Source organism: Corvus cornix, chromosome 20 (assembly GCF_000738735.6).
Source record: "Corvus cornix cornix isolate S_Up_H32 chromosome 20, ASM73873v5, whole genome shotgun sequence".
Classification (NCBI taxonomy): Eukaryota; Metazoa; Chordata; class Aves; order Passeriformes; family Corvidae; genus Corvus; species Corvus cornix.
In genome coordinates this window covers 3,150-243,016 of record NC_046349.1, presented here as the reverse complement: position 1 = coordinate 243,016, position 239,867 = coordinate 3,150, and the positions used below count along the sequence as shown (strand labels likewise).

General features: G+C 45.3%; 7 protein-coding genes and 1 pseudogene across 22 annotated transcripts; 6 read left to right on the top strand and 2 right to left on the bottom strand.

Moving 5' to 3' along the window:
• Window positions 1–322: 322 nt before the first annotated feature.
• Window positions 323–29,433, top strand: RBM39 (RNA binding motif protein 39). Of its 5 annotated transcripts, XM_039563437.1 has the most exons (18): window positions 325–611; window positions 3,715–3,778; window positions 4,002–4,074; window positions 5,636–5,685; window positions 6,749–6,943; window positions 12,355–12,420; window positions 12,529–12,582; window positions 13,968–14,085; window positions 14,702–14,854; window positions 15,398–15,535; window positions 17,076–17,141; window positions 18,157–18,361; window positions 18,573–18,650; window positions 24,235–24,267; window positions 25,279–25,354; window positions 25,502–25,607; window positions 28,267–28,345; window positions 28,434–29,433. In XM_039563437.1, the coding sequence occupies exons 8-18, from the start codon at window positions 14,023–14,025 to the stop codon at window positions 28,532–28,534; spliced, it is 1,098 nt and encodes a 365-aa protein (XP_039419371.1). In that variant the 5' UTR covers window positions 325–611; window positions 3,715–3,778; window positions 4,002–4,074; window positions 5,636–5,685; window positions 6,749–6,943; window positions 12,355–12,420; window positions 12,529–12,582; window positions 13,968–14,022; the 3' UTR covers window positions 28,535–29,433. The 5 variants fall into 5 exon arrangements, 3 of the variants coding, with proteins under 3 accessions (XP_039419370.1, XP_039419369.1, XP_039419371.1); XM_039563436.1 differs by lacking the exon at window positions 4,002–4,074 and having other exon boundaries at window positions 324–611; window positions 12,532–12,582; XM_039563435.1 differs by lacking the exon at window positions 4,002–4,074 and having other exon boundaries at window positions 324–611.
• A 1,401-nt stretch (window positions 29,434–30,834) lies between these two features.
• On the bottom strand, window positions 30,835–33,337 carry ROMO1 (reactive oxygen species modulator 1). The gene is made up of 3 exons (XM_039563439.1): window positions 33,267–33,337; window positions 32,583–32,713; window positions 30,835–31,025 (listed from the first exon to the last, which is right to left on the bottom strand). Exons 2-3 carry the CDS (start codon window positions 32,711–32,713, stop codon window positions 30,917–30,919), a joined length of 240 nt encoding a protein of 79 aa, XP_039419373.1. The 5' UTR covers window positions 33,267–33,337; the 3' UTR covers window positions 30,835–30,916.
• Window positions 33,338–33,452: 115 nt separating this feature from the next.
• Window positions 33,453–47,860, top strand: NFS1 (NFS1 cysteine desulfurase). Its single transcript, XM_039563438.1, has 13 exons — window positions 33,453–33,504; window positions 33,605–33,673; window positions 34,419–34,535; window positions 35,932–36,015; window positions 36,685–36,837; window positions 37,771–37,864; window positions 40,410–40,544; window positions 41,916–42,073; window positions 43,469–43,574; window positions 43,741–43,822; window positions 45,147–45,230; window positions 45,358–45,447; window positions 46,086–47,860. Exons 2-13 carry the CDS (start codon window positions 33,617–33,619, stop codon window positions 46,147–46,149), a joined length of 1,224 nt encoding a protein of 407 aa, XP_039419372.1. The 5' UTR covers window positions 33,453–33,504; window positions 33,605–33,616; the 3' UTR covers window positions 46,150–47,860.
• A 5,262-nt stretch (window positions 47,861–53,122) lies between these two features.
• CPNE1 (copine 1) lies at window positions 53,123–103,827 on the top strand. Of its 6 annotated transcripts, XM_039563599.1 has the most exons (17): window positions 53,147–53,232; window positions 55,988–56,039; window positions 80,573–80,701; window positions 81,197–81,376; window positions 82,125–82,199; window positions 82,407–82,478; window positions 83,147–83,230; window positions 83,679–83,768; window positions 90,590–90,688; window positions 91,701–91,787; window positions 91,883–91,942; window positions 92,383–92,516; window positions 93,111–93,165; window positions 93,244–93,295; window positions 99,878–100,011; window positions 101,719–101,955; window positions 102,678–103,824. In XM_039563599.1, exons 3-17 carry the CDS (start codon window positions 80,573–80,575, stop codon window positions 102,792–102,794), a joined length of 1,605 nt encoding a protein of 534 aa, XP_039419533.1. In that variant the 5' UTR covers window positions 53,147–53,232; window positions 55,988–56,039; the 3' UTR covers window positions 102,795–103,824. The 6 variants fall into 6 exon arrangements, 5 of the variants coding, with proteins under 5 accessions (XP_039419532.1, XP_039419533.1, XP_039419531.1 ...); XM_039563598.1 differs by lacking the exon at window positions 55,988–56,039 and having other exon boundaries at window positions 53,123–53,232; XR_005603488.1 differs by lacking the exon at window positions 53,147–53,232 and having other exon boundaries at window positions 55,957–56,039; window positions 99,878–99,974.
• RBM12 (RNA binding motif protein 12) lies at window positions 53,135–65,152 on the top strand. Its single transcript, XM_039563596.1, has 3 exons — window positions 53,135–53,232; window positions 55,956–56,039; window positions 60,553–65,152. Exon 3 carries the CDS (start codon window positions 60,575–60,577, stop codon window positions 63,212–63,214), a length of 2,640 nt encoding a protein of 879 aa, XP_039419530.1. The 5' UTR covers window positions 53,135–53,232; window positions 55,956–56,039; window positions 60,553–60,574; the 3' UTR covers window positions 63,215–65,152.
• Window positions 103,828–117,212: 13,385 nt separating the features above from the next.
• On the top strand, window positions 117,213–163,385 carry LOC104698039 (fer-1-like protein 4). Of its 7 annotated transcripts, none has more exons than XM_039563446.1 (46): window positions 117,213–118,519; window positions 122,938–123,009; window positions 124,680–124,735; window positions 125,727–125,815; window positions 127,878–127,977; window positions 130,146–130,237; window positions 130,835–130,876; window positions 130,991–131,155; window positions 131,436–131,496; window positions 132,636–132,767; window positions 132,886–132,948; window positions 133,914–133,998; window positions 134,272–134,431; window positions 134,649–134,832; window positions 135,610–135,796; window positions 136,004–136,368; window positions 136,712–136,820; window positions 137,589–137,787; window positions 138,555–138,675; window positions 139,259–139,359; window positions 139,912–139,999; window positions 141,288–141,404; window positions 142,513–142,665; window positions 142,904–143,081; window positions 143,678–143,802; window positions 144,190–144,324; window positions 145,455–145,628; window positions 145,869–145,991; window positions 146,298–146,459; window positions 146,798–146,957; window positions 147,724–147,827; window positions 148,208–148,339; window positions 148,939–148,987; window positions 150,136–150,242; window positions 150,588–150,713; window positions 151,415–151,525; window positions 151,979–152,115; window positions 152,573–152,743; window positions 153,494–153,648; window positions 155,559–155,737; window positions 156,748–156,833; window positions 157,759–157,857; window positions 158,138–158,379; window positions 160,253–160,530; window positions 161,299–161,399; window positions 161,919–163,385. In XM_039563446.1, the coding sequence occupies exons 4-46, from the start codon at window positions 125,760–125,762 to the stop codon at window positions 162,097–162,099; spliced, it is 5,895 nt and encodes a 1,964-aa protein (XP_039419380.1). In that variant the 5' UTR covers window positions 117,213–118,519; window positions 122,938–123,009; window positions 124,680–124,735; window positions 125,727–125,759; the 3' UTR covers window positions 162,100–163,385. The 7 variants fall into 7 exon arrangements, with proteins under 7 accessions (XP_039419380.1, XP_039419381.1, XP_039419383.1 ...); XM_039563449.1 differs by having other exon boundaries at window positions 118,499–118,519; window positions 127,862–127,977; XM_039563447.1 differs by lacking the exon at window positions 124,680–124,735 and having other exon boundaries at window positions 117,215–118,519.
• Window positions 163,386–197,890: 34,505 nt separating this feature from the next.
• On the top strand, window positions 197,891–200,629 carry LOC104698038 (annotated as a pseudogene).
• A 2,124-nt stretch (window positions 200,630–202,753) lies between these two features.
• On the bottom strand, window positions 202,754–226,445 carry ERGIC3 (ERGIC and golgi 3). Its single transcript, XM_039563329.1, has 13 exons — window positions 226,333–226,445; window positions 226,144–226,214; window positions 225,555–225,642; window positions 225,317–225,436; window positions 223,988–224,081; window positions 222,662–222,827; window positions 220,982–221,039; window positions 210,524–210,555; window positions 209,784–209,880; window positions 208,069–208,133; window positions 207,162–207,298; window positions 206,251–206,306; window positions 202,754–203,660 (listed from the first exon to the last, which is right to left on the bottom strand). The coding sequence occupies exons 1-13, from the start codon at window positions 226,418–226,420 to the stop codon at window positions 203,581–203,583; spliced, it is 1,152 nt and encodes a 383-aa protein (XP_039419263.1). The 5' UTR covers window positions 226,421–226,445; the 3' UTR covers window positions 202,754–203,580.
• Between the last annotated feature and the right edge of the window lie 13,422 nt (window positions 226,446–239,867).

Sequence of the window (239,867 nt, the reverse complement as noted above, 5' to 3'; positions counted from 1 at the left end):
ATATCCTGAAGAACCCTTCCGAAGGCAGGAAAAGAACGGGCGCTCAGAACGCACCGCAAACCCACAAGCTGGGCCCCAGGCCCCGGGCGCAGCCGCAGCCCCGCCCACAGCGGCCCCAGGCTCGGCCCGCCCGCCGGGCGCCAGGCGGGCGTGCAAGCTCTCGCGAGAGCTCAGAAGCGCGTGACAAAGCCACCTGTCTACCCAAGTCTCGCGAGCATTTCCGCCACTGCTTCCGGTTGCGATATCTCGCGAGAGGTGGCGAGCCCGGGGGTGCAGGGCCTTGTTTGACCGTGCATCTCGCGAGAGCCCCTGCGCGGTACGCTGGGCGCCCCCGTGCCGTGCGCGGAGCGGCGAGCGGCCGGGCGCCATTTCGGGAGCAGCCGCGGAGCCATAGACGGGGCCAGACCGGCACCGGGACGGACTCACGACCGCGCTGTCCCTAGCCGCCCGCTCCCCGCGGCTGCCTGAGCGCCGCTGTCCATTTAAGGTTCAGACGCCTGGAGAGGGTGCTTGAGCCCTCGGGCCCATCCCCCACCGCCAGCGCAGTGACGCCGGAGCCGCCGTTGCTGGACCAAGGGGCCCTAGCGAGGATCGCACTGCTCGTGGCGCAGGTAATTGCTCGTGGGGCCGGGGCCCCCCCTCCGGGCAAGCGGCGGCCTGGTCCGCGGGCTGCTGCGGCCTGGGTGTCTGCGCCCCTCCCGCCGCCATGGCCGCCTCGGCCCTTCCCGCGGGGCCGCTCTGCCCGTCACCGGGACCAGAGCTCCCGGCGGCCCCCGCCCCGCCGCCCGGCCGTGTGCGGTTCGGTTGTTCGTGGCCACGTCGCGGACAGACCCAGCTACCCCCGGCATGGCGCTGCCCCGCCCCGGCTCCCCCCTACAGCCCCCCCCTTCCCGCGATGGCGCTGTGCGGAGGGACCGGGCGGGAGCGGCTGCGGGGCTGTTCGCCATGGGAGACGGGGCGGGGAGGGGCGGAGGTGGGGCGGGCGGGGAGTGAAGGCCTTTGGAAGGAGCGAGGTAGGAGGGCAGCCACAGCAGGGTAGGCAGCACTGGGCATCACTGTGTCTGGGAAACCGAATTCGCTCCGCGTGATCGTCTCAGGAGAGTGCGGGAATTCTGACTTAGGAGTTGCGTGCAGACGTATGGGTCCTGCTGAGAGGCGATCTGCCCTCCCGAGGCGTCGGAGTCCTCCCTAAAGTTTCCTGATGCTTTTCCAGGACACTACATGTAAAACGTGTAGAATTGTCATTCATTGGATTTCTAAAACAAATAATTTTGAGAACGGAACCCTTTTAAATTCCTTTTATGTAATACAGTACAGCACAAAGAGAGAGTGTTTCTCTTCAAAATAGTGACTAGCTCAGTTGCAGTAAATTTCCTGTCCCTTTACGTTTTCTGTAGATCCACAAAGTTTCGGGTGTAGTTCATTCCTTGTTTGTTTTGATGGTTTGGGAGGGTTTTTTGTTTGCTTGTTAGGGTGGTTTTGTTATTTTTTTTCCCTCTACAAACAAGTTAGTCGCTTTTTTGAGCAAGCTGAAAGGCTTTCAGGAAAATTATTTTGAGCATCAGTGTTTAATGAAAGATATTTGAAAATCTGTCAGGATTTTCTAGTCATTTGAAATTATTGCGAACTTTCATTTGTGATTTTAAAAAAAATACTTTCAACTCCATATGTAGCATTATTATATGCATTACATATATGCATTGCAGGGCTGATAGCAGGATTCTGTTACATAGACAGAACGTACTCTGATAACATGCTATTGTCCCAGTGGAAGTGTTTTGTAAAGAGTACAAAGGGTACAGATTGCTGGGGTGAGGCCAAAGGTCCACGCAGTTCAGGAGATTGTCAGTGATGGTGGCCAGCAGTAAATGCCAAAGAAAGAATGGGAACAGCACAGTCACACATTGACAGTTCTCTCTATGTGCACTTAGTTGTGGTTCACGGTCACGAGGCATGTCTTTGTTTAATGAAAAGCTTTTTCTGTAAACTTTTATGGGTTTGGGGGGGTTTTTTTTGAACACTGCATGTGCTTATTTTTCTTTGTCGGGATCCATAGTGCTCTTCCACAGTGAATTCAATGGCTAAATGCTTTGTGAATAAGGACCATTGTTTTGAACCCACTGGATGATAGTTCATTCACTTACTATTTGGGTGAATGCAGTAATAGTCCTTCCCTCTGCACTTTTCCATGCCATTCAAGGTTTGATGGTCCCTATTGTGGCCACCCCTCTTCAGGATGAATAATTTCTCACCAAATGTAGCTGGATATGTTGGTTAAATTACACATCTGAAACTAATTTTGAGTGGGAGTTGTCACCGGTGGGAATTTTTTTGTAGAATTCTGGGTTTGGCTTTTTCATGGCCCTTAGTCATACTGATGTACTATTTATACTACATACTGGTAGAACAGCAGTGAATTAAATCACTTGCATGTATGTAGATGGCTTGAAAAGCTGAATATAAATACTGTAGTAAGAAGTAAAATTGAGCCATTGCACTTAAATGAAGGATGCTCATATCTGTAAGTGATAGCACTATAGCCCAGCAGGTAGTAATTTGAAAATGAGGTTAGTGTGCCTCAGTTAAGTAATTGAGTGTGAACTTCCCGTGTTGTGATCCTGCTTGAGGATTGTGTTTTATTCTAGAACGTATTCCTGGGCCAGGGTCAGCTGTGCTGCAGCTCTGGTAAAGCATTCTCAATTACGACATTGTAAGTGGCCTGTTTAAAGAATCTTGATATATTGGAGCAATTTCATTATTCTGCCCAAGTCTCGGGACAGCACAGTTCCTGCAGTAGTGCCTGTAGACAAGGTGCAAGAACTAACCTGTATGATTAAAAATCCATTTTATTGTGCACATGCAGGGAAATCTTCACTGTTGGGCTGTCAGACTTGTATCTAGAGGACTGGCTATTCTTGAGCTTAAGAAAGAAAAAGAAGAGAAACTTTCCCTAAGAGATTTGAGGAAGTTAATGTCCAAGTTTAATTCCAGGAGTCTTGAGAGTTGCTTAATTGCATATGCATAGGGAGAGGAAATCAAGTGTCAAAGTGATTCAGAGTATAGTAAACATAAAATTATATTAAAGGGTTGAAATTGGAAAATAAGAGGAGCAACTAAACCCAAAATGTTCGTGGTGCCAAATGTTACCTGGTGTGGTGGGTCTTTTTTGTCCGAGAAGTTCCAGACTGGATGGACTTTATGTATGCTTTAGTAGCTCTTAGTACTGGAATCATAACTATTTTCCTGTGGCCCCTGTTATGCAGGAGGCTGCATTTCTCAAAGTACCACAGTGTCCACATCCTGAGGTTGATAAATGATGATGGCAAAGGCTAGGAGCTGTGAACAGGTTTGCCTGATGGTGCATTGTCCTTTGGTGAAGCTCTAGCACTTCTCAAGATGGCCACCAGAGCTGTGTTTGTGTGTCATAAATACACTGTGCTCTTTGTTTTGAAAGAAATTGGTGGAATACCTCTGGGGTTTCCTCTGGCTAATGGTGTTCAATCACATTTTGTTGTTTGCAGCCGTAATTACTTTGCACACATTCATTATCAGCTCACTGGGCAAAGCTTCATTCCAGTTTTTGTGGGAAATATCTACCGAAGCCCTGCATCGTGACTTTGAGCCAATGCAGTGATGACCTCTTAAGTAAAAGCTGTTGCAATATAAAGCACGAGGGTGTTTTCCAACTCAGGTGGAATTTACTTCTTCTTTCAGGTGTCCTGAAAAAATGGCTGATGATATTGATATTGAAGCAATGCTTGAAGCTCCTTACAAGAAGGTGAGAAAAAATATGCCAGTGAGGTCCTGTTTACCTTAATTTAGCATTATTCATGAAACTACTGCTGAACTGTAAACTAACATCCCTGGAGCCCTCATGATTTATCTTACTGGACATGCATTACATGTAACTGTCAAGTTAATATATACTGTTAATGTAATTATATTGTGCAGTAGTTTCACTTCAGCGTGATGAATAAATGCCCATCTATCTCTCTTTGTAGACTTGCCTAACGATATCTCACCTCTACTCCCATGAATTCACCTTTGATTCCAGTGTGAACTGTCAATCATAAGGTAGTAATTGAGTGACGTATCGCTGTACCGTGGTCCCCTAGGTTAAAAAAAACCAACACCAAACACCATCAAAACAAAACAAAAGAAATCTACCCAAAAACCAACTAAACAAAACCAAAACAAAACCAAAACAAACCCCAGAAACCAAAATCCTAAAACCTTTCCTCTAAAATTGCCAAGTCTAGTTTGGTATAGCAACAAGGTGAATGCAGTGGTTTGGGAAAACAGCAGGGTTCCAAGAATAACCTTTTCACCAGTCCCATGGCAAGTAAATATTTGAACAATCTGCTCAGTGCGAGAAGAGTGGGACTTGCTTTTAATGCAGAAGGCTGCTGGCGGTTAATCTTTCAACAGGGCAGATGAAAATCAATTGCTGAGTGAACGAATTTACAGAAATTCTTGGATCCCTGAATAGAATGTTCTTAGCGAGTAAAAGACAGTATCACAGTCTGTGGTGTCATTCTAAAATAAGCTCTTGTATTCTTCTGTCCTAGTTGTTTAATTAGGAAATGTTGATTTTTGTGTGAAATTATTATCAATTAGCTTAGTGATGTCTTTCACTTAAACCAGCAGCAAATGAATACTGTCTTTTTTTGTTTTCCACCAGATGGTGGTGAAGTGTTAACAGACTGCATGCTTTAGCACTGATTTTGAAAGAAATGTATATAAGTTTAAGTTGCCTAGGAATTGTACTTTTGATGTAACCAATGTGATTAAACTGTAAAGCCAGTATATAGATTACATAGCAGCTATTGTTAGTCTATTTTGCAGTGTTTATTACAACTATGTCATGAATTTTGGATGAGCATTCGTAAGTTTTAAGTGGTATATTTAGTTTATGTAATACTTAGCAGTTACGTTTACATCTTGAAGAGAAAGTTGTGAACTGTTGTGTTAAAATTCTTGTGTCCTGGCTTAACATGGATATTTTCCATGTAAACAGGTATGGAAATAGGGAATGTTTAGGCTGGACTGGTGGATTATTGATGGCTTTCTTGGGAGTCGACGTTACTAAAGCAGTGTGAATCCCTGTTTGCTTCAGGGCGAGATGTGTGACAGAGGTGACATCAAGCTCTTACAACCCTTCAACGAAAATGAGTGAAGATCTCGGGAATGGCATCGGTCACAGGAATTCCATAGTGGCTGGCTGCTAGTGTAGCCACGGGGCTTAGGCAGAGATAGCCTTGGTACTAATCAGAGGGGCTCGCAAACACCTCAAACTTCCTCTTAAATTTTATAGAAATAACATTTAGCCACTTGAGTGCTGAATTCTACAGGATAACTTGCTCTCTAAACCATGTAAGGAAGTATCTACAATTTAATACACACTTTTAAATGATGTAAGTCTTGTATTTTGTAATTGTATGACTTAAATTTAAGCAGCAAAGTGGTTAAACATGCCTATCTAAATTTTCTAAAGCTTTCCACATTAAGCTGTAAACAAGTAATTTAGTATTAAAATTTTTGTTTTTTATTTTCTTATTCCTATTCCCATTACCCTTTGACCACTTGAAATATTTCCGCTTCGTCCTCACGATGTTCTTCTATCAACCCTGCTTAGGATGAGAACAAATTGAGCAGTGCCAATGGCCACGAAGAACGCAGCAAGAAGTAAGTATTTTCTCAATTCTCTACATTTGGGGAGAGGCTGCTGATTTTCGTGGACTTGGGAATCCATGTCAATAGTGTTTAAAGAAATAAATTGAAAAAACTCTGTGTTTGCAGTTGCAGCAATTTGGAAATTTTCTTTTGCTTACAAATGTGGTTAATACCCTTTGCAACTGATGTCATCAAAATTGTGGAAACATTTGCTTAGCATCAGATAAATATACAGACTTGTTACGTTCAGCATATTTAATTTTTTTGCTGTCTTAAGTAATGGCCTGAGCATCTGTTTAATATGTGTCTTATGTATACATGCAGATATATTTTAGAAACTAGGAGAAACTGTAAGCTTTGGTGGTCTCAGACTGAGATGGAGGAAGAAATTTGTGAATAACCCAAATGCAGTAATGGAACAGTTGCTCACTGTTTTTCAAATATGAGGTATAATTGACATACAGGTTTTAGAAGTTTCAATTTTCTAAGTAAATGGGTAAAGTTACAAAAATCTGCAGTTTGCCCCAAATCTATAACAGCCATAGACTTAAAAAAGCAAGTGGCTTATGAGTGGGAGTAGCAAGTAGGAAGCAAAACTCTTAAGCAGCATGTTACAGACTGTTGGCAGGGAGTATTAAGAGGAAACAACCTTCCTTTCCCCCAGACTTGCCTCTTCCTTTCTATTTTTGTTGTGTTTTGTTTTACTTTGCTATATATAATTTATTCTTAGAATTGTGAAGCTGTGTTTAAAGTATGTTTAAACGCCACATGAAGTACTGCAACTGCTATGTACTAGATCTAACACTGGAAGTGTGAGTTTTTAGTCCTTTTACTCTTCTGAAAGCATTCTCTAGCAATTAAAAGTTTTAAAATAGAAATGCGCTGTTGCAAACTTGACATGGCTCATGATAGAAGATTGCTGACATGCTTAGCCACCCATTTAACGAAAAAAAGTATAAATACCAACAGGTAGAAACTTTTCCTATCAATGTCTGTGACATCAGAGGAAATGTGGAATGTGGGGTAAATAACACTGAGCTATGTGTGTAACTGAAGTTGCACTTTTCTTTTTCAGGAGAAAAAAGAGCAAGAGCCGAAGTCGAAGCCATGATAGAAAGAGGAGCAGAAGTAAGGAACGCAAACGGAGCCGAGATCGGGAACGGAAAAAGAGCAGAAGCCGGGAAAGGAAACGGAGCAGAAGCAAAGAACGTAGACGCAGCCGGTCTAGGAGTAGAGATCGCAGATTCAGAGGCCGCTATAGAAGTCCCTAGTAGGTTATTTGTTTAGAGTTGCATGTGTGCTGCTTCAGTGTTACAATGTGGAAGGTTAAAGTTTCGCTCTGCTTTCTAAATTGGCCAATAATTATCTTAGAAAAGAAGGTGAGAAGTTAAGCTTGAATAATGTCAATAAATATGGAGTGAAAAAGAGGAGGACAGTAATATTCCTCTTCTAGTTTTCATTCTTAGCCAAACATAGAGATGGAAAAGCAAATGAAAGAATGTGTACAGCTGACTGGAAAGCAAAGTTTATCACAAAATCAGTAGCAAAGTTTATCACAAAATCAGTGTAAGAACCAAATTGTCTCTGTGTCCTAACTATCTTAAGTATATGAACTTGATGGTTTAACAGTCAAAAAATTAATAGTAGTCTGTTACTTTGGTTACAGGCTCATAAACCCCTTTTTTTTCGTATTACTGAAGATTTTTACTGTCTTGCTGTTCTTAAACATTAAATTCTCTAAATGAATATTCACACAAACACATTCCATGTTTATGCATCCAAACTGGAAGCATCTTGTCTTAGCAATGCCTATGTGTTGCGTATTTGCCCTGCTTTTTCTCGACTTGTTTAGAGGCTGACAAGAATTCTTTTGTTCCTCTCAGATATTTAGTTTGATAGAACTTCAGCAATAGGTAGTTCCAGGCATTTGTAAATAAATTCTCGAAAGATGTTTTTTCATCAGTTATCATTTCTGATGGTTTGTACTGTGGCTCTCCCCTTTGCTTCCCATTGCTTCCTTCTGCAGAAGCACAGTGAGAACTGGGCTGTATGCTTGACTGTCATTGATTACCTGAGACTGCTCTTTGTCTCTGCTGTTGTCCAGGTCTCCTCTCAACCGTTGCCAAATCTTGGAATGCAAGATCATGTAAAAAGAAGGCATTTGAAAAGGTGTATTTTTTTATTCATGACATGTAATGTCACCATGATGGAGAACTCTCTCAAGATGTTGGAGCAGACAGTGTTTGCCTTCTGATAAATTGTAGGCATAAAATTCATGTGCAGTTTTATGCACATGAATGTTTTTCTTGGGGCTTTTTGTACTCTTGGACTACAGACAAAACTTCCTGAGGTCTCAGGGTCTCACTGTGCTAAGTCACCTGGATGTTGTAATTTTCGTAACGAAAACTTATTGCAGTTCCTGGGTCCTCTGAGGTGCAGTGGCGTCCTTTGCATCATCAGCCCTGTGTATGTGGGGATCATATTATGTATTAGCCCTGCTTTTCCTTTGTCTTGAATATCAGAGCCTCTGTACAATGCTCTGGGCTTCAGCTATGAAGATTTCAGCAGTGCAGAGTTGGCTTGTTTTCCTACAACTCTTGCACCTGTAAGATTACAGTAGCTAGTTGGGTTGCGCCAGTGCTGCTGTTGTGGATCAAGATACAGATGACCATGATCAAAAACTTCAGCCTTCTGTATATGGAGCCTGCTGGTCTCCTCACCTCCAGTGCAGTGTTGTGTGAAGAGGATGTCCTTTGTCTCATCTTGTAATTGGGACTTGCTGCATTCTCCCAGCTATGTTGGAGGATTTTGTTCTTTGTTTTTCTAGTTGTCACTGGGTGAGGTAGTTTTTGACCTGGAAAAATTTGGGAGTTCCAGTATTCTGGTCTTCCAAAATGATTTCCTTAAGCAGAGGTTGAAAGTATTGATGTTACTACAATAACCCATGCCTGTTTTAATGCACTGAGATATGTTATGCCAAAAAGGTAAATGGTTACAAGGAGTCTTTTTTGCTATTCTGACACTCTTCCATAGCTGTTCTGGGTGATTTCTCTGGTGTTGAGGCACAGTGAACAAGAAGCAGAGATAATCTAGTATGCTCTGAGGATACATAGTTGTGCTTATTCATTTGATAGTTTGTTCTCTGCTTCAGTTGCCAAATTGTTGCTTTCATTTAACCAAGAAGAATTCTAGTGTGTTTAGATGGGTTAGTGGAAGACTGGTATAGGGCAAGCACCTGTATCCCAGAAGCTTTGGTGTTCACTGTCGGCAGTCAGCAAGCAGTTGCTGTTATTCAGTTGTAGATGATGGATGGTCCTGTTAAAGTGATAAACATGCTAATGTGATTCCAAAACTCTTGTTTTGGCTCAAAAGGTGTGAAAGAGAAGGACCTCAGAAGATGCGGTTGTGGAGAGCTCTTCATTTCCTGTTCAGGCTCTTTAAATGCAGAGACCCACCTTTTAAATCTGTATAACAGGTGCTGAAGGGAGACAAAAGCTTTGGCGATTGAGCCTTCCCCATCACCAGCCACCTTTGGATCTACCAAAACTGGGCTTTCATTTGAAGAAGTCTTCTCTGTATCAGTGCCATAAGCTCAGTGTTTCAAAAGTGACTGCCAGAGTACTCTTGCTGGCTGGAGAATTTATTTCTGGAATTTCTCCTTGTGGGGCTGTTCTGGTAGTTCTGGGTTGGAGTTACTGCTGGCAGGGTTGTAGCTGACTGCAGCATCTAGATCAAAATGCTTTATGCCTTCTATTTTATCTTATTTTTTACTCTTCCTCCTCTTTGTGGTCTTTCTCATTAGCTTTATAAAGGCTCTTTTTCAAGCTGATATCTGCAAACTGAGATGGTTTTGCTGGTGGGAGCAGTTAGGAGGAGTCTCAGCAACAGTGAGAGAAGTAGTGTAGGTGATTCTGAAGGAAAAGAAGAGGGTGCTACAGAGAACCTGAAAACTTCAAGTTTGTCAGTTTAGGCTTGAGGTTGTGGTAAAATGTTTTACTACTTTAAAATTAGGTGACTGGCTTGCATTGCTTAGTGTTCACAGGGGTATTTTTTCTAATGTTATTTTCATGTATGTTGTCCCTTAAGTGCTACATAGCTGTATCATTAGGTTTCTTAGGAGAAAGAACTTGACTGAGTAGTCTTGCTTAGACATCTGTCAGGCAAATCCCGGCCCATACAGTAGAAGTCACTTAGACCATCCTATTTCTATTCTGAAACCAAGAATTTAGACAAAGCTGTTAGGAAAACAGGTTTATTACATGACGACTCAAAGTTCATTGTGATTCTCCTGGACTTTGTTAGCCAAAGTTTGCCTTGTCTGGCATTGTTTTGTCAAAGTCTTGAATATGAATGAGCAGGTAAAAGCTGATAATTTGCTGGCTGTCTTCTGACCTGACCATTTTTGGGCCATGTGGCATCACATAGGTTTTGTGAAAGTGTGTGCTTTGGCTGCACACAGGACTTTGGCTTACAAGGAAGGTGACTCCTAGACATAGAGATTAATGGCTTGTGACTTGGTGCTTCTGTACAGGTTAGCAGGAACTGGGCAACAATTGTAGAGACAGTAGAAGCAAAGAAGAAACTTAAAATCCACAGCTTTACAAGCAAGTCTCACTAGAAAAACACAGGGAAAATACTGTTGAAAAGGGATTTTGAGAAGGTAACTTGGACTCTCACCTTGCCCCAGGCAGCTTTCTGCTTGGTCTGTTCCAGTGGTCTGGGATTTCTTAATGTTGCTCTCATGGAGTTTGTAAATGAGATGGTACTAGTCAAGAGTGAAAATGGAGACTTTTGGAGTTGTGGTGGGTTGTGGGTTTTCCCTGCCCCTTTTTCCTCTTCCTCCCCCCCCAGCCCCCTGCTTGTGCCTGTATTTGAAAACTGTTACTTCTCAGTTGTTTGTGTTTTGGTTTTGTTTTTCATTAGGTTTAGACAAATACAAGATTTCTTTTATTATTTCCTTGAAAACTCATGGTCTTAAGTACTTACTATTGTGTAGTTGGTCTGCATGTTAGTATTCTGGAGTCACTGTAATTGGTTTGTTTGGCTGCATTTGAATTGAAATGAAGAGCACCATGTTTTACATCAGATGTGAAGGTGCAAGGTAATCCCGTGTCTGATAAGAAGCTAGCCTCTGGAACTAGTACCAGTATTTCCAGATGCAGCTTTTGGTGGCTGTGCCATAGGTATTGAAGACTCTGAATAGACACTCCCAGCAATAATTTGTCTGGACTTGAGCAGAAAATTGAATAATTTATTCTAGGCAAAAAAAAGTCTGGTTTTGATCAATAGTGATCTCATCTCAACATGTGCCTGTGTTTTATGTCTTATTTTCTCTTAATAAGTAGTTATCTTCTCTTAATAAGTAGTTTCTAAATGGTCTTTTTTCTTTATTTTTTTTTCCAGTGTTGTACAGGGCCATATTTCCCTTGCTTTAACCTGGCCAGCACGGTTTTGGATCTTGGCCCACTACTTCCACCTGTGTCATGACACGTTTAAAAAACGGGCATCTTCCTACTTGTGGTGGATGCTGAGTTTAACTATAAGCATTACTGCTCCATTGAGGAGCAAGAAGACGTTTTTCAGACAAATTGCCTGGCCAAATGGATTTAGTGAAAGACTACTTAATGTCTTCAGCCTGCCATGTCTTTCAGGGTGTTTCCCATCAATTTGTAGCCACAGCAGAAAGAATCAATTGTGTACAGATGGAAAGCCAAAGCCCAGTGCACAGCATTCAGTCTGTGCAGCAGTGCCTCTGCGCTTGGTGGAGATACAGGAAGAATGTTAACAGGTGTTGTTCTTTGCCTTTTGAACAACTCTCTACCAGGAGATCAAATTCAGGAAGAACGCGATAGGACGAATCTGACTGCTCGTGTCACAGTCTGTTCCTGTGTGCCCCATTAACTAGCGAGAGGACTGTCCTTAACATGGAAGCAAAGGGCAGATTACAGTTTGTTCAAACAGACTCTGTGACGCCTGGAGAATTAAATTAGATTCAGTCAAGAGACTGGATTCCTTTTGTGATTACATGTCTGTATACAGCTAACTGCTGGGTTCACTGCTTCTGTGGTTTGGCGGCCATTAGGAACTTTAAGGAAGCTTCATTTATATATTTGTAGCGCTTTAGTGGTGAGAGCTGAGACAACGTTAGTGAATGTATCCCTTGCAGGTGTCTGCAGGGATCCACTGTGGTTTCCTCTTGCACCTTAAATTTCATGGAACTTTCGACTTTAAAATGTTACACTTGAGCAAGTAATCCTGCCAGCACCACTTGGCATACAGCTCTGAGGCCGAGTTCCAGGCCATGAGCGTTATCCTTTGCAGTCATTGCTATGTAGAACTTGCATGTGGACAAAAAACCAGGTGAAAATGGTTACAACAGTAACTGTAGCTCAGAATAGTTTTTATGTACAAATGTGCTATGACTGACTGGCTCATGAACAGTCCTGCATATTCTGGGATTTTGTGATGTAGGTGAAAGTGAGAGGGGATCGTATTCTGTGCCTTATGGTCTGGCATGTATTGATAACCTCTTGATAATCTTACGCATGCTGTGGGTGATGCTAATGGAAATGCTGACTAGTTCAGATGCAAGGGTGGGTGAGCGCTTGCAGTGTAATGTGAGTACAGACAGGAAGTCTTGAATTCAGGTACTCAGGTGTCTTGTCTTTTCTTCTGCCATAGTTCTGGTCCAAAATTCAACAGTGCCATCAGAGGGAAGATCGGTCTGCCTCACAGCATCAAATTAAGGTTTTTGACTTTTCTTTGTTTTTCATTACATCATTAATAGGTTTTATTTAGAATCAGGGGTGGTATATTTGAAGGTTTTCTTGTAATCTTGTTGATCTTTCTTTTTAGCAGACGTCGCTCCAGAAGCAAAAGTCCTTTCAGAAAAGACAAAAGCCCTGTTAGGTATGACTCTTTATGTGTGTTTGGGTTTGTTTGTTTTTGTCCAGTTGGAGTTGGAAAAGTGATGGTGAAATAATGCATGACTACTTGCTCTTGAGCTTATACTCATAAGTGGTGCTGGAATTCATTCAGGAAGCCAGTGAGAGAAGAACATTGATAATACGTTGCTTTCTCCCCATGTCATAAAAGGTTGTAAATAATGTCAGTTTGCAAAACAAGTCTTGCTTTGTTTGTTTCTTGGGTTTCTGTATTCTCAATCTTCTTTTCATTGATTGTGATTTAAATTAGTTTTCTGCTAAATTGTACTTAATAATCTAGAGTATGGAATGGAAAAGTACAAATGCTTCTTTTTACTGTTCAGTATTTATTTGTGTTATTTGTAGAGAGGCTATATGCCTCTGGAATCCAGGATCTGCTTATCCATTCTTAGGCTTCTCATTTAAGGGAATAGGATTTAGATAGCTGCTAATGAGATTATTCTCTTACATTAATGCAGTTAAATTTAACCAGTCTCATTTTGTTTTTCAATGACTGGCAAACTCTTACTGAGATAATTCAGTTTAAAATTTTATTGTGGATTCTCGGTGATTAATATCGATGTAATTATATTAACAAAAATACATACTACGTGGCTGGAAACTCATTCCAGGATCCACCATGCTACTTCTTGTGTAACTTGTACTTGAGTACAAGTCACATTTGTTTAGATTGAAAGCTTTGATATGTTCAAAGTGGTGCATCTAATTTCAGCTAACAGTTTAGTATTGAAATAAAATTATTCTAGTTCTTAATGTGTCAAGGATCAAAGTAATTATTCACTATTCATAGTTTTTTATGGGTTAACAAGCTGAAACTATGAAATGGGGACTGGGAGTTTATTTACGTGGATGTCAGTATTACGCGGTGGCTGTAGTGACTCTAAAGTGACTGGGTAAATGCAAGATGTGAGTTGGCATAGCCTAGCTCACACTACTTGTCTGAGAATTTGAACAGCTGATCTGTGCTAGTTCACCCCGTTTGCCTTTGTGTTCTTGTCCTTTTTTGATGAAAAGGACATGCAAGCTCCAGAATGGTACGTGGTACCAGTTCTGGACAGTAGCAAAATGGTACCTCTGTTTAGTTTGGGCTTCTGTACATAAAACAGAATTTTTCAGTCATATTTGATGCTCACAGTTGAAATAGGATATTCAGTCATGTTATAAAAGTAAACAACTTACCATGTTAATATTTGGTATTCCCTTCAGTTCTTAACTATGCATTTTTAATACAGCAGGCATGTTTTTTCCCATCAGACTGTGAAGTACTGATCATTTAGTGTTTCGTGTGCGGTCCAAATATGAATTAACTTAATTCAGCTTATTTTTTTAACTGAACTTTACTCTTTCCAGAGAACCTATTGATAATCTTACCCCTGAAGAGAGGGATGCTCGAACAGTGTTCTGCATGCAGTTGGCTGCGAGAATTCGACCAAGAGACCTGGAAGAATTTTTCTCTACAGTAGGGAAGGTAGGTGATAGGGAAGTTAAAATGATTCTGAATACTGCTTCAAGCTGTCCTAGTACAACTTGAGTACAAGATTGGTATTTTTTCAGAATTGTAAGCGTGTGGCTTTCTGGAGCTTTGTATATCTGTGCAAAGGCGGATTAATGATGAATTAAGTACTAAAAGCTTTGAACATGAAAATGTAGTTTCTTAGTAGCTCATTGTTCATGTGATTTGAGGCAAAAGATGTTGATGCAATTCTGACTCAAACAACTTTATTTTTCATATTTTCTTTTTTCAGATAGGTTTTTCAGTTACAGCGTAATTTGAATATTCATGTAACTTCTAAGCTGGAAAAACTTCATTTGTTCTATCAGCTGTAAGGTTCTGGTGTAAAGCATTAGAGTGCTTCAAGTTCTGTCACTTACTATATTTGACTTCAAACGGCAGCTTTAATGCTAGCTTGCCTCTGGGATATGTTTGTTAAAAAAAGATGTATGCTGCTGTAGATTTTTCAGCATAATTAAAGCCATTGGCTTGTCAAATAATTCTCAGTATTAATACCTATCTGAGAAATAGGCTGCATCAGGCTTTTTCCTTTATCTCTAAAAGTATTTCCATCTCTATTCTTGCCTTTCAGGTTCGTGATGTGCGAATGATTTCAGACAGAAATTCCAGACGTTCAAAGGGAATTGCTTATGTTGAATTTGTTGATGTTAGTTCAGTGCCCCTGGCAATAGGACTGACTGGACAGAGAGTCCTGGGTGTACCTATCATAGTACAGGCATCACAGGTAAGGAATTGTAAACCTCATTTTTGTTCATGCAGAGTTACACCTCTTGTATCTTGATGAGAAACTTAAAGTTTGAAAATTTGGTTACCACTGAATGTTTGGAAAACCTTAACAAGGATGATTATTTAAGCTAGTTATAAATGGACTTCTGTTTCCTGGAGATAACAGGCAAATTAAAGTGATTCAAAGTTATATAAAGGCATTAGGAAAATACAGATCTTAAGCAAGTAGTAGTAATTTTAAGTGTTACAGAATTGAAAGCTATATTGTGTATGCTTTCCACATTAATTTACTGGGTAGAAGCCAGAATTCTGCATGAAGTTGTTCAGTTTAAAGGCTTCTGGAATCTCTTGTCTCTGTACTTCGTCATGGGTCTTGGGTTTTGTAGCTCTTAAGTTCAAGTCTGATGAATAGACTGCAGATCATGCAACAGCTTCTGTTTGTTTGGTGAATCTTCCAGTTTTGATTTGATAGATACAGACTTCTTGTGTTAGGGGTTTTTATTAATTTCTTATAGAAGGTGAATTATTATTTTCTCCTTAGGCAGAGAAAAACAGAGCAGCAGCAATGGCAAATAATCTGCAGAAGGGCAGTGCTGGTCCTATGAGGCTCTATGTGGGATCATTACATTTCAACATAACTGAAGATATGCTTCGAGGAATCTTCGAGCCATTTGGCAGGGTAAACTTTAATTTGGCATGTTGTGTTAGAGTAGTTTATTTGAAAAACGTAGCTTAGTTGTAGAGCACTGTCAGCTTCCAGAAATAATTCAGCTTCGTACTCACAAAACCCTTGTTGCTTTCTTGCACTGCTGTGCCCATGCATCCACAGGCCTTAGGTATGTGGGTAGTGTTGGAGAGCAGATGAGAACTTGGATTTGTGATGGTGTCCAGTGAATATGAATGGTTTCTTACAAAGCTCAGAATTCAATGAATACCTGAAATTAAGGAACAGGGGGGGGAAAAAAACCCAAACCAAATAAATTCCCTATGTTGTATCCCACTCCGGCAGCTTGTAGTATCTTTCCCTCCCAGGATTGTGAATGGGAGCCCCATTTCACAGGTTAAAGCACAAAATACAGAGCTGAGGTCTCTGAGTGTAGTACTGTCTGTCATCTGTTTCTGAGGACTTTTTGCTGCAGCTTTTGCTGATGTTAAGACCATGAACTAGCAGTGTGTCCTGTACAGCTCTGACTTGGGCCCATTCTCGCTCCTGAGCATTGGGCTGCAGGATGCAGCACGGCTGTAAGTTTATATAGAGAGAATTATGGAAGTGAGCGGATAAAATCTGAAGTTTCCAGTGGAGATATAATACATGTTAGCCCTACTGTGCTATGGTACTGGGGTATATCATTTAGATAGGGGAAAAGTTAGATACTCAATATGCTTCTTAATAGGGAAAAAGAAGTCTGTTAATGTTTGAGGTTTTTGCATACTTTATTTAGATATGAACTCTGCCTCAAACACGTAGCAATGCTTTTCACATGCTGTATTCAGAATCAGTATCCCTTTAAATCTCTTGTGCAAAACCTTGGAAAATTGCTACAATTGATTAAATTTTAATCCACATGTGTGGCTGTTATTCTTGTGGTTTGGGGTGGTTTTTTTTTTTTTCCTCAAGGTCTGGCAGTAGGATTAAGGTAGTTTAGGAGGCTTACATGGAGAGCTGTGAAGATCTTTCCTTCTTATTCCATATGGTCCAGTTCTTCCCAGTGCTACTTTATGGCTAATGGGTAACTCAGCAATGTGTTTTAAATTCAGTATCTGTAAACTTCTAGGAGCTCCCATATACCAATAGTTATTAAAATATACAGCTGTTTCTTAAAGACCCTGGTCAGTCATGCAAACTGCTTTTCTTAGCTTGTAAAACAGGGTTTCTCAGCTTTACAAGAGGTGCTATGATCAGTGTGTTTGATAGGATCTGATCAAGTCTGCGTGCTCATTATCTGCTAGACTTCTGCATCAGGACCAACCCTCTGCCTGTAGCTGAGCTCAAAACCCTTATGTTTACCTGCTTCTGTCTTACTGTCCAAGTACCTATTTAGCTGTTTGTATACTAATTTTGAAATGAGGAAGGAATGAGAAACTGATTTAAAAAAATAAAAGTAGTAGTTTCATATTCATGTATGTGTATTTGACAGGGCTGTTTTCATGTTGTGTTTTGGTATCTCGGGGCTTGTTCCAAAATATCTGATAATAAGTAGCTTTATTCTTACCTTTAGATTGAAAGTATTCAGCTCATGATGGACAGTGAAACTGGACGCTCAAAAGGATATGGATTCATCACGGTATAACTATAATTGCCAGCTTTCTTAGACAATTTCTGAGTGTAACCTTCCCATGTAGGAGAGTATCTCTATAAACCTTCTGTGTATATCTGTGTGGCTGTATAGTAGCAATGGAAACATAATACACAAAGCATAACCTATATTTGTTGCATATACATAGTAGCTACTAAATTGCAACTTTATATCTCTGTAGGTCTCATTTTAGAAGTGTCATGTTGCAGGATGCAGCACTGGCCTTTTTCTTTGTTTCTGACAGTTGTCTGGGTGTTGTGAATGAACAATGAATGTGTTTAGATAGGAATAGTTTCCTTTGTAATCAGTGCCTGCAAAAGCAAATGCTACCTTCTGCAGGCAAAGACACTAGTGAAGACTGGTGTTTTTTATAGCTGAAAATAATTGAATTTGAGCTTTTTAGGGGAAATAAAATTTTAGAGGCTGAAACTTTCAGTTGAAAACATCTTTCCTCTTTACCCTCAGGTACACAATTTTGTGAACTTGAGTTTCTTGACTGACCTGGCAATTTGTCATGGGGAAAAAAGTCTCAGCTGGGACCTCTGGCACGTGGACACAAATGAAACCAAACTTACTATATAGTTCATACTTGACGGTTTTAACACTGATAAAATGCTTGTATGTTTATTTTGATGTTTCGCAGCATAAAGCAGAACATCTGTTTAGGAATAACCAGTAAATACCATGGCAGTTACAAGGTTTCAAAGGAAGTGAGTGTCACTCTTGAAAGAGAACTGCAGCCATGGGTTTTGTTGATTGCAGTTTCTAGATGCTGTAACTTCAGCAATATATTTAAATATGTAGTACCTAACTATGAGAAAGCAAATACCAAAATATGCGTGTGTTTGGTTTAAATGAAAACTACAGAGCACATTTATGTTAGCTCGTTGCTATTACCTTAAAGAGTTTCTCCTATTTGTGTAATTGTGGATATTACATACAGTAGAAGTGTTGCTGAATCCTGTAGGCGGTATTACTGAATTTGTGTTTTTTCAATCTACAGTTCTCAGACTCTGAGTGTGCCAAAAAGGCCCTGGAACAACTCAATGGATTTGAGCTGGCTGGGAGGCCAATGAAAGTTGGACATGTAACTGAGCGTACTGATGCTTCCAGTGCTAGCTCATTTTTGGACAGTGATGAGTTGGAACGGACTGGAATTGACTTGGGAACAACTGGTCGCCTTCAGCTGATGGCAAGACTTGCAGAAGGTACGTGTAATGTTGAATAACAAGTGTGTGAACATACAGAAGTTTGCAGAATTTGAATTAAAACACTCCACAGAACTGTTAGGATAAATGTATGAAACTTCTAAATGCATGGTATTTTTTGTCTTCTAACAGTGAAGATTTCTGATACTTCTGTTACTGCATCCCTAACTGAGTGAAAGGTTTGCTCCAAGGTCTCTGTGTTCTGTTCCAGGTACTGGTTTGCAGATTCCTCCAGCTGCACAGCAGGCTCTACAGATGAGTGGATCTTTGGCCTTTGGAGCTGTGACAGGTAAGAAATGATGACCTATATATATATATATGTTTTAAAATTACTTTATAAATTTGAGACAAGAGGTACTTAACTATGGTTTTCGATCTTTTAAAATAATAACACAGGTGTTGCAGCATGTTTTACAAACTGTAAAACACTGCAAATCCATAAGCAAATTACTAGTACCAGTATATCACAATTTGGATGGGTGTGATTCACTTTGCATATTTTCCCAAATCTGCTGGTTTTCATCCCAAACCTTTATCTCTTTACTATTCTCTGTGCTAGTGGGGATTTGTATGTTCTACTGCAGTATAAGTGTTGACTTTTAAAAGTGACAGGCTCAGAACTGGAAGGGGATTGACCCATTTAGAAAAACCAGAGCTGTACAAGGGGCAGGAAGGTTATTAGGACTTTATGGGGGACACATCACAAAGATGGCAGCAGTGTTTTTACAGCATGTGTCCTGGTGAGGAAAGACACTTGACATTTTATGTCAGGGAATATGTGTGTTGCTTGGATTTGGCTGTAATTGGATGTGTGTTCTGCAGGTGGGTATGCTGGAATAAGGCTGAGGGATGTGATTGCTGCTGCTTAGTTCATAGCTGGCCAGCAAAACAAACTATTCATGGGGTCTTCAGAACTAGGAGCAGTGAATAACCTCCCTGAAGGTTACTTTTTTTTTTTTGCTACTTTTGATTAATACTAAGAACAAAGGATATGAAACTGTTATAGCAGTAGAAAAGATCTGAATGTCACAAATAACCCGATGCTGGAACATGTGGGAAGTGTAAGGAAAGTAGCAAAGAAATGGTGGCATTGCTGTTTGCCTTCCAGCAGAGCTTGTGATGGAAATGATTCAGACTTAATAAGATAGGTCTGAATCATATTACTGAAGGTCAGGTGCAGTCTTAAGAAGAGCATACATGTGAAGCTGTAGACAGTTGCTAAAAGAATATAATAGAGTTGTTCTAGACATGTACCCTTGAAAGGAAAAGGAACTGGCTAGTGACAGAAAAATGTCAGTTGTCTGAGAAGGATGAAAAAGGTACAGTGGTGAGAAAAAAGTGTGTCTAGTCCAGAAAAAGAAGGAAAGGTAGCCACCACTGAAATTAGATCAACATTAATGCAGTTTATAAAGTGGTGTGGCAGTTTTGTGTAGAAACACATGTAGGCAATTAGAAATGAGAGTAGTGTTTTAAAATAACACCAGTCCTTCTCATCCCTGCCATTTATAACAAACAAGGTCAAAAAAATCCAAGCTCACTGAATCAAGAACATGGCCAAAAACATCTGACACAGCGGAATGGTTCAGGTGGCATGGAATCAGCATGAGAAAACATGGCTGTGGAGAAATAAATGATGAGGCTGAATACTGGTGTTTGAAGAAGATGCATGTTTAGCAACTGTAGAAATAAAGGCGGTAGGGGTAACGTTTATTCCACTTGTATTGTACAAAAGGAATAATGCAGACATGTGCAACTTAAGTAACTTCAGAAAAACATAAAAATTTTTGCTGCCGTAGAGTCATGAGCTATCCCCAAAGTGAGATTTGGTTATGGATTAAAGATCTCTTTACTCTTGTTAGAGAAAATTACTACCAGGAATTATGTCATTGTGGGAGACTTTAACTTCCCCGATACAGATTGGAGAAGAATTGCTAGTAATAATGGTGGGGCCCAGATATTCCTGGATGTGATATCCGACAAATTTCTTCATCAAACACTCACTGACTCATGAAGAGGGGATGCTATTTTAAACTCAATTTGGTAAGTAATGAAGATGTTATGGATGAGAATAGAAATGACCATTGACTTGAGGGGTCATGAGTTGCACACATTTAAATGGAAGGATACACAAACAGGTCTAACTGATGGTTGAAGAAACAAGGCAATTAAGTCATCTGGTCTGAGCAACTTGGGTGTTTGAACAGGCAGGATGTGAAAAGTTTCTTGTGTTTCACATTGCTAATGCTGTGTTGGGTCTGTATTCTACAGAAAGAAGAAAAAGTCCTGTTAGTGTGGGCTCCACACTAAACCTGGGTGATTAGTTACCTCAGAAGAAATAAGGAATGACCACACAGCCTGTGAAGAATAGGGAAAAGGGACAGATAATAAAATAGTGTTTTTAGTTCAGAAAACAGATAAAAAGATAATTGATAATTGTCTGTCAACAGTCAGATTGAGTTAGACATTATAAAAGTCATGAAAGCAATAGATGAAGGTTTATCAACTCTTAAAGAAAAAAAAAAAAGGCAGTGGGACTCAGGTGGATGAAAAACTACTCCCAAGAAGTTTCTGTGTATTTAATTGCCTCAGTTTGTAGTGGGGCACTGGTCATAAAGTTTGGAATTTGAGGAAGGTACGCTACGAATATGTAGTTCAAAAAACCAGAGGATTATTCCTGAGGTAGAAATGAATCTAAAAGAGGCTAATGTAAACAGTTCAGAGGAGTAAAACTGATATGAAATGAGTGAGGGAATACATGTTGTGAAACATGAGGTCTCATCTTTGGTATTGTTAATAAACATGTTAAGTCCATGATACGGTATATAGCTGAAACATGTAACTCTAAATTACGTGCACTTGAAGGAACTGTCTGGCCAGATTCTGGACCTGTTACTGACTAGACTTTGCTCCTTCAGAAGTTATTCTAAAGAAGGGTAAACTAGGGAATATTATGAAAGTATGGCATACTGACAGAAACTGCATTTAAAGACCAAGAGTCTTTGATAAAACTGCCTTTTCTAGGCAGAGGAGGAGCAGTAGTAGAACTCTCTTCCTGCTGATCCTTGGACTCCTGTCATTTGGAAGTTACTAAACTGGAGAAGTGGGTAATAAAGGAAGTACAAGGTGTGTCAAGAAGCTGGCTCAGAGAAAGAAGGATTTTTTTTTACAGGCAAAAGCTAGGAAAGTTGGAGGCTGTTGTTAAAGTCACAGTTCAGGTGTTGGGCTGGTCTTGTGTAATATTTACATGAATGAAAATGGTCAGCGGTAGGAATGAGGTGAATAAATGCGTAGGTGCTGTCGATAAGAGATAAGAGATTCTTGGGGTGTTGTAAATTGTTCACCTCTTCAAGGTTGAATCAAATTCCAATCACATAGTCTGGGAGCTTAGCAGTGGAAGAATGGCCAAGGAGGAGAAAAATACCTAAGTACTTCAGTTTATCGGTGCCAGAATATGACCTGGCAGCATGATGCATTGTTAAAATATCAGCCGTGTTCCTAGAGGCAGGCACGCCTGAGTATCTGAGGTGTAGTGTATACATCCACAAACACTTCTGATAATCCATGTTCAAGAGCGGGTCAATCAAAATAGGGAAGGTAAAGAATTAGTTTTATGGGAGACCTGAGAATTTGTCCATTATTCCTATGGAGAAAATTCTAGCAGGAAAAAAAATTGAAGCTGAACAGTTTTAGCTGTTCTCTGTCTGAGCACAAGAAATTTAAAATAATCGGCCTGTAGAACGTTCTTCTAATGCTTTGTGGGACAAAACATTCCTTACTTGTGGAAGGAGCTATCTGTTTATGAAAAAAATTGTGATGGTGTTCTGCAAAAGAGGAAGGATAGGTATTATCATCCTGGACCTCGATTTGGTCTCTGTTATCTTCTAAGTAATGACTCGGGACACTGGGCAATACTTGGCAGGCTTTGGCCTATTTAAAGCCATCTGGATTTAAAAATAAACTTAATGTTTTAAGACACAAAATGTTTTGATAGATATGTCTGTATTTCTGCTTTCTCTCTACGCTAACCATGCACTCCTATCATGCTACACTTGCTGCTCTTAGAGGTGATATTTAAGAACATACTGAAAAATTGACCTGAATTAGACAGATGTATTAATTTTAGTTTCCGCATACTATTCAAAACTGCATGTAGGGAAACATGAGTTGACAGTAAAGAGTGACAATGAATTTCTTAATTTGGAGTGATTTTAGAAGTGAGAGGAAAGGACCATTCTTCAGTCATGAGCAACAAGAGAATCCGGTTAGTTGGTAAAAGATCTGGTGAGCAGGGGGTTATGTTACAAAGGTGGTAGATAATTAACCTATGAAACTGTTGCACAGGATAATGGTAGCTGACTTTGCTGTGTTTAGAACAGATCTTACTTGACCCTGAACAGAATTTGTGTTGGTGATACAAGCAAGTTTACCATGTTTGGTGCAGGAATTCTGGAGCATTTGTCTCTAGAGCCCCAGGCTGACCTACATAGACAAGTTCAGCTGGACATGATGGATTGGAATTGCAGAGGAAAAAGTGTCTGTCCTCATCTAAATTGAGAGAGTTCGGAGATTTGCGGGGTTTTTTAAAATACCTTTGTTTTCAAAAGGGTCTGAGTATTAATTAACTAGGTAATTAGTTACAGATTTGGCCAAAACCATGCAGTTTCTGCAGAGAATACAGGCTAAGGCAGCCTTTGCTATGGTGATATTTCTCATTCTATGGAGGTGAGGACTTCCTGTCTTCAGATCTGGATGGAAAAGTGAAACATAGCCAGCTCTTTTTACAACTCAGCCTTCAGAGCTTGCTCCTTCCAGCTCTTGCTTTTCAGTATGGTTCCTGATATGTATTCGTTTTTGCAAGGCACTTGGAAAGGCACTTGAGGAAAATCTAGAGAAAAAAACCATTTACTCCTGTTGGTTCTTCAGTGTTGTGGAGGAAATCTTATTAGAAAGGGAAAAAGTGTGTTGATACCTGGTGCATTCAGGTATTTCCAGGTAAGCTTGGAAGCTTACTTGGTGCTCATCACTTTGTTACTCTCTAAATGAGTGGATTAAGGTGATGGTTTGCTTCAGTCTTCTCACACCTTGGTCTGTTAAATGGAACCATTATTGAAGGGGCTTATGCTTTCAGTTCTTGGATTCTGAAGTTTTCTGTTAGTTCAAAGATGTCAAGTATTGAAGTCATGTACTTGGAATAGCTAGAAAGTCTGCATTTGTTTGCTCTTACCACTTAGAATTGGGATAAGTGTATGTTGTTAAACAAGTAAATAATGATGTTGTTAAACAAGTAAATGTTTTCTAGGCAAATTACATGTTCTGAACACTTGAAAACGTTTTGAATTTGAAAAATACCAAAGTTATTTGTATCATTATGCCATCTGTATGAAAGGATAGCAGATGAAGTATTGCCTTATTCTACTTGAAATGAAATTTGATAACTGCTTTAAGAATGTTAGGTTTGGATAGCTGTGTGCTTAACTGCTTTCTGGTAGTAAAGACGTCAAACCTGTAAAGCGTGTCAAAATTGCTGTCATTATTTTCTCATGGAATAAAACATGTCTTGTAAAGAGTTCAATCACAGCAAAAGCAAGCTGGGAGTGATACACTGAATTAAAGGACATGGTCATGTCTGTCCTTTTTAGGGATTGTTTCTCTTTGAAATGCTTTGTGGTCATGGAATCTGTCAAGGACAGAATATTCCAGGAGACAAGCTGAAATTAGTGAAACTTCACAACTAGAGAGGAACAGTGAGACTGGGTTGAGATACTGGAATAAGCTCTTAACCACAGAAATACAAGCTGAACAACCTGGCTGGCAGGTGATGATATAGTGATGCTAGCAAGCATACTAATTAACTTCTCTGTATTTTTCTTTAGATTTACAAACGAGACTGTCTCAGCAGAATGAAGGTAAATGATCACTTGATATGACTTGTAATTAGTAGGTTTTATTACTGAAATGCTTCTGGTATAGGATTTGCCCGTACCTGAGAAATTGTATCCTGTTAGTTAAGTGTCTGTGGGGAGTCATGCTGTGATTGATTTTTTGACTGAAAATTCTTTGTAGCATTTTCTCCAGTGTTGGTAACATTCCCCAGCCATGTGTTAGTCCAAGAAAATGTGTGGGTTGATATCTGTGATTGGGTAGGAGTGTTTTCCCTCCCTTAGAGAGGGGTCATTTGAGAACCAGGATTTTGGATTTACTGTCTCTGAGTTGCTCATTATCTGACTGCACAACCCTTAATGTCTGAAGTATATGGGAAAGGGGGGCTCTTATTGCAGCTCCATTGACAGAAGCCTGAAGCCTATGGAAGAGCAGCCTGTGGGGCAGCATTTAATACAATGTACTGGGATGATGAGCAGCAGTAAATGACAAGTAATAATTTCATAGTTAGAGGGAAGGAGCAGTTTCAGTTGTCAAATGCTTACTACAATCTGCATTTTCAAGGGATTAAAGAGCAAGTATACTATTGAAGCATAATTCAACATGCTTAAAACAGGTTTTAAGAATTCCACAAGGTGTCTGTCCTTTGCTGTGCAGTCAGCTGAGGTAGTGCTGTCCTGAGCTGCTGCTGGGCTTCCATGAGGAGCAAAACATTAAAGGTGCTGCTGACATACAACTCAGGCAGACATTTTAGATGCAAATGAAGATGCCTGCATTTTAATGTTTAAATTGAAAATCTGCCAAAATCAATGTACACAATTATATTTTCACTTTTCAGCTTCAACTGTGATTCATAATGTGCTGGTTTTTGTATTGATTTATTTAAATGTATCTATCATCATTAGTGTCTGGTTTTGAGTTTTGCTTTCCTGCCTTCAATTTGTTTAGTCAGAGCTGTTTCTCTTATGCTGAATAAATTAGAGCCCTGCATAGCGGATTCTTAAATATGCTAATGGATTTTTTTCTCATTACAACAGTTCTGGCTGCAGCTGCTTCTGTACAACCACTTGCGACACAGTGCTTCCAGCTTTCCAACATGTTTAATCCTCAAACGTAAGTGATTTACCATTGTCTGGCATTTGTCAGTGACTTTAACATGTAAGAAAGAAATCAGAATGTTGCAGGGGTGGGTTTAATAGGTTTTGGGGGTGGATTTTGTCTGAGTGATATCTCTGTCCTGTTTTTCCTTTCCTTATATAGTGAAGAAGAAGCTGGCTGGGACACAGAAATTAAAGATGATGTGATTGAGGAATGTAACAAACATGGAGGAGTTATCCACATCTACGTTGACAAAAACTCAGCTCAGGTATGCCTGGTTTCGGGGGGGACACACTGAGCAGATGTTAGGAGTTCTGTTGCTCTCTTTTGTCTAGGGGGAGCGTTACAAATTCAGGACTTTTTCCTAAACTGAGCCAAAATTTCTTAGTTTGTGCAGAATGTAGGTGGTTCCTCCTATTGTGAATCATTGTGTGTAACTTGGATGTGGGTACGAGCAGCTTTCTGGTGCTGCTCTTGCAGGTTTACCCAGCTGAAGTTCCTGTAGGAGAGCAGTGACCAGTTCAGGCATTTGGCATTTCCCTTAAGCTCTGCCTTTCCCACAAGTCATGGACTTCAGTTTCCTCTTTCTAGAGCACAGGCTTCAGCAGAAAGGGCCCTTGTTCCAAGAAAATTACGGTGTGCAGGTAAATGTGTGCGTCATCCCATGCTTAGGAACAGTTGTGGTCACTCATGGCGTTAAAGCCTTGTAGTGGGCAGTCTGAGGGCCTGGAGTTACAACAGGGAAGAGGAAGACTGCTGCTGCTGACTGAATTTCAGATTCATACCTGGGTCTTAAACAGGTGAATATATTTTTCTTCTGACTTCAACATGTTTACATAATCCCCAGACTGGTTACCTCTTCTCTGTATTTCAGCTCTTAGAACATATAAACTCTGGAAGGTCTGTAAATAGATTAACCATCCTGAACCCTTTTTTTAAAGAATTCACAGCCCAAATAGAAGTTCAGTCTTCATATGGTTTCACAGTTAGATTAATTTCTACCTATCAGACCCTAAAAGTGTCCTCTTGTGTTCCATGCTGTGGTACAAGGCCGAAACGTATATTCTGGTTGGTGTGCTTAAGGTGGGATTGTTCTGCCCTGGTGATGCACTTGGCACTCACCAATCATGACTGTCTTGTGCAGGTGCCCCAATGTCACTGAAACCCTTTCTTGTGGGTTACAGAGAGGGTTAGATAGGAGCTGCAGTCTAGCTCATAAAACAAGATGCCACCTTCCCTGGCATCTTGTAGTCTTCAAGATCACAGCTGTGATCTTGTACTGTTGGACTGATGAGAGGCAGAAACCTTGCCCACAATGTGTTTGTTACTTAGAGAAAATGAAGTGTTCTTTGACAGAAAAAAACCCAAAACAACCAACAACCCAGAACACTTCCTCCAAAAAAATTCCCCAACAATCCAACACAAAAAAATCACCACACAACCGCCCAAAAAACCACCACCCCCAAAACCACACCAGCCCTCAAGATACCTCACATAGGTTCTGAGCACATGGAGCTGGAAAATTGTTTCACCTTAGCAAGTGGATTTAAAAGAAGAAACTACAAGCTACTATGTAATGAGTTAATGTTTCATAAAAAATGAAATCTGTTTTGTTATAGTAACACTGCAGTGACCCAGATATAAAATACATACTGATACAGTTTCCATTGTACCACTCTGTTTTCCAGGCTTAGATTCTGGGCGTGTTCAGAGCGCTGTCCCAGACAAGATTTTCATGCTGAGGGCTGTTGGGTTGGCTATGAGGGTGTGATTTGTTGTGGATGAAACAGTTCCAGTCCCAGCTGAGTGCATGGCTCATGTACCGCACCTATCTGCGTTGCTGAGTGTTCAGGAAAAGCACAGCTTTGCTGCACCTCATTTGGGCATTTAAACAGCTTGGGTCCCTTTGCAGGGGGAGGCTGAGAGCAGAGCTCTGTGTGTTTATTGATTGCTTAGTGCCTTAATCACCAGCCCCTAAGTTCAGGTTCACCCCACGAGAAGGGGATGAATTAGATTGCAGTGGGAAGAGTTAATACAGACTGACTAAAACTGCTAAGGGGAAGGCTGGAGTCTGTTTCTTAATATACTATTTTCCTGAAAAATCTGTATCAGCTAGACTTGGTCTGCTTGGGTATTACTGATGGTCTATTTTTAAGCAGGCAGCCAGAAAAATGACACACATTACTGCGTGCCTTGAAGTTGTTGGATGTGACTGTTGCAGTTCTCTGGATTAGGGAGGCACAGTGCTTGATGTGCAGATGGGAAACTCCAGGTGTCTCTGGTGAAGTTCGAAGATCAGTCTGTCATTCACCTTGGGAACCATCTCAGGCTCTTCCTGCCCTGCTGGGATGGGATTTTTCCCTTTGCCTCTGTTCTTTTTCAAGTAACGACAGACATGCTGATGTTCATGTAGAATTTTTATGGTATCAGTCTCCCTTGAAGTGCTGCTTGTCCTTCCTGTCTGGGGGAGTGGGGAGTGCTTGGTTTTTGTGGGATCCAGGCTGTGAGCTTGCATGTTGAGTGAAGCATATGTGGTTCAGGTTAGTGGCTTTTATAGACCTTGGCAGCTGGGCTGCCATGGGGGCAGCCAGACCCCTTGTGCTCTTCTCTTTCTCATGGTGTTAGTGATTGGGAGCCTTTAGATCCCTTCCCTAAAAGGCGCTCAGGAGCAGATCAGCCATCCATGGCTCAGTGATTGCAGGTCAAGCACATGTTTAGGCTGTCTTGCAAAATCATGTTTAGAAAAATTGAATACTGCAACAACTGCCACAATGGGGTAGTGCCTGCCAGTACCACTGTCCCCTTCTCTTGTGCTCATTCTGTGTTACTGATTGATGCCAGCGGATGCCTGATGGAGCGGGTGTGCCTCTGTCACAGCCAGGTCCAGGGTCCCAACTCCTCATAGGCTGCACTGTTGTGTCTTGCAGGGCAATGTGTATGTCAAATGTCCCTCCATCGCTGCTGCCATCGCGGCTGTCAATGCGTTGCATGGGAGGTGGTTCGCAGGTGAGTGTTCCCTGTACCCGCCTACATTTAGTCATCTGTTACAGAAATGACCAAATACTGATTTTTTACTTTTTCCTCTTGTGATTAGGTAAAATGATTACAGCAGCGTATGTACCTCTTCCAACATACCACAGCCTTTTCCCAGACTCCATGACTGCAACCCAACTACTGGTTCCTGTTCGACGATGAAGATTAATTTAGTCAGTTTTGTACATAGGTATTTTTTGGAGGAAGATTGAGTTATCTTTTATTTAGATAAAACTAAAGGAAAGGATTTAATGATTTAATGTCATTTTGTGTACACTTCCTGCTATCTTTAAAAATAAAATGAAGTAAGCAGAAATGCAGTGTGTTCATTCTCCCTAACTAGCATTTCCACTGTATACAAAGCTGTTGACTTCTTGTTCTGCCTTGTAATTCTTGTACATTGACAAAGGTGATCTGTAGGAACTGAGAAGTAGCTCATAGATAACAAGTACTCTGTAAAAGGCAGATGGGACATAATGACATTTTTAATGTTTCATGAGCCTTTCTTTTAATGCAGCAAAGACATTTTACATTTCACTAAATGTGAGTGATCTGCTCAAGGGTAATATCAGAGAGAAACTGGATGAAGGGACATATTTAGTGTTTTGTATAAATGGAAAATCCAAAAACCTGATGCTGACTGCAGACAGCTACTCAGCTTGCTTTGTGCTCAATAATTGGTAAGAATAGAAGGATTGAAGGGTTTTATTTCTTGATGGTAACTTTTGATTATTGTATCTGTAAAAGTTTCTTTGTAAATACTGTGAGGTGTGTCTAAGTTTCCAAACAAAACATCTCTGCATTTCCGGTTGAGTTTTCATGTGTGCAGTGGGGCAGAGCTGAAGGATTTCAGCCAAGTCTGAAAATGGGTAGGAAATACAGAAACATGTTTTGTTCTGGTTGCATATAATCTTTGCTCTTTTTAAGCTCTGTGAGCTCTGAAATATATTTTTGGGTTACTTCAGTGTGTTTGACAAGACAGCTTGATATTTCTATCAAAGACTTTCATATTGCAACAATCTTTGTAAGAACCACTCAAATAAAATTCTCTTAAAAAGGCCTTCATGAAGCTTTATTTCTCTGCTCTCCCAGTGTGATTTAAGCAGTGTGGGCTTAGGCCTGGAGGTGACAGATGCTGTGCAGTACCAGATGTCTGGGATCCCACTGTACAGTATCCAGGTATACCATGGGATATCATGTGCTCAGAGAGTACATGCAGGAGCTGTTCCCAGCCCCCCGTGCGTGGTTGCTGAGGACCTAGCCACAACTCTTATCTTCCTCAGGCAGCCAGCGATCCGTCCCTCCTGCCCACCTCCACTCCCCCCATTCTTCACAAGTCCTGGGGCTGGAGGAGTCAGTTACATTGGCTTTCAGTCTGGGTTCTAGAGGGAGCCTGCCCCTGTGCTTTGCCCTTTCAATCCCTGGCCTTTTTAACCACTAAGAAAAGCTGTTTGACCAAGGCAGAGAGTAGGGAGAACAGAACATTCCTCGGGGGTGGGCGAAGGTGGGGCAGGCAGCAATGCTGCTGGTGTTCCCATGGTGGTGTGGGGAGAGGACGTGCTCTGCAGCCCCTGGGGCTGTAGCTGTGCCTGAGCTGCAGTGAGGCAAGGGCCTGTCCTTAATCAAGGAACTGGGAGCAGGCAAAAGGCAAAGGTGGAGAGGGGCTGGGAATATACTACAGCAGGATCTTGGGAAGAGTAACACAGCTGAAGAAGTAAAGCTGCTCTCTAGGTGTGCTTGACCTGAGAACAGGCTTTGAGTGGTGAATGTGTTTCTGCCTTAAAAACGGGAAAAGGCACTTGTACCAGGTGCTGCTCATGTGTCTCCCTTAACTAAAGGAGGAGCAGAGAGAGGCCTTGTTTCAAAAAGCAAGTAATGGAAGAGTACACCACCAACAACCCTTTCCTAGGTCAGGTGTAGGCAGTGCTTCTGGGGCTGCTCAGTTGCAGGAGTGATTCTCCCTGCTCTCCTGGGGGAGTGCTGACCACCTTGTAGGCCTGCTAAAACAGAATGTAGGAAAAGGCTCTGTTTCTGGGAGTACAGCTCTTACGGGACCTGCCTGAATCCTGGGCCCCCTTACTCTGTTGGGGGCATCTGCCCCATGACACCTGGAACTCAGAAATGGGGCCACCTTCAAGCCACCTATTTTTGCAAGAGGAGAGAAACTTGATCATTAGTCTGAATTACCCACCATCTAACTTTCCTAGACTCAGGAATGCATGAGGACCCCAGAGCAGCTCCACATCCACATGGGAATGTGAGCTGCCCAAGTGCCAAAGGGAGAAACTTGTGTGGTGTACTTATATCTGTAAAACAGGACCTTTAATGTAGTAAAAATGATTATTAATTCTCATTGTTTTGGGAGTAAGAGATGGGAGGAAAGTAGAAATTTTGTAAAAAGCATGCTTACAATCAGCAGAGCACAGAGGGTAGGACTGTGCTGTTTCACGAAGAGCTCTCACTTCAGGTGTCTAAAGATTTTATTATCATACAGAGGAGGAATGGCTGGGTGGGGGCACTCTGGGATAAATCCCAAACTCCAGGTTAGCAGCGTATTCCCATACCAATGGCCATGAATGTCCCAAACGTCCCACCGCTTTGCATCATCGTTTTGCCAACTCCACCCATCAGCTCTCGTCCTCTCATGCCAATCCTGAGATAAAGAAAACCACAGGGATTATATAAAAGCTGAAACCTGACAGGTCACAGACATGCACCCGAAAACATCTGAGACAATCAGCTCATGGTTGCAAATTGTATACTTCTTCAGTCTAAATCTGGGCAATTGTACAGAGACTGGCTGCAGTGCCCTGCACTACTGCAGGGGCTCTTGGGTGGCCCTCACCAATGGCCCATGTGTGTTTTTACCTGCAGTGGAACCTTCCTGCCATACCCTTAGCAGGAATAGCTTTGCATCCTGGTCTCCCAAATACCCTTAATACGGGGGGAAAAAAAAGTGCTGTCCCAGTATTTCACTTGCCAGAGTACAAAAAGAGTTGTCTGAGCTGTTGTACTGCCATCCTCTCCAGCTGCATTGGCAGTGTTTTTTATACCACCAACTTAAAATTATCTTTCTATTTACTACTGACTCTGTTTTTAATACAGGACACCTGAAAGACCTAGAAACTTCAAAAGGTGTTTCTGTTCTCCAGTTTTCAGTTAACTGAGGTCAGACTGAAACAAAAAGAATTGTTCTGTCTCAAGAAACTCTTGTAGTATTTGGCTTTTAAGCACTGCAGTGACTTTAGGGTCTAAGGAATTTCATGCACTTCATTCTTAAAACATGAGATTTTTCCCTCAAAAGTGGTACAGCAGAAGTATGTGTCATTCAAGTATGACAGAACCACTCTCACTGGTTCTTCTAAATCCCCTAGATCTGCATCCTCTACCAGCATTGTGCTGCTTACAAATACCCTCTGGGAACTGAGAGGGAATGGAAAACTTCAAACTCCCGTTGGATTAGACTTTGTGCCTTTTCCTCCTTCACCTCACTATGAAATCGTTGCCCTTGTTTAATCACAGATAAAAACTATCAAACAGAAAGAGTTCTGCTAAGTATGAAAGAGCTGACTTCAGTGATTCTTTGTCATAGGTGATGTGCAAAGCCAGTCAGCAGTGCCAGAGCAAACACAGAGCAGCAAGCATGGCTTGTTTTCATGTCAGCATGCTGGCAAGCCCCAGGGGAAGGTGGAATAAATCCCCTCTCCGTTGCACAGTGGGACTGTGCCAATACCAGCCACGGCTCTGCAGTTCAGACTCGGGGGTAGTTTGGTAACTGCCTCTGTGCAGGGCATGGGACACGCAAAGGGACCACAACAGAGGCACTGAGAGCTTACAGAGCACCTCAGGAAGCTTTAGGGCCAGGAGAGGGCTGCACATGTATCTGCACAGGCAATTCATCCAGTTTCTCCTGGAGCTGATCCTCCACAGCCTCAGCTTCCCAATGAACCTCCGTTACAAGAGGTAAGAAAAGGTCTGTGAACCTGTGAACTCCCGGCATATGGGGGACCCAGAGGTGATGCCCTGCCAGCACCAGACTCACCTGCTGGAGCCCAGGGCTTACTGCAGTAGCTGGAGTCCCAGACAAAGTTCCACTCATGGGACTGGCACAGGACCAGAACAAATCCCTTCCCAACCCCACAGCACGGCCATTTCTCTCTGGCTATTGCCCTCTCACCACCTGTCTGTGGAAGCCAGTTCCTTGGCGTACCTGAGGCAGGAAAACGTGCCGAACAGCGCTCCTGCAGCCATGCCCACTGCAAAGCCCATCATGAAACCCATCTTTATTCTGTCAAAGCAGCTGGGCTGCGACTGCCCATACGGGCCCACGGTCACAGGCATCTAAAAAAGAAAGGACAATCGATTTACTACTTTATCTCACAGACTTACATAACCAAACTGCGCTGGCAGGCCGGCCCGTGCAGCTCAGAGCTTCTCGCGCCTACAGCGCTGGAGGTTGTGCTGGCTCCCAGGCTTGTTTCCTTGCTTGTCAGGTAGGAGGGACAAAGAGGGAACGACGGACTCGTTTTCCCCTCAACAAGCTCCTGAGAGCGCCGCTGTGGCTGCCGAAGCTGTTCCGGAGCCTCATATCCTGTGTGCTCTCCAGTCCCCAGTGAGCAGCGCACGCGGCACCTGACCGAGCCTCCGCTACCGGCCCGTCCTCCCCGGCTGCCGCCGGCCTCGGGGACAGAGGAACGGGCAGCGATCCCACCCTTACGGAGACCAAGGCCAGAACGGGGACTCAGCGAAGGGGCTCAGGCCCTGGCCGCCCCGGGAACGGCGGCCATCGCCTGCCACCCGGCGCAAGAGGTCTGGGGGGCGCTCCGGGGTCCTCAGCGCCGCGCTTCACCTCGCCAGCACCCGGTCCGTGCCCGGGCCCCCGCCCCGCCCGTACCTCGCTAAGGCCGCACCGCGCCTCCGCCTGTCCGGGCCTCGCTTCCGGCGCGCGCCGTGACGTACAGGAAGAGGCGGGCACGCCGCGCCCCGCCCGTCGCGCGCCATGCTGCTGTGGCGGCGCCTGGCGGCCCTGAGGGGCGAGCGAGTCCCGCGGCGGCTCCGGGTGGGGGACCAGGACCGGGACCGGGACCGGGACCGGGATTCGCGACCGGGATCGGGATCGGGACCGAGATCAGGTAAGGGCCGCGGTCGGGCAGAGCCCGTGCCAGGGCAGGGACAACGCCCCCGCTCCCGCCGGCCCCTGACAGCAAGCTTTCCCCCTCTTTCTCCCCTCAGGGCGAACCGGCGATGGCGGCGGCGCTCTTCGGGCCGCTTTACATGGATGTCCAGGCCACCACCCCGCTGGTAAGGGGCCGCGCCCGAGCATGGGAGGCGGAGCGGGGTCCCCAGACTCCCGGTTCTCTCGCCCGAGCGGTCGCGTGTGTCCCGAGCTTGTCGGGGGAACGGAGGCGGCGTTCGGCGCCGGCTGTAAGCGGCACAGGCTGTTCCTGTCACCACAGGGCAGTCCGGGCATCCCCCGGAAGGGCTGTAGCTACCCCCGGCAACCCCCTGGACGGCCAGCCCCAGCGCCGCAGGGCGGGAGCGAGGCAGAGCCGCGAAGGGGCTCGCACCGACCCCTGCGGGAGTGGGGACAGCTGCGAGAAGCAGGAAGTGAATTCAACCAAAATACTGATCTGGCATTTTTCTTAACATTTTAAGACCCTGTATCCTTTCTGCTCAGAAGAAAGGCCAGATTGGATAGGGCTTGGAGCGGCCTGATCTAGTGCAAAGTGTCCCTGTCCGTGGCAGGGGCGCGGACCAAGATAAGCTTTGAAGTCTCTTCCAACCCAAAGCAGTCTGTGATTCTGTTTTCTCAAATGATGCTGTTCTTCTTTGACCTTTGGTGCAGGTCAGAATTACATGCACAGAACATAATTGCCGAATACTTGTACGTAAGATGTAATAGCCTCAAGTTTCCAAGATCTGGTCTGAGCTAAAGCAAGACACTCTGACAGAAGTGCTGCTGGTCCTGTGGCAAGGAGCGTGTCCAGAGGGAACAGAGATGCTTTCCTTTCAGCTTTTCTAAGGTTGGGTGGTTTTTGTTCCACAGGATCCCAGAGTCCTGGACAGCATGCTCCCATACCTGACAGCCTACTATGGCAACCCGCACTCCAGGACCCACGCATACGGCTGGGAGAGTGAGGCTGCGATGGAGAAGGCGAGGCGGGTGAGTCTTCAGCTCTCCGCAGTTGTGTTGGTTTTCCTGCTGCTGAGGAAATTCAGGGTCAAAAGAACCTAAAAAAAAAAAAAACCCAAAGAAAAAACCCCCCCTGTTCTCTGTTGGCTGGATTTAGCAGCTTCCTCTTTGCTTAGTAGATTTATTGCTGTACTTTAGTAGATTTATTGCAAGAAAAAATAGAATTATAGAATATTTCAAGTTAAAAGGGACTCACAAGGATCATCAAGTCCAACTCTGGCCCTGCACAGGATACCCCAACAATCTCACCATGTGCCTGAGAGCATTGTCCAAACACTACTTGAACTATGGCAGGCTTAAGGCTGCAACCACTTCCTTGGGGAGCCTGTTCCAGTGCCTGACCAGCCTCCGGGTAAAAAAACTTTTTCCTGATATTCAGCCTACATTTCCCCTGACACAGCTCTCTCTGTTCCCTCAGCCCCTGTCAGTGGTCTCCAAGAGCAGAGAGCTTCCTCTCTGCTGCCCCTCATGAGGAAGCTGCAGCCCCCAGTGAGGTCTAACCCCCGTCTCCTCCTCTTCAGACTGAAAAAACCAAGTGCCTTCAGCTGTTTGTTTTACAGGCTAACCACTGGGGCCCTTCACCATTTCATGGCTCTCCTCTGGATAACTTCTAATTGTAGTTCTCTAATAACTTCATATCCTTATATAGATTTGCCCCAAACTGTCCCCAGGACTTGGGGTGAGGCCACCCCAGTGCAGAGCAGAGCAGGACAGTCACCCCCTCGCTCAGCTGGCAATGCTGGGCCTGATGTCCCCCAGGACAGGGCTGGCCCTTGGGGCTGCCAGGGCACTGCTGGCTCCTGTTCCACTTGCCCTCAGCCCAAACTCCCAGGTCCCTTTTCATGGTGCTGCTCTCCAGCCTCTTGTTCCCCAGTCTGTCTGGACATCCAGGGTTGTCCAGTCCAAGATGCAGAAGCCAGCACTTGCTCTAACAGTGAGATTAGAGCAACTGAAATGGTAGAAACCAATACTTTAGGCAAAAGTGCCTCAGTATTTTGGTTTCCTGGAGTCACAAGCATGTTGATGCAGTCATTGGACTAACTCCATATTTTATCATTCTTCTAATCTTAGGTATGGGTATAACTTTTTTTTTTAAGTAATACATAATGGGGTTTTGTCCACTTAAGCTTTTATCTCTTTTATAACAGGTTAATGCTTAATACCACTCTTAATGACTGTGAATTCTTTTTGTATTTTATATTAATGCAGATATAGAGACTATTTGTAGCATAACCCTGTTAAGTACCAGCTGTAATCCCTTTGAGGCTCAAGGGGGTATTCTTGAAAACATTTTGCATGTATTTTGCTGTAGTGAATTCATTGTATGTTTTCTTAACAAGTCAACTTTTTATTTCTTTTTAAACAGCAAGTTGCAGATTTAATAGGAGCTGATTCACGGGAAATTATATTCACCAGTGGTGCAACAGAATCTAATAATATGGCAATTAAGGTAAAAGGTTTATGCCGATTCTTATTTATTATATTAAAATTATGTGTTTAAGAACTGTATGCATCTCTCAACAATATAAATGTTAATATGTTGGAGTAGGTAGCAAATATTTTCATTCCTGGATTTACTTTTTGTGATACTCTGTTACATATGTGGAGGAAATTCATGGATGAATGTTTTGGTGCCCAGGACATGTTTTTGAGGGCAGTGTAAAATATTTGATGTTTATCTTGCATACACCAAATACAATCCTTCTGCTTCTGCAATTAAAATAGTGGACATGCAGATTAGAAACTTTTTTCTGATGAAGACTAGGTTGTGTATGTAGTATGTGGTTGTTCTTCTCTGCGTTTATGACTCCACTGTAAAAGCTTTCCAAAAAATGCTTTGGTTAATGGCATCTACAGCTTCTATCAATAAACATTTTGGCAGAGTTTTTGAGAAGTGAGATACTTTGAAAAGCAAGTGCTGATGTAGATATGTAGCATGGATTATGTGTCAGTGCCTTTTAGATTCATGACTTGGGTGAAACAGGAAAGATCCAAATGAATTATATCCAAGTAGTAATTTCTTATTCCAAATCGTTTTGTCTAATGCTTGCTTTCTTCAGTGGTCTAATGCTTGCTTTCTTCAGTGGCCAATTTCTTTTTCATGGACTGTGCCTGACAGGGTGTTGCAAGGTTCTATAAATCCAGAAAAAAGCATATCATTACTACGCAAACAGAGCACAAGTGCGTGTTGGATTCTTGTCGTTCCCTGGAAACAGAAGGTTTTCGCGTCACGTATCTGCCTGTTAAAAAAAATGGGCTCATAGATCTGAAGGTAAGTTGTTACTGACAGAAAGAAACTAAAAATAAAAGAGGTTTTTACTTCAGATTGATGCTCAAGACCTTGTGTCCTCTACATGAAAAAGAGGAAGGTATGATAAATATCACAAAGTAGAATGAGAGTCATAATTAAATCTGTCAGATCTGGAGAAGGATTTTCTGTTCTGTCTGTTGCCCTACACTTTTTCTCAACCAAAACTTCCACCTTCTATCCCACCATTCAGCTGCTGCTGTGCAGGTGGAGCTGTTGTGTACCCTATAGGGAGCCCAGTACTTGAGGCATTGTTTCAGTGATTACAGTACTTCCTATGTCTGTCCATGAGCCAGCCCTTCTGTGTGTACTGGCTGCAGCCCTGAGATGTAGAAATTGTATGTTTTTAGTTCATCGTTGACATACTGTAGCACGGGGCAGTGACAGTTTTATTCCTAGTCCCTCACCTGCCATGGAGAGCGGTGGTGTGTGTGATGGGTCCGAGGGATCAGCCTGTGGGCACAACAATGAGTTGTGTTTTCTGAGCATTTGCTGCAGAAGTGATGTGACCTTTGTATAAAGTGCCATTCCTTTAAAGCCAGCCTCACCTTGGCTAGAAGAGGCTTAAGCTGTTCTGTAGGTGGTTAATTCATTAAAGAAAATAGTTCAGAGAAATGTACAGGATATAGTGAAGCCTGTTGAGACTTGATTTAATCAAGTGGGGTGGCAGGTGCATCGAAGGGTTAGGACATGCACAAATGCAATTAATCCACTCCTCTTCCTACAGGCATTTAATGTTCACATGGGTTAGTGTTCTCCCCACGGCTGTTTGTCAGATCCCCAGGTGTTTGTTGCGAATGAGGGACTGTTGGTTGAGTTGCTGGCAAATTGAAGATGTGCACAGGAATCTTGCTTCTCTGTTAGTCACAATTTTTGTCCCTCTGAACCTTTCACCAGGAGCTGGAGGCTGCGTTCCAGGCAGATACAAGTTTGGTTTCTGTGATGACTGTAAATAATGAAATAGGAGTAAAGCAGCCAATTCATGACATTGGTAAGTACACTGTGGCTTCCAGATGCCATCTAAGGTTTCTTCTGCTTCATTTTAGTTAATGTTTTCATCCCCAAATGGTACTGATGCAAAAGATTAGGTGTAATATAGCTAAGGAAAAATTACTAACATAAATATTTTAAAATAAAAAATGTAATATAAATAAATAATACTGCGGTCCAAATAAAAACTGATTTCAAAAGGGAAATGAGAATGAAATTCAGTACCCTTATGGTGAGCATTGCAGCAATCATTGCTCTGGATGGATCAGCTGCAATTCATTGGACTGTATGATGGATGAAAAAATTGCACAGAATAACTGGCCAAAATTGAGCTTATATACTGTAACAATTTCTTGAGCACTTGTAGTGTTTAAGAGAAGAAATGTGCAGGATTTGGAGTGGGAGAGGATGGTGAACACCACACTTAGACAATCCTTCCCCCAGTATTGTCATATATAGTCATGAACAATTCCTTTGTAGGCCAAAAGGCCACTGAAGAGCTACGCTTCTGGAACAGGAGGCAGGGAGAGGGTGAGCCAGGCTCTGAGCTGGCAGGTGGAGTGACGGGGACCTCAGAGCAGATGAAGGGAGGCCCTGGAGAACCACGGTTGGTGGAGCAAGCAGGGTGAGCGGGTGCCTACATAGGCAGGTCCCTGGATCCCAGGTGATTTGTTGATAAAGTTTTCTGTGACAGTAACAAAACATATACACATACCGTTTCTGTCCTGGTTTTATCCCATCTGGCAACCAAGCACCTTGCAGCCACTCACTCACTCCCCCACCAGCACAATCAGGGAGACAACTGGAATGGTAAAAGCTAGGAAACTCATGGGTTGAGATAAAGACAGTTTAATATGGAAAGCAAAAACCATACACACAAGCAAAGAATTCTGTACTGCTTCCCATGCGCAGGCAGGTGTTCATCCATCTCCAGGAGAGCAGGGCCCCATCCCATGCAGTGGTGACTTGGGAAGACAAACACCATCACTCCAAACGTCTCCCCCTTCCACCTTCTTCCTCCCAGCTTTCTATAGTGAAAGCAGATGACATATGTCATATGGTTTGGAATATCCCTTTGGTAAGTTTGGGTCACCTGTCCTGGCTGTATCTCCTCCCAGCCTCCCATGCACCGCCAGCCCCCTCGCCAGCATGGCCGTACGAGGGGCAGAAGAGGCCTTGGCTCTGTGTAAGCCCTGCTCAGCAATAACAAAAACATCTCTCTATTATCACCTCTGTGTTCAGCACAAATCCAAATACAGCCCTATACTAGCCATTGTGAAGGAAGTTGGCTCTACCCCAGCCAAAACCAGCACACCTTCATATTCAAGGTATCCTTTCATAAGATGTTGGAGTTTTTAGACAATATTTTGGCTTTGTCTCTGTTCTGAAGTACATACTCTGGAGGATATTGTTTTCTTAGGCTGTGGCAGGCATCTTGTTGTGCACCTGATTTTCCTCTTGCTTAGCTGCTGCATTTATTTTTTTCTTCATTAAGCTCAAAGCAGCATTTTTCCCAAGGTTTTTCAAGGTTCCGTTTCTTCATTGACAAGCATTTGACCATCAGTGAGTTGCTTATAGGCCCGAGGACTCTTTTTTTTGTCCTGTGCTTATATTGTCAAGGCCCTTACTATGGTCCCATGTTTAAATGCCAGAGACAGCTGGTGCCAGCTCTAGTTCCCCCAGTATGTTCTCATAACACCTTTATAACAGGTCCAACAGGCCAGGCCCTGGAGCCTGAGGCCCTGTTACCATGTGGCCTGATACTACTGCCTGTGGCCTGACCTTGCTGGACCACAGGAGGACTACTTATCCTGTGAAGTATCATGTTGAACCTCTTGTGCAGAGGAGAGGTCTCGGATGCAGCTGTGCAGATTCTGTGGAAGATGCACTGTGATTTTTTGATAACAAAAATAAATAATATTTATGTTTACTGCCCATGAACAATACCTTACTTTGTTCCTTCGTATATTTTAGCCTGGTGACAGGCTCACCTGATTTCAGGTAGTAGTAATAAGTGTGTGTGTGAAAATTCTGAGAATGTTTTTGAAGTTGAGTGTTGGAAAACTTGGAAAATAGAGGAAATGGCATAAAAATACTTGGCAAATACAAACTTGAAAGGAAGGTTGGCTTGTACTGGACATTGAGAAGAAAAAGAATCAAGAAAAAGCAATTCTGTCCAACTGTGGAGTCATTGTTGTGTGGAAACTTTGATGTTCCATGCAACCACTTTTCTTAAACTTGTTAGGTGTGGATTTGGAAATAATATCACTTCTTAACAGTAGAAGACTTCTAAACTTCTCAACTGAAGAAATTCACTGTAGTTTTACCTACCTAAACCTGTGCCAAGGCATCAGCTATAGTAGCCTCTGCCCAGCTTTAGCCACTTCACTGTAAAAGAAACATCACAGCCCTCATTTCTACCTTTCCCACCTCAGCTACCTCAATAACCTACTGTTTTAGATTCACTGATGCTTTAGATCCGTTGTTGGAATCTTTGGGATCATAGTGAAAGATAATGTGGTTTTGGTTTGGTGTTTTTATTACAGGTGAGATCTGCCGTGCACATAAGGTGTTCTTCCACACGGATGCTGCACAAGCGATTGGTAAAATTCCTATGGACGTCAACAACATGAAAATTGACCTAATGAGCATCAGTGGCCATAAAATTTATGGGCCCAAAGGTACTCACTGAAGTGCTTTATAGGCAATAAATATATGTTTCCATACCTGCCTTAAGGTAACTACACAAGGTATGAAGTCAAACCCGTTTGTCCTAGTGTCAGTTACTTAAGCTGTAGAAAACTGTTCTGAGTGGTGTTGGACAGACTTCAGAGTAGCTCAGGCCCTGCTGCCAGCGTACAGCTGCAGTAAGTGGATCTTCAGTGCTAGATGGGTCGAGGTAGCTTCACTGAAGGAAGAAACAGTGTTGTATAAATGGTGGCAGCATTACAGCAGTGGGGTTTTCAGGAGTCATCTGCTTGATGTGAAGGAGAACTGATGCTGAAATGATTGAAATGAAATCACTTGGTTATAGGGCAAAGTTTAGACCAGAGTGTGACTTGCAACAAGGAGACCAAAAGGTTTGGTGATTTTTTGATTGTTTTCTGCTTCCAGTGGCTTCTTTCCCCTGACTCCATTTTTGCATTTTCTTTGCAGAATGGGGTTTAATATCCAGCTATGCATTTTCTGGTTGACTCACAAATACTAAAAGTCCAGCTATTATTATTGTCATAGTCTATTTAGTTTGTGACAGTGGGTGTTAGCCAGAAAGGCTAACAGGTTCGCTGTATGCTATGTGCTATTTGGAAACAAAAGGCAAAATTCTTATTTTTCAACATGTTTTTTTTTCTGCATAAGTTTTGCTGAGGGCTGAAGACATTATATCTGGACAAGGACTAAGTTTTCAACCAGTAACTTTGGACAGATGACAGACATAAATTTTCACAATTTGTTATGCCTGGAAGTTGCAACTGTTCTTCCTGTGGTGACAGTCACTCCTTAAGTGTACCAGGGCACTTGAAGACATAAAAATTTCTAGGTGAGGAGAGTGTTAAACTGACTGGCTATCAAAACTGGCTCATCTAATCCACCCACTGAAAATTGTTGGCACTGATAAGTCTTCCTAATGAGAAGAAAGGGAAAGGACTCCTGGGACTGGTGCTGGCCTAGTAATCCAGGGAAAGAATTTGGAAGTCAGTAAGAGAACATTAGTGAATGCACATAAAAACTTCCGTGCAAAGGGATGAACTTCAGCTGTGTACAGGAATTATGGGAAGGAAGGGAAGTGCTGAGTCCTTGGGTAATTGAAGCACAGTGGAAGAGGCTGAGCTCCCATGACTGAAGCTATGCAAGCCTGAACATGAACACTGGGAACAAACACCATTTCCTAGAAAATGATACTGAACTTGTTCACTTCATTAACTGGACACTCCAGTTAAGAGTCCACATGTGTGTTTGCTGTGGAAATAAGGAATGTTACCAAAGCTTGGAGTCCCTGTTCATAATTTCAGAACTCTGGGCATATGGGTAAAACATCTTTCTTTGTTTCCAAGGAGTTGGTGCTCTCTATGTTCGCCGCCGACCACGCGTCAGGCTAGAACCCCTGCAGAGTGGGGGCGGCCAGGAGAGAGGACTGCGGTCTGGAACTGTGCCCACCCCTCTAGCAGTGGGACTGGGGGCAGCGTGTGACGTGGCACAGCAAGAGATGGAGGTTTGTGCAACAAGATACTTGTCCTGGGTTCCAGAAAATAGTATAACAGCACCATTTAGGTCTTGCATTCCTTACATCTTTTTGCATCCATGTAACTAAATTAAATTTGATTCTCATTTTTAGCATCAATTGAATGTTTTGAGAACTTAAGGGATGTTTTTGGGTAATTGTAAGTTCTTTCTAAAGTTTCTTTTTTCTTGAAGTGGTCTGAATCATAGTTTTCTACAACAAGGCTACAATTGATAGTTTTAGTGAAATACGGCTTTATGTGCTTGTATTCACTTCTGCATTATGCATGTGTATTAACAGCATCTTTGAAATGAATGTTGTGTTTATGTAATGTATATTGAAAAAGTAAGACTTCCCAGTCCGTTATTATATGTATTGGACCTATTAAGTATAACTTCGAGTTTACTGCAACTTTGCAACTAAGAATTTCTTTTCTTTTTCCTAGCTTGGACAGTAAAGTTTACTTGCTAGGTCTGGTGTCTGAGCCTCTGTATGCTTCTACACTGGTTTGTGGGCACCAATGCTTTCCTTACAGCTGGAATGTAAAAATACTTACAGTGACAATGGGATGCATAGGCCAGACATCTGCACCCAAAGGATCAAGCTTCTTCCCAGGAGACAGGCAGAATTCCACCATCTGAGCTGGTGGTTATGGAAGTTGAGGCTAGAGAGTCTGCAGTCTGAATTCTGCACAAGCCTCTGATCTGGATTCTCCTCCTTGCCTGGCAGAGTTATGGCATTTTAAAACCAACTGGTGTTGGAGCTAGCCTGGTTTTCTTTTAACTTTTCCAAGTGTAAACAAGCATGAATTGCATGTGTGCATGTGGCTGGTTCTGTGTGCTGAAGCTGATCCCAGACCTTACTGCTTTCTTGGTATAAGTGACCTCATTTTTCAGTCTAGAACAAGACACTGCATGTGGGCAGTTCCCACTGTGCAGGTTACTTACTGTAAAAGCTGAGTTCATAGTAATTTGCAAGTCTGTGTCTTTCTGTTGTATGGTTAGAGAGCTCCAGGGAAATAAGAGGCACTTGCCATAATAGGTGCCCTTTCTTGGGTAAAATGCATCATCTTCTGCATTGACTAACTTGTCTTTAAACACAGAGAATTCAGTGCTTTTATGAAAGTCAGTTCAGCAGCTTGTGTATGTAGATCTTTCTGATCGGTTTGAAACATTTGTGAAGACTGAGCTAGCTTGGAGCTGAGTGATTATTCTCTTTTAAAACTAAGTGTCTAAAAAGTGTGTAAAGCAGGCAAAGTTTGACAGTTTAAGTTTCAGCTGTGTTCTTTCCCTTAATTCTGCTTGCAGCTGGTGACACAAAGCAGTTTGAGTGAGGTCAGACTGTACACTGTTTATTATTTGTGTCTTTTCTGGTTTCTCTGCTTAGTATGACCATAAGCGAATCTCACAACTGGCAGAACGACTGGTTACAAAAATAATGAGTGAAGTTCCTGATGTGGTGATGAATGGAGACCGAGAGCACCGCTATCCAGGTAACTCAAGCAAAATTCTGAGCCTGTTAGTACTGTCTGGCTCCTTGGTGTTAATGGTTGTGGCTGAATTATGCACTTGAGCACATGATGCAAGTCCTGCCTTGCAGGGGACAACTGAGATTTTAGTTGATGGTTTCTTTTTTCTATTTCATTTATTTGTATGTAGGATGCATCAATTTATCTTTTGCTTATGTGGAAGGGGAGAGTCTTCTGATGGCTCTGAAAGATGTGGCTCTGTCTTCAGGAAGGTAGGTGGAATGTATAGGAAGGATAGCAGTGTATTTTTGAGAGAAAATAGCTTCTGCTAATGAAGGTAAAAGCTAAGGAATAGTCTCCTCTGAATATTTGCATATTCAGTTAATGAGTCAGACTGGCATTGATTACATTCTAAGGTGGTGTTTAAGTGACACATTTCAACTGAAGGTCAAAGTTACTTATCCTGGAAGAAAAAAAAACAAACAAAACCACAAACAAAACCAAACACAAACCAAACAACAAAAAAATCCTAACAAAAAGACCTCCACAAAGCCACAAAAACTAGCCCAGAAATTCCTACCTACTGGCCTTGCAAACTGGTTATTTGAGTAGCCTCAACTTGTACTGGTGACACTTCAATTCTAAAGGCCACCAACATTTGAGCAGCTTCTGTCCTTTGGCAGGTTTTAACTGCAATTAGTGAGGCTAGGCATATATCTGAATTAAGTCAGCTCATAATTCCTGTGTTAAATGCAAAAGCAAGAAAGAAAATGACATGTGCTTTTATGGAGCTCTTCTGACTACAGGAGTGACAAGACAAACTTGATGTTTATGATGAAATGAATGGAGTGTAAGGAGGTTCCCCCCTCTTTCCCTCACCTTTGGGAACAAAGTGGTCAGCATAACCTAATTAGAAACTGGTTGGCACTATGAGCAGGAAGAACAAGTCTCCACATGACTGTCTCTGAAGCCAAACACTTCTGTAATGTGAAGATCTTTTCTGAGTGTCTGCTTTGTGCAGTGCGGAGCTGTTTACAGCTCTCCAGCTGGCACTGCGTGTTGCTACCTGTAAAAACTGAGTCACAGCATGTAACCAGTTCTGTATACTGCTGCAAGGTGGAAGCTCTCTCTACTGACAACTGCAATCATCTTGCTCTGGATCCCTCTGTGCACTGTTTTTCATTTATTTGTTCTGCTGCCAAACAGCAGCTTGTGAAGCCTTTTTTTTTTTTTCCCCTTTTATGTTCCTGGTATGTTACCTTCTCTGGATAGTTTTTGTCTTTGTCTTTTTTTAACTACCTCCTAATCTGCATTCCTGCTGCCTCTATGGGGCATTTTGTTTATTCTTGTGTATTATCTGTATTCTCTCTCCTTTCCTTATGCTCCTAATTTATTACTCTCATTTCTCGCTAATGCCTGCCCCTTGTATTCTTTTTTCTTCGGTAGCAGAAATATCACTTTACTTGCTTGTATTCACTTGTGGTTTCTAGGAGGCTGGGGAAGCTGATACAGGTTGTTGTAAAGAGGTAAGTGACCTGTTCTTTGTTGGAAGAGATTAAACAAAAGTCTGACATTTCCCTGCCTTCTCTTTCCCAGTGCTTGCACATCAGCCTCTCTGGAGCCTTCCTATGTTTTGCGGGCAATCGGAACAGATGAAGACTTGGCTCACTCATCTATAAGGTGTGTGGAGTGGTCTGCCCTAATGCTTTCAAATATTTTTCTTTCCTGATAAAAGTAAGTGGTAGATTTGTTCCACCCCCTCCATATGCATGTTATTCAGTTCCTTAATGATTTTCTTTTGGTTTAGGTTTGGTATTGGTCGTTTCACTACAGAAGAAGAAGTAGATTATACAGTGCAGAAGTGCATACAGCACGTGAAGAGGCTGAGAGAAATGAGGTGAGAACACGTGAGGTTGAACACAAAGACTTCTGAGGTGTTATAATCATGGGAAGAATTGGATTTATTTGGTTGAAAGTAATTTTTTGCTTCAAAAATCTGGTGGTGTTTCTCTATATCAGCAGTGTCCCCCAAGTGGGTAGGGGCCTGATTTTAACATTAGTGACAAATTTCTAAGGAAGCAAATCTGACACCAAACCTTTTCCCAGATCCTGCCTTTGTCAGAGGAAGAATATGAGTAGGGCAAGCACATAGGGCAGTACCTAGGAGGTTTTAAGCCAGAGATGGTATTACTGAGTTAATGTATTGATAACTTGTTTTATTCTGGTGAAACTGAAAGGCTAGTGACTCATCTGGACAGTGAAAATGCAAGGGTTCAGTCCCAGAGACACCAGTGCTTTATGCTGAAAGTGGGAACAGGAAATGAGGTGGAGCACCTGTCCTCTCACCTCTTGTATTTTGGATTGAGGACACAGGTGAGGGCTGATCACCTGAAGCTCACTGACCTCCAGAAGGGCGAGACAGGCAGATAGATATCTCCTAATTCCTTGTGTCATTGATAAAATTGTCTGTTTAATTATTGTTGATGATGTCCTGTGCATTTTAGCTAGGCCTCATTTTTCTTCTTTTCTTTACAGCCCGCTCTGGGAAATGGTGCAGGATGGAATTGACCTCAAAAGCATTAAATGGACTCAGCACTGAGAAAACATTGCTATCTGTGGACTAGATGTGGATTAAAATGCATTTTTCTGTACAGTCTTGAGCAAATTATGCAGCACTTCTGTTTTCTGATGCTTGCAGTTTGAACGGAGAACTACCCTTTCAGACCACAAAATCTAAGAAGCCAAAAATGAAACTAGTCTTTATCGTGGAGAAAGACAGGCTGATGCAACACCCATTGTGTTTCTATTGACACACAGAAATTTATGCTAAAACGTAATTTATTCAGAAATATATTTTCTAATGAGAAAATGAAATCAGCATGTTACTCTCAGGCCAGTGAATCCTGGCAAGAGGTTGCTTCTCAGTGTAACTCATCCCAAGTCACTGCTGTGTTTGCACCACAGACCTGTTGCACATTTGTTCTGTTTGAGGTGGGTATCCTGCAACATTAGCTGGGTTTTGCCTCTCAAATGCCTTGTACTGCAAGAAATTCTCAGATAGGAGGACACTTGGATCTCTAGAGGAAAGAGATGCCTCAGTGTGGCTATGTGCCTTCACAGATAAGTTGTACAATTTTTTTCTGAAGTTGAGTATTTTGGGCTCATTTTCCTTGGTTTTTTTGTGTGTGCATCTTTTGTGTGTGTGTGTGTGTGTGCATTAATCCAAAAGATTCTTCTGTGTTCCAGAGTTTATGATACAATCATGATGCACTTTGCTGTCCCCTCCATTGGGTTTTTTCCATGCAATTTTTTCTCAGTGAGGAAAGAAAACTTGAATGACTGGGGGAGGGGATATGCAGAATATGTCAGCTTTGGAGGCAGCGCCAGTTTTGTGGGAGCATGAGTAGTAGAGGTGGTGGGGAGAGCAGATACAGTGCAACGTCTTAAGGCAGTCTGGGTTTTGGGTTCTTTTTTTTTTTCTTGTCTTTTTTTTCTCCCCTTGTCATGGGATCTTTGCTGTTACTTGGTTTGTCTGTGGGCCCTTGGTTTCTGTCACTGCAGGGAGTCTGCCCAGCTCTGCCTGTGTATTTTGTCTGGAGATAAGAACACCTGGCACTGAAGTTTTCTTTGTTTCACAGACTGCGCTGTCTGACAAGAGATTCGCATGGGAATCCTTTCCCTGAACCTGCTGGGGGAAGTATCTGTTAAAAAGATTTTGATGAGATTAATTCGTATCAGTGTTTCTCCTTTCTTACCTTTGGTGATCTTTCGAGTAAGAAACCGAACCCTGTATGGCAAAGTGCCTTTTTTCAGTGCGTAAACAAAGAGTTCTCAAATTAGTTGTGTTGATTGGTGGATGCTGTGTTAGCTGCTGAATTTGATATACGCCATAGACAGTATGTACACCTTCAGTTTGGGATGGAATCTACCTCGAGGATCAACCATGTTGTGTAAAAGCCGAAGCTGAATCTCACAAGATGGATTGTTTTACAGAAGCTTGTGCATTTTTTATTATTAAGGACAGATGTAGTTGTTTGTAATGCAAAGCTAATCCTTGGTTGTTCTATTTGAAATGACTAGCTTTAGCAGTTTTAATATTGTAGTGCTGGCACCTTATATTTCATCACAACATGTTTAAAACTACCATATGCATAAATATGTTTTAGCGGTGTTGTATGTACTCTTTTTTCATCCTTGGGCCATATATATTTTCTGGATTAACATGCTTTCTCAGCATGTTTTAGAAATACATGTTCATGAATTGTTCTTTGTGTTTTGAGAATGATAAAAAATTACAGATAAGAATTAAACATGGCTACTGTCAGTCTTTTCAGATCCACCTTTCTGGGTGAACCATGCAGGACAATCAGTAAGTTGCTGAATTGCAGCTTTCATTAGGCAACAGAGAAGGATAAACTTTTCTGCAAACACTGTTAGAAGTTTGCTGTCACTGAGTTGACATTTGACTTTTGAAGAGTCATTCTTCTCAAACTCAATGCCTGATCTCAGCTAATTTTTTTTTTTTTAACTCAAATAGCTTAAAATGTGGTTATTTTGAAAAAAAGGGAGCCCCACATCTTGAAGATTCTGACCACCTCTTATGTGATAAGATTTAAAATAAAAATTCTACATGTAAAGGTTAGGGAAACTCATTCATATTAGTAACAAATATTTATTTGAAATGTTTATAGGACAAGATGAGGAAAAATGTATAGTGGAGATACTTTCCCCCATGACAGAAAGAAGTAATGCCAAGGATGAACACCTAGCTGTACCGCACTGAATGCAGTAAAGCCATTGAGGGAGGGGAGCTTCAGTCTATCCCACTCTTACCAGCTGGATGCCAACGTATGGTGGTGCATCATCAGGCTGCACCGTGATCTGAAAAATGCTCAAGGCTGATGCCTTCAAGTGGCTACCTGAAAACAGAGGCTAGACAAAAATAAGAGAATAAAAGTAGGTATTTATTTGAAGGGCCTTCAAAGGTACACCCTGGGCAGTCCAAAGGCTACACCCAAGACGGACACTGGGTCACGAGTTCTTCACACTTTTATAAGTTTGGTCCATTTGCATATCAGGGTTAATTCTCCAATTATAATTGCAGTTAATGATGTAATTACCCCAATTTGCCCCTACTCTTCTCAGGCTTTAGTTTACACATTTTGGGGCCTGGAACAATCAAGGTGTCCTTGGAGAGCAAACCTAGAGAGGGTTTGTTATGTCTGACCAGCATGAGAGGACAGCAGCTAACAGGCCACACAAAACTTCAGAGTTACACACTAGGCAGTACAGGATTTGAAAAATATAAAAGTTAAGACCTAAGGCATCAGGCCTTGGCCTTGATGAACAGCACTTGGGCTCAGCTCCTCTTGAGCTTATCAGAAACATTGCTCCAGGAACTGGTGCTGTCCAATGAGCTCCTGAATTTTTTTTTAACAGCCTTGAAAACTTTTCCTGACCGGCATAATATTCTTGTTCTCCCACTTTCAAAGAGTTTCCAACCCAAAGTGGGGCCAGGATGAAACATTGTTGTGACTAAAGCCCATCTTTTGTGGTCCTATAAACAGTGGCCCTGAGGGAGACCCTTGGGGCTCTCCTGGGCTGCAGCGACCTCCCTGTACTGGGGCCTCTCCAAGCCGGGAACTCTCCCGTTTGCTGCACTGGGAGAATCCCCGAAAGACGGGTCCTGGGATGATCCCGCACTCTTTGAAGCCACGCCCTTCACTCAGTGAATAATGCAAAAGGCATCTGAAGCGAGTATTTCAGTTAGAACCGTGCACGTGCCTGCAGGCCTGTGATCCTCCTAGCAACAGGGAGAGCTGCTGGGATGGCTCTTGTGACTGAAGAGTTGGATGCAGGCAGGGGAGAAGAGAGGCAGTGTTACTCTCTATGTCAATGGCTAGCAGGAGTGCATGGCGCTCCACCTGGGGATGAATGAGGAACTGCCTAAGAATTTAGGTGTCAGGATTAAATGGAGGGCAGGGACAGGTGTCATCACAGTGGGGGTCTGCTACAGGCCACCTGACCGGGAAGATGAGCCAATGAGGGCCATCACAGGCAAATAGGAACGGCCTCATGTTTACAAGCTCTAGTTTTCTTGGGGGAATTCAATCACCCTGACATCTGCTGGGGGGAAAACCCAGCAGGGCACAGGCAATCCCGGAGGTTCTTGGAATACACTGATGTCAACTTCTTTCTCCAAGTATAGAGGAGACAATGAGAAGAGGTGCTATGCCACCTTATTCTCACCAACAAGGACAAGCCAGTGGGGAATGTGAAGCTCAAGGGCAGCCTGGGCTGCACTGACCATGAAATGGTGGAGTTTTAGATCCTTGGGGCAATGACAAGGGTGAGAAGCAAGCTCACTGTGCTGGACTTCAGGAGAGCAGACTTCGGACTCATCAGGGATCTGCTTGATATAGTCCTATGGGATAATGCCCTGGAGGGAAGAGGAGCCCAAGAAAGCTGGTTGATATTCAAGGATCAGCTTTTCTGAACTCAGAAGCAATGCATCCCAACAAAGTCAGGCAGAAACACCAGGAGGCCTGTATGGAACTGACAGAGGAAGTGGCTAAGTGCAATTAATCAATTTGAGAAGTCGTGGCAGTCTGGTGAAGTTTTCATTGACTGGAAAATATCCCCGATTTTTAAAAAGGGAAATATGGAAGCCTTTGGGAACTACACCTGCCTCACTGACTGGCTGGAGATTCTCCCTCTGCTGTGAGATCAGTCATGGGCCAGTTTCCAGTCAAATTGTTTCTGCTAACATGTGTGCTCTGTGCTTTGAAATGGTGCAGTTTCCCAACTGAGTCTCAGGCCAGCTGAGTCCCAAAAAGCTGGCCTGAGACCTCTTCTCTACTACTGACAGCTTTGATGAAATTTCAGGCTGGTGCTTAAGGTCCTGCACTGGAAGGAAGGAAGAAAATGCCAGTTTTTAAAATGGGCAATATGAGTGGCTGAGAGAAATGATCCCTCTGACAGCTGATGCTCCTCTGATCTGTCCAAATCAGAGTCACAAAAAAAGGTAGGTCCAAGATGTAAGAGCAAAGCTCATACTAATGAACAATCAGATCGGGCTTGTGCTGAGTAGGCATAGTAAAACCAACAAAGTGTTTGATTCTAAGAGTAACTACACAGGACCATTAAATCACGTCGTATCTGACTGACAGGTTTTAAGCAGAGATTGGGATGAGGAATGAAGAGAGTATTTCTGGGAGGCTCTGTGAGGATTATTTCTGTTGAACAGTTTTCTAAATGATCTGGAAACAATTAAGATTTGTGGTTGACATGTAGTTATTGGAAAGGAAAATACAAAGTAGTATGAATCATTTAGCAAACTGAGTTCATTCATCCAAACCACAGATGAAGGAATAAGATCAGAGGCTGTATTTATGGAATGGTACCTTTAGGGTCTGGAGAAGCAAAGAACCTTGGATTTGGGGTAATGCTTCCAGACTAATAGTGCAGCAAAAGTATATTGCAAGGAGGAAAACATATTTATTTCAAATGTGGAATTGGCACAGTGGATGTGGGTTACCTCAAGCTTTACTTTAAAATGTCCTGTGTAAATTTTCTTCCCCTAGTTGCATACCTAACACCTTTTTTCAGTTTTGGTTTAGGTAAAGGAGACACATAAATTAGTGTGCTCCCAATGCTTTCCTAGTATCTAATAAAGGCAAATCCCATTCCTTCCTAAAGCTGTTTTTCTCTGCCTGCCTTCCCCCACATGCATGTTACAGGGAAAACACTGGACACAGTTACATGATCCCTTGTCCTTTAACCCTCTGTCTATCTATGTTTTGCTTTCCATAGATACTTTCCTGCTGCTGTTGATAACTAACTGCATTATGCTGCTGACTTGTCTTTGGTACCCTTGGTCCCTTGGCATGCTCCTAATGCTACTAATACTAGTACTAATAGTAGTCCAGGATTTTGTTCCCTTTCATCCACTCTACAAGCAATCTGCTTCTTGGTCTTGAGTGAACTAGACATTCTTTTCCCAGGAAAATTTGGGTATGGCTGAGAAGGCAGTTGGAGACTTGGTGTAGTATGTCATGGGGATCTGTTCTAGACTTTGCTCCAAGCTGAAGCAAAGACCAGAACACTGCAGATGCAAGGACATGTGCTGGTTTGCAGAAGCTGTCCAGGACACTGGGATTTCCTCTTTAGAGTGCCTTCATGGAGTCTATACAGACACAGTCTAGAGGCCCACTGAGGATTATGGAGCTTGGTCCTGGTTTTTTTTTTTGATGGTCTACACAGTAAGCCTCACAAGTCTCTTCACCGTACTTTATTTGAGCAACAAAAAGTAACGTGGTGACTCATCAAATTGCACAAAAGCTGAAAAGTCTTATTTTTCCTCTGACCTGGGGTGTTCCAGCACTGTCCTTTTGTTATCCTACACTGTCTCCCCACTGCAGGGTGGTTGGTGCAGCTTGGGAAGTGCTATGGTGTCAAAGAGTGAATCCCTGGGCTACAGATGCTCCTGCTACGCCTTGCATGACTTAGGCAACCAGCTCTCCAGGGAAGCTGGCAAGCCTGGCTATTGATGCCTCTGGTGACTTCAATCACCTACTTTTCTGGCTGTGTCGGGGTGCATGGTGACAGCCAACTCTGCCTATTGTCACTAGTGCTATAGAAAGGTGAATTACTGGATACTGCCCACAGCAATCAAAAAGAGGTGTGTAACTAGATGGCACACCTGCCAAGAGAAAAAGGAGATATTAGCTTGGCAGAACTGGTATTTTCAGGCCATCTATTATCATAAATACCAAACAGAATACAAAACCTGAAAAACTGAGGTTAATAGGGAGAAGATGAGCAAGCATGGGCTGTTGACTGGGATGGGATGAGAGTAGTAAAGTAGAATTTGGGAGTAGAAAGAGGGGCTATACAGGAAAACAAATGAGGGAGTGGAGATTATTATGCTGCTGTATGGTATAATGTATCTGGATCATTCTGCCTCAGGAGAGTACAACCATGAGAGTTTGTTGGTTTTCACCCCTTAACAGAAACCGGGGTCAAAGTTAACTGAATTGTTGAACTCCAAAATTTGCTGCAGAATTGTTTGCAAAGGGAGGCAATGATTTATTTTTATCCGTTTCTTGCAGAGGACTACACCGAATTTTTTCCATTGGAAATGGCTAGTGCTACTGTGCCTGTGTCTGCTGAAGCGCAGTGATGGAGAACCCAGAGGGGTCTGGGGATCTCTCAGCTCAGGGCACTGCCTGGTTATCGGTGCTGTCTTCAGTCAAGCCAAGGACAAACATAGCACGGGGCATCGGCCCCCGGGAATCTTTCATTTTAGTTCTGCAACCTGGTCGTAAGTCAAGAAGTTAGAAACAGCCGCTCTCAGGGTTCTTTTCTTCGTGCGAAAGCCAATGCTCCCCTCCAGCGCCGTCCCCTCAGCAGCAGCGCCCAGCGGCGCGCGCAGCTCCCCGCACGCCGCGGGACGGCCCCAGGGCCCCGCCCCCCCGCCCGGCGCACGCGTCGTCCGCCCGCGCGCGACGCCGCCCCCCTCGTGCCGCCCCGCCGGCCAGCGCACCGCCCGGCCCCGCCCCCCCGGCGGCGCCGCATCGCGGCGGCCATTTTGTGCGGCTGCGGTCGGTGCGCGGGGCTCGGCGCGCCGCGGGCCCGGGCGGGGCGGCTCCGTTCTAACCCTTTTTCCCGTACAGATCCCTCGGTAAGAGCGCGGCGGCGCCCGGGCAGGCCGGGTCGCCTGCCCAGCCCCGCGCTGCGGGCCCGCGGCGCGGCGGGGAGACGCGGGGAGGGAGGCCGGGCGGGCGCGTCCCCGCGCACAAAGGGCCGGGCCGGGCCGGGCCGGGCGGCGCCTCCCGCCTGCGGCCCCGGGGCGCCGAGCGGGGCCGCTCCCGCCTCGCTGAGGCCCGCGGCTCGGGTCGGTCCCGGCCGCTCCCCCGTCCCTGGCTCCCTCTCGCCGCCCGCGCGCGGCGACCTGCGGAGCTGCGCGGGCAGGTGAGTCTGTGCGGGCCGAGCGCAGGCGCCGCGGGCCCGTCCGGCGGGGGCGGCCGAGTGACCTTGCGGCGGCACCGGGGCCCGAGCCGGGTCCGAGCCGGGGCACGGGCCGCATGGCGGGGCCTGTGTCGGGGCCCGAGCCGGGGATTTGACGCGTCCGGAGCGGCGCCCACGGGCCGGATGCGGCGGGCAGCTGCGCGGTCCCGTTTTGGCGCGGGACCCCGGCGGGTCTGGTCCCGGCTGCTCGAAGGGACCGGCTGCGCCTTGCCCGGCCCTGGGGGACGAAGCGAGGCAAACACTCCGCACTTTGCGGGGAGGAAGGTCCCCGGTGTCTGCGGCGCTACCACCGCTCGTCGGGGGTACCCTATAAAGACCAGCAAAGTTGCTGTTCAGTAAAGTAACTCTTTCTTCTACTAGTAAAAAAAAGAAACCAAGCAGCAACAAAATACCACTCACCCCTTCTCCCCCATCTCCCCCCCCCCCCATCCAGATCTATAAACGAGAAAAAAACAACTTAAAGCCACTCTTCCCACAAAAAAACCGAATCAGCGTTCAAATGGGTCCCGGAAATACAGAGTGTGAGTTTTCTTTCGAAAAAACTTCATGGCTCTGGTTTTAATCACACTTAACCTGTTATTCTTAGTGGTTTGCTTCCCCACCTTGATCTACTGGCGTTAGGCAGGCACATCGGCCGGTTTTTTCCTTGGTGGATTCCTCTGGTTTAATCGGTTGTGTGCCCAGTGGATGCTGGGTCTTCCTGTACAGCTGACAGGGTGTTGCGGAGTTTCTCCGGAGAACTCCCAGAGGTGTGGTGTCAGCGTTATGTGGGAACACCTGTGCTCTGGCCGGTGCTTGTCTAGTTAATGTGCTCTTGCGTGTTCCGTTGATTGGAAAGGATATTTTTACCTACACAGGGCATGGATGGTTTTCTTTGAAGTTGAGAGATCTGAGACTTGAAATGAAAAGTAGATGGTGTTTGGTGGAGAAGTTAAACACAGCAGAGTGGAGTTTGCACCTTTTCTGAATGCTGCCTGGTTTTGTTTATGTTGTCTTAGTCCACTGCAAATCTTCAGCTTGTTTTCAGTGTTGTGAAGAGGAATGTATGCAACACCGTGGTTGCTATACTGGAAATCCATCTAATGATTTGGGGTTTTCTTCTAAATGGGAGGTTCCTTGTGCATGAAAGATTTATCTGCTGCTTGAAGCAGGTGTGTTTTTGCATGAAACCGTTTTTCAGGTGATTACATTTCTTTCTTTCTTCGTAAACTGCTGCTTGACACTGCTATACATGGAAGTATATAGTTGAGTCCTTCTAATATAGGATTGCATGTTTCTCTTAAAGGTCTAATAAACAAAAGTCTTACTTTTCTAAATGCGTTTGCCATTTTAATATAAGTCTGTATAGTGTAGTTGTATCTTTCTCACTTGTAAGTCTGCCACTAATGTCCTGGAAGATATGCAAATATCTATGTTTGTTTTAGTTCCCTCTGTTAGGGAGTTTGTGAAGGGTTTGTTAGTACTTCTTGCTCTAAGTTTGCTTTGGTAATGATGCTTGTAACTGAAACCAGCTTGTTGGGGGTTGTGTGAGGAGGAGGCAGTTATCTGTTCTTAGTGAGATTCATTCCTCAATGGCTTTCCAAAGAGTCACAGTTTTAGTGTGAGGTGGTCTGCCAAGTAATGAAGGGAGCAAAGGTTTTCCACCCCATCTTTGAATACAAAATACGTGTTGCCACTTAAAATGCTTGGGTTTTTTATTGAGTTGTAATCCTGGGAAGAAAATTTTTATAAAGGGATGAAAAAAACGGGCATTTGATGAGGATTTTGGGTAATGAAATGGCAGATCACAAATGAAAATAGAGTGTCTTATGCAAGTTCTTGCTATGGGCTCTGTGGAGTTGACTGCCCTGGACATGCCTGTGAAATGTCATTTAGTGTCGCCAGCTAGTGTGACTCTTGAAGAATTCTTCACCTGCAGCTCTAGGGCGGTTTTCTGAGGTATGGCTTACTTAAGTTGCTTTGTTTGAGTAAGTAGATGCACAGTTGGAAGAAGGAATATCATTATTGATGGAGCAAGGGTTTGGTAAAATTCAGGGCTTTCAAGTATTATCTCTTGTTCTTTGCCTTTGAAAGAGAGATTTGTTCACCTGTTGGTGATGGGAAAATTTGAAAGACTCTTTAAATGTTTTCTGGCTTTCTGTATATTCTTTGTGGAAGGCATATTTATGTCTTGAAACCATACAAAAGCTCTACAATGCAATTGCCAGCAAGTCATATAGAGATAACGTATAGAAAACGCACCCTTATGATTCTTGTATGATGCAGTGCCTTGTGGTGGTTGCAGGTTTGAAATTCTATGTATACAGTTCTTTGTGAACTGTTACTGCTGTTGTGTTGCCTGCATTGATTTTTGCCTCCATTTATTCTTTATTGCAGTCTAAAAGTTGGTTTTAATTGGTTGCCCACAGGATTGGCTTGGCTTCTGCTACTTGTTAAGAAAAAAAACATCTGTCTTTGCAGGTAAGAGCTTTTGAATTGAAGACTTCTTTATATGCGTATTGAGTATATCCTAAGAAACACTTGAAGTTTTTGGAATCTGTGAATTTGTGTCAAAAGACTTGGGTCAATTAATCTGTAGCTTGTCTACTCACCACTGGTGATGGTGGTTTTGGCAATGTTTTTCTTGTAAACAGAATTTTCTGCCAAACTAATGTTTTGTTGTTTCATCAGCATGTGGTAGTCTGGAACACTCTCCCAGTTATTTTGCACTGTTGGAAAATGCAGTTACTTTGCTGCAGGCCACAGGTCTGAGTGTTTGTAACCGTTGGAGTGTAGAAGTGTACATCAATTGGTTGTAATTAGGTTTTGCTGCACTTAAAGCAATCAGATAGTTTCAAATTGGCTCAAAGATAACTATAATGGGTTGATTTTAGCCTTAAAAAAGACAGAACTGTTTGCAAAAAACCTATTAGTTTGCAATTTTAACTTTTGCGAGACAGTCTTGTACTTAAAATTCCTACTCCGATACCAGTGTTTCTGCAGTTCTTAGTCTTCACTCAAGAATTCCCAAATATGTTTGTGTGTTTGTGTATCATGTGGGTACTGTACTTTAATACTCCCCAGGGGCTAGGTTGAATCTTCTGAACTTTCCTATTGCAAAATCCATACATCTTAAAAAGCTGGCTTAGTGTGTTTATGAATTTATATATATGACCCAAATTATTCTTATTTTACTGACTAGCATATTGATGAGAAAAGTAGTATTGTCCTCTTTTACACCTTTTTATTTCAGTGTAACGTCAACACTTTTAAAGATACTACTGTCAAGACATGTTAAGTTTCATCAAATGAGTTGAATCAGGTTGAATCAGCAGCCTGTTAATCTCCGGCTTTGATCGTGACTTGCTATAATGGGGATTGGTTGTCCATAGCACGCCCCTAGAATGTTGTCCTTCCACTAATATACCAAACACACAAAAAATGACAAGAAAACCCACTTCGGCCTTGAAGTACCTTTTTGTACCAGGAGAAAAGCAGGCAGCCTGAGAACATGTCTGACAGCCCAACAAAAAGCCTTCAGTGCCTGCTGAACTGGTGTGCAGCCTGTTTTGTGTCTGAAGTTAATGTTGCCTCTGCGTGTGTTCGTCTTTGCAAGTGAACAGTGAAATATTTGAGCAGGCTTTGCATTTTCATTACTTGGAAAATTTGAGCAAGTGGGTTATTGTCTCCTAAGCGCATTTTGGAAAAAATGTGGTTTGTGAGCATTTAGAAATTTGAAATTTGGCCCTTTTGGTCCTTGAGATTTTTCTTTAAATCACAGAAGCGACACTACTACTTTGTCTAAGCACTGAAATTCTGGAAAAATGAAGCAGCTGTGTTACGTGTTGAGAAAATATTCCGTTGTCAAAAATATTTGATTAGTCAAGTTCTTAAAATTCTTTTTATTTGGACCATGTTACTGTCAGCTCTTGCTTAATATTAAGCAAGCATTTGCTTAATATTCTGTGTGGAATTAACTACACTGAAGTCATTGCAGATAGTTTTTCTAGTGACTATATGCCTAAGCAGCTCTTTGGATTTTTTTTGTCAACAGTGATTTAGTGGATCTGAATAGAGTACTTAGTAACGAGACTTCAAGGACTCCTTTAGCATTTGTTATGAAGTTCTGAATTTAATGCAAAATGGAAAGACTGGCATTATCCCAAAAGTTGTGTAAATGTTCAAATGCTTGAACTCTTTTGTGACTTCATCTCTTGATTTGTCTTCTGGGCTGGATTCATGAAATAGTTTATAAATGCAGTTATCTAGCAGGTGTCAGTTCTGCTAAAGAATGTAAGGTGTTCCAAACCAGCAGACCTCGGTACAAACACCTTCCCAAGTTGCCTTCGTTCAACCAATGGCCATATCAGATTGTCATCCCTTTTGTATTAAGGAAATAGCTAGAAGTGGTGTCCCATTTAACATGAGAAACTTTAAATGTCTTTAACTTTTGACACATAAAAATTTCTGAAACTTTATATGTATAGTAGGTAGTAGAAGAAATCTAAACCTCCTGGCAAGATTTGCTTTTAGTAGTATTCCAGTTTTGAAAGTGTAGGTGCAAAGCCCAGGGATGCTTTTATACTGCTTTCTTGCCTCAGGATCATCTAATTCAAAAGCAATCCTGTAGCACAACATAGTAAACCTTGGGTTTACAATATTTTTTAATATAGCTTCTTTAAAGGAGGCAGAATTTTCATTTTAACTTTAATTTCAGAGATTGTCATCAATGCTAGACAAATTTAAAACAAAACTACAGAATAGTTGTAAAACACTGCTTTTTAAAACAGTGCAAAAAGTCTAAGATACGTTTTTATATATTTAGATAGCATAGGTAGTCCTTACTTTGACCTGTTGTGGATTTTTTTTTCTCATGGGCAGATTATTTTGTTGTTGGAAAATGATTGGGCAATGAATTTTATTTTCAGTTTAAATATAATTCCACTGTAAGAGCTAAAGGCAAGGATATGCTTCTGTTACCTCACCATGGAGATGGGAAAGTTGCTTTCAAAAAAAGTTATCCCCAAAGCTTAGTATATATTCGCCTTTCTGTTGCTGTCTTCCCTTGGTGGAATAGGGGTTTTCTTAGTGGTGTTTTTTTTTAAGTCTTCTTATGTTTGTATTGCAAGTTCTAGTCTCTTTTTCAGGATGGTGCAGTAAGGAATCCGATAATCATTCACAGCGACTAGAGCAGCAGGGTTGACTTGGTGTGGATGGGCTTGTTTGCAGTTTCCTTGAGGGAGAAAGGTCCTCCACCCTTTTCTGGTGCCGACTAGTTGTGGGGCAATGCCCTGTAATACCCCAGGATGTTGCTTGAGTTCATTAGTATGTTGAAGGGTTTAGCTCTGGTGTACTGGTCAATAGAACAAAATACTTCAGGACTCATTTTAGGAATCTGAAGTTCCATCATGCAAACAAAAGAATTGTTGCTTCTTCACCCTGTAGAAGAATTGTTCCTCTTGTTTCATTAAGTGCTGAATTCAGCCTTACCTGGTTAAATTGTGGTTTTACCTTGTCATTCAAGGCTTGTCTTCTCTAAAGTGTTTGGATGACCTGGACAAGCAGATGGAGCCAACTTACATATTTGACTGTATGCTGGGATATAGCTGAGTTGTTGAGAGATAGTTATTGATTGTAGTTGGTCAGGTCTTCGGTAATGGCCAGGAGTCTTCGATGCATGGCTTTGTGGTGTTGCATTGGGGTGTCTGGTTGGACTTGATCTTTAAGGTCTTTTCCAGCCTAAACAGTTCTGTGGTTCTGTGATCTGGTTCATCCTTGATTTCAAATGCTGAGTTAGCACTATTTGTATGTGACTTATGGGAGCCTTGGAGATCTTCCATACAGGTACTGAACTGACTTGTACTTAGGAAGTCAAGAAGTTTCAGAGATGAAGTGGTTCAGGTGAAGCATGTTGCTGTGGCTGATGGTTTAGGACGAGAGACTGGCTTCTGAACTGTTGAATTGTGCTAATATTATTAATATGATGCTTTCAGCCTTTGCTGAAGGTTTGAGTAAGTGATGAGTATCTAGTTTCCCCTTTGTCTCCAACTTCTGATATGACCTTAGACTTCTGAGGTCACAAGGTAACTGTCTAGATCCAGCTGTTCAGAATTACCTTAAGCATCTGCTAATGTCAGCTGCGGAGGTAAAATTCATTTACTTGTGTCTGAGACAGAAGGTGTCATGCTAGACAGAATATCTGCAACTATTAAAAAATATCTTGTTTTTGAAAATTGTAAGGGTCATATATCTAGCTAGATATGCATAGATGTTAATTTAATTTAGGTGAGGTTTCTATTGTCACAAAATTCTGGGGCTAGTTTATAATAGAAAGATTCAGGTCACCTGGACCTTTTGACTTTGCTAGGAGAAAAACATCAGGTCAGTATAATACAGATGCTTCTTGTCAGGATGTCTTGTGAGTCTCACAGTTGCTAGTTGTCCATAATGGGTTTTTGTTCATAACTCAACCCACTGTTACATTTCTAGTTGTCTTCACCTGGCAGGAAGTAAAAATCCTTCCCCAAAGGAAAGGGAACTGTTTTTTTCCCATAGCTGTGCAGAATTTTTCAGTCACATTGTCATGTACAGTGGGTACCATATCAGCGTATAGTACATTAATTTTGTTTTGCATGGCTAAAATACTCCTTTTGCTTACATTCCATTAAATTTTGAACTACTGATGTAATAGTTCTGATTTTTGATGTTCCTTTGTTTGTTTTTTTTTTTAACTGACACTTGTGGGTCTTAGCATAACAGCTATTTTGGAATTTTTAGTGCAAAATGTATACTGATTGTGTTGGTAAATGTTTAATACTTCAGTCTGTATGAAGTAAACAAACATTAATAAGGAACTTGGAATATAAACATGCTTAATCTTTGCAAGATGTTATTAGGTGTATATATAAACAAATATAGTAGATGGTGTCTGTAGGTAATTGCATGGTGTCACGAACAGTAGTCTGACATAGCCGTTGCCTTTTCTCATCTGCAGGTGTGTGTTGTTTCAGCGCAGCATGGCTGTGGTCATCCGCTTGCAAGGTCTCCCGATTGTGGCGGGGACCATGGACATTCGCCACTTCTTCTCTGGATTGACCATTCCTGATGGGGGCGTGCATATTGTAGGGGGTGAACTGGGTGAGGCTTTCATCGTTTTTGCCACTGATGAAGATGCAAGGCTTGGTATGATGCGCACAGGTGGTACAATTAAAGGGTCAAAAGTAACGTTGTTGCTGAGCAGTAAAACTGAAATGCAGAACATGATAGAACTCAGTCGTAGGCGTTTTGAAACTGCCAATCTAGATATGCCACCAGCAAATGCTAGCAGGTCGGGACCACCACCTAGTTCTGGAATGAGTGGAAGGGTTAACTTACCTACTACTGTACCTAACTTTAATAATCCTTCTCCTAGTGTAGTAACTGCTTCTACTACAGTGCATGAAAGCAATAAAAACATATCCACATTTTCTACTGCCAGTATGGGGACTGCACCTCCAAATCTTGGGAGTACCTTTGGTAGTCCAACATTTAGCTCAACTATACCTAGCACAGCATCCCCAATGAACACAGTACCTCCTCCACCAATCCCTCCTATCCCAGCTATGCCATCTTTGCCACCAATGCCTTCTATTCCCCCTATACCTGTTCCACCTCCTGTACCCACACTGCCTCCTGTTCCTCCAGTTCCTCCAATACCCCCTGTGCCCCCTGTACCTCCAATGACGCCTCTGCCTCCCATATCAGGAATGCCTCCTATGAATCCTCCACCTGTAGCACCCTTACCCACTGGAATGAATGGGTCTGGAGCAGCAGTGAATATGAACAGCGGCTTGAATCCATTGTTTATTGGTCCCATGAATCCTGTAAATACTATCCAGATGAATTCTCAAGGTAGTGTCAAGCCAATTCCAATCAATCCAGATGATTTGTATGTCAGCGTTCATGGAATGCCCTTTACTGCAACAGAATCTGATGTGAAAGACTTTTTCCTTGGGCTCCGTGTGGATGCAATCCATATGCTGAAGGATCATGTAGGTCGAAATAATGGAAATGGACTAGTTAAGTTTTTTTCTCCTCAAGATACATTTGAAGCACTGAAGCGAAACAGAATGCTGATGATTCAGCGCTATGTGGAAGTTAGTCCTGCAACAGAGAGACAGTGGGTAGCTGCTGGAGGCCACATAACTTTCAAGCAAACCATGGGTCCCTCTGGGCAGGCACATCCTCCTCCCCAGGCTCATCCTAGGTCCAAATCTCCCAGTGGACAGAAAAGGTCGCGGTCGAGGTCTCCCCATGAGCACGGTTTTTGTGTTTATTTGAAAGGTCTTCCCTTTGAATCAGAGAACAAACATGTGATAGATTTTTTTAAAAAGCTGGATATAGTTGAGGACAGCATTTATATAGCTTATGGACCTAATGGGAAGGCAATTGGAGAGGGGTTTGTTGAGTTCAGGAATGAAGCTGATTATAAAGCAGCTTTGTGTCATCATAAGCAGTACATAGGGAATCGCTTCATTCAGGTTCATCCAATTACTAAAAAGGCAATGTTAGAAAAGATAGATATGATTCGTAAACGATTGCAGAACTTCAGTTACGACCAGAGAGAAATCCTGCTGAATGCTGAGGGAGAACCAGGCTTGCCAAAATTGTGTGCACATATATCTAATATTCCATACAATATAACAAAAATGGAAATACTTCAGTTTCTAGAGGGACTGGCAGTAGAAGAAAACTCTGTACAAATTCTTGTTGATAATAATGGGCAAGGTTTAGGACAAGCACTGGTTCAGTTTAAAGCTGAAGATGATGCTCGTAAGGCAGAGCGTTTGCACCGTAAAAAACTGAATGGAAGAGATGTTAATTTGCGTTTGATAACTGTAGAAGAAATGAGAGATATTGAGAGAAACCCACCATCTCAAGGGAAAAAGATCCTAAAAATACCGATCCAGGGAAATGCGTCTGTGCCAGGAGCACAGGGCCTTGGTGGGGATGAGCATGCCTTCTTGGGGGGAAATGCTAAAGAAGCAAACAATGGTCCTCCATTCAATTTCCCTGGTAACTTCAGCGGGTCTGGCACATTTGGTCCCCCTTTACCACCACCTGGAATAGGTGGCTTTCCTGATTCTAGACCAGGAATACCCACAGTTGCAGCTAGTGGTTTACCTGGTGCAAGTATTGAGGTACCAGGTTTTGCAGGTGGTCCTGCTAATTTGAGTGGACCAGCAGGTTTTGCAGGGGGTCCTCAGACGTTTGGTAATGGTCCTGGCAATTTAAGTGGGCCCCCTGCCTTTGGTGCTGGTCCTCCAGCAATTGCTAGTGGTCTTGGACATTTAAGTGGACCTCCAGGGTTTGGACCCGGACCAGGAAACATACATATTGGTGGACCCCCAGGTTTTGGAACAGGGTCTGGGAAGCCAGGGCCAACTGTCATTAAAGTGCAAAATATGCCCTTTACTGTTTCGGTGGATGAAATTTTGGATTTCTTTTATGGTTACCAAGTGATCCCTGGTTCAGTGTGCTTAAAATACAATGAAAAAGGCATGCCCACTGGAGAAGCAATGGTTGCATTTGAGTCTCGTGAGGAAGCTATGGCAGCTGTTGTTGATTTAAATGACAGGCCTATAGGCTCCAGGAAAGTAAAACTTGTTTTAGGGTAGCTGTTCATCTGAGGTAGTTGTAGAATAGATATTCATAGTGCTGTGATAAATGCATCTGGATTGGTTTTTATAGTATTTCCAGGATAGAACCTGTGGATTGTTTAAATTGTAAAACAGATTGGTTTTGATAAGACAGAGCACTGCGTTAGCCATTACATGAGAAACACTGCAAGGAGAGAGGTGCGGTGGAGTTTCCTCGTACAAATATGCAGAGAAGCTGGACAGATTGTTACTCGTCATAAAAGTTTGGTAAACTCTTCTGGACACGGTGCTTATCGAGAAACTGAGATTGGTTTGACATAGTTTCGGATAAGGGAAATAGATGAAGTCAGTGAAGCTCTTCAGTGGTATTCTTGTAAGCCATTGTAAAATAGATAGCTATTTTTAGATTTGGTTAAAAGCTGGCTGAATTTGCTTTGTTCACAGGTCAAAGCTTTGTTTGAAGTCCTGATTTTATTCTGCAACTGAATGAATTCTCAGTGTACACAGATCAATTGTTTTGTGTATGTATCTTTACTTTTTCCAAAATTTTCACTGTATGAACAGTTGAATTATGCCCTTTGCTGATGTGTCTACCAAACTAATTCCTATGAGTATGAGCAGAATCGTTCTGTAAAATTCAAGCTGTTCTTTGTGGTATAACCTTTAGTTATTTATATATTGCAATTATAACTGTGCAGAATAAGACTTTTGCCACAAGTATAGCTAACCTCAAACATAAATCATATGAGTTTTATAGTACATTTAAAACGTTTGCAGTTGAAAATAATCATTATTGTTTAAGTAGCTTGATTTGTTAGGATTACACAAATCAGTTCGGAAGGATCTTTGGATCTAGTTGGATATTGGTGTTTCTCACGTCTCTTGAACTCCTCACATAGAGTCTCTGCTAAGAGAGCCAAAGTGGTGATTATTAGAAGATTGGAGTCCAGATAAAGTTTTAAATTAGGTTATGATGAAAGAAATGTGTATCTTCAGCAACTCTGTTGTGAATTACTGCTATGGGTGAATTCAGAGATAAAATTTATTTTTCTCCAAAACTTGAAAATACTGAGTTTACTATATATTTTTGCAATAAAGTTGTGCTGTATTCAAAGTCTGTAAAGAGTTGCCATTTTTTTTGTTGTGCAGTGAAACCTTCCATGGAAAAACAGAGAAATGGAAAGGAAGTAATTACACAAGTGAAAAGTAGAATTTTTTTGTTTCTTCCTTGCTTGGCTTATGATAAATTTTAAGACTTGGGCATTGCCTGAAAAAAAGCCTGCTATTCCCTGCAAATCATTGTACTTAAACATAGTAAACTTCAAACTGTTTTTGGTTTTTTTTGACAAAGAAGAACAGTGCCTTTTGGTGTTGCATACCATGGAACACTGAAGTGTATGGGCAGGCAAAATTGAGAGGTGCAAGTGGCAACAGTTTTATTCATGTGGTGTGTAGGAGAGATTTGCAAACCTGTGCAGCGCTGCGTCCCGAGAGGATTTCACAGTACAGGAATCCGTGGAAGGATTGTATAAAGGTGTACTTCAATAAAGAGGCGGTTGCATTACACAGATGCTTCTGTAATTCATTAGCATAATTTTGTTTCGACAGATTACTAGGTGGTCCCAACTTTGGAAAAGTCATGTGATTTGTATATACTGTTTAAAATTAAGCCTCCTGTTAATAAAACTGTCTGTCTCTGAAGCTTCATGTTACGCGTTTCAACAGTCTTTGGGAGTAATGTTTCAACAGCAGATCTTTGTTTCTTCCTTTTTTTTTCCAAAAGTCTGAAAGTACTCTTCCTGATGTCAGAAAGATGTGTGATTAGGAGTCAAGTCAGTTTATTTTAAAATTTTGCTCTTTGTTTTTTAAGCAACTTTTATTAAAGTTTCATACTATATTGGAGTTTTTTGGGTGCTTGTTTCTTCATGTTTCACATTAGAATAAAATTACTGAAAAGGAAAACTTGGCTTCATTGTTCACAGAATTGATTTAAGATATTAGTGTATGTTGACTCACCAAAACTGGTGATAACTGTTTTTTCAAGTTCAAATGAATCACAACAATGCTTGCCTTGTTGTGAAATGTAATTAAACTACAGGTGTCTGGAATTAGATACACAGTTCTGTGTTACTGTCTTTTGATTTCACATTGTGATCTTCTTGGTAATGGATCCAAGGCTTTTAGTGTTTGGGTTAGACACGGCATATGCTGTGAGACATGCTTGTGTGCCTGTTCCTTTGGACTTGCTAAAAGTGCAGGTTTGTTTTGGAAAGCTTTTTTCTGATTCTTGATTTTTCTGTATGGTCTAAAGATGTTTAAATGCTTACCTGAAAAAAAAGTGCACACTGGAAAGCCATTGGTGTTGGGAATGTTGACTTGGATGGAATGTTCAAATGGAGAATTTGGGGTGGGGCAGGGTCTCTTCATCTTGCCAAGCAGTCGATGCTCCTTATCTTTTAGCATAGATTAGTAAGTAAATATCCCTTCTTCCTTAAGAGCAGGCTCTTGGAAAAAAGGAAGTCATAGCATACTGAGGATTTCTGTATGTATGAGAAGCAGTACATCAACTCAAATAGTTACAGTTGATCCTTTAAAGCATATACAGAGAAACGTTCATTATCAAGGGTCGATGCGAACTTAAGTTTTCTGTAACAATGTACAGAATGTTAGAAGTAGCTTTAAACTGCATGTTATGCTAAATGATGAGTGATACCGTTAGACTATATGTCTAGAGTTCATAAAATTGCTTACTTAGCACTTGTCTGTATTCATGAACAGCCGTAAAAATAAGGGGTAGGACCTCTGAGGTCCCATCTCCAATGTGGAAGGTACGTAACTACCCTTGCATATAACACCCCAAACTGACTGCTAGCAAGCGGTAGCAATAGACAGAATCAGCTTATGTATGCTGCTCAAATCTGCAGTTGCTTTGACATTGATGCCTTGAGTGTCAGGAAGCTACATCCTTAGCCTCATTGGAACAATATAGTCAGTGACACTGATGTCCCAATTTCTCCAAATAATGGAAAGAAGGTACTTGTGTTTATATAAGTGGCTTAGTTGGTGTTTTTAGCAGTTCCTTATGTGTGTCTTAAGTACTACTGCTAAAAAAAGAAGTAGTAAAGTGGTACATTCACAACATGATTTCTTTAACATACGGGGGTTTTTTTCCATTCTAAATAGAAATGAATGCAATAGTCGATGATAAAATTGTGACTTGCATGAAAGAACTTCAGTAGCTGGGTGAAAGTGTGACTTAGTATTACCAAATTTCAAGCAGTTACCCATAAATGCCACAGTCAGATTTTGTTGCCAACACAAGTCAATTCTGTAATATCAGCATTAAAACCAGTTCTTTACTGATTAATTGTTGCTATGGTCTAAATGTAGATTTATGAGAGGTTTGAGGCTTTGTAGGTTTAAAGAAACCTGAAGGATGCTTTATTTTAAGTAGCATTCCTTTCATAGCATGTAGCATTTTCCTTGAGTGTTTAGGTTCTGAATTTGTGGTGAGTGGAGAGGAAGATCGATGCAAAAATGAAGACTGTAGTTGTGTACCAGCTGACATTGAAGGTCTGCCTTTTAAAAAACGTGTGTGCTGCTCCGTTCTACATTGCTCATGCTGTCCTTAAAGTCATTGCCTATACTCTGTGAAATAAGCAGCTTGTTTTGCTGAGAGTATCTTGGAGCACTAAAGACTGTAGAGTCTACAGAAGAGTATATTTCCAGTTTTCAGGCACACCAGTGGTGTATTAAATGTAAATAATGATTGTGGTTTCTTTATTTTGTTTCTCCTCAGTCTTCTGCTGTGGTGGTTCCAAAGTTGCTGCTTCCCATAGCATGTGCTGTTGGCCCTCTGGCCTTCTGATCTGCAAAACTGAAACTGCTATGTGTTATGGACCATTTAAAACCTCTGGTTGGCCGATGGACCACTGTTTGAGAGCAGTTGGTTTAGGTTGATTATTCAGATACGTGGATTAGACCCTGAAAGAAAGGACTGCAATTCCTGTTCAATATGGACTCTAGTGCAAGAAAATGACTAGTTGCTGTATTTGCTAATTGCTTAGAAAGAAGCAGTTTTGAAACGGGGCATATTAGGAATTGTTTAGTTTGACTTTAGAGAAATACACAAATTAGTTCTATGTCAGTTTGCTGCTTTAGATGTGCATGTCTTTGAAAAGAAAATGAGATGCTGAATTCTGTTGCTGTAAGGTTTTTCATAAACTCTGCTTTGGCCTGGAGGCAGAGTTGCCAAATACATTTGCTCGTCTTTGCTCTTTTCCAGGTTTGCTGATGCTCCTCACTGTTCTGTGGCTGTATTTTTTTTCATGGCTTTGGGAAAACTGAGCTAGAGTCTGTGTACAGAGGAAGAGGAAGGGAAGCTGTTTAATGCTCATGCAGGAAGAGTAACCTCAAAGTGTTCTCTTCCTGTTTTTGGCAGTGAGAATGTGATTGCAGTTCAAAGATTTGTTTTTTCCACAGTTTGGATTTTCCATGGAATGAAAACCTGTTGGTTGGTAGTACACACATTGATTTGTGGCTGTGTACTGAAATCCACTGCACTTTCCCTATCTCATGATCAGGTAGGTCTAACTGTGGCTTGTTTTCTATACAGATGACATTGTTAGTGATTTTCCTGGAGCTTTGTTACTGTGTGGAATGTTTGGGTGTTGCTTGTGCAGGGAGCGTTTCCTGTGTCCCTGACCTGGATGCTTTTCACTCCTGGCTATAAACACCATATGGAAGAAAAGCAGCCCTACAAGTGTTCCTTTTTGGTAGCTCCAGACTGAACATGGGTGTCAGATGGTCTGGCTGTGACTCCTTTCACTTGCTGGCACTCACTTCTGTGCAACTTCCTGTGTTAGCATTTTGGGTTTGTGTCTTCACAGCATGGCAGCTTCAGAGAGAAGCAGCCAGATGAGTTCTGACCTGAGTTCCTTTACTCTTCCGCAGAGGCAAAGCTTACTCCTTTGTGGCTGTCTTTCTTGTGTGTTCTCATGTCTAAAGCCTGAAATTCAAATAGTCTTACTAGTTACTTCCCAAATACATTAAAGTAAACTTTCAGAAACGGGGAATGTGTTCTCTTTTAGCATGAGTCTGAATTCCACAAAATCAATTTGTTAACTCTGTATTTTCTATTCTCACACCAGCTTCACCGTTTTTCCTGAACTTTTCAGTTCTTTTGCTATGAGTAACCGGTGAATTAGGCCTGGTTGATCATAGGTCACAGCCAGGAAAGACTTCGGGGACTGGAGTGGGGATTGCCCTTACAGTGCACAGTACATGGGAGTGTAATTTGATTTCCCTGTAAAGTTTAGAACCAAAAAGTAAGGACTTGTAAGTTGCTTTCACAGGGAAAATAGGAATTAATCCTGCCTAAAACTGTCTCTGGCATAGCCTGGCCTTTTGGTCTGGTCACTACTTCAGGAAGGCTGGTAGCTCTTTGAACTCTTCGTGTTGTATTTACAGTATTGTTAAACAAGGAATCAGTTGGATTGTACGGCTCTGATTTCTGACCATCTGAAGGCAGGTGGAACTTCCAGCTAGCAATTTCAGAGTTTGGAACAAATAGTTTTATGTCGACTTTTTTCCATTGGATGTGAATATGTGGATGTAGCACTGCTCTGTGTGACAATAGAAAGGTTAGAAATGCTTTCTAGTCACATAGGCAGATTTGGGGAGGAAAACAGTGATATAGTCAGAACCTAAACTACTTCAAGAACTCCTTTTAGATAATTTTGGTTGAGTGCCTTTTATGATGACATTCATAGGATCTCTGTCAGTAAAATTTGAAGCCTCTGTGTAGCACCCATTTGTTTAGTGACCTTGCTGTGGTGGTGTTTGCCAGAATGTGCTTCTCAATGAGCTTTTTATGAAACTTCTTTGTTTTCAGCAGTATAACCAAAGCATTGCTACTTGTTTTGATGGGAGGATGGACATGGATTATGGAAAGCCCTTGCTTGTTTGAACAGGAAGCTCAACTCTAAAGTGAAAATGATGGTTGCCAATACTTTTTCATTATTAGGCAAATGTTTCTAATACAAGAGCAGAGTTTATAAACCATGTGTGCTTGAGGAACACTAGTGCAACCAGCTATAAAAGGGAAGAGGCTAATTAACATTAGACACTGGCAGTTCACTGACTGAATGTACGGGAAACCCTGTTCCTTAAGGAGGGGAGGCAGAGTTATGAAATACCACAAATTCATCTGCCTAGGGTTCCCCCACTACATTCCAGCATTGCTGCAGAGCCAGTCTTCTGTGTTGCAGGTCCAGTTTCATATGAATAGATAAGAGTGTTTTTAATAGCACTTAGAGCTCTCTCCAAATATGGACTTGAGTGCTTTTTGGGAGGTATGTGTGCAGGGTGGTGGTGGTATAGCTAATTTGTCTCTCAGTAACTGGTAAGCCAGTGGCAGAATGTTTTCATCCTCACTTTAAGGGAACATCAACATTGTCATCAGAGATGGGGCATTAGGGGGGAAATTGAAAGGTTGAAGTGAAACTTTCATGCTTTAGCTGTAGTGAAAACAACCAAATGCTGCCCTAATTTAATAAAGAATGTATGTGGGTTCAGAAACTTCAGCACTGAGTTTGTGTGAAAAAGAGCACAATAAACCAGTGACTAAATACTTACATTCTTAAACTGATCTGAAATGTAAATTCAGCTGTTAATGATAGAATGTATGAAATAGGTAATTGCTCTAAATGAGTTGCTGTTAAACCTAAGCTCTGCACAGTCTTATATTTTCTTAGATTGTAAATCAGAATAGTTTTTGATGGTAGGTCTTTTTAAAGTTTTTTAAAGACAACTGTAGTTGTTATCACTTAAGTCAGTGTGTATATAAAGGTGTTTTAACTGGATGCATCTCTTTAAAAAGCCGTTCAAGTATACGTGGAAAATTACACACACAACACCATACACACAACACTACTGCACAAATGTCCTGAATTTTTTGAAGGCCTTTTTTGGTCATCTGGATACTTAGCCCTCCCTTTGGGTAACTGACACTAGTTTTGTTGAGACAATAACCCGAATGGCATTTCTTCCTTGCAGTGCAAGCACTGTATCATGCTATTTCTTTGAAGGAGTAGGTAGTATTTGGCTGCTTTAATGTCTCTGGGAGCAGAAGACTTTGCAGTCTTTTCCTTCTGCATGATAGCTTGTGTTACTTTTTGCATTAAATTTTGTCATTAGTTGGGTCTGTAAAAATAGCTTCAAGCAGAAACAACAGTAAGTTTTCTGAAGCCTAAAATGCTTCGTTTTAAACTAAATAATAAGTGAATGTACTATGAATCCTAATTAGTCTGCAGGTAATGTATCTCTGTGAAAGACCAGCTATTTCGGTGCAGTGACTGGAATGAATATAACCATAGGATCACTTAATTTTGTTATTATGGAAAGTGAGAGGAATCCCTGTAACTGTGTTCAGCGCCAGCCACGGTGTGGTGATGTAGTATAACCTTCTTCTCTGTCTTCTTTAGGTTTGAAGAAGTAGTTTAGGCAGGAAGAACCTGTTTTTTGAAATTTTTGGGCAGCACACAGATACTGTTTTAATCTTTTTGTGCTTTCCAAATCCTTCTGGTACTGCATTAGGTTGACATAAAAGCTCTGGTGATGAAGAATCTATGATGGACAAATGACTGTGGTGCCGAGTCAGTCTGACGTGTGTCCTGCCCACTGCCTGGTTGAGGCAGGTAGTGCTCTGCAGCTTGTAACCCAAGTTTGCAGGTTCCACCTAATGGTCGTAACTCCCAAGTCTGTCTGCTTAGAGTCAGTGTAATTTATTTCATTCTTTTACAGCTGTTAAATTTACTCTAGGTTTTTCATCAGAGAAGTTTTTCTTGGAGAATTCTGTCTGCCACAGTTCGGTCATGTTTCTTAAAAGTTAGTTGAAACCATTTCACTTTGAGAAAAGAAAGGGGGTCCCTGGTGGGAGTTGTAGGGGTTTTCAGGCGCTTGCCTTGCAGAGACCTGTTTTCTCAAGGGTGTGGAACACCTTTGTAGCAAATTCGGACCTGGTGACAACAGACTTCTTCAGGGTATAGATTGGAAACTGTTACAGTGCGTATACTGTGGGTAGCAGACATGGCAGAGCACTTGAGGAAACAGCTGTGTGCCTGAATTTGTGTGGTCTCTTCTCCCATAATGCAGGAAGATTGTGTGATCATTTTGGCCTACTTGTCTCTGAGACAAGTGGAATGGCTTGAACCCACTGTTGTGATGGGTTTGTGCTTTTGTGAAGGTGCACTGGCAAGAGAAGTTGGACCTGGAACAGAACAGAAAGGGAACATGAGGTCTGTTTGGTGTTTATAGCCTATAAATTGTTCTATTGTTAGTCTGGATGGGGGAGAGAAAAAACAACTTTTAAAATTCCTTGCCATATCCTTCCCTTTATTCTACTTCCTTAATGTCAGGCTTTTGTGGTGGTGGGATTTTTTAGGTTTGTTTTGTTGGTTTTTGTTTTGTTTTGTTTTTTTGTTTTTCTTTTTTTTTTTTTTTTTTTGAAGTGTCATTATTTTGCAACAGATTAGGATGGAGAAGTTAAGATGTTCATACTGTAGATGGTAATAATTAGTGACAGAAAAGTAGTATCAGAGTGTGAATCTCTCTCTTAAAAGGAAGCATACACTTAAAAGCAGAAAGACCTGAAAGACTGTTGGCAGTTAGGTTGAACTTGCAGTGAATAAATCAAAGAAATCAATTTCCTGGGAGTACTGCAAAACCAATATTAAGCTTTGGGCTTTTTTCTGGATCATGTTTTGTGATCATGTTTGAGATTAAAGTAGAAGAAGAAAGCCTGGCTTATGTAATGTGAAGGGGTTATGCGATTCTTAAAGTGTGAGAAATTGAAAGGTCACTTCTGCTTTATGTCCTTACTAATTTTTTAGGCAAGAGTTGTCACTGTGCAATAATAACTGCAGAGTGACTGAGAACAGTCTAAGGAATTCCTCTGGTGTATTTCAGTCTTTTCTGGTGATGATTCAGCAAGTGCAGTAAAAAGAAGATGATATGACAAGCTTTTCATTGACTAAGTGGCTGTTGGTATCATGTAGCCACCAAAATTCGTCATGTGATTTTGATAAAATAGCAAAGATCAATAAAATGTATTGCTGGCATACTTGTATTTAAAGTCTTACTTTGAGCTAATGCTGTTCACACAGTATGGACTAGTCTACATAGGTGGACTTAATGTGTTTCTGCCTTGAAGTCACCATGCCTAGTTTTGGAGGAATGGGTAAAGTTATATTGGTGTAGTATAACTACAGGATAGTGGTACTATAGTTTAGATTTCCAGTGTTTGAGAAGGGTAGAGGTTGTGAAAGGGATAGGCAGAATGGATGCTGAGGAACCACTTCAAAAATCATGGGTGCGTGTAAATGAGAAGTGGTGTGTGGAGGTACTTGCTGGTGAAACTGCAATGTGGTCTTTGATCTCAGCTTAAGGAGTTTGGATTGAAAAGTGGAAGATTGAGTGATAGCCAGCGGGATTTACTTGGGGAATGGGACAAAATGTTTAGCTGTTTAGACCTACAGGAGTTTTAAGGGAAAGAACAAGACCTTACTGGAGAAAGGCAAAGATTGCTTGCCTTGTAAAACACACGTTTGGGGTTGTTACAAAGGTCTGTGTGGTTGAGCTGTTAAGTCTGTTTTTCAGTTAAGTTGTTCTTTAAGTTTCAGTAATAAATACTTGAAAATCATGGTTAGGGGAAAGAAAAAGCAGCTGAATAAATATGAAAGGAATGGGGAAAAAAAAGTCTTACCTGGTGGGAGGAGTCAGTGAACACTTCTAGGATTGCAGTTACTATTGTAGCTTAAGTCCAGTGATGGACTCCAAAGCCCCAGCCTGCGTTAAGTTAGTTTTTCAAGGAAATGGGGTTTGATATTCTGCTATTAAATACTGTGAAGAACTTTGAAACATGTTTTCTTTGCATGAAGAGGTTGGTTTAGTAATAGGTTTTGCTTAAGTCCCGGTGTTAATTTGAAACTTTTTATAATTTAGTATGTTCCAAAATATTTGAAATAGTTTCAATGTTCACCTGTCAGTTTCTTAACTTATTTCTGAGAAAAGTTGAGAATATATCTATAGTGAAGGCATGCACGGTCATTTCTTTGAGCTTATTGATCGTGATTAAGGGGGATATTGGTGCTGTACAAGTTAACAGTGAACATTGTACAGGTATAAAGGTGAATTTGTAGAAGGTGCTTTTTCCCCAGAGTTGGGACTTGGCTCTTGGGTGGGAGGAAGCTGCAGTAAAGAAGATGAACTGATTGAAGTTCTTGCTTGCATTTTTTACTGGAAATTACCATCCCATTTGTGATTGTTATGCTTTGTTTCAGCTTGCTTGCTTTTTTTTTTTTTTAACTGTTCTAAGCTTGTTATTTTTGTTGTTATAAATGGGAGCTTTGCCTTCTCAGTCAGTTTCCAGGAGCATCTTGGAGGTTGGGTTGTCAGAGCTTGTACCCATTGGCTGGTTTTGGACACACCACCCCACCCCCATTTTCGTGGTGATACTGGAGCTTCAGGGTTCATGTGGACACAACTCAGTGAGTAGAGCCAGGTTGTACCTTCCTGTGTGTTCAGCAGGTGCGCAGTGGTCAAAAAAGTGTTTGATGAGGCCTGCAGTCCAGTTCTGAGCTTAGGGGCTGGGCTGGGGGTCTTACCCTTGGTCATGGCTCAGAGTTTCAGCATCAGCACAGCCTCTGCTTTTCACCCTGGAGGAAACGTGTCTGTCCACCCTGGGAGGTCTCATCCTTGGAATTAAGGCTGTCTGATGGACCATGGGCACTCTTCACCAGGACAGAATCGAGTTGACAGCGGTTTGTTTAGAAAGTTGTTCTTAATAGTATTCACAGTTCTCTTTCTTTTATAACCATTAGGAGATTTCTTTCAGGTTATATGTCAAATTTGTAATAGCAGTTAATTAACCCCTTGTATGTACAGTGACAGCTTGGAACACAGTATGGAGAATAGTGATTTATTCCCTGCCTGTAGTAATAGTGATCTTAACCCACTTGCATCCCTGCTGCAAACTGCCAGAAATAATGAAATGATAGAAAAAATTGCAGCCATTTGTATTGTCTGCAGAACATCTACGGCTGTGGGATGAGGCTCTGTGGCCCATGGAAGAGCTGTTGTGCTGGAACAGGCCTTTATTGACTAATAATTTGTGGACTGTGGTGCTTCTCATTAGACTCTCTTAATTGCAGTTTAAAATAAAGATGCATGTTAGTGCATCTAGTGATACAAACCTAGCTATATGATTTATTTTAGAGCCTTATGGCGTTCAGGAAAGAAGGATCAAATTATAACTTTTATTTTGATGACACATTCAGAAAGTGATCCTGACCTCAGCACCAGGATCAGCTTTGTAATATCAAAACCCAAAATGTAACAGGCTGCCCCCTCAAAATTGAACTAATAATGAGAGAAAGCATTGCTTCTGCTGGTCTGCGTATTTTGGGATCACGGCAGAAAAAGAGAGAAGGAGTTTTGAAGAAAGTTGGGTGATAACTGGAAGGTGTGGGATTAAACGAAGCAAGAGACAAGGGGGAGGGGACAGGTTTTTGGTAAGTGCAAGATTAATTAATGGAGATGCTCTCTTACATGTGTTGGGTTAATTTCTTGAGTTGCTGGATAGCAAAAGGCCAAGATGATGAAATTTGCAGTAGGGACATCCTGCTGGCACGATTGCTGACATTTGTGCTGGGTTTGTAAGCAGAATGTAAGGCAGGAACTATGGCCAGTCCAGTACAGAGTAAATTCTTTGGAAATCAGCTGTCCTGGAGCACATGCATTAAAGCCTCAAGTTTGAGTTAAACAAGGCGTTAAATTAATGTCTAATATTTGGTGTACACTGAAACAGAGCTGGTTGGGTATTCTGTATAGCGTTATGTACTTAATGAGAATTTATTAGTGTGATTGAATATGAAAAAACTGCAGGTTTTCTTGTGCTGAATCCTCGCTTATATTTCATTTTTATGTGGAACAGCAAAACCAGGCTGACACACAAGGCTGTATTCAGTGATAGTGCTACCATTTTCTCTCCAGAAGATACCACCTCCTGGCACTGCTAAAAATACTGCTGATGGTGTTTGATGCCATGAAGTTATCAGATTTTTTTTTGTCCTCTGGGTGACTGTGGGTTCTGTGAGCTGCCATGCTGGGGTGATCACAGTGCCCCTCTTGCCCAGTGCTCACTGTCTTCACCTCATCCTGTCAGCCTAAAGAGGAGGCTCTGGTCTTCAGGCTTACTGAGGGATGGAAGTGTATAAAACAAACTATGTAATTCAATAATTCTCACGGTGTCCAGCACTTGGTCCTTAGTTAACTAAATGGTGGCTCTCAAACAGGAGGGATAAGTAAAGAGGAGTTTATTTATGCTTCAGGCACCCGTATGTGGTGTTTTGGGGAAATGCAAGACCCTCCAAAGCTCTGAACTGGGACAGTTAAAGCCTTTAATCTCTCTTGGTTTGGAGTTTTCTTCAACCATAAGTGTACAATGCTTTCTTCTCTTACATTTGACTTGCTTTAAGCTTTGGTTAAGCTGAATCACTAGAGGAATAATAAATTTAATATTACAGACTTGTCTATGTGTTGATTTTCTTTATGTTGGAAAGTGTTCTTTTCCGTGTGAAAGGAAGTTGTTTTTTCTGCAGAAATGTGAGAAAGGTTGGAAGTTCTGAAATGCTTATATGAAACTCCAGAAAGCAGCAGGTTGTTAGGTGCTTATTCTTCTGAATGTGTAGCATAGATGTCCTATGGGATTTTCCTAGAATGCAGCTTTTTATTTTTGGTCTTGGTTTGATTGTTTAGGACCAACTTCTTTACTGCTGTACTTCATTTCAGTGTAGAAGAGCTCTGTTGAAAAGTTGAGAGTTATCTTTTTGTATGTATTATACACCTATTGGAGTTTATGATCATCTTTGCAGGGAAAAGGTGGTATGCATAGTAAAAATGATTTTGACTTTTTAAACTGGACCTCAGTTTGGTTGTCTGAACACTTCTTAAAGTGTACCTAGTATGGAGCCATTCTGTGTTTTACTTGAACAAGTGGGCGTGACATCTGGTTGGGCAGTGAAAGACTTCTCTGGAGGATGTGCTTGGGATCTTGCAGATTTCTATGGATAGTATTTTGCTCTAGTGTTGGTAGGGATAACATGGGTGATGTATTACTTTTTTCTTCAAAATGTAGTGTTATATCATGTGCAATTCTAAATAAGAGCAAAAAAAAATAGAGGTACCTGATGGATCTGAAGCTGTGTGTTGGAAACTCTTCCCTTGAGGGAATGTACAGAATTTGGCTCAAGGTGAAACTTCACAGGTGATGGCTCTCACCAGTAAGATCCCCAGGTTGTGGGAGCAGTGGATCAGATGTGTGTGGCTATTGTCCATATAACTGTTGATCATGGAGGTGTAACACAACCTCAGCTGTGTTTTACAAGCTGTTTCAAGCAACAGCACTTACCTGGTGGCTTGCTTACGTTGCCTTTTCATTTGAAACCACTGTACCTAGTAGCTCTGTTTCCTGTATTTTAAAGAGAGTTTGAATTTATTACTTCTTTTGGAGTTTATTTTCACTTGGCAATCTCAATTTCTGTGGCTAGATTAGTTTTGCGACTTCCAGACCATGTGGTACTTTAATGTACTAGTGGCAGTTGGAGGTTGTTAAACTGTCATTATTGCAAGCTGATCTGGGTCAATGTATAATAAATCCTTTATAAATGAAACGTGGTAACTTTGTGGAAAGTAGTTTGCTTTAGCTGCTGGTTTTGCTTTGGAAACAGCTACTGTCTTCTGTGAACCAGAAGGTTCGAGTAGTAGACACCAATATTAGTTATCAAGGCTGGTTGTGAGGGGGAAAATAGAAAAATAATGCATTTTAGATTTTCTGAAACTGTTGGAAAATTTTGAGTGTTGCAACAAATGTAAATAATATTCTGTCATTATAAATAGTGTTGCAAGTCTAAAAACTAAGTTTATTTTGTGTATATGAATGGATACAAATAAGTATGCTCTATGAAAACTCAGTAAAACAACATGAAATGTGGTTTTGAAATGTTGATTCCAGTCTGCAAGCTGAATACAATTGGTGTTCTTGAATGCATGCTGAGGAAAAAGGCGGCTGTTAATAAAAATAATAAAACCCCAAGTTCTTTCAGTTTAATTGCACAAAATTATATGCTTAGCCTGAGATCAGAGCCTTCGTGCACTGTTTGAGCTTAGTAACCACTACAAGATTTTTCTCCCATCATGTGTCTATTGCACAGCACTGGTAAGTGGTGAAGTGTCACTGCTCCGACAGTGTCAGCGCTGGGTGATGCTGTAGTGCTTGTCCCTTGCAGTGAGCTGGCACATGCCAGCTGGGCAGCTTGGAGTAATGAAATGCCAAGATGATGTTGCAGCGTTGTGTGGAAGTGCAAAACAGAGAAAGCATCATAGGCTCCTGCTTAAAGAGGAACAGGCTGGGGGGTTGTGTTAGGTGTGGCGTGGTTCTAAGTCCAAGCACTAATTGCTGGCATTTTGAAAACCTTTGGGATTCTCACTTCTCTTGGAGGAAAGGAACTGGGACTTCATGGAGAGAAGTGGAGATGAAAGCTGATATATTTCACATAAACTAGTCACTTTTTTTATAGAAGGAGAGATGCAATCACTACAGTTTACTATGAGGAATGAAAGTAAATTCCAGAAATCTTACTTTATGGAGGAAAAGAAAAAATTTGAGCCAATATTTTCATAATGAAATCCTGTTAAAAAATCAAGTTGGAGCTAGTTTTTCTAATTGGTGAGGAACATCACTATTTTTTGTTCCCATTAAGTTTTTTTTAATGTGTGTGTGTTTGGGGATGAAAATATGTTAAACTTTTGATCTTTCTAAGTTTTTCAAATGCAGGCAGATTTCCAGAGATTTGTGCTGCTCAATTAACTGCATGAACAGGGTATCTGGGCAAAGATGCTTACCTGCAGGCTAAGCAGGTCTTCAGGCTTGGCTGAAATGGATGCTGTGTCTTAACAGACCAACTACTCCTTGCTCTTGCTGCTGGGATGTCTATGACCAGGATTTTCTTCTGCTGCTATTGAAGGAATGAACTGATCCTGGAGAACCCCATACCGTGTGTTTGGGTAGCCATGACGTGAAAAGAAGGTTGTGTGGGCCCTTCAAGGACATCCATATGCAGTAATATATAAGTAATTACTGGCTGAGGTTTAAACTGGTGTTTTCAGGTTAAAAAAGGGTTTTTTAAAATCTGAATCTGTTAAGGAGCTGTCCATCTTCTTTTCATAAGGTTTCTGTCTGTAGTTGTCAAACCTGCTTTCTTGTTATCCCCTGAGTTGGTGGGGAAGGGAGTACAGCCAGTTAGGACAGTTCCTGCTCAGCCACTCCAAACAGCTGGCCTGGTCGTGCTCTGTTGTGTCTTGGTGGTTATGTGCATCAGTGAGTGCCCTGTGATCTCCTGATGGAGGCAAGAGGATATAGTGGGAAAGGATCCCATGTAGTTTGTGACATCTTCAGTGGTTCAGCAGAACATCTGGGCTGTATTTCAAGGGAAATCCTATGCCATTTCTAAATTTACAACAATCAGATGAGACAGCCTTCTGGGTATTTGGGTACTGGAAGTCAAATCTTTGAAACAGTGGAGTACTTTCATAATTTCATTGCTGTTGATCTGGAGAAGAGATTCAGGTAGCAGATAAGAGGTGATTGGGTTTGAGGACTTGGTCCCTTCACCTCCTGGCTCCATTGTGTGGTTTAACAGTTGCCATCTCAAACTCTTCCTTTTTGATGTCTTTTTATCATGGAATAAATATATGTGGGCTTGTTCTGCATGCAGTTTAAGATCTGCAGTAATGGTTTCCTCCCAGAAATGGACCACTGCTGACAGGGGATGCTAAAGCTTATGGGGAGCTGTTTCTTTGAGGTTAACTTTACTCCTGATTCTTTGAGCTCTAGTGGGGAGGAAAGGTGCCTCCTGTTAGTACAGAAATCTCTGTTGCAGTAGAGAAAAACAGAGGCAAAAATGTTGGCAAAGGAGCCCAGACTAGATGTCCTGATCTTGTTGTCGGAATAGTGGGTGTCAAACAAATTTTTGCTGTTATCTGTAGAACCTCAAATGCACAGATATGAGTCTGTGTGAGATGAAAGCTGGTCTGGTGGAATGGTATGTGGAGATCAAGAAAAAACCTGATAGCTGTGACTTGCAATTTTATGGGAAATGTATTTATTAAAGGCAGCGGTTTCTTTGTGAATCTTACTTGGGGCTGAAGGCGACAGAGTGGAAAATGGATGGCTCCTGCCAGTAGTTTGAACAGTTGACCAGACCACTTCAAACAAGTTTTTTTGAAAATACTGGTGTTAAACAAAACGATGACAATGACCTTAGTTGAAAGCTGCACTATGATTATTTTTGCCTAAAGCTTTGCTAATTTTGTCCTGCTCACTGGAGCACCTGAGTGCCATGCACTGGCGTATTAAGTGACATTGTTAACATTTGTCCAGAGTAGATTGCAGACTGGGATGTCCAAGGGATTAAATGTTATACAATAAAAGCTCTTCTTTTTGAGTTAAATATATACACCCTGAAAGTATGAGGAAGCCATGAGGTACTCGGGTACTAGAAAGCCAAAGCAAGTATTTCCTTATTTTCCAGACTCAGAAGGAGCTTCTCTGTGAAATATTCCTGTTTAAAGCACTTGGTAGAGCCCTCAACCTGTCCAGTCTCTGTAATATTTTGATGCTTGAAGGCTCATCTTCTGATTCAGTTTTGAGAATTATAGCTGTTCCTCAAACAGAAGCTGTCTGCAGTTTAATGTGTAATAAAATTTAGTTATCCTCTGGTTGTGGGATGATGTTACGGTGTTTTGGAAGCCAGCACGGCAAAGCACGTGGGCTTTGTGGCTCCCGTGGGCGAGCAGGGGGAGCTTTGGCAGCGCTTTCATCGCGTGGGGCGGCGACTCTTCGGCGTGGGGCGGTGGCTGCGGCGCTGGCGGGACGGAGGTCCCTGTCCCTGTGCGGGGCTGTGAGCGGCGGTCCCAGGGAGGGGATAACAGGCCCGGCCCTTTGTAGAAACCTGGGGCAGCAGCGCGCACCGAGGCAGAGGGAAGGGCTCCTGCGCGGGGAGCGGGAGCAGCGGGGAGAGCCCGGTAGAAATAGGTGAACTCAACAGCCGAGGGACGGCGGCGGGGCGAGGTGGGCCGCAGTCGGCGCCCGGCTGCGCGGAGGCACCGCGTTCCTCCGCGCCCGCCTGGCCCGGGGCGGGAGAGGCCGCGGAGCGCCGGTAGCCGCGGCCCCGCCCCGCCCGCGCGTGCCTCCGCTCCGCCACACCGGGGGCGCGCGGGGTGCGGGCCGGGCCCTCTGACGCTGTGCTCTGCCCGCAGATGGCCGCGTGCGTGTCCCGGGTGGAGCTGTCCGTGTCCTGCCGGAGCCTCCTCGACAGGGACCTGGGCTCCAGGTCGGACCCCCTCTGCGTCCTGCTGCAGGACGCGGGCGGTGGCCGGTGGGCTGAGGTAAGAGCGGCCGGTGGCCGCGCGCTGCCGGTGGGTGTAAACAGGCCGAGTCTCCCCCTTTCCATCCCGTAGGTTTTCCTGGCAGGTGCATGACATACTTAATTCAGATTTACAATTGGTGGTCAGTCACACTGCCCACACTGAAACCTTCTGTGGTTTCATTAATTGCTGACTTGTTTGCTCAGAGTTGCAGCAGGAGGTTCATTTGCCTGTTACGGTATGACTTGCTCTAGAGCACACACTCCAGAATACAGTGTTTCAGCAATCTTTTCCCCCTAATTTTCAGAATTTTCCCATATGATAGTGTGTATTTTTCAATGCCATTTCTTTTCTTGGGGAGCCATTGATCAGCCTGGTTTGTCACTGAGCACAAGGCATGGTCCAGGGTGTGTAGCCTTGCTGGTGCCTGTGTCCACCTGGTGCAGGTAAAAAGCTGCGTGGGAGAGTATGGGCTTCGTATTCATTATCAACAGCTTTACTCCTGTGTTTGTGCAGCTAGATCGCACGGAAAAGATCAAGAACTGCCAAGACCCTGAATTCTGCAAGAAACTGGTTGTGGACTACTACTTTGAGAAAGTGCAGAAGCTGAAATTCAGCGTGTATGATATTGATAACAAGTCCTTTGATTTAAATGACGATGACTACCTGGGAGGGGTTGAGTGCACACTGGGACAGGTGCGTGTAGACGTGTTAAGTGATGTACAAAATAAGAAGCGAGAGTTGGTTTTATTATAAAAAATGAAGTGAAAATCTGCTTTGTCAAAGGCTTCAACATACTCAAATTTGAAAACACTGTTAAACATGTTCGTGTTACCGTTGAATGTAGTTAGAAAAATCATTATGTTGATCACAAAGCAAAGGTTAGAAATACATGTGGTGTTTAATTAATTGCTTAACTTAGGAGGCACTTGTAGCACTAAAGGCAGTCTGGGAGTAAGGAAGCATGGTGCTTGGAGGGCTCTCATGGAGTTTCCTTTGCACAAAGTTGACCATCAGGTGGTAAATCAGGGGAAATAAGGCTACTCGAGATTCTATGTTCCTTTCCTGAGAAGGGGTTTGTATAGCTAGGCAAGAGAAGAAAAGTGGGATTCATATTATTAAAGAAAGATTCAATAAATTAAATAGTATTTTCTGTTTTTAGCAGCTTTTTGGCTGCTTGTGATGACAATGCCTCTTGTTTCTAAGAGGTAGCAAAAATAGGAAGCTAAAGTTAAGTTTGGAGATGTGTTTGTGGGCACTGTTTCCTGGATAGTGAAAGATCATTTTCAGACTGTTCAGGAGCACAAACTGATGGCTGTCACTGTTGGAAACACATTTAAATCTTTTTAGAACTTTTACAAGAGTTTGAAAACTTTGCACATGAAGAGTAATTCTTTGCTCTTTGTCTAACTTGATATTTTTATTATCTGCCTTTTACCCTTAGGTTGTGTCCAGCTCAGTTTTCACCCGACCGCTGGAATTGAAGCAGGGAAAGCCAGCAGGAAAGGGCACTATTACGGTAAATGAGGTTTTTGTGTGAAAAAACTCTCTCAATATCTTGTCTGGGATAAAGTGGCTTTTCTGGTTGTCTGTCAGTATATCTTCAAATGCTACATGTATACAGGAGAGAGATATTTAAAAGAAACTACAGTTTCTTTTATGGACAAAGTGTAAGCAAAACTGTGATTTCTTGTTTACTTCCCCCCCTCCATTTTCCATGGCATAGATTTCAGCCGAGGAGATTAAAGATACCAGGGTTGTGTACTTGGAAATTGAAGCCCAAAACTTGGACAAAAAGGTATTTATTTTTTAAAAAATTATATTCCATGCTTCTCTAGAAGTTATGTTTTGTACCTTTTGGCCAGGAATCTCTGTGTTTGCAGACATTCAGCTAAGCCAGTAATCCATGTGTAAGCAAAGGCTCACTGTGTTTTGTGTTATTTACAATGGAGTAAACTGGAGACACAATTGCATGTTGAAGACCACAATGTCAAACCAGAAACTCAACTGCCAGGTTTAGGTTTTGAGGTATTATTTTGGCTTTGGAACATTCTGTATATTAATACAGATCAGTTATGTAATTGTCTCCAGTGAGTACTGTAGCTGTGAACTGATATTTCTGTGTTTTTGTTAAAGAAGAAAAGGTGGAAATTTAGGTGTACTGCTCAATGTTATTTTAAGCCAAAGGCCAATACGGGGATTTAGTGACCTAACTTTCAGTTAGTAAAATGAGATGATTTATAGGGACAAAAATGATCTGAGGAGAACTAGGAATTGGAGCTGATAAATTCTGATGACTTACAGAGTGCAGCAGTTTTAAAAAGGAAAATAAAAGTGAGGAAAGAAAACAAATGTATAGTTCGTTTGTTCTTTGTTTGAAGTATTGTATACCAATTAGCTAATTCTTTACTCATTTTGGTAAAATATAGAGGAGGCTGATTACTTCTGGTGGGTTTTTGTTTGCAGGATTTCTTAGGTAAATCGGATCCATTTCTGGAGTTTTACAAGCAGAGCGATGCTGGAACATGGCAGCTTGTGTACAGATCAGAGGTAGTATTTCCACACGATGTTTTCTTTGAGTTGATCAGACAGCTTACTTTTACCAAAAGTGGGAGTCCCACTCTTGGTTATGCTTTGCACCAGTTTTGCAGAGAAAGTTGTATCCTATAAAAAGGTATTCTGCTCACTATGGCTACAGCAGATTGTTTATTTGCTGCCTGGTGACTGGATGGAGCTGAGTGAGGAGTCTGACCATGGACAGCATGCGAGAAGAGGGCCTCTCTTCCTTTTCAATGGTGTTGAGCTTGGCTGTAAAATTTAACTTTACCCAGAGCATCAAGCTTTTATTTCTTACGGAGCTGTTGCTTGGCCATTGATAGGCCAAGGGTTGAACTGGTTGAGGCTGCTCTTAGCTTGCGGTGAAGAGCCCTCATGTCATGATTCCTAGTGAGTTGAATGATGTATTCCTCATGTGACATTATGCTGTAATTTTTTTAAGGTGATCAAGAACAACTTAAATCCATGCTGGAGGAAGTTCAGTGTTCCCTTGCAAACTTTCTGTGGTGGAGATTTTAATAAACCTATCAAGGTAGAGTCTTCAGGAATTCTCTTTGTTGTTCCAAGTCATCCATTCTCTGTTGATGCTGTGAGTTATCAGGTTGTCGAGTCATATTTAAATTATTAGATTGCCTTTCTAGAATTGTAGTGTGGCAGGTAAGTGATTATATGTCTGTTTTAAAACATTATGAGTTGTCAAATTGAGAACTCGGGAAATGCAGAAGTGACACAATTTCCAATTATTAGTCATAAGAAGAATTATAACTGGGCTTTTTTTCACTATTCTGGCCAGGGTTTCAAGTTGAGCTTTGGTGGTGGTGTCTTGTTTGGTTGTTTTGGGTTTTTTTTCATTGTGGCTTTCTAGCACTGTTTCTAAGTTAACTGAGAAGCTTGCAGGTGTTGGACAAACTTGAGTACCTTGGGATACTGACACAAGAGAGGACTTTGAGCATCTATCAGATTTTTCCATTCATGAGACTGGAAGCTTTTCCCCACTCTTTTTCTTTTTCAATTGGAAATTTAGTTTTGAGTCAGAACTGCATTTCTTTGCGGTCTTTTATATGATAACTAATTCTCTGTGGTCCTGGCTTGTGGAGGTTTAGCAGAACAATTACATCTTTTAATATATTTCTACAAAATAAAATCTGATAGCAACTTAATCTGTTAATTTTTCTTCTAAGCAATGCATTGATAATTTAAAGGCATTTAAATCCATAGATGGTTCTGTGTGAATATAATTTCTCTCTACTTATCTAACACCTAAATGCTTTACATTTGCAGAATTTTACTGCTTCATCCTCTCTCTGAAGAAATCTCATGCTGAAAGCTTGATGTGGAAGATTTAGCAAAAAGCATGCATGCTAGTGTTGTTCTTTTTGCAGTATGGCAGGTCCTAAGAATTACTCATCTTGGCCACATCTTTTGTCTCTCTTAAGTATCGTCATTCTCATCTCTCAGGCAACAAATGGGGGAAAAATTTCCTGAGACAAAGGAAAAAAAAAGGAAAAATCCTAACCTCCAACAGGTGTGCTGGGCTTGTTGATAGGTGGCAGTGTTCTAAGTGGTGTTTGTGAGCTCTTATAGGTGGGGAATCAACAGTCTTGGGTCAGAAAGAAGTCATCCTGGTTCAAAAGTGTGCAGCAAGCATGTAGAGGAGGTGGCTAAGAGGTGCATATTGTCATTTGTTAGAACTGACATGACATGGCATGGCTTACACATGCTGTTTGTGGGGCTGTATTTGCTATACCCCAGAAATATTTGTGTTGTTGTTTGGGGTTTTTTTTTGTTTTCTAGAAGCTTTCTGTGCTTTGGAATACACTTTAGAATGACCTGCTTCTTCAAAAGATAACTTTTTGCTGTTCATTTAAGCCAAAATTCTTGATGTGTGTGCAAATAATCTATGAAATTTCCCAATGCAGCTGTGAAATAGGATTAAACTGTTCTTGTCCTTAACAGGCTAGGGAAGTTAGTCAGGGGAGTCTAGACTGACAGGCAGGAGTTTCACTAACAACACTAAAGTATATGATATGCTATTGCACTACTGTTTTATTTTTAATTTGGAATTTATTCCTATACTAGTTTGAAAACAAACCAGTGGGAGGCACCAAGTCGGAATAACAATCTAATAGGGAAATTAAAAAAAAAAAAGGCAGAAACCACTGGTTCAAAGTGACAGAGTCAGGATACAACCTGATGCCCTGTTAGTCAGGGGGGCGGTAGCAGTCCCATAAGATGGTGGCTGCAGTCCTCCTGAAGTGGTGGATGTGGTTCTGTTGAAGCGGTGATCCTGTAGAAGGGGCTGCTCTTCCTCAGAAGGTCCAGTTGTGGCTATGTAGCTCCTGTGCTCTGGGAATCCAGTAGATTCACAGAAAGGGTGTCTGTGGTGTTTGGGATCTCAGATTATATCCAGGATGGAATGCTTGGTTCCTCCCTCTGGGTGGAGCATCTCACAATGGGGTAATGAGTCATGAGGCCAAGTGTTGATTAGGCTCATTAACAGAAGATAGTCCGGAGGGAGTTATCTGTGAGTCATGTGGCAGGACAATGATGGGCCATTAACAGAAGATGGTCCGGAGGGAGGAGGCAAGGAAACACTGCCCCACCTGGTTTCAACAGCTCATGAGGATGGTAATAGAATACACTGCAACCCAGGACAATTCCTTGAAACCTCTTGTTTGAGGCTTCCAAAAATTTACCTAGGAGCAATTATGCATGAAATACTGGTAGTCAGGGAAGGGAGAACTTGAACTTCAGCACAGCGAAAACAGACATTTTGGTGTATCCCTAAACAACAACTTTGCCAGCTGTGTATGAGGATTACATGCTGAATATATGTGTGAACATAAATTTTTTGATCAAATACTACCTAGTGTTATGGTAATTCTTTCTTCATTGTGATGCAGAGTGATGTTCTTGTTCTGTGTTAAGAACAGCTCGTATTTGTAACACAGCCTAATCTTTGTGACAGTTTTGTGAAAAATAAGTGAAAGCAGTGGCTCAGCCCCATAGTTATTTAAATGGCAATAGCAAATGTATCGAATAGAAGTAGCAAAATAGAAGTTTGTGGGTGTTGGTATTCACAGGTTTCATGGCATATACACAAAGGCAAAATAATTTTCTGTTACAGTGCGGGGACTACTGTAACACGCATATCAAACAAGGAGGCTCATGGAAAAGAAATATATATGGACCAATTCTTGATAGATGTTTCAGCGATGTTTATTTTCCCAGCTGCATGGCCGGGGCTCTGCCGAGGAACTGAGGCAGTCACGGGACCCGAGGGTCCTTGCCTGCGCAGGGAACACAAACCAACCAATGGGGAACGAGGCTGAGCAGGGGCAGGGAAACCCCGTGTCTCCCCCCCCAGGGCCCCTCTCCCAGGGCTACATGGCGGGGGGGAGGAACCCCGACATTTCACCTGTTTATTTTTAACAAAAGAGATTTAAAGCTTAACATTGAAAACAACTGGATAAACATAACAAGAACAGTTTTAAAACAAAACAAGCCACCCTCCTGAGTCTTTAAATGTCCAAACAGATTCTCTGGAACATCTTAAGGCTGACAGAAGGGAGACAGAACTCTCTGAGCGTGCTTTGTGGGGAAACTGAGGCAGGAGAGGGTTTAATTTTTTCCCTTCCCCTTTTCATCCCCCCCTCAGCATCGGAGAGGAGTTGTAGGGAAAGGGAATTGTATAGGGAAGCCATGGGGTGAAAAACGGATTGGGAATACACTGGGGGTAATAGGATATAGGGTAAAAGGGAAAGGTGGGATTAGGAAAGGGAGACTGTAGGGGTTGCTTATAATGTAGATATTGTCTAACATGACTACGATTTTTAGCACATATGCTGCCTTTTACAGAAACACCATCAGGCCCAGTGACCTGCGATGCTTGTAACCCTTTTCTACCTAGTACAATTCTGAATTCCACCACCTCTCCATCTCCCAAGCTTGGGATGCATTTTTCAGGGTTATTCTTTTTAATAGCAGTTCTATGCACGAATTATGTCTTGCTGGTTGTCACATCTTGTTATAAAACCATAATTTTGTTTAACATTATACCATTTTACTATTCCTAAAACTTTAGCTACGGTGATCTTTTCTTTTTTCTGAGTGGCTGCTGTTTTCTGTCTTGCTGCATTTTTGCTTTCTCTTTTGTTTTCGCTTGCTCCTGTGTTGGAATTGTCGGGGCTGCTCTTGCCTGTGCGCTCTTCCTGGGGTCGCATTCGGGGCTGCGCGGGCCGGGTTGGGCCGCACTGCTCAGCTCTCTGCAGTCTGCTGCTTCTGCTCTCAGCTGCGCTGCCGCCCCTCTCGGTCGGGCGTTCACGGGGCTCGCTCCACCACGCGCTGCACGGGGCCATGTGGGCACCGCCAGGTCCCGCCGCTCCCGCCGCGCCTCGCTCCACCACCGACACTGCGGCTCGCTTGGCTCCGCCCGCGCGCGGGAACTGCCTCGCTGCTGCTCGCAGAGCGCTCGGTGCACGTGGCCTGGGTCGCACGGTCCCTGCGCCAGGCTTCCCTTCGCCAAGACACAGCTGACATTGTTCAACAGTCTCAGTAATTAAATAATATTCACAAAAATATTCTTCCATCGGCATATATTTTGACTCAAAAATTAACTGGGTTCAAACAGTGTTCCAAAAGTCTTTGGTAAGAATTAAATCCCAAGAAACGTAGAAAAAGTTCTTAAACAACCATGCCAGGAAGTGTTTCAGTTCCTTTTGAGCTTGAATTAAGCTAAAATTTACAAATCGTTGTTCAAGAATCTTTTCAAGTTTAAGATAAATGTCCATATGTGGCTCTGAGAGCCAAGAGTCTTCCCACGGTTCCTCCATAGTTTAGATATGGAATAGCAAAACAAAACCAAGAAGAGGAATCCAAAGTTTCCAGGGTTTACTCACACAAATCAGTTGCTTAGGGATCGGGGATCGTTCTGCTTGCAATTCTCTACCATTTGTTACAGCGGGGATTCTGTAACATGATGTATCAAACCAGGAGTCCCGTGGGAAAGAAATATATATGGACGGATTCTTGCTAGATGTTTCAGAGATGTTTATTTCTCCAGCTGCATGGCCGGGCTCTGCCAAGGAACTCTTCAATCACGGGACCAAGGGTCCTTCTGCCCGCGCAGGGGAACACAAAACAACCAAAGGGGAACGAGGCTGAGCAGGGGCAGAGAAACCCTGTGTCTGTGCCCTCAAGGGCCCCTCTCCCAGGGCTACATGGTGGGGGAAGGGACCCTGACAATTTTCTGTGAATTTTGAAAGTTCTTCTTGTAGATGAAAGGGGCCTTTTCCTTGCTGACTGTATTCCATGGCTCGTTGTGAGTACTGGACAGTTCATTTGCAAAGAAATAATCAGTAAATAACTATACAGTGTCCTGCAGTATTGGAAGGGTTTTTTTTTGCAGCAACACTGCTCTTTGGGCTGCCTGCAGTGAATCTTGGCCAGTCTTAGAAAAAACCCTTGTAAAAAGAGGTTTGTTTTAAGCCATTCTGTGTTGTGAACTAATAACAAAACTGGTTCTTGGCATGGCTATGAGGGGAGCAGGAGCAGGACGGAGGGGAGAGGAGGTGTGTGGAGGTGGCAGCTGCTGAATTCCCTGCAGGTCTCCAGGTGTACTGGCACAAAGGACACCCTTCACTGGGAGTCTGCACTGTGGCTTCTGCACAAGAGCCTCCTTCCTTGGCCTCCCAGGCATGATCCAGTTGCTTTTGGGTGATGTGCAAACATCAGAATTGTTGGGAGAAGCCAAGTGAAGTTCAGGCAGGAGGGGTGGGAGTTGCTTCATGGTAGAGTGTCTAGAAGAGAAGAGATGAAGTGGGGTGGGAAAGGATGGAGGAGGAGAAGGGGGAACAGTCTCTGTGGTATCTTTTGCCCTTAAGACACTGAAGGATGCCATGGTGTTGCTGTTGTGTGCAGGGACAGTGACAAACAACATAGATTGTCAGAGAAGATATGGTAAAAGCCGACCTTTTAATGCCAAACCCCCATCTTTTTATAGCATGGATCGCAAAAGAGAAATTACATGATTGGCCCACTGGTCAACCACCTACCAGTGATAGGCTAAGAGGTATAACCACCCATTTCAAAATATTATTCTTAGTGAACCAAAACATTCCACTTTGTTCTCACAACAGCCCTGCACCTGCAAATGTTTACCAGCTAGCAAACCATCAGACAGATAGCTTGCGTGAGAATGGAGACTTTCACATGAGACAGTAAAAAGTGGAGAATTTTTCTCTGCTAGCCTTCTCAGCATCTACGCCATGGTGCTTCCCATTTAGGTGACTACATTAGGTCATAATTCACTTGGCTGTTTGTATGGGTTTTCCATTGATACCAGTGGAAGATCCCATGTAGATCTTGAGTAGTCCTTAAAGAACCCAGTGTCAAATTCAGATACCTAGCCATTGCATTTGACACCCTTATTGGGGTGTTACCCATGGGTTCATCTTGACCCATTGTCCTTAGGAGAAAGCTGTCACTGTGGTTTATACTGGAGTAGCATCAATTTCTTGATTACTAAAGGCAGATCTCAGAAAGAGAGTCCCTGAATCTGTGTGGCATGTGAGCTTCAGAGGAGGAGAAGGCAGCTGCTTACACTTGTTCCTTAGTTGACTGCTTCTGGAATTACTTGTGTTCTGCAGTCATATGGACTGAATGTGTTAGAAATGCTCCTTACTGGTGATTTTGTGGAGAGCTATGACACCATGTTGCTGTAAGCCATAGTTACTAGTATATTTTCATTTGTAAATGCATTGTTCTTTTGCATTATCTAGTTCTAAAGCCTTCATGCTGATATAAAAATGACTGTTTATTAATAAAGTATTTATAATTTGGTTGGTATAAGATGCAGAAAGAGACAGACTTACTGTTGCATGGAAATTGCAATTTTCCTGTAAATTGATGCTATTGTTGGACAGAAAAAAGAGCATATCTTAGATAACAAAGTTTTAATTTCTTGTTCCCCTTACCCCAGTTGCATATCTTGTCCTGAATGATCTCACATTTACACATCTGGGCTGTGAAATGTTGGGGGCTTTTAATGTTTCTTTAAAATTTTTATTTATTTATTTAATCTCTTATATTTAAACCACGGAAAGATTTTATTTTTCACCATGCATATTTAAGTGGGTGAGGAAGTGAATATGTTCCTCTCTTGAGATTCTCTCTGGCTGTGTGTCTTTGCTCCTGGGTTTCAGTTAGTGATGTGGCCAAAATCCCCAGTCCTGATGGTATGGGGGAGTACACCAGCATAGAGCAGAGCTGTCAGACAGAAGGTGGGGCAGTGAGCCGTGGCCGGTCTCCCTAAGACAGGAAGCCTGCCCATTGCCTGCTCCCTCCTCCTTTCAGGTGCAGTGTGCAGATCATGACAGCGACGGCTCACATGACTTGATAGGCACTTTGGAAACGACCCTGGCGAAGATGCAGACAGCTGGTGCCGGCTCTCTGGTGAGCTTCCTCAGCCTGCTAACTTAGTCCAGAATTCAGGCTTTCAAACCCCCTTTTTAATATTGACCTCAGATATACACTTTTAGTTGTTGCCTCCAAGCATGCATATTTTTGTCTATGTTGTTGTATTACTAAGCCAACATTTGGAAAGAATAAAAACTGGTGTGGGAATTATATTTCTTTGTTTTCTTTGGGTTCTGTTACCATTCTTATTTCTGAAAACATCCTTGAGCCTTTTTTCTGCTGGCCCTGTTGTCTTCTGAGCTACTTTTCCCAGCAGTTCAGCTTGCTTTGGCCTCTGCTGAGTCAAGCGAAAATAAAATTGCTTGTTGGTGCTGTAACAGATGAGTCCAGAAGCACAGCTTGTCTCAGATAATGTTTGTGCTGGAGCTGGTCACCCTCCTGAGCACTCTGGTCACCTTGCCAGCTAACAGAGAGCAGCAGTCCTTCCAAGGGGCACTTGTCTTGGTCGACTGGTCTAGAGTAAGTTGAGTCACATGCTGGTGGTGCTGGTTTTGCTTTGTTGTCTGCAGTGAAAACCTGACATCTCATTCTTTTGGAGATGTCCCACCTGAATTGAGTCAGATGTATTTGCACACAGGATGTAGCCCAGGACTACTCAGTTGCCATCCAGGTTGATGGGTCATAATCCAAAAGTGAGTGGAAGGTTCCTGCCTTTTTTCGAGCCCTTGTGAATTCAGAACCTTGTGAATGCGAGTGAATCCAAACAGGCAGATACTGCCACTGGGAACCTGTGGCCTAGGCTTTTTGGCCTCCCCACCCTGAGATTTTTGCCTTCTCTGCCCAGTGCTGGTGTCAAAAGCACCCCATTTAGCTTGTCAGATAGCAGCCAAAGTAGTTGCAGACCTTCTAAAATTACATTTCTTAATTCTGCTGGGTATTTTGGTAACTCTGAAATTGTGGGATGTGTGACACCGCTTGTTTCAATAATTTGCTCTCCTGTAAAGGCAGATATTTTGGAACTTGCTGCTTCTGTGCTTGCTTTCTGTAGGTGGAATATGAATGCATTCATCCTGAGAAAAAACAAAAGAAAAAGCACTACAAAAACTCTGGCATTATTAGGATAAAATCCTGCAAGGTAGGAAGATTTTTGTTGGGTTTTTTTTTTTACTTCTTTTATTTTCTGATTGTAGTGAAATGAGTAGGTGTAACACTGTCTGTCTGTTTCTCTAGATTGAGACAGAATATTCATTTCTGGACTATGTGATGGGAGGTTGCCAGATTAACTTTACGGTGAGTTGTTCCCCACTGCCTGTATTGGTAGATGACAGGACAAAAGCAGTGAGGTTGTGTTTAGTTTTTATTGGCAGCATGAGTGACTGCAAATGCAGTGTGAATTTGCAGTGATGAAATCTGCAAAACCCAAATAATACTATATTTTTACTTTTTGCGATCAAGTAGCACTTTAATGGAGCTAGGGCTTCTCAAACTTCTTTTGAGAAGTTGGTTCAGTCTGTCAGTGGGAAGGATTGCTACGACTTGGAAATACCTGTACCCAGGTGGGAAAAGGGGTGCAGGCATGTGTGCCTGTCGCTGTGTAGGGCTGCTGTGTGCCTGGGAGGAAAGGAACTGTATGGGCCTGAGCTAACCCCCTGTTTCTGGATATAGTTAGTTCTTTTCATTTGTTTGTGCTGACATATCAGTGACTTGCTGCCATCATGTTGCCTGATCAGGTGGGTGTAGACTTCACTGCCTCCAATGGCGATCCCAAATCACCAGATTCTCTTCACTACATCAGCCCAGATGGGATAAATGAGTACCTGAGTGCCATCTGGAGTGTGGGAAGTGTAGTCCAGGATTATGACACGTATGTAATGATCTTGATTGATCCAGTCACCATGTCACAAATGTGTCCCAACTTGTTCTAGCCCTGCACTGTTTTAATGATTGAGGGCTGCCTTTCCTTGGGAGATCCCTTTAGGAGGTGCTACTGTTTCCTCTTGCTTCTGTCAGTGCTAGGGAGGGCAATGGCAGCTCTTCATAATTTGGCATATTTGCTTGGCTTGTCCCTTTTGACTCCCTTGGTGCTTCAGCTGAGCACTGATCCCTTGTTACAGATGACACATTGCAAACATGAATGTCCTATTTGATTCAGTGGGAATGGGAACATGTTTGTCTGCTTTGTCCTGTAGCCAGGCTGGGGTTGGTCTGGCTTTTCTCCTGCTACTTTGAAATGTCCTGAGAGTCCTGTGGGGTGCTGCACTGAAAGAAATTACCTAGCTCTCAAGCCCAAGCCCGAAAACATTGGATACCTGGTGCCAGGCCATGGGCAGCTAAATGATGTACCAATTCCTTATGGCAGGAATTCTGCCTTGGTCTCCAGTTACTTTTGGTGAATAAAACAGAAGAGTGAGTTATTATAGAATTGCTCTTATTTTTTGTTGCTGCCCTTTCTTTCCAGGGACAAGCTGTTTCCTGCATTTGGGTTTGGTGCTCAGGTTCCTCCTAGCTGGCAGGTAGGACCTTCACAATGCTGGGCCCTTGCTCTGTTGTGTCTGCATTCCCTAACTGTTTGTAATGTCCCATTTCCCAAGGTATCTCATGAGTTTGCTTTGAACTTCAACCCCAGCAACCCTTATTGCCAAGGTGAGGACACCTCCTTATTAATAATGTCACTGGGAGGGGGAGATGTTTGAAGTGCTGTGTTTATTTCATAACTGGTGAAAATCAAATGCAGCACCAAGACATGGGGCAAACATAGATTTACTCTCACCTTGATGCTGACAAAAGCAGATGTGTGTTGATGCAGATTTCTGTGCAAGCGCCATAAGCTCCAGTGAAGGGGTCTAGATTTAATTGATTGTCAGTCTGTGCTAAAATTTTTGTTGCTTCAACTTGGTTACTTCGGCTGGATTACAGGTGGCAGTGGATTCAGCTCAGCCCTGTGCCTGTGCTTAATAAGATTCCAGTGCCACCATCTGCTGAGGCTGTTAGAGACCAAGGTTACTTCACCAGCAATGGGATATGTGTGGATATGTTTGACTGTTCTCTTAAAATTTGTCTTAAAAGCTTGCTTTTTTTCATAGCCATCTTCTTCAGTGGAGGTGCTTTCAGGTTATATTGGCTTTGCATGGCAAGGTTTTGGTAGTGGGGACTACAGGGGTGGCTTCTCTGACAAGCTGCTAGAGGCTTCCCCCATGTCGAATGGAGCTGATGCCAGCTGGCTCCAAGGCAGACTTATCACTGGCAAAGGCCAAGTCCATCAGCGATGGTGGGATAATAGATTTAAGAAGGGGGAAAAAACCCCTGTGTGCCAGCAATCAGAGGGAAGGAGTGAGAGTATGTGAGAGAAGCAATACTGGAAACCTTGAATACAAGGTTGGTAAAGAAGAAGGAGGAGGAAGTGTTTCAGGCACTCAAGCAGAGATTCTCCTGCAGCCTGTGGTGAAGGCCAGGATGAGACAGCTGTGCCCCTGCAGCCCATGGAGGTCCATGGGGGAGCAAATACCCACCACCAGCCCATGGTTGCCCCACCCTGGAGCAGTCTGTTCCTCAGAGAGTGCATTTTGTGGGAGGGACCTACATGGGCAATTCATGAAGATCTGCAGCTTGTGGGAGGCACTCCCATGGGAGAAGTTTATTGAGGATTGTCTCCTGTGGGATTGACCCCATGCTGGGGCAGGGGACGAGTGAGGAGAGACTTTCCTCTGAGTGAGGAAGGAGCAGCAGAGATGACATGAACTGACCACAGCCCCCATTTGCTGTGCCACTGAGGGGAGAGGAGAGAGAGAATTTGGGAGTGAAGTTGAGCCTGAGAAGAGGGGAGGTGAGGGGAAAATGTTTTTAAGACTTAGTTTTTACTTTTCTTCGTCCTATTCTGATTTGATTGGCAACAAATTCAACTGATTTCCCCATGTCAATTTGGCAAAAATGTTTTGCCAATGACAGTGGATGCTGAGCAATCTCCCTGTCTTTACCTTGACCCATGAGCCTTGTTGTATTTTCTCTCCCCTGTCCAGCTGAAGAGTGGGGTGATAAATGGCTTTGGTGGGCACCTCATATCCAGCCAGGATCACCCCACCACACTGCTGTATTTAAGGGCTGCTCCCAATGCTAGATTATGACCTTTAAGGACTAAGATCTCTCTCATCATGCTGTCACACAGAATTGTTCTTGAATGAGCATTTGTCACTTAGTTTTTCTCTTTGGTCTTAGGCCAACAAAAAGTGGAATTAGAGATTCAGTGCTAAAATCCAAGCATTTCTTCTCAGTTCAGCATTGTCTGCCTCACTGGGATCTGGGTCTGTGGTCTTTTAGGTTCTTTGTACAGCAGTTTTGAGTGGTACCATGCTAAAACTTGATGGTGGACAATGTAAACAGCAGTGGCAAATGAAGCTACATCGATACAAGCTAGGAATAGGCCAATTTAGATGGATCCACAGAAGAACATGTACCATTTAAAATAGGAGTTCAAAAATTTTTTTTGTTTAGTTAACCTGAGAAAAGCTTTTTGCATGAAAAAAACCCTTAGATATTGCTATTTCTGTTACAGAAATGGTTGAATCTTCAATCAGAGATTGTTTTCTAAATTCTGCACAAAGAAAATGAAAAGTCAGTGTTCCCGAGAGCTTCTGACCTTGTCTAATTAGAACATAACCAATTAAACAAGATAAATTGACAAGGTAGAAAGGACAAAGTAAACAGTCTTCATCATATCTTTGCTAGATTATTTTTCCTGCAACTTTATAGAATCATAGAATGGTTTGGATTGGAAAGGACATTAAAGATCATCTAGTTTCAACCCCCTGTCATGGGCAGGGAGACCTTTCACTAGGCCAGGTTGCTCAGAGTTCCATCCAGTCTGGCCTTGAACACTTCCAAGGAAGGGGCAGCCACAACTACTCTGGTCAAACCCATTCCAGTGCCTCACCACCCTCAGAGCAAAGAATTTCCTCCTAATGTTGAAATTTCCTCCTAATATTGAAATTTCCTCCTAATAATTGAAACCTACTCTCAGTTTGAATCAATTCCTCTTTGTCCTGTCACTACATGCTCTTGTAAAAAGTCCCTCTCCATTTTTCTTGTAAGCCCCCTTTAGGAGCTGGAAGGCTGCAGTTATGTCACCCCTAAGCCTCCTCTTTTCCAGGCTGAACAAACCCGATTCTCTCAGCCTTTCCTCATAAGAGAGGTGCTCCATCCCCCTGATCAACTTGGTGGCCTCCTCTGGACTGGCTCCAACAGGTCCATGTCTGTCTGGTGCTGAGGACTCCAGAGCTGGATGCAGCACTGCAGGTGGGGCCTCACCTGAGGGGAGTAGAGGGGCAGAATCCCCTCCCTTGACCTGCTGTCCACACTTCTTTTGATGCAGCCAGGACATGGTTGGTTTCTGGGTGCCAGCGCACACGGCCGGGTGTGTGCAGCCTCTCATCCACCAGCACCCCCAAAATCCTTTTCAGCAGGGCTGCTCTCGATCTGTTCCTGCGCCAGTGGGGATCGATACTGGGACTGATACCCAACCCAGGTGCCACACCAGCATCTGGCCTTGTTAAACCTCCTGAGGTTGCCGTGGGCCACTTCTCAAGCTTGTCCAGGTCCCTGTGGATGGCCCTGTCCTTCAGGTGTGTCATCTGCAAACCTGCTGAGGGTACACTTGTTCTCTTCATGTATTAATGAAGATATTAAATAACACTGGTCCCAATATGGACCCCAGAGGGACCCCACTTGTCACTGATGTCCATTGGGACTCTGAGCCATCGAGCACTACCCTCTGGATGTGACTGTCCAACCGCTTTCTTATCCATCTATCGTGGTTTGGCACTGGCCCAACACCAGGCACCCACAAGAGCTGCTCGCTCACCCTTCTCTGCCGCAGCTGGGCAGAGGAGGGAAAAGGAAAAAAAAAATTACCCAAGGCTTCATGAGCAAGATAAGGACCAGGAGAATAAAACACTTCAAGGGTGAAACAGGTTCAACTTAAGTTGCGAAGTGAATTTATTACTAACAGAGTCAGAGGAGGATAATGAGAAGTAAAATAAGCCCTCAGAACACCTTCCACCCCCCAGCCCCTCCCTCCTTCCCACTAACAGTGCAGGGAGACAGGGCATGGGGGTTCTGTCAGTCCATCACTGAGATTTCCTTCTGCTGGTCCAGGAGAGGAGTCCTTCCCCTGTGCGGCCGGGGGCTCCCTCCCACGGGAGACAGTTCTCCGTGACCTTCCCCGGCGTGGGTCCACTCTCACGAGCAGCAGTCCTCCCAAAACTGCTGCACTGTCAGTCCCTCCCATGGGCACACAGTCCTCCCAAAACTGCTGCACTGTGGGTCTCTCTTTCCACGGGCTGCAGTCCTCCAAGGCCAGGCTGCTCCAGCCTGGAAGCAGGGCCCTCTCTCTCCATCGGGACTCCCACTGGATCACAGCCTCCTCCAGGCATCCACCCGTTCTGGCACGGGCACCTCCCCCAGGGGCTGCGGGTGGATCTCTGCACCCCCCGTGGATCCCCAGGGGCTGCAGGGGCACGGCTGCTTCACCGTGGTCTTCACCATGGCCTGCAGAGGAATCTCGGCCGCGGTGCCTGGAGCACCTCCTCCCCCTCCTTCTTCCCTGCCCTTGGTGTCTCCCTGTTGTTTCTCTCACATGTGTTCACTTCCTCCTCTTCTCTAGCTGCAATTAAAACTGTGCATGCCCCACTTTGTTTTGATTTCTTCTGAAATCTGTTATCACAGAGGTGTTACATCATCCCTAATTGGCCCAGCCTTGGCCAGCAGCATGTCCATCTTCAGAGCCACCAGCCATTGGCTCTGCTGGACATGGTGGGAAGCTTCCAGCAGCTTCCTTACAGGAGCCATCTTTGTGGCCCCCCTGCTACCTAATGCCAGCCTGTGCCAAACCAATACACCATCTAACAGTCCACTCATCCAATCCATCTCTCTCTGATTTAGAGAGAAGGATGTTGTGGGGGTCTGTTTCAAAGGCTTTACAGAAGTCCAGATAAAGGACATCTGTGTCCCCCCCCTTGTGTACGGAGCTGTGCCATTGTACAAGGCCACTGGCTTGGTCAGGGAGGACTTGCCCTTGATGAAGCCATGCTGGCTGTCCTGAATCACCTCCATGTCCTTAGCAGAGCTTCCAGGAGGGTCTGTCCCATGGTCTTCCCAGGCACAGGGGTGAGGCTGACAGGCCGGTAGTTCCCAGGGTCCTCCTTTCTACGCTTTTAAAAGACAGGGACAGTGTTTCCCCTTTCCGAGTCACCTGGGACTTCACCTGACTGCCATGAGTTTTCAAATATCATGGAGAGTGGCTTGGCAACTCTGTCAGCCAATTTCCTCAGGGGTCTGGGATGCGTCTCATTGGCTCCCATACACTTAAGTACATTCAGGTACCTGAAGTGATCACACACCTGATCTTTACTGATAGTGAGAGGGACTTTGCTCCCCCAGTCCTCATTCTGCTGTTCATCCACTCAAGGTGTGGAAAGAGAGTTTGCCATTGGAGACTGAGGCAAAAAAGCTGTTGGGTACCTCAGCCTCCTCATCCGCTGTTACCAGTTTTCCAGCATTGTTGATCAGGGGCTAACACCTTTGACTTTTCTGGTTAATGGGCCTGTAAAATCCCTTCCTTTTACTCTTTGCCTACCTTGCCAGGTTCAGTTCCAGCTCCACCTTGGCCATCCCTACACAACGAACTTGATCTCTATACCCTTCCTGGGTGACCTGCCTTAGCTTCAACCATCTATGCATTTGCTTCTTTCCCTTTAGTTTGACTAGCAGTTCCCTACTCAGCTATGCTGGTCTCTTGCCTTCTTTGGCTGATTTCTTGCTCCTGGGATTGCTAGCTCTTGTGTTCTATGGAAGGCTTCCTTAAAAATCTGCCAAGCTCTGTTCTTCTCCCTTGTCCCCAAGGGCAGTCTCCTAGGGGATCCCACTGACTATCTCCCTGAAGAGCTGGAAGTCTGCTTTCCTAACCATCAGTGGCCTAACTTTACTCTTACCTGACCCATATTCCTCAGGACTGCCAATTCCACCAATGCATGATCACTGCAGTCCAGGCTGCCTCTGATCTTGATGTTCCCAATTAGCTGCCTTGCATTGGTGACCAACAGATCCAGTAATGCATCCTCTCTGGCAGGGCTGTTGATTACCTGGGTCAAGAAGTTATCCTTCATGCATTCCAGGAGTCTCCTCCTCCTGTAGGATTGCCTACAGCTCACTGTGCTACTTTCCCAGCAGATGTCAGGACAGTTGAAGTCCCCCAGCAGGACAAGAGCCTGCAAGCACAGTGCCTCCTGTAGCTGGAGCAGAAAGGCTTCATCAACAGGTTCCCCTTGATCAGGCAGCCTGTATTAGACCCCAAAACCATGAAGTTCCTTTTGTTGCCTTGGACACTGATTTTTACCCACATGGCTGTTCTTCAGAGACAGATATTCACACTCAATCCTATTCTTGGCATAGAGGGCAGCCCCTCCACCTCTCCTTCCTTGCCTGTTCCTTCCTCACAGCCTGTAGCCATCAATAGCTGTACTCAAGTCATGGGATTCCCATGGGTGTCCCACCAAGTTTCAATAATGGCACAAGGTTGTAGCTTTCTAGCATCATGGTGGCTTTCAGGTCCTCCTGTTTGTTGCCTGTGCTCTGTGCATTGGTGTGAAGCACCTCAGCTGGGCTGTTGGCTGTGTTGCCTTCCTAGAGGAACACTCATAATTCTTTTGAGATAATTTTATGCTGTTTCCCTTTTGGCTTTTATTACCATAGGACTCGTTGTCTTGTCTCCATAAGTGTGCAAGTGTGTTCCAGTGAGACTCACACACTTCAAAGTCAGCAGGGTATAGATGAACTTCAGCTGGGCTCTTGATTTCACCCCCAATGCTGGCATGCCAGCCCTAGGCTCATGTCTGCCAAGCCTGGTCTTATCCCCTTCCCCATTCAAACCTAGTTTAAAGCCTTCTCCATCAGCCAACTCAAAAGCTAGAATCCTGAGCTTTGTGATGTTAAAGGCACAAAGACTGATGTGAAGAATGAAGAATGGGGAAGAAATGTGCAAATCCGATCTCTGCAGCTGTCCACTGTTTTCGTCATCTGTTTTCCCATATTTCCTGTTATGCTGCTGCTTATTTGCCCTTCAGGAGTTCGGAGCTGTGTGAGTTGTCCTTTGGCTATGCTGTTTAGTAATGCTTATAAAATAATGACTGGAGGAATTGTGGGCTCTTGTGGCAGCTTTCCTTCCTTGTGTTGCAGGGATCCAAGGAATAGTGGATGCCTACCGCCAGATTCTGCCTCGGATCCAACTCTACGGGCCGACCAACTTCTCTCCTATTATAAACCACGTGGCAAGGTTTGCAGCACACTCACTGCAACAAGGAACTGCTGCAGTGAGTGCAAGGCCTTTACTGTGGATCTGCTTTGGGTTGATGTTTCTGTTTCCATGTTTATGATTGAATAGAATGGAATAGTAAATTGACATCATTTTCCTTCCTTAGAATCCCAAGTTTGGTCGTCTGTTGTCAGCCTACAGAGAGCATGTCAGTGCTCTCTTGGTACATACTGATAGGAACCTATACTGGGTAGACACTCACATTAGTTTCATTGCTCAAGTGACATTTATTTCTCTCCCAGTTTGGCATCGTCCTTACATTGCATTTTACAGGGGTGCTGTGTTGGCTGGTCGACCAGTTGGACTGTGGCAACAGTTTCCTCACTGTAATCTCTCTTGCCAAGCTCTGTCACCTCTAGGGCATGCACATAGAATAGAGTGTTGTGCCAAAAAATTTTGCTCTCAAGAATGTTGAGAAAAAGCCTCCAAGAAACTACCAGAGGGCTTGGCTTTCTGTCCCACCATAATGGCATGGCATCTGAGAACTGTTCAGTCAGTGTGCTGATTGCAGAGCATCTGTGCTCCTCTATGGTCGTGGGCTTATTTGTGTGCTGCTGTGGCTGTGGTTGCTGTTAAAAATCAATTTCATTTCTTTAAACTTCATTCATTTTGCTTAAGGATGAAGGACTTGGATGTCCTGATAGATTTTAGCTGATTTCATTTTGACAGGCCAATCAGAAACATATACTGTGTTATTTGTTTTATCACCTAGCTGTGTCAGTATTTTTGGTGCTACTTATGTTTGTGTGTATATCTTATATTTGTGTGTATATCAAATATTTCCCACGCTGTGAGGCACTTGGACTAAGGAGATCCATTTCTTACATTTCTGAGGGTATTTTTTAACCTTCCCAGCACTTTGGGGAAATCTTCCTAATTCTCATAATGTGTTAAATATCTCTACTTTTTCTTTCAGATTTAAAGCTAACTATTTAAATAAGGAATCTGTCAGCAGTTGGGTACAGCAATAGTAACTCTTGTGTTGACTGTGCTTTGGAACTGGAAATTCAGTTTTCTCTTATTTTTGTTGTGTTTGCCTCATTTTAAGTCTGTAAGTAGTTGCTATAAAACAGCAGCTGCTCATTTCAGAATCAGGTACTAAACTTTAGTTCGGAAAATGATATAAATTGTAAACACTTTACCATGCCAAGGCATTGCTTTGAGGTACTCCTTTCTTTCTGGAAAAGCTCCTGTATCCTTCCCTTCGTGTTATCTCTGGAATGTCTCATGTTGTCACTGCTGTGTTTTGAGATTTCTAATACTTCCAATGCTTCTAATTTAAACTATTGATAACAAAAAAACCCAAGGCTTTTTGAGTTACACTGCAGGGATATTAAATATCTCTAGCCTTTCTGAATATCAGTCAGCAAGACAGTGCCCATCAGTGAATTTTGTATGCAGCTGTGTTGACTTAGTAATACTTTTCATCTCTAGTACTTTTTGCCAATTGATGTAACTGTTCTTTATAAACTGAATTTAATCCTTTATCTTTTTTCTAGTACAGAGAAAATTGGAAGTGCACAATGAAAATCATTAGGCATAGGAAAAAATGCTCATGAACATAAGTTTCTTTAGTGTTCTGGTTTTGTCTCATCCACAACAACATCTGATTTCTTTCTTAGCATAAAGGAGTGCTCTATCTGCCTTCAGTTATGTGAGCTCTGGTGTTGAAATACCTAACTAGATGCTTTCTTATGTTTTTCAGCAATACTTTATCTTGCTGATCATCACAGATGGAGAGATCACTGATCTAGACCAAACTAGGCAAGCAATTGTTAATGCCTCTAAGCTGCCCATGTCCATCATCATTGTTGGTGTTGGTGAAGCCGATTTTAAAGCAATGGAGTTCCTTGATGGAGACAACGGTGTTCTGAAATCTGTGACAGGAGAGCCAGCTGCACGGGACATTGTCCAGTTTGTGCCTTTCCGACAGTTCAAAAATGTAGGTTGTTTTTAAGTTCAGAAGAGTCCCAGTGCCAGGATGTATGCATCCTAAAAATGACCTGGTCTTGACAAGGCAGCAAGCTGCATGCTCAGAGGGTATGCCCGTGCCGCTTGTTCCCAGTGAGAGTTGAGATCTTGGCTTCTGTGTTCAAAGCTGTGTGTCTTGCTGTCTTGCAGTTCTTGAGAGCCCTCATTGTATAATTGATTTCACATACTATCTCTTGGCTATTGCAGGGTTAAAGGGGATGTTCTCTGTCCTGGGATGCGAACGTTTATGCAGGAACTGAGATCATATTGTCAAGTCTCTGATGTTGAGGCCCATGAGTGATTGAAGTTGAGATCATTCTTCCTTGCTGTTGAAAGCAGTCCAGTCACTCCCCAGCTCCCCCTGAATTCCACTGTTGGCATTGGCATTCATGCACTTTGCATGGTCAATTGGGTTGAGTGATTCAAATGAAAACCCAAAATAAGAGACATTGCTAGTGGCTGGGGCAGTTTTGCACTCAGACTATGTAAGTCTGAAGTTGAGGTGAGAATAAGTGGTTTTCATCAGCAGTGCTCACCGAGACTGACTGGAAGTGCTCCTAAAGCCGTAGCAAGGAATTCTTAAAACAGAATGATCATGACAGGTGTTACAAATTCTCTAAAAGAGCTTTTCACTAGGCTAACAAATCTGTTCTCTGTGGTATTTCTGATTTATTCTCCCCATTCTCTTTTCAGGCTCCCCAGGAAGCACTTTCCCAGATGGTTCTGGCTGAAGTGCCCAAGCAGCTGGTGTCATACTATAAATGGCAGGGGTGGCCCCCCCTGGAACTGCCAGAAATCAAGGCAATGTAGATTCAGGATGGCCCTGGCCACCTGTAGCACTGGGGTGAAGGAGAGCTGCTTGCAGCCACATTCTCCCTTGTACACTGTGGGTGCTCAGTGCCTTGAGATCGCACCAGTCACACCACTTCTTTCACTTGCTTGTGCTCTGGGTCTTTGATCTTTCCTATTTCTATCAGAAGAAATGTAAATACAGAAAAACCCCCAAGTGCTGGAAGTTTTTGTCACAGAAAAATCGACCTTGTTGGTTTTCTACCTTGCAACAGCACAAGTTGTGACACATCACACCACACATCCCATCTGCTACTCGCTATCAGGGTGGGCCTCTGCACTGAGTGCTGAGCCTGGTGGGAGAAGTGTTGCACCTGTGTTTGCTGTAGTGTCACCTACCCTGTGCTCCTTGATAGGTGTCTTTCTTCTATCAAGCTGCCTTTGAAATGGGGACCCTTCTGTTCTGGATGTGACCAAAGACTGTTGGTTGGATGCCTGAGGTAGTTCCTGTTGTGCCTTCATAAAGTGCCAGTATATTTTTTTTTATGTTTCAGTGACCATACCTTTCTGTGTTCTTTTTAATCACATTTTTTCTATTAGCAAAATTTTTTTCTGTGATGAACTGCTTGGAGTGACTGTTATAGTTTAAGAACACTGCACTTCGCTTATTTATGGGGGAGAAGTGAGGATTAATCATTAATTAATGAGATTGTGGTGAGATTAATGAGTCACACTAATGTGACTTTAAAAATCCAGCATTTGGAAACACTGAAGTGAAGATGCTTTGAGTGAATTCTTTATATCACACAAGTTACAAAATGAAGAAGTAACTTATCTGTGGAACTCCAAGGAGGAGCTTCCTTATCCTCAGTAGTGTGAAGTGTGCATTACATGGTCTGGGGACTGTAGAACAGGCACATGACAGCAAAGCACAAATGTTTTGAGGGAGATGGTTCATTTCCAAGTAGAGATAAAGAAACTTGGGCTTGTCATTGCACTACAAGTGTCATCACTTTCAGTTACATAAATAAAGATTCTACTTTGGCTTAGATAACATGTCTGGACTCTCATTTCCTTCCTGGACTTTTCCCTTTGTTTTCCAGCAATGTGGATGGTGGCGTTTCAGTACCTGAAGGAGCCTAGGTTCAGTGTGATCCAAAACAAAGCAGAGCCATTTTTCCATCATTAACTTTGTTCCCTTTTAATCACTAAGACTGCTGGATCCCACAGCCCTTTACTGCAGCAAGATGAGATGTTCCTTTACTGTGAAGTTACAAAAGAATTTGTCTGTTCTACCATATAAGCCAGAAAATGGTGAGAATGCATTGGCAGATTGCATCTGTGGTCAGGCCCTGAAACTGGTTAAGTTTACAAGCTTGAGTGAGACAGAACTTGGGGTTGAACTCACATCCTCAACTAGACTAATTGCTCTGGGAGGACTCTGCCACCAAACTACCATTACATAGCTTGTGCTTGAAGGGCTGTGGGGTCAGGACCACTGCTGAGCCGAGATTAAGCTGTTCTAATTTTTTATTCAAACCTATTTTGACCGTGATATGTTCTCTCAGGTTACATGAACAGCAGCCAGCTTCCTCTAGAGAAAGCTGGACTGTCTTTCCTGACAGCACCCCATTTTCTTGCATTTCTTGGACTTTCTAAGTCTTGCACTTCAAAACTTAGTCTTGAAAGAAACCAAGCAACCTCTCGAGTCTAAACTGAAATGTGTTACAGGTGTGGAAGAGGGAGGAGAACTGCCAGGTCATCTCTGAGAAACTGCTCTTGTAATACTGTCCCTGCCCGGCTCCCACAGAAGCACGGGTGGGTTCAGTATATAGTCCGTAGCAAAGAGTCGAGAAAGGCATTTGAGTGCGTTCTGCCAGGAGCATTTATTGCTTCCACACTGTCAAAGGTTGCAGAGGCAAATACCAGCATGATCCCGAAACTCACAATTTTGTCCGGGGGCAGGGGAAAGGCAGGACCAGGGAACGGGGACCAATGGAGAACTCTGGGGGAGTGATGAGGGGAAGAGGCTGACAGCCAACCGGGGAATCCAAATTGGGGTAGATTAACATAACAGAACAATGCATCCCGGGAGAAGCCTTTCTGGTCACCCTAACATGAAGTGGTTCTTGTGGTACTAGGGACTTGTCTTACTGAAAACTCTGTCCCTTGTAATGTATGTTCACCGGCCACCGCACTCTTGTGGTTGAGAACGTCCTTCTCTTGTGATTTTAGCTGCTTACAGCCTGTAGACAGAGCTCTTCTTTGTGTTACATACAAGAAACCTAAGGCTGGTTTTTGTGTGTGTATTTTGAAGCCCATTTTGCCTCTCCTTTTTAAACCTCTGCCAGCTGCCATGCAAAATGGAGTGAATCCTCTGTGTCTGTCTTGTAAGGAGTGCAGTCACTGTTCTGCAGCTAGCTGAGGTATGTCCAGGTGCAGGATTCATTGATGGTAGAAGAGACCTTTCCTGTTTTGGGGAGGAAGAGGCCAAGAAGTGGTAGAGACAGGTCTGAGGAAGTTCTTCCCCCTGTGGTAGCAGACCTGAATTTGAAGGAGATGCTCTTTACCCACAGGTAAGTGGCTAAAATGTGAGCAAGGAAAGGGACACAAGTCCTGTAGTTGTCACCTAGGAACAAGAGCTGCATGGGTGTGGGCCCAGGTGAAAGCCAAGGGAAGCTAAGTTTGGAAGCTACTGACCTGGTATGGCAGAATTTTGTTTTCTGTCTTTTACTCTCCCCAGGACACCAGGTTTTAGAGGAAGTGCAGACAGCTGCTGGGCACTTTGATGGAAGGCTGGCGGGTCTGTTTTCTGCCATGTGCTGCCCTGGGTGGAGCTGGAATGCAGACTGATCGAATGGCTGAGTTAGAGGAGAGGTCAGGTTATTTTCCTCAGGACAATGTGTTGTGCATGCTCTCTGTATCTCTCAATCACTGGCTTGATTTATCTTCACGGTGAGCACAACCAACACCCCAGAAGTCTTTTTACCCTTGCCAAGATTAAACAAGCACCTTTGTACTTGTGATCCCCAAAGGTATTTCAGCCTCAGGGCTTTGAAAAAATCAAAAGCTGTTGCATGTGGGAGCTCAGTGGGGAGGGTTCCTCTTGTTTCCTGGACATTCGGCAATAAATACTGGTAACATTTCATGCCAGGCTATGCTACACTACCCAACAGGTAGGGAGAGAGAATGCTTTTTTTGCCTGGATAACTGGTAGGGTTAATGTCTAAACACACAGGGGACTGTTTTGCTAAAAATGAGGCACTGTCTTCAGGTGGGTGCAGTGATGAGACTGCTGCAGGTGTTTGAGGAAGCCACACAAACTCCATGAGGAGGTGCTGTCTTTTGACCAGCTTTGAGCAAGTACTGGATCCATTCAGCTGCAGCATACTTCGGTGGTCTGGATGTCTCATTAAACGGCTTAAGTTGCACTGCTTGCTCCATTCTACTGAGGAAGGGGCAGTCAACAGCTAATTCATGTAAACACAGTTAACAATTGGGAGACAGCAAATGTTAGTTCAGACAGAAGATGTTAATTACAAAAACCTTAAAGAAGCCCGAAATTCGGCCCTAGTCTTGTCAGATAGAGGGCACTAAGGATCATCTCAGAGAGCCGCTGAATCATTCCTCAAGAGGACTACGCATGCCCAGGGAGAAGGTGAAAAGTGCACTGTGAGGAAGACTACTGGTTCTTCATCAGAAAAGACCCCCGAGGGAAGAGGAGAGGTCTTCCTCAGCGCGACCACGCAGTGACACACAGGCCATGCGTAGCCGTATGCTAATGATATTAATGACTTCTGAGAAATAATTTGTATAACCACACCTGTCCGCAGGAATGTGATGAATATTCATAATTTAGCCCATCATACTGTGTTGTAGAGAGCACCGGGTGTGTGTGTTTGGAGGAGCGATCCCCACACAGCCGGCGCGCCGAATAAAGCAAATACCCACTTCTCTGACTCTGTCTCTCAAGTGTCTCCTGGCCCAGTTTGTGGTGATTTGACTAGATCCCAGATGGGATCCTAACTCTGCCCGGCTGCCTGATGCAGGGATAAGCAGACCCTCCCAGTTATGGCCCTGAATTTTCAGGGGGAGCTCAGCTGTCCTTTGGCTCACGGCGGGGGCAGACAAGGACCATCTGCACCAATTTAAGGTATTTGCTATTCCTTTGAAACACAAAATACCTGCAGGTCCAGGGTTCGAGTCCCTGAGGGTGGGTCGAAAGTCCTGAGGAAGACTGGGTCTCCCAAAATTAGTCCTGGGCAAGAGGAAAAGTACTTTTAAGGGGTTGGACCCCCTGGGGTTGGACCCCACTGTGAAAGGTACCTTTAAGGGGTTGGACCCCGCTGTTAGGCGCTATTGTACGGCTCTTTGTGTTTTGTCTGTTGCTATTCTGCTGCTGTGCGAGTGAGAGTGGATGAGACGTGCTGTCAAAGTGCGGAGCGAGTGAGGAGGTCTATCTGCGGTTCCGTACCCTGGCGACGGGCTCGGCCAGAGAAAAGCGAAGCGTTTGGCAAAGAGTGAATGAGGATAAATCATATAAACTGTTGGTTTGGAATTCAACCTTACTGTCCAAAGGGAGGGGGGCAGATTTTAGAGGAGAAAGATTTTAGTTAGTGAATTGAGAACACCCAGGCCCCAACGCTAATTTCCCTTTTGAAATCCTGTGCCTAGTGTGGAAACAGTTGTGGAGCTTGGGTTTTGTGTACATGTATTTGAAAGTGGTATTGTCTGTTAGAAAGAGTGAACAGTGTCCAAGTTGCTGGAGGAGAGAGCTTGGTATTAGACAAGAGTGGCAGAGCGTGGCTTTGTGGGAAGGAAGAAGTTGGTTCTCTGGTTTTGGGGGTTTTTGGCTGTGGTGGTTTTTGGCTCATGTTTTAGGTATAGCTGAAAGAATAGCCCTAACTCAAGCCTTGGCGTTAGCTGAAGGAAAACCTATCAACATTTGGACTGATTCAAGGTATGCTTTTGGGGTGGTACACGCTCACGGGGCTATCTGGAAAGAAAGAAGTTTATTGACCTCACAGAAGAAACAAATCAAGCATGCTACTGCAATCATGCAGTTACTGGAAGCAGTGATAAAACCTTCAAAAGAGGCTATAATGCATTGTAAGGGACACTCCCAGGGTAACACTATCCCTGAACTGGGAAATGCTATGGCAGACAAAACAGCAAAGGCAGTGGCTGGCGGGGATCAAATTCAAGCTCTTGCTCTAATCCCTTCTAACATCCTTATGGGTGAAAAACCCCCACCATGTGACACTGATGATTTAAATTGGGTACAAGAAGGGAAGGGACAAATAGGATCTGATGGGTGGGCTAGAATAAAGGATCTCATTGTAATACCCAGAAAACTGCTAAAATTACTCATCCAAAGCAAACATTCTAAGACACATTGGGGAGTTGATGCTTTATATAACCATTTGAAGGACAAAGTGACAGCATCAAAATTAAAGGAAACAATTGAGGACATAACTTCCACTTGTGAAATCTGTCTTAAAAACAACCCTAATACCACGGTTAGGCTAAGCACAGGAACTATCACTAAAGGGGATGTGTGGCAAATTGACTTTTCTGAATTACCTAGGAAGGGGGGATACAAGTACCTTCTACTCCTCACAGACACTTTCTCAGGTTGGCCAGAAGCTTTCCCTTGTAGAACAAACAAGGCTAGAGAAATTGTTAAAGCTTTAATACGAGAAATTATTCCACGATTTGGGATACCCAGAGAAATTAATTCTGACAGAGGATCACACTTTGTAGCCCAGGTGGTGCAGGGAGTGAGTCATCTACTGGGCATACACTGGCAGTTACATACACCATACAGGCTTCAGGCAAGTGGACAAGTAGAAAAGATGAATCACTTAATAAAGCAACAATTAGCCAAAATTTGTCAAGAAACTAATTTATATTGTTATCAGGCTCTGCCCATGGCTTTGCTAAACATTTAGGTCAAAAATTACAATCAATATGCGCTACAGTTGTTAACTGTCAACTGCCACCACCTGATAAAGCCTTTCATAATGTGAAACCAGGGAATTGGGTTTATGTTAAGTCTCTTTCAGGGGATCCACTCCAGGAGAAATGGGAAGAACCTTATCAGACACTGCTGACCACTCATACAGCAATTAAAGTACAAGGAAAACCGACCTGGATCCATTATACCAGGACCAAACCTGTGCCAAAGCCAGAGTCGGAGGCAAGAAGAACAGGACCTCTGCACCTTCAACTACGAAAAATCAACACAACATACAGATAACATTGGTAATTGGGGCAGGCACATGGGACCAGAATACATACCTTCGATTGCTCAAAGGTGTTGTTGAGAATTTTAATCTAACTGATTGCTGGATATGTTCCCAGCTGCCTGAGAATTCTGCTAGAGGCTTTCCTTTGGTTGGGGCAACATTTCCTAATACAACAACAATCTATGCTGCACTTAGTACTAGCAGGCTTTCACATTATTTCAACATATCCCTAGATCAACTTCAGTGGAAGTAGGAGTTTGAAGAGCCAATACTTGGGTCCTCACCAGTATCCTGTGTGCAGAGGTGCTGGGAAGAATCTGTACCTAAAAACTCAGGAGGGAATAAGACAGACTCCAAATGTGGGAACTTAACATTTATAGGCAGCTACCCCAACTGCTCAGAATTCTGGACCTATGGGGGGGCTAACATGTGGAATAAGAATCAAACAAGACAAGGACCAAAGCCCAAGGGTTGGCTGGTGCCCACAGGGCAGGGTTGGTACTGGATAAGTGGTTACAATGCCTATAAAGTTTTACCCTTGGGGTGGCAAGGCCGCTGTGCCATAGGACCAGTATTTCCCCACATTACTGTTGTTTCTCAACTACAAGGCTTGCTCCGAACTTTTATACAGAGGACCAAAAGGACATCAAACCCCTTAATAGATAGGCCCACTAGATTTCACAGCTTTGCCAGATGGTTTATACTGGGACTCGGAGTAAGTGAACTAGAGAAAGCAATAGTGAACCTTTCTGCTACTGTAGAAACCATAATGAATGCCAGTGCAGATGCCATAAGAGCACAGCAAATCGAGATTAAGAACATCTCACAGTTAGCCTTACAGAATAGACTTGCATTAGATTTACTGTATGCCAAGGAAGGAGGAGTATGTACAGTTATAAATACAAGCTGTTGTAGTTATGTTGATTTAGACAAACGAATAGAAAGAGATTTGCAGACAATTCTGGAAAAAACATGGACACTACATCAGATCACCTTGGATGACACTTCTTGGGGGTTTAAAGAGGTGTAGGGCAAACTTACAGCATGGTTACCCAACTTATCCTGGCTTAAACAATTGTTTGTAATAGCTATTTGTGTTATTGCATTGTTACTTAGTGTTTGTATTAGTAGTTACTGTTGTATGATATCATGTACTTGCAATCACGATGCTTATGCTCAGTGGCACAAGCACAAACTTAGAAATAAGATAGAGAAGGGTACTTACTTTAAAGACATGTGAGATTTGTAAAGAATTACAAATAACCAAAGAAAAGGGGGGATTGAAGAAGGGGCAGTCAATAACTTATGTAAACACAAGTTAACTATTAGGAGACAGCAAATGTTAGTTCAGACAGAAGATGTTAATTACAAAGCCTGAGAAGCCGAATTCACCCTAATCTTGTCAAGATAGAGGGGACAAGGATCATCTCCGAGACCGCTGAATCATTCCTCAGAGGACTACGCATGCCCAGGGAGAAAGGTGAAAAGTTCATGAGAGGATGACTACTGGCCTTCCTCAGAAAAGACCCCCGAGGAAGAGGAGAGGTCTTCCTCAGCGCGACCACCAAGACACACAGCGCATGTGTGGCCCATATGCTAATGATATTAATGACTTCTGAGAAATAATTTGTATAACCACACCTGTCCCCAAGGAATGTGATGAATATTCATAATTTAGCCCATAATACTGTGTTGTAGAGAGCACCAGGTGCGTGTGTTTGGAGGAGCGATCCCCACACAGCCGGCGCGCCGAATAAAGCAAATACCCACTTCTCTGACTCTGTCTCTGAAGTGTCTCCTGGCCCGGCTGTGGCACGATTCACTACCCATGACTGGATGTGGGGCCAGCACACTGAGCTTTGTCTGTTCTAAACTGATGGGCTTACTTATTTGGATTCACAAAAGTGGTGCCAAATGTTGTCAGTCTGCTATGTTTTATTGCTGCATGGCTGTGCTGGTTTGAAAGTAAACTGGTGGAAGAAATGAACCCCACTCAACAACCTTAAGAGAGATTACAGGTCAGAGTTACAATTTATTAAAGAGATTATAATACAATGATACAGAGAAAACTGGTTTTAACCGACGAAGACTGAATAAAACCTGGCACCCTGTTGGTCAGGATGGTACCAGTCCTGTTGAAGTTCTGGTCCTCCTCCAAATCCATCGAGTGGTGGTACCTGAAGTCCCCAGGCCCGAAGATTATATATACTCAGGTTTGTTAGGAAAATTAATCCACAGTGCCAGAGGTTTATGTCCAAAAGGGAAACAGAGGAGTCCCATAGCTTTATTCATGAATAAAGGGAGAGACCAATGGGGCATTTTCCATAGGGCCTCTCAAAATGATGGAGGACGCAGCCTCCTTTTTATCCTAATTTCCCAGCCACATTTCCCTCTCTCTTTCCCCATTGGCTGAGGTATTTGAGAAGTACAGACTTCCTGAATTGCCTAATACAGACCCCCTTCTAATGTGCACACCCCCCACCCCCCACCGCTTTTTTCTTTGTATCTCTGTTCTTTTTCCTCTAAATCCAAGAATTTAGCACTCTGAGCAACAGTGTCAATTGGTGGAATTCCTCTGGAATTTATGGTTTCTCACATTGCTTTTTTCACCTATCAGTATCTGGCTTTATCTACAAACAGGCCCACAGTAAAGACACATCCCTCTTGTGAAAAATGAGGTTCACTCTTTATAAAATTTTAAGAAAATTTTAATAAAAGGGACAATTAGGAGACAATAGCAAAAAGGATATTATGACTGGGTGCTTTGGCAGAGCCAAAGGCACACCTCTACATCCAAAAGATCGTCTTTAAACGTACATCTCTTATTGCATATTCATCACCATCATGCATGATTCATAAATTCTTTGGAGTTTCTGTGTAGCATCCCATCAGCCGTATCTTCCTCCTTGGCTCCATTCCGTCTCTGCTCCCTCCATCAATTCTTCTCTCTGGTTTTGGGTCTTCTTTTTCTCTGATAAGATACTCCAGGAATGTGAAGACTCTCTCTCTCTGCCCACCTTCTCCAAACCGACTACATGAACAATAGACATTCTATACCATGCATTACATCATAGAACCTAGGCAAAGTTTCTCCAACATTAAGTAACATGCAAAAAGCCAACATCACAATATATTCATAACAATTATGTAACATGCGAAAAGCCAACATCACAATACATTCATAACAATACCTCCCTTTTCCTTTTTTTACAGATCATTTGGCTTGAGCAGTATCCCTTGTTTTCTAGCCTTTAATATTTGCTCATTTTTTTCACAAATCAATCTTGCTTCTTCAAAGGGGTCTTTGATGTAATTTTGCTTCTTTAACACCCTGATCTTTGGTGCCGTTCCAGATGTAGCCAATTTTGGTTCCACAGGCATTGGTACTATTTGCATGCCTTGGACCACAGTAGATATTAATCAAATGAAACAGGGGATCAGGCAAGGGAGAAATATCAAGCCTGCGGTGGCACATAAAAGGAAGAAGCCTAGCTTCTTCCACACTTCTATTCCCAATACATTATCCCACCAGGTAAGTTTTAGTGCGGATTCCCACTTTTGGACTGGTACATGGGCTATTTTTCTGATATTTTTGGCTATATCTAGGATGGCATCCCCATGGTCCTCTATCTTCAAACAACAATTTGATGTATTAAATTTTCCACAAACTCCTCCTTCTTCAGCCAATAGATAGTCTAAAGCCAACCTATTCTGATACACCGCCGCTCTTGTTTGGCTTTGTTGGCTAGCTAGTAATTCCAATGCCTGACCAGTTTGGTTCTTTTACTAAGCCTGAGACTTTATTCCCAACAATATGTGTGAAACAAATCCATCTTTCCCCTTTTGGACATTTACTTCCTAACGTGATACCACTTGTTCCTAATGTGGGCGGGTTATAACTGTTGACATGGGTATGCGCAATGAAAAAGGAACCTCAGTGTTTTTCCATATACAGCTTTCAGTAACACCCATGGCATGGCTGTGTTGGTATCCCCAGAGGGAAGAGACAAAAGAGGAGTGACAGATAAAGGAATAACAGAGGTCCGATACGGCTGATACCTCTACCCCCCGTGCCTATGATGGGGCTGCTGCCCACAGCAGGGGTATGTGATCTTCTTGGTGGCGAGTACAGTGGTCAGTTCGGTCTGTTTGGAGTGGAAGTATTCCTCCCCATCCCAATTCTTGTGTCCTTTTTCTCTTATGATACTTCTTTCCTGTCTTGGGGGGCGTTGGGAGAGGGCTGTTCTGTAACTGAGCTCCCCGTACTTTGGTGTTTTGCTTTGTCTTTAAGAGGAGCAGCAGAAGCGGTCGTTGCCAGGGGAACGGTGCAGGCGAGGGAGGGGGCGTAGGGGGTAGGAGTCCTCTCCGAAGCTGATTCCTCCAGGAGTGGGGGGGCATAGGCAGGGACTGCCGCCAGAACTGCCAAGGGGACAAGCTCTTCCTGTGGATACCAGAGTCTGGTGTGGACCCTCTGCATGGGTCCGCAGCAGCCACGGTGGCCGGACTTTGAGCTGCCGGCGGGCCCAGCGCGGCCCGCGGGGCCGAAGCCGGGTTCAATGGAGCCGCGGCAGAGAACGCAGCGGAGGCAGGGGCTGCTGGAACGGCCGCGGACATCGGGAGCGGGCCGGAGCCGGGACTGGGGCCGCCAGCGGGGCCGGGGCAGGGGCAAGGTGGGGGGAGGCCAAAAGCGGCGGGCTGGGCTGGTGTGGAGCGGAGAGCCGGGCTAGGGACGGGTGGGACACCATAAGGGGGGGCTGGGCTGCCGCGGAGCAGATACCCGGGCTAGGGACAGGCGGGACACTGTAAGGAGGGGCTGGGCTGCTGCTGGACCCACAGGGGCTGGAGGGGGTGGCGGGAACAGCGGGGCTACCGGCGGAGCCGCCGCCGCTGGGACAAGCGGTGGAGCCGCGGGCGGTGCCTGAGAGCCGGCACAGGCGGGACCTCGGGCTCCGGGAGCGGCGCTGCAGCTGCGAGCGGCGCCACAGGAGCCTGGGCTTGCAGGGGGCAAGTGGGAATGGAGGGGGCAATGCTTCGAGGGGGTCCCAGCCCTTCTCTTTCTTGCTTTCCCTTTGCTCCTTTCCTTGGGTCTCTGACAACGTAAAAATTTTTATCCCCTTAGGCTCTATGTTTCCCACCCAGCATGAAGTGTACTTGCCTTCTGTGTTAACGAGTTCTTTTGAATTTACAAATCCTTGTAAAGCCTAACAGATCCAAACTTCAAAAGAGCCATATCTGGGCCAGAAAACATGGTCAGATCTTATTTCCTTCTCGGCCCAATCTAACATACAAAACTGTATCGTTTTTATAGAGGGATTCCTTGTGGAACAGGGGCATATGATAGCCCAGGAGAGTTTGGGCAACCCAGGGCTGCTGCAGAAGAACCCCTGAAGGGCCCTCAGGCTGCAGATACGCCAGAAAGACACCTGGCAGCAGGCAGCCTTGAACAGCCTTGGGAAAAGTTACACACTGGTTGATTCCCCCGCTGCTTAGAGGCTGTCCCGTGGGAATAGGGCATGAATCTTTGTAAAGTAGATATAAGTGAGTGTAAGTAAACAAGAAAGGAAGCACGATGCTCAAATCGTATTGGTGTTTGTATCGTGACTTCGGCCGGCTTCCCTGCGCTCAGAAATTGCCCCTGCTAAACATTTTGACTTTGCTCTTTTTTCCCTTGTATTTGGGTTAGTATTCCAGTCAGCTAACATAACTCCCAGAGGGCTTTCCTGGGGTATCTCCGCTGGCACGCCTCTATTCCCTTTTTTATTCCCTGACTCTTGCTTACTAGTTTTATGTCCCATTTTCTCAGAATCTTATCTATCCTTTCCAGGCCTTTGTTTCCCACTTTTTTTTTTTTTAATAAAAACCAACAAAACAAACAACTATTCGGACCCCACCACCTCTTTCCCCTTTCTTCTCCTAGAATACAAAAGTTCCCATCTCTTAATAAAATATACCTCCCTCCAGAAAATAAAGTTGTATTTCAAGGCTTAACATTTCTATCACATACATTTTCATTCATTCTCACTCACTCCTTTTTATTGTTCCAATTTCTCTTTCTCAAGCGCTATCAGTCACAACCACACAAGATTAAGGTACCTTTTAATTTCAAATTGTTGGCCAATATTCACCCCTGGGCCCAGTGTTCCAGGTTTCTTGGATTAATCCTCAATTTAGCAGAATTAAGCCTAAAGTTCTTGGATCCAACCCTCAATTCGACAGTCTCAAAGCCCAAATTTCTTGGAGTAATCCTCAATTTAGCAGAATTAAGCCCAGATTTCTTGGAATTTAATCCTCAGTCTGGCAGTCTCAAAACCTAAATTTCTTGGATTAATACTCAATTTGGCAGAATTGAGCTCGAATCTCTTGGAATCAACCCTCAATTCAGCAGTCTTAAAACCTAAATTTCTTGGATCAATCCTCAATTCGACAGAATTAAACCCGGATTTCTTGGAATTTTTAATCCCCCATCCGGCAGTCTCAAAACCTAAATCTCTCGCATCCAATCCTCAACCTGGCAATTCTTTAGGGGCTCTTTTACTTTTAGTCTCGTTTCCTTGTGGTTTGTACTAGGAAACTCTTGACTCCCCTCCTTCAAGGGATCCAATCCCTCCCCTGAAACCCAGTCCCAGTTAAACCGGGGCTTCTCTCACTCCTTTTATCTTTGGCTTCGCCTCTTTACTGACTGCTTCCCTCGCGGCAGAGCAGAGCCGCAGTCTCAGAGGCTCCACACTCGCTTCGCAGCTCTGGGGTAACCAGCCCGCGTCTCATGCACACACTTTCATCCCCCGTATCCGCTCAAAAAAAAAAAAAAAAAAAAAAAAAAAAAAGAGGAAAGAAAAATCACTCACCTTTCTCTGAGTCTTCGTGCACAAGATTTTACCTGTTTAACTGTCGCGGTATCTTAGGGACCCTTTTCTTTCCTTTCTTGTTGCTTTGTCTCCTCTCTTGCCCTCCGGGTGTTTGACTGCAAACCCCCCTGACCCCGCCGGGAAGCACAAAGCGAGGCCGCCAAAAGCGGGCGGGGGCACCCCCCTGCTCTGGGTTCCCCAGGAGATCTCAGAGGTGAGGCCTTTTCCCCCTACGGGCACCAAATTGTGAAAAACGAGGTTCACTCTTCGTAAAATTTTAAGAAAAGTTTAATAAAAGGGACAATTAGGAGACAATAGCAAAAAGGATATTACGGCCAGGTGCTTTGGCAGAGCCAAAGGCACACCTCTACGTCCAAAAGATCGTCTTTAAAAGTACATCTCATATTGTATATTCATCACCATCATGCATGATTCATAAATTCTTTGGAGTTTCTGTGTATCATCCCATCAGCCGTATCTTCCTCCTTGGCTCCATTCCGTCTCTGCTCCCTCCATCAATTCTTCTCTCTGGTTTTGGGTCTTCTTTTTCTCTGATAAGATACTCCAGGAATGTGAAGACTCTCTCTCTCTGCCCACCTTCTCCAAACCGACTACATGAACAATAGACATTCTATACTGTTATAAACATATATTATAATATTGGCTTCTCGCAAAGTATAAAGATAGATACTATACAATATTAGAAATGCTTTTTTTGCTGTGTGGATGTAGTTTTCTCTCTTTTTAGCAAGAATGTTAGCAAGTGTGAGCAAGTGTGAGCAAGTAAGAGAACCTCCAAGCGAGCAGAGGATGAGGCCCAAGAAGCTGCTAATCAACACTTTGTCCAGAGAACAAAAGGGCCCAAAGGCTCTTCTGCCCGGAGAACAGGCGGCCAGGAGGGTCCGAGAGCCGCTACCACCGCTCTGCCCGGGGGGCAAAGAGGCCCAAAGCTGCAATCAGCCCTGACTGTCTGGAGAATTACGAGATCCACCCTACCATCGACTCTTACCTAGCGGGCCCAACCCCAAGAACCAAAAGAAATAAAAACCACAAGGCAGAAGACTACGCATGCTCTAAAAAGGCGGAACCAAGCAGTGGCCATGCAGAACAGTTCCTGGAAAAGTTTGAATATGAATAGAGAACAGACAGTAAAAATGGTATAAAAAGGACTCGCCTCTAGCATCAGGTGTGCTCTTGGCAGAGTGCCAAGGCACCCGGCCGTTATCCCTTTGCTTTCTTTTATGTGTCTCTTATTGTCTTTATATTGAACTCTTCACATTCTAACAGGAGAGTGAACCTCGTTTTTCACAATACCATGCATTACATCATAGAACCTAGGCAAAGTTTCTCCAACATTAAGTAACATGCAAAAAGCCAACATCACAATACATTCATAACAATTATATAACATGCGAAAAGCCAACATCACAATACATTTATAACACTCTCATTTCTTTCAGGTTCAGGTGGGAATGCTCAGTACCTCTCTCAGGGCGGGGAGTTTGACAATTCGTGAGATAACACTGTGAGTCATGGGACATTTTTAGAGTCAGTGATGGTGTTGTAGCTGCCTATTGTGCTGGTGCCATTGAGTCCTCTATGGTCCATTAGCAAAGATTGACCCCTCAGGCTGGGTGGGACTGTGCTGGTGCTTCCCCGGAGGGAGTTACCACAGCTGAGCCATTGGTGTGAAGAAAAAGAAACGCTGCCCTGCGGCAGTCGCAGGTTTGCTTCGCCTTCCTTATCTTATTTAACACCCAGCTCATAGCCTGAGGGGTTGGGGGGTGCACTGGGCAGCTCCTACAAATGATCAACAGTTCATCAGAAACGATATAGAGGTGGGTAGAATACTCCTGTAGCTAAGACCATGGTGAAGCCTCATCCTCCCACCACAGCATGCTTCCACCGCCCTGTTAAAAGCTGCAATTGTTTATTAAACTATGGAGGTAGACAAGTTATCCTCTGTAGTTGAAGGAGGATACGCTTGCAGAATTAGCCCGTATATCCGGAACAATATAAATTGCCAAAGATGTGCCATTGCAGCCTGTAAAATATGTAGTGCCAAATATGTACCGCTTCCGCTTATGTTATGTAAGTAAAGAGATAAAATACCAAATATGGGAGAGAAAAACAGGGGTCATTCAGAGGACTATGGAGGAAGACTTCTGGCTTCAGCCTCAACGACCACCAGAAGGCAGAAGAAGACCCCCTAGCAACACAGCGCACATGCGCAGAGAAACTAGATAACAACCACCTGGAAAGACAGGAAAGCGGAAGAAAAAACCATATATAAAGGACTCTGTACAAGCTAAAAAACGTGGCAGTTGGCGGAGCGGAGACTCCCCTGTCACCCAGCGCTGCTTTTGCTCACATTCTACTTGCTTAATTACTAATAAATTTCATTTATTAAACTAAGAGTGCATCCCCCTTATTGTTGCGCACTCATTACAATTTTGGTGCCGTGACTCGGATGGGAAGATAGCGACCCTACCGTCTCTTAGGGAGGCGCCCCGAGGTACTCCTCGGCCCGGGGATCGGTGGTGCGCTTACCCCCACACCGACGAACCTAAATTCTAGAATGGTGAGCAATTGAGAACCGGTCAAATCCCATAAAGTTTAGTGCACTAAAGTCCGGACGAAGACGCAGGATCGCGTGAGTACCGAGCATCGGGATTCCGTCCGGGCGGGATTGGGTTTCCTGAGATATAACGACTGAGAGGTTCGAAATACTGAACCAAGCGAGTGTGGACCCTTTAGTACTACGTTTCCCGACTCCCGCGAGGGACCGGGCTAGGAATAAGGGGAGCGAGTGTGTGTGTGTGTGCAGATATCTCAGAAGATGGGGGCGAAGGGCAGCAAGCCTTCGGTCCCCATGGGGAGGGTCCCAGCAGGGAGGGCCCCAGTGATACCCCAAAACACCCCCCTAGCATTCATGCTAAATAATTGGAAATACCTCCCTAGTTCACCCGGGAAACACAAAGCCAGAATGATAGAATTCTGTACTAAAATATGGGAGGAAAGAAAATACAAAAGAACGTGATTTGGCCAGTTTTTGGGTCAGATGAAGATTGGGTGCGACAACAACTTAACCTGTGGGTAAACAGTAAAAGTCCGCTTGACCCAGAAGAAAGTGCATATGCTGCAATGTGGCTAGAAAAACCCCAGGTAGCTATGTTTCCCTTAAATGAGAGAAAGAAAGAAAAGAAAGAAGAGCAGGAAGATGAGCTATTACTGAATCCACCCCCATATGTGCCCCCGGCACAGGCACCGGAGGCACCGCCACCGCCAATTCCCCTCGATGCACCAATTAATGCAGAGCGAGTGTCCCCCATTACAGTCAGGAGGAGAACTAGAAATCAACGAGAACAAGCTCAGATGTACCCACTAAGAGAGGTACCTATGGGAGGACCCCTACCCGGGATCGGATATGTTACTGTCCCTTTAAATTCAAGAGACTTACGAGAATTCAAGAGAACTGAAATGGGGAGTTTATTAGATGATCCATTAGGAGTAGCTGAAAGGCTAGATCAATTCTTGGGACCCAGTCTCTATACCTGGGGGAGATGAACTCAATATTAAGCCAGCTGTTTACATCCGAAGAAAAAGAAATGATTAGGAGGGCTGGCATGAGAATATGGGATGCCCGTCATGCCCAAGGACCGCAGGCAGACACTAAATGGCCATTACAGAATCCCAACTGGGATAACCAGAATGCCGAACATAGGGTCCACATGGGGGATCTAAGAACTATAGTGATTCAGGGAATCAGAGAAGCCGTACCCCGTGGCCAGAACATTAGTAAAGCTTTCAATGAGAGACAACGGAAGGACGAGAGCCCCACCGAGTGGTTAGAGAGATTAAGAAAAGCCCTACAGTTATACTCTGGAACGGATCCAGCAAGTCCTTTAGGACAAGCTGTTTTAAAGACTCACTTTGTAGCGAAATCCTGGGACGACATTAGGAGAAAACTTGAAAAGCTAGAAGATTGGCAGGATAGAGGCTTAGAAGAACTGTTGAGAGAAGCCCAGAAAGTGTACGTGCGGAGAGAGGAAGAGAGCAGTAAACGACAAATAAGAATGATGGTAGCAGCGGTCAGGGAGGATAGAAAAGGACGACCAGAAGGATTCCGGGGAAGGTCAAATGTAGTAGAAAAGAAGGAACAAGGAAACTGTTTTTATTGTGGAAAGAGAGGACATATAAAAAAGAACTGCAGAGAACGAATCAGAGATGAGGAAATATTAAAGGCAGAATAGGATAGTCAGGGGCTCTATATATTAGGGGACCGGAGTCATCAGGAGCCCTTGATAAAATTAAAAATAGGTCCCCAACGTCAGGAGTTCACCTTTCTAGTAGACACAGGGGCAGAGCGATCCACAATTAAACAATTACCGAGGGGTGCACCCTTTCACATGAAAAAGTCCAAGTTATAGGAGCAAAAGGAGAACCATTTAAAGTAAACAAATTAAAGATGTCATATTTGAGTCTGAAAATAAATATGGGATAGGTGAACTCCTGCTAGTCCCAGAAGCGGACTACAATTTATTGGGACGGGACTTGATTATTGAATTACAATTAGAAATCAAAGTTGAAAACGAAAAAATTGGCTGTCAGAGCATATCCCCTCACAGTAGCAGACAGGGAAGAAATCAATTCTAACATATGGTATTCCCCAGACACAATAGGAAAGCTAAATATTCCACCAATTAAGATACAAATAACGGACCCACAAATCCCAGTGAGAATAAAACAATATCCTATTTCTCTGGAGGGACGGAAAGGACTAAAGCCAGAAATCGACAGATTATTAAAACAAGGAATCCTAGAACCGTGCATGTCTTCCTTTAATACTCCCATTTTGCCTGTGCAGAAACCTAATGGAAAATATCGATTAGTTCATGATTTAAGGGAAATAAATAAACGAACAGTTACCCGGTTCCCCGTAGTAGCTAATCCATATACATTATTAAGCCGGCTAGGTCCACAGAGGAAGTGGTATAGTGTGATAGATTTAAAAGATGCATTCTGGGCATGCCCACTAGCAGAAGAGTGTAGAGATTATTTTGCCTTTGAATGGGAAGACCCAGAAATGGGACGCAAACAACAACTAAGGTGGACAGTCCTTCCCCAAGGATTTACTGAATCACCAAATCTGTTCGGGCAAGCTCTAGAGGAGTTATTAACGGAGTATCAAGTACAATCAGGGAACGTACTCCTGCAGTATGTAGACGACTTGCTGATAGCAGGAAGTGAGAGGGAAGAAGTTAGGATAGAAAGTATCAAATTATTACATTTTTTGGCACTAAAAGGATTACGAGTTTCTGAAGAGAAATTGCAATTTGTAGAAGAAATGAAGCTATAGGAAAAGATAATAAAGTTCAGTGGTCCAGTAAAACAAATCCACAAGAGTGCTCTTGGAGTGAGCAAAAAAATTACACCCAAGGAATCACAATACAAAGTGTAAATGGAAAAGGGAAATGCTTAGGAGCAGTACCTGAACAATACAAATTTTTGTGTAACAGTACCATTACTAGACGTAACATCGAAACCAAGAAAAGTGAATTTAACAAGTGGATAATACCCACTTCCGGGGCAAAGTGGGTGTGCTCAGACATAGGAGTAACACCTTGTTTATCAATCAAAATGCTAAATGCATCACGACAATTTTGTGTGCAAGTTATAATAGTTCCACGATTAATATATCATACCTCTGAAGAGATAATGTATCATTTTGAAGGGGACTTAAGCAGGAAAAAGAGAGAACCTCTGACTGCGATAACATTGGCGACTTTACTAATTGCAGGAGGGGTGGGGGCGGGCACAGGTGTTGCCTCTATAGTCAGAAGTACTGAAATTCAAAAGTTACAAACAGCTGTAAACGAAGATCTGGAGCGAATAGAACAGTCCATTGAAAACTTAGCTACTTCAGTGAAATCACTTTCAGAAGTGGTGTTACAAAATCGAAGGGGATTAGATCTATTATTCCTTAAAGAAGGAGGATTATGTGTTGCACTGAAAGAGGAATGCTGTTCATTCGCAGACCATACCGGAGTCGTACTGGACTCTATGTCCGAACTCCGAAAACGATTAGAACAACGAAAAAAGGAACGGGAAATGAATAAATCATGGTACGAAGGATGGTTCAGTGCCACCCCTTGGTTAACGACTTTGTTGTCTGCCATAGCGGGACCCCTGATAATAATTATTTTAGGACTCATCTTTGGACCATGTATTATTCGATATGTGTTGAGGTTCATAAATGAAAAATTCGATATAACCAAATTGCTAATTTTAACAACCAATGCGAAATACCAAGCTATGTCTGAAAAAGGTGAAAATGAGTACTGTGAATGTGATTCCAAATCACCTGTATACGATTGTTGCTGTGCAGAAAATGGAATAAGATTTTGTGATTGTCATAGTACATGTGAGTGGTGTGGGAAGAAAATAAAGGAGGAGGAGATCGAAATAGTTTAATAAACAATAGAGGTTAAAAAAAAAAAAAGGGGGGAGTTGTTAAAAGCTGCAATTGTTTATTTAACTATGGAGGTAGACAAGTTATCCTCTGTAGTTGAAGGAGGATACGCTTGCAGAATTAGCCCGTATATCCGGAACAATATAAATTGCCAAAGATGTGCCATTGCAGCCTGTAAAATATGTAGTGCCAAATATGTACCGCTTCCGCTTATGTTATGTAAGTAAAGAGATAAAATACCAAATATGGGAGAGAAAAACAGGGGTCATTCAGAGGACTATGGAGGAAGACTTCTGGCTTCAGCCTCAACGACCACCAGAAGGCAGAAGAAGACCCCCTAGCAACACAGCGCACATGCGCAGAGAAACTAGATAACAACCACCTGGAAAGACAGGAAAGCGGAAGAAAAAACCATATATAAAGGACTCTGTACAAGCTAAAAAACGTGGCAGTTGGCGGAGCGGAGACTCCCCTGTCACCCAGCGCTGCTTTTGCTCACATTCTACTTGCTTAATTACTAATAAATTTCATTTATTAAACTAAGAGTGCATCCCCCTTATTGTTGCGCACTCATTACAGCCCCAAACACTGCTTTCCAGGTGCTCCAGGAAGTGTTTGTGCAAGAGGGGAATATCCGCAGGGCTTGCTTTGAAGCAACTGGCATTACACAGGTATGATTCACTCCTTGGTGTTTGTGGAGCTGAATAAGCCACCCTGCCCCGCTGCGAGTTACCCTGTACAGGATGTGTGGATGCAGGTGTACGGAAAATCCCTCTGTGAAAAGCCCGTGTCCACAAAGGAGACAGAGGAGTCCTGCAATGTTACTCAAATAAAGGGAGAGAGTCCACTGGGGTGCACGCCCGCGGGGGTTTCACTCTCGAGGGCGCGGCCTCCTTTAATCCTAAACTCCCGGCCGCATGTTGCCGTCTTCCTTTCCCCGCTGGCTGAGGTACTAGGAAGGTACAGCCTTCCCGAACTGCCTACCACATATCCAACCTTGAACATGTCATTTTACCCCCAAGTTCAGAAAGTCAGGCTTGTGCAGGCACACTTGTCTGTTTCAGGAGCCAAAAGCGGTCTGGGCTCTGCAACAAACATGCTGCCCAAAGTCAGTAGAGACATTAAGACCCATTTCAAAGACGTTAACACCCATAGCTTCACCCATTAAATTGTTTGTAAAGACGTTAGCACACATCTTTCCTATCACAGGTGTTTGGTGGTAGCTGCTGAGAGGGAGAACCAGACCCCCAGGAGGAAGAAATGGTCTCCAAAATTTGCTCAGCTCATGATTGTTTGACTGCTTTAATCTGGCCTGAATTTGTGCTTTGGAAGGGCTCTGGCATCTCTATCAGCTCTCGTGTAGATGGGATGAGCTGGATTAGGCCCGGGGGCTGCAGTAGGGAGCACAGCCGGCTTCTGGCACCATCTGCCCCAGGTCTCCCTCCTCCCCCTCCTTGTGAGGTTGCCAGCACCCTGTGGAGCAGCTGAAGCTCCTGCCCCCACTGCCTGTGGATTTTGATGCTTGTCTCTGCCCTGCAGAGATCTGGCAGATGGGCTGCAGCCGCTGTCCTGAAGTGCTCTGGCATTCTACCTCCACTGAGCTAGCCACTCAGGGGCTGCTGAGCGTGTGCTGTTTCCTCGTGTTAGGAGAGCCCAACCCTCACAATCTGAGGGCTGTGATGAGCTGTCCTTTCCCACCCTCCCTCTGTTTGTTTTTGGAGGGTTTTAGCCACAGGACCTGTGATTTTGTGCTGGGGAAGGCACAGGGCTGGGGTGGCTGAAAGCAGAGCCAGGCTCTCTATTCACAGCCCGTGTCTTTCAGTTCTGAATTCAGCAGCCCCTGTCCCTCCAGGTACCAGCTGAAGCGTGGCCATGTGATGGGTTCACTTCTGCTGTTTCCTGCAGTGCTCCCCGGGGGTCCCCCAGCAGCCCGGGGCTCCCTCAGCCGGCAGAGGCGTATTCTGGGGGGCTCAGCCCGGTGCCCCTGGGTTGAGGGAGGCAGTACAGCCAGGGTTTCCCCCTTCTCCCCGTGTCCCTCAGTAGGGGCTGCCCAGCCCATGGGGCACTGGGGTGTGGAGTGTCTGGTCAGACCGGCTGGGTGAGTTGGGGCTGAGTCACTCTGGCAGTGCACGGCTGAGCGAGGGGCAGCAGGGCCCGCCGCTGGCTCCATGGCGCTTAGCGTCGGTGTCCGGCGGCTCTCCCAGCTGCCAGGCCATGGCGAGCGGCAGGTGCATCTCAGCTTCCGAGGTGGGCTTCGGGTGGTGGGGGGGGGGGGGCGTTGAGGGTTGAGGGCTGGGGCCTGCCTTCCCCTGCCAGCACCTTTACGCCTCCTCTCCTCAAGGTTTCACCCAGAAGACCAGGAAGGTCTGCTGTGGCCCAGAGGCTGTCTTCAAGGAGGTGAGGGAACTGGGATCATGTGGAACATATGGGACAGGGATGGGAGAGGTCAGTGTCTTGGTCATAAAATCATAGATTGGTTTGCGTTGGAAGGGACCTTGAATATTATCCAGTTCCAATCCCCACACCATGGGCAGGGGCACCTTCCACTGGACTGTTTCCTGGGAATTTCTCTGCTGTGTCCTTCTTCCGGTCTGCTCAGAGGGGCAGATGGGTCCCTCACACTGTGTCTGTGACCTATGCATACACGCTGCAGGAGCTGAAATTCAGCGGAGTGACACTGCCTGGAAGCCTGGGCATACCAAAGCTGAAGGCAAAGTTCTCCCTGACCTCAGAAGGCCAGATGGTCACTACAGTTGATGCCTTGTGGGGCAGGAGTGGGACTTGTGTGTTTGAGTGCATATGTGTGTGTGTGCAGGGGCAGGGATGGAGGTGGCCTGGGAAGCATGTCTGCCTCTCTAGTGCCATCCCCACTGAAGCCTGTGACAGCCCAGCTCTGCTGTGCCAATGGGTGGTTTCCACCTGTCCCTTGCTCGGGTCCCAGTGCCAATGTGCTGGATGGAGAAAGGCAGAGAAGGTGGGGGGGCCAGGAGGAACAGCCACCATTTTGGGTGTTGAAGCCTCAGGGTGCAGCTTTCCTATGAGCCAGATGACTCTCGCCTGGGTGGTCTCTTCTCACCAAGTACCTCTGTACATTCCCACATTCTGTCTCACTCCACAACCTGCCAGCTCAGGGACCCCAGCAGGCACAAGCATCCTTCTTTTTCCAGGGTGGTGCTGCTCTGACTTCTTTAGCAGCTGACCTGTGGCTCTGTGCTGCTGAAGGGGCTCTATGATTTGCCTGGCCAGCAGGAAAGTAACTTCCCACCACACCTGCTTTTTGTCATGCCCATGGACTTGGTCACCTCACAGGGGAACTGATCACCCACGAGACATGGGAAAGTGTGGCTGAGAATGAGTTGTTATCCCTTCCTGCTCCATTTGTTTGCAGCTCTTTCGTTGGCCTCACTACGGGAAGCTCATCATGGGTGAAACGCTGTCCATTAAGGTTTACAACTGCAGCAAGGTCTTCAGTAACAGGTGGGTCCTTTGATTGTTGGGGTGACCAGTAGAGGTGGGGGAGGAGACATACTGGTGTTTACATTGTCTACTGGGAATAGAAAATGTTTATTGAAAATCTGATGGAAGGAAGATGAGCAGGATGCCAGTTATAGAGGAAGGATGGAGCTGGTTGTTCTGGTGGGGCAGCAGTGCTGTATATATTAAGCTAAATAAGGGGAATGATTTAGTTGTGCCTGCAGTAACAAGGACTACATAAGGATCCAGATCAGACCCTCAGCGGGGACAAAGGTTAAACAAGGTCCTAAAAGACAGCTATAAGGACAGGCCTTGCTGCAGATGAGGGACCTGCTCTTACTCTGAACATCCTTGTGGTGATCGTGACCATGCTGCACCCAAATTCAACATATCTGTCGGTGTAGAAAAGCCCTGAACCCATCGTGTTATGGTTTAACCTTTAATAAGACAGCAATTTCAATTTAAAAGATCAGCCAGAATTTAAAGTGCTTCTAGGTGGCACAGACACAATACTGTGAATTCAGTGGCTATTCCAGCAGTTGTAAAACACTGCAGGGAAACCCAAGAATAGAGATGATAGATTGAGTAGTGGTGATGGAGCAAGAAAGGCAGCAGAGGCATGGTCATTCAGGGTGTGTGAAACATGAGGATGCAGGGAAAGGTGCCAGCTCTGATAAGCAAATTGTAAGAACTGAAGGAAAATGCACCAGCTAATAATGCAAACCTTTTCAAAGATGTCTGAGAGGGCATGGAGGAAACAGATGAGCACAACACATGTGAGACACAGATAAAGACAGAGCAGAAAGCGTGGCAGAATGTTGTGTCACTGTTTCCTGAATGTTTTTCTTATGGGAGCTGGATCAGAGGTATTGTCTCTGACTGAAATGTCAATAGAAACTGCTACAGGGTAAAGAGATAACACAAACAGTAACAAAACAGTAGGACCTGACAGTCTGGAGCGAAGGAGTCCAGTGGGAAATGAGTGGACTGACACTATATCCACACATCTCCACTGCTGGGGAGCAGCATCATGGCAGGTGACAGACAGTACAGTTCAAAAGTAGTTGGTCTGTGCACTGGGATGGTCAAAATTAAATAGAAAGAGAGTGTAGAAGGACAGAAGAGAAAAATTTGTTACATTACTGTATCTGTTTGTGGTCTCTGGACTTCTGTGTGTGCATCCTTTCTGTGGCAGCAGCACCAAACCGGCAAAGCTGGAAATGAGGGGGATGAGCAGAGGGACTCCTTCCTTGGGGGTAGGAAGCCAGACAGGCTCTGTATCTCAGAGAAAAGGGAACTGAGAAGGAATACAAGAGACCAACAGCTCACAGCTGAAATTGAGATGTGTGAGGAGCAATTGCTCTTGTCTGAGTCTTGGGTGGGCAGTCAACTCTTCCAGTGGCAGTTTCCAGCTCGCATTGGGAAGCTCTGCTTCATGCAGAGCTTAGCCTGGCTGCCAGCAGAGATGCCACGAGGAGATGGAGGCCCACGTACACATGGGGGGTGCAGACAGTGTCACACAAGCCAGAGTTAGGAGTGGCAAATGCCATCCCGCATGCCTTACTGCCACTTGCAGGGAGCCAGATGACCCTTCTCCAGGGAGAAGCCCCTTTGGAGTAGGTAAATTTTGGCCTGACTTGCTGCAGACATTCCTGTGGTCATAGCTTTAGGTCATATTTCTGTATTTCCTTGTGTAAAGCCTCTGTTTTCCAGTTTTATCTGGGAAGAGTCACCCCAGCTCTGCTTGGTGCCCAGACACAGACTGGCTCCTGTGAAGCCGAGCGGCTGAAGGGAAAATCCTCCTTTGCCCTCTATGAGTCTGCATCTGCACAAGCCTTCAACCATCAATGGCAGCTCAGTTGCAAGTAGCTGCCTGGGCATGACTGGGATGGGGGCAGGACCTGCTGCAGGGTCAGTCTCAGGTGTTCAGCTGTCAGATTCCCTATGGAAAGCACTTCAGGGCAGCTCAGAGGGGCTGTGAGCAGGAGAGTGGAGATCCCACTACTCCCCAGGATGTAGGTGCTGATGCTATGTACAGTGTTGTTGCAGTCTCTTTTTGTTCCAGGCTGCTTGGTACCCTTGTCCTCAGCCTTCAGCACCTGATGACATCCGGAAGGCTAATCCTGCGGGAGTCCCTTGTGGACAAGAACAACAGAGTCACTGGTGTAAGTCCTCCACAGACAGCCCAGCTATCACCAATCAGTAAGGCTTTGTGGGAAACCTCATGTGGTACTCCCCAGGTGGGCTGGGGGGGAATCCAAAGTGCTGTTTGAGCTGGGAAGCACTGTAGCATTTGTGCCATCTCTGCACAGGGATGCAGACACTTCATATCCACCAAGAGGTTTCTAGGAGCATCTACAAATGCATGGGGAACCTGGAGACCTGCCAAGGGCCTGAATGAGTAGAGGGAGGCTTAGTAAAACCTTCTCAAGTCTGGGCAGTGGATGTAGGAAGTGGCATCTCATCTGCTTCATGCACCACACAGTGCATGTGTATGGGCTGCTGCAGTGATGGAGTGAGGTGGAAGGTGGCAGGGTGCCTTGGGACCCCCAGCAAGCTTTTGGGTTAAACACTAGCACTAACTGGATGGCTTAATCAGTGTCTGGGACAGCATGAGTTGCTCTGACACCTGACTGCCCCTCTGCTCTACTCTGCTGGTCCTGTTCTCCTCCTGCCCTGGCATTGGGGCTCAGTGGGTCCTTTGTGCTTGTAGAAGATGAACGCTACCCTAAAATGAGCTGTTTCCTGCCAGCTTGGTGTGGCAAGCACAGCTCAGTGGGTTCTGGACTGCCAGAGCTGTGTGCCAGCAGGGCAGGAAGAGCAGAGGTGGAGGCAGCAGTCCTGCAAGGTGCTGCATCTCTGCTTGCTCTTCACACAGGCAGTATGACTAAACCGCATGGTGGCACATCGAATGCAGCTCTGTGGCCACCAGACCACCAGCCTGAGTGGCACAGGCACAGGTTTCTTGTGTTGTTGGACTCCTGGATCACAGAGCAGGTCCAGGTAGAAATTGAGCATTTCCAGGATGATTTTTAGCCCATGCAGCTCACTGGATAAATGTTCATGCTATTAAAGAGACAGGGATTAGACTCACTCCTTGGTGCTGGTGATGGTTTGAAGGGACCCCACTGTGTAAGGTCAGAGCTACCCTGTGGCCCAGCCCTTTGCCCCTGGGTGCCTCTTCCCTTGTGCTGACAGCCACACTCGTGCTGATGAGCTGCTCCAACCAAAACCCAACCACATTCAGTTTTGCCAGATTAGTTTTGGATTGTGCAACCCTGCCTGCACAACAGCTGCAGGGGACAGAAATAGGGCAGGCAAGACTGCCCATCCAAGAGTAGCCTGGGACCCTCTCAGCTCAGCTTGGTAGAGAAGTGACCCCAAGAGAGAGGCTGCTCCTTTAGCAAAGTGGGAATAAGCCACTGGACTTCCTGCTAGTCCAAGTCCTGTTCTTCTCTGGGACTTGAGTTATTTGGGCCCCTTTTTCTCCTGGCGGTTTGAAGGAGTGCTTTTAGAGCCTTGGCTTTTTATTCAGCTTCATCTCAGGCTTCTTCACCCTCCAGCCTTTGCTGCTGCCTTTCCTGATCACTGTACTGCTGCTTTCTTGGGCTGCATTTCTTTTCCTAGAAATGTGTGTTTTCCAGGGATTGAGCTCTGAACCCAGCCTGTACATCCCCATCAGCCTACTAAGGAGTGATCTCCTCCATGCTAGTAATTTTGGCCTCTGCTGGGAAATTCCTTGTGTTTGTGTTGGCTTGAGATGAGGCTGGCTACCTGGAGACCAAGAGTGTCCAGACCTGTGCTGGCTGTGCTGATACCCAGTGTGCTCTGTACTTCTCTGGCTGTCCTTCCATGTTTCTTGTGATTCAGATTCTCAGTGTGCTAATGACTTCTCCGGCATTTTAATCCAAGCTGTCCTGCCTAGGGATGCTCTGCCAGCTGTCTTGTGCCTCCCCTAGAGATACTGCTCCAAATCCTGCATGTCAGTCTGCAGTCTGCAGTCCCCAATTCCCTTGTCAAAAATGCCTTGAGACGACTCTTGGGGCCTCTTTATGGTAGATCTGTAAACTTGATCCGGCTTCTATTCAATGAATCCTGGATTTTGGAAAGCTGCAGAGGGGGGAGTTTCGTTTTGTCTAGCTTGTTGATGAAGGCAGACAAGGGGAGTCTGGTATAAATAGGCCTCTTGTGGGGATGTGACCACCTTTCTTCTGCTTTCCACTAGCTTCTCACTTCTTTTTTTCTTCCGTGCCCCCCCTTTCTCTTTTTGTGATGTTTCTGACGTTGTTTTGTGGCTGCCAGGCTCTCAGGCCATTTCACTTCCTGCTTATAGATCTACATTGAGTTGGATTTGCGCTACCAGCCTCCAGATGGCTCAGCGGGGAGCTGGGTTGAAGAGGATTTTGTCTATCCTATGAAAGACAGGTATGGAAATCCTAGGGAAGAGCAAATTTCCAGGCAGTTTGTACAGCTGCCTTTGTCAGTGGCAGCCTTTGGGATGCAATCCAGCCTCATTTACTCTCCACCTCTGGCCAGGCTGATGCATCTCAACTCCACAGCAGCAATAAGGGAGCAGGGCTCTTGGATAAAAATACCTTGTCATCACAACGAGCCTTTGATTGCAATGATCCACTGTAGGTGCTGGGAGTCCTGGGACTCCCTGGGACAGCCTTGAGAGCATTTCTGCCGCCTTCCTGGCTTGTGGTTGCAAAGTTACAGAGAGCATGGCTTTGGCCTCCAGCAACTCCATGGCACGCTGGTGGTGCCCAAAGCCAGGGGAATTGTGGGTTTCTGGGCAGACAGGATGACAGGCAGCAGCAAGGCCTGCAGAGTGTCACTTGTGGAACACTAGAGGGAAAACAGCAGACACATGGGGTGGGCAGTGGGTAAGCTTAAGAGAAAAATGCTGGTGTCCCCGCCAAGAAATAAGCAGGAGTGTGGCTGGGCCACTGTTACTTAAATGCACCAGGGAACAACCACAGCACACTGGTCTTTGCAGCAAAACATCTTTTGTTTTTACAGTTCAGAGTTAATCATCTGCAATCCTGGATTTGAGCAGCTGGAGTAAGTAGCCCTACTTGAATGTCTTGGCTCACCCTCCTAGGTGGGGGGCAGTGCACAGCCCGCTTGTCAGGGCTGATATATGGCTGATGGCATGGGGGGGGGTGGGGCTTGCAGGACTGCCGAGGGGCTGAGAGCGAAGGCACTGGACAAGAAGGCTGCTGCGCTAGGCAGGAAGCTGGCAAAAGGTCTGGAGACTGATGAAGAAGAGGAAGAGGAGGAAGATTTATATGATACATCTGAGATTGAGGCTTCGGGCATCATCTTCAGCCCTGTGAAGAGGTATCCATGGCATGCTCTTCTCTCTTGCCTTTGCTTGGTTCCTGGGGTAGAAAATGCTGCATCTTATGGAGAACTCCTGCAGCTCATGGCAGTCTGCTTTGGCAAAATGTCAGAAATCTTCCGTCTCTAATGGCCCTAGACCGGGTGTGTTGGGGATTTGCTCATTCCTAGGGCAATGGGCCATTATTTGCCAGGTTTTCTGTTGTTTCCCTTGGTGGGGATTTACTCAGGTCCATGTTGACAAAAACACCTGCTCACCTGGGCTTTTTTTTCTGTGCAGCCGCTCCAGACTCTGCTCTGCACGGGACCTCTTTGCCATCCCAACCCCGCAGAGCTTCCAGGTACTGCAGCATTGCATGTTCCTGTAGCTGCCTCTGGCCCCATAGCCAGTCCCTTACTGCCTTGCTGCGGGCCTGGGCTTCTCCGATTGCCACATACTCCATCAAGGCCTCTAACACGAAGACCATCATATTTTGTGTGACTTCCCTGGGCAAGATGTAAGGTTGCCTGAATGGACTGCATCCATGAGTGCTGGCCCCAGTATCAGTGAGCCCATGTAGTTAGCTATGGATAAACAGGAGAAGGGAATCAGCTACATGTACAATTGCAAGACACTGCCTGAGCAGAGCTTCAGAGAGTAACCAGGCAGGGCTGGTGCCTGCCAGCTTTCCCAGGGCCTGTCTGTCTTCCTTAGGGGCAGCTGTGGGACATGACTGGGGCCGGAGGGCTATGTGGGGGCTTGCTTGGACATGCTGGGAGGCTGGTAGGAAGCTGTGGCTCTGGCTGATTATCTGACATCAGGCTAAATTGATTTCAGGGCAGGTCTCCCAGCCTGGCTATGGATTTGAATCCTTTCCTGGTTCTAAGTCAATCTGGACTCACATTTGGTCCTATCAACCAAGCAGGAAGGTTTTGTGAGGGTTGAATTTCCTACCACTGTTTTCTTGAAGTGATTATTCTGTACATTAACAATGGCCTCGTTACTTGTACTGAGAGGAAATGTGAGAACATTTCTTGCATATCTTAGACTCATAAGCAGTTGCAGTAAATGAGACAGCTGCATTCCAGTCTTTCCAATGGTGTCCATCTCAGTAGGATTCAAAGCGGAGTATTAACAGAAGAGACAAAGAGCATCTTCTCCAAGATGCTTCTGTGGATCCCGCCATGTGGGAGCAGTGGGTTTGCAACCCTTGGGATCGGGAACTGAGGGTACAAGTGCTGCTGGCAAGGTCTGCTCTTGTCAAAAGTACTAGGGCTCTAATACTTTATTTCCTTGCTTGTCTGAAAGAAACAAGTATCTCAAATACCACTTTGGTCTGTTCTGGCTGTAGCAGATTTCAGCAGCCATGTTTTTGCCTGCCCTAAGCATCCACCTCTGCATTGAGAGTCCCCTGTAAATGTGCATATTGGTATTGTTGAAACAATCTCAGGATGGAGATGTAAACAAGGAGAGTGCTGATTTTCTCCCACATTTTCTCAGGTTGGGATTAATGTAATTGAAGCACAGAAGCTGGTGGGGGTGAACATCAACCCCTTTGTTGTAGTCAAGGTTGGAGAGGAAAAGAGGCACACGGCAACGCAGAAGTCAACAAACTGCCCCTTCTACAATGAAGTATGTGACATGGACAGAGGCTCTGTCCTTGCCCCACTGGTGTCCCATGTGCCTGGGACTGTCCTTGCAAGGGATGCCTGGGAGCCTGGGGCTCAGCTGTCTTGCTCTTCTCTTTCAGTATTTTTTGTTTGACTTCTATGAGCCAAGGGACATTTTATTCCACAGACTCATAGAGATCTCGGTATGTATGTCTTCCTCTTCATCTTACACCGGTTAGTGGTACAGCCCGATGCTTCTGTGAGTAGACACTGGGAGCGATGGGCAAAGCAAGGGTACCAATACCATTGAGGTATTCCAGCCAGAAGCACCTGCCCACAGAGAGCCACAGGGCCTTCCTGTGGCTGCACGGGGCAGAGACCTAGCCCTGCTCTGAGCCAGCACTGGGCAGTGCTGCCTTCCCACCTCCTCCAGGTCAGGGTTTTTCTTCACTCTGCGACTGAAATGGGGCCTCTGGGGCACTTACCTGCCTGCTGCCTTGTTGTCCTGCTGTTTTGGCAGCAATTCCCTACTGCCCCTTACCCTGGAGCCTCATCTTGCCGGTCCTGAAGGTAAGTGGCTGGTGTGAGGAGAGCTCAGAAATTATTTGTGCTGCAGAAAAGCCCAGGCACGCAGAGAGGTTGAAAATCCCTTGGCCCAAAGCACAAGGGCTTCCCCAAGACATGGGGATGTTCTGAAGATAGCTAAACCCAGCCAGCACGTCCTTTGCCAAGTGGTCTCCAGCACTTTCCCTGTGAAAGGCTGCACGTCTCTTCTGCTGGTGTGAGTTCAGCAAGCACTGAGCAAGACTTGGGTTTTGGGAGAGACACTAGCCTGGTGGGGTCATAGCTCTGCCCTAACCCAGCAGAAAACAGATTGGTCCTAGGTCCATTGTAGGGGTGTGGCTTACCTAGGACTGCAGAAACTGAATTGGTTGCACATGACTGCCTTGGTCTAGGTTTGACTGAGGTCTGTGGGCTGGTGGGCTTTGTGGGAGTAAGAATGGGTTTGTTTCAGGGCTAGCACAATCCGCATGAGGAGCTTGCAACCACTGCCTCAGTTGTGCTTTGGAACGAGCTCTTGGCAGCCCTATATTCCTCAGAGATATCTGGATGTGTCACCTGGCTGCCCACACCTCATGGTGCTCAGGGGGACTTGTGCTATCTGCAGGTTTTTCACTCAAAGAAGATACCATTTCTGGGAACTTGCATAGGAACGTTCAAGATGGATGTTGAGACAGTGTACAGCCAGCCAGGTATGAGGGACTGCACTATGTACCTGTGCCTGACCCTGGCTCTGTCTGAAACTGGTGTTTCCTTCATGCTCTGATGGGTCTGGACAAGGCCCTGGCTTTAAAGCACTTAGTTTGCATGAGAACCTGAGCTCGCTTCTCCTCCCAGCTGTCTGAAGGCAGGTGACACCTCCTGCACCTTCAGAGGCAGGGTCAGGGCAGTCTTTGTGCGGACAGAATTGGATGTGAAATGGTAACCTGGCCTCTCCCTAGGGAACTCCTCCTCTTCCCTCTCAGATCACAGATTTTTCCAGAAGTGGGCAGTTATCAGTGACCCCACGGACACCCAGGCAGGCGTGAAAGGCTTTGTGAAGTGCAACATCTCTGTCTCTGCACGTGGGGATATTGTGGGCTTCCTTCCCACCTATTCCAGGAACCAGGATGAGGACATTGAAAAGTAGGTGCAGTGGGATTTTGCATGCCCGTGGGGAACCCTGCCATGTCTCTCTTCACACTACCTTTTTTGCCCTGTTTTCCCCTCTTCCGATGGGCAAAGACCCAGTGAAAAAGACCTGTGGTGAGGAACGATCCAATCTTCCTGCCAGTCAGTGAATTTCCCAGCATTGTGTCCCATGGACTCCAGGAGAGAGGCAGGACATAAATTTGTCTTTCAGGAACCTGCTGCTGCCTAAGAGAGTCCCTGCAGAGAGACCCTGGGGCAGGGTCTGCATCAAACTGTATCGTGCTGAGGGCCTGCCCAGCATGAGTGCAGGCATCATGGGTGGTATCTCCAAGATCATAGGGGAGAGAAAAGTCTGTATCGACCCATACGTGCAGGTCTCATTCTGTGGGCAGCAGGTGAGTGTGGGGAAACTGTTGGGACAGGCTGAATCTCCCTTGGCTGTGTGGCAGCATGGGTGGACTCATGGTGCCAGGAGCCTCCATAAGGCACAGCAATCTCACTGAAAACAGGCTGGGAGAGCCCAGTTCTTGCTGTCTTTAGCAGTGACCTGAGCTGTGTGGCCCTGGTTGTGCAATGTCTGGATGAGAAGGCTGTTCTTGACTTTTGTCTCTACAGAGAGCTGCTCATTGGACAGCCCCAGCCCTGGGCACAGCTACTGGCTGAGCTACTGGCTTTGCAGGCAGAGATTCATATCCTTAGACATAGGGACAGGATCAAATAAATCCTGGAGCGGGACTGAAGTCCTTTTTCTGTGTCAAGCTGGGCTCAGCCTGAGACCCTTGAGAGAGTTTACTGAGATAATGGCCCAGTTTTTTCACACAAGGTCAGGGTTTCTGGTCCTGTAATATCCATTAATATAAGAATCAATCCCTGGGCAGTCTTGTGGGCCTGGAGTGCTCCAGGCAACCCTTAGACACCTCTGGGTCTGCTGCCTGCTTGCATTCCCTTCACTGTGCAGCTTATGCCCAGGCCTTGGAACAGACCCCCATTAATGAAACAGAGAGGAATTGCAGGAGAGGGGATAGGGGCAGGGACACTGCCACTCCCAGAGCCTGCCCAGCACTATCTGCAGGTGGTACAAGAGTATGTGCCATTCCCAGACAAGCTCTGAGGCATCCCTTTTTCTGGGCACTAGTTGGAACTATGTGGCTTTCACACCTTCTCCTTCCCAGGGGGAAACATCAGTGGAGACCAACACCACTGAGCCTGAGTGGAATGAGCAGATCAGTTTCATTGAGATGTTCCCGCCTCTGTCCAGAAAGATAAAAGTCCAGGTGCTGGATGATGCCAATGTTGGTGATGTGGCCGTTGCTACACACTACATTGACCTGCAGGAGATCTCGGACCCTGACAGGAATGGTGAGGCTTGGCATGGCTGCCCCAGGGCAGGACGTCCTGGGCAGCCCCATGCCATGCACTTTCTGCTCAGCATGGTGGTCTCCTGGGGGTGGGAGCAGGAGTGGCTGAAGCACACTGACATTCTGGTGTCCTGGGCTGTCCTCTTGGGGGAGGTCTCTCTGCAGCAGCACCCTGGAGCATAATGAGACCCTGTCCCTGTCTCTGCAGGCTTTAACCCCACATTTGGCCCAGCCTGGGTGAACCTGTATGGCTCCCCCCAGAACTCAGCTCTGCGGGACATCCACAAAGACCTCAATGAAGGCATGGGTGAGGGCATCTTCTACCGTGGGCGCATCCTCATGGCCATCACAGTGGAGATCTTCAGCAGCCCCAGCGTGGCAGAGAGGAAACTTGGCGATAGGACAAGGGGTGCCCTGAGCAAACTGAAGCTGAAGAAGAAAAGTAAAAAATCCAAGGAGAAAACTAAAGAACTGAGGCAGCTGCAGGGAGAGGGGGAGGCTGGGAGCTGTCAGGAGGCCGAGCAGCCCAGGGAGGTCACTGTGGAGGTGGAAGAGCTTCATCCACTCCCCGAGGTGAGTTCTGCAGTGCTGACACGGCTGATCCATGCCAGTCTTTGGCATGCACAGTTGTGAAGGGAAAGAGGCAAGGCAGGAGGCAGCTGTGTTGGTACAATAGCCATCCCTCAGCCTACAACCTGCTCAGTGGCTTCACACAAGCATCAACCAAAGCCATGGCTCTGCAGCAACACCTCAGGTCTTCCAAGAAATCTTGTCCTGCCTCTGGTAGCCCAGTGGTGATTTCAGCAGCATCCTGCTGAGGTCCTGTGGAAGGGCTGGCAGGCATCAGTCATGCCCTGGTGCTCAGGAGTGTTTTGGCACATAAGGCTCTCAGGCTGATTTCTGTCTCCTTGCTCAGAATGTGCTGGGGAGAAAGGATGAATTCCTCCTCTTTGCTGCCTTCTTTGAAGCCACTATGATGGACTCCTCTCTCAGCTCGAAACCTGTCAGCTTTGAAGTCTCTATAGGTGGGTATTCCCCAGGCCCCCATGTCCAGAAACCATGGGAACAGTGTGAATCTCCCTCTGACAGCCAAGTCAGTTCTTGACACTGCCCTATCAAGTCAGCTCAGGAACTTGGGAAGGCAAATGGGGAATGAATCCAAGGAGTGTGCACAGTGCTTTACTTACCTGAAGAGCTTGGATCTCTTCTATGGGATTGGAGATTTGCACCATTTGTATGAATTACCTGTTTTGGGAAAGTTTGGGGAAACTCTTCTAGTAAGTGAGGGTACAAAGAAGTAGAAGGGTTTGGTAGCAAGAAAGGTAAACAAAGGAGGGAAAGCTGGGATACTGGGGTTGGTCACATGGCACTGAGGGGATGTGACAAGTGATGGGGAAACAATGGTTGGAGAGTGGGTCAAAGCCCCTACCTGCTAAGATGGGCGGGTGGAGATGCTTGATGCTGATATACTTACTACTTGAGGAGCTGATGCTGGCCCCAGTGTAGGGATGCAGATGGTAGTCAGCAGGCACTTGGTAGAGCTGGCAGAACTGGAGAAGGCATACACGAGGACCTCCTTGCAATTGCCCGGCTCCCACTTGGACCTCCTGGTTGTCCATGTGATGCACTGATGGTTGGACGCTACTGAACTGCTAGTTCCCAAAGCAGTCAATACCCCTGTGCTTCTCTTGGCAGGAAGACTGCACTCTGGTTTTGCCAGCTAGAAAACTTCTTTTCTAAAAAAACCTGAGTGATCCCACTTACCTATTTATCATTTAATGCTTACCTTCAAGGAAACTATGGCAAATCTGATGAGGTTGTGACCAAAGGATGGCAAAAAATGGAAAAGGGAGAAGTGAAAGAAGAAGGGCAGCCTTTACTGGATGCTGATTCAGGTGGTGAGCTGAATGCTGAAATCCTGACTCCAGCTTTAACAGCACTGAACAAATCAGTGACAAAGAGCCAGAGACCAGAGCCCATGGAGCATGACAAGTAAGTCTTCTATGTCTTTCTATCCCACCTTTCCTGGAGCTGTCACAGCTTCCCAGGCTGGTTGTTCCAGATGTTATTAGAGGTCTGCTCAGCAATGCATCATTGGTTTCTCTTCTTTGCAACCCTGCAGCTTGCCATAGCCTAGCTGGCTGGGATTTCCCACTAGCTCTACAGTCCTATGGTGTCTGCTTGATGTGTGCAGATGGCCAAGGACAGGGTCCCAAGGAAACTGAGACCTTGCAAAAACAGCCGTCCCTTTTCTGCTTCACAAGCAGCATCCTAAGGGCTTGTTTCCAGTGAGGAAGAAGGAGAGGAGTACTCTTGGCATATGCTGTCCTATGTTGAGCAGGCAAGACACATACACAAGCTCTTCTGATGATATGTTTGCTCTGGGAATGCTGCCTAGTTTGTCCCACAGGCCTGACAATGTCTTGGTCTTTGCATTGCGAGGCCTGTGCCTGCTATTACTTAGTCCCATAGCAGTGAGAAATCTCGGCAGCATCCCATGCTCCTGTCAGCCTCATTCATCTGAGCATGTGCTGCTGTCTCTACTAGAAACCTTGTGTGCTAGTTTGGGATGGCAAAAGGCAGATCCAGCAGCTTGCACACATGTCCATGGTGCAGAGCCCAAAACAGCCAATTAATTTTCTGTGAAGGGGACAGAGTTCAGCCTTTGCTCCCTTGCTGGATGTGCAAGCACGTGTGTTATGATACAGCATATGCTTTCTGTAGCAGTAGCCATAATCTCCTCTGCCTGCTGCCCTTAGGTCATACAGCTGCCTGCCCATGACGCACGAAAAACCCTGCGTGTATGTATGGAGCTACTGGGAGGATCACGCCTGGAGACTCTGCATTTCCAACTGGATTGTCAAACTGGCAGAGCGCCTGGTAGCGTGTTCAGGGTGTTTGTCTGTGGCATGCTCCTTCCTGGTGTGCTTTCCTTGTTGCATGTGCAGTTGCTGTATGAGATGTTTGCCATCCTCACTACCCATGCAAGTCCACGTCTCTCACAGGGTTTAGTCCCACCTGTCCTTTAGACAGGTGGGGTAGGGCACGTGGACTCAGGCTGTGTAACTGCCTGGTGGTGGTTCCTGGAGGAGCGAGTGATGTGATATGTCTGTGACAACAAGTTCTTCTGCTGCCAGTCCTGAGCTGTGTAAGCCCTGGGCAGATGATTCGGCAAGCAGACTCTCAGGTTGTCATGAAGGGGATGCGGTCTCTTCATGGGACCTTCCCTTCTGGGCTTGAAAATATGAAAGCAGAGCTTGCCCCAGTGTATGTCAGTGGCTGCTCGAAGACTGAGGCAGAAGGTGTTGTAACAACAAATGTTAAGGTTATCCTCAGGCTCTGGAGAGTCCCTGGCCAGCATAGTGCTGATCTGCAGCGCTCATGAATCCCAGCTCTGCAGAAAGGCATAAGCCACTTATGTAGGAAAGGTGTAAGCTTTGTGAATATTGTGATTTTGCTACAGGAGCAGGGGTTGGATGACGTGGAAAAGCTCTTGAGAAGACCAAAGGCTAAAGCAGAAGAGCGGCTCAGAGAGGTGCTGGAGGAATTTGTAGCTGGATGCAGGTTAGCATGTCCCTGATTTTCTGAAGTTTCTTGTTTTCAGGTTAGGAGATCATATCATATTCTGCCTGGGCTGTGTGCAGTCTTCTCTCTTGTCCTTTTGAGGTGGATGAGCAGAAGGAAATGAGGATGACTTGGGAAAAGGACCCTGTAGCTCTTCAAACTTGGAGAGGAGACCCCAGTCCTGTTCTGAGAATCAAAGGGGTCATAGATGGCAGCCTCAGTGTTCCTGGACTCCTGTGTGTTTCCTAAATGCGAAGGACATTTCCTTCACTCTTTTCAGTCATGCAGTCAAAAGACTAGTGTTTCAATCCCCATGACTGCCCTGTGGGGGCTGATATGCACTTCAGTCCACAGTGCAACAGTAGAAAGGGAGCCTCAGGTGCTGAGAATCCCCAGTGTACCTTCTGAACCAACAAGCTTGCAGAAGAGAGGGTATCACAGAAAAGGAGACTCCTGACGCATCTGGATTTGGAGCTTGTGTCCCTGCTGTGAGCTGTGCTCAACCTGCTGGGTGCAGAGTATACAGGGTCTGTGCTGCTGTTCTCATTGCAGGCAATATTCAGTCAATGCAGAGAGAAAAACAATGGCTCATCCAAATAACCTGGACAGATGTCGGACAAAATACCTGATGCGCAACATTGTAAGTTGTGGGGCTTGGTGGTTGTTGGTGGGAGTCTGTGCAATCCCTGCTCTGGGGGATGCTTCTGGAGGACGAGCAGGAACTGATGCTAAGAAGGAAACCTGGAGCTAAGACTCATGATATCAGTCATAGGCATTTACTACAGAATCTCCCAACTTCTGCTCAGAGCAATACAACTTCTGGCTCAGGGAACAGAGATAGGATCTGGCCATGGCTGCCCACAGTTTTGTGCAGATGCTGTGCCCTGATGCCTTCCTTCGTCTCTTCTGGGGCATATGTGGTTGAGCACGTGCATATTGCTGCCCAGTAGGTTGCTGGAGGCCTTTTGGTACACCATATTCCTGCAGGCAGTTTTGCAGTGGCTCACTGAGATCCACTGCTCCTGAAAACTTGCCTACTTGGCTGGGTACATATCAAGCAGATCTACAACAGACATTCATCTGTCTGTTCTCAGAAAGGCTAACACTTGGGCATTTATCACCCTGTACAAAAGACCAGCTAGCTGAATGAGAGCACAATTACATACCCTCCATCACAGCACAGCAGAGCACAGCTGTAGTCATAGTCCCTGTCAGACTACAAAGCTTTGAAAGGCTGACCAAAATGCAATGACAGCAGCAGGAAATAAAATTTAGGCATGTCTGCGTCCCAGTTCCCTTCCCTCCGCTTCCTTGTGCGTCATCACCTGAGCTATGGTGAAGGTGCTTGGCTAAGTCTGAGACACTCTGGAACAGCAAACCCACCCAAGAGATTAATTTTCTGGCTTTGTCAGTACATAGTGGGTGTACACCCTGAATTCCTTCTGGATTTCATCATTAGTTTTGGTTCATCCCAAAGTCTCTCCTCAGATGTGTACACTATCTCTGATGTGTACTAGTGGTGGTGAAAGCCAAGCCCTGTGTTGCAGTTTCCTACATCTTCATATTCCCACACTTTTATGGCCCCAAGTTGCTCCTTGGTCAAAGGCTTCCGCAGGCACTATCTGCTTCTGAAATGTTTATTCCTTAGACATCTTTCTGCCCCAAATGATTTTAAAGCTCATCGACTTTTTTTACCGGATGATATTGACTGGGCTGATGAGTCTCCAGTTCTTGGCACCCTTTGCTAAATGGCTTGTGACAGGTTCATGGAGATTTGCTCTCAGCAACTGGGCAGTGAGCCATGGTGGAGGTCAGGGTGCAATGGGGCAGGATGGATGCGATCAGCACACAGTAAGCTGCCTGCAGACCCCCCCCCATGGTGGCACTGGGGTATGGCTGGTTGTGTGACAGCTGTGCTTTCTGTTCAGATCCTGTATGCAAAGCAAGGGCTCCGTGTGAGGCGGCGCCTGACTCGTGACAATGTCAAGGAGAAGGTTAAGGAGACAAGGAGGATCCTGGCAAAGATACGCTTCATGGCTAAAGAGGTACAGTGGCTCCTAGGGAACCCCTTTTCTGAGCTGAACAGGGTAGGCAAGGAGAGCATACTGAGCTGTCTGCTGGGGCTCTCACCAGTCTGAGCTGAAGCTTTTCCTCTGCTGTCTTTCCTCACTATGTAAAATTCCAAGTTCCAGCTACTGAAGTTACCATATTTCCTGTGATAGCTCTAATGAGGGATGAGGCCAGGTAGCTTTGCAGGGCTGTTGGTGGCAGAGCAGGGACCCAAGCAACTCTGCAATGGGTAGGAGGCAGAGCTGGGCCAGCTCCAGGCCTCCTGGGCCTCTCTGCCCCACCAGCCCAAGGCCTTGTCCGCAGCAGACAGTTTTGCCTGGGGAAAGAGCCTTGCCTGCACTGCCTGCACTTCCACCAGGGACTGACCCTAGATACTTTCTGCAGATTCAAACTTGCAGAAACTCTCATCCATAGCAGAGACTCTCCATATTCAGAGTTTCATTGTTTGTATTGAAAAAAATCAGTGTGTTGTTGTAGTGTCAACCAGAATGCCATGTTTACTGACGTTAGGTGGACAGATGCTGTAGAAGCTTGGAGAAGTCTTTCACCAAGTAAAGTCAAATCATTTTCACATCTTTAGCTCTGTGAGGGTAGAGTGATGTACAATTGTAGTGATGGCATTTGTCTTCCCAAGTCACCGTTTCTGTGATGGAGCCCTGCTGTTCTGGGGATGGTTGAAGACGTGCCTGTCCATGGGAAGAGGGGAATGAATTCTTTGGTTTGCTTTGCTTGTGTGTGCAGCTTTTTCTTTCCCTATGAAACTGTTTTTATCTCAATCCATAACTTCTTTCACTTTTACTTTTTGAATCGTCTTTCCCATCACACCGAGAGACAGTGAGCGAGGGGCTGTATGGGGCTAAGTTGCCAGCTGGGGTTAAACCACAGCACCTGCAGAGCCATATTGCAGGACTGACTTTCAGAAGCATGTGGCCAATGTTAGGTGCTTTATTTGCTTCTGGATCTCTAAACTGCCATGCAGCCAGAGTCCCTCCTGTGAGGAGATGAAGCTTTCACCATGTCAGTGGAAGGAGGATGACGCATGCTGTTCCTCTGCTGTGATGTTCCTCTGTTCCCTCCCTCCAGCCCCAGTGCACTCTCCCTGATGTACTCATCTGGATGCTTAGCAACAACAGGCGTGTGGCATATGCCAGAATTCCTGCACAAAACATCCTCTACTCAGTAGTTGAAGAGGAGAAAGGCAAAGACTGTGCAAAGATCCAGACTGTCTTTATGAAGGTAGGGTTTATACCAAAACTGTGTGCTCTTGCTTGCTTCATGCTCTTTCCCCCTCCTTGCTTTCAGCCCTCCTTCCTGAAATCCTGGAGTTCACAAGGAAACACAGCTCTCACTCCACCACTGCCTTTTACCTCTGCCAATGTGTTGCTCTCTCTCCTGTGCTCTTTGGTCAGTCCCAGGCCGATGGCAATCATCTTGGTCTGAGATGTGAAACCTGCTAAACCTTCTGTGCTTTCAGGTCCCTGGCTTACACACTGGTGAGATCTTTGCCAAACTGGAAATCTACATGTGGCTTGGGATAACCAAATATGCGAAAAACTCTTTGGCAGAGCTGCCTGAGGAGTTCCTTTCTGAGAGTGAGCCAGAGATATCCCAGCTCTCAGCATACAGCCCTCCCAGCCGGCTCAGCAGGGATGGTGAGTGCAGATGCTGGTTCTCCACATAAGCAGGAGAGCAGGGAGGCAAGAGGTCCCATCCATGGGTTAGTGTCTGTGGTGATGCATTGTCCCTCCACAGCCCTTCACCTCCAGGCCACACTGTGATCTGAGAATTATGTCTGAGAATGGGGACCTGATCTAGTGTCATCTCCAAGGCATGACTGGGACTGGCACGTCCAGTTTGATCTCATGAGGATGTATTTGCACATTCTCAGGTAAAGCAGCAGACAGGATGGGTACTTCATAGGCACTGAATGTGCTGCCAAATTAGCAATGGGCACGAGGTCTACCCCCCTAATGAGGCTTGGTGGTGCTTTGCCACAGCAGATGCTCATAGCAGAACATTGCACATGTCACATGTCATGTACTTCCCAGAGGTGTCTGAGGAGCCCACTGAGCTTGTCTGGCTTGGCTAAACCTTTTGAGATGTACTGAGCCTGAGAACCACAGTCCCTAGAGAAGTAGTAGCTATTCCTCACAGGTTGTGTCCACTCCTATCTGGCTGGCCTTCTCCTTCAGGCATTTTTTTGGCCTCATACAGGACTTGGGGACCTCCTCTCTCCTTTTCTTACCAGATTTCAGCTATTACCAGCTCCGAGCCCATCTGTATCAGGCTCGAGGGATCCTCCCTGCAGATGATAACGGCCTTTCGGATCCTTTTGCAAGAGTGGTGTTTTCAACTCACTGCCAGACCACCAGGGTGAGACCACTTAAACTCTTGCCTCTGTCATCTTGGGAACTTGGGGAGAGAAAAATGACCGTGCCCTCACTGACATGATTAAGCCCAGTATTATGGCAGTTCTCCTGGGACTTTTGTATCTCCAAGCACTCAGGTATCTATGCTCTGGGCAGTGTGGATATGTTCAGAGAATATTTGACAGTCAATGAGCATGGTCTCAGAGATTGATTGGCATGTACTAGTTGGCCTTGAGTGCTGATCCCATACTTTTATAACTTGCCCTCCTGCCAGCCACCAGCTGCATGTGGTTGTGTGAGAGAGGGAATCAGCCCAGAGTTCCTCACTTTCCTGCATGTGGTTTGTTTCCATTGACTGTGGAACACTTGGGCCTTTTGTCTCTGTCTGCAGATGCTGGAGGAGACACTGAGCCCTACATGGAATGAGCTACTTTTGTTTGACCAGCTCATTATTGATGGGAAGAAAGAAGAGTTGAAAACAGAGACCCCCATCATTATAATCAATCTTTTCAGCCACAATAAATTTGTAAGTATGGCCATGCTGCCCTCCTCCTGTTGTTTCCAGAACAGGGAAGGGAGAGGAGCTCTGTCTGAGTGCTGCCACTTCTCTGATTTCCATGATTCAGCTTGGTCCTGGTCCACTGGTGACAGTGAGTGGTGGGGACTGTGACTGTGGTTAAGACTTTCTGACTCAGAGATACTCTGAACTCATCAGGGGCTGATGAGTGCTCATTGGATCCAGGATCTCTTCTTTTTGAAGAAACACTATCTCTGCTTCCTTGGCTGTCTCACATTGCAGAGGGCTCATAGCCTGCAGGAACTGATACTGTTTTTAAGGCTGTTCCTTCCCCTGTGTCCCCAGCTATCATTGATCATCCCTCCTCAGCTCTCCCTTTTCTCTCTTTATTAGTGCTTTAAAGTCACACTATCCCCTGGAGCCTCTTTGTTATCCTAAGGCTAATGACATAACTTGCACCAGGTTCTCCTGTATAATTCAGCAGCTTTCCTGGGGTTCCAGTATAAGACAAATCCTCTTGTATTGGGGTGACTCCAGAGGAGGCCACCAAGATGGAGCACAGGACAGAGGAGGAGAGCCAAGTATATTCAGCCTACAGAGGTCGAGGGAAAGCCAGTGTCTTTTTGCTGTCTGCAGCTACTTGGTGGGAAAGGATAGATAAGGTCAGTTCAGAATTCTCATGGAGGTACCAAGGGGCCCAATGGCAAGCAATGGGCACAAACTGGCAAAGAAGAAAATCCATCTTGATATAAGGAAGCAAGTTTTACACAGAGGTAGATCACACACTGGGCCTGTAGCTCAGAGAGCTGGTAGTATATCCATCCTTGGAGATACTCAAACCCTTTCTGGAAGAGACTCTGTAAAACCTGATCTAGCTTTGATGTCCTCTGGTGCTTATGCCAGGTCATTTGATGAGTTCTGCATGGAGATGAACCGTAAGGTAAGAGCAGATGCTGCAAACATGCCCTATCTGTTCCTAGCTCTGGATGGAGCAGAGGAAATCAAAGCAGAGGATGACATGGGTGGAAGAGTAGTCTTGTACTGTCCCAGATTGGCTGGAATTGGACCACCAGATTGGTGGTCTTCAAGGTGGTGAGATAACCCATGGATGATTTGATTCATTCCCCTCTTTCCTGCAGGGCTCCCCTGAGTTCCTTGGGCAGGCCTTTGCTGTCCCCCAGGTGAAGCTGGTCGATGAGCCGTACACCAAGCCTGCCCTACAGTTCTTTGATTTCTACAGAGGCACCAAAGCAGCGGGAGAGCTCATTGCCACTTTTGAGCTGATTGAGCTTGATTACAGTGGCTGTTTGGAGGTAACAGGCTTGTAGGAAGCTGCACATGGTTGCCAGCTCTCGGAGGAGAGCTGTGTGGGTAAGGTTGCATGGGGCCCACCAGAGGATTCCAAGTTAGAGGTTACATCTGGCTTTCAATTGAAAGGAGGCTGCAGGGACAACCTGTGAGCACAGAACTAGAGGAAGGGGAGAGGGGGCATGGCATGGCATGGCATAGAAATGACTTTCATCACCTGCTGTGTCCTGGTTCCACCTGTTCAGCCATCAGTGCCGGAGGACGTGGAGCCCAAAGAGCCCGACTACCTGGAAGACCCCCATGCTGGACCTGGATGGTTCATCATCCCTGAGGGCATCCGCCCAGTACTGAAGGAGTTTCGAATAGAGGTGTGCTGCCATCTGCTGCACTTGCTTTCCCCTTAAGCTGCCACTGGGTGGAGGGCAAGACTTGGTGAGGGAGTCCAGTTTGGAGCTCAAATGAGCCTGTGAGGCCTGAGCAGATGCCAGAAATGGAGGTGCTTGACATGAGGGAGAAACCATCTGAGTAGTTCAACAGGTAGAGCTGCTGGGCAGCTGAGCTGGGAGAGCAGGCCTGTGCCTCTTCTGGGAACTGTGTCCTGTGGGTGGGGGGTGGCAGCATGGGCAGTGCCATGCCTGGCATGTCTCGGACAGCAGCTTCATGTTGTGCTTCAGATCCTGTTCTGGGGCCTGAGGGACCTGAAGAGAGTGAACTTGTTTGAGGTGGATGAGCCCCAGGTGATCATTGAATGTGCTGGCAAGAAGGTGGAGTCAGAGGTGATTGTGTCCTACAAAGAGAACCCCAACTTCACTGAGCTGGTCAAATACATGGATGTGGTGAGTGGGAAGGTGGATTCTGCCATGCTAGGGTACACTGTGGCTACCCTGCACCCATGCACTACCTCACTGCATGGGGCAAGATAGCAGGAGGGGAACTGCCTCCAGGATTTTGCTCTCCCGTGGCCGCATGGTTCAGCTGCAGAACAAAACCTTTGTGAAATTGCCCACCAAGAGCCGTCTTAGCCATGGTCTGTCACTGCAAGGCTTTGATTTTTGGGCATAGCTGCAAGGTGCCAGCAGGCTTCTCCTTATGTGATGGGGCTGCCATAGTTTTATAGCTCAACACAGGTTGATCACCCTTATTCCTGTGAACCCCATGCAAAATTCTTTTGCAGGAGCTCCCAGAGCAAGTATACCTGCACCCTCCCCTCAGCATCTTCGTGGTGGAAAAGCGTGCTTTTGGGCGCACTGTGCTGGTGGGTAGCCATGTTGTGTCCGATGTGATGAAATTCTCTCCCAGAGAGCTGGAGGAGGAACCAGACGATGTACCCAAAGGTGAGCTGCTTGGAGAGGTTCTCATGGAGACAGCAGGCAGGCTTTGCCAGTGGCAAAGATCCCTGGCTCTTCCACTCCCTCTTAGCCAGGCAGCAAAGTCCTCTCCCTGGAATCACAAGGTCATAGAATTACAGAATGGTTTGGGTTGGAAGGGAGCTTAAAGATCATCTCGTTCCACCTTCTGCCATGAGTAGGGCCACGTTCCACTAGACCAGTTTGGTCCAAGCCCTATCCAACCAGGCCTTGAACGTTTCCAGTAATAGGGCAGCCACAGCTTCTCTGGGCAAGCTGTGCCAGGGCCTCACCACCCTCACAGGGAAGAATTTTCTCAGTGACACCTCCATCTTTAGGAAGCTGGTCCACTAGGACCAAGGACTGAAAAGTTTTCAGTTCTCTCACAGGTCAAGGTCTGTTCATTGGGTAATAGTTAAGCTAAATAGTTCTATGATAGCAACAGCTAGCGCTCCTTATCTGGAAGCATGAAGAAGTCAAATATTGATTCATCTGTGGTTATGTCTGAGCAGGGCAGGTATATCTCATAATTCTGAATTCCTGGGAGTCAGCAACAAGCATGTTGATGATGGTGGCCAATCTCAGTACTGTACTTGGATTTACAGCAGGTTTTTTTGCAAGGTCTGCTATGAAAAGCTTTAAAATCAATCACACGACAGTGTTTTAACAGGAAGGGTTTTCCTGTGGCCAAAAGTAGGAAGTAGTGGGCAGAAATAAATGCATGGAAACATGAAGCTCTTTATTTTCATCTCAGCTTGGAAAGTCTCATCTCACCGTCTTCCATCTCAGACTGTGGTAAATATTGGACGGGCAGCTAGTGACCCAGGTTCCAGCACTCACCCCCTTAGTTTTGTGAAGGTGAGTTATGTGTTGGGCCCAACAAATTTTGAAGTTTGTAAAGCCAACTGTAGATTACAAACAGAAAAGAGAGTTCCAAAGTTCAGTGTTAGGTTTCATCCACCAGGTTTTTCTCTGGACTGAAACACTCCTCTCTCCTGCCTGCTCATTGGCAGTGCCATGTGCTGGGGCTCTGTCACAGGGAGACTAAGGAGACCTGCCCTGTGCCTTGAGAATGGCTTCTTTTGTAGCAAAGAACAAACCTGGGGCCACAGGCAGCTTTGCACCTCCTGTGCTCTGCCTGAATGCTGAGCTTTTGCCAGAGGCTCCAAGGAGGAGGGTACATGAGTGTCCTGGGTGGTAATTTCTTCCCTCTGAACCCTTTTCTCTGTTCTCTCAAGGCTCCTTTGAAGAAAATTCCTATCAATAAGCTTGTAAAGAAGGAAGATGAATATGAAGAGGAAAAACTAGAACTGGAAGAACTGGATTGGTGGTCCAAGTACTATGCGTCCCTGAAAGAGCTGTATAACCAGGTAATATTTTGTGACAGCTGCCAACAGAAGGGAAAATAGGCTGCACTGGCCTGAGGAAGATGTTTTCAACAATACTGAGTGTTACAGGAGCTCTCCTCACATGGATCTGCAGGAAGGTGTGGACTTCTGTGTTTCAAGCATACTTAAGGTAGCCAGGTATCAAGCATCTGCCAGGTGGGCTGATTTCAGCGCGTGGTGGGTATTGAAACATCCCTGAGGCTTGGTGCCCAAGTGGGGTGAGAATGAGGCAGCTTCTGTTGAGGGCCTCCTGAAAATGTGACGTTGATGATTTTAACAGGGGCTTTCATGCTGCTTACTCTGTCCTGCTTATGTCCTAGTATGTGTTAGGAGAGCAAGTCTGCTCCAAATTTCCTTCCTTGCCCTGTCCAACTTAAATTCCAATCAAAAGAAGCTAGCAGAAGGATCTGGGGAGAAGAGAAAGTCATTAAGACACTCATTGGGTATCATTATTGTTATTGCTGAATGATTTCAGGCTATGTATTACTTACTCTCTTGGCAGGAAAATGTCGGTGTTCTGTGCTTGGAGGGAGAAGCCTTTGCTGTCAGGGATCTGAGGTGACTGTTTATGTGTGTTTCAGGAATGCAGTGATGAGGAAGATGCTGAGAAAGATGACCTGAATGATGCAGGTGAGTCCTCTAGCAATACCCCACTCTTTAATGGAGAGAACCAGGATTTTATTCCACCCCAGAGGGTACTGGGCTTGTGGGAATGGCGTCTGTGCAGAGAACAACCTTGCAACATTCAGCAATGACAACATAAAAGTGAGCAGAGAGGCTGAAGACATCAACAAGGGCTAACAGGCTATTTCAGGTTGAAAATGCCAAACTTTCCTGAAAAAAGTTTGGAAAATGGTCAGAAAAGTCCTGGAAAATAGTGGAGTCTTGAAAAATTGTGTTAAAGCAAGTGCTTTCCTGTGGGAGAAAAATGCAGAAAAATTATCTGCAGGGATCATGGGATTGTCTGGGTGAAATTGGGAAGCAGTGGTGGGATGGAGAGAGAGGATGGTGGACAGGGAAAACTGTCCAGGAGCTGGGCATCACTCTGTGCTCATGGGATACTCACTTGGTAACGGGAGGTAACAGAAAGACAGTACTAACAATCTTTTTATGATCTGAGAACAATGTTACAGCTGTAGGTTCAGGTTTGCAGAGGTGTAAGCAGTGACTCACATAGCTCTGACCCGGGAAAGTGTGAAGTATAAAAATGACGTAAATACAATATAAGGAGAGGGCTTGAGGGTACCTGCATGCCATTAGCACCAGAGGGATCTGGAGCCTTGTGAAATGGGACAAGGACACACCCACTCTGTCCTTGTTTTGGTGGTGCCCCTGAGAAAGGTCTAGACACAGTCTCTCCTGGCTCAGCTAGCTGTGCAGAAAGTGGCTGTGGTTAGCCACCCAAACCAGCAGGCCAGCAAATAAGCACTCATCCAAAGATGAGGGTGAGCTCTCCTCTGTGCCTTCCCTGGCAGCACCTGTGAGCTGGTCCAACCACCTTCCTTCATTTGGTTTCTGCCCAATTCCTGTCTGAACAGCAGCCATGCAGACAGTCAGGTCTGTGCCAATTTTTGTCCCCCCACCCATCCAGCCATGCCATGCTGGGAAACCTGAGATGCCAGAAGGACACCTGTTACAAACAGCAATAGCTCCAGTTGCTGTGACACAGGTCAAAGCCCTGGGTGAAAGCAGAAGCTGTGGCTGGGGTAATTTCATGTAGAGACACTTGACATGATGGGCAAAATCAGTGTTCCCTAATCTCTTGCTGTCATTTCTAGATGGAGGGAATTTAAATGCATCCTCCATTGACATGGAAGCAGAGGATGAGGCAGTGATTGAAGCTGAACCTGCTCAACCCAAGAGGAAATTCATTGCCACCCTTCAGGTGATAATTAGGGTGACCTAGTCTCTTTCAGCCCTGGCCTTTTGTCCACGTCCTCCTCACCTTCCTGCAGTGGAAGTTATGCTGGGAGGAGAACCTGCCGTGTGTGCTGAGGCCCGATCATTGCTGAACTTTGGTGCAGCTAGTAAGACCTTGGAGCCAAGCTGGGATGTGCATCCACATCCAAGGCTGGCCCCATGGACAAGCAGGGAAACCATTAACACCCTGCACTGAGAAATAACAGGAGTAAGGTAGGACTAGGTGAAATGGTTGAAGCAGAGAAAGGATGACTCTCCTTCCCTTTCAGATGGCAGGAAAAGGCCCAAAATTACTTTCTACTTATTTCAGATCTACAGCTCTGAGCTAGAAAATGAGTTTGGTAATTTTGAAGACTGGTTGTGTGTTTTCCCCCTTCATCGTGGCAAAGCAAATGAAGATGGAAATGAGGATGAACATTATGTGGGGAAGTACAAGGTACTGTTACATTTGGATGACCTTTGTGCTGCTTGTGGAAGATCCTTATGACCTGTATTTCAGAGAAAGCTAATACCAGCAAAGCCTTGCAGGGTGTTTGGATGTGCAGGGTGACATGAGGTTGGGCTGCAGCACGACCAGGGTACTGTTAGTGCCTGTTGAACCAATTGTACTGTGGTCCTACTGTTGTTAGCTTATAAATCCATCTGATTTAGATTTTTCAGCTGCTACAAGGAGAAAGCATGAAGCATAAAGGACTCATTCTGGTTGCGGCCTCTGGGTGTATTCAATATGCATATAAGTATTAGTAAGCTTCACTGGTTTTAAAATTAGCAGAACTTATTTAAAAGAGGCATCATCCTCCCATCCAGGAGCCCTTGAAGAGCTACAGAAGCTGTAGCTGTCACTTGAAAACCTTTGGTGTCCTCTGTCTTTGGCAGTCCAAAGTGACTGGAGGTGCTCAGATCTGACATTGGCAGTGGTCTAACAGCCTACAGCCTAAATTGCAAGCAGGGATTGCCTGGGCCATGTGGACATGATTGGACCTTTGGGAAGGACTGTCTCCATGGGCACAGGGTGTCTGTGGTCTGCATGGGGAAATGGCTCTGATTTTCTAGTTGGCAAGTAAAGCTGGTGGCTCCAATACTTTCTGAGATATTCCCATCTGTATCCAGCTGTTCCTTGAAAAGTGTTTTCTGCAGGGCTCCTTCTATGTCTACCCCACTGAGGAAGCTGTTACCGAGCCCAAGGTCTCCCAGGGCATTCCAAGGAATAGACCCATCAAGGTTCTTGTAAGAGTTTACATTGTTAAGGTAAGACTGGTGGAGGTGGCAGTAATGCTTGGTGGTCTCTCCCCTCTGTATGGACCTTCTGCCATTCTCTGCTCAGTAAATGTGAGCAGTGGCACTTGTGAAAAATGTGATGCTGGCTTGAAGCTTCTGCCAGCCCAGTGGAAGACACCTACATCCTGTCCATGGAGAGTCTTCCATGCTTTGTAGCTTGAGGAGGTGCTAAAAGGCCAGATAGGCATTTCTTGGCTCCTTACATCTGCCTTGAGATCATGAGCAAGTGGGTGGGTCCACAGCTGAAGACATCAATGGCTTGTAGAGTGAGGATTTCTGTGGGAACAAGTGGCTGTTTCACTGCCAGGGTAGTTGCTGGAGGGACCTAGCCAAGTGGGCTTGGGTGGTGTCAGGCCTGTGCAGTGTTCCTTGTGCAGGGTGCTCTCCACAGCTGTGTACAGCAGTACCTCTTGTATATTCCAGGCTACAAATCTGTCTCCAGCAGACCCCAATGGCAAAGCAGACCCCTATGTGGTGGTGACTGTGGGGAAGCAACAGAAGGACACAAAGGAGCGATACATCCCAAAGCAGCTCAATCCCGTGTTTGGAGAGTACGCAAGGTTTCATCTAGCAGGTTTAATAAGAACAGTGTGAATCTGGGACTTGGAATGTGGCTCAGCATGTGAGGTCTTCTGTTCCTTTCTGATGGAGAGTCTTGTGCTTTAACACAAAGCTCCTGGGCATGTCTCTTGCCTCCAGCTAACTCAGGAGCCATCATGTTTTGGGTTAAGAGGCGAGCACACCCAAGATTTAAAATTGGAAGCCAAGCACTGGAGAGCTTTTTCCCCTAACTCCAGGTCCTCTATCCAAGCCATACATTCCTGGAAAAGTAATTCCTTTGTTTGAACATGCACACTGAAATTTGCACATACTGAATTTGGAGAGAACCAAAGGTTATCAGAGGCCTTTAAGTTGTTAAATACAGTTCTTAATTGTGTAGGATTATCAAAGCGTAGAGCATGTGCTTCATTCCCATCCTCTTTGCTAATTTCACTTTCCCTGTTTGATTCTGTCCAGAGTTGTGGAGCTGACAGTCTCCTTTCCTATGGAATCAGAACTCACTGTGGCAATATTTGACCATGATTTGGTTGGATCTGATGATCTGATTGGGGAGACCAAGATTGACTTGGAGAATCGATTCTACAGCAAGCACAGGGCAAACTGTGGAGTGGCTGCACAGTATGACTTGTAGGTACCAATGTGACACATTAGGGCCACAGACATTCTTCTCACCTGCGATATGTGGGTAACAGAGCTCCTCCTGTTCTGCAATTCAGAATATGCATTTGCAGGTGCTCCACAGATTCACTACAATTTCCATTAATAACTATCTCTTTAGACATGTACCAGCTTCCTGTGATAGCTAATTCCTACTGCAAACTAATATGCCTTGCATAATATAGCAAAAAAAATTCTTTATTGCTTTCATATTGGTGTTCTGTGAGAAAACTGCTTTCTTGACACCGACCTTTCACAAAATACGGCAGTTTCTCTGGCAGCATTTTGTAAGCAGCAACACTCGGGACATCTGATTTCCTTTGGCCTCCTTCCATGTGGATTCTCTGGTGTCTTCAACCAGTTTTCTGCAAACTTCTCCTACCCTGCTATTGGAAAATTAGCTGTGGGCATGGAGTTGAGTACCCAGCACAGCAAAAACCTCTTTCCCACTTAGGAACTGAAGCTAGAACTGCTCTTGCTGCTCAGAAGCTAATAGTTCTGTGGGGTGGAAGTCCAGCTTGTTCTGTCGGGATGGAGTTTGTTTAGCTTTTCATTCATTAAGATTTTTTGTAACCCTTTTGAAAGCCCAGGGTTTTCCCAGTGAAAATCTGAGCAGGGTTCTAGTGATGTAGGCTGTGCTGTAGGGAAGGAAGACTGTTTCACAGCCTAGAAAAGAAACTTAAACTGAAGAAGTTCTTGATGTTTTCTTTTTCCACGCAGAAATGGCTACAACACCTGGCGAGATGCTTTTAAACCTACACAGATCTTGGATAGCTTATGCAAGAAAAATTCAATCCCTGCTGCAGAGTACAGATGGGAGGAGATCAAAGTGGACAATAAAATATTCAAGGTCCCTCCAGAGGCTTTTCCTGAAGGTACAGAGGGGGCTTGTTGAACTGCTCCCTTAAATAGCTGCCCGTGCTCAGCAATGCATGTGCTGGTGGGTGGTCTGGGAGCCCACCAGCTTCTCTTCCCTGAGGTGTCCAGGCTGGCTTTCCCACTCTGTGCCCTGCATGGCCCAGTTTTTTGGGTCACTGTGGGGTGCATCCTTGGTGTTCAGTGCTCTGGTTTCAGTGGATGACAGTGTTGCACTGGGAGAAAATGTGATCCAGGCCATTAGCTACCAAAGTGGCTTCCCCGGCAGTGGGTGGAACAAAGTAAACCCACTTGCACGGCAGTGTTGATCATGAAGGTTTGTTCTATGCCAGCTTATTCTGATGGCTGGCACTGTCACAAAGCTGTACCTTTATCTGCTTATGATCACTATAAGCAAGATAATGAAGTCGTGTTTGGGGTTGTGGGTGTTTTGGAGTTCTTGGGGGTTTTTTTTTTGGTTGGTTGGTTCTGGTTTTTGGTGGTGATGATTTTTTGTTTGGTTTTCTTTAATGTTTTGTTTTGGGTTGGGTTTTTTTGTGGGTATTTTTTTTGTTTTGTTACGGGTGTATTTTTGTGGGGGGGTGGGGGGGAGGGGGGAGTGTTTTTTCAGTCTTCTTTCCTGTTTTTAGCTGGCTTTGTTCAGGAATGCTCTGTGCTTCCAGTGGTTTCAGGTGCCTTGGGTGATTCCACACTGCTCTTTTCTACTGTTGATCTCCACCTTGTGGGCAGCTTCTGCTTCTCATTTGCAGTTTTCTTTCCTTCTAACTGGCATTACAAACCCTGAGCCAGGGCCACAGATGTCCAAGAACACACCGACCTTTCACAGCCTCCACCAGCAGTGATGGAGAACTTCCCTGAGCAAATGCTAGCCCCTGCTGCAGCCAACACCTGTGCAATTGAATCCAAATTCAAGGAAATACTAGAGCAGATGTGGCCCACTTGTGAATGGCTGAGTACTGCAAGGCAATGCCATGTAGCCTGTAGGAAGGATTATCCCTGGCCTCATCTGCTCATACTGAGGACACCTATGTGTCTGGCCAACTTTACTTTCTCCTTGTTTCAGTGCAACTGTTCCTCAGTTTTCTGGTGGTCTCTATGGCTTATGCAAAGAAGGGAAGATAATCCTACTCAGGACAGGGCAAGGAGCCTCCAAAAGCTCTTTTCCCCTTTTTTTCAGGTCACTGGATAGCTGGGGAGGGAGAAACAAGGTGCTCTCCTGGTGTTCCCTGGCAGCTGGCTCTGGTTCCAACATAGCTGCAGCTGGTGCTCTGTGAACCTCTGTTGTGCTTGAGCACTGCTTGGAATGGCTTAGTTCTCAGACTGATATCCAAAGAGCAGATGCATTCCATAAACCCAGGAGTGGGTGGGTCATTGTGTCCTCACCTGTTGGCTCTGGCTTTTCTCCCACCAGCAAGATTCGGTCTTGAACTGCCATTTGGCTTCGCTGTCCCAAAGGAGTCAATTAGTCACACATAGTGTTCATTAACAGAGAGCACAGCTGCATGTCTTGAAAGTGGCAAGTAATGCTTTCCAGTAGCACTTCTCTGGCAAAAATTCATCCATGGATCTGTTGGCACTACCACAGAGATGTGGGGATTAAACTGCCCCAGAGGGTCATGTCCTCCTCAATGTCCCTTGGATCTTTTTCCCAGGGCCAGAGTAAATTCTTTTTTGCCCTTTCCATGGTATTTCTCTTGGCTTGTTTTTGTCCTGCCTGCCATTTCTCTCATCACTGCAACATATTGAACTCACTCACCTCATCTTTTCCCTCCTGCTTCTCCCCATTTGTTTTTCTGGAGAGGTGCTTGTTTGCCCAGTACATCAACTTCTGTTACTTGTGCTAGTGACTGATGTCCTGACATGACTCTTGCTGGCCAGAAGCCTTCATCTTCTCCCTGTCCTGCTGCAGAGGCCTCTGTGAGGAACAAGAGAGGAGTGGCAGATGAGAACTTGTCGGTGGATGTTGAACATAAGGCTTTGTATGTCCTGCAACACTGGGAAGAGATGCCAGGATATGGGTACAAGCTGGTACCAGAGCATGTGGAAATCCGGTCTTTGTACAACCCAGAGAACCCTGGGCTTGTGCAGGTGAGATGTGTTTCTGTGCAAAACCTCAACATTGTTTTGGGGAAGGACCTTCTGGACAGCTGGTTTCCAGCCCCCTGTCTGGTCTCCTGTGAATCTTATGCATTGTCCCCTTCCTGGGTGGGTGACTGTGTCTGTGTCTGTGGATGGCTGGCCCAGCTATGAAGTGAGGACATGGGCCTTGGTTCTTTGCGCACATCTACCCTGTGACCTCTCATGATGCTTCTGAATACCCTTTCCTCAAGGAACTTCTGTCCATTGATGTGTTCACAGTGCTAGTGACCCAGAGTCCTTCCTGTCTCCGCAGGCCATTTAGCACTGCTCTGATGAGGATGCTGTGTGGGTGGCAATAGACCTGCTCTGCTTCTGAGCCCTGCCACCATGCACCCCTGTGGGTGATGGTATCCTTGCTTATCCCTGCCTCCTCTGCATTGTCCCTTATCATTGCTGTTTTGCAAGAACCTTGTTCTGTACCCTTAGCTTCTCCCTGGGGCATGATGTAACTGCTGGCTGGAGAAGAAACATCCATCCTTATTTTTGTGCAATGCAATCATCTGAACTCACCATTTTAATGTCCTGCACTGAAATCTCCTGTTCCCTTGGGTACTGGAGGTTTGAACAAAGCAGAGTTCTGCAGTCATGATGGCTTTGTTTGGCACTGGAAATGCATGTGGGGAGAGCAGAGTCAGACCCAACTCTTCTTAGTTTTCTTGGTTTTGCTTAAGCATTGCATCACCATCCTTATTAAGACAGAGGGTCATGTTTGCCTCTGTTTGAAATGGATTCAGTATAAGTGAAGTGGTTTTTCTTGAGAGCAGAAGTAAGCAATCTTTCGTAGCCTTAATTTTTTCCCTTTGTAAAATCTAATCTCATGTCACTCTCAAGTGCTGGGAATGGAGAGAACTAAGCAGTGGATTTCTGATGAAAACTTTCCTTGTGGGAAAGCCCTTGCTCCTTGAAGAGCTGGAGAGTGGTCTGTCTTTTGAAGTATCTCTGCTGTCTTCTCTCACCAGGGCTCCTTGCACATGTGGATTGACATGTTTCCAAATGATGTCCCTGCACCACCACCCGTCAACATCAAGCCACGACTGCCTGTCAGGTAGCACCTGTGGGGGTGGGGTTGGTGGGCTGCAGGGTGAGTCAATGTCCCTTGCCATGGCTGGCTGGATGTGCCACAGGGCACAGGCTGAGGGTCAGTGCTAGTGTGGCACGCAGCCCTCTTTGCTCCAGCTCTGACCACAGGATGTTCTCTTTAGTGTATTAGCATGGGCCATAAGAGCTTCAGCTGCACAAAGGTTTAGGGAAGGGCAGATTAATGGCTGGACATAAAGGTAATAGAAACCCAGGCCAGAGCTACTCATCAAATTCTATTCTGGCTAGTGGATGGATGTCCTTGGGAGCCTGGAGAAGTGAAGCTGAAGGAGGAAATCTGTTGTTTTCAAGGACCTAATGGTGCTTTTGAGATGGAGGGTCCAGATTATTCTCAGATGTGCACCTGAAAAGACAAGAGATAATGAACACAAATTGCAGCAAGGGAAACTCCAACTGGATATAGGGAAAATATTTTCCCAGGGAGAGTGAAGGTACCCTGGAATAGGGACAGATTGACTCAGATGTGCTGGGATATTATCCTTGGTGATAAAAAAACTAATGCAGACCAATCGACCTACTGTGAAGCTAGAGCAAGAGCTTGGAGCAGAGACTGCAGAGATCCCTTCCTGCCTGAGCTTTTCTGTGCTCCTATGGCTTAGTAGAGCTGGGTGGGTTTCCCATGCACCAGGGATTTACTTTGCAAAAGCTCCCTGTTATTGACTGTGGGTGTTTGTCTTGTAGTGTTGTAGTGTCCAGAAAGGGTTTTATGCCTGGCAGTGAGACTGCTGGGCTGTGCTTGGCTGGAGGAGTAGGGAACCACACTGCTAGGAAGGTTCAAGTCCTGCTGCCCTGGCATTGTGCTCAGGGCTTGACCTGCCCTCCCAGGCACCAGGGACAAGGGCATGTGTCTCACCTCTGTGTCCTTCCCACAGCTATGAGCTCCGTGTGATTATCTGGAACACGGACGATGTGATCCTTGATGATGTCAACCCAGTCACAGGAGAGCCTTCCAGCGACATCTACGTGAAAAGGTCTGGTGGGAATCAGTGGGAGGCCAGAGTCTGACTGCCCTGTTCCCTGCCCTGGCCCACACACTCACTTGTCTCCTCTGAACTTCTTCTCCCCCTTGCCTTGGTGTGAGGTGCCCACTCCAGTCCTCTGCATGGGCTGCTGTACCCCTAGAGATGTTGTCCAGGTGTTGCTCTGGTTTGACCCTTTCCTGTGACTCCATGGGGTTCAGTGCTTCCATCCTTCTGTTCTGCCTTTGAGGCTGGCTCACAGGAGTAGGGGGTAACTGAATTTCTCCTGCAGCTGGATAAAGGGTCTTGACCATGACAAGCAGGAGACAGATGTTCACTTTAACTCCTTGACTGGGGAAGGCAATTTCAACTGGAGGTTCATCTTCCGCTTCAATTATCTCCCGACTGAGAAGGAGATCACCTACAAGAAAAAGGACTCCATCTTCTCCATGGAGGAATCAGAGTTTCGGGAACCGGCTGTTCTGGTCCTCCAGGTCTGGGATTACGACAGGATTTCAGCTAATGACTTTCTAGGTATGGTGTTACCTGCTGGAAGTGGGGTGACCTGTCCCTCACCTTGCTGGAGTATTACAGCATTTCCCTGGGATTCAGCTCTCTAAGAAGGGACACTAGGACCATCAGATCAAACTCTTCAGCTCAGCAGTCACCTGGGCTGTTTTATCACATGTGAGCTATAGACAGAGCCTTAGAGATAGGCACCTCCCCTACACAGACATGTAGTGCTTGCATGCTTGTCCCAGGGCCTTGGTGTATTTTTTTCAGGGCCTGTCACACCACAGGACTTCCAGGTTCTGCTTCCTCACAACCTTTCCAATAAACTTGCTTGTTTTCCCTGCTCTTAGATATGCAGACCCCAAAGTCTGGGCCTAAAAACGGTTTCCCAGGATCTTATGTTGTGGGCAGAGGGAACAACCCGTGTGAGACTATTGACAGCCTTTGTGAGACTATTGGCACTTGAGTTACAGCATCCCATTGCTGGGGGCTCAGAGCTCCCTGGATGCTCTGGTACTTCCCAGTAATCAGACCTGCTGAGTTGGGCATGCAGCAAGGCCTGGTGCTGAAACAGAGCTAGTGGTGATTCCCCCTGCATGATGCTAGCACAAATACTGCTGATTCTCTCCCACCTCTGCTGTCATCCCCAAGCTTATAGCGCTCTGTTCAGTTGCTCCTCCCTTCTTCAAATGTTAGCCTATTAAAAAGCAGCCCCTTTGCCCTACTATCTCCTGGGCACATTAAAACTCTCCTTACACTTTAACCTTTCATAGTGTGTTTAAGCAGCTTTACTTCATGAGGCACTTCCAGTGGTTCAGCCATGAAGAAATGAGGCACTGAAGAAAGCATTAGCAGTTCCAATGATTTCTGGCATGTATAATCTCAGGAACTTCTAGGTAGTAATGGGCTTCTTCAGTGCTCATTGCAATCTCCTGCCCCAAGCAAGGCTAGATGCACTGTAGGTCAGGTTGCTCAGGACATTTTCTGGGTGTGTTTTGATTATCCCCAAGGATGGAATCCCAGCAGCCTTCTGGGACCCTTTTCCTGGCTGCACCTTTGTCACAATTCTCAGGTTTTTTTTACTGGCAGCATTTTGTGTCTGTTGTCTTACGTGCTTTCATTTTCCATTTCTGAGAAGAGTCTAGCTCCATCTGCTCTGTAGCTTCCTTTAGGCTGTGAAAGATGCAGTAAGATCTCCCTCTTGACCTTTCTTCTCTGGGCTGAACAGATGTGTCTCTCACCCCTCCTGCTGTGGCACCTACTACAGACTTGACTATCTCAGCCACTAAAACACTATTTAGTTGACACCTTTCTTGTATTTGAGGTTCAAAACTGGGCAATGTATCCAGATGCAGTCTCACTTGGAACTGAGCAGAGAACACTCACATCCTTTGTCTGCTTTTGCCAGTATAGACCAGGATGTTGTAAGATTGATTTGTTGCAAGGGCTCAGTGCCAAAGTGGGACAGGAGCTCATTCCAAGCAGAACAGAGGCACAAGGCCAAACACAGAAATGAACGGAGACTATTGCAGATCTAAGACAAACTTGAAACTTGGAAAGCATTTATAATTTTAAAGCATTACCATTTTATAATTTTAATTGACATTTCCAGGAATTAGAGAGGAAGATGAGCTTAGACATGTGAGGAGAGCACGGTGGGACATGGTAAAGGGGTGAAAATAACTCACCATATGAACTCACTAAACAGCCCATATCAAAAACAAGATGAGACCTGTGGCTTCTGCCTCTTAGTCTCTAACTCCTGAGCTAGTCCTTTCTTACGCAGAATTTCAGGTTCTCCATCTGTAAATTTGCAGGGCTCTGATAGATCATTGCAGCAGCTGGGACCTACTCATGGCGGTTTTACTGTGTGGTCTCTTCTCTGTGCCTGCAGGCTCCATTGAGCTGGAGCTGCATGACATGGTGTGGGCAGCCAAGAGCTCTGAGCATTGCACCATCAAAATGGCCAAGGAGAATGCAACACCTCGCTTCTCCATCTTCCGAAATAAGCGCATGAGGGGCTGGTGGCCCTTCATCAAACTCAGAGATCAAGAAGATGACAAGAGAGAGGAGAGGGAGTACAAGAAGAAAAAGAAAAAAAAGTGGAGCAGCTCAGTCAAACCAGAGGATATGGAATTCACAGATCCCAGTGGGAACAAGTACCTCCTGACGGTAGGGTGGGGTTCTGGCACTGGTGAGCACAGCCAGTGTTTTGCCTCTGCCTTGATACGACAGCCTGTCCTACATGCACACAACCTACAGAGGCAGCAGTGACCCATCTTATGCAGGATCCTGAAGATTTCTTCCATCTACTGCCAATCCAGCACTTCATCTACCCTGAAGAACCAGCTGCTGTGGTGGTTGTGGCATGCAGGGGTGTCTAGCTTCATGTGTTCCTCTGAGCTTCCCATAGAGCAGTGCCCCTTGAGGGGAGCTGTCTTTGTTTAGGAATTTAGTGTTCCCACTGAAACACCCCAGACCATGTGCTCCTTGCTCACTCCTACTCCAAAGCAAGAGGCATATGGCTCCCCATCAGCCAGTCAGGACAGCAGCAGAAGCCTGTCCTGGGGACTCGGCCTGCCCAAGACAGGCAGGTGCCAACTGACCTGGGACAGACTCATTCCTGATGGACCTACTGCTGGACCACTGTGTGTCCCCAAGGGTGAATTTTGCTCAGTGCCACTGCGGGAGGGTATAGACAAATCAGGTAGTTGGGGAGTGCATTAAAATGCAGTTCCTTGTCTGAAAAACAGTTAGTTTCTTACCAGGCCACAGTTTCTCCTGGCTGTGAAGTAAGACTCTAGCAATGGAGAAAAAAGCTTTGAGCCATCTGTAAGTGGAACTGGGAGAAAAATACCCAGTTGTGGCAGGGTATGTGGTGAGCAGGCTGGTCTGTGAAGCAACACATTCAACTGTGGCTCAGCTACATTCTCCCTCCAGGGTAAGGTGGAAGCAGAGTTCCAGCTGCTGACTGTGGAGGAGGCTGACAAAAGTCCTGTTGGCTTGGGCCGAAAAGGGCCTGAACCCCTCGAAAAGCCCAAGTGAGTATCTGTATTATCACCTTTAGGATGGATAGACAGTGCTGTGTTCTCAGCAGCTGTTTGTATGGAAGCTGGGAGTATTGGCTTTTCAGGCAAGCACTGAGGCTCTGGGCAGTAGGGTCTACAGGACCAGGACTGCCAGGGTTTCCCAGAGCTCAGGTGGGTCCACAGGACTTGGGTCTGCAGCACCTGGCCCACGATTGATCTCAGGAAGATAATCAAGGCAGCTGTGCCATAACATTGCTTGTACAGTGGTCAGATCTGTCTGTGTGAAGCGATCCCTTGTCTACATGGGTGAAGGACAGCTCTGGGGCCACGGGGGCACTGTTCCAAGAGTCCCATCCTGTTGTCTCTAGCGTTTCCACAGGCACTGTGTTTACTGTAGCCCCTGGGCTGATCCTGCCTGGAAGCAGCAGGAAGAGCTGGTGATTCATGAGGGTAGCAGGACACCAAAGAAGGGCCAATGTGATGCTCTGTGGATTGAGCCTGTGCTTATCTATTCTTCTCTTCCTGTTCTAGCCGGCCAAAAACAACTTTCAACTGGTTTGTGAATCCCATGAAGACCTTTGTGTTTTTTATCTGGAAGCGGTACAAGAAATACATAATTGTGCTCTTCATTGTTAGTGTTCTGACAATCTTCCTGGTTCTTTTGGTCTATACCATGCCTGGATACATCAGTGAGAAGATCATCAATGGATAAATGCTCTTCAGTGGAGGACTACTCAAAGACAGGGGTGATTGTGGCAGGAATGAAGATAGGATCAGAAAGTTTAATGAAATCCTGTGGGTGCAGAGACAGACTAGAGAGAGAGACCTGCTGAAGTGGGCTTTGTTTTGGCTCTATTTCCTCATGACTAAAAGTTCTTTGGCTACTCTCTCTGATGTTGCTTTTGTTTTGTAGCTGCTCTCTGGAGCTGGGGGACAACCTGCTTCTTACAGTCCTCACTGCTGCCCTTTTACCCTTCCTCCTGAGTAGTACAGCAGCAAGGACTATGCTGGGACAGCATGGGGTCATGAGTGTGTATCTGTTTGGGCTGATGTAAACTAAATGAGACTTGTTCTCATCATGGTGTCTGGTGCACCAGGGTTCCTGTCATCTGCACAGACATGACATGATCTGATCCCAAGTGGAGGTGTTTCAACTAGGGTTTTGGGAGGATAGATTCCTTCTGAGATGTGCAGGTGATGCTCAGTGGGACCATAGCACTTCCAAAGAATTTAACTGACTATGCAGTTTTATAGCAAAGGTGCCTGCCTCATGGCCTTTTGAATGGGGCAGGAATAGAGTATGTTTTGGGGACAAAACTGTCTGGGCAGAGCCAGGCAGGTAGATGTGAAGCAGGCGAGGACTCTGGTTGGATATTGTGGTAAATGAGTGAATGATAAACGTTGTCTTTCACATATATGATTTTAACATTTATAAATGATGATGTACTATGTAGAAATAGTGTTAAGGTAAAATGTAGTTAATTAGAAATGAGATTAAGGTAAATTATAACTTCAAAATAGTTGTAACATGTTGGGAAACGTAGTAATAAACACATGATAATAAATGTCCTTTAAGTTGAGAAACTACAGAGGCAGAAACCAAGACATCTTAAAGAAACAAAGAAGATGAACCGCTTGCATCCCAGGAAGTCTGTTATCTCATCAAAACTCACACCTCCCAAGGAAACTGGCAGCTACAAATGAGGAGGCACCGGAGGGGGGTGCCTGCCTTCAATTCTGAAGCTATCCAGAGGACCGGTGGCGGCGTGCTGGCAGTGTGCTGGCAGAAGGGGGCAGAGACAGGAGGGGGGGAAAGTTGAGTGAAGTGTAAATTACTTTCTGGGCTTAATGAATACGTAACAGATTGAGAGAGTACTTAAATCCACAGTAAAATGAATGGAGCCGCGCCTCTGGCAATATTGCTAAGTAAGTGCTCCAGTGCTGTGATATGCCTTTGTTCTACTAATAAATGTTCAATATTATACTGCTAAAAATTAAGCTCCTGAATTCATTTTTCTCAACATGAAGCCAGAAGTCAGTGTGGGGCAGACATGATGTTCCCCCGGTGAGTCTAGAGTTCAGCCACGGGGTGGGGGCCTCAGAATGGCAAAGAGGGAGGCCTCTCTCCCTTTGGGCTGCAAGGTGGGGATGAAATGGGCTGCAAAGGGCTCAGGTCATGCAGCACCTGCCTGGGGCTACAGCAAAGCCCTGGGCTGTGACAGTGCTGCATCACTTCCAGTTTTTCTGCAGGGCCTATTGAATGGGATGTTGCCTGCATAAACAGTGCCTGGTTCTCCCCAGCAGTGCCCAGTGCACCCCAGCGGCGACTGGTCCATTCAAACAAACTCAGTGCACTCCACTACACCCAGTGCGAACCCCCAGAGAGCCCTCTTGGCTCTTTCAGCCATGGTCAACCACATTTCCCTCACACCACCAGGCTGGGCCTCCCTGTGATTAAAAGTGAGTCTGCCTCAGTGTCTCTGTTTAGAGACAAGTTTAGGAGAAAATGCTCTGGAATGAGTGTTTCCTCTAAAGAAAAGGGCTTCAGCAATCCTTTTTTTTGCCAACGAGAAAAATGAATAGCAGTGAGTGAAAAAAAAAAAAAAATCAACTGTTTCTTGACAAACAAAGTGCCCACACAACACGGGGAAAAAATTAATAAATGCTGAACCACCAGAACCTTACCCCCCTCACACACCCACACCACAGCAGAACAAAAAAAATCCCACAAAATGCCAGTGGAAGAAACAAACCGGCTGGCTGCATGGAAAGGGGGAACAAAATGACACCCGGCTTTTGTCTCAGGGAAGGGGAAAAAAAGTTCACGCAGCAGTGTGGGCAAAACAAATGGGAACCTGTTGAACCTCTGGCCTTGATCTCCTCCTCATAGCAGATGAAGCTGGTGGATTTTGGTGTCCTTTCTCATGTTGGTTCAGCTTTTCCCGAGGTCTGGGGCCGGGCGGAGTGGTTCCCGTGGCTCCACAGGTCCTGGCTGACAGACTCCTGTTGTTTGTCTGATCTTGGACCAAAGCCAAACAGTTCAGGGGAAAAAAAACCAAAAGCCCCCAAAGGATTCCTGCTGCAGTCTCCCCAGGCCAGGGAAAGGGGAAAAAAGAAACTTCTTGCTTAAGCTAACAAAAAACCAAACTAGCTAAGCAACAAAGTACCATCCGGAGTAGGGCTTTGAATAAAGCCCACGCCAGAGCCCCCAAGGCTCCTGGCCCTCCCTCGGACCCACCTTAACGTTACAGCAACCATTTCTGGGCATAAAGCCAAGACACACAGGCTTCCTCAAAATACTTGTTTATAATTGCTGCTGTGTGCCTGGGATGTGGAGGTGTGTGTCTGCATGTGCAAACTGAGGGGAGGATGGAGTGGTGTCTGGTCACGGTGTGGGTTTGCAAGGCAAGAGGTTCATATCTGCCTTTGCTGCTGGCAGCAGAGTGACCTCTGTCCCAGACCTGTCCAAGCCCAAATGTGGCCACGATGCATGCCAGCAGTTCCCCTTCCTGGTCAGCACCATGGCTGCCCTGATCTCAGAGTGCAGCAGATGCAGGAGGACTTCAGGTCACCCACCACCTCTGCCTTCACCAGCCACATGGGCCACTGCAAGGCTACTGACAACAGCCTAGAGAAGATGAGCAGGGGTGGAGGACTGCAGGGGTGCGCCCTGGGGGATGGGGACAGCCGTCACCACTGTGGGCTACTGAATCTGTACTGGATCAGGCATCACCTTACCATTTGTCACCATGAGTAGAGACTGAACATATTTGGGTGTCTGGAAAACACTCAAATCAAAGATTTTATAAAGGTGTGCGACAAGTTATGGTCGCTACGTGACAAGCACAAAGGCTCGGGGACAAGAGCGAAGGGGGAGATGTTTGTGTGGGAAGGCTATACCTGGTACTGGGCTGGCACAGTGGGTTGAAGAGAAGATAGAACACTTTGGCCAGAGAAGCATCAAATAAAAAGCAGAACAAAACACTGAAGAAAGTTTTTGGGGGTGACAGAAGGGTTTCCTTGCTTGTCCAGAGTTAAGCTGTGCCACACATTTGACATGGGATGTTCAGAGTGGTTCACATAGCTGGGGGAGAGCTGGCTGCTGAACACAGTATCTGATGCAAAAATAATTTGGGTTAAATGCCTTTGTTTTGTGGCTAATTGCAAAGACCAGAGGACTCCAACAGGCATCATCAAGCATGGTGTGGAAGGGGAAGGGTTTGCTGTTGGTTGCTAGATGACTTAGACCTGCCTTGGGCCTTAGCTGAAAACCGTGTCCAGGCTGGTGTAACCATCACACTGACCTGTTGTGGGCAAATCAAGGTCCTGATCACCAGTGGAAAGTATGAGATGTTGCCACTGTGGCAGGGCTCTCTCTATGGTGGTTCAGAAGGCTCAGAGCCTCTTGGTGCCTCCTCCTGGCAGGTCTAGTAAATGTGCTGTAAGCAACCAAACTGCACCGCCACTACATCACCTCTCTCATTTTGCACTTTCAGCAGATGAGGGTTTTGCCAGTGCTGAGCTGTAAGCTGTGACTACTGCATTGCCTGGGGGCACTGCAGCACCTGCAGATGGGAAGCTGTGCTCCTGTAGATCATTTTGTCAGAAATGGCCACTGAGGCTTTTAACATCTCAGGCCTCTGGAGGCTAGGACTCACTCAGGAGCCTCTGAGCATGGACAATTTCCTTGTGTTACTTAATTTTCAATTGTTAGTCTATCCTCTAGACTCCCCAAAAAGCTAAAACTTCAGCCCTTTAAAACCAAACTTCCATGTGAGGAAGCTGTGTTTAGAAAGAAACACTGCTGGACTTGTTCATGTCTGCAGAGCTCCTGGCTTGGGACTTGCATGTTGCAGTGGACATATAGCTCTGTACTAGTTTGAAAACAAACCAGTGGGAGGCACCAAGTCAGAATAACAGTTTAATGGAAATTAAAGAAAAGGGGAAAAAAAAGTAAAAGAAAACACTGTCAAACTGACAGAGTCAAGGTACAACCTAACACCCTGTTAGGCACAGTGGTGGTAGCAGTCTGGTAGAATGGTGGCTGCAGTCCTCTGAAGCAGTGATCCTGTAGTAAGAGTCTGCTCTTCCTCAGAAAGTCCAGTGGTGGCTGTGTAGCTCCTGTCCTCTGGAAATCCAGTGGGAAGGGTTGTCTCTGGTGGTCAGAGTCCCAGATTATATCCACGATGGGATGCTTGGTTCCTCCCTCTGGGTGGAGCATCTCACAATGGGGTAATGAGTCATGAGGCCAAGTGTTGATTAGGCTCATTAACAGAAGATAGTCCAGAGGGAGTTATCTCTGAGTTAGGCAGCAGGACAATGATGGGCCATGAACAGAAAGATAGTCTGGGGGGAGGAGGCAAGGAAACACTGCCCCACCTGGTTTCAACAGCTCATGAGGATGGTAATAGAATACACTGCAACCCAGGACAAGCTCCAAACACATTTGTGCTGTGAAAGCTGGAAATGTCGTTGCCTTCTGCCTTCAGCAGCAGATGGTGTAGGCAACTGTGTACAGCAGAGTCTCAGTGCATGCAAACAGCCATCTGCAGGTGCATGCTTGTGACAGGTAGAGCTCTGGTGTGGGATAGAGTAGAAAATACAGCAGGAATCTGCCCATGAGCCAGGAGACCCCCTGGCACAGTGTGCGCTAAGCCTGGCAGCGGTGTGGTGTGGGCAGCTGATGGAAGGAGTGCTGAGCTGTGGGTGAGGAGGAGGACATCAGCCATTTTTCCACTGTGGGAGACAGGTTCCTGAAGTAGAAGACATGTATTTTGTCTGAGTGCAGAACCAGATCTGTGCCCACAAGGCAAATGAATGCAGGTCACAATGCAGGCAGGTAAGGGAGCTTTGGGGTTTTTGCATTAAGCACCAGATATATAATTTCCTGCCTTGTGGTCAGTGACTGCACTCTCACACATCACAATACTGGGTGGGAGTGCTGCCTCTGGCACCTAGGTTCACTCTCACAGGGAGAGCCTGGGATAGGTCAGGATTTCAGTGGCAGCAGGCTCCAAAATTCTCCCTTCCAGTGCCATGCACAAGGGCAGGTCGTGAATGGAAGAGGTCGAGTGTTGGGGTTCCTCCCCCCTGCCATGGGGTCTTGGGAGAGGGGACCCTGGGGTAGAGGCACGGGGTCTCCCTGCTCCCTGGTCACATGTACCCTAATCCTGTTCCCCATTGGTTATTTTGTGTTCCCCTGCCCGGGAAGGATCCTGGTTGTCCCGTGATTGCTCAGTTCTTCAGCAGTCCCCCATCCATGTGGCTGGAAAATAAAGATCTCCGAAACATCCATCAAGAATCGGTCCCTATTTCTTTCCACGGGCCTCACTGTCTATATGTTGCAGAAATCCCCACTGCAACAGTCGAGTCAAACTGTGTGACTAAAAATCCAGGGTGAAGGGATGTCTTAGCTTAGTGAATCCCACATGCAATGGCTTAGATATCTGCAGGATCTGTGGCCTAGGAGGGGACTGTGCCTGCCTCATGGCAGCATTCACAATTAGCCATATGGTTGTGAGGAGGATGTGTTAGTCCTGAAAGTCCTGAATTAACCTAAAGTAATTTTTTGAACACAAGGGTATGAGTGTTCAGCAGCTTTGCCAAAGGACAATGGTCAGATGCTTCAGGTGTTCTATTCCACAGCTGTCTTTCTAACCTTGGCTTAAGGATATGTCTTCGAATCATAATACCAGATTCCCTGCATTTGCAGTGCATGGTGTGAGCCACTGGGAGGGCCTATTTTAAAAATGCTTGCAACAGCAACCCCCACACCCAAGCTTCCCAGCTGTAGGGTCCCTGGGGAAGAACTCGCCAGTGGTACCTGCGCAATGGGGCTTGCTGGTTGGGAGATGGAACAGAGAAAGCAAACCTGGGAGCATCATGGAGGTGCAGAAGTATATCGAAAAAGCAATCTTTGATGTCTAATACAGCAAGTTTCCACTCTCGGGGAAGCATAGAGGGCTAGGGTAACCCTGGTTGCAGGGGGCTCATGTCCTCGATTACCTCATTAATTTTTCTAAGATTGTGGAGGAGTCTCCACTAGTCTTCGCCTGGCTTTTTTATTACAAAGGCAGGGGAGTTCCAAGGGCTATTGGTGCAAACTAGGTGGCCTTTGGAAAGCTGCTCTTCCACGAAGGACTCGAGTGTGCATAATTTTTCTGCTGATTGGGGCCACTGTTCCATCCAGATCGCCTTACCTGTCTTCCAGGTAAGACGTGGAACAGCGCTGTCTACAGTGGCCCGTGCTAGAAATCCTGTGGCTTTGGGATTTCCAGTCGAGTTCCCCACTGGCAGAGAAGATCTCTGCCCCAGAGTGTAAATCCTGAGTCAATTACAAAGGGCCGGACTGTGGCCACGTGACCATCAGGTCCTTCTACCACAATGTTGTTAGCACTCCTCATAGAAGTATCTATCCTCATAGATCCCCCTATCCCCATGATCCTCCCATTCATCAGTTTGACTTTCCATTCTCTGGGCCACTCAGCCTGAGAAATGATAGTTACATCAGCTCCTGTGTCTACCATACCCATCAAGTAAACAGTGGCCTTCCTGTTGTGCAATGCACCATGGGTTTGTCCCTGCCCACAGCCTCTGCCCACCATATGGATGGTGTTCTGTGGCACCGTGGGAATTCTTGGGGGAGTAGGATGGCCTGTGAAATAGTTGTCCCTTTGCTGATGAACCATGGAGGGTTGTTACAGGAAACATAACAGTAATTTCACTGTTTGAGTCCACAGTCTGTACCTCGGGACAGATTAAAAGTTCAGGTGGTCCATGCACAGGGTCTCCCCTGATCAGAATGTCTGTAGTCCTGTCTAGAAATCCAATTTGTCCCACAGTTATTGTGTGTGTTGCATTGTCCTCAAAGAGAAAAGAAATCCCACTCACCAAGACCTGATGAGTCTCTGTTTGCTTACAGTTCTGAGGTCTGTCCTTCAGGCTGGAAGCGTGGTGGGGGGAAACAGATCGATGCTTGCTGTCATTGTGCGGGGCCATCCCACGCTTCATCTGTTTCCCGACGGTTTCTGGTGGTGCTTGCATTTGGGACAGTCTGGGGGGACAGGCTTGGAATCCTTGTTATTCTCTTTAGGTTCAGGACAATTTTTAATCAGGTACTTAAAACTCCCACAATTATAACATCTTGGCTTCTCTCTTTGCACGTTATGGGAGACTGCCAGTGCTTCCACCACCTCTTTTGACATGGCCGGAGCTATTGTCACCTCAGGAGATGTTAGTTTGGTGCAGGCTTCAACCATTTGCTCAATTGTAGGAGCTGGGTTGAGTGGCAGGGCCCAGAGGAATTTTTTTACAATTCTCATTGGCATTTGGCATAGCCAATACACATAACAGCTCTTTCTGGGCTTCTAAATTTTCAACCTGCTTTTCAATTGACTCTTTAAGTCTTTCTATTAAGTTCATGAAGGGTTCATCTATTGCCTGCTTTATGGTGGAAAAACTATGAGAGGGAGTAGAGCCACAAGGCATTAGCAACAATGCTCTTTCAGCTAGTCTTTTAATATCGTCAAGGATCAATTCAGAAAGTGTTCTGGCTTGATCCTGAGGCTTCACCAAATTACCCTGGCCACAAAGCTGGTCCAATGTCAGATTTGATCTATTTGGGTCTTTTTGATAACTTTGGAGAAGGTTCTGCAACAACCTTTTCCAAGTCCTTTCTCGTAGCATGTCCCCTGAAGGGGAGAGCAGGCATGACATAACGTTTTTTGTATCATGTGGAATCAAAGTCTTTGCAGTAAAGGTAGCTTGGATTAGGTTTTTAAAATAAGGAGAATTCTGCCCAAAATCTTTTCCTGCTTTGCACAGCTCTTTTAACCATTCGTATGAAATTGCTTCCCACCTCGGGTTCCCCCCCGCTATCGTAGCGAACCCGAGCTGCTCTAACCTCAATCCTGTTTGCGAGTTCCCAATCACACCCCCCCCCCCTTGCCACTTTTTTCCTTATTTCTGCCCAATAATCTTCAGAGTCTGAGAGGTCGCTGTCTCCCTCTGAGGAAAAGGAGGGGGGTTATCCCGGTGAGGGGCGCGGCGGCCACGCGGCTCTGCCGGTGCAGCCTGGCAGGGGCCCGGCCGTCTCCCGCAGCGCCAGCGGCGCTGCCACTTCCGAGCTCGGGAGCGAGGCAGCCGGCGTGGTGGGAGCGGGCAGGGGCAGCGGCAGGAACCAGCTGGCCAGGGGCGGGACTGCCGGTGGAGGGGGCGTGGATCTGGGCAGGACCCGCGGCCGGGAGGGGAAAGCCGGTGACCAGGGGAGGGGCCGCCGGGGGCACATGCACCGCCATGGGGGAGGGGCCCGCCGCAAAGGCACACCCCATCCCAGGGGGGATCTGACGCAGGGGGACGCAGAGACACAGTGGGTGGGGTTAGGGAGGGGCCAGGGGTCCCGGCTAGCCGGGGCAAATTCAAAGAAGAAGGCGACAGGTCGGAGCCTAACGCATGGCCTCCGTCATCTTGGCTGCTAACTAAGATAGACACTACGGGAATTTGGGGGGTCGGAAGGAGGGTTTAGGGGTTTCTCCGAGGCGAGGTGATCAGTCCCGACCTGAGGAGAGCTAGGGGAGACCAAGAAAGATGAGGGGACTGGTGGCTCCCCTGCCCTGTGGGGTGGTTTGTACTTTTCTGGGGTTCCCCGAGGGTCAGGGGGGAGGGTAACACAGGGAACAAAGAAGCACCATCACCAAAAGGACCCGGATTCCCCGGCACTGCTGATTCAGTCTCTGAATTTTAAAATGATTGATAAATAGCAACTAACAAAGGGAAAAAACGGACAACTGAGGTATCTCTGGTTTTTCTGAGAAGGGTGAGCTTTTCCCCAGCCTTATCCCAGAACTTCAGAGACTGAACAGAAGCCTTAGACACACCTGGGAAAAATTCAAACAGCCACTGGACAACAGTTTTCAGGTTTCTCTTAGAAAAAGGGAATTTTCCCACCTTAAGACAAATCTTGTGTGTATATACCTCCTTTTGGGGAAGGGTTAACTTCCCACCTATCCTTCCCCAGAAACTCTTCCCAGCTCTGAGAGGAAAAAGTAAAACAAAAGGGTTCAAAAAAGGGACCCAAACGAATTACCACTTACACACCTGGCACTCCGAGGGTCAAAGGAAACTCACAGAGTGGTCCTCTGGTGTTTAGCTGGTCCTCCTGTTCTGGAAGTGTGCCAGCCACCCTTGGAAGCAGGTCTAATAAAACTTTCTTTGGGAGTAGCAGCAATGAAAACAACTGTCAGCCAGAGGCCTAAGGGACATTTGCAGGAACTCTTTTTGCAAAAGTCTGGGTTCGGGCAGCCACATGTAAGAGTCAGGGTGTTAGGGTGATAGGGAGTTTGCTGCTGTTTTCCCCGAAAGCGTGTCTGGCAAGAGACCACTTGGGTGCGGCAGTATAACTGCTAGCTCGCTTCTCCTTTCTTCCCCGTGCAGCTATTTGAGCGCTGATGACACACAGACACTCTCAAGCCAGACAGCTCAATATTAGATAAGAGATAAGGAGCCAAGGAGGGCCCTCCGCTTGGCACGGAGGAACCATGGTCGAGGTTCATTTCATCCTCTGCAGAGGAGGCCAGATGCGAAGACGGAGCAGCATGCTCATGATCAGCCTTACATAGTGTTACAGAGCCAGTGATCTGAGGGCATGGGGGCGGAACAAAGGCAGGACCAGGGAAGGGAACCAGTGCGCAGAGGGAAGGAGTGGAGCGAGGACCACCTCAGGTGTGTGGCCGCACAGGCTGCAGGGAGAGGTAGTTTCCTTTAAACAGAGTCTGGGGCTAAGGGTACAATTTGCAAGAAATTGTGAGAGAGGCTTTTCCTTTCCTTTACAGAGGTAATAATGATATCTCAAATACCTGAGTTTTTCCACCAGCAGGCCTTTGCTATTTTGGGTCTCTCCAGCCCATGAGCTATCACAGCTGCTGGCTCAGTGATCCCAACATAGTGTCTTATAAGTGACAGTAACATTATTTTGAGCACAGAGACATATGGAATACAATAACACCCCAGGACAATCATACTACCAGATTCCCTGGATTTGCAATGCATGGTGTGAGTATAGTCCTCCTGGCCACAGGAATCTGTTTAATGTCTTGGATGGAAAACCTCAGTGTCAAACTGGACTGGACAAAAAGGTGCAGGCACTAAGAGTCGTGGGTGGCAACTCTTCCTTGGGGAGCAGAACATCTGGCAACACATCGAGTCAGGCTGGATATGGCTTTTTCCATCTTGGGCTGTCTGCTGACTGTTCTCCAGAGGTGTTCCTCTGAGACTCATAAACAGCTCTGCTTCTACCTCTAAAGGAGTGATGCAGGGGTGCAGTGCTAGCAGTGTGATTGCTCTCTTTCTTTTCCACTGGCAGAGTTTGCACTACAGCACTAACTTTTCCTTGGAGTCATTAATAAAGAGGGACATGAAAGAGTTTTAAGGGGTAAGCAGGGGTTGAAAGGGCTGCACTTAGGTAGGGATGGTAAGGGAGTGGCTGGAGACAGAGCAGGTACCAACTGTGACAAGGTTGGGTACTGTATACATATCTGTAAGCTGCACATATGTGTGATGTCTGTTTTGGAGATTGCGTATTTGTGTGTGGCAAGCATGTACCTGTGAGGGGACCTGCAATGGTGAGTGCACTTGTCTGCTCTGCATTCAGGAGGGTTAAGGACTTTCTGTGGGAGGGATACTCCTGTGGATAGCCAATGTCCTGGGTCTGCAACTGTGACCCAGAGGGAAAACAGTATACCGAGGATGAGGAAGACTCTGCCCTGGTCACAGGTATTAAATACTGCCTTTGGCTCTCTCTAGATGTTCAAGAAGCCCTTTGAGATGGCCTGCAAAGGCTGTGAAAACTGTTTTGCTTCCAGTCTCCTTCATCCTGCAATTTATGCTTTGAGGCTGGTTTTTGTCTGCCTTCATCAGCCTGCAGTCAGACGGAGCCTTTCATGCATCTCTCCTCTTCTCTTGAGCACCAAAATCCAGAAGGAGAAGTGTGAGCTGGCAAAGCAGCACAGCATGGTGTAGAGCGAGGTGAGTGATGGGGAGATGTGTTAGGTTACAATGTAAGATGTAACCAAAAGTATTTTGCATGTATTCTGTCACAATCTGTTGAAACCAGGTGGGGCAGTGTTCTTCATCTCTTCCATGACACATCCCTGATAACTCCCTCCAGAGACAAATCTTCTGTTACTGGGCCATCCAGCCTCACCACATGACTCATAGAATTATATCATCCCAGTGTGAGATGCTCCGCCCAGGGAGAGGAACCAAGCATTCCTACATGGATATATCTGAGGTTTGGAACACCACAGCCAGCCCTCACCTACTGGATTCCCAGAGGACAAGAGCTACCACTGGACCTTCAGGTGAAGACGAGACCCTTCTACAGGATCAGCGCTTCAACAGGACCACTTCATCTGGACTGCTACCACCACCCTGACTAACAGGGTGTCAGGTTGTATCCTGACTCTGTCAGTGTTCTTGTACTATTGCATTTATTTTAATTTTCCTATTAAATTTTAATTCTGACTTGCGATCTCCTACTGGTTTGTTTTCAATCTAGTACATATTTTGGTGCCCAGTGTGGGGCTCAACCTGAGAGAAAGTCAGAATTACAATTTTGTATTAACAGAAACCTATTCACCATGGTGCTCAGCTTGTTTATATGGGTACAGTACCTTGCTCTCTGTATTTTTCCTCACATGGGGAACTATTGATCCTGTTGAGACCAGGGAATGGTATGAGAATCACTTTATTGGTTTATTATGTCTATTGCAGGATAACCTGCAAGGCAATGAATGCCATTCGGAATATATACTCAATTTTGTTTGGCTGTCCTAGTCTGGGCTGCTACATCTGGGATCTCCTCAACAGTCACACCCAGCCCCTGGGAGGAAGAGTTGTTTCTTCCAGCCTTTCAGGCTAGGCACAGCAGTTTTTGAAAATACTGAGTTTCCTCTGGATGTTAAGCATGGCATAATCTTCTTGTCACGTCTCTTTTCTTTTTTTCTCTATGACCTGCACCATGTACACCATGCTTAGAATCAGAGCTATAGCACAGCATCTTCAGGATGAGAGGGAGAAAAGCAGCAAAACAACAGGCACCATCTCCACACAAAATGTCAAAAAAAGAAAAGGAACCAAAAGAGCAACGCTTCCAAACCGTCACTGAACCAGAACAGCCTAAGCCGGTAGCAGTTGCCCCTGCTCTGAAGAAGAAATCATAAAGCAAATCAGTCGGCATAGTGACTGATGAGGATGCAGCAGGACCTTCGCACCCAGCAGAAGAGACAGAGGCGGAGATCATCACTCAGTCGTTATCCCTGGGTGAGCTGCGAGACCTGCGGAGGGAATTCACCTGCCAAACGAACGAGTCCATCCTGACCTGGCTGCTCTGCATCTGGGACGCTGCAGCCAATGACACCATTCTGGATGGAAGTGAGGCCAGGCATCTGGGATCTCTGTCCCAGGATGTGGTCACTGACCAGGGGATCGGGAGAACCCAAGAAACTCTCAGCCTCTGGTGGCGACTGCTGACAAATGTAAGGGACAGGTACCTTTGTAAAGAAGACCTCCAGGTGCACCAAGGAAAATGGAGCACAATGGAACAAGGTATCCGATGCCTGAGAGAGTTGGCTGTCCTGGAGATCATTTTCTCAGAAGACAAGAGATTTCCTAAGAGCCCAGATGGTGTCCAGTGCATGTCACAGACGTGGTTGAGGTTCGCACGTCTTGGACCAGAGATGTACTCCCACTACCTGACAACGCTGCAATGGAGGGAAGGAGAGGATTAGCCTCCCAGTGCCTGGAGATCCGAAAGGAAGGATGCCTGTACAGACTATTTCAGCAGATGGTCTGTGGGTAGGCATGCGGGGCTTCCACTGATGTCGAAGCGCTGCTGCTCTGGCCCACTCCTGCAGAGTGTCAGTCACAGCCTCCCAGCCTTCTCCTCCAGCTGAGAAGTCCAGATCTCTGGGGCTTCAGAGACCTTGACCCGAGTGTGATGGGTCCACCTGTGTTCAGCTGTCTTGATGGCTGTTTTTGTGGTCAGCGACACTTGGAATGGGCCACGCCATTTCACCGCCACTGACGCTTCTTCCTACTCCTTAACTAGGACTCAATCTCCTGGTTGGATGTTAGAAGCAGCAAAGTCCAACGGCAAGGTCTGTGCCAGCTGAGCTTCCTGTTGAAGGCGTGTCTTGGTTTGAAAGACAGGTGTCTGCCAAGGAAGGCAGGAGTCTCCCTTGAAATGGAAGGGGAAAAAAAATTTTGCAACCCCCTTCCCTCCGAATTATTATAATTTTGAAATTAAGGGGCTTTCAGGCAAAGATATGAGGAACAGGAATAACAGTTCTTTACTATTATATATCTATATGTGTATAACAAGGCAAACAAACAGCAATAACTATGGCAGTAGCAGCAAACAATCACAAACCCAGTCCCAGCCTTCTCGGCTGTCGGGCCCTTTCCCCTCGGGTGCAGTTCCGCTCGCAGCCGGCAGGGGCGCTGGCGGCTCCCGGTGAGCAGGGCAGGTGCGATGGTTCCCCCGCGGCTGCAGGGGGCGCTCCGGAGCGAGCTCGGGGAGCACGCGGCACTGGCGGCCTGGGATCCCGGGAAGGGATGGGACAAAGGTTTCAAAAACCCCCTGGGCAGCCGATCCCGGTGTCCGGCCGGACCCTCGGGAACAGCAGGCTGGAACAGCAGGGACGAGCACAAATCCCGGGTGGCAGATGAGATGTATCGAACTCTGGAGCTGCAGTGGGAACCCCCGGAGGTCTCGGCAGGCAGGGCATGTGGAGCTACAGAATAGCGAAGGCTCGAAGCAACAGCAGGGGCAGGGCAGCCGCAGCCCATCTCCCAGCAGCACAGGGGAAGGCGGGTTTGGGATTCTGGGGTTTCTCCGGCAGAAGGAAGGCAGCTAAAGAAGCAGCCTCTCTCTCTGTCCAAATTCCGGGAACTGGCTGCCCACAAAACCAGGTGAAAGAGAGTAGCCAGATGCACCCCTCCCTCTGTGGCCAGGTCTTTTGTTTTTCTTTAGAACCCAGTAATTTGTCCCCCTGGCAACATGTATGGGGAAAATTCCTTTAAGAGAAAAAACAGGAGGAGAACTAAAACCCCAACAAGGGGTTTCACAAGAGACAGTATCTTGACCACATACTGTTTTAAATATATGTTACTTATCTCCATCCCCCTTTTGTTTCGGTGGAAGGCTTTGTAAATCTGGCTTCTGTGGACTGTGGTCTCCTCCACCCCAAACTCGGCCAGGGAAGAATCTCTGCTGCACTTGGCTCTCTTGTGGATACATTCCTCTCTTTCAGCCTTGTTTGTTTTTTTCCTAGGCCTGAGATGATTAAAGAATGGGTTTTCCCTTTATCTAATATTAGTGGTTTAACTTACAGTCCAAAGTCTATGTCAGGTATCTTCAGGGAGCCTTCTTTTGTTGTAGCTTCTTTTTACAGTTTTTATGATACAAAATTAACACACAAAACATTTTCATACAAAATGTTCTCATGCAAGCATATCCTTACATCAGGCCTATGCTCTGTTTTCCAGGAGACAGATTATAGCACTGTTGCAATTTAATATTGACACGAACCAGAAACTGGGGCTTTGTTATTGGTGGTATTAGAAATGAAATTAATTCCATTTCAAACTTTGTTTTATTATCCCAAGTAGCTTTTTCTTTTAAATTTTTGTGAATAAATTGCCATCATCACATTCTGCACCCACAACTGAGAAACATATATTGCAGAATGTGCTATAGGCACTATACTGATTGGCATCAATAGGAAGAGTGAGGCAAAGTTAAAATACCCTCTTAAGACATATGGCATGAGATTCAACAGCACTTTAGTTTGAAAGGTGGTAAAAGGCTTTTCTGTATTTTATTCATGTCTTATTTGCAGTCCATGGTAATGCCTCCTGGTTTTCAATAATTTCTTATGTAGCATTTACTTGTGTTTTGTTAAGATTCTTTAATTCACTAATTAGTAAATCCAAAAAATTTAATCAAATTATAATAATTTTGAAGCCTTATGAGGCAGAACTGGGAAGGTTAGAACGTATTTGTATGATTTCAAATATGTATAAATTCTTACACCAACTCTCAGGATAAAATTGGTTGAGACAAATTATACATCCATAAGACCTCAGCCACACCATTTTTCAGTAAAAAGACAAAACAAGTTAGATGTCATGGGTTAGCAAAGCATAGTCTTGGAAGTGATGTTCTTGCAAAGGGGTTCTTACAGCTCCTCTGTGACCTGACAGAACCTATCAGCTGGCCAGTTTGAATATGGACAATTTTTTAAGCCACTTAAAATTGTGACTGCCTCTGTGATCCACACTTAAGAATAGACAAATCCCGGGCAGAGCGCTCTCTCGTTTCCGGTGCTGGGACAGGTGGCTGCGGGCCCTGTGCAGGGGCTGGCAAGCCTGGCCTAGGCCCTGCTTGGGCCAGGCTGGGGCACAGCCATCCTGGAGCCCATGGGCCCTGTTCCACCCACGGAACCCCCCCACAGCCCTGCTCTGTGCAGATGGAGCGGCCCGGCTCCCCCTCTCCTCTCCACTGTGGCCAAGATTCAGCTGAAGCTGCCCTGCTGTCTGGCAAAAGATCATGTGAGCAACAGCAATAAGCGAGATTCCAGCTGCAAGGCCTGGGTGAGATTAACCCTTTTAGTGCTGTGAAGAGCTGAAAACCTGAGGGAGAAGAAAGAGGAGATGCTTAAAGCTGAAATTCTGTTGTAAAGCTATGATATATCAGAGTACCTGTTGTAATTTCATGAAGGCATGGGGGGTGGAGCATTCAACTCGTTAGCAAAAGCACCTGCGCTGAGATAGGCAGATGCTGACACAGCTGTAATTTCATGAGAAGTTTGAACAGGGAGAGATGGACCAGATGAGGACTTTTGCTCCAAATGGGAAAGGAAAAAACCTCAGTTCTTAGAGATGCTCCCAGAGATAGTCCTAAAGATGAAGATGAGGAAGACCCTTTGCTCCCAGGGAAGGAGAAGGGCCTCTGTTCTTAGAGATGAAATGCTCCCAGAGATGGGTGAAGAGAACTTTTGTTTCTGAACGGTTCAACCTTAAAATTGTACCCCAAAAAACTTCAAGAGTGGACTCTTGAGAGCAGTTGCAGGAAAAGCTGCAAGTTGGGGGAAGGGACTCACATGCGAGCAGAGAGACTCCTATTCCTAAATGGACTGAACAAGGTTATTATGGAAGTGATAAACAGACTGAACATCTTAAGGGTTGTCTTTACATTGTCAGTGGGAGAAGGGAGGAAGGTGGGGGGAGGAGAAGAGTTCTGAAGGTGTGGTATGATTTTTTTTTTGTTCTTTTAGGTCTGTTAATAAACTTCTTTATATTCTTTCAAGGTTGGTGCCTGCTTTGCGTTTCTCCTAATTCTTATCTCACAGAAGGTAAACAGTAATGAGTATTTTGGACCAAACCACTACAATCCTCTAGCCAGCAACTGCTTTTGCTGTTCTTAAACTCTCCTGGGGAAGAGTCCCAGATTACTTGGCCAGTCCTAGTGTGGAAGCTGTTCCTGACCAATGGATACTCGTGGCCAGTTCATACCATTTGGCATTTCCCAATCATTGAGATTTCTGCTCCTTTCCCCTGATTCTCACCATTAGGGAGCTGAGCCCAGTGCTGAACTGGGAGGGTAGCAGTGTCTGAAAGGCTAAGGATGGGTCAGGGCTGGGGAGGATGGGAAAGGAGAGGAGAGTGGAAAACATCACCAGGGCTGATAGACATCACTGAATACAAATTTCCACAGCACCCTGAGCATCTCCCACCCAGGCCTTCTTATCCTGGACCAGAGGTAATGGAGGGGGTTCTAGAAAGCAATGAGTGCCTGGGAGAGGCATCAGCCCTTTCTTGTCCCTGCCAGCACAAGACAGCAGGGTGTTGGATGAAGGCAGTAGGATCCCTGCTGGGAAGAAAGACAGGGAGTTGGTTCTGGCTTCCCACAGTGCATGCAGGGGTCCTTGCCCTGGCTGTGGCACTTTAAATGCATGAAAGTCAAGGCCTTATTTAATTACATAGCTGCAGTAGAGGAAGCTTTGAGAAAACCATAGTGTTTTGTGAGAGTTGTTAGGAATGCTGAGAGAGGGGAAGTGTTAAACTGACTGTCAGGGCTGAGTGAGAGAGAATGAAGGTGGTTGAGGAAGACAGAGAAGGGAGGTGGGCCTGGCATGCTCACCTGGGTTGCTCTGTGGCCCCCAACTCATACTTGGCTGGTCTCTGTAAAGGGCCTTTCAGAAAAATGTCATTTCCAAACATGTTGAGAAAAAATATGCCAAGAGGAGCCATGCTGCTCAGCACTCTGTCCTCCCAGGAGCCATGAAGGACAAGGGCATGATGCCTAAAGATTTTTAGCTTTTTCTGTATATTTTTAGCTTTTTGAATTTTTAATATATAGATCTATAGTTTCTAGCACTTTCTTACACTTTAGAACAGCAGTTACCCTTTCTTACACATTATGCCACCTTCTTGAAATTCTGTTTAGTCTTATTTTCAAGAAAAGAACTTCTAACAAGGATATCTTGTTTTACACCAGCACCTGGGAAACATAAAATACAGGGCTAAGAACCCCTGGAGGGACTCCAGTGGGGCAGGTCCAAGGGTGGGTTACCAGGACAACTGGTCTTCTATTGGATGTACTTGCTAGATACACAAATTAGCTAAACTTATAAAAATTGTGAAAATCTGATGCCATGTGTGAGCACAGGTATATTTTGTGCACCTGAAAGCTTCATTAAAGAACTGCTCTTTATATTGCCACTGTTAATATTGTTTGGAAAGTTTTTCTTCTGATCTCAGGCAACAGACATATTTTTCTTTGCTTCAGGCATATGCAGAGATCGTGGATTTGAGCGAGCCTATGCTGGCACTTCTGCAGGTATGACTACCCATCCCACAGACCCTTATGGCAAACAGCTTTGTTCTCCAGCCTGTCCTTATGGGTTCCCATGCCTGGGAGGGAACAGTTTTCTGATGAAAGTGGTGCTTTCTATGAGCTGGGAGCAACAGGCAGACTTGAGCAGTGTGAGGAATGCCACAGCAGAGGGAGGTTTTCTGGCTGTGACCCCACGGCCCTCCTCATGCTGTGTGTGAAGGGGACAGAAATCAAAACCATGAGCCCAAGATTTCCAAGGCCAATTTGCAATTGAGGTTTACTTGCGAACTTCTGAGGGGATTTCCTTGGGACATCCCAAACTTACTGTAGGCTGAAAAATCGGGGCAGCATTTTTTTCCTGCAAAACCACAGCATGGGTCCTTGCTGTAAGTGGAAGAAGAGAGTGGAGTTAGTAACTTGAGGAAACTCTAGAGCTGCAGGCATGCTGCTGGTGTGTGTCCCTAAAGCAAAGAAGCAAAATGATACAGTGAGCAAGAAGCACTGAGATGTGTTGGAACAAATTGGTGAGCAAGAAGCAGCTCTGTGGGGAGCAGCTGTTGCACACCCCAGGGCTCTGCTGAGATCCTGGGCTTGGCAAAGTTCAGCTGCTGGCCTGGGGACAAAATTTACCTTTGGTTGCCTTGGTTTCTAAATGTGAAAAGGGGATGATCGATTCTTTTTCACAGAAGCCACCATGTTAACTAGATTCTCACCAGATTTGTTGGGCTCTGAAGAGACAGTAACATCTATTAATCTCTTGGAGATTTTAAATGTGGCAGGACACCTTGAAAGGACAGCGCTTCTGTCTCTAGTGGCACCACAGGCAGACACAGTCTCATCTTTGCTGTGTTCTTGGTTACAGGAACCTGGGGAGATGATTTTCCACCTGACAGTGCTTTTATCTGATCTAACCCTTTTGCATATTTTTGATTTTCTTGTCCAGTTCATGACACCCAGCCAGCTTGTCATGATTAAGCTTGGCTAATGAGAGGTTCAAGGCTGATGATCTTCTCCAAAGTGCTCCCCAAAAAAGAGAAGAAACATCATGGAAAACCTGCTAGCAAACATGGCTCAGGCTGGGCTTGGGGTAACTACCCCTAGATCAGAGGGTTTCCCTTGTTCCCTCTGGGTTGAGGTGTCACAATGGTGAGTGACGTGGGAAGCAGGACAGGTGTGCTAGCACCAGGCAGTGTTTGCTGGGGCAGGAGCTGGTGGATCTTCCTGGAGGTGCTGCTATTGTCCCTGACACCTCTGCTGCAGCAGAAGCCCAGGAAAGTGAACAGTGGAGGGGAACACACCACTACAGCACTGCTGCTCTCATAACAAACTGCTGCTGGTGGCCAAAGCAAACATCACCATCAGTGAATAGCCATGGGACTTTGCATCCTGTGCACACACAGAGTATCTGCTCAGCTCTTCTCTGGAAATACCTATTTGGTCTTGCTAAAGTGCTCAGAACATTTGGCTGTGGCTGGGGAGAGGCAGGTTGAAGATGGCATTGGTGAGGAACCCTGCCTGCAGGGTGACAGCCTCAGGTTCAGCCTCTTCTCACATCCAGCAAGGTGCCCTGCTCTGACACTGCTCTTGGCTGTCTCTCCAGGCTCAGCAGTGCTCAGAAGCCAGTTTGGGGTACATGTGACCCTCTGTGAGTGGAGTACCACATATCACAAGTTCCTGCTGTTGACAGCCTGGGACAGAAGTGGTAGCTTTGCTCTCTGGCTCAGAGCAGGAGATGCTCTTCTCCCCTCTTCTGGGAGTAACCAGCTTGCTCTGCGGTACTCCTGACCCAGGAGCTCATGCCCCTGCCCCACCTCACTGTCTCCCTCTCTGGTGGGCAGCCACAGGCCTGGTGGGACTGCAGCGTGGGTGGAGTCACCAAGCTGGCAGAGTCCAACAAGGTAAACACTGCCCCAGCTGCTCTGCCGCACAGAGCACAAGCACAGCAGAAGCCAAAACAGGCATTGAACTCATTTTCAAAGATAATGCTCCAATGCTGGAGTGCAGGTAGGAAGACTGCCAAAGCGCTGGTTCTGAGATGATGTGTGCTGGTGCTCTGGTGCCCATATCATAGGTCTAACAATTTATACTGCTCATGAATCTCCTCTTCACAACACAGAAGTGAGCTTTAAAACCAGGATTCTGGGTGAAATGGGAAGGGACAAGTATTTCCACCATCAGATTGTCACTGAAACTCAGGAAGAAGAAAAACCCTCCAGCACCATTTTTTTTAGCGTTAGAGAAGTAGGCATTACTTTATTCTGGCCAGGATGTGCAATGGAAAGCATTCTGTCCACACATGGTTCTTTACCAGACTTCTCACATATTTATACATAAAAAATCCAAAGAAATTCTCATTCATTGGTCTTAAATTACACAATTTTTAGTACTTGATCTTCTATTCATTATCGATCCCTTTACCTTCAATGCTAATTTGATCCTCATTCTTTGGTTCTCTTATCAATCTTTTCCCAGACCATGTGTCTCCAACCACATCAGGGGATGATTGTTCGTGTCCATTTATGCCCTCTGTATCTTCTGGCTACTCCCAATTTGTAGATGTTAAACTCCCAGAGTCTGGGAATCTTCTCTTTGTTCATTGAGGCTCATCAAGCCTCACCCAGCAAAACTCAAACCCTCGGTAAACAGTGTATTTTGAAGATAATCTTCAATTATCCCCACATCTTTGGCAGAGGTGAACAAACCTATGACTAAAGTTACTTAGAATTTTAAGGGTTATATAATTTCCAACGCGGTAAGTGTCTCTATCTTGCCTCTTCCTGTGATACTCCCCTTTCCATTCGAGGCAGCGCAGTGGCAGCCCCTTGGAGGATCGGGAGACTGCACTGGGGTGGCAGGAGCTGGGTGTGTGTCCCCCCATCACAGAGTGATTTGGCAGCCAAATTTCTCACTGCCTTGGCCACACTGGGCACAACTGTGCCTGACCTGCCTTTACTGACTACCTAGAATACCTCAAGAATACCTTAAGGTACTTCAAGGATCTTGAGTCCACAGTGAAGGCCCCACCACTGAGTGGTCTGGGGATACTCTGCAGTCCCTTCAGGTGCAGACCTCTTGCTGTTCCCTTCTCCCTTCCAGCTCATGCGACCCCAACCAGACTCATGGTGCAGCTCTTCAAGGAAGGGTTTTGCATTACAGCAACACCATCACAGGTCCCACCCTCTGACTTTAAACTACAGCTCTTTCCACTCCTTGGAGGTCTAACGGAAAGAAAATGGTTGTCACTTGCTTGCACTTGCACTCACACCCCTGCTTGCAAGCACGGGGACCTGGGTGTCCAGGTGGTCTGGGTGTCCATCAGGCATCAGGACACACATACCAGGTCTGCCCAAACCTCTCTGTGGTGATACAGAGGATGTCACCTCCTTCTCCGGTTTTTTATCCTTGATGCTCTGGCAATGACAGCGCTCTTCTGTTCCCCTCTCTATCCTGACCCATCTCTGTGAGTCATCTGGATTTACTTCTCCTCCTTTCTGTCCTCCTCCTTTTGTCTCAGCTCCTGTGCTCTTCATCTTCCCACCACAATCCTTTAATGATCTGAGCCTTTGTTCTGATCTGGGTATGGGCTGTCCCTTCTTTAAGGCTTATTTGATGCCAGACACTCCAAATGCAACACTGCTCTTCATTTCACTGAGCACAGAATGGGCTCATGGGCATCAAGGCTGCCGCTTCCCCTCTCAGCTAATAAAGCAGGAGAAACAGTCCTGGATGTTGCCAAGAGGATGAAATATTCCCTACATGAAAAGTTGGTAAAGCACTATTTCACCACCCCTCCAGTTTTAGGACATGTCATGTCCCAAAAACAGAGAGCAGGGGGGGACTGTAGAGAACTGTAGAAAGGACAAATTCTTTTGCCATTGCCTGGCTCTCTTGATAAGACCTGCAGTGTTACAGCAGGGATTACTGTAACACGTGTACCAAACAAGGAGGCTCATGGAAAAGAAATATATATGGACCGATTCTTGATAGATGTTTCAGCGATGTTTATTTTCCCAGCTGCGTGGCCGGGGCTCTGCCGAGGAACTGAGGCAGTCACAGGACCCAAGGGTCCTTGCCTGCGCAGGGAACACAAACCAACCAATGGGGAATGAAGCTGACCAGGGGCCAGGGAAACCCTGTGCCTCCCCCGCAGGGCCCCTCTCCCAGGACTACATGGTGGGGGGGAGGGACCCCGACACTGCAGTTAGACCTGATGCAATAATGGGCCATGACCGTCACTGGTAGCCCCCGCCAATACAAGTGAATGACCTGCACACGCAGAACTGGGTGTATCACACCAACGTCCTGTGAACATGGATGCTGACGTGCAGAAGGTGCCATAGTCCCCATGCTGGAACAGAACCGCTCTTAAGCACCGCTCAGCCAGTGCATGAGCGAATGCCGGCACATCGCAGCAGAGCTCTCCCCACTGACAGGTGGAAGAAGAAAGGATCAACACAACTCCGCTCCTCCATGGTGGTGACTATCCCTTGTTTTCTGTAATTCTTTGCTTCGTCCTACTTTCCTATCTTTCTTGCCCTCTTCCTTGATAGTAAATAAAAGTGAGGGGTTTTTTTTGGTTACTAACATTTGACCTTTTTTGTGTCTTAATCTCATTTTGGGTATATTTTGAACTTTTCCCCTCTCCACACATGCAGATTGGGACAGGGGCCTGCATGTTTTGAATGTGTCCACATGACCATATGTGCCTCTCAGCATCTCCAGTGCCAATGTGGGATGGAGAGGAAGGCACAGGGCAGATCCAGTGGGTGTTGGCTCTACTGGCAAGGCAGTTTAGGACAGACCAGGGCAGGGTTTGTGTCATGCCTGGGCAATGGAACCTGAATCTGTACTGGGGCTGTGCATCTCCTCAGCAAGTCCAAGTTTTCCTTCTGCCACATCCTGAATTGTGCATTTGGAGGCCTTGGCAATAGCTTCTCGCTGCTGGGGAGCACTGCTTGCAGCTGCAGACGTTGCCCTGCTGGGTGGATGGTCGGATATGGGGCCTGTGGGGCTGGTGGGGTGGAATGGGTCTGGTAGGTCCTCAAGAAGTTCCTCTGTGCCCCAGCTGCTGCAGACCCAGAACAATCAGTTCAACCCCCACATCCATGTGGAATACGAGTGGTGGTTGGGACAAGATGGTATGTTTGATAGTGACAAAGATCTGGATGAGAAGGTGAGGTCCTGAGAGGTGCTGGCTTGTGGCCATGCGTGCTCTTGCTGCCTCACTCCCACTGTGCTGAAGTGGGTGCTCCTGTACCTGCCCTGCTGTACCCACTCCATCTAACCCGCAAATCCCTTTTCCCAGCTGGGTCTAGAGCTGCTACCACCAGTCCCCAGGCCAGAGTTAGCAGAGGCAGTGCCACCTGTATCTTGCCAATGGTCCACCTCCACAGACCGGATGTGCTGCTGCTCTCCTATCCCCCTCCATTCTTGCCCCAGCAGGCAAAGCAAGGTGGGAGTCTGTGGCAGCGGCCTGTGGGGGCTAGCAGGATGAGCTGCTGCTGCTGCAGCCTGGCACCGTCAGTAGGGTGGGGCCTGAGAGGGAGCTGAGCCCCAACAGGATGTGATGGGTTGTCTGGTGCCCTAGGAGGTTCCTGATGGACCAATGCTGTCTTGCGCTGGCTTCTTTGACCTAGCACTGATCCCTGCTTTGAAGAGCAGCACAATGTATGTATGCCTGTAGATACAAAAATGCTGCTAGCGAGGATTTTCTTGCTATTTTCTAAGTCCGTGAGAGACTTTTCTCTCTCACAGAAGAGGTAGCAGGGTATGTAAACAACCAAGCCACCTGCAACCTTGAAAAGTCTTGTTTATGGTATAGCAGAAAAATATTTTGATAATGGATGTTCTAGGATTTTAGCCAATCACCCCAAGGGGGGACTGATCCTTTATCCAATTAGACTATGAAGAAAAAAGTCTATAAAAGAGTTTGTAAAATAATTTAAAAAATCAATCTTGCTGCACAATTCCTGCCTGCTGGATCTTCTCTCCTCCTCCTCCCTATGGCTGCAGGACACGGTGATATACCCTAGGGCCTAGGCCTGCGATAATATTTGGTGCTGCCCGACGTGATCTGCACTCTCTGACATGTCCTGCTGCTGCGAGTCAAGCCGAATTTTTCTAGAGGTACGCTGTTCCCTTTCCCCCCCGGGACTGGGAGGTCCAGCGTGACTGAGAAATGGCAAACAGTGGCTCACAAACCGACACTGTGGTAATGGTCTGGAAAGGTGTGTTTAGTATATTGCAAACCTCCATTTCTGAAAACTCAGTTCGGGAATTATTAGATTGGGCTACCTTAAAAGGGATTTCCATGGACGGAGATACCAGAGATACTGCCCTGGACTTTGCCTTATGGCAGGAACTTGGCTGTGCTGTCCGGCACGAACTCCCGTCTGGGGACCCAGCAGCGTTAGAATTATACCAGACCTGGCGTTCGTTATTTATTCTGCTGACCGACCTCGACTGTGGCAGTAGGGCTGGCTCGCCTATTTTGGTGATGAGTGACAGAGGAATGTCCAAGGGGGACCCTGCTGACCAGGCTCCGGGGGCAAATGATGATGGATCCAGAAAAAAAACCCCCAGCTCCACAGGCAGAGCCTGCGCCGCCTCACCCTGCACAATCGCAGGACTCCGCGGCCCCCAGGGACCCCGTGCCGGCAGAGGCGGGGATGTCGGGGGCAGCGGGAGGGAGGGCAGTATGCCTCGCCACGGCTTATCCAGGGCCGCGAATTAGCGGCTTAGCGAATTGGACCCCCGTGGCGGCTCCTAGCCCGTTTCTGTATGCACCAGCAGAGCAAAAGCCGCCCGGATGTCCCTTCTTAGCCGGTATAGTGCTGGGCGTGACTGCACTGAGACTGCCTGGGTGTGGTCCGCTGCCCTCCTTGGCGCTGGACTGTCCTGCACCGCTGCAGAACCAAGCCATCGACCTTTTAATACAGCATCTGCCTTTGCTGACAGAGTTACCAAACATATCCCGGCAGCTGGGAGAATTGCTCAGCCTGCAAAAGCAGCTGCTGCAGATAACAGAGGCACCCCGCTGTGCAGGGTGCGCCGGGCCCGCGCCGCCAGCACTGCCCGCGGCTCCAAACCAGGAAGCGGCATGGGCCGGCGGCAAACCCGGAAGTGGTGCTGCCGTGGGAAAACCTGAACGCGGCCGTGGCTGCAGAGCAGCAGCCGGGGCAGCGGCGCTGAACGCGGCCGGGGAGCGAGAAACAGCAGTGGTTTCGGCAGCGGTGCCGAACGCTGCCGTGGAGCAAGAGATGAGCGCGGCGCTGGGTGTGGCTGTAGCCCCAGAGATGGCTGCAGCAGCTTCAGTACTAGTTCGGTCGGGACCGGCTGAGATGGCATCCCGAAAAGAGGCTGCTGTTCAAACTGCAGTGCAGCCAACTGTAGTCTGTGCTGTCTGTTCTGGCTCTAGCAAACCTAGCCAAAGTGCTAACCTCTGTTCACTCCTAGCATCTCAGAGTTGCCTTTGCCTGATGATTCCTCATCGTCAGGCAGTGAGGCAGATGAGGTTCTGGCCCCAGGTCGTAAGGCGGCTGTAGCCGGGCAGCGAAGGAAAAGGCTGCGCCGGTCTCGCCCCTGGACCTTTCAGGACTGCACGGTAGCAGTGCGTCCGACCCACTACAGCTGCTTCTTAGAGTCAGTTAAAATGCGAGCATTGGAGGAGGGTGACTGGAGGTTATCGGAAACACTTGTGTTGGAGAGGATGAAAGTTTGGTAAGAAAGTTTCACAGATATGTAGGCTTGGCAGAAAGATCTCTGAATGTAGAAACTGAGGATGAGATAGAAATGAAAGCAAGTTTTGATATAGAGTAAAAGATGTTTTGCTGAAACACTGATCGCTGAGTAACTGAGAAGGCAAAGGCTGGAGATGAGTTGGAAGGAGATTTTTATGATTAGGACAAAGGTATGTGACTACAAAGAAAGACATGTTTTTCACCAAGTAAATAAGTCTCAAGAAGAGCATAAGTAAATAGAAAACATGTGTTTACCAAAAAGAGAGATATTGCAGGCAAACAAGAAATGTCAATGTAGCAAGAAGAAGAAAGGTCTAAGAATTTTCCACTGTAAGCTTAAATTGTAACTTACTCTTGTGATTGGATAATAATGACTATAATATGGTGATGGTAGTAGCTATGATAGGCTATAGGCAAATGTAAAGGTATTGGGTATGGTGCTTATTGGTTGTTATGTATTAACATAATAATGTTAATAATTAACATTGTTATGTATTATTTCTGTAAAGAAAAGTATAAAATGCTTTGTAACTTGAAGAGAAAGCAGTTTCAGGTATGCCTACAAGCTGGAGCTGACAGCTGTAGGGCTGGCTCTGGATACCCACTCCCTGAACTGCTGTAACTTCACCTATGCAATAAACAGCTTTCAAGAGAGCCGCCTGGAGTCCAGACATCCTTCGTGAAACTTTCTCCTATACACCTGGAATGCCAAATAGATTTGAGGATTCTGGGGGTAATTGGGAAGCTGTTACACTCCATTCACAGGCTGTGCCAGAAGTTCAGGATGGTACTGACTCCCCAAAAGGGGAGATCCAAGCTTTCCCAGTGTATAAGGCTCTCTCAAATTCAGGTGAGCGTGATAAGCATGAGGTGATTGCTTGGCAGGTTGCCCAGGACCTGTAATCCAAGGTGGCACAACATGGCTAGGTTCTGCTGAGGTTATGCAGATAATAAGGGTGATAAATACAGATTTACTTGCTCCATTTGATATCAGACACTTAGGTCAAATTCTATTTCAACCTGTAAAATGTGCAGCTTTTGAGAAAACCTGGAGAAAGCTGGCAGACAAGGCTGCATTAGGGAATATGCAGCTCCCTGCTGCTGATCCTAGACAGACAGCAGGAATGGATGCTTTGATGGGGACTGGTCCCTTCTCTGATCCCAGCCTACAGGGTACTTTGTCCTCTAGCGTCCTGCAGCAAGCTCAACAGGTCAGCATGGCTGCCCTGTTGAAAACCATAGAGTTGTCAGCACCCAGAAAGCGATATACTGGAATAGTTCAAGGGAAATCAGAGTCATTCCTCTCTTTTGTAGAGAAAGTCGCTGCTTCTCTCGAGAAGCAGGTTGAGGATGACGGGTTAAGACAGTTGTTGTTAAGGCAGTTAGTGAGAGATAACACAAACGAGGAGTGCAGAAAAATCATAGATGCTTTGCCAGAGGATCCTGAGGTAACAGACATGGTCGAAGCCTGTGCTAAGGTGGGATCTGGGAACCAGAAAAGGTCTGCTTTGGCTATGTTCCTGCAGCCTGTTTACACATCTTCTGATAGTGAACCAAAGCAACCAAAACAGGCGAAAAACGGAAGCAGCCTAAGCCGAGCCAAAAAGAGAACACACCGATCCCCCAGTGCAAGAGGTGTGGCAGGCCAGGGCATTGCTCAGATTATTGTAGATCCCTGACTCATGCCGATGGTTGGCCTTTGTCAGGAAACTTCCGCCAGGGTGCAAGAGGGGGAATTGCTCTCCGATGCAGTCACTCCCCCAGAGAGTGGCACAGGTACAGGCACAGGCCTACCCAGCCACCCTAGAGACAGCACCCAGGGATCAGACGGCACCCACAGATCAGACGGGTTTGACATCCACACCGCAGCCGCAGTCATCTTAGACTCTAGCAGTATTTATAAGGTTCCCTTGGATGTATATGGACCCTTAGCCCAGGGATCCAGTGCGATGCTGGTGGGAAAACCTGACGTTGCCCATCAAGGAATCTTAGTGCACTCAGGAGTTATTGATGCTGACTTTAAAGGTCAGATTTGCGTTATGGTCTCCACACAAAACGCCCCTGTAACTATTCCTGAAAAGACCTGCCTCGCTAAATTAGTGCCTTTTAAGTCTTGTGTCCCCAGGATAGAGCAACAAACTCACGAAGATAACGGCAGTGGATCTACAGGACTTCCGCAGGCCTTCTGGACTGCAGACATCTCTGACCAAAGGCCACAGATGACATGTACCCTGATCCTGCCGAACGCCCGTCCGCCCCGGACTCAGCTTCGAGGTTTGATTGATACTGGTGCTGATGTAAGTATCATCTCCTTCTCTGCGTGGCCTCCCTCATGGCCTTTACCCCCAGTGGGATCGGCCATCGCAGGATTAGGAGGAATCACACAGAGCTATTGAAGCGAACGGCCTGTGATGGTGAAGGACTCAGAGGGGCACACAGCTACAATTATGCCTTATGTTACTACCATTTCCCTTAACCTTTGGGGACGGGATGTGTTGGCAGCCTGGAGGGTACTGATTGGGACAAGTTTTTAGCAGGGCTCATGTTGCGACAGAGGGAAAACCCGGACGCTCAATATGAGTGATCAACAGGAATCCGGTATATTGATTGTACCAAAGCTCCTTATATACTATCAATAATAGGCTTCATGCATATTCGTAACGGCGCATTCTAAGTGGTTCACATCGTCTAAGCTGATCTCTAACCCCTCCTTTGGTTCCTCTTTTGTGGTCAGCAGTTCTCCTTTTTTCACTGGCCTTCTAACCACAGATGTCTATTGTTTTGCTGCCAAAACCTATCCTTGCTAACTCTGCAGATAAACCCATAGCTCAGCAATAAGACTCAATGGTGGTTCAGTTATTGAGCAAGATACATGTGATATTCTGCAACTTTAGTTGTTACACAAGATGTGTGGTGCAGTGTTCTGTGAGACCTTGCTCAGCTAACTGCAAGGGTCTTTGTGCCTGTTCTCATGTAGCCAGCTTCTCAAATCAGTAAGCTGCGAAGAATCTGTATGTCCCTTCTCACGTAACCAATCCTTCACAGGGTCACTGTGTGTAAGGGTGCACAGTATCCTACACTGCCTTTGCGGTGGTTGCCTAACACACCAATCTAAGTCAGACTCTGCTCAGTTAGTTGAATTAAGGGCTGTTATCATGGCTATTCAATGATTCTCACAGGAACCTTTGAATTTGGTTACTGAAGCCGACTAGCAAAAGCTTTGTATACAATTAATCACCTTACAGTACCACAAAATTCAAATAATCCTGTTACTCTGAATCATTTTCTCTCATTGCAGTCTTCAGGTGAGACACAACTTCCCCAGGCAAAAGTCTGGGTACAGAATTTACTCACTAAACCAGTGGGAAGGCCCTCATGAGCTTATCATTTGAGGTCGTGGGTATGCTTGTGTTTCCACAGATACTGGGGTACGGTGGCTACCTGCAAAATGTGTTCACCCTGCCCTACGGCACCAGAGGCAGAACAGGCAACCTCCAAATGATGGCCAGAACGCCAACCATCCAAATGGTGACCAGAATGTAGATCATCAGCCTAATGACTCTTCTGATGATGACCAAGATGTCAACCATCAGGCAGATGGTCCTTCTACAAGCAGAGACTGGGATGGTCCCTCCACAAGCAGAGACTGAACTTTAAATTTCTTGCTATGGAGTCAGATAGTTAAAGCCTTAAGGACATATTTAGAATTAACAACTGATGTAAATTTCTATTTAGGATTAATAGTAGAGTTGTTATCAAAACAAAAAGGGGGAATTGTAGATACAAAAATGCTGCTAGCAAGGATTTTCTTGCTATTTTCTAAGTCTGTGAGAGACTTTTCTGTCTCACAGAAGAGGTAGCAGGGTATGTAAACAACCAAGCCACCTGCAACCTTGAAAAGTCTTGTTTATGGTATAGTAGAAAAATATTTTGACAATGGATGTTTTAGGATTTTAGCCAGTCACCCCAAGGGGGGGCTGATCCTTTGTCCAATTAGACTATGAAGAAAAAAGTCTATAAAAGAGTTTGTAAAATAATTTAAAAAATCAATCTTGCTGCACAATTCCTGCCTGCTGGATCTTCTCTCCTCCTCCTCCCTATGGCTGCAGGACACAGTGATATACCCTAGGGCCTAGGCCTGCGGTAATATATGCCCTTGTGGCTTCTCCACTGGTGCCGTGGGGATGTGCTGTCCCCTCCCCAGTGCCGCTGCTGTTGGGAGAGGCAGAAGAGCACATATTTAGAGACAGGGCTGGGAAGCCAAAGCTGCAGGCAGAAACAGCAACATCATCGCAGTTCTGTTCCTTAGCCAGACAGGCTCCCACTGTCCTTTGCCCACTCAGCTTTCCCATGACATTTCCCACTTCCAAGAGTTCACTCTGCTTTCTGGGACACTCACCAAGTTTTGTTTGACCTCCTTTCTGACAGTTCCACCTCTAACTAGAGTAATTTCTCAAGTCAGACCTGTAAGCAGAGAAAAGAAAATCCCTAAATCCCTGCCCAGACATCTATGTCCATTCTTGCCTGGAGCTTTTCCCAGAAGCCCTGCTTAGAATCATCTTGCTGCTGTCCCCTGATCTGGTCTTGCTCTGTGTTTGGCTCCCCTGGGGTCATATCCAACCTTCCTTACTGGCTTGGCTCAGCTTTTTTTTTTCTTTGTTGAGGACACAAGGAGCAGGAGGAGGCAACCTCTGCCTCCGAGCATCAAGCACAAGCACACATCCTCAGAGCCAGCACCTTGGTACTGCTCTGCTCCAAGCAGCCCAGCCTCACCAGTCCAGCTGCAGGTAAGGACAGAACAGGCTCAAGAGGGACAAGGAGCCAGACCATGGTGGTGTGAAGGGACCTGCTGGAGATCTGCAGCTGCCTGCACTAGATCAGGTTGTTGGTGGCTTTGTCTGGCTGAGTCTCATTCATGGGTCAGGCCAGCAGAGCCTCTCACTTAGACATGGGGCTGTGAGAGCTATGAGACCTGTGAGAGCTGCAACAGTGCTCACAGACAAGCATCAAAGGGCTACCCACACCCTGGCTGTGAGATCCCAATGCCACCAGGCCAGGGTTATTCTCGGGTTTGCTGGGCTGTTGGAGATGCTGAATTTGGAGAAAAGAATAGCCCTGTCCCTAACTTTCAGGCTGTGGGTTTGTTTCCATGGATGCCCTCTGGCAGAAGGATGCTCCCTGCTCTCACACACCCAGGCAGGGTAGCAGACTGAGGGCTGAGGCAGGGTCTTCCACACCACAGATTTTTGACAAAGGTGTAAGTAAATGCTGCCAGGAGCAGCCCCAGGGTCTCCAGGATGGAGATCTGGTCAGCTGGAGCCTCCGGGTGCATTGAGAAACCAGCCTCATTCCAGCAGAGCTCAGTGGTATGGGGAGCATGGCAGAGATGAAGGGTGCCAAGCATGATGCATAGCAGCTGCACCCTAATGCTGGCAGCTCTTGGAGCACCTTGGAGCTGCACATCTCTCACCTCCTGGTAACATGCTTCTCATCCCAACCTCCACGCTATGTCCTTCTGCTTCCTGGCCATGTCCTCTTCCCCTGCTGCTGCTCTCCACCCTGTCCACAGTCCCTTCCCTTTCCAGCTCCCAGACTGATGGTGTGCTTGTTGCATTGCATTGCCTGACAACTGTCTTGGGGCGACCTTATGATGTGTATCCCATATCGCTGCCTATGCCCAGAAATTAATTTTTGTGCCTTTCTATGCCTCTAAACTGAGCTTGAGAGGGGGGAAGGAAAAAACTGAGCAAAACTTTTTCAAAGCAGTTTGCAGCTTGTTCAAGGTCACAGAGAGAGAATGTTTTTTTCCAGCTGCGGCAGGGGAGGGAGGAGGCACCCGGCTTGCTGTTTTTTCCAGTCAGCTTTTGGCCAGTGGTTTAGCTTCTTTTTCTCCAGAGAGAGACTGAGAGTTGATTTTTTTTTTTTCCCCTTCCCTGGAATTTCAGACTTTCTCCCTTTTCCACTGGACTGCTACAATATTAGAACACATCAGGAGGACTTTCCACCGAGCACAGAGGGCCTGGCCCTGGGCCAAGCCCCAGCTCCGAGGAGACCAACGGGAGGACTCTAACACTTTCCCAGGTTTTTCTCCACAGCGAGAGATTTTATTATTTAGCATTATTTTCCTTTTCCCGTGTGTTTGTTAAATAAATAGTTTTATCTCCTTCACTTTCCTTCGAGGAAAATTTTTTTCCCGAACCTGGTGGGGGAGAGGTGGTTGTGCCTTCTCTCAGAGGATATATTTCTAAATTTGGCCAAACCAGAACACATGTTGCTGTTGTCCACCTGTGATGAAAGGTGTGAGGAGATGACCAGCCTGATTGTTGTTGTGCTTGAAAGCCATGGACCCCCTCTGCACATCTGACCAAGCACAGCAGAACAGTCTGGCCCACACTGACCCCTCCAGGAGCCAGATCCATGTTCTTGGGATGTATCACCCCTTCTTCCTCAGAAGAATAGTTTGATCCAGAGGCCAGGATCAGCTCAGCTCCCACATCTGCCAGTACTTTGTCCTGTTTGCTTTTGACCTGAGTTGGTGTTGGCCCTAGCAGTTTCCCTTTTCAGCAGTGCTGTGATTCCTTGGCATTGACATCTCCCTGCTAAGTGCTGGGAATGCTATCCCTGCGTTGTTTATGATTTCAGGTTTTTGGCAGATCACAGAGTGAAGTCCGGACATGGAGAAGAGTGCAGTGTCCACACTGGCCCTGCTTCTCTGGGCTGCAGAGGACACCTTTCTCCCTGAGGACACTGCAAAGGCAGAGCCCTTTCCTTAGGGACACCTTGCTTGGGTTGCTTGATCTTGAGGTTGTGCTGAGCAGCACTGCTGACTCCCTGTGCAGACCTGCCCTGAGAAACTGGGATCCCATACAGTGCACCTGCACATGCCTGGGGCCTGGTGCAAAGAATCAGCTGCCTCTGAAAGGATGCTCCAGCAGAGGGAGGATCTTCTGGATCCCTCTCCCAAACTCCCAGGAGATGACCTGCTACTTCTGCATTTCCTCTGCACATGAAACCTCCCAGTCCCTCATTCTTGCTCTTCACACCGTTGCCAGGGGCTTTGGGATCAGGACAGTGGAACTAGTTTGGTTTGTGTCCGATGAAGCTGTTCTCTCCTTATTGCAGAATCAACTGCTGCTCTGCAGGGTTCATGGTCTTTATGACTGTGGTGAGGATTGAGCACACTGGAGCTTGAGAATGCAAAGAAGTGGAGCCAGCACCACAGAGCCTGTGCTGTACCTAATTCCTCTCACAGGTTTCATTCTGTATATGTGTGTGTGTGTGTGTGTGTGATCCAGAAAATGTGTTTCATAACAGCTCAGCCCTGCCTGGCTCCCCAGTAGTGGTGCAGAGGCCCTTTGAGCCTGTCACCAAAAAATATAGACTCTGCATTTTGCAGTGCTGTTCTAGTTTGAGTTTCTAGATACTTCCTCTTTCCACCAAACCTCCTTGCAAAGCAAAGTGTTTACCTCCCCTTGGATAAAATTACTCACAGTTCAGGTTGCACTGCTTTTCCACTGGCTGTGCTTTTCTAATTGCTGAGCACATTTCACGTTCCTCTGTCCTCTCTGAGCCAAAATTACATCCAGGTGTGCAAGAGTCCTGGTGACGTGCTGGATGTACGAAGCTGTTGAGAGCTCTGCATTGTTGGTGTCAGTGAGCCATCCCAGCAGGACACACAGGGGCAAGAGGGCAGTTCCACTCCAGGCAGCTTCTCCCATCCAGAGGAACTTCTTAATCATTAATTTCCTGCTTTGGCCTTGGGAACCTGACTACGGCATTCAGCTTCTGGGCTGCATGGAGGAGCTGTGCCGGAATGCCAGAGTGGCAGGTACTGCTGAAGAAGGGACAGCAGCTCTGACCTCACTGTACCACTCACAGTTCTCCCCCATGGCATGGTACAACCCATGGCAGTTGCTGCACTTGCAACAAGCACTGGAGAGACTACCAAGCCCAGAAGCATCACCTTCGCCTGTTCATGCTCAGTGGAGCTTCCTCCAGGGAGGTGAGGGGACCTGGAGAACTGGCTGTGGACCAGAGGGTCATGACACCAGGAGAAGCTTTCCCAGTTGTGAGGCTGTGGGTCTCCTGACAGTTTTCCTTAGGGCTGAGTGGGGACAGACAGGTCTATGGCACCGAATGCAGACCAATGCAGGGGCTGAATGGCTGTGGCATGGTGGTTTGTGGCCAGTATTTCTGGACTGGGGCACCTCTGACACAGAGACAGTGGGATTCCTTGAGCTGCCATGGGTTGTGCAGGTGCATGTGGAAAGGTACCACCCACAGAGCAGGGGCTGCATGTGGCACAGAGAGGGATATGGGGCCACTCAAATCTGCCTGTCCAGAGCCCTGCCTGCTCCAGCCACAGGAAATTGCAACAAGCCACATGAAACATTCCCTGTGCTGAGTACCCTCTCTCTGGGCTTACCAAAGCAGCTGGTGCTGACCATACAGCCCTCAGCCTGCTCCCACCTCTCCATGAGCTGTGGCTTAAAAACCCCTGAGGCTCCATGAGTGCCCAAACCAGCCCAAGGGACTGCTGGCACCTGGCCTGACCAGCACATCAGACAGATGCTCTTTGCCTCCATCCTGGCAAGTGCTTGTGCTCGCAGGAGGACAAAAGAGTAAGTCATAGGGACTTGTGACTGCCAGCAGGGAGAGTGTGGGGGCTGTGGTAGTTGCCCTGACCCTGTGGGGGAGAAGAGCCAGCATTTCATGGCAGCTTCCTGCTTGGAAGAACCCACATCTGGGTTTCCAGTGCACTGGTGATGGCTTGTTTGTGCTTCCCCCTTTAATATGAGGTTCATTAGCTTTTAGTAAGGACAGGCTGCACAGGGAGTACAACCTGCTGCAACCACCTGGGATCATGCAGATTCCATCCTGTTCCATCTCCCATCTCTGCTGGTTGCCTGGACCTCCTGGGGTAGCAGTTTTGCTGTCCTGGGGCATGTTCTGGGGATCAGATGTGAGTGCAGCAGGTCGGATGTCCATCAGGACTCCATTCTCCAGGAGCTGCAGAAAATGGTTCCTGTGGAGAAATGGAACTGGTGCTGACACATAGCAACTGAGGGAGGCACAGGGTGCTACTGTGAGAACATGAGGGGTTTTCTAGTACAGAGGGGACACCTCCACAAACCACCTGCGTTGTCTTCTGACCCTGGGATGAAGGCTGCCCATGAAGCTCTGCTCTTCATTCTTCCCTTGGCTCACAGAAGCCAAGTCCTAAGTCACTGAGCATTTCATGAATTCCCTGAGGAATGGAAAACCCTTTTCGCTCTGACCTTAGGCTACATGAGTGCTTTTTTGGTAGAGAACAGAAGTGTTCTTCTTGGCAATGATTCAGTGTCCTTGAAGCTGCAGAACCCCAGGACCACTAGGGTTGGAGCTGCATGGCGCTGGTATGGGGTCAGCCAGGGCAGAGAGGCTGTGGGGCTCCTTGCCCCAGCTCCTCTTCATGGGGAGAAAGCCTCACTGCTAACATTGTGCACTTGGTAGGTGGATGTACACCACTCTGAATGGGAAGCTGGTGTTTGACTCGTGCCCAGGGCGATGATGCTTTGCTGCTTGTTCAGAGGTCAGTTTGCAGATCCTAAAAGTGTTGCAGGCAGAGAGCAGTTCCTTGTAGAGCACATGCTGCCAGCCAGCCCTGTCTGGCCTGAAGTAGCTGGTGGCAGCGGCAGCCTCAGAACACAGCAATAACATCATTGAACAGTTAGAAAAGTAAATGAATATTAGGCTATTTCAGTTCCCTCAGGGTAGGTGAGCATTCAAGGGGTGTCCCAGGAGGCTGGGCAGAGAGGGTGGGTGAAAAGGCATCCTGTGGTGTCGCTGACACTGGTCTTTGTGACATGTCACTGCAGGTGGCATGTGGGATGCTGTTCCAGAGGTACACAAAGGTGGTGCTGGCCCTGTGCCTGCTGCTGGTCCTGTGGCAATGTTTCTGAGCTCTCACAGATAGCCTTTCCATTAGGTTCACTCCCTCCTCCATACCCCTACTGCCTGCTGCACCACCACCCGTACCAACAGCTCCACATAGTTTAATGCCCACCACAAGGCAGCCATAGGGCCTCTGCTGATGGGCGCAGACCACGAGCTCTCCTCGGATATGGTTCAGTGGTGACTGGTAAGTGAGGCAATGGGCAGGAGCTTGTGGCTCTTCCCAGGCTCCCTGAATCTGTTTGCAATGGGGCAGGGCCAAGAACAGATGTGATGGGGATAAAGGGATGCAGAGATCCCAGCTCAGCTCTTCCTCCACCTCTTACCCTGCCCCCTGGGTTGTTCTACGCCCTTTAACTAATATCCCATCTGTTTTTTCTGTCCTTTCCCAGGTCTCTGCTAGGAGAAATGGGGTTCTGTCTTCCTTTGGGTTACTGGTGGAGGGGCTAATGTCACTGTGCTTGCTCCTCTAGACCCTGCAGGGTGTCCCAAGTGGTGTCCACCTTCAGGCCATAATTCAGCAGCTATTCACTGTCCTCTGGACCCTGACTGCTGATGTGTGGGACCCATCTCACTGCAGGACTTGTGTGGTGGTGGGAAACTCAGGGCAGCTCAAAGGGTCCAGCCACGGGCTGCTAATTGAGATTCATGACTGGATGCTGAGGTGGGTGACCTAAAAGGATTTGGTCTCTTCTGGTCTTCCCAGTACCCTGACATGCCCCAGCTCCTGGCCATGCTGTTGAAATCTGCCAACACAAACCCTGTGATGGAGGTGGCTGGCTGACCCTGCTCTCTGGAGCCCTCCATCCTGGGACACACATAGGCCTTGTGTCACCCATGTCCTCTCTTTGCTGCTGGCTAGGGTGACCTGCTGTCCCTGGCTGGTGGGACCAAGAGCCTGCGACCAGCCAGCCATGCACCTTTGTTTTGGGACACACCATCCTGCTGTCCTTTAGGATGAACAGAGCAAAGATCACTGGCTTTGAGCTGGATGTTGGCATGAGAACAACCTATCACTTGATGTACCCAGAGAGTGCAGTGAACCTTAGGCCCAATGTCCACCTTGTCCTCATCCCCTTCAAACCTCTCTGGACCTGCAGTGGGTGACCACCTCCTTCTCCACCAGAGAACTCACACAGTGTGTCAACTTTGGGGGATGGCATCTCTTGTGCTGGAAACCCTGCGGATGGCGCAGTGTGGTCTAGGAGTTCTGGTGCCTCACTGGAGCCCTGGCACTAGTCCGGATGGCACAAAGAGTACTGGGCATCCCTCTGATGCCATGAAGATTTTTGCCTTTTCTTTTATACCCCTGTTATACCTTTTTACAGCTTCTGTATTCCTAGTGCTTTTTGCCTACATTCCTGGACTTGTTTGTTAAGCTAAGAGACTAAACATCTTAGAAGCTTTGTAGCCAGGGATCAGTGTGCCCCAGACCCCAAGGTCCTCTCCAGAACATATTCTGTAAACCAAGATAGAACCATCCAGGGGAAGGTTCCCTGGGGAGGGGGGGCTCACTTGAACCTCTCATTGGGGAATCTTTGATAGATGTGCTAATTAGTAAAGCCTATGTTGTAAAGGTAATTAGTAATTAGGTAATTAGGTAATTAGTAAAGCCAGTGTTGGGGGGGACACACGGAAGAAGAGAGACACAGAGACACAGGGAAAGACTCGGTGGGGTACATCTCGATGCATATGACCTGGACGTGTACACCTAAGGATCCTTAAGAATAAATACCAAGGTAAAATCCCTTTTCTCCTTCTAACCGTGTATGCCTCTTGATTTTAAGACCAGGAAAAGGCATCACCTCTGCTCTGCACTTTGGGGTAGTTGGGCATTGGCCTGTCCCCACAGGGCTCAGGCAACCACAGTACCATGCCCCTATGATTGGGATGGCAGCTGTCCCCATAGCAGGGCCATGGGCTTGATATGTCCCTTCCTACAGCCAGGCCAGGGCATGCTGCTGGGCCAGCCCAAGGGGTGGGGGATGCCACTGGGCTGGGTGCTGGCAGACAGTGGACATCCTCTGCAAAGAAAGAGGCCTCCTCAGCAGCAGGTGTACTACATGATCACTGCTTGCCTCTGCTTTTGCAGCACATATGTAAGAGTTAAACAGTTCATCAAAGCTGACAGAAACAAGGTAATGGCTCTATGGGCTCCAGCTCCTCAGGAGCAGGCAGAACTCTGCCAGGCAGAAGGACAATGGCTGCACTGTGCTGGGCTGGCTGTCCTGTTGCAGCATGGGGAACACCCAATCACTTCACTCAGGTGTTGATCCTGAGCCCAGCTTTCCTCAAGTACATCCATGACAACTGGACACAGCATCATGGGCGTAGGTACCCCTCCACTGGCTTCACAGCCCTGCTCTTTGCCTTGCACACCTGCCAGCAGGTGACCACAGCCAGTGGGACCAGGCACTGCCACTGTATCTCCCCTGCACTGCTTGTCCATATGCTTGCAGGACACCCCAGCATCCACACAGCAATGGCTCTTGCTGGTGTACGTACAGGTCTCCGTGTTCGGCTTTGGAGCAGACAGTGAAGGGAACTGGCACCACTACCGAGAAAAAAACTGCTGGTCTGGAGCCTTTTGCAGGACGAGAGTCCATGATGCTGATGTTGAATTCAGCCTCACCAAGAGACTGGCACATAAAGGCAGGATTGTATTCTACAAGTGATGCATTTCCAAGAGCCAGGTGGTTTGGCCAGGAATGGGCCAAAGTGCACTGCCAGTGACTCTCCTAGCTCTTTAGCCTGCTGCTCCTCCCCATCACCTGGGCTCACAGACCCTGCAATTCACAAGGTTTCAGTACTGCTTATGCTGGTCCTACCAGCTGGGTACTGTGGGTGCCATTCTCCCACGGCACCAGGCATTTTGCATTTAGCTGGACATAGGGTGGGCATGATTCTGCCCATGCTGGTTGGGAGGGAGGAACGGGAGATGGTGGGGCTGTAGGTGGGCATGGAGTCTGAGCTGCTGTGTGTGGCCCTGCAGGGCTGTGAAGCCACTGGGTGCCAGTAGTGGAGAGCAGTTGCTCAGACGTGGCTGGCTGCATGACAGAGCTGACATTTCCACCCACAGATGGCTTTTGGGGGAGGCTTAGAGTTGTTCTCAGGAAACGAAGATGCCCCCCTCACCCTGCGCAGTCTTTTACTACAACTTTTATTCTTATAGTCTTTAGCTAAGAAACTATTTTTTAAATTGTATCAAGGAAGAGTAAGAAGGGAAAAATCAAACAGGCCGACAGAAGACAACAGAATCAAATTTGAAATGATCTTATGTCGAATAAACTTTGAAAACACATGTGACCCACCACTTCCTTTGCTTTTTGACCCCTTACAACTTTGAAAAGGGCACGCCTGCAGAACAAGACTGCAGACCCTGGGGACTGAGCTCCCCAAAGAAGATTTTTCTCCTCCAGAGCAGGGTTAGCAGGATGTCTTTTATCACTTTCAATCACTAACATCCTTGATCCAGACTCAGCTTTATCATGGTTCTTAGTCACATGGGCTTTCAGTCTATTAAAATCACCAGAAATCTCATACTCATATCCTTCCTATTGATAGCAGAAGCCTGTATTACTTAACTATTAGCTTCATTATTTTCTGCCTCTCCAGGTAGAATCTCCATTTCTGTGTCTTCGATTTCTTCTCTCCACTATTTCTGTTTCCCATGATGAGTACAAGTATTGCACTTTCACCTTCCCTTCACCTTTCTTTAGGTGCTCAGGAGTGCTCTGAGCAATGATGTCCAATGCTTTTCTAAAGTTTACAGGTAATTGGCTTTCCTATCAAGGACAAGCCAGTCCTTGAGAGGAAACAGTGATAACTGTTTCACTGTGGGTTAAACTCTTGCTGCATTACTTCCATTCATCTTCTCTCTCCTGACTATTCTTACAAATTTAGTTACAAAGCTGGGTGCTCTGATGACCAATTGAAGCTGTTCAGGTCACTTTTTGCTCCTGATGAAACATACAGATACTGTGTTCCCCTCCTCATGCTGTAGTAGTACTGTGTGATCCTGACCCACTGGATTTATTAAATATTCTTGTAAAAAATACATTTAAAACAAACCTGTTTTTCAATATTCTTGCTTGAAGATAATCATTCTCCTTACCCACACCACAAATTGCTCCTCTCCCCAGTTGAAAAAACAGCAGTTTTTTAGATTCCCTAGTTTATAGGTTGTTGGGGTTCCTCCCCCCTGCCATGTGGTCCTGGGAGAGGGGCCCCGGGGTAGAGGCAGGGCCTACAGGGTTTCCCTGCTCCCTGGTCAACCTCATTCCCCCTTGGTTGGTTGTGTTCCCCTGCCTGGGAAGGACCCTCTGGTCCCTTGATTGCTCAGTTCTTGGCCAAGTCGCTGACCAGGTGGCTGGAAAAATAAACATCTCTGAAAATATCTACCAAGAATTGGTCCATATATTCTTTTCCTCCCGGGCCTTGTTGTCTGATACACGTGTTGCAAGAATCCCCGGTGCAACAATAGGTAAGTTCAACTAACTAAAAGAACCAACTGCCTAGCAAAACCTGCTTTAAAATGAACTACGAAACAGCTTTCTCTCTGCAGTATTTGATCCTGTGCCTGTCCAATTGCTTGGACCAAGACTAGAGTCATACCAAAGCAAATCCAGATATGAAATTTAAGAGTAATCACTCTGTTTTACCTCAAATAAGGCAAGAATTCACATTTTTTTTTCCTCATTATTTTGAAATTTCTACCAATATAGTTCCACATACCAAGCACTTTACTCACTTGTGGAGATGATTTAACAGAAAAAAAGCACCATCATCATCACAATCGCTACGTACGTTGCCACAATGCAGGTGTCTTTTAATTCTAATTTCCAATTCAGTACCAGGATTAGTTCAAATAATTTAATTATTCCTCCATATGCCTTACCAGAACAAACAGAGGATGGACATTATTTCAAAATATACACCAAGGGGAAATGAAAAAAAAAATTTAAAAATCAATTAAAATTCCAGAGACTTTTTTTTTCTGAAATATCAACTTGCATCTTTCATAAGAAGAACAATTGGGAGCTCCCCCAGCACAGAAAGCACATCCCAAATGCTTAGGCTCCCCATGCAGCCCAGGATGGCTGGAAGGCAACAGATGGGATTCAGCACATTTTCACAGAAGTCTGACATACAGCATCAGCACACCCAGAAATATTTTAAAGAAAAATTGAAAATCCCTGATGGTGTTGCTAGAAAGCTTATTTGATGGCAACTTCAATCCATTACAGGTCTCTTGATAATAAAGTACATTATTTCTGAGGCAAACAGGATGCAGTATCTCCAGCATCTCTGTTGGGAAGGGGAACAGAACTGGAGGAACATGGACTGACACAAAAGGAGTTTGACAGCAGGGTCTGCACAGCCAGATATGACAGCTAATCTTTACAGCAGTAAGGTTCAAGTCGTTCCATCCACAAACTAAGGCCAAAGAATGAGGGCACAGTAACACGTGAGTGGTTAGGGCCGTCTGGAAATTCCAAACCTCTTCTCCTGTGCACTCAGAAGATCACTTGCGTTTCAAAGAGACCGTTCAGTTCTCCTTGGAGGCTTGGAGGTTTTTTGGGGGTTTTTGTTTGTTTGTAAATGGAGCGAGGTCATTGCTTATTTTTTATGTTGTCTTCCCAAGTTCAATTTTCTTCTGGATGGCACGTGCTGAGTGATAGATCAAGGAGTCAATGAAACCTGCAACTAAAAGGAGAAAACCAAATGGATGAAGTCAGACATGCCTCAAAGAGAGAACAACTCTCAAGGAAAGAAAGCACAAACCCTGCTGTCAGAGGAAAGGAATCCCAGGTCCACCAGACAGAAAAAGGTTCTGCTGCTGCTGCTCAGAAGAGTAAAGTCCTCATCTCCTCAGGACAAGAAAAGACCCAGCCTGCAGGGCAGAGGTGATCATGCTTCTCTAGAAAAGATCTCTTTTTCAGAAGTAAAAGAGACAGGCTGAGTCATATGTGTTTACTGATGATTGAGAAGAATTTGGAGAGGAAGCTGAAGTGGAGAGCTTTATGCCACACTGTTGCCTTGACTCAGCTTGCCAAGGGCATGTTTCCCATTTCTTGCTCATTTTCACCTTCAAAGTACCATATGCTGCCCTTGATGGATGCCCTTTATTGGAGACTGCAATGTACACCCACCAGACACAAAGCAATACAAACCACTGCCTTTAATTATTTCTGCAGTATTTTCCCCAAACCTCTCTGGCCCTGAAGCAGCATATTAATTCAGCGCTTGTTTGTGACCACAGAAAAACTCAGAATGGGTCTAACGTACCACAAACCCCAGACAATCAAGGTTTTCACAGGACAGGAACCTTGAGCTCCTGCCAGGGAGGGAACACAAAGGCTGCTAGGGAGCCTTTTTTCAATGACAGGATTTTATAAAGCTTCATAGTCTTCTTCTATTCAAAACCTCAATCTAATCTAAGCAATAAGTAAATGATTACTTGGCCGTACACAAAGACGTACATTTCAATATTATACAAAGAGTTGCAGCTAAAATGGGAATTGAATCTTCTGTTTATTACTATATAATATGGAATTATTGGACTTAATACTTGGTCTTTGAGTAATGCTTCAGATGACACTTGTGTGGTTGTTTTGCCCTGAAATTATCTCTACTTGTGGAATCAATTTGACATTGTTACTCGAACACTGTTACAGAGATGACTTTAGAAGAGCATAGAATCATCTAGGTTGGAAAAGACCTCTAAGGTCATTGCATCCAATTGTCCCCGGCACTGCCAAGCCCACTGCTAAACCATGTCCCTAAGTGTCTACATGTCCCTACATGTCTTTTAAATACCTCCACGGAGGGTGACTCTACCACTGCCCTGGGCGGCCTGTGCCACAGCTGGACAACCCTTTCCATGACGAAATTTTCCCTAGTACCCAATCTAAACCTCTCCTGGTGCAACTTGAGGCCATTTGCTTTCATCCTGTCCCTTTTAGAAGACGAGACTGACCCTCACCTGGCTCCAACCTCCTTTTATGTAGTTGTAGAGAGTGAAAAGGTCTCCCTTGAGCTTCTTTTTCTGCAGGCTGAGTAACCCCACCTGCTCCTCATCAGACCTATGCTCCAGCCCCTTCTCCAGCTCCAATCCCTTCTCTGGACTCACTGCAGCACCTCAATGTCTTTCTTGTCATGAAGGGTCCAGAACTGAACCCAGGATTCAAGGTGCATCACCAGTGTGCAGCCAGGGACAGTCACCACCCTGGTCCTGCTGGCTACACTATTGCTGGTACAAGTAATTGGCATAACTGGCCACCAGTTGATTTTATCTCTAGAATACAGAGTCTGAGCGCAGTGTATGGCAGCAAACATGAATTGGCTGTGAAACTCAGTCAGTGCTAAAGGGCACTTGAATTTGTCATGAAAGTAATTTTTGAAAGCCTTTTCAAACCACAGAGATGAACAGGATAAAATTCATTGCAGACAGAAATTCTGTTTAACATTATCAGGTTAATTGAGCACTGTGACACCTCAGATGATGGGAAAACCTTGCAGATAAAGGTATGATGTTATAGGTATGTGATAAAGATGTTATGTGACACAGTAACTGGCTTCTCAGGTCCCTGACCACATCTTTGGGCTGGCCCTTAACACCCACATCTCTCACTATGAGCACCCTGGATTACTACCTGGAGAGCAAGGCTAGACCAAGGCTGTTCCCATGCACAGACCTGAGCAGATACTGATTAGCTACTCCAGAAGCCAGCACCAAGAGTGAAGTGCAGATACTCAGACAGATCTGCAGGAACAGCCTCTCCTCACAAGACCCCATCCAGTCCCTGCAGAACAGTAGCCAGAGCTCCTATGTCTGGGAGCACAGTTTGATATCTCTGAGATATATATTATGCTCATGGCAACCTGGATTCACAGATTTTACCAGCTTTGGTTCCACATGAAAGCAACTATCTGACCCAAGCTGACCAAGAACGCAAGTAAAGACGCTTTCATCTAGTCAGTGAAGAACAGCTTCCTTTCAAAACAAAATATCCTGTAGAGCATCAGAATGAAATACTATGACAGGTCTACAGATCTAATGAAATGAAATGCTGTAATAGATCTACATGATCTACAGCATTTTGTAAGTCTCCAGTGCTAACTACAGTCTGATGCCATTCCTGTGGCTCTGCAGAACATGCTGTACTGCCTCCCAAAGGCTGAAATCATCTCTCTTCGTCAAATGGGGATTTATTATCAGACATGCAAACTTTAGAAAGAGCAAGACAGTAAATGCTTACACTTTAGAAAGCAAAATGATTGAAAGGTGCAATACCTGTAAATATGCCTCCAACAATGGCACAAACTCCAGTGAGAAAGTGAGTAAAGGACCTAGAATTTGAACAACCAGCATGAGCTCAGATACCAATGTCAGGTACGTAACAATTAACTAATAATTATAATAATGTTCATCACACCATATAAGTATGCATTACCTAAATATTCATAGCTGACAATTCTCAGATTAAAGAATTAATTAACCCCTATTGGCTACAGAATGGAGTTTGTCACTGCTACTTTTAGTCAGCAGCACTAAGAGGAAGAACTGAATTTATAAACCTAAAATATGGACTTTTAATCCCTAAGACATTATTCATTCCTACTCAGTCCGAAGGCATATCAGGCTCGTGTAACACAGTAACTAAATCACTAAGCACATGTTAATACATTTTAAGATACATTGTCTATCCCCCATTGTGAACCTCAAAGACTGGACAGCTTCCCCTCCCCTGCAGTTACATGCCGGCCATTAATCCAGAGAGAAGAAGAGGTTCCACACTGGCTACAAGATGTAGAAAAGCTATGGAAAATGCAGAGTAAGGAACCAGTTGGACTGTGTGGGTACTGCTGGTAAGATGGGTATGCTCTGTAAATCTAGTCTTCCCATTAGAAGTCCGAACCAAGAACCATTATATCACACGTCTGCTCCTCGCACCACTTTCCTTTTTCATCTTGATACTGGATTACAATGCTTCACATAATAACAGAAAAAACCAAGTCCCTAACCAGGGTTCACATGGAGAGGAAGGACATTAGTGAGCATCTCTTCCTCTCCATTGGCTGGGAAGGGGCTTGGATGAATTTCAGGCATTTGCACTGTCATGTCTAAGTGAGGATGAAGTTTCAAGCTACACAAAATGACAAAATCAATGAAGGATGAATGAAATAAAATGAAATGTCTCTTACCTGTGTTTCTCTGTCAGCTTCACCATCATGGGCGAAAGTTCATACAGCACAAAGACACCAGGCAGACCCTGGTCTCCCAGTAGCCCGTTTGCTATTTTCTCATGTCGTGTAACTGAGAACTGGTTAGTCCTTACCACCTACCAGGAAACAAACAAAGCAAATGCTGTTTTGCTAACAGGGAATAGGAAAGGCTACTAAAACACGAGTTCAGTGAACCACATCAGTGTAGCCCTGCCCATGTGGGCAGCCTGACATTGGTTAGAAAGAGTCATGAAGAGCTCTATCAGGATCAGGTATTTGCCATGAGGTCTATTTTTACTATAGGCTACCAGTTAAAGCCGCAGCTAGCCCATAGTATGAGGGATGCATCATACCCAGGCTGGACTTAATGGCTTAAGCTGTCCCTCTCAACCCTAAGTCTATGTCATCCTCTACCAACATGCAGTCCTGCTAAGAATGCTTCAGGAGACAGCACTGATAAATAATCAAGAGTGAGCATAAAGGAAACAATACATAAAAGCAGGAGAGTGGAGAAAGACAGAGATAGCCTATCTTCACATAAATGAAGATCACTCTCCAGCATTCTTGTGTGCCCTGCCATTCTTCTACATGTTGTTCATACTAGTCCTATTCTTAGAGCAATTAAACTGGCTTTCTGTAAAATGAAATTATGTTCTGTCCTCCCTACTAAGTTATCTGACACAAATTACAATCCAAGCTGAGAAAGATACTATCCCGGTTTCTTTACCAAATTCCATACTTGGGGGTTCCAAGTACTGAATGTACAACACAGCCCCTGGTATACACCTGGCAACACACCTGGATCCCCAGTTACTGTCAGCATCAAGAATATGAGGAGAAAGTGAAGGCTTTCACTTGTCAAAGTAACAGGGAAAAAGGTACTTACTTCACCATCTACTTTCCTATACACAGTGGGGACCACTTTGACAAAATATTGAAACATCATGGAAGCTATAAGCAAAGACAGGGAGAGACACAATTAATATCCGGCAATAAGCTGGAAGCTTTTGTGTAGACACAGACTAGTTTTGTTCAACTTGTCAGGGAACATCTTTTTGCACAACAGCTACTGGAGGTTTTCAAGGACAGAAAAGTTAAAGTCTGAAATGAGTCTTCCTTTCACCAAAGTGAATCTTGTTTCTGCTCCAACCAAAACCAAAACTAATGGCATTTTGGCCTTGACTAAATGGAAAACCTACAAACTTGCTATAGCTTTACCAATAAAACTTCTTGAAAATTCAATTCTAGCCCAGGAAAATTTATTATTTTTAACAACATAGCCTTAAGAAAACATACTCAGGTCTACATGGGTATCTTTTATCAACTACAATTAACACTGCAGTTTATTCCTGTAGAAGCATGGCATTTATTGTATCAGAAGATGAAAAGGAAGATCTGGACCAGTGAAGAAAAAAATAGAAGAACCCCTACTGTTGCCTCAGACCAGCCTGTTCCTTCAATTCTCTTAAGGATAACAGAATGCAAGAAAAAAACTTTTTTCTATGAAATTCCCTAGAGAAGATTATTCATCCATTTCTACAGCAGAAGTAATTCTTGCATATGGTATCTTTAGCTGCAATAAACATAAATCTGACCTGCAATCTACTTCTCCTACTTCTTTACTGGATCATGTCTTCAAGAATTTACCAACTGGTTCCCTGAGGCTCAGGATGAAAAAGCTTGAGCTCATACTATGGGCTAGCTGTGGCTTTACCAGTCAGCTACAGGCCCTCCCTCTCAGATAGTTTGTTACTCCACAGGCTAACTACAGCATCATAATCGTACTGAACATTATGACACCTTTTAATTTTTCTGTATTTTTTTTTTAATGCTGTCCTCTGATTTGGGTACAAAGATCAAAATCAGTGGTAGAAAACTTAAAAGAACAAATTCAGATAGGACTAACAATCCTATCACCACTTCAAAGCAAATCACTTCCTTCTCCAAGCTTTACTACATACAGCTCCAAGTACCTGCAAAGACAAACTTTTCAGACTTCAGTGGACCTAAAAATACCAAAACTCTGCAGTGGCATGTAAAGGACCTTTCACAGAAAAGCAGGCTTGTATAAATAAACACATGCACAGCAACAACATGAGGAGAAAACTGTCTTTCATTCTCAAGCCAGCAAATCTGGAGCTATCCGGAAAAGATCAGCAATGTTTCAACTTCACTGCAGCTTTTCAAGCTCTTACTGTTGGGTATGTCAAGGTAAGGCAGACACCACAGCTCTCCAGCAACTACCAATAAGGCCTTTTTTCTCTACCCTGCATCTTCTGGTTCTCTCTTACTTCAGGTGTCTAACAGATGTTGAACAACATCTGAGGAAGGCCTCTAATAATGATGTGCTGTACCTGCTGTTGTGCATCCACGAACACAGAACAGAGATATCTTTCAGAAAGGTCACAGAATCCAAACATGGTTGCAGATTTCTTCCAGGTGAATGGAGACAGATGCTCCAGAAAGAGCACAAGGTGGAGGAGTCACATTTCACGTAACTCTGTCAGGGTTCTTGTTAAAACCGGGAACTCTGCTCCTGTTTTGTTCTAACACTTATTAATACAGACACTTAAAAAGAGACTTCTCTCAGCTGGCTTTTACCTTGCTGTGCAGTGACGGCTGTCCCATCCAGAGGGTTCACAATGCCTGGATAGTCCCTTCCAAATGAGAGATGTTTGATATAGTGCGTCATATTGATCTGAAATGGAAATGCTAATAACTCAAACAGCTGCACAGCACACAAGGGGGAAAGTAAGGGGCCTGAAGTTCATTGTTTGTATATTTTTCTGAGTGTGGCTCTAGAATGGAAACAGGTGCTCCCTTTCTCTGTGCATCCTAACAGTAAACTCCAAAACATTTGCTCTTCTTTTTTATTCATAGGAGATTTCAAGACGTGGAATTTCTCCTTCTCTTGCTGGAAATCCTCAGATCCTGGCGCCCTTTCCTCCCATCTACAGAGCAGGCTCTCCCACCCACTCCTCTCGCTGCCATAGGAGCACATGCTATCAGCTGCCTTGGAGGCACAGGTATGAGCATCATCTGCTGACCTGAGAGCACAAGGTAAACTCCAACAGATCCAGAAGCAGTTGTGACAATATCAACCTTAAGAAACTGTGAAGCATAGATTAAGGCAGGCTCAGGAAGAGAGGCACAGGCTCACCACGCAGCATGCAAATGTCCCAGAATGTATTTCAGAACCCTCTGTGAAAGCAGGTCCCAGGTTCTGCTTAGACTCATAAAGCCAAATCTGCTGCAATCTAGGATGTCAATGTGGCAATAGGAGGGAAATCCAGAAGGAAAACAGACTAAGAGAACTAGACCACTGCCTTAGGAACACTTACATTATCAAGTCCGAAGCTCTGCAGATCGTGAACTGTAATAGAAAAACAGTTAACAATATAGCTCACATTGTCATAACAATAATACATGTCTACCATATTCTAGCAATAAAGAAGCTCCTCTCGTTTCCATCACAATCTAAAATTGCCTGGGTTTCTCTCTTGCTTGCATAGTAGGGTGTGTGACAGATAAAACTGCTTTAATGCCCCTCCTGACACAGAGCTACTGCTAGAAAGAAGGAAAGTAACTTTAATTTAGGGTTACTTCAGATTAGGTAATTCAGTCCTCACCTGCATGTATTCTTCATCTAGGGCAAAAACAAGATCCCAGAGGCAAGAAAGGAAAGCTTTGCTGTTAGCCACACATAACTCGTCTCACTGCTGTAAAACATAGAGGCACAACAGATCTAAACTAACAGCTGAGCAGAGCACATGCTTTAATATCACATGCAAGGGCCCTAAAAAAATCGTCATAGTCTTAGTAAGTCTCAGCACTCTGCCTACCAGCCTTGCTACTGCTGCCGAGAGAACAGAGTAGGAAAGGAAAAGTCTTTGCAGGGATGGCCTGAGCAGGGTATTTGCAAACCACTGGTAGGGTTGAGGTGACTGTCACCAGTGCTGGATCTCTGCCCTTCCCACATACAGCAATATGACAATGCTGGCAGCACCACACACCCCTAGAAGGGATCTGGCACAGATACAGGCAGTGGGAGGCAATGGATATCTTTTAGTTTGCTATTTAAATGACTTTATGCAATACCAGAAGCATCAGTCTCAGGATGAAAATATAAATTGCAACTCCGTTTCAGTATCGCTTCTACCAGGTTTATCCAAAGTCACACAATCATCTCAAAGAAGCCAGAAGCTGTGGCCATTTTAACAGGTAAATTCATGTGCTCAGGAAGGCAGACCTCACCTTTCACCTTAGCAAAATGAAACACACATCAATAATCGTGGGCTATTACTTTAGGAGCTAATGGAGTCAGATTACCAAGTGTTGCTACATTAAGGAAGATTAGGAATGCTGCTCCCTTGAGAGTCTAGCACAAGACAAGCTGCAAAGCTAAAGATCTGATTTGAACTAGTCTCTCCTTTAAAACATTTACTTAGCATGAGTGCACTCTGGACTTCTTTCTATTAACATTTTTCAGTAAACCACCAGAAGCTGTACTTGTATTTATATAAAACCCTTACTAAAACCAAAGAGATATGCATGCAAAACACAGAATGTACAATAAGAAAAAGAAATGTTAACCTTAAAGTACCCTCCTCCTAAGGCTCAGATGTAGGGAGAGGTCCTTGCATTTCACAGCTAAATGCCCAGAGACTAAGGCTGCAGTACTTGGAATTAAGGCAATGGTTCTGCATTACAAAGAGCTCAGAGCTGCACTGGCTTCAGATAATCCTTTTGCTGTCTCTGACTGGAGCACAGACCTGTCACTGCCACTAGCACAGTGACAGCACACAGATTTGTGTGCCTATGCTGACAACTGTATCAATGAACTTTATAAAAGAAATTCCTAGTAAAAATTTGGAAGTATATGTGATGGTGGGCAGAGGAAGGAAAGACAGGAGAAGTGGCCTTGGCATTATGCTATACTGTTTTTCTTAATGGTTACCAGCAACACCAGGCTGTTTCATGGTGCACTATTATTTGCACTTAAGTCAAGAGTTCCATGGCTTGGCTGCCAGTGAAGTGTCAAGTCTTGCTGCCTTTTGTACAGACACTAGCAGGCTAACCTTCAATTATTACAAAGTTCCACAAAGATCCTGGCTCTGGTGGGTCTGCACTTAAACTGCACATACATGATGACCCTTGTAGGTCTCTTCTAACTCAGGGTATTCTATGATTTCATACCACCAAAGGAATAAAACTTGCTTTGTCCTGCCAGCTTTCGGTCCCACAGCTCATTCCTATCCCACCCACCTTTCAGTCATGAGCCACATCAGTCTGTAAAAGGTTGAAATGCAAGTCTTGCTTTATGTGACGCTATTTTTCCAGCCAGAACAGCTCCAAAGTAAGGTGAATCCCACAGGTGCATCAAAACTTGCACTGGCACAGTGATGCACAGACAGGCAGAAGGATGATCCTCCAGGTAGCGGTGCTCCTAGAACCCTTCGCAGGATTATGGCGTTTATCAGCTTTATCACCTGGGTAGTCACATGTGACGTTGTACTGAGGACTAGTGACGGTGACAAAACTTACAGGAATAGCACAGTACCAGAGAAATCCCAGGGCACCACTTGAGAAGGACCAGACATTAACTAACATGTTACACCAGATTTACATTGTGTGTGGCCCCTATTATTAGTTACGGCTATCCAAAACAAAATGTCCTCAGAGTGCTCTGCTACGCTTTCCACAATTAAGTACTTTTTATAAAACTCCTCTCCAATAAGTGATTTACAACTCAGCAATAGAGCAGTTTGGTTCCTAAATCAGTCTTCCAATAGACCACAGGTTTACTTCTCTTTGATCACTGATGATTATGCTAAGCACATGTGTACATACTCTATGTTGCAGATACATTTTTAGCTAACCATAGTTAGTTTAACATAAATCAGGAGGCTGTTTAGCCTGCTAAGAGAAGGAACAGGACAAGGAAAGAGAACAGAAGATCTTTATGAGACTGTCTGCTAGGACCAAAGGCTCTTATTTCTGAAGAAACAAATACATTTCTTCATTTCCTTAACCACAGCTAATAGTCAAAGATACCTGTGAAAGATCTTAAGTTTCTCAAGAGCTCTGTCTGCTTTATAGAACCAAGATTTGTTCACTGTTTTAGTACACAGTTTTAACAATTGCTGTCTATCTGAAGAATTCTCCCAATCCTGCATTTCTGACCTGAACAATCACAAGGCCTCCTTAGACTTCAAAATTCAGCCCTTAACCCCTAAAAGAGGATTAACAGCACTTACAGCCATTCAGGACTATGTCAATAAACATGTGAAGGTTCCAAGAAACCAAAGACAGCCACCCAAACACATTACTCCAAGGTGAGCTAGGACACCACTTTTCAAACTGGGGATGAATTTTATGGAGGAAAATACCTTACAGGAGCACAGTGGCAGGAAGATGGAAGTGGCATAAGGATGTGTTGTGAAGAGGGTAATGAGGCAGGGAGCAACACAGAAAATGTTGCAGCTAAAAGAAGGAGTGAGCAAAGCTGAGAATGAGTCCTCTGCCAGATGTTACTGAATCGAAACACCGCATTTCAACCTGCAACTGCCAAGATTACCCTTAGAAAAATCCAGTGGTTTACTAACCCTTGTAAAAGTTCCTACAAACTACTCACAGATTAGCTGGCTTGGTACATGAATTCTCAGGAGATATTCTCTAACGTATTGAACAAATGAGATTAAGTGAGATAATTGTCTCATCTGACTTGAAAAGGCAGAAGTCACTCCAACATGTCAAGCACATTAGCTGCACAGTGCAGCTAAACATTTGCCAACACATTCTCTCCAACATGGAGATATTAAAATCATTTAGGACAAAGACTCTTAACCTTTTCCACCTTGTTTACCATGGAAGAATGTCTTGGAATAGCTTGCCTTTTAGCTTCCTAGAAGTCTTCTCAAATCCCAGCCTAGATCAACAGCTCCTTCCAAAAGAGATTTATGGGCTCAGCAAGTAACAAAAATTATGTTAGTTCTGCAGTTCTGAGGAAAAAAAAAGGATACAGCAACACTTAATCTCAAGAGGTGCACTGGGAAAACAAGCAGAGTAGGAGAGAAAAGAGAAATGTTCAGATCCTTACAAAGAAAAGATAAAGAGATTCAGGTAGACTAGCATTTAAAGTTCATACCAAAAAGGGGAAGAGTAACATCTGTGCTAGTGTGCTTTCTAGGCCATATAAAATGACCCCCTAGATAGCTAAAGGACTGATATTTGGTGAAGCAATCATTTAAAGTGTAACAGAGAACCCAAAATGCAGGAATTAATCACCAAAAGGAAAAACACAGTGGGATGTGCAAATATGTTAAGTGAACTCCAAACCAGCACGCCAGACAACAATGCTGGTTATATTTAGATTCTTTTCCAGTCATAAGAGGTAAGAGAGGTCATTTTAGGAGCAAAGCTATTCAGAAATGCACTCAAGGTTTATATTTACAACATATTAACATTCAAAGCTGGGTAAGAGGTTTTTATTCTTAATCAGTTCTGTGCTACTTTCATCTCACCTGATGCACAGAGCAAATAACAAACCATGAGGGTGGTTTTGTTAATTCTGTTGCAAGATCCAGACAAAGGTGAATACAGGAAGGATGGGGGACAGGGGAAATGTATGTTTGAACAGCATATCTCAAAGGAGGTTACGTAAATTCCATTTTTTGTTTGTTTCAAAAGCTTGTTCATGTGTATTCAACACTGTGCAATATATATATTTAACACTAGTCAGTAACTGTCATAAGCTTATAGGGCCTTATAGACTTATGGGCCTCTGAATCCTTCCCAGAGCAATTCTGATCCCCTCTACCCCCCTGATCCACCTCTGGTGGTGCTTCTACAATACCATGATTTTTGGTATGGAGAAGGTAAGGCCGCTCCAGAGGGCTGCTTGACAAATGTTAAGCATTCCCAACAACTGGTACAACTTGAGGATGATAGTGAAGTGGTAAATGAAAATGTCATTTTTGTTGTCTCCAAAACAGACTTGATATAACTTGAAAACAGTTTGTCTACCATAAATGGGTGAAACCTCATGTCTTTCACCACCAAGACAACCAAACTCTGATAAGATGTCACTGGCGTAAAAAGAAAAGTCCTTAGCAATGCTGAGGATGAAGTAAGACTCTCAGCATTCAGTATTCAGTATGGGGATAAAAGCAGTTCCCTAACAGACATTACTTTGGGATAGAAGTTAGAATGAGCTCATACACACTTCCTCTATGGAAGGAATAGTGTACAGGTGATCAGACAATTTGGATCTCCTTCACACTCAGCTGGTGTCCTGATGGAGACTGAGTCCCACATCATTTTTTTTCAAGTATGTTGTTGGGCAGGAGAAGAATTCAGATAAGCAACTGCTATCTGTAGAGGCCTGGGCAATAGTAACAGGCCCACTACTACTGGGTCTGTAGGAAAGGAACAGAGAATGAGGCTGCAGTCTCTGCAGAAAAAGGAGTTAGTGTCACTTGCTCTTGGCTGACACTGAGAAGGTGCCAAGGGACTTGAAAAATGACAACCAGTCTGCAGTCAAACACTTGGTATCTTTCCACAACTCAGTAATCAAAACACAAAAAAGGATGCAAAATAAGAGTGGCTTTTTGGGGTCATCCACAGTGTCCAAGTAGGAGTTCGAATAGTTCTGGCTGTCAAACAATCTCTAGCAGAGAAAGAAACAAGCCCTTCCTTAAATACATAAGCAGAACACTAATGAAGATGTACAACTGACCAGTGGATCTGACTCCTAGAGAGCTAACAAAGCTTTGCCTTTTTAGGCAAAGCTTGGTGGCTCCAAGTAGGCAGCTCCTCTTCCAAGACCATCATCATCTCAAAGATCAGCTTACCTGTGTTTTTCCCTTCCACAGTCATCACCACAAAAGAGGATGAAAACAAATAGTAATCTCCCAAAAACAGCATCTTCAAAGATAACTTTGTTCCTCCAGCTGACATGTAGGGTGTAAGAAAACCACAATATTTGGACCACATACAGACTGCTCCATCCACAGAAATTGTCACAGACATTGTGAGCGTGTCTTCAGGACAGAATGTCCTGAATGACGCCATCAACACCAGCTTTTTTTCTAAGGAATTGAAGGAATCCAATGAGACATTTTTAAATAATCCTAAAAAGCTCTCTGGCTGTAAAAAAGCATGATGCTCAATGTCTTCTCTTAAAAAGACATGGTGGCAAGAGTCATGGTGGCAAGATGATGGCACCTCAGCAACAGAATGGTCCAAAGACAATCTAAAGGAGGAATGAGAGCCCTCAGCTTCCCCACAACTGTAAGAAATAGAGCAAGAAAGATGGAAATTATATAGGTAACATCACTCTCTTGAAGAGCCTACCACTACACAGGTGAAGTTTCTGCATGCAGGAAACTCACTGTCAACTGCTGCAGATGAAGCAGGAGATGGCTGCTACTGTACAGGCATGGACAGACATGGCAGCAGCCCATGAACCACAAACCTCAGAGGTTAAACAGCTAAATCACCCAATCATTCCTATTTCCTCTGAGACAGGACGGAAATACAGAAGGTGTGAACTGCTGCAAAAGAAAACAGATAGGATATTCAGAGTCATAAACAGGCACAGCTGATGCTGGAGGCTGTACTTGCAGATGCACAAGTGAAAGAGAGAACTTCACCAAAACCTGCAGCACATCACATAACCCAAACATAAAATCTCAGTTTAGAATTCAAAGCCTAAACAGATTACAGTGAAGGAACTCCAATCTCAGCAAGAACCAAATGAATAAGCAGGGTTTGAGGCTGTGCTGCTTAAAACAGAAGACTCTAAGTATCGGTAATGTTTGACTCTGGCCTCCCTTAATGCAGGAGAGGCACAACTACTAGTTTCAGTGTTAAGAATTCTGATGGAAGTCCTCCTTACAATCTCTTTCAATTCTCCTCCTAATGATCTGGGATTTCTCAGTGCAACTGAACAACAAACAACCATTTGCAGCCAGTATGACATTCCGGAGTTGGGGGGTCTTCTCTGATACTGATGATGCCACATCATGGTGCAAGCCTAAAGTGACCAATTTAAAATGCTTCCAATAACTTGGAATAAAAAGCAGCATCACTGCTTGCTTCAAAGGCAACACATTTCCTAAGGTTCAGCTCGGGTTCTCAGGGAACACGGGATGTGAAGGACAGAGATGGAGTACCCGTCCAAGAAGTTCAAGCATTGTATTTATGCACTAGCTAATAGGTAATTAATAATTTTTTGGCATGAAGGCATAAGATCAGTTGTGTGAATCATCCTAGACAGGACAATTCTGATGACCTGAGATTAGGAATGAGTAGCAATACACACTAAAACATATAGTAATCGTGAAAACTAAGCTAAAATACTACCTCTAGTAGTAAAGTGCTCAGCCTCTAATGGAGAGCTGAGAACACAGACCTTATGCAAATAAAGTGATATATAACTGAAGTTAAATAACTAAACAGAAATAAAATTGCACCTTATACAGTGCTGTCATGAGTGTCAGCTCCTCTTACTCTACTCTCTGAAATAAAGCCATTTCAACTTGCTTCTCCCCAGAAAAGAAGTTAGAGTTTTAAGATGTTAACACCAAGCACAGGACGAAAGTTCAGAAGCTCAGATCAGGATTACATTTGCAGTCAGATCTATGAAGTGCTGCTTAATAGGACCCTTGGCACTGTCACAGTGATGCCCATACCCATTCCCTGAGTGGAGATCTATGAAACAACAGGAACCCTCAACATAAGAAGAGAGGAACAACGCAAGAAAATGAAAAGCTGATATGCAAGCTTCAGTATTTCAGTGCCACCACAAAATAAAACTCCAACCATCAGCCGTACAAACGTGGTACATATTCCAATGGGAGCCAAGAAGAATGGTGCAGTGGACTGAACTTTCCACAGTACTGATATTCTCCACTCCCATATTCTCTACTGTTTCATATCAATAGGAAATAGAAGAAAAAGCAAAAATACTGTCAGTCATTACAGTTCTGCATCAAATAAGTCTAGTAAAATTATTTAGTGAATTGTTAACACGAATTTCAACAACCGTTTGGAATATTCAGACTTCTCTTCGACATTCAACTTCATCCTGTGTTACATTCTGTTAAGTGTATTAACAGGACTGCATGTTAATGCAGACCTTACTGAAGGAATCAAACACCACAAACACATAAGTTCTTGTCTGGAAATATGACTCAAATGAGGTAAGAGTTCTGGAAATATCTCACAGAACCCTGTCCTCTAATGCTAGTCAAATTCTTTATCTGTGATTAAAGGGAGAAAAAACCAAAGGATTACAAAGAAAGGTTACAGTGAGGCACGTACAAGAAAACAACCATGCTCTGAGCAGTCCATTTCCCTTATGGGTCAGGAAAAACTCCTTGTTTGTTGGCTAGTGCCATGAAAACACTGGCAAGAAAAAGGCTGGGAAAAAAGGAAAATCACATGTTACGAATAATTAGGAAAGCAAGAGAGAACAAAAGGAATAAAATCATTAGGCCACTGCGTCTCATGCTTAGCCTGGACCTTAATTCTGCATGCAGTCTGGTACCTTCAGACAGAGCTGAACTGAAACAGGTTCACAGAAATCCTGCAAGGAAGCTCAGAGGTCAAATGGCTTCCACAAATGACCAGCTTCATAAGCTGTGACTCTTCAGCAGGGAAAGATATGCCGTGAGCCCCACACAGGAAAGGCCTATGACATGCTGAGGGACAGGGAGAGAGTGGGAAGCAACCACACACTCTTTTTCCATAGATAAAGAGGAGGCCATCAGATACAGCCAGTGGGAACAAGAAAATGAGTGGATGAGGTTGGCAGTGACTACACAGCCCTTTTGGGTTTTATCTGTATTTTCTGACTGAATTTTTAATTCAGCTGTACAGCACTTCTGGAGGACATGCAATTAGAGAGCTATCCTGACTTCCATCCCCTCCTCTCTATACACCAAGTACTTGCTCTGAGGCAGCCAGCCTGCATTCCTGACTGTTAGAGAGATGTAATGCAGAGATGCTTCTCCTTATATATGCTGTGACATTGTTGATCCTGGCTGTAGTAAGGTTGCTGTTGTCATGCTAGTTTAAGCACACAAAGCAGGTTTTGCTACAATAAGTGAGATTTTTTTTTTATTACGAACAATCAGTATTGTGGGGAAAACCAGGCTTTTCTCATTATTGTTGTTTGTACAAAAGTGCTTCTTCTGTGCTCAAGAGTTTGTTTTTCTCCAAATACACCAGTTACTCTCACCAAGCACATTCGCATTCTCCCCTGACCTTTACCTCAGTGGTACAGATTAAATTGGAGTGAGTGATATAAGTAAAAAAAACAGATTTGATGTGTGCACTCTTCACTGGATAAGGAATTGGTTGGATGATCACGTCCAAAGGGTAGTGTTCAATGGCTCAATATACAGATGAAGACCAGTAACAAGCAGGGTCCATACTGGGACCAATATTGCTTAATATCTTCATCAATGACACTGACAGTGGGATTGAGTGCCTCCTCCGCCTGTTTGCAGATAATAGCAAGCCGAGTATTGAAGTTGACATGCTTGAGGGACAGGATGCCATCCAGAGGAACCTGTACAAGCTTGAGAAGTGGGGCCAGTGAACTGCATGAGATTTAACACGACCAAGTGCAAGGTGCTGCACCTGGGTCAGGGCAACCCCCAGTACCAATGCAGGCTGGGGATGAGCAAGTCAAGAGCAGCCCGGGGGAGATGGAGTTGAGGGTGTTGGTGGACAAGAAGCTCAACATGACCTGGCCATGTGCAGTGGCAGTCCAGAAACCACATGCATCTTGGGTTCATTCCCAGCAGCATGAGTAGCAGGTGAGGATTCTTTCCCTCTACTGCACTCAGGTGAGACCCCACCTGCAGAGATGCCTCCAGCTCTGGGATCCCCAGCACAGGAAAAATGTGGACCTGCTGGAAGGAGTCCAGAGGAGCCCACAAAGACGCTCCAAGGGCTGGAGCACTTCTGCTATGGAGAGAGGCTGGGAGAGCCTGAAGAAGAGAAGGTTCTGGGCAGACCTGAGAGTCCCTTCCAATACCTAAAGACAACTATTAGAAAGATGGAAACAGACATTATAATAAGGTCTGTTGTGATAGTACAAAGGGCAATGCTTTTAAACTAAAAGAGTGCAGATTCAGACTAGATATAAGAAATTGTATATGTTGAAGGTGATAAGGCCCTGGCACAGGTTGCCCAGAGAGCTGGTGGGTGCCCAGTCCCTGGGAACATTCAAGGCCAGGCTGGATGGCGCTCTTAGCAACCTGCTCTAGTGGAAGGTGTCCTTGCTCATTGCAGGGGGGTTGGATTACATGGCCTTTAAAGGTCCCTTCCAACTCAAACCATTACATGATTTTGTAAACTACCACTATTTTTCTGGCCACGCTATATTTATATAGATACTCAAGGAAGTCCTTCACAACTTAAATTTTACTCTGAAACTCATGAATGGAGGAAAATATCCCTTCCAGAGGTACTGGTAGTCAGGTTCTGGACCAAACACCTTAACTGAGGTTGTTTGACTGCAGAGCAGCAAAGTTTTGCAGAACTGAGAGACTGCCCAGAAACATTCTCTCCCAAGTTCTTCCACACCCATGTGGCAGCACCCCTAGAAACCACTTTTCTGTTTGTCCATGATAGCTCTAAAGCATTGTAAAATAACTTCAACAATGTCCTCCCCACTGAAGCAGTGATGTTGTTACTATAGACAGTAATGCAAAGATATTAACAGAAAATGGTCAGACACACTTGAAAGGAAAAGGTCAAATAAGCAGGAAAAGAAAATACTTTACCATGTACATGAGACTGTTGGAAACTTTTTCCTGGTGCAAAGTGGAAATTTCCAGCTACCTGCAGGAGAGAGTAACCTTTTATTAAACAGACTGAATCTATGTAAGTAAAGAAGTTACTGGTGTTTGGACTTTTAAGATTCTGTTTACACAAGACAGATACCAACCAACTCATTTTCACAGGTGATAGTAGTAGCAGACATTAGCCTAAGAGAGGTATGAATTTCCCATGTTTCTTACAGGCAGTGATGCTGAAAGCCATAATTAAATACTGATGTGGATAATAGCTGTTCTATGCAGATTATTTAGTAAACATAAAAATGAGGAGAAGCAGGAATTAACTCCAAGGAGGGAACTGACTAGCCCTTCAGAAAATACAAAACAGTATCAAAGAAAAGGAGTGGAGAAAGTGAGAGTGAACAAGGTAAGAAAACACTTAATACAATAATCAGGAGTGATCCAATGTATACACACAAGAAAAAAAAAAGAGAATGCAAAAATAAAGCACTAAACCTACCAAACTCCCCTCCCGAAACAACCCAACCCCCAAAAAATCTGCAAAAGACAAACTGGTAAAATTTCATCCGGGACTCTGAAAGGGATATTGATATTAAGTGCCAATCCTCCCTGACACTTACTAGCAATCATATAAACTCTGCCCTGGAAGATGTGAATGTTCCAAGCTCACATACTGTATTACATCTTCAATGCCATGGCAAACCTATGCCTTATGTTAACTGCAGATCTGTTGAGAATGAGGATGGGCAAAATTCCAAGTGCCTAAAAACAGGCCCCAGAAACTTCCCCAGTAACACTCACACTTGGACCGTTCCTACATCCAGTATTCCCCTTGGAATCTTCCTGCTCATCATACATTGTGAGAGAGGGTCCCGTAACAGATCGCTACCTATTATGATACTCAAATCACAATGTCTGGATTTGTGAGTACAAGATCTACTTTCTATAAATAAAGATTGTGGTCTCCAGGAAAAATACACAAGGATTAAAAAAAACCAAAAGAAAAGAACAGAGTTTGAAGTAAAAAAAAAAAAAAAAAAAAAAAAGCCTGGGTCTGACTTCTAGAAGGTACTTGGGTATGCAAACTGTGTGTTTGTGGGGGTAACCTGCAAAATGACAGGTTACATAGTTACCTGGTGCACCTTATATATTTTCATACATCACTTGCAAAAACCACCTCTCTGAGCATTTTCAGCCGTGACAATCAACTCCAATAGCCTTGCTTCCACTTTTTTTCTAAAGAAGATAACATTTCCCTCTCTCCACCACCTCTGCAGGTGAGTTGTTGGTTACTGCTATATCCAGCATCCACTTGTGGCCTCCAGAAGGGCAGGTGGAACAATTCAAGCTCAAAGAAGCTGCCTCTCCTCCTTCAAAAATCTCAGCAAAAAGACTCAGTACCGAGGTGGGAGGAAAAGGCAAAACTTTTGCCATGACTTCCTACCAGCCTACAAGAATACAAACCAGAATTAGCCTCTTCCCACTGCTCTTCCTGACTGTCCTCTTGGACCCCATGACAAGTACAAAGACCTTGCTGATCCCAGAGGTTATTCTATGAAAGTCTTGTGAGCACTTAAAACTGGAAAAGGAGAGGAATGCCTTGACTCTGCATTTTCACAGTCCTCACCATCATGCAGCAGGTTCACAGCAAAAGCTCTCTCTCACCTTGTTGACCTCTAGGAAACCATACACTTGGCAGCCCTCATTCTTCTGCTCTTGCATTTTCTGGCTAAACCCTTCCCTCTTGCACTGCTCTATGCTATCTGGGTTCTTGAAGGCCCAGCCTCGCCGCCTGTATGCTTCTCTGACATCATCACAAGTATTACAACACCTGCAAAAAGCACAAGCACCATCTTACCATCTTTACCATTAAGAACAAATGCTCCAGTGCAGGACTTGAATCCTTGATGGATTCTTCTTCAACAAAGCAACAACACAAACATTGGGGACTGGACCTTGAAAAGTGGCCTAATGCCCCTGAATGAGCATTAGCTTCTTGATGTGCCTTTTGAGATTTGAAGGTGAGGATGCACGCTATTTGAGTGCAGGACTGGAGTCTGAAGAGGGCTCTGCCTGGCCTTACACAGCCAAGGCAGCCCTTGGCAAAGTAATATGCCACAAAAACAACATCAGTGTCCCACAGTTACGAGCAGTTTGGAACTTCCTCATGTGAACAAAGCATCTGCCTGTTTCTATTCCTCTTTTCCTTTGTTTTCAGGCCAAGACATTGGGCTAAAGGGGGGTTTAACAACAAATTTTCTATGTACTTTTCTACCTGTGGATAACACCTTGGTTACCAGAAAAAAACTCCAGGTTTCTTCCTTGGTTTCATGTTTTGTTGGACATGTTGAAGGAATTCCTGCTGTTGAAGGCAGCAACTATGAATCCCTCAAGATGAAAACATCTCTGGGAAACGGCACAACCTGACATATGGGACAAATCAAGTTACCACCGAGCCAAAAATAGCCAAGATTAGTCCAGAACCTATATGGACTATCATGGATCCATTTTTACAGTAACTTGCTGTTAGGAGGAATGAGAAATACAAAAAGACACCTATTGTTTGTGTGAGCCATAGATGTCTGGTCTTTGCTCCTGTAAGGATGCAATGCCAGCAGCAGAAGCAAGAAGGCAAGGCCAGGACATAACCAGGTTTTATGTCAAGATAGCTCACGTAACAGTGAAATCATTTAAACACCTCCACTCTGGACACCAAACAAATGCAGAAAATCTCTTGTCTGCTGAGATACTACTTTTGTACTGCTTAAACAGGCATGTAGACAATCCAAACAACCTATAGATGTACCTTCTCAACAATCTTAAGTGCAGCTTCCAAAGGCATAGCCAAACCACAACAACTTGGATCTCTGAACATATGCCTAAGAGGAGGATTTCATTGCACAGACCTTCACAGACATTTGGAAAAAAAATATGCATAAAACATACCTGGATTCAAGTGCTAAGAAGATAGGAAAAAGGTGTAAAGGTTACCGAATGTCCTCTGACTCTGCCCCATAACAGCTCTCGCAGCGATCAGCATCCAAAGAATTTGGATCAAACACTTTTTCTTCTTCTTTTCCCAGCTCTAAGACAAAAGAGGATTCAAAGTGATGAGACACATCTAGAAATTCTGTCTTGTGTTCTGCTCTATGCATAATGACTGTTCCACACACAACATGCAGCTGCACACCCTACACCTGATGCCCACCTGAAATGGTATGTATGTAGCCTGCTGACATGTGAAGTAAGACCAACAAGGAGCATAGCATTTGTCATCTCAAGAACAGCCTCCATGCAAAGAATTGGCCATCTGTAAGCCTTGTTGGAACATCAGACATTACTTGCATAAAGGCTTTGCTAAAACATGTCTTAAGTAGACCCAATCAGAACATTACGAGTGACACAAGACCTGCTTCACAACACGTAGAATAGTTTTTGTCCCCAGACAAATTTGTAATCCACAACCTGTGGTGGCTGCTAAGTGACACAGTAGTAACAACACTATCACCACATTCCCACGACAACCAGAGAAATCCTTGTGCCTGCCAATTGTTCAGCTCTTGGCTTAGTTTAGCCTTTCAATGTCAACAACAGAAATGTTAAATCTAAAGTGATACAAAGCTACACATTTGGCATGTTGATACACAGTACACTGACTCCCAGAAAAGGGAGTAAGTAACTCATGTTTTGGAAAGGAAAAGTCAGAACAGTATTACTGTGAGATTGAAATGCTTTGTCAGAATCATTTCTGTTTTGTATCAAAGAAAAAGGATGAGTCATAACACGTAAAAAATGTAGAGGAGAGGTTTATGTAGCCAAGGATCACTTATTACAACTTGCAAATAGTATTTTTGCATATATATTTATCAGGTGTGCATTAACACACACAAAGTTAATGGAGTAAGGTGCAAGTTTAGGCTAAAGGGTTAAGTCACTGGAGCCTTCCCTGGAGAGAGGCTCTTTCCTTGAACCACATAGTCCCATTTGTTCACCCACTGTATTTAAACATACAACCAAAGCTAAGTTTTGCCAGAACAGCTGCTTGATTTCTAATCCCAAAAGACCACTAACTGCGCAACTTTATTCCTCAAATGCATCCATGGTTCTTTTGCTGTAATTTCAGAGGGACCAGGCAAAGATTTCCTTGCAAAAGTACTGAGTGTAAGAATAGTTTAATAGATCTGCATGCTACAAGGTCTTCAAGACTTTGTGGCATTTAAACACTCTACAGCTGTCACTTGTCTCCATGAATCTCAAAACAGGCATACAGTGGAAAGACTACCAGAGCATCCATCCTGGACAGGCAAAACAGCATCTTACCGTGTCTCTCAGCCTCTGGAGTTACACGATTGCCAGCTTTATCCAAACGTTGTTTAAACAGATTGTGTTCTACATCTAGCTGCTGCTCTCCTGCTACGTCCATTGCATCAATGCTCAAATCTGAAACCAGTGCGCAAGGAAAGTGATCTATAAACATTCATTTGTTATGGGCACACTGAGCCTCTTGAGTCCTTGCCAAGGACAAAAATTATCATCAGCATTCAGAAGTCCTACTCACAAGCACAAGGCATATGTGGAAAAATAACATCTAGATTGATCTTCAGTTTATCTCCCCTTGATTTGTCAACGTACAATTCTGGATGAACCTGAGAATAAAGGAAAAACAGAGTTCCATTTAACTTGGAAGAAAATCAAAAGGTCCCTCTCCCTCGGTGCTGTGGCCCAGGAGCTGATTTTTAAGACAGAAGAGATCTGCCAGGCACCTGAGCCACTGCCATTCCCAGCCCAGCACACACAATTTGCAATGGTGTTAAATCACTGGGGGAATCTCGGAACGTGTGGGGGTGGGGACGACAGAGCTTCAGCGCTTGCTGGCATGGCATGGCTGCTCGCAGGCGGCGAGACGCTGCGCTGTGCCGGCGGGACGCCACAGGCGGGGGAGGGCAGCTCCCTCCCACCGCCGCGGCCAGGGCACAGAAAAATACCGCGAATCGCGGGTCTATGAGGGGCGAAGCTGCTGCCTGGGCAGCCCAGGGGCGCGGCCCGCCGGGGGCAGGGGCGAGGGCCGACCGGGCGCCCAGAAGGGTCGCCCGCCGCGAGCGGGAGGTGGCACCGGGAACTGGGCCCGCCCCGTCGGCGGTACTTACCTCCTTTGTGAGGTAGTACTGCAGCTCCGAGAAGAAAAGCAGCACCATGATGAGCCCGCTGACAGCCGTCACTGCCGGGGAGACGAGAACCACTATCAGCCCCACAGCAACCCGCCTACCGCCGCCCCGAGCCACTGACGACCGCCGGCCCGCTAGGGTCCCCCGGCCACCCGCAGCCCCCGCGCTCACCTAGCGCTCCTCCGCACGTCTTCACCCGAAAATCTTCCAGGGTTTTAGGAAAGGCGTCGAACCGCTTCAGCCGCCACAGAGACTCCATGACGCCGAGCGGCCCGGAACCGAACCCTCCTTCCGGCGCCGGCCTCGCCCCCGCTGCCGGGCCCGCCCCCGGCGGAGCGCCGCTCTCCCAGCCCGGGACAGCCTCCGAGAGCGGGCGAGTTGTCCGTCGGGCCGGCTGCGGCGGCAACTCTGCGGAAAGGAAAGCGTCTCGGCAGAGTACCAGTGCGTTGGGAGAAAAAGGGAAGGGAAAGGGACGGAAAGAAAGAGTCTAACTGTATGGAAAGTATGCTGGACTTTTATGGCGTAAAGAAGTTGACTGCCATTCATATGCTTCCAGGTCAGTTTAGCAGCGTATCTGTCAAGTTTTACTTCAAAGGGACAGATGTGTCTTTGAAGATACTAAGCCAGGTCTGCCTTTTTATATAACCAACACCAAAAAATATCACTGGCGGCACCAGTAACTCATCACAGAAAAGCCACAGAAAATAACAGTGAATATTTGTTTATTTTACAAGCAGGTTTAAGAAGGATGCACAAAGTTACAGAAAGTACTAAAACATCTGGAAGAAGCAGAATGTATGAGATGAAGTGTACCTGGCAAATTTTTCCCCAAATTTCAGCACAACCAGCTTTTTCTTGAAAACTCAAGAGAACTATGCTAAATCATAGTTCTCTTCTTCTGACCAAACAACCAGGGTGCTCTGTTTAAGATAAAAACAATAAAATAATTGTATCTGAAACAGGTTTGCACTGCATACTAATATGACGCCATTTGTCTATAAAAGAAATACATTAAATCACCTGTCAGAAGGGACTTCACCATTCTTTTTCCCTATTTTATGAACACTACCTTATATGTAATATATTTAAATATACTGCTTTTTTCCATACCCAAATCACTTATAATGGCAAGAATAGAAGGATGTTTTTAGAATAAATTATATAATCAGTAAGTGAATGGATTTGTTTTCCAATCTTACTCTTAGTTTTATAGACCTTTCAGACAAGCAACTCAGTACTTGATACATAAATATTCAAATTACACTGAAATACACTATAAACACTTATTTTCAGAGTGATGGAAACTCACAGACTTGTGAACCCTGGAATGTGTTCAGGAGCAAGGCTGTGTGACATCACTGCAGCACACAGATTTGCTCAAGCCCTGGCCTCAGGCACTTGAGCTCCTGTAGAACAGAAGCAGATATGGGGAACTGTTAAAGTAATTCCTATGTCAACAGTTCTGAGCTAGGAATTTTAACATTTTTAAAGTATAAAACTTAGTTTCTTTTATAAACAAATCACTCTTTTCCAGCTGTGCAATGTCTAATTTCACAAGGAAGCAACTGTGATCATCTTGGTTTCAAAAAAGATAATGCATCTGAGAGTCAAGAGATTTATTGTTGAGGAATGGTTAGAGGATCAGGGACACGGGTCCCTGGAAGAGCTGTACAAGCAAACACCTTTTTAGCTTGACATAAGTAGGCCTCTTGCTAACTGCAGAAATCAGCAGGCCTTTGTAAGCCTCTTGCTAGCTGCAGAATAAGGAAATCGTGAGAACAGAAATAATGAGAATAAAGAAAGAAGGCAAGGACACAAACGCAGTGCTCTTGACAATCCTGTTATAGATAAACAACAGGATGTGCTGACAAGATGTACTGACCATGAAAAATGAGGAGGAACCCTGAATCGCAACATTAGCAATACGTGTAAAATGTAGCTTTTTACCCAGCATCAACAGACAATAGAGAAGTGACAAGTATGCATATTTGAGTGTATAAAAGCAGAATCCTAATTCCAATAAACTGAAGCTTGCATTATCAGTCACATTGATTGTCTGCATGTCTTCCCTCGCCGGAGTCAACAAGAATTTATATATTAATTCAGATTACATTGTTTTACAGACTTTTGGGGCAGTTTACCAGCACCTAGGTTCAAGTTTGTGATAAACATAACTTTAATTAAAACTAATTGCTTTAGTTACAAAGCTGGGGCTGTCCCGCGCAATTCACTTCCAGAATAGCTGAAATCTCTTTAAATTCTTTACTCATTTGGCCTTGACACACTTAAAAAAAGCAGGGTAAGAGGTCATTCTTTGCCCTTGGCATTACATCACTGACTGCCACAGTAACTCACAGGAAAAGGAAAAAATCCACCCCTTCAAGTTTCGTGTAACTTTTAAGTAAAATAACTTTTATAACTGGTAGAAGTTGGCAGCTGTTCTGTTCTTTCCCAAAAAGAGTGGTAATGGAAGAATCCCCATTAGGGGAATAAATGTGTCTGCCCCTGAGGGCAGACTGGGAAACAGCATCCCTGGGGGTTACAGTCCCAGGCAAAAGCCAGTTAATGTCACCTTCTCACAGAACTGACTGTAGGTTGGGTTGGTTTGGATTTTTTATGGGACATCTAATGCCACTTTCATAAGTCCTTTCCTAGTAACTATAAAAGTTCATTACATTCTTGGGTTTGCTGTAAAAAAATCTCATGTTTGTCTAAATGTATTTATAAAGCTCCTGCCAGTACTTTGTGAGGTGTTGAGGTGGGGAGGAGCGAAGTTCTGACACACTTCTATCAGAGAACTTGGTTTGGGGTAGCTGTTAAATAGAATTGGGACAATGTGGGTCCACACACCAGACAAAGCAATTTTTCAGCAATTCTTGGTCATAGTCATTATAGGAGGTAGCATCCAAACTGTGGTGGTGAGTTCTTGAAAGAGATTTCAACTGCCTTTCCATGGGAGGGAAAGCATATAGCTCCAGTGTTTAAAGTGCAGATGTTAGGCTGCCCATGGGAGGCAAAGGCCAGCAATATCTTTCTGATCTGGTAGCTTTTGTGCGGGAATGACCCCCAGACATAGTTAATTTTGGAGCTCGAAACCAAATTTCAGAAGTTGGGCCCAGCAAGTGAATCAAAGCAACTTTTCTCGGGAAGGAAAACACCAATTCCTACTGTTGGTGCTCCAGATTATCATGTGGCAAGTGGAGGTAAAGGCCAACAAGATCTTTCTGTCCTCACACCTACTGTGTGGGAGCAATCTTTGGACATATTAAATATCACTGGTTGGGTCCATTTTTGGTGGTTGGCTCCTGAAAGAGGATTACAGTGGTTTTACACAGGAAATAAATCATCTAGCCACTACATTTCTGGTGCAGAGGATAGGCTGACCAGGGAGGGTAAAGGCCACCAAACCATTTCTGTCTTGGCACCTTTTGTCTTGGAGCAATCCCCAGATGTATTCTGTAACAGACCTTGTGAAAAATGAGGTTCACTCTCCTGTGAGAATTAAAAAGTTTAATATAAAGACAATAAAAGACACATAAAATAAAGCAAAGAGGTAACGGCCAGGTGCCTTGGCGCTCTGCCAAGAGCACACCTGATGCTTGAGGATAGTCCTTTTTATACCATTTTTACTGTCTGTTCTTTATGCATATTCAAACTTTTCCCGGAGCTGTTCTGCATGGCCACTCCTTGGTTCCGCCTTTTTAGAGCATGTGTAGTCTTCTGCCTTGCGGTTTTATTTCTTTTGATTCTTGGGCCTGGGCTCGCTAGGTGAGAGTTGATAGTTGAGTGGGCCTCTTAATTCTCCAGACAGTCAGGGCTGATAGCAGTTTTTGGGCCTCTTTGTCCCCGGGGCAGAGTGGTGATTAGCCGCTTTGGGCCCCTTTGTTCTCTGGGCAGTGTTGATTAGCCGCTCTTGGGCCTCATCCTCTGTTCACTTGGAAGTTATCTTACTCGTTCACACTTGCTAAATTCTTGCTAAAAAGAAAGAAAACTACATCCACACAGCAAAAGCATTTCTAACATTATATAATATCTACCTTAATACTTGCAAGAAGCCAATATTATATGTTTATAACAATCCCCCCTTTTTCTATTTTATAAATCATTTGGCTTGAGCAATATTTCTTTTTTCTTGGCTTCTAATGTCCGTTCGTTCTTTTCACAGATCAATTTGGCTTCTTCGAGAGGGTCTTTTATAACACTTTGTCTTTTTAATACCATAATTTTTTGTGCTGTTCCAGACATAGTCAACTTTGGGTCAGTAGGCATTGCCAACAACTTGCATGCCTTGAACTATGCTGGTGATTAGCCAAATAAAACAGGGGATCAAGCAAGGGAGAAATATTAGACCAGCTGTAGCACATAAGAGGAAGAAACCTAGCTTCTTCCACCATTCTTTCCCCAATATGCCATCCCACCAGTTAGCAGTCATCATTGATTCCCATTTTTGGACCAGTACATGGGCTATTTTTCTGATATTGTTGGCGATATCTAGAACAGCATCCCCATTGTCATCTATTTTTAAACAACATTCCAATGTATTGAACTTCCCGCACACACCCCCTTCTTCAGCCAGTAAATAGTCTAAAGCCAGCCTATTTTGATATATTGCAGGTCTGGTTTGGCGTTGCTGGCTGACTATTAATTCCATAGCCCCAGCTGTTTCATTGGTTATGATTACTACAAGGGCTTGGAGTCTGATGATACGATTCAGCATGTAAATTGGGGTTCGATATCCCCAACTTCCATCTTGTGCCCAGGTAGCTGGCCCATATGTTTCTAATATTCGTTCAGGGGGCCATTCCTCATCTTTCCATTTTTGAAATCCTCCAATCAAATCCCTTTTATTTCTTTTGAAGTCCTCATAGATGGGTATTCCTAATTGATCTCCCTCTGGTTCTGGTAAAAGGAAAAGCCCTGGTTGAATGATTCCTAGTGTACAACTCCCTTTCCAATGTGAAGGGAGTCTCGGGTATGCCCTTCTCCCACATATCCAAAATAAGCCATCTGGTGCTTTTCAATAATCACCTTCTTGTTGATTTATATTCTCCCAAAATTTGGATATTTCTGGGATTCCAAAATAAGGATTTTTCCTTGTGTCATTACGTTGAAAGAGTCCAATTTCATTATCATATACACAGTCCTTTCTTTTTTTCTGAGCCCAATACCCAGTTGGTTTTTCTGGGACCCACCACATTGAAGTTTTGTTGCTCACTTTATACCTTTTACAGGGAGTGTTTCCTACTCCATTAAGAAAGTTTTTCCCAGTTCGCCAGAGGCATTCTTCCCCTATCACTGTTGAACTTAAAACCTACCTAAAGGTCGGTTCCCCCCTCTTATATTTGTCCGGTTCCATTTAAGGAGTTCTACCGGGCCTACGCTGCTACCTTTCCATGGCCATTCTTCTGTCATCAAAGCTCCTCCACAGACCCAACAGTTGGTTATGTTAAGTTCTTTACCTATCCTCTCCCCCAATTCCACAAACAGGTTCTTTCCCAACCTTGGGGTATCTTCTTCCTCTTTTAACTGTTGTTTAAACTTTACATACAGGTCCTGACGTGAGGTGAATATAGGGCGAGGTTGCTGTGCTGGCTTTGTATTTTTACTTACCACTTGTTCTTTTACCAAATCTTGGACTGTTCCCCTGGTGGCAGCTGTGAAACAAATCCATTTTTCTCCTTTTGGACAATTACTTCCTAGTCTGTTTCCACTTGTTCCTAAATTTTCTGTAATCCAATATTTTTCCCCTTTATGCATACAAATACCTAATTTGGATGAGTCTTAACAGTGACTGTTGATATGGGTATGAGTAATAAGAAAGAAGCCCCGGTGTCTTTCCATGTAGAGCTTTCGGTAGCATTTGTAACATGGTCTTGCCGGTGTCCCAAAAGGGACCAGGATAAGTGACAAAAGAAGGAATAACAGAGGTCCGGCATGGCTTATACTCCCACCTCCCTTGCCTATGGGGTTGCAACCCATAGTAGGTGTATTGGATCTTCTCGGTGGCGAGTACAGTGGCCAACCCGGTCTTGCCCTCTATTTCCTTGTCACTTCCCTTTTTGTAGCTTTTAGGCAAATCTCTTTTGGCACTTTTTAACTGTAGTATCCCATTGTATCTCAGGTATTTCCCATTCAACAGGCACTAGTAATTCCCACCTGCAGAGCAAAGTTATTATTTCTGTTGCTTGTAACTCTGCCTGGATAAAGGGTCGATTTTGTGCTTGTCACTCCTTACAACTAGGGCGTCGATGGTGTGAAATGCCAATTTTCCCACAGATTAAACACTTACATTTGACCTAGCTGGCATGCCCCGTGTTAGAATGATTCAAACAGGGTATATGATGTGGCACTGATGGAAGTTGTGATTCTCCCCCTTCTTAATACAAGTCACAGGCTAGAATCAGAACATGAGAGTTCCCTGTTTGATACAGTCCCAACCCTCCCGTTTGAAGTGGGAATATTCCTCCCAAGATGTCTCAGGATTTGTCCAGGGGGCACTTGGCTTTACTTCTCAGTTAGGTGTGATTCTTTGCACATCCCTTGGATTATTTAGATTGTTCCAGTTCATTGCCACCTGGTCTCCATTTAAGAGTCAATTTGGTATCACCTGGTTTGGGTATTACAGTCCACTCTTCAGGTTCTTTTACAGGTCCTTTGATTCTGCTGGCATGGATCCACCCTCGTTCCTTGGTCCGGATTGCGGCCTCAGTCGTCAGCAGTACCTGAAAAGGACCCTCCCATTGTGGAGTCAAAGATTGTTCTTTCCATATTTTTACTAGTACCCATTCCCCTGGGTGGATATTATGAATTTTGAACTCCAAGGTTGTGGTTTGAGGGATCATTCTTTTCAGCTGCAAATTTTCAAGTGTTCTGGCAATTGTGGTGACATATTTTCTGACACTTACTTCTCCTACTTCATAAGTGGCTGTTTCATGTTGAGTGGTAAGGAAGGGTAATCCGAACATCATCTCATAAGGAGTTACTCCCAGGTCTGACCTGGGCTGTGTTCGGACTCTCAACAGAGCCAAAGGTAAGCACTTTACCCACGACATTTGAGTTTCAATCATTAATTTTGTTAAAGTTTTTTTCAAAGTCTGGTTCATTCTTTCTACTTGGCCTGAACTTTGTGGGTGCCAGGGGGTATGTAATTCCCATTTTATTCCTAAGGCTTGAGTTATTTGTTGTAAGACTTTGGATGTAAAATGTGTTCCTCTATCTGAGTCTATTTTATTAACCATTCCATATCTGGGAATAATTTGTTCCAGAAGGGTTTTGCATACTACGTTAGCTGTAGCTCTAGTGGCAGGAACTGCTTCCACCCAATGAGTTAAATGGTCCACTATTACCAGTAGGAACTTCCATCTCTGTACTTGGGGAAGTTCAGTAAAATCTGCTTGGATACTTTGGAATGGTCGCAGAGCTAACTCACAGCCTCCTAATGTTGTTTTTCTCATTATTTTCCTATTCACTTTTTGGCAAGTTATACAGTTCTCAGTTATTTGTTTTGCTACCCCAAAGATTCCAATACACCCATAATTTCTTAAAAAATGATCACACAAAGCTTGAGTGCCCCAATGAGTTTTTTGATGCATATCTTCTAATATTCTCCTAGTGAGTGGCTTATTAAGTAACTGTCTCCCATCAGGGAGTTTTCATTTTCCAGATTGATCTTGTTCTCCCTCTATCTTAGATAATTCCTTTTCTTCTTTTTCACTAAATTTAGGGATTTCCAATTCTTCCCTCTCTGGGGCCAAGATTAACATAATTCATTTAGTCCCATTTTCTGCTGCATTTTTGGCTTCTTGATCTGCCAGATTATTCCCTCTTATTTCTGGGGTCATCCCTTTTTCGTGTCCTTTGATATGCACTACGGCTATTTCTTCAGGCAGTTTTAATGCCTCCAAAACTTCTGAAATCAGGCCTTCATGTACCAGTTCCTTCCCCTTTGAATTTAGTAAACCCCTTTTGTAGATGATTAGGGACAGGTGTTCGGAAGATATCGCGTTGTGCGGGACAGGTAGAACCCCTCCCCTCTACAGGTAATACGTGACCAGAAGGAAGTGACGCGGTAAACCCAGGTTATTTAACCCTATGTAACCCATGAATAAACGCCATTTGCCGTCCACCGAATTGGTGTCTGTGAGCTGATGGCCTGAACGACCTGAGGTGGTTGTCGTGCCGTTCCTGAACCAGGTCACTACGCCTCTGAGAGGCAACAAGTGGTGCTGAAACCCGGGATCCGGAATCGGAATTGGGATTGGGAATTCGCCTGGACGGGTGAACGGTGGCTGGCACGGCGGGACCAGCCTGGTGGGGGGGACGCTCCCGGACCAGCGTGGAGGATGGAAGCTCTCGCGAAGGTCGTATCTCAGATTCATAAGCAATAGGGTATTGATTGCAAGCCAAAAGATTTTACTCTTGCTGTAGCGAGGCTTTTAGAAATTGGGGTCATAGACTGACCAGTGGATATACTCCACCCAGAAGTATGGGACAAATGTTCCAAGGTTCTAGCTGATGAAACAATGTCCTCGGGTTCGGGGAAATACCTTAAATTATGGGGAAAAGTCGTGCAGGCTTTGTGTAAGGCCCTGCAAGAGCAGGAGACCTGGAAAGCCGCATGGAACTGTTTGCTGGCCACACCCCGGTTGGGAGTTGGGGCAACTACGCAAACTACAGATGAAAGCAGCCCTGCCGAGCTCACAGACTCGCAGGAACAAGCATCCTCTCCACGGCCCCCCAGCCCAACCCTACCTACAGAGGGAAAGGAGCGGGCGCAGTCATTCTGGGGCGGGCTGGTGGAGGACGCCAGGGGGGCTGCCATTAAAGCGGAGTCCGAAGCGGTGTGGGCGAGACCCCCGCCCTATGCCCCGCAGAATGGCGCCGACCCCGGAGGGGATGGGGGGGGCTCACACGCGGCCGGCAGAAGTGGGGGAGGTGCGCTGGGAGGCACACACGTGGCTGGCACAAGCGGGGGAGGTGCGCCAGATAACACAGATGCGGCCGGCAGAAGCGGGGGAGGTGCGCCGGGAGGCACACACGCGGCCGGCGGCAGCGGGGAGGTGCACCAGATAACACAAACACGGCCGGCGGGAGCGGGAGAGGTGCGCCAGATAACACAGATGCGGCTGGCGGGAGCGGGAGAGGTGCGCCAGATAACACAAACACGGCCGGCGGGAGCGGGAGAGGTGCGCCAGATAACACAGACGCGGCCAGCGGGAGCGGGGGTGGTGCGCCAGGTAACACAGACGCGGCCGGCAGGATCAAAGAAGGGCCGCCAGATAACGCAGATGCGCGTGAATGGAAAAGGGGGGGGAATCCCGGAGGGGGAACCAAGGCCAACCAGAGCGCTCGCCCGGAAACATGCCCATATATAGCAAGAACCTCCCTCAGCAGGAGGCGGGGCGAGCCCAGGGGGAAGGAACGGCCCAATCCTAAGAGAAAGGGGCGGGGTAGGAGCCCGGTGAAAAAGCTCCGGAGCCCGGAAGTATCCAGTCAGTCAGCTTCCGGCTCCGAGTCGGACTGTAGCGGGAGCGAGTGGCCTGATGAATGGTCCGTAACCAACTCCGACTCCGACCAAGATTATTTAAGAATAGATAAAAGCTATAACCACCGCGCTCCTACTTGGGCCAAGGGGAAATTCGAAAAAGAACGTACTCCACTTACAGACTGGAGAAAGATAAAAACAGCCTGTGCTGAATGGGCCCCTTCAGCCACGCTAGCTTTCCCGGTCCGGGTAGGAGGGCAAGGCGGAAACCAGAGGGCATTGCACTTAATGTTCCTTTTGGCTACTCAGCAGCACAAAATCCACACCAGTGCAGGTGGAACACCCCCCGCAGAGGAGTTACTCTGAGTCAGATCACAGGCCAAGGCAAGTGCTTTGGCAGTGCAGCCTTAGCAAAACGAATAGGCAATGTCTGTACTGAATTTGTCAAACTTGACAAAACGATCAATAAGTGGGTGGTCCCATCCGTGTCAGGAATGTTTGTTTGCCAGCAATCTGGAATAAGCCCCTGTGTGCTTCTTGATAAATTTGATAACTCTGCTGATTTTTGTGTCCAAGTTTTAATTGTTCCTAGAGTCCTGTATCACCAAGAAGAAGAAATGTACCACCTTTTTGAAGAACCTAGCCGGCTCCACAAGACAGAAATAATAACGCGCATAACCATCGCAATGCTGCTTGGCCTTGGAGCCACCGGCGCGGCCACAGGTGTTTCGGCCCTTGTGACCCAACACCAGGGACTTTCTCAGCTGCAGATGACTATTGATGAGGACTTACAAAGGATTGAAAAATCCATCTCCTTTCTAGAGAAATCTGTCTCCTTGCTCTCAGAAGTCGTCCTGCAGAACAGGCGAGGACTGGACCTCTTGCTCATGCAACAAGGAGGCCTGTGTGCCGCCTTGAAAGAGGAATGCTGCTTTTATGCAGACCACACCGGAGTTGTACGGGACTCAATGACTCAACTAAGAGAAAGGCTAGCCCAGAGAAAAAGAGAAAGAGAAACCCAACAAGGATGGTTCGAGGCATGGTTTAACCAGTCTCCATGGCTGACCACCCTTGTTTCCACTCTAATAGGCCCCCTCACTATGTTACTCCTAACGTTAATTTTCGGGCCTTGCATACTAAACAAATTGGTGTCATTTGTTAAAAGCCAGTTAGAAAAGGTTAACATTCTGTTTGTTGACTGCCAACAATTGCTCTAGAGCGCATTTATTTTGTAAATGTTATATCACTTTTTATAACTTGTTATGTAGGTTTTTACTAGTTCTTGAAATTTTATGCCATTTACACTTTGCATGTTTTTTAATCAATCATGGGGGGGGGAATGTGGGCAATTCAGGATAGAGGGGGGGGAAATGTAGGTGATTAGGGACAGGTGTTTGGAAGATATCGCGTTGTGCGGGACAGGTAGAACCCCTCCCCTCTACAGGTAATACGTGACCAGAAGGAAGTGACACGGTAAACCCAGGTTATTTAACCCTATGTAACCCATGAATAAACGCCATTTGCCGTCCACCGAATTGGTGTCTGTGAGCTGATGGCCCGAACGACCTGAGGTGGTTGTCGTGCCGTTCCTGAACCAGGTCGCTACGCCTCCGAGAGGCAGCACCCTTTCTTCCCAGATCTTTCCAAAGGTATGTATTACCCCAAAGGCATACTTTGAATCAGTATAGATGGTCCCCTTTTTGTGTGCTAAATGCTCCAGTGCTCTCTTTAGAGCGTATAATTCACAAGATTGCGCTGACCAATTTGAAGGTAGTTTTCCTTTTTCGATGGTCTGCATATTTATCCCATCGACTAAGGCATATCCTGATATTCTTTTTCCTTGCAAGCATCTGGATGAACCATCCACATATATTCTTTCCCCTTCTAAGAGGGCTTGTTCTTCTAGATCTTCCCGAACTTTTGTTTGGTATTGAATAATTTCTAAGCAATCATGTGCCAGGTCATCTTTTGGTTCTCCATACAGGAATTGGGCTGGATTGAGGCTTTTGCTTGTTTCTATAGTTAGATCATTACTGTCAATCAGAATTGCTTCATATTTTAGTATCCTGGAGTCTGTTAACCATTTTTCAGCTTTTTGATTTAGCACATTTCGGACCGCATGGGGTGTGGATACAATCAGTTTACTTCCAAAGGTGAGCTTACGGCTCTCCTCCACCAAAATAGCAGTAGCTGCTATGGCTTGAATGCATACTGGCCAGCCACGGCTTACTGGGTCCAATAGTTTAGATAAATAAGCTATTGGTCTTCTAACCCCTCCCCATTCCTGGACTAATACACCATGAGCTACTCCATTTTCTGCATTCACATATAAATGAAAGGGTTTTTCTAGTGAGGGTAAGCTTAGGGCTGGTACCGAGGCTAGTTTCAACTTCAGTTTTTCTAATTTATTATCATCATCTTTCGTCCATTGTATATTGTCTCCCCCTGTTAATTTTTCATATAAAAATTTTACTGCTTGTGTATATCCCTCAATCCATAGTCTGCAATATCCCAGTAGCCCCAGCAGTCTCCTAACCTCCTTTTTTGAAGAGGGAGGAGGGAGGGATAAAATCCCTGTAATTCTTTCAGGATTTAGTTTTCAGCTACCTTTGCTTATCAGGTGGCCAAGATATTTTACTTCTGATTCCACAAACTGTAATTTCCTTTTTGATGCCCTTAGTCCCTTTTCCCCAAGAAAATTTAGAAGCTTTATAGTAGCTTCTTTAATTTCATCTTCTCCTGATATTAGAAGATCATCTACATATTGGATAATTTGTATTCCTGGGGGAGTGGGGAAGGTTTGTAATATTTCTCCCAAGGCTTGCCCAAATAATTTGTGGCCTCACAATACCCCTGTGGCAGTTTAGTCCATCTCAATTGGTTCTTTTTCCCTGTGTTTGGATCTTCCCATTCAAAGGCAAAAATATTTCGGCTTTCCTCTGCCAGTGGGCAGGCCCAAAAGGCATCTTTAAGATCCACCACACTAAACCACTGATGTTGAGGTGGAATTTTACTTAAAAGAGTGTAGGGATTAGGAACCATAGGGTAGCAGGCCCGTGTTCTTTTGTTTACTTCTCTTAAATCTTGCACTAATCTATAATTTCCATCAGATTTCTTCACTGGGAGAATAGGGGTATTATGAGGGGATTTACAAGGTTCTAGTGTCCCATCCTTTATTAATTCTTCTATTACTGGTTTTAAGCCTTTTCTCCCTTCTAAAGATATAGGGTACTGACGTACACAAATGGGACATTCTTCTTTTTCAATTGTGACCCTTATGGGGTCAATATCTAGTCCACCCCTATTCCCTTCCCCAGCCCAAACTTCTCTGTTAATTTTTCTTTCATCTTCTTGGCTAAGTTTTAACACTTTGGCCGTCATTCTCCCTTCTTCTGGTATGACTCTAATCCCCAGCTGGATTTGTAAATCCCTTCCTAATAAATTGCTGCCAGCCCCAGGAACTAACAAAACATCCCCTATCCCTATTTTTGTTTCCCCTTCAATAACCACATCTTTAATGACAGGGACCTTAAATCCTTCCCCCTTTGCTCCCGTTACTTTCACCATATAATTACTTACATCACACCCTTTTGGAATTGTCTAGGTTTTGAAAGACAGGTGTCTGCTAAGGAAGGCAGAGGCCCCCCTTGAAGTGGCAGATATAACCCCTTTTCCCTCCAAGTTATTATATTTTGAAATCAAGAGCCCTTAGGCGAAGATGTGGGAAATAGGAATAACAGTTCTTTACTATATATATGTATGTATATAACCAGTCAAACAAAAACAACAACAACTATGGCAGTAACAGCAATCACAAACCCAGTCCCAGCCTTCTCGGCTGTCGGGCCCTTTCCCCTCGGGTGCAGTTCCGCTCGCAGCCGGCAGGGGCGCTGGCGGCTCCCGGCGAGCAGGGCAGGTGCGATGGTTCCCCCGCGGCTGCAGGGGGCGCTCCGGAGCGAGCTCGGGAAACCCGCGGCTCTGGTGCCCTGGGATCCCGGGAAGGATGGAACAAAGGCTTCACAAACCCCTGGGCAGTTGATCCCGGGCTCTCAGGAACAGCAGGCTGGAACGGCAGGGACGGACGCAAATCCCGGGTGGCAGACGAGATGTATCCAGATGGGAGAACCCCACGGAGGCCCAGGCAGGCAGGGCGAGCAGGGCTACAGCGTAGCGAAAGCTCGAAGCAGCAGCGGAGCAGGGCAGCCACAGCCCGGTCTCCAGC

Excerpts from the sequence above, each read along its gene's own strand:
- ERGIC3 (XM_039563329.1), bottom strand. The coding sequence starts at position 226,420 with ATGGAGTCTCTGTGGCGGCTGAAGCGGTTCGACGCCTTTCCTAAAACC. Across the intron at positions 226,215-226,332 it reads GACGTGCGGAGGAGCGCTAG|TGACGGCTGTCAGCGGGCTC; the intron begins GTGAGCGCGGGG and ends TCTCCCCGGCAG. Across the intron at positions 222,828-223,987 it reads GCAGAGTCAGAGGACATTCG|GTGTTGTAATACTTGTGATG; the intron begins GTAACCTTTACA and ends TGCTTTTTGCAG.
- RBM39 (XM_039563435.1), top strand. The coding sequence starts at position 3,728 with ATGGCTGATGATATTGATATTGAAGCAATGCTTGAAGCTCCTTACAAG. Across the intron at positions 6,944-12,354 it reads GGCCGCTATAGAAGTCCCTA|TTCTGGTCCAAAATTCAACA; the intron begins GTAGGTTATTTG and ends CTTCTGCCATAG. Across the intron at positions 25,355-25,501 it reads AACATGTTTAATCCTCAAAC|TGAAGAAGAAGCTGGCTGGG; the intron begins GTAAGTGATTTA and ends TTCCTTATATAG.
- NFS1 (XM_039563438.1), top strand. The coding sequence starts at position 33,617 with ATGGCGGCGGCGCTCTTCGGGCCGCTTTACATGGATGTCCAGGCCACC. Across the intron at positions 36,838-37,770 it reads ATGGGCTCATAGATCTGAAG|GAGCTGGAGGCTGCGTTCCA; the intron begins GTAAGTTGTTAC and ends ACCTTTCACCAG. Across the intron at positions 45,231-45,357 it reads TTGGCTCACTCATCTATAAG|GTTTGGTATTGGTCGTTTCA; the intron begins GTGTGTGGAGTG and ends CTTTTGGTTTAG.
- LOC104698039 (XM_039563443.1), top strand. The coding sequence starts at position 124,507 with ATGGCGCTTAGCGTCGGTGTCCGGCGGCTCTCCCAGCTGCCAGGCCAT. Across the intron at positions 130,877-130,990 it reads CCTGGATTTGAGCAGCTGGA|GACTGCCGAGGGGCTGAGAG; the intron begins GTAAGTAGCCCT and ends TGGGGCTTGCAG. Across the intron at positions 133,999-134,271 it reads GACAGTGTACAGCCAGCCAG|ATCACAGATTTTTCCAGAAG; the intron begins GTATGAGGGACT and ends CTTCCCTCTCAG.
- RBM12 (XM_039563596.1), top strand. The coding sequence starts at position 60,575 with ATGGCTGTGGTCATCCGCTTGCAAGGTCTCCCGATTGTGGCGGGGACC.
- ROMO1 (XM_039563439.1), bottom strand. The coding sequence starts at position 32,713 with ATGCCTGTGACCGTGGGCCCGTATGGGCAGTCGCAGCCCAGCTGCTTT. Across the intron at positions 31,026-32,582 it reads GGCACGTTTTCCTGCCTCAG|GATTGGCATGAGAGGACGAG; the intron begins GTACGCCAAGGA and ends TCTTTATCTCAG.
- CPNE1 (XM_039563600.1), top strand. The coding sequence starts at position 80,573 with ATGGCCGCGTGCGTGTCCCGGGTGGAGCTGTCCGTGTCCTGCCGGAGC. Across the intron at positions 83,769-90,589 it reads ATTTTAATAAACCTATCAAG|GTGCAGTGTGCAGATCATGA; the intron begins GTAGAGTCTTCA and ends TCCTCCTTTCAG. Across the intron at positions 90,689-91,700 it reads CAGCTGGTGCCGGCTCTCTG|GTGGAATATGAATGCATTCA; the intron begins GTGAGCTTCCTC and ends TGCTTTCTGTAG.